General features: G+C 38.7%; 1 protein-coding gene and 1 long non-coding RNA gene across 6 annotated transcripts; one reads left to right on the top strand and one right to left on the bottom strand.

Moving 5' to 3' along the window:
- Nucleotides 1–39,830: 39,830 nt before the first annotated feature.
- QKI (QKI, KH domain containing RNA binding) lies at nt 39,831–181,965 on the bottom strand. 4 transcript variants are annotated; one of them, XM_058534023.1, is made up of 8 exons: nt 181,328–181,964; nt 143,586–143,728; nt 123,055–123,171; nt 82,164–82,307; nt 51,576–51,663; nt 49,717–50,016; nt 46,892–46,966; nt 39,831–42,929 (listed from the first exon to the last, which is right to left on the bottom strand). In XM_058534023.1, the coding sequence occupies exons 1-8, from the start codon at nt 181,467–181,469 to the stop codon at nt 42,913–42,915; spliced, it is 1,026 nt and encodes a 341-aa protein (XP_058390006.1). In that variant the 5' UTR covers nt 181,470–181,964; the 3' UTR covers nt 39,831–42,912. The 4 variants fall into 4 exon arrangements, with proteins under 4 accessions (XP_058390006.1, XP_058390005.1, XP_058390004.1 ...); XM_058534022.1 differs by having other exon boundaries at nt 49,717–49,992; nt 181,328–181,543; XM_058534021.1 differs by having other exon boundaries at nt 49,717–50,013; nt 181,328–181,543.
- Nucleotides 181,966–205,337: 23,372 nt separating this feature from the next.
- Nucleotides 205,338–250,557, top strand: LOC131399646 (uncharacterized). 2 transcript variants are annotated; one of them, XR_009217181.1, is made up of 4 exons: nt 205,338–205,444; nt 206,065–206,152; nt 248,635–248,753; nt 250,520–250,557. It is a non-coding gene; the product is annotated as an uncharacterized LOC131399646 (long non-coding RNA). The 2 variants fall into 2 exon arrangements; XR_009217180.1 differs by lacking the exon at nt 250,520–250,557 and adding an exon at nt 249,491–250,061.
- The last annotated feature ends 9,333 nt before the right edge of the window (nt 250,558–259,890 follow it).

Here is a 259,890-nt window from a genome sequence, read left to right on the forward strand (position 1 = left end):
TTTCCTACCAATGAGCTGAAATGGCTCCCACGATTCTGTCCATTTCCCATACAGAAGTTGTAGTTCTGGAAAAATCAAAAACTTAAATACAACAATTTCCTATTTTTGCAACTAGATCTGTAGTTTCAAGGTAAAGAGGCTGCAGTACAAAAGGCAGTAATGTTGAGGATCTGCCTGAGCAATAACGGAGCTGGAGCCAGACAGGGACGGGCCAGTGGAAACTGCAATTCTAGTCGGCAGCATTGCTCTGGAAGCCTCCGCAGCAGGGACAGCCTTAGCCCAGGCAGGCAACATTTATCTCGCCTGCATTTCTGAGTTAGAATCCCTCATGGTGGCTTACCAGCGCTGCAGCGTGGTGCGGCTCTCTGAAGATCCACAGGGGCCTGGCACATACTCTGACTAGTCACTGGACACTGTCCCTTAACATGGGATTGGTGGGTCAAGGTCACAACAGCAGCACACACGGAACCTCACCTCCTCTGCTGCTCTCCAAACGCACTGAAATGACAGACCATATATTTTACACATGTATTTGAAAATACACAGCTACCCTGAAAGCCAGAGGAACCCCTTCATGAGGCCAAACAGAGAGTGAGTTGAAGTCAAAGCCACACAGCTCTCAGGACGCTGGCTGCAAATTGAGGCTGACACAGCCTGCCAGTGTTGAAGGCCCTGAACTAGGGCCCAGCCCGCTACTCTTGAGAGCAACCGAAATAGCTTCACCAACTTGTGATGGTTAATTTTGTGTGTTAACTTGACTAGGCCACAGGGTGCCCTGATATTTGGCTAAAAATTATGTCTAGGTGTGTCTGTGAGGATGTTTCTGGATGAGATTAGCATGTGAGTAACAGAGACTGAGTAAAGCAGATGGTCCTCCCCAATGTGGGTGGGCCTCATCCAATCTGTTGAGGGGCCTGAATAGAAGAAAAAGGTGGAGGAAGGGAGAATTCTCTCTCTCTCTCTCTTCCTCTCTTTCTGTCTGTTTGCCTGAGCTGGGACATCAATCTTCTCCCACCCTTGGAGCTGATCGGTTCTCAGGCCTTCAGACTCAGCCTGGAATCTGTAGTATTGGCTCTCCAGTTCTCAGGCCTTCACACTACACTACCAGCTCTCCTGGGTCTCCAACTTGCAGACAGCAGATCATGGGACTTCTCCACCTTCATAACTGTGTGAATCAATTTCTTGTAATAAACCTAATTTTATATAAATATCTATAGTGATATATAGATATACCTCGTATTGGGTCTGTTTCTCTGGAGATCCTTGACTGATACACAACCCAAAACCACCAAACAGCTCAAAAAGGAAGCTGAAGGAGGTGCATGCAGGAGGAAACTCCATAAAACACGAGCTTCAAACAAAAGTTACAAATAGCACAAGGAAATCCAGTTGATGGAAGAAACCCAACATAAAACAAACCAAACAGATGAGAGAGTATCCTGCCAGAAGACAATGGAATAATACCTTCAAAGTGCTGGGGAAGAATAACCGTGATCTTAGGATGCTACATTCACTTAATTTATTATTCAAAAGTGAGGGTGAAATTAAGATGTTTGCAGACATATGTAGAGAATAATTACCTCTCACAGAAACCTTTGCTGAAAGAGACACTAAAGGATATACTTTAAGAAGAAAAAAATGAACCCAAACAATGGGTAAAAGAAATCAATAAAGCATGTTGGCAAATCTAATTAAGTAGGGACTTGAAATTACATACATGAAAAAATCTTAGTGTCTACATCAATTTGGATCTAAAGTTCTAGAAAAGAACAAATGATTCAAAGGTTGCACGTCAAAGGAATATTAAAGATGCTATGTGTTGAAACATTGGTCTGTATGTGTATGTGTATTTTTCTGGAGAGGAAATCCATGGCTTCCATCAGACTCTCAAAGGCGCCTATGACCTCAAAAGAAAGTGAAGAGCAGTTGTCCCAGTGGCTCTCAGAGTATGCACAACCCAGGAGAGATGTAGACTTCTCAGAGCCGCCCTAGACCAGAAGATACTCCACTCCCCAGCCCACTTTTCTCCTAGTGTCTGGGCTTGGGGTCATCCAGCTTGAAGAGGTGGATGCTGAGCTAAGGAGTCAGAGACAGCCCCTCTGTGACCCTAGCCTAGTGCCCTGCACCTGCGACAAGGAAAACTAATGGTCTATGTCAATCCAAGTGACCACAATCTGAGCCCAAGCCCTAAAAGGAGCTAAAAATGAAAAAATTAGCCCAATGCAAATGGTTTCATCCAGCTGCTTTCAAAGAGGTGATGTGATTTTACTGTTTAACTAACATCATAAATATTTCTGCTGGAAACAATTCTCAGCTTTAAGATCCTATGGCCAAAACCTGTGTATCCTAATTATGGTAAAACTAACATAAATAGAGACTGGGGCCCATTTGTAAGACACAAGGGTCTGCTTCAGGGAATTCGCTACCTGCTTACCGAATCAAATGGAAATATTTTAAAACCACCAATGTTCAGCAACATCATCGACCTAGAGCAACAATTTTCCAGCAAGAAAGCAACTATCAAGAAAGTTAAAACTATGCAATGACCAGTTAGATTTATTCCTCCTTGAACTGACGGATTTTTTTTAATGGAACTATGAGACACAGTAAGTTTGACAGTGTAGATCATCATTCTGCAAACATTCTTTTCCATCCTCCCTCCTTGACTGTTGAGTTGGGCTCGGCCATGCAACAAGTTTGCCCAGTGACTTTAGCTGGCCTGATACAAGCAGAGGCCTTGCATGTGTGTGGTCTGGTTTGCCTCTTGTGGTCTATTGATCCACCAGGGAGGAGCAGGACGGAGCCCATGGGCAGACTCCAGCATGTGAAATAAACACTTGCTGCTGAAAGTAACGGAATTTGGGGAGCCTTCTTACGCCTCTTTATTATGGCTGCAACTGACTAGGAAATTCATCTTACGTCTCTTTTGCAAATCAGAAAAGAAAAGTCACCCCAGCTAAGAGAACACCTTTGCTTTCAAGGTGGCCCATAAAGAGAGTCTGGGCTCTGTCACTCAGCTTATTTTAGAGTTGTATTTTAGAATTGTCAACGCAAACAGGAGAGATTGTCATCTGTCTGAAGACCAGACTCAGAGCCTGGAAATAAATGTTTAATGATAAACAAGAAACCTTTGTAAGCACCCAGTACAGATTTATAATTGATGAAGGACACTCTTGGGACTCCAGCAAGTTCTAGAACATTCAAGCTATAAAGGGCCTGTTCAGTTTACTGGCTTTTAAAGTCTTGAGTGCCCTTCCATGTGTTTGAAGGCTGATGTTGAGATTAAATCTACCATTCAAGATTTTTTCAATTAAAATATGACACTTAGAATGAAAATTATACATATGAAAAAGACCAATGTTTAAATTCATTGGGAATGGGTAATTCACATGCCTTTAAAAAGTGCCTGGTGTGAGAGCAGGGTGGTAAAGATAGTTGCTTTTAGGGAAAGAAAAGAGTAGAGATAAATTGGGTGCCTTTCTTCTCTCCCAGCAAAGGGTACCATTATCTGAGTCCTAGTGCTAAAAAGAGCTGCCTTTCCACTGAAACAAGTTTTGCCAGAAGGATTCGTGTTTATTACTGGGTCATAAAGCAGAGCTGCAAGTCTATTATCATCACTCAGTGCCTGGGCATGCTGGCACGAGGAGAGAAGGACAGCTATGGAAACACTAAGGCAGTTTTCAGAGGCCAAGGCCAACAGCTGGCTCTCATCGGCCTCTACACCCGACATATTTGGGAGCTCTGACTAAGATGAGAGCCTGGGGCCGGCCACTCTGCTGGATGGGGGTGGAGTTTGTGCCGTGTGGACCATGGTGCTTTCCCTCACAGGCTTCAGAGGGAGACCCACTCCCACTGGGATATCATTGAGTGGCTTAAACCCTTCACACCTGAGCCTTGCAAGTGACACTAAGAAGGGCTGCTGGCTTCTAGGCTGGTGAGGATTCACTTAGTTAATGCAGTTCGGCGGTCCTCAAAGTGCTGTCCCTGAGTCAGCCACGTCAGCACGACCTGGGAACTGGGCAAAAACGCACATCCTCAGGCTGTGCCCAAACCTGGTGAATCAGAGACTCGGGTGGGGCCCGGCAGCCTGTGTTTCAATAAAGCCTCCAGGTGATTCTGACGCAGCTCAACTCTGGGAAATGGATGTCGGTAAAGCTCTGTGCTCGATACGTGGAAACACGCGGTTCATTACGACAGGGGAGAAATGCTCCGTCCGTCTTCACGGTGTTCGTTATATTTGTCATTACTAGACGTCGTTATATTCATTAGCTTTTTATTATCGTATTCCTGTCGTTCCCGCGCAGCAGCGGCCTGCGTTGGGCTAAGCGATGCTTCGGGACTGGAACCTGCTCGTGTGTTAGAACAGCTCCTGGCGCGTTTCGGGGAGGAGCAGCTTACAGACTGCGGAGGTTGGGCCCGCATTTACCTCCAGAAAGCAGTGCCCGGTGTTCTTCTTCCTACTCCAGAGGTCGTTAGTCTTATTCCAGTTTAGACACGTTTTCTCCCAAGTGAAGAAAAAAGAACATTTTTCCATTAATTCCTCTGAATGTGTGTGTGACACTCCTTTTCTCTTGCTCTTCTTCCGCCCCGCCCCCCTTAGGTGGAAGATTTATGGTCATAGAATCTATCAAGTCCTCGTCCCCAAAGTGAGCAAGACTCTGTGCAAGGCGTCCTCTGGGCTCCCAGGCCCAGCCACAGGGGCCGCCGAGCAGGCTTTCTGTCCTCGCTCCCAGGTGGGACATCAGGATTCCCAAGAAGTTCCTAGAATCTACCGCCCCCCCCCCCCATTAATCTATACACTGAACAAAAACAGCTTTCGTTTTGCTTTCTTTTTAAAATGTTTGTGGAAGTGCCTCTTTCCTCCACCGTTCCATCACTCCCAGCCCCACCGCTCCCCTGGAAAGGCCCGTGGGGCCTGCCCCGGGGGCACCCAGAGAGCAGAGATTCCACGTGGAATAGTTCCATGCTGCCCGGAACGAGTCCTGCGAATCACCAGCATAGGAACAGAGCAGACGATAAGCATCATCAAGGGCGGTGAAAACAAGGTTCGCGGAGAGATTTGTTTCTGTGTTGTCATTCTTGCATGACATTCTGTTTATTGAAGATTTTCAAAGCACAGTGCATGAAACGCAGCGAGAGGGGCCGCCGTCCTGCTTGGCTGCCTTCCCTCAGGGAGCACCCTGCAGGGCGAGGTGGGAGCTGCGCAGCTGCAACGTGAGTCCACCCGCCCCTGTGGTCCGCCCACACCTGCTGTCCTCCTGCGCCTGTGCTGCCAGCTCTTTGCAGAGTGCTGGGGGTGCGAGTGTGAGAGGTAAGGACTATACTTACTTCCTAGAAACTGATTTAATCTCAGTAAATTTCATCTCCACTAAATGTATATGCAATTTGCAAACCTTAAGTCGGAGGCTATCCGCAAAAGTAGTTTTTTGCTTTTGTTATAAGGAGAAACAACAAGAAATTATTTATAAAAGTTCAAACCAGCTACATTCTCTCCTTGGGACTGTTTAAAGTGCAGTTGGGTCCCGGGAAGGCTGGGTTCCCCAGGCAGGGTCCCGGATGCATCCTTCGCAGTCTTTGGCCCCGAACTTCAGCGCCAGGCTGGCTGCTCCAGGAGGACAGAGAGGTCACCGTTGCTCATGGGGCTGTGGAACATTCCAAGATGCAGTCCCCACACAAGCCGCTTCAGGACAAATGGCCCCGGCAGGGCTGCCTCCCTGGCCACACCATCCTTCCAGCAGGCCACCACTGCTCTCCCAGAGGCCCTCAGCACTCTGCACCCAGCCTCCAGCTGCACCCTGCAAATGTGTCCTCTGTGACAGGCCTTAGAGTGAAGAGAGAGAGGGAGGGAGGGATACAGGAGGGAGAGAGAGAGGGAGGGGGGAGAGAGGAAGGGAGGCAGCCTGTCCTCCTCCCTCTGTCTGCATCCAAGAGACAGGAGGTGATGTGTCCGGGGGGAACGTGCTCCTCTTCTCCTGCCTCTGACTCCCATTAATGTTAGCAGTGGCCACACCCGCAGAGAGGAAAGGCTATGCCCCTGGGGAGAAGATCGGAGACTCTCACAAGAATTATGGTTCAAATGGAGGTTAGAAGAATTAAACAAATGTGTTAGTGTGTAAACAGTCATGTCAGTAAACACGAGTAAGCTAGCTCTGGGGTCGTTGACAGAGGGCCACGTTGCAGGGACAATTCAGCCTAAAGAAGTCTGCTGACCCCCCTTCCACGCCAACACCCTTCCTTTCCGCCTTAATCAAAGAACCAAAGGAATGGACGGAAATGAGGGCTTGGCTAGGTACAAATGAAGCACAGTTCCTTTGACTGAGTCCGGAAATTAAGAGCATGGAATTTACCCTATTTTCTTTAATCAAATGTGCTTTTGAAAAATTCCATATAGCCCACACACTATACAAATGATCAAAAGCTCACCAAAGGGGCTTACCTAATGTTAGTATCAAGTGGGAAAATACATATCTCCCTCCTGCCTCATATTAACTAAATTATGGAAGCATTTACATGAGCCAAGCAGTAAAAAAGGGAAAGGAGATGGAATCAGAGAGAAGCCTATAAAGATGATTAAGCTTGTTAAAATAAGAGCTGTTAATGGAATAAATAGCGCTAGCACGAAGCAAAAATTGACAGCATCTTTCTTAGATTCAGATTTTTGCTAGAATGATAATTCCACTATTGATTATATTTAATTATTAAAATCTTTTCCCCAAATGAAATGCAAACTAGTTTTCTGGATGACAGACTGTTATTAACTTAGGCAGCTAAATAATCTTAGTGACTAGTGTGCATGAGAATGGAAAAATTATTTGGCTTTTTATATAAAAAACAATGCCAATGAGGCAAAATGACAAAAAGATGATTTAAGTCAACACATTAAAATGTAAGATATCATTTCCAAGTGATGTTATCCTATGATTGAAGCTTCAAAGTGGACAGTCCAAAATCTGGACAGGAGAACAAATGCGTGTGAAGGGCGTTCAGATGTGCGTGGCTGTGGGCCACTTGGCAGACGGTCAGGGGAGCGAGGCTGGACCCCGCCTCTTCTCTCTGCAGCAGTCTCCCTGCCTCAGCCTCCTCCTACCTCTGCCTCTAAGTTCTGCTCACAGGAAAGATGAGATCAACTTATTCACATGAAGGATATAATGAGCGACAAGGATCAAAATGTGTCCTCTCCCAGGGGAATTTGCATATTAACGAAAGACAAACTTTACCCCACAGGAATGTATCTTAGAACAACAGAATTTTAGGAGCCAGAAAACTGAGATGCTAGTGGAGTGGAAACTGGGGTTGAGATGAGGGGACCAGGCAGAGCCATGTCTGCTATGAACCATCCAGGATTTCAGCTTCCCTGCAGGCCACACCATTATCCATTGCCTGCCTAGACTGGGGAAGGGGAGATAGTAGATTAATTTTCTATTTCAATGTCATTTCCATCTACAAGTTCAACTCACACACAAAAAATTTGCCTGAGCTGATATTAATTAATGTAAATTAATAGTAAAATAACGATGACATAAACAAACAGGAGGCCTGAGATTCGGATTTTTTTTAACTGCCTGAGATTGAATTATTCTGTGATATACCAAAAAAAAAAAGCATTTTAAAGCTTATCAAGTTCTATTTTGATCTAGGACAGTCCCAGAACAATCATACAGGCTATCTAGAACTTTATGTCTTTAAATATTCAAGGAAATCCCTATAAATCATTTTCATCAACTGTATGTATTAGTGATTCCCACCCGATCCACCAGTGGCTGCAACCTTAAGATAAGATGCTTGTTTCTCCGTGTTATACTCAATTAACTTCATAAGCTTTCATTTGGCTTTACAGCAACAGCATTAGTGAAATAAAGAGCTTGTGCCCAGATATCAATTGGCCACTTCCTGCCCAGACATGGCAGCTTTGCACCAACCCTTTGCATGGCGGTCACTCTTCAGACACTAACGCAAAATCCCCGTTAGTGTCACTGCTTTAAGTAATGCTGCAGGGAATGCTGGGGCCCAGGTCACCCTCTCAGCTTTCAAGTCCCTGCAAGGGTAAGTGGACTGCCAGCCAGTACATGGTGACAATAGCTAGGAACAGTCTACTCGGCTCTGCCTGGGACAGGGAACAAAGCTCCCAGTGTGGTTAGTGCTGGCTCTGCCCACTATCCACAAAGGGACGGGGAGGCCCATGTGCTGAAGTTCATGGTTACCTGGATTTAAGTAGATTTACTGCAGGTGACTTCTGTCTGCCCACCTCCCCAGCCCTCACAACCCAATCTATAAAATAAGATCTCTAAACCTCCTCCATACAATGCAAATCCACTGAAACATGGCTCTCGCAGAAGGTGGTGCCAGCCAGTGGCTGTAGTCTTACTGTTCTAACACCAGCGTTAATAAGACGCCTACAGAGAGTAACAAATGAACTTAAAGATAATTCAGGAGGCATCTAAGAGGATCTCACGTGGTAATAAAGGCTTCATTCTTTCACATGTATATGAGTTCCAACCACCTGAGGTGAGCAGATGGGATGGATCGGATCGCCTCTTACAGGTTAGAGGACTAAAGTCCATAACAATGAAGCTGCCCACTGCCCCATTTCAGCCATTTATGGAGGACGTGTTGAATCCACTCTGTTCACCCACAGTTCCCGGATCTGAGAGCACTGTGACACAGCCAAGCAAGGTCCCTGCTCTCCTGATGCTGATGTTCTAGAGGAAGCAGACAGTCAACCAGCAAATTAGTAATGAGATAATTACAACTAGAAGTAAGTGCTCTGACAGATAAAACTGGGTGATGAGGCAGGCCTCGCTGTGAATGCTACTTTAGACACCAGGAAGTAGGAGATAATGGATCTGAGACTTAAATACAAGGAGGGAGTCACCAGAGTGTCGAAAGGAAATTCCGGGCCACGGCCCATGGTTGCAAAGGTCCCCAGGTGGAAGTGAGTGTGGCATCATGGAGTCACAGTGGGAGCTGGGGGTGTAGAGCCTGGTGAGTGAGACGGAGAGTGGTCCCAGCTGGGCCCCAGGTGGGGGCCAGGTGGAGTCCAGGTGGGGTCCCACATGAAATCCAGGTGGGATCCAGGTGGGGTCCAGGTGGGGGTCCAGGTGGGGTCCCAGGTGGGATCTAGGTGGGGTCCCAGGTGGCGCCCCAGGTGGGCAAGGAAGATAGGAAAGGCCTGCCCTTATCCTTGTTATTCCAAGTGTTATGGGAAGCCAGTAGAGGGTTGAAAGCAAGAGATTTGCCTGGTCTCATTTGTTTTTAAAAAGATCCTTCTAGCTGAAGGATCGTGTTCGTAAGAGTGCAGGCAGGGACTGCAGTTAGAGGGAAGGAGAATTTAAACTGGCAACCAGGCTAGAAGCCGCCCCCCAAGTCCCAGCTGCCTTCCCTGCTCACACACCACATTGCCTCCAAGTATGGATGGAGACTTCACCTGCTCACATGCAATTCCAGACCAAACACATCTAAGATTTGATTGCCTCACAGACAATTCTAATCTGATGGCCACAGACTCGACCACAGAGAAAACAGGAGTTAGAAGTTGGGTATGAGGACAAGCCATGCTCGAGGGGAGGAGGGAAGAGTAGCAGCAATGAGTGAAGGAGCTGCCCTAAGTTCCTTAGAAACCCTCTCCCACCGAGACTCAGAGAAGACTCCTCACTCTCATGTCACACCTTGAATCAGAAAAGGTCGATAAATAGGACAAGAAATCAGAGACTTCTTGCTCTCTGCATGGTGAACAAAATTGAAACAGGAAAAAAAATCAGCATGATCTGAGCAAATGATTCTTACTTATCAAAAGTCCAAAATCTTGGGCTTTCCATCAGATCTCTAGAGTCTCCTTACATCCCAATCTTACTACTCAATGCTAGCATCTCTCAAGAGCCCCTGCACCACTAGGGCAACTTTTCCAGGGAAAGGATCCACACGGCCCTAAGAGATGCAAGAGCCATGAGGATGAAGAGAACAGTGATTGGGAAGGCTCCTGCTCTTGTTCTCGCTCTTCCCATTTGGAGCAAGGTAATATTGAGGAGGGGACCACCCAGTTGACCTTGTGTGGACGCAGAGTTGCTCCCACCATCTCTGTTCCAGCCTGGAAGGAGTCACATGGGGTTGCTGTCCAGTGCTGACCAACCAGCGTTCAGTCGGGGGCAGGGCCATTGACACCAGTGTGATGCACAGCCACACGCGTGTGGTCCAGGCTGTCAGCAGCACCTTCGGGGAGAACGTCTCCCTCCTGCGTCCTAAGTACATGTCTGCATTCTCTCTCTCACCAGTAGGGACTCCATACAGGCTGCCTGACCCTCGCTGCACCCGTGGACTGGACGATGAACTGACATTTTCTAAACAGCCTTTGCTCCACCCTTGATTAGAAACTATCTTTAATTAAAACACCACATCAGAATTCTGAACCAATTTCATCCTGGCTCTCCTAAGTGCTTGGTACAAAACATTAACTCTGGAATCTCATTACGCATTTGCAACCCCTGTGACAAACATAAATGATAATTTAGCTCTAATGCCTTCTTGAACAAGCCATATTTCTAAAGGCTCGTGGATAATGGTAACTTAGTGAGGGGAATGTGTTGGTGTTGGATTTATCTCTCTTTGCTTTTTAAACAAAGAGTTAAAGCTGGGATGGCAAGGGGCTAAACAAATCATCAGAGAGCATGCATCTGACAGCTCCCAGCCAGTTCACCTGGAACCCAATGTTGTTCCTGCAAGTCCAAGTCCTTAGGTACTGACGAGTGGTGGGTGGGCAACAGCAACTCCAGTAGACCAAGGAAAGTCAGGCTCTGAATTGTGTTGCTAATTTGCTCACAGGGGACAGCCTCAAAGGATTTGCATTACCGTGTTAGAGAAGACCGTTACTGGAGAGGAAATATAGACGTCTCGGGGACTGCAGACTTGAGGAACAATACCTGAGGGATCAGATCTCCTGCATTGCTTCTGACTAGTCACACTTCCGGAGCTATACCATGTGGTGCTGGCTGTACCTGTAGCCCTCCAAACTGGACAGCCATGTTTTGCACCACGTGAGCCCGTTCCTCAACCTCCAATGACTGGACCGAGGGTGGGCTCTTGACTTGGACCGAGAGCAGCTAATCTGTAGGCTCATTGGTAGCCCGAGACATGGCTGGCAAACACGAAGCTGTACTCAACCAGGGACAAGCTGTGCCAACCAGACGCTCAGACCAGAAAACGTGAACGCAGAGACACAGAAGCAGACAGGTTACAGCGGAGGCTGCAGAGGAAATGAGGTGGAGGCCATGAGGTGAAGAACGGGCTGTGGGAGTTATGAACAAGCTGAAGTTGAAAGAAAACCAAATTGGCTTGTGAGGAAGCCATGAGGAGAGGCGAGACCAGATGCAAGAGCAGAATCCAGCAGGCCCTGAGAGAAACCGGCACAGCAAGAAGCTGTACCGTGTTAATGGGGAGGAGCAGAGAGAAAGGCCACAAGTTCTTCAGATCCAAAGCAGCCTTCTGCACCAAGTTCCAGTAGTTTCAGCATGAAGTTACTGTTTTGGGATTTTTGTGCAATTTCAGCATCCGTATTCCAAGTATAGCTTCACGATATATTATTCCACCTTGAGCTAGCCTAAGTGATGGTGATATTAGAGTAGCATTGTTAAAACATAATTTGAAAAACTAACAGCGAAATGGTAATAACAACAAGACCGTGTGTGCGTGCGTGTGTGTGTGTGTGTGTGTGTGTGTGTGTTGGCAGGGGTAGAATTTTACTGGCTCATGAAATCATAACAATTCTGGAGGCTCTGCTCTAGAAAGCCTTCAGGGAACTCCCCCGCCCCCGCCCTGCAGCTCCTTCACCCTTTCTTTGTTCTGTCTTATGCTGAATGTACCTCTCTGACTGCACTCACTGCCTTGCTTGAGGATTCTCCCCCTCCAATCCTTTGAGTTTCTCAAGGCAGAGACTAGATCCTGTTCAACCCCACCCTTCACAGCGCCAGCACTCCACAGTGCCTTACAGGAGGAAGGGTTGACAATAACCCCAGAAAGCTGATTTCTAGTCATTATTTTCCATCTCTCTGAAGATGGCTATGGGTAGTTTATGAAATATTGTTAGCAAAAAGTAGAATTCCTCTCTTGCTATTTGTTGATGAAACTTTAGCTCCTCCGTGAACCAAATCTTTTTTCTTAACTTTAACATGACAATTCCCCACATTTGAATGTTAGAAATAGTTTAAGTTCCAAACCAAACTAAAGCCCCACCTACAATGTTTGAATTTAGTAATTGCCACCTTTGGAATAATGATAAAAAGGATGTATACATTATGCTTAGTAAAATTGCTAATCTTTTTAATTCTTCCTCTTTTTCTAATTCACTAATTTTTTAAACAGAGTAATGCTAACTTTCTTAGCCTTTGTCCTCTTTTCAATGGGTCTAATTAAGAGCACTTGAAAGTAGATCTGAACTTCCAAGTTCACGTTTAGTTTGGGCGGCAGTATCATTAATGTTAGTATTTTTTTTTCCAGCTTTATTGAGATATAATTGACATATAACGTTATGTCAGTTTAAGGAGTACAGTGTGATCATTTGATATATATATGTGTGTCATATATATCATATATATATATATGATGTATAGAGAGTGAAATGATTGCCACAATAAGGTTAGTTAATACATCCATCTCCTTACGTAGTTACCTTTTTTTGTATGTGGTGAGAACGCTTAAGATCTACTTTTTCAGCAACATTCAAGTATACAATATAGTATTATTAACTATAGTTACCATGCTGAACATTAGATCTCCAGAAATTATTCATCTTATAAGGGGAAGTTTGTACCCTTTGACCAGCATCCCCATTTCCCCCACCCCCCCGACTTCTGCCCCTGGCGACCACCAATCTACTCTCTGTTTCCATGATTTTGGGAGTTTTTTAGATTCCACATATAAATGAGATGATACAGTATTTGACTTTCTCTGTCTGACTTATTTCACTTAGCATAATGCCCTCAAGATCCAACCATGTTGTCGCAAACAATAGGATTTCCTTCTTTCTCAGGGCTGAATGATATTCTATTGTATATATATGCCACATCTTTCTTTATCCATTCATCCATCAATGGACACTTTGGTTGTTTCCATGTCTTGGTTAATGTGAATAATGCTGCACTGAAGATGAGGGTGCAGATATTTCTTTAGTGTAGTGATTTCATTTCCTTCGAATATGTACTCAGATGTGGAATTGCTGGATCATATGGTAGTTTTATTTTTAATTTTTTGAGAAACCTCCATACTGTTTTCCATAGTGTCTGCACCAATTTATACTCCCTTCAACAGTGCACAAGTGTTCCCTTTCCTTCACATCATTGCCAACACTTATCTGTTGTCTTTTTGATAACAACCATTCTAACAGGTGTGAGATGATATCTCATTGTGATTTTGATTTGCATTTCCCTGATGATTAGAGATGTTGAATATATTTTCATGTACCTATTAGTTATTTGCATATCTTCTTTGGAAAAATATCTATTTGGGTCCTTTGCTCATTTTTCAATTGGATTATTTGCTTTTTTTGCTGTTGGGTTGTATGAGTTCCGTATATATTTTGAATATTAACTCCTTATCAGATATATGATTTGCAAATATTTTCTCCCATTCCATAAGTTGTCATTTTCTTGATCGTTTCTTTTTTTGATTTTTTAAAATTCAGGTATAGTTGATATATAACATTGTATTAGTTTTAGGTGTACAACATAATGATTTGATACATGCTGATCATTTCCTTTGCTGTGCACAAACTTTTTAGTTTGATGTAGTCCCACTTATTTTTGCTTTTCTTCCTTGTGCTTTTGGTGTCATATCCAAAAAATCTTTGCCAAGATCAATGCCAAGGAGCTTCTTCCCTATATTTTCTTCTTGGAGTTTTATGGTTTCAGGTCTTACAGTTAAGTCTTTAATCCATTTTGAGTTAATTTTGATGAGTTGTATGATCTTCTTTATCAGAAACATAAGAGAGAAAAAGAGGACATGTGTAGATATACATTCTGTATGTTTTTAGATACCCGTATTAAAGAAATGTGGGATAAAATTGTTATTGAATAGTCTATTTTCCATAAGGCAACACTTTTTTCCCCATTATTGTATTGCTTCGTCTCTCTGGTAACCCTTGAGTCCTACAGAGCCCTATTGGTAACTTCAATTTGGCATCTTTCAGCAGCTGGCAAATTTATATTCCTAAAAACATTCCTTGATTTCTATCTATCCTTTTTCCATTTCTTGTTTTCCAACAATATAACAACGTAGTAGTCAAAACCCTTGTAAGTCATATCATCCAAGTGGTTATTTTGGTGCTGGTGTTGTGCTGTGATATTCTAGTACCAAAAGTTGCTTGGAATAAAACCATTACTGGCTGAAGTTTGGAAATGTTTTCATCAACTAAAAATTTGATTGCAATGGTACTTGCCATATACAAAATGGCTAAAGTAACTGGGAACATTTGGTTTTTGAAGGGCATACATAGGATAGAGAGAGACTTAATGGGTACAGCTCCAAAGAGCAGATCTGGGGCCAATAGGAGGGAGATCCAGAGTGACAGATTTCAAGAAACATAGAGAAAGTTTGGTTTACAGTTAGAGCTGGAAAATGTATTCATTGGTGATGCCCACTCTGTATCATTACAAGAGTTTAAGAACGAAGGGAATGAGTGTGGGTTGCCTTTATGTGTCCAAACACTGCACAATTCTATACTGGGATAAGACGTTGGACTGGACATCTTCCTTCTCCAGCTACAGTACTTTACCCACAATGCCATCCTCTAGTGTATGGTCAGTGGCCCTAGACCGACTAGCTCTGTAACCCACTCATCCATTTGTACCCTGCCTCACACCGTTCCTTCCCTTCTTCCCCCAACACCCAGCGACTGTTGTCCTCCTCTTTCCCTTCCATTGGGTCATCTGGATCCTCATCCCATTGCAAGCCAGCTCTCTATGTCAGGAGGGCAAATAGATTTACAACTGGACTGTCAGCTCTCCTGGATGACCGAAGCACTGGATGGAGGAGGATTCTGAAGTCGTGCAGGAATTCCGTGGGGAAGATGCCACTTCAAGCCCATATGCATCCCTGTCCTGTGAGACTCACAAACTAGAACTAGTTCATTGGTGGCCTCCATGAGAATACCTTCAGTCTCAAGTGTGAGAGAAGATAAAATGAGGGAAAGGAAAGAGTTATTCTTAAAACTCTTTAGGAATTAAATAAATAAAAAGCTCTCACGATGATCTTGCTCTTGGTTCCAGAAAATTTGAATTTCAAGAAGATAAAAATAGGTATTATGTTTAATTTCCGCTCATTTCTCTCCAAGGGATCCTCTCTCTAAGAATTTTATTTTAGGTACTACTTTTTCTCAATACCACCTTTAAAAGATATCTAGCTTTCTGAAGGATCTTCCCATCCCCTACCAACGGGCAAGTATTGTACAAAGCCTGGCTTGGCTGTAGGGAGGATAGACCGTTCAATGAACACCAGTTCAGGAGAAAAAAAAAGGAAAAAAGATGTTGATTCTATAATGAAGAGAGAGTAGCAGGTTTCTGTTCTAGAAAGTCAGCACCTTGGGAACTTTTTAAAAATGCCAATCCCCATCCACGCCCTCACTTGCTTTTCTGCTCCCAACAAGAGAACTGAAACTCAGACTATGAGAAATAAAATCACATTTTGAAATGATTTCTTATGAAATACCTTTGCCTGCCCAGAGGCATGAATGGATAGACTAGCTTAAATTGTTTCTCAGAAATAACTGTTTCCATGGGGCTGGCCCAGTGGCATAGTGGTTAAGTTCATGCACTCACTTCCACAGCCCAGGGTTCCTGGTTCAGATCCTGGGCGCAGAGTTACTCACCGCTCATCAAGCCATGCTGAGGAGGCGTCCCACATAGAAGAGCTACAACTCTACAACTATGATACATAAGCATGTACTGGGGCTTTGGGGAGAAAAAAGAAAAAGAGGAAGGTTGGCAACAAATGTTAGCACAGAGCCGATCTTCCTCAAAAAAACAAAAATAACTGTTTCCACTTCTTCTTCCTCCTCTTCTTTTTCTGGCTCTTCTTTCCCTTCTTCCTCCTTTGTTTTATTTCAAATATTGTTTTCTGTTTAAAAATTGCTTATTTACATATACACCCATGCAATTTTACATAATACACAAATGCTTGGTCTTTTTAATTAATTAATTTATTTTGCTTGCCTTTTCCTTCCTCCCTCTCCCCTCCATGGTAGACAGAATAATGTCTCCCCCCAAAGATTCCCACATCTAACCCCCAAAACATGTGAATCTGTTATGTTACATGACAAAAGGGACTCTGCAGATGTGATTAAATTAAAGACCTTGAGATGGGGAGACACTCCTGGATCATCCAAGTGGGCCCAATGTAATCACCGGGGTCTTTATAAGAGGCAGGCAAGAGGGTGAGAGTCAGAGAGAAATGTGATGATGGAAGCAGAAGTCAGAGAGGAGAGGAGATGCTGTCCTGCTGCCTTAAAAGATGGAGGAAGAGGCTATGAGCGAAGGAATGTAGGCAACCTGCAGATGCTGGAAAAAGCAAGGAAGTGGATTCTCTCCTACAGCCTCCAGAAGGAATTCAGCTCTGCAGATCCATTTTAGACTTCTGACCTCCAGAATTAAGGGAATAAATTTGTTTTGCTTTAAACCACTAAATTTGTGGTAATTTGTTACAGCATGTGCTAATAACTACACTGAAAAATTTCTCCGAGATGTAGTTCTTAAGCCTGCGTCAATTCTTTATGCTTTCCTTCCTTGCTCAACACATGCCCTTCTCTCAGCTTAGGGGTGGCTAACTTGAGGCCATCTGAAAGAATAGGCTTTGGTGGAAAGTCAACACCCTTCTATCTTTATAATAAACTTTTCTACAGAGGTGGATCCCTCCTTTTTTTTCTTAGTGGGAAGCCATTGAGAGAGGTTTTAAGTGATGAGCAACAACAGTCCTAGCTCCTGCTCTTTGGGGCAGAAGCAGTAGTCTGTCCATCTGACCTGCTCCCAAATCTCTCTCCCCCCCACCTCTTCTCACAAGCCAGGCCATTCTTTCCTGACTCACCTCTCTTTTAATACCTTGCTAAAGCAAGTAGTAAACAAAACACACGAAAATGCTGCTACCTGCCAGCTGCTTTTCTTGGAGTTACAGGCTGGCTAAGCGGGTGGTCTGCCTTCCGAGTTTGAGCAGAAGTAGTTTTACCAAATGCTTTGCCGTAGCATAACAAGCCACCGGCTCCCCAGTGATCTATTTCCCCCAAATTACCCCTTGAAGGAGAGCAATCAGTCAACCTTGAATATTTGCCTCAGACAGTTATGTGAACAAGAAGTAAAGTTCTACCTAACTTGAGCCGTTAGATTTCTTGGTCTCTTTTTTGTAGCAGTTTGCGTTACCCCAACTAATACAGAAATGGTGACCTCGAAGTGAGGTGCACAAAAAACTAAAATATGTGGCATGGGTGTAATGGTCAGGTCACAGATGGCAAGGAAATGGATGTAGCAAGCTTGGCTCTGGGAACCGGGAGGAAGTCTCCACCACATCATGTCAACAACTTATTATAGATTTTTAAATATTTTTCTCTATGTCCATATAATCATATTCACACATATTTATGACATGCACATACCTATACATAGACAATCAAGGGCTTGGTTATTATTTGTTTTATTAAAGGGAGATCATATTATAGAGAGTTTTCTGAATCTTGCTTCTCACACTCAACAATATCTTGTAAAAAAATCCCTCTAATTCACTTGTCATCATTCTGATTTGTTCTTTTTATAACAGCTGCATAGTATTCCAAGTGATTGTATTATAATTATTCAATCATTTCCCTGATTCTGGGCCTCATTTGGTTTTGCTACTATGAACAACGCTGTGATAAATATCCTTATATAAGTATTCTTACAAATTGATGCTTTTGTTTGCATGGGATAGATTCTCAGAAGTGGGACTGCTGGGTGAAAGGATTTATATATTTTCCTATTAACAGAGATTATCAATTTGTTTTCTAAAACAAGTGCAAATTTTTACATTCCCACCAGCAAGGCATGAAAGTGTCCCTAACCTTACATCCTCACCAGTAGTCTCTTTTTTGAGGGGGGACCAACTCGTGATAGTTGAGAGACAAATATCATGGGACTGGGCTGCCACCTTCCTCTGACTTCATTTGATCATCTTTTATACTATTGTCCTTTTGGATTTGCTTTTTTGGTGAATTGCCTTTCCAAATCTCTTGCCCATTTTTTTTTTTTTTTTTTTTTTTTTTTTTTTTTTTGTGAGGAGATCAGCCCTGAGCTAACATCCGCCAATCCTCCTCTTTTTTTGCTGAGGAAGACGGCCCTGGGCTAACATCTGTGCCCATCTTCCTCCACTTTATATGGGACGCCGCCACAGCATGGCTTACCAAGCAGTGCGTCGGTGCGCGCCCGGGATCCGAACCAGCGAACCCCGGGCCGCCGCAGCGGAGCGCGCGCACTCAACCGCTTGCGCCACCGGGCCGGCCCCTCTCTTGCCCATTTTTTATTGGGTTATTTACATCCTTCTTGACAACTAGTAAAAATTCTCTGTATGTTATAGAGATTAAACACTTTCCTCAACAAAGCTTAAATTTTGTTCAATTTTAAGTGTGTTTATTTCTCCTTTTCCCATACAAAACTTTCTAATGTCTATATATTCGTCTTATCTATTATTTTATTGTTTCAAGGTTGCCAGATAAGAATATCTCTCTGACCCCTAGATTATAAATGTAGTCATTTATTTTTCTTGAAATGTTTCATTGTTCCTTTTATTTTTTAAATTTAATATTTAATTCACCCCAAATTTGTTTTTATGTGATATAAAATAAGAATCTTGCATATTTTATTTATTTTTATTTTCTTTCAAATTGATTGCTGGCTGCGCCAGAACAACGTATATTAAATGACCTATTATTTGCACACTGAATTGAAATGACTACTTTGTCATATATTAAATTCTCATACATTTGGGATCTATTTCTGGATACACTATCCCTTACACTGATATATGTGTCTGTTCTTGTGCAGTTTCCAAACCAATCTGAGGACAGTGGCTTTCTGATTCTGCTAGCTGAAAGGTCAAGTCCTGCCTCACTATTTTCCTTTCTCTTGAATATTCTCAGGCATGTATCTCTTCCATATAAACATTAGGGTCACTTTACCCAATTTAAAAAATTTAGAGGAGTTTTCTTGAATTATAGTTTTTAAAATATCTATTCTATTTCAATTTTATTTCTTGGGGCACCAATTATATAAATGTTGGATCTCTTTTTCCGGCATTTAGTGTATCATTTTTTTCTAATCCCTTTAATCTATTTCCCCCCATTTTCTTTTCTCATTTCTATGAGCTCTGTCCCTTATTCTTATGTCCATGGTATCTATTCTCCCTTGTGCACTTGCAATATGAAATGATTTTGCCTTTTTTTTTTCAAAATTTTCCCTGAGTTCCAATCACCTCTGAATTTTTAAAAATTAATTTTTATGATGTTCTTTCAAAATCTCATTTGCTTTATAGGGTTGTTTTCCTGTTAAAATTCTGGACAATTACTAGACAAGTTCTTAATAAGAGAACTTACTCCTACTGTTCCTCAGTTAAAGGGCTACTTCATCTGTTGCTAGAGTGACAGGCAATTTCTTTAATCTAGGGACCTTTGTTCTCCATCCAGTTTCCAGATCTTTTTTCTCCCTCTCCCCTAGTAGTCATGCTCTGCCCTGCTCACTCTCAGACCTGCCCACAGAATCTCCATTCAAGTTGGAGCCCTTTACCTCTGGGATGAAGATTTGCTGGTGTTTTCTGTGGTGTGTTTCCACTAGCCCTCTGGGAACACCCACTTCTTTCTTGTCACACCACAGTGGCTACCTGTATTGATTATACTCATTTCTGGTGGTTTTTTTCCTGAGAACTTACTGATGTTTTGGAGTATGCAGATTCCCTCTATTTTACAGTATTACTTAAAGGTATACATTTTTAGTGTTTTCATACATTTTGCTTGTTGCGCTGCATGGTTTTAGGAAGAAAACATGAAAATATGGCTGCCCTCATACTCCTACACAACCTACCTCAGTCATTTGTCCTGTCTTGTTTTGTCATATAAATTTCCAAGGCTATAAGTTTCACTCTGTTTACTGCTTTAGCTACATCATAAACATTTTGGTATACAGTACTTCTGTTATCATACAGTTCAAAATATGTTCTAATTTTCATTATTATTTATTATGGGACCCATGGTCTTAGTCGTGTGTTTCTTAATTTCCAAACATATTGGGGATTTCTGATGATATTTTTGTTATTGATGTCTAGTTTAATTGCACTGTGGACAGAGAACAGTGTCTATATTATTTCAGTCCTTTTGAAGACTTAATTTGACAGAGTACACAGTTAATAACGTGTATTCAGCAATTGTTGGATACAGTGTTGGATATGGTTTTCCAAGTAGATGCAATAGGTCAATAATTTTAATCATGTTATTCAAATAATCTATCTGCCTTCTATATCCTTACTTATGTACCTATTTTATTGATTAATGAGAAAACGACATTAAAATCTCCCAGTCTGAATGTGGTTTGGCTTAATTCTCCTTACAGTTTGATTATTTTTTTATGTATCTTCCCCAAGTTTTAAAATTGTTAAATATTGACAAATTAAACCTTTTATCATTACCCCCAGTAACTCTTTTCATCTTAAGTCTATTTTGTCTGATATTAATATAGAAATACCTGCTTTCTTTTGCTTAGAATTTTGCTGGTATTTTTTTTCCATCCTCCAGCTTTCAATCTCTTTGTATCTTGTGTTTTGGATATGTCTCTTGTAAACAACATATAGCTAGATTTTTAAAAAATCCAGCCTAATAATCTTTTGTGTTTTAACTGGAGCTTTCAGTTCATTTACATTTGTCATAGTTTATAAGTTTACATTTATACCTACTACCTTATTTTGTGCTTTTTACTTTCCCTGACTTTTCTTTTTATTTTCCTCTCTTTTTTGGCTTATTCAGATTGATTATTTTTCTCACTCTGTTGTTTCCCTCCTCAAGAATGGAAGTTATATACTTTGTAACTCTTCTCTTAGTGATTGCCCCATCATGTCCTATGATGTTCGCAGAAACTGACACAAATCTTTTTTGAAGAAATCCTGTTATCCTGTTCCCAACAGACACAGGACTGTCAGTAGGGCTGGTCACTAACTCTCTGTACTCTTCCTTTCAGTCTCATGGTAGAATGGCCTTCCCCACTCCATGTCTTGAGTGTAGATATGGCCATGAGGCCTGCTTTGGCCAACAAGAGGTGAAGAAGGTCATCTGTGATTAAGAACCAGTGTGTGATTCCCTTATTCTTCTCCCTCTGCCATTATGAATTTGGAAAGATATGTCAAGATGGAAACTCCATCACCCTGGGTCTTTGGGTGTTCATGGTTAAATGAGCATGGAATACCAACCTCATGGGACAAGCAGCAAAAGAGAAAATAAACCTTTGTTGTGTTCAGTCACTGACATTTCAGGGTTGCTTATGAAGGATAACCCAGCCTAATCTGAATGATTCAATATTTTGACTCCATTCACCCCTTTCTAGTGTATATACTATTGTTGGGCATTTTATTCTATCTTGCCTTTGGTAAATCTCAAAATATTATTTTACATGACCAAAGTTTATTTAGACTTATACACATATTTACAACTGCTTGTGAACTTTACTTCTGTTTGCATGTCAGATATTTCATCAAGGATCACCTTTCTTCTGCCTGAAATACATCTTTTAGAATTCCCTTTAGCATGGGTCTTCTGGCAAACTCTCTTACATTTGGTTAATCTGAAAATATATTTTGCACTTATTCTTGAAATATATTCTCATGGAGAATAAAATTTAGTCTAGATGTGGATTTCTTTTTATTCATTGATCTTCTTGAATTTATGATTTGGTGTTTTTTTAGTTCTGGAAACTTCTCAGTCATTGCCTCTTCAGTTATTGGTTTTGCCTAATGATTTCTCTTGTTCTTTCTGGAACCCTGAGTAGATGTGTAGTGGAAGTCATTCTATCCTTCATATTTTTCAATCTCTCATTCACGTTGTCTATCTATCTGTGCTACATCTGGATACTTTCTTAATTCTCTCTTCAGCTGTATCTAATCTCCTGTCAAATCTATTAGGATTTTACTTCCAATTATTATGTTTTTCACTAATAGGTACTCTATTTGTCTCTTATCGTATATGATTAATCATTCATCATAGTTTATTGTGCTCCATGCATATTTTAAGCTTGTCTTTTATTTCCTTAAATGTATTAAACACAGAAATTTTATAGTCTGTGTCTGGTATGTCTTGTACCTGAAGTCTTTGTGACTCTATTTCTGCTGTAACTATATCTGTATTTATATCCACACACGCATATGAGTTTTCATTCATGGTTGTCTTATTTCTTTGTTTTTTTGTTTATTCATTCGTTTTTCTTGGAATTGTATTTGTTGGAATAGTTTGCAGCCTGGGATGAAGGAAGATTTTTCCAGGGACGTTTCGTTTTTGTTTCTGAAAGGTTTAAACTAAATCTTGGGCTTGATATGATTTTTTTTAGTCCATCAAGGAGGTTTGATTCAAGCTGAAAATTGGTGTGAAGGCAGCTTGTGGTTAAACTCCTCGGGCACAGCTTGCATTTCTCTTTTTCCACCAGCCAGACTCACGGCTGCAAGCGGGCACTTTCCCTCGTGGTTCTTCTCATGTTGTGTGGGCAAGTCCTTTCCAATCTACTCTCTACTGAGTCCCAGCTCTATGGGTGAGGTATCCTGTTGGAATCCCCAGGTCTTGCGTGCTGTACCCTGTGTCTCACAAAGTGATGAAAATTGAGGCTCAGGTTTCCTGGCTCGGCAAGTATTCCCTTAGCAAGAGCCTGTCTCAGTATTCCAGTTACTTCTCTAAGTTCATGCCATCATCTAAATTTTGGCCAAAGGATTACTGCCTCTCTTGCTATTTTGTTGGCTTAAAATTTTTTGATAATATATTTTATGCAACACGTGTTACTCTTTTCAGTGGAAAGATATATTTGAGTACCCAGCCTGCCACATTACCAGAAACAGAAGACTGTCATCCAGTTTAGAGCAATCAGTCACTGATTATCTTTAATTGTTAGCACCTATTCCAGGTGCTGAGCTACCCGATGAACGACATGTAGCTCCTGTCTCAAGGACATCACGTGATGCTGGGGAGAAGGGCACGTAGACAGACACGGTAGAGTGTGAGAAATGTTATAAACATTCCCAGAGTGTCTTATGGGAGCCGTGAGATACTTGGAAGGGGCAACTAACCCATTTGGCAGTTCAGAGAAGACTTCCTGGCTTAAGTGCTGAAAAACAAGGTTTAGTGAGCCAGCAAAAGTAGGAAGCGAATAATGGTATTCAGAGGAAATAGCAGGTAGCACGCTTAAAGCTCAGAGGTGAAAGAGCATATCTGTTTGAGTAACAATCATTCAAATGGGACTAGCATTTAGAGCGAGAGGGGCAGAGTGGGCAGGGAGAGATGACAATGGGGAGTGAGCATGAAGGATTTTGAAGTGTTGTCAGGATTCTTGAGTAAGATGATCAGCTGTGTGTTTGAGTTGACTTGAAGACCTTCAAAAGTATGTTTCTGGAACAACCATGGGTACAGTTTGTCTCACTAGAATGCTTTTGTTTTGCCGAGGGAGGCAGGCATGCTGAGGTGATTTGGAGAAGATTGTATTACAAAGGTGGATGTTTTGGGGAAGGGACGCTGGGTTCTGAACAGAAGAGGCTGGAATAGAGAGGGAGGAATAGAGTGGTGATAAGCAGATCAGGAAGCTGCTGAAGGGATACGAACTTCGTGTGAAAGAGATAAATATCTCAAAGTGATCTCTGGAAGAATTGTTGCCTTGAGCATGACACAACAGCTTTAGTTGTTTAGCTTGTCCACAGAGGTAAATTGTAATTGGCATGTTAGGGGCTTGCAGAGAGGAGGATAACACAAAAAATGCAATCTTTCTGGGCTCTAGACTCCAAAAGAAAATGAGGGATGACAGTGGGGAAGCCCAGGCATGAGCGTTCACTCGTTTAGAAGGGCTTCCGAGCCGTGCGAAGACTAGCTGGAGTCAGTAGATGGAAGCAGCGGTGCAGTCCGCAGGGTGGCTGCTGCACTGTCCCAATTAAACATGGCGGCCGTGTGGTGGAGAGGAGGAGGACAGAGAATGAAAGCTGACAGAACGGACACTGGAAGTGAGGAGGGCCTGGGAGAAAGGGGCCAAGGCTGATTTCCGGGTTCATGAAAAACAACTATTGGATGGTGAGGTAGAACTATCTGAAAGGAAGATGATGGGTTCCATGTTGGATTTGTTGGGTCTCAAGCATCATTTTCTGTAGCTTTGAGGGTACAACCACCACGAGGGGGGGAAATATATTGAATTAGATTCTAAATAGTGGGCAAGAACTTAAAATGGAAATAGCCTTTGGTGAAATGCCATGTGATTGTGAAGTGTCCTATTTTTCCACTTTCAGTTCATGCCCACTAAGCTCAGACCATTCCTGTCTCCAAGGTTTCTCACATGACCACATGGAGGAAGCTGTCATGTAACTTAGCAGTATTTTTTTTAAAAAACTAATCAGGAACCAGTACTGTCTGTTAAAGGTACCAGAAAGCACAGGAACTCTTTTCTTTTTTTTTTTTTTTTTGAATATTTATTCTGCTGTTTTTTTTTTTTTTTTTTTTAGAGTTTGCTTTTATTTATTTATTTTTTGGTGAGGAAGATCAGCCCTGAGCTAACAGCCAGGCCAATCCTCCTCTTTTTGCTGAGGAAGACTGGCCCTGGGCTAACATCGTGCCTGTCTTCCTCTACTTTATATGGGACGCTGCCACAGTATAGCCAGACAAGCGGTGCCTTGGTGCGCACCTGGGGTCCGAACCTAGGCCGCCAGCAGCAGAGCTCGAGCACTTAACTGCTACTCCACGGGGCCGGCCCCCAGCAGTATTTTTAAATTCACATGTCATGCAAATGAAATTTCCCTAAGATCCTGAGTTCCCAGCATGATTACATGGCTTATTTTCTATACTTTTCCCAGCTTTATTCCCAGCTCAATTTCACTATTCTATTCAGCTGAGCAATGGCATCCTTTTCACACCTCCATTATTTAAAAAGCCATGTTTCTAACCTCAGAAATCCATGAGTTGAACTGTGGTCAAATTGTACTGTGGTGTCATGTCTGTACAAGCCCGTCTCCTCCACACCACAACTCAGCTCCCTTCCCGACTCTTCTTTTCGAGTCTGGAGCCCAGAAAGCTTCCACAATGCAATTATAAGGCTCTTGCTTTCTGAAAAGCATCCTAATCTACTCAAAGAAAAAAATATTCCTAGCATGTGCTCAGCTATGGAAGTATAACACATAAAACTCAAGAATGTTAGAGTTTACAAGTAAAAAACACACTGACACTAGCAATTTTACCTCCTCCTTCCTCTCCCATTTTTCTCCAGCTGCCCAATTGGAAGGATGATTTGATCAGCCTATTTATCAGTCTTCTCATGGAATTCTTCTCTGACCACCTGAGGGACCCAGTCTCAATTCTAGTCTCCCTCCCACCCACCTCACTCTGGCTTTCTCTCTTTGAGTTCTTTAAAAGCAGACCCATTCCAGGGAGTATTATTGTTATTACTACATTTTCTATCATATTTTTCAGAGGGGATAGGTTTCTTGCAAAGCCGAACTGTAATCACACGGGCAACATAAGAGCCTAAGATATTCAATAGTGTAATAACGCTCTGTGTCTGATCACCCCTCTGAACCAAGTTGACAGTGCTTTCAAAGACTGCAGCCGGCTTCGCATGTCTGCATCCTGGCGTGGTCCTTGTTGAAATAGCAAACCAAAATTTGTACTACAATAAGCAGGTAAAGAAACAGCCCGCCACGTAGGTGGTGCACAGATGGGGTTTCTCCTTCCACGGGTTCCCTCAATGGCAAAGGGCAGTTGACCTGGCAACCTTTCTTCATCACCCATGTATTTCTCAGCAGAGGGTTCTCTCTCAGCTGCAAGCTTCTCTGACTGTTGACGAGGAGAGCAGAGCCAGTCACTTCCTGAGAAAGTAACGATGTGTTTTTGAGAACTGGTAAAGAGACTGTGGCGCCTTCTTTTGCAGGAACACAGGCAAAGTAATGATCAGGAAAGCCTCCTTCATCTCCACCTGCTTGCTTGCTGGTTTTTTGCTTGTATTTCTCCAGCCTTAGCATTTAGAAGAATAAACTTTCAGCACATTTTAAAGCCAGTGTAAGAGGACATTAGGAAGACTGGTCATTGCAGGCTGTACCACCATTACCTTGATCCAGGTGAGCAGAGCACAAGCAAGTTTGAAACGCATTTTTGTGAAGGTTTCTTGGAGATCAGTTGGAGGCTGTGGGCCCCAGGTTGGCCTCTGGTGTGCCTCCTCTTGGTTACTGGTCAAATCATTTACATGTATATGTCTCATCTGGATACTCATACAATAGAAAAAAAAAATGGCTGGAAATAAAGATCCTAATCTAACTGTTGGGGTAATTTGTAGATATTGTTTATGTTTGAAATTTTCAGGTCATATAAACTGATATTTAATATACAAAGTGAAACTTAAGATGAGGGTAGATAAGGTTTAAACATCATTACTGTGACTTTTTAGCCAATCACAATTGTATATGCCCATTATAGTTGTGGAAGGAGTTTAGCTGGATTTTATTTTAAACTCCAGCTTAGTTATAAAATGTATAAATTATTTTAGTCATGTAGATAACATGTAACGTATCTTACTCAACATTGCAAGAATGCCTGGGTACCTTTTTAAGAACATGCATTTCTTTTTTTGTGTGTGAGGAAGATTAGCCCCGAGCTAACATCCGTTGCCAATCCCCCTCTTTTTTTTTGCTGAGGAAGACTGGCCCCTGGGCTAATATCCATGCCCATCTTCCCCTACTTTATATGGGACGCCACCACAGCATGGCTTGACAAGCGGTGCGTCGGTCCGCGCCGGGATCTGAACCCGTGAACCCCAGGGCTGCCGAAGTGGAGCGCACAAACTTAACCGCTACGCCACCCACGGGGCCAGAGCCCAAGAACATGCATTTCTTAGGAAGGCATGTTACATTCTTTCAAGACTACGGGCTGGAAATGCTCTCCCTCCCAGTGACTCCAAATAGTTCAAATACATATGTGTTTTTAATGCTGCACCAAGAAAAATAGAAGACAATAATGACAAATACTCACAGAACACACATCAGTTCCAGGCAATGTGCTAAGAGGCTCACATTCATTAGCTCATTTAATCCTCTTACAAGCCCTATGAAGTAGGGACTGTTTCCCCATTTTATAGATAAGAAATCTGAGATGAGAGGTTTAAGTAACCTGGCCAAAGTTACCTGAGGTAGAAAGTAGCCATAAACCCAGGTAGCCTATGCTATGCTGATACTTAGATATACTTCAGTGTGAGAGAGATATTTACAGAACACCTTAGAGATGTAGGTTTCTAACTGGAAATTCTGAGTGATTGACAAGTACTTTCTAACTCCTTCAAAAAAAATGACATCCTTTTGTTTTTTTTGTCAACTATGAGCTCAACCCTGTTCTAGGGCAATGAAAGTAAGTCAAGATCAATTGATTTTTGTTGTTGCTAAACCAATTGCAGAACTCCCTTTAGAAGCCCAAATACATTTTAAGGCAAAAAATTATCAGATACATATTTGGTAGAGTGCTTTTTAGTATTCTGTGTATTGTTTCAAATATTAGCAATAGGTGATTTTTAAAATTTTGTTTTAGAGAATGAGGCATTTGTACTCCCTAGTAAATACTGCTATAAATGACTTTTAGTTTAAATAAACAAGAATTTGTAGCCTCAGGCTCAATTTAGATGTGGTGTAGTGTTTTAATAGGAGATATTTCAGTTCTGTTTAAATGGTCACCTATGCTGTTTGGAGAAACCACATCAGGTGTAAGAGCTTTGTGTTGCACAGGCCCAACTAGCTGGTAGTCTTCTGATGAAAGCATTAGTGTGAAGGCCTCCTCTAGAGGTACATTGTCACAGTCTACAGAACATTATTTTAAATACAGTGAAAGAACCACCCTGTTCATCACTATGTCAGATCCTGTAATCCACAGAGAACTAAACTCTGTGGGAAAAGAGTCAAATGATGCTAACCTCAAGGAAACTGAAATCCCACAAAATTAACGGTGAGTGTGAATCAGGTTCCTAGGGAAAAAAAGAAAAAAAAATCAGTTGATCCAGAATCACTGAAACCAAGTGGAAATCTTCAATTAACAATCCATGTCTCTTCAAAAGGAGATCTATAGTAGCCAGAGATCAAACAATTAGTTGATCCAAATAACCCTGTAGGCTCCCGATAATATGAACATTATCATTGCAGGTCAAGGTGAGAACAAAGCTAGTTTTATTACACTCAGAATTTTCTAAGTCTTTAGAACTCTATAGCTTTCTCATCAACATGTACAGTTGTGTAAAATAATTTCCCAGAGGTCAAGTCTTGGTAAAATGTTCTACTGCTATGATCAATAATATGAATAGAACTTATATACTGGATACCAGGAAGACCAAAAATTATGTCTTGTACATAATAGCTTATGTTTTGTTAGGAAAAATAAACAGATTAGCTTGATGGTCTATTACCAAAAGTTGTTATAGTATTATAGAACATGGTATTTGCCATGTTCTAGATATAACAGGTAAGTTAACAATCCTAGTTTTCAAATTATATTTATTTAACTCTGAACTTCTTTCAGCTTTGAGGGGCTATGACACTTGATACACTCTTTTCACAAAGTAGCAGGTTCCGCTTTACCCCATTCCCCACTCCTGGTACAAAGAGAACGGATTATAAATGCATCCAAAATATTGTCTACTCGGCTGGTAACTCCTGAGCCAGTGTCTCTGGCTCTGAGCAGAGATGAGCAGCCTCATCAGTTGCTTCCAGGCACCTATTCAATTATTTTCTAAATGTACCATGAATGGAAATACTTTGGGAAGCCCTGTTCTGGGGAACTCATCTGACCCCCAGAGTTTTGGGCCAGAAGCCAAGCCTCCTAACACACCCCTTTCTCCTCCTAACCGCTCATCTTTGTGAAGAAGAGTGGTTATGGTACCTAGGATGGGCCGTAACATGATGGAGGTAACTTTGTCAGTTGTGGATTAGTTTGGCAAAAAGTACAAAGGTGGATGGACCGTGGGATAAACAAGAGGTAGGACTGTGGGTAAAGAGGCTGTTGCAGTAATTCACACATGGAGGGATGGAAGTTCTGATTGGAAAGACCACTTATTCAGACACTATGTATAAAGTGCCTCTTATGTACCAAGCACATTTGGGAAAAGGGGAGAAGTAGTTGCTCGAATTTTCCATATGTATACCTACTTCTCACTTCTCTCTTCAGCAGTTAGACAAATTCTGTATGTCTTCTATAATAATGGAACTCCATAAGATGCCCCTTTTGAAAATGTGCCCCTTTTTGTTTTGTTTTGTTTTTAGCAAAAACCACCTGAAACAGTAAGTAAACTAGACCGAAATGTGGGGGTGTAAGTACAGTACAGATCTTTATGTTAATAAAGCAAGAGCCCTGTGAGAAAACTATGCCTTTACATTTGGATTGCTCTGCTCTGAAGGTGCCACCTCTTCCAGCATGTTGTAAAGGTTTGATACAGTGAAAGAGTCCCTTCCCAGTTCTGTCTGTCACCCATGTGTGTGCCTTTAGTAATATCATCTCTGGGTATACCTCTCTGGGCATTTGTTTCCTCATGTGTAATCAATAGGATCTGTATGATCACCAAAGTTGCTTTTATTCTAAGGGTTTTGATCAATTTTTTTGTTCCAAATCATTGTATTTATGATGCTTACAAGAAGATGCTAGGCTCTCTCTCAGATATGGAAACTTGGATAAACTGCTTTCTGCAGCCAGCCTCTCCCTTCATAACTTAATCTAAGTATATGCTTAAAGTGATTGTCAAGGCCAGTCTTCAAGATAAGAATATGAATGAAGAGTACAGTCTGAGTTCTGCAGGTGGGAGGGACAGGACAGGACAGCCTTTGCACTGCCTTTATCGTCCACATGCGGGCTCAGGTGTATTTGAGAACCTATAGGTCTGCCACCTCCTTCTCCCTGGCTTGACGCCTTCATTGTAGTTTCAGCCAGTCGGTCAACTGGTTTCCACACCAATTTCAAGGTCTAAGTCTATCACTTGAATTTACAATTCTCTAGGGACAGCTTGGAGCCAGGACATACAGCTGCACTTACTCACTCAGCAAATATTTATTGAACACTTAGGTTCCAATCGCAATTAAGTGCAGACAGATATGAAACTGAAGGAAAAACATACTCGGTGCTCCTATTTTTTAAGACTGCTAGAAATGTATTTTCACTCATTTTGAGGCTGCTTTCACAGAACAGAGCCAACAAAAAGACTAATAATCTTAAGGAAGAATAATCTTATTCTAAAATTTTGTAGACCACTAACATTAAATGCAAGCCTGCCATTTTAGATAAAAAATTCCTCTTCGCAGACAATGACCATGGTAAAAGGGTTAAAGGAGAGTAGTTTAATGTCAATGTTATTATTAAGTTGTATCCCAAGGGAATAAGAAAGTTTTTCTGAGGTTGGTAATGCAGTTAGTACTGCGGCCATAAGCATCCTCCCCTGGTAGGGCCACATCACGCTAGGGCTTGGCTTTGGGTCCAAAGGAAACCCTGGGACCTAGGACATGGAGGGCCAGGACCTGAGCAATGCCTTTCCGAGCAGGGAGCCAAAGATGGATGAAGACAAATGGGTTCTCTTCAATAAGACTGAACACTCAAAACTGAATGACTTTTTAAAGGTATTTTTGCTGAACAGTAATTTAATAAGATAAGCTTTTTGGAAATCGGGTTACCTCAAATATGACTATACCAAGAAGCAAAACTTTCTACTAAAATGTAGCCATCTTTACCATAAACAGACTCTTAGCTCCCTTCTATGCAAATGAGAATCATAAATTTACTAGATGTTCTGTACAGAATTAGGGCTTGGAATGCTATTGTTCTATAGGCCGGATAACTAACAAGCTATCTTTATAGTACATTTATTTGTCTTCCCAATCCTAGACTATGAGCTGTTTGAAGCAAGAATTGTATCTTCATTCTTGTCTAACGGGCATGGGCAGGCATGGTATGCAGCACAATCATCTTAGCACATAAATACTTCTTTTGTGAATAAAATGGCTTAGGAATTTGGGGAGTTCTTCTGTCACTCATATTTGGAATTTTAATAAACCAGCATGAATTCCAAATTGGATTTGCCTATTGAAACAATGTAACTGACGGTTCAGTCTCGAAATTCCTATATATATTTTTTATCTACCTCCTTAATCATCCTCCTCCTGTTAAACTGTGAATGCAAAATGGTACAGCCACTTTGGAAAACAATTTGGTGGTTTCTTACAAAACCAGCCAGACTATTAACCATATGATCCAGCAATTGTGCTCTTTGGTATTTACCCAAAGGAACTGAAAACTAATGTCCACACAAAAACCTGCACACAAATGTTTATAGCAGTTTTATTCATAATTGCCAAAACATGGAAGCAATCAAGATGTCCTTCAGTGGTTAACGGATAAACTATGGCACATCCAGACAATGGAATATTATTCACTGCTAAAAAGAAATGAACCATCTAGTCATGAAAAGACATGGAGAAACCTTAAATGCATATTACTAAATGGAAGAAGCCAAGCTGAAAAGGCTACATGCTGTACAATTCCAACTGTAAGATATTCTGGAAAAAGCAAAACTATGGAGACAGAATTAGGGCTTCTGTGTAAAAAGATCAGTGGTTGCCAGGGATTGGGGGAGGGATGAGTAGGTGGAGCACAGAGGACTTTTAGGGCAGTGAAAGTACTCTGTATGATACCATAATGTTGTATACACGTCATTATACATTTGTCCAAACCTATAGAAGGTACCACACCAAGAGTGAACTGTAATGTAACTATGGAGTTTAGGTGATTATGACGTGTCACTGTAGGTACATCGGTTTTAACAAATGTACCACTCTGGTGGGGGATGTTGATGGTAGGGGAGGCTGTGCGTGTGTGTGTGTGTGTGTGTGTGTGTGTGTGTGTGTGTTGGGGGGTATATGGGAAATCTCTGTACCGTCTGCTCAATTTTGCTGTGAACCTAAAACTGTTCTAAAAAATAAAGTCTATTAAAAACAAAACAAAAACACTTTGCCAGAATCACCAGTGTATTAAGTTAATAAAATAAAATGACCTCTATTTATTTGTAACATTTCCTATGATGAAAGGAACCAAAGAAAAATTACTATGACCAAGCAGCCTCAATAAAGATATCAATTTATCTCTGTAAACACACAAATTCCAAATTAACTTTGTATATTATAATGTAAATGTAGAATTGAAATCTTTATTTGCACAATGGGCATACAGTTTTTATATTTCTTCGACAAAGCACATAAACTCCTAAGGAGCAGATTGTATGTCTCCAGTTTGCTTTGCAATACACCAAGCTTTTAGACACCTGGATGCTTTTGGCAAAGTAAGTCCGCGGTGCAACTGTGGAAAGCGAGCTTATATTGCTCTAAAAAAGAAACAAACAAAATAAATGCACGGCATACATATTACACACTATCTCCACGGGTTTTAATTTGTGGCCTCCACAAATATTTCACCTTTAAATTTCTCAGAGCTGCTTTGTTTGAAGAGCATAACTTAAGAGTGGTGGTAAAACATTAGTAAATTTTGTTTTAAAAGGAGGCTAAGAATTACTTGTGAAATAAAAGATGTCTTCGATTAAAATTTCCTAACTTTGCTATCTACTCAGACCGCATATTTGAGGATTATCAGCAACAAGAATAACAACTGCAAAATCTCCCTAACAAGTCACCAAGGGAGCATTTTTGAAAGGACATGGGTATTCAGTGTGTGGGTTCCTCTTGGTTTCTGATTCTAAAGCATTAATCTACTTTATTACCTGGCTGTACCCTATTTGGATAACATAAATCTGATGGACAACAGTTTGGTCTTAATGCATTTCAATATACAGAGAAATGGTTATTTTTGTTAACCGTATGTTTACTGATTTTATTGAATCATATACTGATCGTAGTACCTGACAAACACCATGTGTCCAATCCAGTTAAGCCTCAGAAAGTTGACTGCGGTGCTAATATTCATCAATATGAGTAACACTGAGTGCGAGACACACAGGATTTCTGGTGGAATACTTTCTAGTGTCTTTTATCTAATATTTGATGTTTAAAGCTGTTGGTATACGCTGATACTACAATAATCCTTTTCTAATATACAGCCCAACAACTTTCCCCCTGGCATTTGTGTATTTTAACTTCATTACTACAATTCTACAAAGAGTTTTTACTCTTAAGAAATTTTCAGAGGAAAAATAGATAGTAATTCAGACTGAAAAGGAGAGGCAAAAGAGCCTACTGTGCATAAAAATCTTAAGGCTTTCCTTACAACCTGCTGAGGACTCTCAGCAAGATGGCTCCTTTTGACACTATTACCAAATTCTCAGCGAGCTACCTGCTGGAACGGATATAAATCTCACAGCAGGCATTACTTTCATCACCTTTGGGTCTACTGGAATGACAAATGAAAAAATATGAAATGGGAGTTGGTGTGGTAACCAACACTATTTTTCAAGTTCGTATTATTTAGATTAAATTTACGTCTATTTTTCCTATTTTCCCTTTTAATTAGCTCTGTTTAATGCAGTCTTGAAAAAAGTAGTACTCCTCTTTGAATTTAGGGGATATAGTGGTAAGGAAAGAATGAGCTTCCCAGTATTTCCCATAACAACATGCACTCTTTCTGGCCACAGTTCGTTGCTTATTTACTCAAATGTGGAGTTCTATAGATAAAAATACTACATATATATTTCAAGAATTAAAAGAAGTTATACTTCCTGGTGATTACTTCTCTCAGTTTTAGTTCAGATACAATCTATGCTTTGTGGTTCAATAACTTTTCTTTGCTGTAAACTCTCTAAAATGGAGCTAAGGATGGAGTGGACTATAGTAGTTATAGTGTTATAGTAGACTATGACAGCAGTTTAGAAAAATTCGGGTTAACACCTCTCTGAAGGAGTCAAGGTATTTACAATGCCTTCTTGGTATCTATTAGTTTAATGGTATACAGGCAATTGGTGGAATCCACATCAGTGATGTTTTCCTTGAATAGTACAAAATCTCTTTGTCAAATAGACTCCCATAGAATTCAACAAAGACGCAATGCTCTTTGGAATACCTAAACCTTCTACTACATTTTTTTTTTCTTTTGTCTCTCTATGCCAGGTTGCTTTTAATATAAGAGCAATGGGAGGCATCTAATTCATTTTAGAACACTGATACTTAGTGATGACAGACTATTTCCAGATGCGATATCAAACCTTCCTAGTTTAATTCTTTTCTTTGACTTAAAAATCAACTTTACTGCCAATAGCCCCCAAGACTAATGCTTGAATAAGTTTGGATGGGGCATTTGTACGTTTGATTTGTTAATCTAGTTTTCTTCCCTGACACATCAATTTAGATCTTAGCTTCTTAGATTTTTTCACACGTGTAATGCTCCACCAACTTCGAGTTTTACATTTTCCCACCAACTAGAAACCTAGAGTAAGTTTAACCTTTGAACCACTTTTCAATACCCTTACTCAGTGAGAAAACAACAGGCAAGAGCATCATCCATTAATATAAATCATTTAATTAAAATCTATTCAAGGCAACCTTCCAGTTGCACTACTAATCTGTTTTAATTTTACAGACTAAATCATTTAAAACACTGTGATAAGAGGAGCTTTTAAAATTCAGGTTTCAAAAACAGCCAAGGTACAATATTCATTCCCAACCTAGATACAAGTTCTAGGTTAAATGAGTGATCCTGAAATTTTAGTATTGACTCGAATAGCTCTGTAAGAAAATACTTCTGGATTCATTTGCAAATATTTTATTATTTTGCTTTTAACCATTTTTTCCTATAACTTTCCTTAGTATCCAGTTAAATAACCAATGCATAAGTAATACCCAGTTAAGCAACTAGAGCATACATTAGGAAAACAGCAGCACAGTGAGTTTGCATCCAGATTTCGAGATGCTCTCTGGAACCGCAACTGTTGTACAGCACATAACACTGAGCGCTTTTATTATGGACTGTACCCTCTACTATACTTCACAAAATAGCACTTAACTGGAATAATCTAATTTTAATATATATTTTCTGGAAAACGTGATCCCAAACTATCAGTCATACTTTTTTAGACGTGGAGTATTTTTAACACAACTGTTAAAAGGTTCAATTAAGTGAAGTGCTTTCTAACAAGACCACAAAGAGTTACTTACTATCAAGAGGTAGCAGATAATGATGAAAAATGACATTAGGAAGGAAACTCTAATGTCACCTAGTCCCTCCACTCACCCAATAGAAATTCCTCCCTAATTAAATATTAAGAAATATACTATGTATGAATTATGATAGACTAATATTTTTGATTTAGAAACCATATTCATCTGATTTTTCAAGAGGAAAAACATTAAAGTCTGTTTTACATTATACCTTTTGAGAAGCTAGTTTGGTGTTGAAGCATTAACATTACCATTCTGGATCAACAGAGGCAAGCACAGATGCCTATAGGAACCAGGGAGGTGAGGGGAAAAAAGCTTTTTTTTATGTGAGGAAGATTGGCCCTGAGCTAACATCTGCCAATCCTTTTTTTGTTTTTTTTTTGCTGAGGAAGACTGGCCCTGGGCTAACATCCACGCCCATCTTCCTCCACTTTATATGGGACGCAGCCACAGCATGGCTTGACAAGCTGTGTGTTGGTGCGCGCTGGGGATCCGGACCCGCGAACGCCGGGCCGCCGCAGTGGAGCGCGCGCATCTAACTGCCTGCGCCACTGGGCTGGCCCCAGAGGAAAAAATTAAAGCAAGTCAGGAGTAAGGAAATCAAGAGAGCAGGTGTGACAACAGGGGCAGCAGGATGGGTGGGCAGTGACTCAGGGGACACTGGGATATTATTCAGTTTCAGCTGATGGCCACCATGTGCGAGTGCAGGCTTCAACTTTCTAGAAATTTTGATCTTTGAAGAAGTGCAGACTTTGTGAAGAGATTAAAAACAAAAGTCTAATCTTCAGACACTAAATGTTGGCAGGTAATAAAACAACAGCAAAAACACCGTATGGGCTAAACCAAATGCCATATGCGGGCAGCGAGCTGTATCTTGTGCTCTGGATCCTGCCTCTGTCACTTGCTTTCAGAAGCGTGTGAGGATACTGCCCAGGAAAACTAAGGTTCCAGTGAGTGATCGGAAAAGGGAAAAAGCAACTTGGAGATTATATGAACGAGGACTGGTGAACTTAAGGTGCAAGGGAGTCAGAAAACTTCAATGTCAAGATGAAATCTTAGAGAAAAGGTTTCAAACTACTGGAAACAATCTTGCTACCAATTCTATCCTTTGTTCAAGAAATTGATGACTCTAGTCCTTTTCATATAGCAGATGAGATCAAGATGTGATGAGCGCTCCTTTCTTACATCTGAACACTACACACGAATCAGACCTGAGTCTCCCAGGTAGAAATGACTATCATGGATGCACACTCAGTTGAGGAAATGTGGAAACCTGTTTACTGATTCCTTTTTAATCATTGAAATCAGGGCAAATCTTATGATCATCTTCTAGTGATATTAGAGCTCCAGAATGTCAGATTCTTATATTTTCTTTTAAATAGTGTTAAAAGCATCAATAAAAATTTTAAATAAAAATGTGCATTCTTTATTCTGATATTTATACATTTTTGTGTGCGGGGGGAGCCCATAAGCAGCATCTTCAGCTGCAGTCAGCTTGAGAGGATGAAGCACAAGCACGTGTCCAGTTGGTTTATTGCACTTCATGTATAGTCACACGTGGCTCTCCACTCACACGTGATCTGAGAAGACCTATTCCAACTTCTCTCTATATATACAATCTCCACAAATAAAGTTCTAAATGTCTTACACACACCACTACAATATAAACCAAAAAAAGATGTATTTGGTAACCAAAACTACTCAATAATAGCATTTTTAAAAAGATATAATTTTGTACCCTGGGAGCTAAGCTGTTTCCACAACATAGTGTCTTTTGCCAACAAGGGACAGCAAAATCGTAAGCAATGCGAAATCAACATTGTGTTGCTACTTGCTGCACCTACCATCCACTTCCACCACGAATTAATTCCTCCTCCTCCTCTCCCACCCCTGGCAATTAGTGCAGCAGAAACACAGAAAGGAGAGTACTATGCTTAGATGAACCAGTTTGATTCAGCATTGAGTACCAGCTATGCAGATAATTTTGTTAAGTCTCTTCTTAACAAAGGCATTCCAATTTAGACAATTTTATATTAAAGAAATCAGATAAAATTACATGTGTGTATCATATGAATATTTTCAAAAGTAAAAGTGTTGTCTACAAAATGAATTATTTTTCCAACTTAAATAAACCTATTAAGGAATTTGTGACATTAAAAAATTACCTTATGTACTTAGAAAATGTGTGAGTCCAAAAAGTTTTCTGAGAGTAATTTTTGCTGTTAAATAATGAATTATAATTTAGCAATACATTTCATTCTACTAAAAATCACTTGCTGGAAATACTGTAATAGCTAATTGTTATCAAGGAATACAGACAGACATCTTATCCCAAACAAGCAAACAAAAAACTCCCCCAAACTGGAGAAACCTTAGACTGTCAAATATACAAGTGTTAGACTTCCCCAGTAAAGGAAGATTCTTGATTTGGTAATGAACCATTTCATTTAAATCCCCTGCCTGCTTTCAGTACATGAGAAAACTTAGATCCTTCATACTTATCTAGTGTTTATTAAGAATCCCTTAACCACCTCCCTGTCTTGTGTACACTATGCCCCTGTTGGCTTTACGGATGGGGTGCTGCACTTGCCCCTCTAGGTGAACTCTACAGCATGGATTGCTACTGCACTGCAGGACATGTGCTATCTTCTTTCATGCTCCATTTTTCTTGACATTTTGCGTAAGAAAAAAACACTTAACTACTAAGTACATTAATTTCACCAACTTCTTGACTGAAAGCTTAACTTGCAACTGTTAGCAAAATAATATTATGAAACAAACTGACTCTAGCATTTGATCGTTCTAAGAATGTGGTAGTTTCATGTTTAATACTATTACAACCTGCATAAAAACGGGATTTGTAATGTTATTTTCACCTTTAAAAACGGTTCTACAACTTTTCCAACATAAAAGGTGACAATATGACACAATTATACAGAAAGTACCCTTAACTGAAAATGAGATGAGACTGCATTCATAGGCTTCAGAGCATGTGTAGTAAACTGCATAAAAATCAATCAATTTAAGTGACATGGTACCATGATGACATATATTAGCAGCTTGACAGCCATCTTCAAATTTTTACAGAATAATATATGAACTATATGGCAGTGAGAACTTTTACAGATAGTAGCATATTAAAGCTCTATCTGCCTAACAATAATACAGGACCCCCCCATCAGAGAAACAACTCTGTTTGATCCAAATGACCATCTAAATAATGATTAAATAAGCTGTTATCACTATTCTATATATTTCATATATGTATATATACTATGAGAATATATAAATATCATATGGGAATACTTTGACAGTCTGGCTAATGGCATATTGGTATAGTTATGTCTTCTATAACATGTGACTCATTTCAGCCTCAAATTTTAGAAATTTAAAATAAATAAGAGGTAATTAACAAAAATAAGCCACTATTTACAAATGCAAAAATTCATCCTGAGAATTTTTTATTATCTAGGAGAACTGTTTCACAGAAAAGGAAATTACCAATATCTGTGAAATAAAAATGCACCTCAAGAGTTAAACTGAAGAGTTTGTAAGTAGAGGTCATTTACCTAGGTTGCAGCCAAGAAAAGCATGAAGATATTTAATAAATCTTAAACTGACTTGCATCTAAGAAATTAATAACTTTTCAAATGCCAGTTTTCTTCTCCCTTACACTTCTTGTATTAATTTTATATTCTGACTATATTTTGGAAGAGTGTGAGAGAGAACAAACACCTGAGGAAAGCTCAGTAATGCTGTCTGATCTCTCGCTGACAGTTAGGTGAGGAGAGGTGGGGTGCATCATGGTTATTAATGACTTACTCCAGACTGTCATGAGAAACAGAGCCACTGTACCTTTAGCTTTATCTGTGTGGAGCCCCCGTAACAGGAGCAGCTGGCTAAAACAATTGAACACTTTATAAAGGGAAAATGTCCAATTAAAACAGAAATCTGAATAAAGGTAAACATCATGGGATTCTTTGCTTTATAATGTGACCATAAAGTTACCTATTTATAGAAATTAAAAGAAATGGTTCAACAAAGAATCAAACTGGTTTCTCGGGGTATATCATTACAATGAATCTCTTTACTCTTTATGCTGTGAGCAGACAGAGATTATTTGGAGAAGGAAAAATAAAGTGTGGAATTAGTAATGCAGAGGCTGAAAGGCAAGTGGCAAGACTAGAAGAATGCCTCAAACCAATGCTACTTTGTTCCCATTTCTACGGGCACCTACACCCCAAGATAAAAGGCCAGAATAACCAAAGCCAATTTAACAGTAGTGTGCGGAACTGTCAGCTGACAAACAACATAAAAACAAGTCACGCTATGTTATCTGTGGTCACGTTGTTCAGGGTTAGTCCAGTAACTCAAGACTTTACATTCTTTTGTCTTTATTTTTTGATTTTAATTAAACACGTAAAGGTTAATAAACAGACATAGTCCAGAGTTAGTAGGTTGGTATTATAACATTTATTAAAATAATGCTATGGGTTAATAGAAACAGCAAAGAACCAAAGAATTAAAATGCAAGCTATGTAAAATCCCAACTAAAACCCAAAAGTGTCTAATGTATTCATTCATTAGCTAACTAAAAGCCCAAGAAAGACAAGACACCCAATATAATAAAGTACTGCAAAACAATTGGCAATTTTCAGTTATCAAAATTGTGGATTTTGCATTTTGTATCCTTTTCTCAATCAAGAAAAAAATTCTTTTTGAATGTTATATAACATACATATAAAACAAGATAGAAAAATACATTATAAACTTGTAACAATGGCTGTAAATACATTATCTTACATGTTTCTCATAGGCAATAGGTTGGTTATGGTACATACATAGCATGAAACTACTAAGATAATAAAGAATCGACAAAAATACATGTCAGCTGTACGGTAACATACAAGCGACACTCCCATCTACCCACGCTAAAAAATTACATAATACTGTCAGCAAAAAAGTCTTAAAAACTACATATTTTAATAAGAAATAAATTCAATAAAGAATGATAATACTGAGAACCAAGGCATTCAGAGATTTCAAAAGTCATGCTTTTTTCAGTTGATCCAAAATTTTGTCAACTAAGTTTTCAAAAGTTTGTTCAGAGCCAACATTACTCATAAATGTCACACATTTATTTCATACATTTACTTTTCTTCCCCATAAAAGACCTTTGATACATCTAAAATGTCCAGGTATAACACAGTTGAGATGAAACTGGATCAAATACTGGTATCGTTTTTAAGCTACTATCACCTCAAGTGTTTGAGTGTCGCAAATTTATTCAACCAACCAAACAAAATAAAAATCAAAATGGCACAGCATATATTGTAAATAAATCAAAACAACTGTATGTGTAACAGAAAGACAAAGCAGTGGCACATTAAACCAAAGCTGGCTGAATACAAAACAATGAATGTCTATTGCATAGTAAATAAACTGAAAACATTTCCCAGTGAGACAAGATGATGGAGGAGGTCACCACGAAGGTGCTTACTGAGCTTACTGCTGACCTTTCACTGTGAAGCTGGGAAGGTGTGTAAGAGGGAATGAGCTGATGAGCTGGGGATCCACTGCCACTTGATATTTGCCACGTCTGGTACTGATATTTAATGATTATTTACTTAAGTGTTTAGATGTAAGCTCAGTGCATAAATTGCTTCAACTACAAAACTAACTGAACTTCATGAGAAACTGGAAGCTTAAACTCACATGTAGTTGAGTATTTATATGCACACTAATTTTAGTTTTTCACATTCTTTTAGAGTTTAAGAAACAAAGGTGTGTGTGTATGTGTGCTTGGGGCAAGGTGAGGGCTGGGGCAGCTTAGGTTACTAACCAGCAAAGAGATGGTAGAAAGAAATCTGATTAAATTTGGGTCATTTAAAAACATTGTTTTCCAGAATGAAAATCACAAAGAATCATTTTTGTGGAAGTCTGCTAAAGTATACTATTACCTCCAATTAGCAAGAAAAAATCCACCACATCCCCCTTTCTCCAAATAAAATAAAGCTCTAATTTTAATTAGTCTGTAAATTGATGTTCAGACCACACATAATTTTTATCTCAGAATCCTTTGGGTTAACATTAAATAGCGCAATACCAAAAGCACTCAATTATGATTTTAAAAGGATGATGTTTTAAAACTTACTTGTCAAGCATTAGACAAGTTATCAAATTTTTTCACAGTATCAGATTTGGCAAATTTGTATCAAGGTAACGTGGCAAAAATCATATAATTCAAACCATCAACTCATTTGTCTCCCCTCATATCTTTTTTCACATACTGGGCGACTGAGTAACATGCATTAACTTGTATTCTGAGGGAGGAGCTGATCTTACGAGACACTTGACTAAATGACCATGAAGGAAAATAAGGCACTTTCTTTTCTTTAGACTTATTCCAATACTTAAAAAATAAAAAAGAAAGACAAAAAGGCTCTTTTGGTCTTTTGTTTCTTGACAACCACCAGAAAAAATCATTTAATGAAATAAAGGGTTTCTTTGTTCTTTTTCTTTTTTTTTATAACACTTGAAAGTATAAAATGCTACATTTCCAAAAATATATATATTTTTTTTCTGCACCAGCACCCTTGTATAGTAAAAGTATCTACTTTTTGTTCATTTGTTTCAATGCACTACACTTTATCTACAATTTCATTACATGTATACAGCAAATAGGCAAGCATGGCTTTTACATCCTTAATGATTTTTTTTCTATACAGGGAGGTTTAAAAAAAATATTTGAACAGTTTGCCCAGTAATGTGACACATAATGCATGTACCTTGTTCTCATATATTTTTTTAAGGAGGTGTAAAATAAAGGTTCAGTAATTTTAACTCAGATATTTATCTTTTTAAAAATAGTGTTGCAGTTTTGTTGTTTGCATTACTTTTCAAAATTCCTTAAGTTTTTGTCTCATGGCACACTTCTAATACTTCAAATTTTGGCAGGCAATATAAAAAAGGCTGCAACTTTTGCCCTTTGAGGGCACTGTAGTGACTAAACAGCATATCAAATTTTGAATACTTTTTGAAATCACTTCACCAATGACATCCCTGACCAAAGGTTCATGCATGATGCATCATCACACAGTACATTCAGAGAGCTTTGACTCGCTATGAGAAGAAAAGATTCCTAGAAGTCTCTCACAGTAACTGCCTCTGTCACTGAGTAGTTAAGGGCCATCTGTCTCCCCTTCTGAAGTGAGGCCTTCTTACCGTTCGCTTAGGGTGGGACATTAAAAGATGATCAGTGCTGTGGGATGAATTGGGCCTTATTGCTTTACTACTATTCAGTGCAGGTTCTAGAACCACTTTCACCCAAACAGGAAACAAAAAAAACAAAAGCTGAGTTGGAGGACAACAATTTCTTTGTCTTTTGTTTGGTTAGATGGTAAGACGAACGGACAAGTGCCTCAGCTCGCTGCACTGACGACAGGCAAGCAAAGGCGATTACCAGTTAACTGATCAGCAGGCAGGCATGGTCAGGTCATCATTGGGTGAAGAGTTCAGAGGTCAGAAGGTCATAGGTTAGTTGCCGGTGGCGGCTGGGTGGTTAGAAACAAAAAACAAAACAAAAAAAAAAAAAAAAAAAAAGAAAAGAAAAGATAGAGAAGAGATTAGTTTCAGCTAGTGACGGCTTAATGACAACATGAAAAACTAATCACAACTAATAAAAAAAAAGCATGTTTAATTCTGACAAACTGATTGACACCATCTACAGAATACAATAAAAAATCATGACAATTTCATATCATGATTTGAACAAATGAAGGAGAGCCCACTCCCACAAAAAAAAAAAAAAAAAAAACAACTGGTTAACAGGAAAAAATAGAAATAAAATACAACTAACAACTAATAGTTAGTAGCAGTCAATGAAGGAAATTGGACAACAACAATGAATAGGTTTGGTATACAGAATTTTGAAACAGTCAGTGCAGTTATCAGTATCTGACTGCTATTAAGCATTAGTATTCTCTCAGATGCAAGCATTAAAGCAACTATTAATGATGGATGTGGTTATTAATAACTGATGATTAACAGAAATGAATCTAAAGAAATTTAAATTTCTATGAACAATTTGGTTCAACATAAACTCTGGGCCAAACAAGGTTTCTTTTGTTCAATAAATGTTTATTGCTTTTTCAATTATTCTATTTACAAACAACATGGAATTTCTTGGCCTCATGATACAAAGCAATACTGTAGTCTAGCAGTGTAGGCAACATCATGGGAACCAGAAAAAGGCCAGGCCTCTTGCGCTAGCCAACACTTTCCAGTTGAAAATACTATTTTACACATATAGAACACTTATAAAATGCACTTGCATGTAAACACTGTAAAATCCTGCCATTTAAAATTCTATACTCGAAAAGCTCTAAGTACATCAAAAAATAGAAGAAATTTCTAATTGATACCAATAAGGCATTTTAAAACTACAAACAGCTTTCTTTATTCAATTTCAAAGCTAATACTCTGCAAATACAATAAAATCTGACATTTCATATACATTCCTGCTTTATATTTTATATTTTAAAAGAAGCCACCTGTAAATACTATTTTCTTTTGCAAAATAACAAACAGAACAAAAAAAAAATTTTAAAATTACAGTAAAACATAAAGTAGTTCTCAAGTGGAAAAGTTATCGTTCCCAATGTCCTTGAGTTGTTCCTTTCTTAATCAAGCTCTGTCACATTCTGCTTCACCAAACTTGGTCCACTTAACAGTAGTATGATTTTTAAGACTCATTCAACAGCTTAATTATTTCTACTATATTCTGAGGTTTGATACAATTTTCTGTACTGTTGCCATTGTGACTAAGGCAGAGGAGACGTGAATGAAAAGATATTCAGTGCAAAGGCAGATTCCATGCCACTTCATAAATCAAAACCCAGGAGGTGTAATATTCAGAGTTTAAATGATCTATATAATGGACTGGTTTACCTTCATAGAACAAAAATGTTTTCTATAGTCTACCATTCAGGATAGTTTGTAAATACTACAAAAAATATTGTATCTTCAGTGTGACCAAATTTTCCCTGAATTTCTTAAAAATAAGTGGAATTTTATTCAAAATAAAAACTGCTATTCCAAAATCAAAGAAGAAAATAAATATTTAACATCATGTAGTCATACCAGTTCATAGGTACTCAAAAAATACAGAATCTTAAAGCATTTTTGATATTACTTAAAATTTTGATTAAAATTGTATTAAGTTTCTTATACGAATTATGTAAATGGTTTTTATAAAATCATTATTCAGAAAAATTCTGATTATGTTTTTTTGAGTGTGGAATATATAAACAAAGCAAACTACCATTTATATATATACCAGTACACCTAGAAAACATCCTCTGCCAAGTCCTGGCCTCCTACAGTACACACAGGTGTGTCAACCGTGCAAAATCATTTATGGTTCATTACAAGCAAAAAGTCAGTTGGTCTTTTATAGGCTTGAAATTCAGTTTTGAAATATGTGTAGAGGTGGGTTTATTTTTAGTAAAGAACTAGATATTTGTCAACCATGTGGTACTCTAAATGCTCATACAGAATTACATGGTTATATGTCCAAGGGCTGAGTTTCCTTGCATTAAATGAATGATTATATTAATCTTCCCTTCAAAAGATTAAAAAATAATAATAAAAAAACCTCAAAAATAGAGAAAACAGTAGTATCATAAAATAATTTAAGTGAAGGACTTCAGACGTCTCCCTTAGACCCAATGAGTGCATACAGTGATAGTAACAGCAGTATACGAGTATTCTGTTATTTAAAAAAAAAAAGGTAGTATTTCGGTTTGCTGACATTGCATTTTGAATAAAAACAGTGACAGGACTAATCAAAAGACATAACTACAAAAGAGCCATGCATGGAATGTGTTGTCATTTCCAAATACTGCAAATCTTCCTAATATTTTCAACTATTTCAAGGCACTGGAGTAGTGAGTAGGCCAATAGTTATTGCGTTAAAACAAAATTATGAGAAATCTAAGAGATACAGGGAAAGGTTTACAGAAGAAAAACTACTTTAAAATGCTCTGTAGAACTATTTTAGACATTAATAAGGTGAAAAAAGCTTCAAATTATTCATGGAAGTATCTGGTTTCCTTAAATCCAAAGTGATCTTTTTTTAAAATTTCCTCCTTCACTAGGAGACTTGTTTTGATGTAAGAAACGTGGTGTATACACTAGTACACGACACCCTTACAAGGTATATTATCTTCGTGAATAATCATTGAGCTTGGGGGTCTATTTATTTTGTTTACTGAATGATCACTGTAAGTAGTACATGTATTAGTTAAAAGTCTTCAAGGCTCTTTAATTATGTATGATGCTAAATAAATAACCCTCAGTGTCTTTGGAAAGGTATTTTATTCTGATGTGGACAACAGCTGTGTCCGATATTTATCATCAGTATTCAAGATAACCATGTGAAGCAGGTAGGTCTTTGATAAGTTCATAGAAGATGTAGGATTAGGGTATAAATCCATCACTTTTCCCCACTAATATTAGAGACTCTCATCAACTTAATTAGTAGGTATAAATGTGCCATAACAGAAGCTTATAAAAAATCCTTTTCTACCTTGCTTCAGATTCCTATCTTGTGATGATAAACTTAGAAAACAATTCAATGTCAATAAACCGAAAATATCACTCCTCAATAAACATAAATAATTTATAAGAGGGTCCAAGGGAATATATAGGACACAAATTACAAATGTTGAAAAGGAGAAAAATGAAGACTTATTTTCCAGTCACAGGTTAGTCAAAAAGGATATTCAAACAGCTGGAGTCATGTCACCACAGAACTTCAAGAAATAGTTTACCTTCAGATAATATATTTTAGCAGCAAATGACAAAAATCAAAGGATCCATTTTGGCAAGAGAATGTAAGAATAAAAGGGAATTGATTTTCTGATTTATAAAAAATCCAACTGCATCCAAGTTATCTTCACAGTCCTTACTTTGTTGACTTCAGCTAAGTACTTGACATGTGTATCCTTATGTTTATACAGTGGCTCAAATATCTTACTAAAAAGGAAAATGGAAACTAAATCTTCAATTTTCTCCAAAAGGACACAGGAGGCATATATTCCTTTACTTCTCTCATTAAAGCACCATCCACTCAGTTCATTTTGCAAAACCAACCCAAAATTTCATAACAATTAAAATGCAAATTTTAGCAAAAATTATTACTGAAAAATAATTAAGGCAACATCAAAATTTAATAGCTCCCCAAATGGACTAGTTTATGTTTTAGTAGGAATAAATCATAGTACATACTAATACAGGATTTAATAAATTAAAATATGAAGGGAGCAAAAAAAAAAAAAAAAAAACACCAAAAAAACCCAACCCTTAAATCTGTCAATTATTACAAATTAATTTAGAAAAGGAAAAGAAATGGTGTGCAGGTAAGCAGTTACATTTTTCCATCAGGTGTGGTGTTGCAAATTTTATGGACACCCAACGCATTTCTTAGAAACAAAAACTGCAGAACTAAACTAACCTCGGTCTGCGGTCACAATCCTTTGGTAAGGATGGACACGCATATCGTGCCTTCGAACTTTAGTAGCCACCGCACCTAGTTAAATTGCAATTACCAAGACAAAGTTAGAAAACATTCACAAGGGAAAAGAAAACAAACATTAACAGCAGGTTTATCAAAATGGATTTCAAATGTTCATTTACTACAAAAGTTTCATTTTAAGAAACATGTTAAGGCACAGTAGTTTTAAAACTAACCATAATATGTTGTGTTTATACGCATCTATTAATATTGCATTCATTTCAAACATCTTGGCCTTAACCTATTTCATCCATTCATTTACAATCCCAAGTTACAGTATTTCATGAACTCTATTAGATCCAAACACATTTAAGCTTTACTAGTCACATATTCACTGAAGTGCCTTTCTTGCAGCAGGACTACTTAAATAATGCCATGTTTAATACTGACAATTATTTGCTAACCTTAAGACCATCCAGAGTTTATCACTTAAAAAGGTTTAAAAGCAATTCTTAAAGCCTACAGATTGTGGTTTTAACCTTTGAGTCAATAAGTATGAACTGCAATGAATTAGGTGATTAGTAAAGCAAACAGTATAGTACACTTAGCAGTCAGTATACTACTATACACTCCTTTATAAATTACCGTTACTTTGTAAGATTACAGGCTAAACCAAATTAATAACATACTTTTACTTTCTATCAGTGTGCAAAAAGTGCAAGTAAGTCACTGACTGCTAGGCTAAGCTTCCCCCCACCCCCCGGAGGCTGCTGAGACTAAGCATTTGTTAAATTCAGATCTGATGAGGGTTCAGTTAAGACCGTTCTTGAATTCTTAGCCTTTCGTTGGGAAAGCCATACCTAAAGATAAAAGGAAGGGAATTAAAAATTAGTCATCAATAAAGATTTGATGCTAATACCAATCTCCTCACTACCACCAACACACATGTCTGCATCTGTTTTGAAGGGCACTGCTTATTTTTAAAATAATGTGATGTGAGACTTGATATATAGCATGCATGTTATCTGTGTGCAAATTTATTATAACTTAGCAATTTGAAATAATTTTCTCAGTTTTCTAAGTGATCAATATCATGTTTTACTGCTTAGGTGGCAAAGCGAGAAATAAAATTGATAATGGATTTTTGTCATTTAGTACTCATTATTATTCATCTTATGAATGCCAATTTGGTATCTGTATATTTTGATTTTAATTTTGTCAGTCTAATAATTAAGTATTGTAAATAAAAATTTCCCAACACAACAAAAAATACATTGCTTTAAAACAAGAAACAAATTCTATTGCAGTGCCTCTTGCTATTTCTAAGCAGTAAACTGGTCCATCACCCTTTTCATTTTAGATGAACTAATCTTATACAAGTATAATTCCACGAAGCAAAATCAGCGAGATCTTGCATTGAGAGTGCTGGAACAGCAGCTGGTGGCTAAGAGTGCCAGCCCTGCAGGAAGCAACAGTCAAACTCCTCGAACAGACGCTGTGCGTGCAGCAGAGAGGAGCTCTGGGGGAAAGGAGCAGGCATGGGGCCACAGGACAGAGCGTTAACAGAAAGGAAAACATAAACAGGTTACATGTTACATGTTATTTTAAAAATGCTTCAAGAAATGTGCAACAGAAACAAGCCTCTCATAAACAATTCTATAGTAAAATTCTGACCTATAATATTTTATACAATGATTTAGAGATAAACGAAAAACATGTACAATAAAATGTATTTGCTCATGAAACAAAAGGCACCTGAGTGCATGCACACACACAGATAACATACAGAGCACTGTGGCTTTCTTTAACTGAACAACGAATTTTCAAGTTTAAATCTTAGTGTCCGGGTTCATTAAAGACTTTCAAATTTTTATAAATCAATATTAATGCTGGGAAAAAAAAACCTTAAAAGATCAAAGTCCTAAAAGTCAACAGCATGCATGCAGCACCAAGGTCATATACAATTCAAGGAAAAAAGTATTCAAATTCTGTCTGGTAAAACAAAGGGGCAGCACAGAAACAGTTTGTTCCACATTGACTGGTCGTGTTATAACAGCTGCTGTATTCTAGTCCTTCATCCAGCAAGTCAATGGGCTGAAATATCAGGCATGACTGGCATTTCAATCCACTCTATAAAAAAAAGGCATCAGTAATGTCTTTTTCAAGCACACCACTTTTTGTTCACGTAAAACCAAGCGTTTATAGTACGATCTTAATTTCTGCCTCAAGTGTGATTCTAATTCAGTGACTTGGTATTTACTTATCAATTCCATACTGTACTACTGAAAATAAGAGACTCTCTTAAGTAGGACTTCAAAAACAAAAACTGAAGAAATCTGAAGAATGCAACTATTTACCTGGTCCCTCATATTTCAAGTGATCACAAATATCAGAAAATACACACACAATAACAGCAGTTTCAAAATGACCTCAAAATACTTTCACGTAGAAATTTAAAATTCAGCCGACAAATAAATATATCTCTGAGACAAAAGGAATCTAATTTTGGGTGGTGGAGCTGATGGAGGGGATAGGCCAATGGATGGGATCTAAAACTAAGAATGACCTCAGTGATGTCGAATGTGTAAAGTATTTTCTGTTTAAAAGGTTCATAGCAAATTTACCCAACCAAAGTGAATCTGAGTTACCAAAGTGAATCTGAACAAATTTAAGGTGCAATTATTTAAAAGGGGAAACCTTATGAGAGGCTGAAATAAAATTTAGTCATCTCTTGCCTCTTTAAAACTGATATAATCGTTTCAAAGTCTGGGACAGCAAAATTTATGAAGAAAAACATTGTTAACCATACAGGTAGAACAACTTACCTAATACACCACTAGGTTCAATAGGATACTCAAGGATTGATGTAGCTGGTGCCAACGTGTAGGGGTATTCATAGGGTGTGTAGATTAAACCAGCTTCGGGCCCTGGAGGAACTATTGCAGCAGTTGGGTGAGGAGTTCCGTTTGGCATGACAGCGGTCTGTATTTGTCTGATCAAAGGCATTATGGTAGGGCCAGCTGGCGTAGGAGTACGCAGGGCAGCTGGCGGGAGGACAGGCGCAGGCCCAGTAATAATCCTTGGAGCAGCCTGAGCTGTTGCTGCAAGAGAAAAGGCAAGGGCTGCTACAGTAAGCAAAGAAATTTAGAAGGAAGTATAGAGATAGCAGTATAAAATACGGAAAATGAGAGGGAAGTAGGAAAAAGAAAGGAAAAAGCAAGAAAGAAGAAAAATAAAAGGAAATCATTAGTACATGCGCTGATCACACAAAAATGCCAAAGCACACCAATCAAATGCAAACAGCTTCCCCCTTCCCAACGTGATTAAGAATAAATGTGCAAAAATTAAAAAGCCACTGTAAAAAAAAATGAACAAGACCATTAAAATAGGTTATATTTAGTTCATATATTTGATATATCTACGTTTTTAAGATCTCATGAGACAAAAGGTGCATGCAGAAGCACAAGAAAACACTCGCATTAAAAGATGTTAAAAAAAATATTTTGTAATTGGAGTCCACAGAAATACAGTTTTGGTATATTTCTAGAGAGTAGCTTCAGTTTCAAATTAAAGAAAGAATTATTTTCATTCTATTAAGTTAGTCAAATAACTACTACTTATAAATTTTCTGCATCTGTAGAAATTAACTTCACAGAAAAAATACAAAAAATGTCCCATTCCTAAATACATAACTATTAATGATATACAGTCATGCACCGCATAATAACCTTTCAGTCAAGGAGGGATCGCATATATGATGGTGGTCCTATAAGATTAGTACCATATGGCCTAGGTATGTACTGGCTATACCATCTAGGTTTGTGTGAGTACACTTCATGATGTTCACACAACAATGAAATCACCTAACAAACGCACTTCTCAGAACAAGTCTCTGTCATCAAGCGCAACATGACTGGACTCATTCTCATGAGTAAATTAAAGCCAACTATTTATAAAGTAACCACTTCTAAACAAACTAGGTTGCCTACACTTTTGGAAAGTTGGCTAGGACTTAAAAATTCTATTTCTTTAAAAAAATTAGTATTTAAATATATTACATTCATATAAATAATGTGTAAACCTTAGACCATCTCAAAATATAAATTTCACATTATGTCATTTTAAATATGAAAAAGCAATTCTCTTAGTTTATGAAAGCATGCACAAATACATATAAAGGAAAAAATGGGATTAAAAGTAGTATCACCTACTGCTCTCTGCGAACTCACATATGAAATCAATAGAGAAAAAATATTGGAGGGAAAACACGCAAGCAAGGTGAAAGGACAGAATTCAACAGAAGGATCATTGCATACAGATACATTCCAAATTAGCTTTTTTGAAAAAATAGTTTTGGAAATGTTTTTGTCCTTTGCATAAATGTAACAAAATAAGCTAGAAGCCTAAATCTGTAGTTAATAGAATAGGAAATTTCCTGAAACTACTGAACTTAGAAGTGGAAATTTCATCAAAGAATAAAAGAAAAGTTTATAAACCAAAAAAAAAATCAAGAGAGTGTCCTCAACTCATGAAAGCAGTAAAAATGAGACAGTCTCATATTAAGTGATAATTATCTCAACTCTTCACTTTCTTGAACTGTTCATGTGTTGTGCTGCCAAAGGAGAAAGATTTGTGGACAAAATGCTGAGACACATGTAACCCGGCGCCTCAATTTCATTCTTACGTGATTTAATGTTGGCATCTCTGTAGGTGCCATTCAGAATTGCAAGCTCCATCAGCTGCATCTTCTTCAGGCTGTCTTCTCCCTCTGCCTATACATGGAAAACACAAGAGCAGTAAGCACTTGAGATCGTCCACATATGTCACAGCCATATCTATGCACAGGCCTGAAAATAGGTATACAACTATTGCCACCTGTTTCAATCAGGAAAAAAAAAAGACTGGGAACCAAAAGGTGCTGACATACTGAACCCATTCTCTCAGTGATGGCATGCTGACACAGGATACTCTCGACTGCCACTAGCTACCTTTCTATTTCGAAATTTTTATATATGCTACAGTGATTTATAAAAGTTCTCCATTTTAAATAGCTGTGCTGTTAAATGGAAAGAACGAAAATGTTAAATGGAAAGAACGAAAATGTTAAGTAAGATTAAATACAGTATATTCCCTTTAGCATCTATCATTTTGTTGAAGATTCCAAAATTCAAATGTGTTCATTAAAAGACAGAAAACAAAGAAAAAAACTGGGATTTTAAACATATAAGATTTGATTGTGGTATTCAAGTAAGAGAATTTTCTGTTTAATTATCCAAAAAGGAAAATTTAATGAGATCCTAAGAATTTCTAAAATTTGTATATACAGTCTATTCTCTTCTGCCAACACCCTGTTCACCCCTCAGTTAGCAAGTGCTATCAATTATAAAAGCAAATCTATCTTTAGGGTCAAAATATGATGTATTTTCCAAACCATGAAACATTTAAAAGCAAAAAGGGGCACTATTAATAACTATGCTATGTCAACAGGCATAAATCAGGATTGTCTCTGATCATCCAAATGTTTGGCCATCCCATTTAACCTGGGATTCGCCCCACCCTTTCCATTCACTATTGTCACCCTGTTCTAGGCAACTACTACAAAATTATGTTAATGGTATCTGTTCTCCAATCAATCTATACACAATCATCAGATTAACTACCCAAAACACCACTTTCATCTTAATGTTTCTTAACATTCTCACATCTCAAACTCTTCATGGTTTCTTACTACTTAAAAATATAAACCATTTAAACTACCCATGATTTGGCCCCAAACTATCTTCTCAAGTTAAATCAATTAATCTTCTACTATTTTTATACATATCTGTGTTATAAATCAAACCAAATCACTGGCTGCTATTCATCTCTGTGCATATTCCTATTTCCTCCATCTTGAATGCTCCTCTGCTCTCCACTCTACCCCTCCTTCTTTCAAAATTCTACCTAATCCTTGCAAACTTCAACCAAAATGCTACCTTCTCACAGGGCCACCCATAGATTATATTGTTTCTGCCTTGAATTATAGTTTGTTGTATATGACCACTACTGAAGTAAGCTCCTTGAGAACAGAGTCTATTTCTTATTTATCACTGCCTTCTCCCCATTCACCCCATCCCCCAATTTATTTGCTAGGATTTATTTTTTAAATGATTGGTATGAGAAATCTTTAACTTTATTTATTTCCAAATCTCAAATGTCTAAATCCTACAGGATAAATTTTAACCACAGCAAAAAGAAGCAGTAGATGATGGTCCATCTACCAATGTTCATCCCTGAAGATGATGGTAGAAATGAAACTCTGCTGCTCACATATTTTATGCATTATCTAATCCTCAGGACTTCCTATTTAAAAAGAAAGTAACCCAATGATACATTTTTCTGATATAACTTTGGTCCTTTCTGATTTAAGAAAGGAGCAGTACTAGGACAGATGACAAGCTTCTCAGTCCTCCTTTTCTATTACAACTGTAAATGATACACAAAACTCTGTCCATGGCATTATAGCAGCAAATGGGCTAGTGAAGAGAACTGCTAAGCAAGCTTTTAATAAACCACAAAGAATTAAAGAAAAAGATGAGTGAAAACATCATGAAGACAATGTTAATATGCCACTGCTTCTACTACTTTTTAGTAGTAGGAAACGGAGAAGCTATTTGTGTACTGTGGAATTACTAGTCCTTGATCCCTGTGAACTTGGACAAAGATGAATGGAAAAGAAAGTACTATGATTTCTCTGAAAGACACAGCAATTACTTGTTAAAGACAAAATAAGTAAGCACTATCACTGGAAGGGAAGAATTAATTAGAAATTCATTATGATTTAACTCAAACTTGTTGATTGAAAACAAATAATACTAAAAATTAAAACTTATCAAGTCATTTCAAATTTAAATCTATACATAACAGAATAACAGAATCTATACATAATAACCACAAAAAGTTTATAAATTATACTCTATATAAATGAAAAGTAATAAGTGTATCTTTAGTCATCTTCCACAGTGAGAAAGTGGTACGTGTTGGAAATTGTCAGCAAATAAGAAATAAAGATGGAAGAAGTAATGTGACATAACGTCTAACACAGAGCCCTGTACTGAGAAGGGGTGCTTGAAAACGTTTTAATTGAACTGCTTCTTTTGGATAACAATATAACCCCACTAATTAGCTGCTGATGCAGCGTCAAACATGGGAAAAAGCTAAAAAGAAAGATGATGGAAGAAACACATGCGTGCACATCAGGGTACGTGCATGCATGTGTGTGCCTTTTGCAGGGTGCAGGAAACTGAAAAACAGATGTAGTGACATTGGCAGAGACTCCTCAAGAGGAGACTCAAAACCAGAGAGCACAGCTTTCAGTAGGCAGTGTCAGCGGAGTATGGCATGATGACATAGCTGGAGACCACTGAGACAAGTTATGCATTATGGTACACACATCGGATTATATCATATTATGGCAGGCTACAATAACACCTCCCAGAATTTAGTTGGCAAAGGCGGAATTCGAATCTGGTGGTTTTACTCCAGAATGAGCTTCACTCTGGTGTCCTCACCACTCCCACCCACTCTGTAGCCCCAGAGCATGATGCTGTGTGTCAAGAGATGGCCGAGTTCATTACAGGATTACTTTCATGTAGAAGTAGTTATTTCAGCCTTCTTGTCCTGGTTTGATCAATGAAACTTGGCAGTGTAAACCTCCCTGAATACTGCTGAAGGTATATGCCACCTCTTTTCCAAATGTGAGTTCAGAGAAGAAAACTTGTTGGTTTCTGAAGTTATCACTACTAAGTTTTTTCTATAGTCCAGAGGCTCTAGAGCTTCTATGAACCAGGCTTCAGACTGGGAGTTTATTTGACTTCTCCTCTTCTCATAAAGATAAAAGCTGATCAAATATGGCATCCTGAAATCATACATCTCTAGACATTTCAAAAGGTATTTTATAGAACCTTGCTCAGGGACAAGCACCTCTATAAAGACTGAACACTGACTTTTCCATTTGTAACAAAGGAAAGCTGCTCTTAGGCAACCAAACCTAACGTCATAAAATGCTATTTTATAATGCTGAATCCAAGTGGTCATCTGGAACCAAATAACTTCTCATTTCTTAAGTATTTACTCTATATTTTAAAAATCGAGGTATAATTTATATGCAGTGAAATCCTGAGATCTTAAGTGCAACATTCCATCAGTTTTGATGAATGCACATCAAGACAGGATGTTTCTACCAACTCAGAAAGTTCCCTGCACCTCTTCCCAGTCAAGTCCCACCAAGAAACCACTGATCTGATTTCTATCTCCACAGTTTAGTTTTGCCTATTCTAGAATTTCATATAACGGAATCACAGTGTATATACTTTCTGTGTGTCCAGCTTCTTTCTCTCAACACAGTTACGAAACTCCTCCATATTGTTGCATGTATCAGTAGTTCATTTATTTTAACAGCTGAGTAGTATTTCATTTGTTTAACCATTCTTTTGCTACAGACAGACATCTGGGTGTTTTTAGCTTTTGGATATTGTCAATAAAGCCACTATGAAAATTCTTTTATAAGGCTTTTTTTGTGAATGTAAGTTTTCATTTTTCTTGGGTAATCACCTAGGAGTACAATTACTGGGTCACAGGGTAGATGAATATTTCTCTTGTATTTTGCATGGAAAACATTATGTAAAGATCATTAAGATATTATGAATAACACCTTTACCTTTGAAATATAAAAGTTTAAAATTATAAAAAACACTTGCTACCTTCTCCACAGGTCCACTGCCCCATATTTAAACCCTGTGGCATCATAAGTGTTTTGAGAATTTTTCAGATTTGTCAAAAGATAGTATTCCAACGATTATATAACATCCCCAATGGGTCTGGAGGAACACTCCGATAACCCAATCTGTAACAAACAAATAAATACTCACACTAAGTGGGATAAAGACAGACTATAAACATAGTTTTCTGAACTTTTTGGGGTCTGCAATTATGAAGGACAGATTATGGATGTGTATATAAATACACAAACTTTATGCATGTATTACAGTAAGATACAGCTATGTTATTAACTGTTTAACAGCTATGTTAAAGTGATTTTAGAAATAGATCATGGTTAATATTAGATGAGAGTAACAAGGTTTTACCAATCTAGAATAGAACAATTTATACACTGTTCTACCTTATTAGAACTAGATATTAGATCTTCATCATCTAAGCATTTATGATTCATAACAGATCTATGGAAATGGTACTCTATTATCCCTGAGGTTCAGACAGGTTAGGTAGCTTATCCAAGGTTACTCAAGGTCACACTGCAAAACTGGCTTCCAACCCAGAGTACCTGAGCCAAAGTCCTCCTTACACCTTCTCCAATGTTGTGGTGCTTTTAAGTGGAAGTGTCTTTTGAATTCATCAAAAACCTCATGTAACAAATGAAGAAAATCATGTTTATTTGGTATTTAAAATCTATAAAGTACACATTTAAAAAACCCACATACAACAATGTAATTAATTATAACAGAGAGTTGAAACAAATGTATGACTATTTCCAAATCACTAATAATTTGTCAGCTAATAAAATAATTTGAACCACTGCCTATTAGAAAAACCAAACTCTCCAGCTTACCAAGGCACTGAATCACTTCTATAAGCAGCTTTACCTGCAAATGTTTTGCAGTAGTCAAAATCATCTGTCCGCTGTCCCCTAGAATACACCTTGTGCTTTTCTGCCTCCAAGTTAGACAAGATCTTGTGTAGAAGCATCCTGTGCTGCCTCTTCTGTTAACCCAGATCACTGTTCTCTTCAGCAGACAGCCTTTTCTAACCACTCCCACACATAACAGACAGCATCACTTTCCCAAATCTATGCTGCTCCTTTTGGGGGAATCAGTTATATATAGCCATATACTATCTCCTCTTTTCTATTTTTTCATGTTGTTTTTAGGAAATTTCTCATGTGACTTGTATCCATAAACTAACCAACAACTAATAAACCAGTCTTCTTTACAGCCCCCAATGCCTCGCAAAAGTGAACTTGCTCAATATATTAAAAACATTGATTCCTACTTTTCTATAAATTTGAAATGAGTAGAAAATTCTTCCAGACGTAAAAGAAAAAGTACATGACTAATTCAATTAGAGAACAAGGGTTGAATAAGAAATTAGAAAAGACAAAATGAAGAGTGACCAAAACTTACAAAGAATTTTAAAACCCATCATTGCCTACATCCACTCTGCCAGCTAAAGAAAAGTCTGACAAAGAACTTATCTGACTTAAATTTAAATAGGGGGTTTTATATAGGGGAGTGACTTAACAGGATCTGTCTTTAAAGGTTCATTCTGCTATTTTGTGAATGGCCTGTTGGGGGCTCGAGTATGATTAACGAGACCAGTCACAAGCTTTAATCCAGTCCAGGTGACAGAAGATGAACTGGACGAGGGTGGAGATAATAACAGAAATGGAAAAAGTAAGTTAACTAGACAGAATTTGATGTAGGGGTTAAGGGAAAAGGAGACATTAAAGAATGATGTTTAGGTTTTAGGATTGACCAATAATGCAGATGGTGATTCCATGTCATGAGAAGATAAAGGCTGAGGGATATGGAAGCAAAAGTTCTGTTTGGAAATATTAAGCTCGAAATGCCTCTAACACTGAAGTGGAGATGTCAAGTAGACAGCTAAATATGAAACCTGGGTCTAGTTATTCCAACTTATCCTATAAAGCTAGCAGAAAAATTATCCTCCCATACCATTTTCAGAATATTTTTCTCCAAGATGATTATCTTATTAATTTCCAAACTGACGTGCTTTCAAATGCTGGGTATAGGACTCTATTTAGTACTATTTCTTCTTTGCCCATCTGGTTTCGTTAGGCTCTCGCAACTGAGATATGGTGAGAGACATTAAAACGACACTGAAGAGCTGGCTGAGGGGAGAAGGGATGCTCCTTCCCGTTCAGCTGTTCTCAGCTATGCACCTTGCCAGAGGCAACTGTTTCCACGCTCCATACTTCCTTCCCAGCACTTCTAGAACCAGCTTCATTGTGACCTCTTCCCATGCCCCCCCAAACTGCAGTGAGCTACTGAGATTCCAGTATCAGCCAAGTGGCACCACTTTGTCAGAGATCTCAGTTCCACCTCTGCACAGAACTTTCTCAAAGTGTCTAAGATCTAATAATAGGACAATCTCTATCTACCAGCCCTGGGGTAATAAGTGCTTCCTATAGTTTCTAAATGTGTACTACAACCTGTCTCTTTTTTCAGCTCTCAACACATGCTTGACCAATTACTTTATTAATTCTCTCTGTTCAAATACCTAGCTGTGGTTTCTGTTTTCCTGATACGGAAGTGGCTCCCCATTACTACTTCACAGAAAATGAATTTCCCAGACTGGCATTTACGGCCACACCACTTTCCTTTCCTTTTATGTCACCAAGTTCATTTGTGTCACAATTCTAAGTGGACTCTATGATGATCTGCCAACAATTTCTTTAGATTATTTAAAGGTTCCTTGATTCTCTGTTCCTTCCTTTTCCCAGTCTTCAATGTTCAGTTAACAAATGGCTAATGAGTACCACTATGATGTAGATACTGTGCCAAGTCCAACACAAAAAGAATGATATTCACTAATTGAGGAGCATTAGAGAAATTCCCAGGATTGTTACAGAAACCCAGTGTTGAAAAGATGTATCAGAACTGCTATGCTTAGGTAGATGGACAATGACAAATTAGCATCACTACTTCACCTGGACAACAGAGCCTGCTTATCTTTTACAAAGCAAGCCCTCAGTTCAAATGATATGCAAAAGAAGACTGCGCTGTTTCACTGAAAAATCTGTGGGTCAAATGTTAGAGATACAATAAGGGAAAAAATCTTGGCGTATCTTTTTCTATTTCCCATTACACTATCCAACATATTCCCACTTAATCATGATACCTGGTTTAGCACCAACAACTTACCACAGATAAAGAAAGATAAGGTAGAGAGAAACCATGAGGCACTTTATGTAACCAGAAAAGCTTAATACACACAAACATCATACTACATAAACTATACTAAACTATATAAAACTAACAAAAACTTTAAACCTTAGGATAATACGTTCTTTTTTCAACAAGGCGTAAACAGATCTATCTAAAAGTAGTAATGATCTCAGAAAGGAAAAGCCATGTCTCATAAGAAGCATTTATTTCTTCCTATGTGAAATATAGTATGATACAAATTTGAGATTTTATTCTTCACAGTAAGCTTAGCAGGAATGACAAAATTGTAAAGATTTATATGATCCACAATTCAGGCTACATACTAGTATTACGAGAGCCACATTATTATTTTGCAGAAAAAAGAGAAAATCTCTAAAGTTTATGGTATTTTAGATGGACGTTATCAGACTACATGGTTGGGGCAATAGAAGGAAGGATATATAAACACAAACTGTGAGTTTCAGAGAGCCTTTATTCTATAGTAGAAGATAAAGAGTGGAAACCTGAAAATGATGATGATCTAAAAATCTATTATTTGTGAGAAGTAAATGGGAGGAGTAGGCAAAAAATTTAAAAAGTATACATGCAGTTAGTGGTGGGGGTGTGTGTAGTGAGTACATACTTGTAAGATGTCATAATGAATGACTGACAAAAAAATTCTAAAAATAGGAACATATTAAACTCATATATTTTCAGAGTGAGCACTGAATCTGTAAGAAGGAAAAGAAATTTATTTATTTTTTTTTACAAAATACTAATTATGTACCAAAGACCAATCACTTGCCTAGGGATACAAAGAATTAGATGTGGCCCTTTCCTTTAAGATTTACAGTCTAGTTCAGGGAGAGACAGAAAGGTAAAGCAAGTTCAATGAAGTGTAATGGCTACTGTTCACACAGGGTGTAGTGGAAGACCACATGAAAAAGCATGGGCAAAGGGTCGCGAGGCACCTTAAAGATCTGATGATAACTACAGACTCTTTGTCTAGAGGGTATACAAGAGTATACAGGCAAAATGTTACACACAGTTCTGGGGGTTAACTGTGAGAACTAAGCTCACCCATGAGTATCCGTGATAAAACTGTAAATTCACCCCAACTGGTCTTAAAAGACTTCCAGGTAATGCTACTGTATAATGTCAACCTTCTACAAGAACTTTTTAAAGTAACCTATTCTGCACTAGGAGAAAGTCATGAGATTTTTGAGCCATAAAGCACAATCTAACGACCTCAAATGAGAGCAGAGGCAGAAAGTTACCTGGTCCTCAGAGCAATTTGAAGTCACCACTGCTAGTTTCACTTATACTCAAACTATTTTTGGATGCGAGGCCATTATTTCAGTTGCTTCCCCTTAACTTTGTTTTTTTGGTTGTTTCACAAGATATCTAAAGGCATGCCTTCAGTGTAAATAGCTGACTAAAACTTTGACCTTCAAATTAAGGCCCAAGGAGAACAAGGCAGAGAAGGAAAAAAGGCTGGTAATGTCTTCAAATGTCATGTGGTGGCATTTGACCTCTACGATGCACAACAACAACTGCAGTGAAGGTAAATGAGATTAAGTCTTTTGCACTATAATTTTGTTCTAGACTGTTGAGACTCTTATCACCTTTCTTGGTGAGAAAAAAATAATTAAGCTAATTAAATACTTCATTTTTTAAAAGGTCTTTTTTTCTGAGATTCGAATAAAGTCTATATTTAAGTGTTTATAGTTTATAAAGAATATAACCTTTCTTATCTCACTTAATCCTCTGAACAACTCTGTAAGGTATATAAACAGGTATTATCTCTGCCATTGGCTACACTTTAGGGTAGAATTAAACAAAATACAGGAATTTGTGTCACTATGTTAATAAAGCACTTGAATACTTCTTATGCTTAGCTAGCCAACAAGAGCTAGGTTTGGTTTACTCACACTTGAAAAATCAAACAATAAATAAAATTTGGAATGTAAACAACACATTCTTTTAGGAACAAAAAATATTTTACTTCTAAAGTAAACTGCAAATACTCCCACATTTCTTAAGTGGGAAACGCTATATAGCAATCTAAAAACCTCATTTTAAAGTAGGCACAAAATAAATCACAGAAAGTTAAGTACAGGAGTTGACTGCTAGAAACAGGAATCAATTCTAGAACTAAAACCTCAGAAATTTTTTCCTCTATAGTAGGAGCAACTGTGAGTGAAACAGCTGTTCCGCTGGAGTACACCATACATTACTTTAGAGAAAACCATATAAGAAGTTCTTTTACTTAAAATTTTCAACCTTATTAACCTTTACAGTTAACAAATAAAACCACTCTCCTTAAGCAAACTGATTACTCATGGTCATTTCGGGTTTTGGCTATTCCTATATTCTTTATGGCTGCTATGTTTACTCTATATTTTGAGGTAGTTTATGAATATTAAGAATCACACCATATCCAATTAGTGTGACAATAATGAGCCATATACTTTTAGTAACATACAATTATCAATAGAAACAAAAATTGAAAAGTGGTGAGAAAATGATTAAAATGCTGCAAAGCATTTTAAGAACCCAAAGGCTCTTACACCAAAGACCAGATGGAACGTCCAGACTGTAAGTCACAGGTGACAGTTGTGTGGTATAACCTCCAGGCTGGGGTGAATGTTTAAATTGCACATAAAGTCAACACAAGCACTGGGAAGGGGACAGGAATACTTAGGCTGCCAAGGAATTCCCTATGACACTTAATGAGTTCATCAAGGAAGGGAGTCACCTGCCTCAACAGATTTCTTTCCATGTATGCAAAACTGATCTATTTTGAAAAGGTATCAGTGACATACCACCAAGGGTGAAAAACAGGGACCAAGTCTTAAACTACCAAGGACAGGATCATAACTCTATTTAGTAGGATGTACTCAGGGACTGAAAGCAGAAAATGCTCTTAAATAATCTGGACTCACAAACAAATGGACTTGGGTATTGTCTTTCCAAATCTAGGCACTTCTTTATTGCTTTAAAACTGTATTTTAAAATTCACTCACAATCTACTCCTCTAGGGAAATAATATTTTTATTTCAATCTAGATTTTATTATGAATGGTATTTTTCCTTTAATAGTTATACAATTTTATATCTTACTCTTTTCATGAAATATGCTATCAAAATTTTTCATATTATAGTCCTTGAAACTCTAAAAACTGATGACATTCATCATATAAAGATTTACTGAAATACTATCTCTAGGATAGGTTTTAACTAGCAAAGTTTGCCCTCCTGGAAACTGGTGTGTGTGGCGGGGGTGGGGGGAGGATATGAAGCCAGAAACAGGCAATTAAACAATTAAAACAAATTGATGACAAGGACTTTCCAGGAACATAGTGCAAGAGTGTCGAATTCAGTTTGGGCTGCTGATGAACAGGGCAGAGAAGTCTGTGGGGTATCCATACATAATATACAATCTGAAACCCAAAGGATGAGTAAGAGTTAAAGAGGGGAGAAAGAGTAAAGATGGTTCTGAGAGAAAGAACATGTTCAAAAATCTAGAATCAAGAGTATGAGATAAATAATGAGGCTGTAAGGTAATAATAGCTTGCAACCCATGTTCAAGCAAGTAGACATACTCCTTAGAGTAACTGGAAGTCACTCAAGTTTTTTAACCTGAGGAGAATTATAACTAGGTTTCTATTTTAGAAGCACCACTTTAGCTCCAGTATGGGGACTATTTGGAAAGGTAAGACTAAAGGCACAAATATAATATAGATTAAGAGGAGATTATGGGTTCCTAATCCAGGTAACACATAGTGATATCCTGACCTGAGGTAATTCCAGTGGGGATGGAGAGATGAGAACAGAAGTCAGAGATGGTTAGAGGGCAGAACCAACTATATGTGTGTGGGATGGTGGGATAATATTCTAAATATTCATAATACTTTAAGTCTAAACCATAGTTTAATAGTTCCCTGCCGCTTAACATTAACTTTTTGCTTTTATAAAGAATACTGTTACAAATTACCTTCCTGATTGGAGATTACTTCTTTTGAATAAACACCAAGAAGAACTGCATTTATTTACTTACTTCCCACTTAGTTCCAGAAGAGGCACACACTGTTAAACTGTGTCCTGAAAAGGCTTTTCCAACGTACAGTACATGGTTACATAAAGGTATGGGTATTGGCCCCTTCAATAACTCTGTTTTATTAAAAAAAAAAAATCTAAACAGAGAACACTGTCATCCTTCACAGGAGAACTCATAAAATAAATTAATATTACAAAGTAAGCTAATTCACGGATTGGCTAACTTGCTCAGAGATAATACATTCTACAAAGATGTTTAGCAAAAATAAGCTAACACGATGTCAGTTTAAAGGCATAACTTTAAAAACAATTCAATTTATATTTTATATTTGATTTACACAGTAAAGATTAAATGTTTTTTCCACATAAGAAAACAGAAAACACATCTACTTACATAAAATTTCTGCAATATAGACTTCAGAGTAATTTCCATAAAGGAGGAGTCTATTTATTAATAAGTGTCACTTTCAAAATTAAATTTTCAAAATTCAGTTATCAAAAATATATAAGAAAATCAAGCTGTAAGATGAGCTACCAAATAAGTTTATCTGAAACGATCTTAATATACTATTGAAATGCTCATCTGAATCATTAATATACCATTAAAATCTCACAACAGCAGAATCTGAATAATTTCACTTATAAACTTCGTTAACACTAAAGCATTTGAAATGTTGTCAAGAGAAATTAAATGTAAGAGTTAAAAAATACGAGCAAGTTAAATAAAATAAAATGCATTTGGTTTTAAGATTTTTGCCAATTCAATTTCAATGGACGTTAATACAAAGTGAATGGATTACACAAATGTTTCCCCTATATATAAGGAACATGATGCTACTTACCAACCATCAGAAGGGCATGCAAACAAATCAAAGGGATGTATGAAAATAATTGAACTAAAGAAGACACACTGAGAAATCACTCACTTAATTTTCTATTGTTACTTTAATTCTTTAATAAAAAAATTAATGTTTATTTTAAATTAATTTTAGAGTATCTGTGTTGAATATCATATATTTAATAGGAAAATATAAAAAGAAAACTATCCCAGTGGGCAGCACATTTAATTATGGGATAGAAACATTTATATTTAAGAATAAACAGGTACGATCAAGTGTAAAAAATGTTACATAATAAATTCAACATGCATATTCTGAGGGTTGCATGGAATACAAGATTAAAATGGATGGACTTCCTATATAAACAGCAAAAGTATTTCTTAGGGAAAAAACACACGTTGCCCTATTATTCTATGCCCAGGATCCCTTGTTTGATATTTGCAACACCTAATATAAGCTATCTAAACTGTTTGTCAAACCCAATAAAATTTTGTTTAGAGAAGATACTCCTCAACAAATCCTTATAAGAATGAAAAGGAGCAAGTTTTTCATACAGAGTCTATATTTGTGAGAGCTTGTTCATAGCTACCCAAGACAAAACATATTTTATCATCACCACCAAGGAGCTTCACCAAACTGAAGTTCCAAGTTTGGGGAAACACCTCTCTGTTAGTTTTAAAAAGCCTGACCCACTGCCAGACAAAATTATGGCTGGACAGAGAGTAAAGAGCTCATATAGCTGCTCAGTGATTTATAAAATTTTGGTATGACTCTAATTTAAGTCTTAAAACCTACACCTTGTCACACTTCTTAATCTGTCCATATGGACTGCTATCCAAAGACACAGTACTTTTAATTATTTGTGAAAATCCTAGTTGGAACAATGCTCCTATGCTGCCCTAATGCAGAATTAACAACACAGCTACAATATGGGGTGGGGTATAAAAAGATATTGATGTAAGATCTGATTAAATTTTATTAGCATTGTCCCTCTTTGCAAGAAAAAATTAATCAGCACATTTCAATTTCTGCAAGTGCTTTTCTCTCTCATTATGTTTCCTATAGCAGTACACACCCATTCCCATCAGACTATCTTACATATAGCATATAACGTTATGCCATTTTGATTCCAGGAGTTTTAGAGATCTCTGGCAAGGACTTCCATGATGGTCTTTGTATTCGAAACTTAAATGAGATTTTAGAAAGTCTTAACTGTCACTAGGTCAAGTTTTATGAATTTATTAATTAAAGTTCAACAGCAATCTTAGAACTATAGAATTTTAATCAGACTACTTTGATATGTAATCATACCTTAAGGAGTAAAGATTAATATATAAACTAAAATTTATTCATTGTACTTTAAAAAATATTTATTTTAGGGGCCGGCCCGGTGGCGTAGCAGTTAAGTGCGTGCGCTCCGCTGCTGGCAGCCCAGGGTTCGGATCCTGGGCACACACCGATACACGACTTGTCAGGCCATGCTGTGGTGGCATCCCATATAAAGTGGAGGAAGATGAGCACAGATGTTAGCCCAGGGCCAGTCTTCCTCAGCAAAAACAGGAGGATTGGGCATGGATGTTTGTTCAGCGCTGATCTTCCTCAAACACACACACACACAAATTTATTTTATATGTTCTCATCTGAATTAAAAAATCATTCTCCATACCTGCATCTCCTTATGAAACATTTATGAAAGATGCATCTATATTTTCAGGCCACTAAGGTTAGCAACAACCAAATTTTTACCTTCTTTATGAAACTGTAACCTAGTGGCTTGAAAATGTTAATCGACTTCCCCCAAGACCTTATTTATTATGTGAGAATATTTTACAGTCTCAAAATTTTAAATACTTAAATTTCACTGAGTGTTTTTTCTGGAGGGCAGGTATAATCCACCAAGGCAAGAACTATTACCATTACTGATATCTTGCCGATAAGTGAGATTATACAAGCGTAAGTGATGTTCATCACCTTAGGCATTTCAGGGAGCATTTTCTCACTAAAAACTCATTACACTAAAACCGAGTTCTTTTGAGCAACAGGGGAGAGCTAAAGCACTCTGTGAAAGTATTTACATGCAACCTGAAAAATCTAATTTATGAGCTTGAGTACTTTGTTTTCCAAAAAAGCCTTAAATGTTCATCTTACTTTGAGAGACAAATATGACAAGTGTAAAGATACATATTTATTACAAGGACTGAGCCAAATTAAAGTTAATATTAGGTTGATGTCTATTAAAACAAAACAATCATTTTAATAGCATTATTTGAAGATATATTTAATTTACAAAGGGAAATTTATGTTTAGAGTTGTCACTTTTTTTCCTCGAGAGATTTGGAACAAATTCTCTCTCCTTAAATATGCTATTGTACTATAAATAGTGAAAAGACAAGCCTTAATAAGCAGATTGTCTGCACAAGAGCACGGATCAACTCATTCTCATTAAGAATTTAAGAAGCTATCAGCCTTCTATATAGTCCTGCCCATATGAGAGGAAGCAAGGACCGGCTCCTTTCAAACCTGTAATTTATGAGTTTATTCAAACCCGCCAAATTGCTTTAAGTAAACGCCTCTCACATTTGAAAATTCCCATGGCAACTCATTTAGCTTGGCAGACAGGCAGACCCAAATTTAATCCTTTTATCCTGCAGCTAAACCACTACAATGGTAATTCTACTCTGACACTGAAGAGACTGCTAATTACTGTACTCTGGGTCCCCAGACTGATTTCCCATTCAGATTAAAATGGTTGTGCGTGGCAGAAAACAGTAGCAACACCTTTCTTTACATGAGAGAGATGCTCTCTCACATTACAGCTCTATCAAGGAGCAAGTGCATTACACCTGGACGTCTTTTAGTATATCTTTTAATACCTTACTTTCTTTCCCAATAAAATGAAAAGGAGGCCCAACAATATTACAGATTTCAATTATTGATACTTTGGTCAAGAACTAAATGCAGTGCTATCAGTTCATTAATAATCCAGTTAAAAACATTTAACTCCAAGATAAGATTACTCTATATCCAGAGTCATAATCTCTCTTCCTAGCTCACTCTTGAACTCTTTTCATTTACTTTCAAGTTAAAATTAATACACAGTTAACTATGAATCAAATGCATATGGCATAAGAAGAGAATCTTTGGGAAACATCAAAAGCCAACTTTAAAAAAGAACATTTTGTGATGGATCCTTTTCTCTACTACCATTCCTAATTTTGATGACTGACATCTGTAATTTTTTTAAGTGAATTAAAATTACTTTTGTTTTGATAAATTTTTTTTCAAATTTCATTATATCCTTGAAATAACTGGCAACAACTTTAAATTTCAAAATCCTCTTGGCTGGAAATTTGTCAGAATCTATTAGATCAATTTTATAGTTTAATATTACTGAGGTCTATGTATATAGATGCTTTCATAAAGAGATCAGTCATAAAGAGATCAGCTATATATTCAAAATGGATTCATGTTCAAGTTCTCAAATACTTATAAAGCAAACAAAGGGAAAATAAGACAAAAAAAAAAGGACATGCTCATAGCCACTGTCAAGTTAAAAAGCCTGAAATAAACACTTTATGAATTGCCTGGGTCTGGCAGCACCTTGTGTGCCAATGTCTGTCTTGAATTATGAGACAATGTAAACCTCAGCTGCCTGAAATCACTTAATTTCTCTAATACACATTAGTGCTACTTATTTAGTCTAGTCTTTTCAGTTTAACATTCTATCTACCCAACAGAAATCTTTTTACCTCCAGTCCCACTAAAAGAAAGGAAAACCTATAGTGAGAAAGAGGAGATTTGGGCAAATATCCCTCACCTCTACTTTCTCAGTCCTCACATCAACTTCCACTGTTCTAGTGTTTTTCAGGTCCCTTCAGAGAAGATTAGAAAAGATCATAGGACATGTATCCATATAAGGTCTTAAGTAATACTGAGAAATAGTACTACTTATTATTTTCCAACTAACTAGAATGAAAATCAACTGAAAGAGGGATGGTATCTGATACCTGAAATGGTAGAAGCACTCCCACAGTGTTTGTGTGTGTGTGTGTGTGTGTGTGTGTGTGTGCGCGCGCGCGCGCGAGAGAGAGAGACAGAGAGAGAGCAAAGGGACGGAGAGACTTTTATACATGTTATTTTTTTTTTTTTTTTTTTTTTGTGAGGAGATCAGCCCTGAGCTAACATCCGCCAATCCTCCTCTTTTTTCGCTGAGGAAGACGGCCCTGGGCCAACATCGGTGCCCATCTTCCTCCACTTTATATGGGACGCCGCCACAGCATGGCTTACCAAGCAGTGCGTCGGTGCGCGCCCGGGATCCGAACCAGCGAACCCCGGGCCGCCGCAGCGGAGCGCGCGCACTTAACCGCTTGCGCCACCGGGCCGGCCCCTATACATGTTATTTTTTAGTAACGTTAATAAATGGTTTCATAATTTTCTTGTTTATTATGCCACTGTAAACAATAGCCTATATTGATGAGATCATGGACTAGTGACGAGGGTATATTTTGCAGGCAAGGAATAGAATTAACTTTCTTTTGGTGTGGTGCCTTCTGTGACCAGGAATTGAGCTTGTAACTGACATGGCCAATGATGTAGTTGAGGTAATCTGTCCACATAACATATAAAAAAACAAGAGGAGGAAAGAGGTAACATATGTCTTGTACTTCCACATAACTAAAATAATAATTTTTACCTTTACAAAGTCCTTCTAAGGCAAGTAAGCAAGAATAACCCAATTTTACAAATAAGGAAATAAAAGCTCTGAGTTTAAGTGGCAGTCCCTTGTGATTACACAAGTCATGATTTGTGTAATCCTATTGCATTTCTCACCACTTTTAATGATCTGAAATGCACAACTTTCCACCTCTAAAATGCATATACACTGACCTTCTCCATCTCTATGAACTTTGTATCTTGAAGTTCCAGCTCAAGTCTCACCCACCTATGTGAATTCTTCTTTCCTCAGCATGCCAGTCCACTGTGATGCCTTCCTCTGAACCTCTGTAATATCTTCTTTAACACTGACTGCCAACTATATACTGCTTGGTACTATCTCTTTAGAAAATGTGCTGCATGAAATAACTGGCATTTTGGGGGAAAAACAAAGACTTCAAAATTAAAACAAGGGGAAAGTTGCAATTTATAAAACAGAGAGTGAAATATTTTAATGATGTCAAACCCTGTTCATATAGGTTGTGTAAGCTATACATACACACATATACACACGTGCACACATACACGTACACCAAATTAGTTTGCCATTTCAGTTTCTTCAAGGAGAACACGCTAGTGTGCATATTTTTACAATAAATGAATAGAGATCTCTACACGTGTTTCAGTATTTAACCAAACTTGGAAAAAAATGGATAAGGATAGAAGATCTGAACATTTTCAACCACCTTCATCTAAATGACACTTATAGAACACATATCCAACTACTGCAGAATACACACACTTTTAAGTATACATAGGATATTCACCAAAATAGACCATATGCTGGACTACAAAAAAAGTCCTAATTAGACTCAAAAAGACTGAAATCTTATAGAATACATTCTCTGAGAAGAAAAGAATTAAATTAAAAATCAGTCGCAATAAGATAAATAGAAAAGTCTCAAATATTTGCAAGCATTTGGAAATAACTCACGGGTCAAAGAAAAATAATGAAGGAAATTAGAAAATATTTTGAACTGAATGGCAATGAACACCCTACACAACTTTATTTTTGGGATGCAGCTAAAGCACTATTCAGAGAAATTTTTATATCTTTAAAAGAAAGGTCGCAAAAATAGAAAAGCAAGGTCTTAAATCACTGATCTTCCACCGTTAAGAAGTGTGAAAATAAAATTAAACCCAAATAAAGTAGAAAGAAGATATAAAAGCAGAAATCAATGAAATAGAAAAGGAACAAATAGAGAAAATCAAGAAGAACAAAAGCTGACACTTTGAAAAGACAATAAAATTAATAAAGCTCTCGGGCTGGCCCGGTGGCGCAAGCAGTTAAGTGCACGCGTTCTGCCGCGGTGGCCCAGGGTTCGCTGGTTGGAATCCTGGGCGTGCACCGACGCACTCCTTGGCAAGCCATGCTGTGGCAGCATCCCATAAGGTGGAGGAAGATGGGCACAGATGTTAGCCCAGGGCCACTCTTTCTCAGCAAAAAAAGAGGAAGATTGGCAGATGTTAGCACAGGGCTGATCTCCTCACACACACACACACACACAAAAACTAATAAAGCTCTAGAGCAAGATTGATCAAGAAAAAAAGAAGGCACAAATTGATAACATCATAAATGAGAGAGGACACTACTACAGATCCTATAGACCTTAAAGAGATAGAAAGGGAATATTATGAACAATTTCTTGACAAAAATTTTAACAACTTAGATGACACGGACAAATTCCCTGAAAAATACAAAAACAAGAAAGAAAAAATTTGAGAAGTTCTATGTTTACGAGCAAATTGAATTTGTAATTAAAAGTCTTCCCCAAAAAACACAAGAAAACAAAAAGACAAGCCACAAATTAGAATATTTGTCTGATAAAGGATTTATTTCCAAAATATATAAACAACTGTTAATAACAAAAAAGAAGACGAGCTAATTAAAAAACGACAGAAAGATTTAAACAGATATTTCATCAAAGAAGATATATGAATTGTCAGGAAGCGCATGAAAACATGCTCCACATCATTTTTCTTCACAGAAATAAAAATTAAAACTACAACAGGTGAAATAAAAAACCTGTGGCTTATTTATTCAATGGAATACTAACTATCAACAAAAAGGAACTACCCACTGATACACGGAACAGCATGAATGAATCTCAAAAAGGCCATGCTGCATGAAAGAAGACAGGCACAAAAAATTTCATTTATATAAAATTAGAACAGGCAAAATTGAATCTTAAAAGTTGAACTCATACAAACAGATAGTACAACAGTGGTTGCCAGGGACTGGGCGGTGGGGGAAATGGGTATTTGTCAAAGTGTACAAACTTTCAGTTATAAGAGGAGTAAGTTCTGGGGAAGTAATGTACTGCATGGTGATTATAGTTAATAATACTGTATTGTACACTTGAAATCCGCTGAGAGAGCAGATCTCAAGTGTTCTCACCACACACAAAAAAATGGTAACTAGGTGAGACGATGGACGTGTTGATTGTGATAACCATTTCACAATGCACATGTGTATCAAATCATCACGCTGTACACCTTTAAAAAATCATTGTACAACCTAAATACAATTTTTATTTGTTAATAATACTTCAATAAAGTTGGAAAAAAAATTAAGTTTTGAGACCATAAGAGGAAAAAAAGGGCAAAACTAACCCTAGTAGTTGCCTGGGTGCAGCAGGGGAGGTGCTTAATTGATGGCAAAGGGATAAGAGGGAATTTTTTGGAGAGATGGAAGTCTTGATTGTGGTAGTCATTATAAGTGTATGCAGTTCTCAAAACTCAAACTGTACACTTAAAATGAACATGTTTTATTGTACAGTCATGAACCCCATAACTATGTTTCAGTCAATGACAGACCGCATATACAACAGTGGTTCCATAAGATTAGCACTATATCACCTAGGTGTGTAGTAGGCTATATACCATCTAGGTTTGTGTAAGTACAGTCTATGATGTTTGCACAATGAAATTAGCTAACAATGCATTTCTCAGAACATATTCTCATTGTTAAGCGACACATGACTACGCGTAAAAAGAAATGAAAACATCCTCAAGAAGAGTAGTTTTCTTCCTTCATGTCTTCAAAATGACTACTCTTCAGCATTGAAAAAACAAATGAACCGTATTTAAATCAGACCCATGAGTTTCCACATTATTTCTCAAACAGATATCTCTACAACACTAAATGCGAATGCACCCCAGAAAAAAAATGGATGGTCAATTAAATTTGGAAATGGTTCCTACCAAAGGTTCACCAATCTTACCAGCTATGTAATAAAGGCTTCCTTTACCCAGAATATCTATGAAAAGTGCCTCATGGAATATTTAGGGAAATGCCACTGCCCTAAATATTAAAGATCTTGCCTTAAATAATTTCCTGTATCCCTGGTGCCCTAAAACATAGGCAACTTGGAATAAGTATTTGTTAATCCGAATAGAATACTAAAATAATTATATTTGATAGCCAACAGGCATCTCAAACTTACTAGGTCTAAAGCTGAGCTCCTGATAATCTCTTCAAAGTCTGTTCCTAGTAACATCTTCTTCATCAAGCTAATAGCAATTATATCCTTCCAGTTGTTCAAGCTAAAAACCTTGGCATCATCCTTGACTCCTTGCATTCTAACATCCCATAGACAATCTATCAGCAAAACCTGCCAGCCTCACTTAAAAAATATGCTCAGAATCAGACCACGCCTCACTTCTACAGCTACCTTGGCCCACCCCATCATCATCTCTCATCTGGATTAATGCAACAGGCCAGGAATTGGCAAATGTTTTCTATTATGAAACTTTTTCTATCATGAACCAGATAGTAAATGGCCTCTCTGGGCATACGGTCTCTATTGTAGTTACTCAACTCCGCCACCGAAGCGCAAAAGCAGTCAGAGACAATATGTAAACTAATAAGCATGGCTGTGTTTCATTAAAACTTTTTAATAAACAATGAAATTTGGATTTCATATAATTTTCACATTTCATGAAATATTATTTTTCTTCTGATTTTTTTCTCCAGCCACCAAAAAATGTAAAAATGATTCTTAGCTCATGGGCCATTCAAACACAGCTGGGAAGCTGGATTTGGCCCACGTGCCATAATTTGCGGACTCCTGTGAGAGCTTCCTTTCTTCCCTTCTTGTACTCTTTATTTTAACCAGAGCAGGCAGAGTAATCCTTATAAAATATTAATCAGATCATGTCACTCTCCTCTCCTCAAAGCCCTCCAATGGTTTCACCCGTCCTAGACTAAAAGCCAAAGTCCTTAAAATAGTCAACAAGGCCTTGCACAATAATTGACCAACTGTCCTAACATGTACATGAGCATATCAAGACCAAATTAATTGCAGGAAGGTTTAGATACTGTGTTATAAAAGGCAAAATGAACCGGAAATTAATAACATATTACAATATCAGTATAGCAAGAATAAAAGAAAACATCTGATAACAGAATTGGGAAATGAGTAAATTAATTTAATACACAAGCTTTGTGAGGATCAAATATAAAAATAATTTTAAAAGTAATATATAAAGGTAAGAAATCATTATTTCACAGTTCACAGAATTCTGTATACTTGTAAACATATTAGGTAAATGCTAAGCTAAGACTATAAGAAGAAATTCAGCCAAGAAATTTAACAGCCCAGTTTATTTTGAAGGGCTTACAGAAAAAATGTGAGAATTATGATATAAACAAGAACAAGCGTTAAAATGTCACCTGAAGAAAATTTTCTAATTATAATAAACAAGTTCAACATATATGTCTAAAAGCCTAAGGTTTACACACATAAAATTAGTAATTAAATAATCTACTTAAATTACCACTTGTCTAATTACAAAATAATAATTTATCATAATGGCTATATTAAATTACTAACTATCATAGAGGTTTAATTAAAGAAACAAAAATTTGTAGAAAAGCAAACAATAGTACCACTTTGAATAAAGCTTACTAGCAAAAAGCATGATCAACATATCCTGTCTTATATAGCAAAAAACATGATCAACATATCCTGTCTTAAATATTTAGCAAAAATCAGTAAATAATCTATATTGTAAAACTCTGTAAGAATCATGAAAACTAGTTTCTCTACCTAATTAACTGACACAACAAAGTAGATACATAAAACCAGAAATTACAAATCCCTAATAATTTCTAGGTAAGATTAATTTCCTTATATGGTGCACTTAAAATAAGAAGGCTATCACTGTATCAAATCTTGATATAAAGCACTGTTCCTTTCTATATAACCTTTGCTTACCGTTCTACCTTCATACTTAGTAAAATTCCACCAGTCAGTTTGAAGATTTCCTCATAATCATTTAGGAAAAATGATTTCTTTGGCTCATTTCCCTCTACTGCATTCTAATATTTCAAAATTCTTTCTCCCATTTATAAGATAACTTGGAAAGAAAAATATAATACATGTGAAATTTTACTTTATAGTTACATGAAGCTATCCAAAATCCTAAAATTAATTTCATTAACATTTTCCTTCTTTGACCTTAAACGTCTTTACAACTACCTACACTTTGTTTATACTAAGAGATACTTCTTCACTACACAACAAAGAGTTTCATAGCAGGTAACTCACTTGTTACTCCACCTTCAAGGGAGCCAGCATGGAGTTTGAATTTTATTCTACGTGAAATGGCAAGTCACTGATAGTCTTTAATGTGACTTACATTTTTAAAAAAAAAATCACACTTACTAACTTACGGGAAAATGAATTGAATAGAGTAAGACTAAAACTGAAAAGAGATTATTTCAACTGGGGTAGCAGGAATATATGTGTTCAAGAAATACTTTGGAGGTAGACTTCTATCAGCAGTTGGTTTCTGCCAAGGATGATCTAAGGCCCCAAAGATTAGCAAAATCAGGACACTGTTCTACAGTACTTTTCTATCAGTTGAGTATAACTTAACTTTTCACAAAATGTCACACTGTAATTATAACAGTATATTAAAGGCCTCAGGAATCTGAAGGAGGTACAGTTCAGGTTTATGGAAGTGAGATTTAAACAACCGGATTGACTGTACTTATGGTGGAAAGGATATTTTAAGTAGCTATTTGATGGTAACAGATTTAGACTTGTCAGATAAAAACACTATATATAACTAGAGAAATAACTGCTCCCTAGTTATGCATGGTTTCTTTTGTGACTTAAGAAACAAAACAGATAAAAATAAACTGATTATTAAAATCAAAGAAACATCTGAAAAAAAAGGTATTATTTCCAGAGAAACAAGTCCTCTAGGTAAAATATTATCAGACTCTACTAATGAATGCAGTGTGATCATCTCAAAATCTTATTACTTCTGCAGTGGAAATAAAATACTGAACTGTTTTCTGAAAAAAATAATAATCAATTGCTCTAATAATGCTAAGGTTTCTCTGAGTCCATATACTTGTTGGAAAAAAGGGGCAGGGGGAGAACTTACTTCATAAGGTTGTTCTGAAACTCCAATTTGGAATTTAAAGGGTTTGAACTGCTTTACTAAACATTAGGTTGCATGTAGTGTTATGGAATTGATGACGACACATTCAAATCATCAAAATTATTGGAAAACATTAGAACCGTGTCACAATAAGTGTAGGTATAATCTTTATCCAGACTTATTAACTTTAAAAATCAGATGTAAAACACAAAACGGATTATTTATTACATTTAATTATGAAATTTTAGATCAAGCAAAAAGTCTACCGCTTTCCACTCCCCACTTGTAGGTCCCTCAACAAAGGGCTAGATATTTTGCTATATAACATTAAACAAAATGGGCACAAATCACTAAAATATACATAACTCTCTTTCTACATCTTTCAAAAAAAGAAGTTATTCTACATGGTTAGGTAAGGAACATTTATACTAAAATAATACAAAGGCAATTCCACACTTTAGCTATAAATTCATTCTGTAAATGATAATGTAAACTGAAACATATTCCCCATAGAAACAACATGAAACTAGGGAGTATGTGCCACTTCAAGAAATGAACATAAAAGATAAAAATATAGTTTTCTGTCGGTATGGAGATTCCTCAAAGAATTAAAAATAGAGATGCCCTATGACCCAGCCATCCCACTACTGGGAATCTATCCAACGAACCTGAAATCAACAATCCAAAGAGGCTTATGCACCCCTATGTTCATTGCAGCATTATTCTCCATAGCCAAGAAGTGGAAGCAACCTAAGTGTCCCTCGTCTGACGATTGGATTAAGAAAATGTGGTATATATATACAATGGAATACTACTCAGCCATAAAAAAAGACAAAATCGTCCCATTTGCAACAACATGGATGGGCCTGGAGTGTATTATGTTAAGTGAAATAAGCCAGAAAGAGAAAGACAAACAGTGTATGATCTCACTCATATGTGGAATATAAACCAACACATGGACAGAGAAAACTGTATTGTGGTTACCAGGAGCAGTGGGGTTGGGGGTTGGGCACAAGGGGTGAAGGGAGTCATATATATGGTGATGGACAAACAAAAATGCACAACCCAAAATTTCACAATGTTAAAAAGCATTAAAACATCAATAACAGGAAAAAAAAAAAGTTAAAAAAATATATATATAGTTTTTTGTTATAAAAATACCTATAATATCACACAGCTCCTGAATATAAAAACTGCCTTAAAATAACTAATAATTATAAGAACCATGAGAATTATTTCATTCACATTTTTGTAACGAAAGGGCCTATTAAAAAAAAAAGGTATTAAAATAGCAAAGATTAAAAACTTCAGTAATACCCATGATTTGAGACTGTGCAGGGAAATAGGCATTTTCATACAACACTGGCAGGACTGTAAACTGGTATAAACTTTCTGAAAGACAACTTAAAAATATTAATATGAGTGAAGTATTATAATTTAAAATGCACTTACCCTTTAACCTAGTAATCCTACTTTAAGAGATTTATCCTACAAGTATATATGCCCAAGTTAGTTAACTCTGCTTGCTAAATTTATGCAGAATCTTGTCACTGAAGAGAAGGGAACTATCTATCCACTGCTGGACATTCTGCTGTTACATGTTTAAGGAGGTGCCCTCAGAAGGTCCAAGAAACCACGATGGAATGGGAGGCTGATGTGGAATGGAGAATAAGATCATTGAAGATGAAGCAATAAAAGAACAGAGTACTGAAAGGATCATTTACATAAATAAAATCTTAGTGGGAAAACTTTCAGCTCCTTTTCCTCTTGCCCCATTCTTTTTTTTTTTTTTTTTGAAGTTGCTCAATGCAGGCTGCCCTTCTTCTGAGAGATCTGAGTCCAGTGCTCCTTGCTTTATTTATTTATTTATTTTTTAATTTTATTTATTTATTTTTCCCCCAAAGTCCCAGTAGGTAGTTGTATGTCATAGCTGCACATCCTTCTAGTTGCTGTATGTGGGACGTGGCCTCAGCATGGCTGAGGCAGTGCGTGGGTGCGCACCCACGCCCGGGATCCGAACCTGGGCCGCCAGCAGCAGAGCACGCGCATTTAACCGCTAAGCCACAGGGTCGGCCCGCCCCATTCTTTCTTGAACTCAGGCCAATCAGGCTTTTAAATCCACCATCCAAAAAAATTGATTGGCAAGGACACCAAAGACCACTACTTGCCAAATCCAATGGTTAACTCCTCATTCTTTTTTTTTTTTTTTGATTTGTTACTTTTTATTGTGAGCTCATCTTCAGTAGGATTTGTTTTTCCTGTGTGACTCCCATGTGCTCTGGGTTGTGACAGTGTTTCTACAGAGGGCTTTGGCATTAGTGTCTACTAGGATCCTGGAGGTTTCAATTGTTTTAGACCAAACATTATGTTATGTTAGTATCTCTGCTAGGGGTCCATGGACCTCACAGGTAGTATAAGAACTCCACACTCCTGGTTTACCTCCAACCTGAGAGGATCCTCTCCTTGGTCTCCTTTGCTGGATCCTCCTATTCTTCCTGACCTCTATTTGGTAAAAGACCCAGGGGCTTAGTCCTCAGACTACTCTTCTAATACCTTTATCCAATTTCTAGATGATATCACCCAGTCTCGTGGCTCTAAAAGGTTTTTATATGATGATGACTCCAAAATATTCTTTGGTTGTCTTTTGATGATGACATATTCTTGCCCCATCTTCTCACCTAATCTGATTATTATAAGCAAATGCCCATTTAACATTTGCTATCTCAATTTTTACACTTCCAAACTCAATTTCTTGACTTCCCTCCCAAATCTGCTCTTCCAACAGTGTAAACAGAAGACAACTCCAACAGCTCAGGGTAAAAACTTTGAAGTCATCCCATATACAACACCAAATCCATCAAAATTACTGTCAGCTTTACCTTCAAAATAAATCCATAATCTGACTACATCTCAACACCTTCAACACTATTCCAAGTCACTTTCACCTATTATATGAACTACAAATGCTTGTGCACTGGCATCTCTGCTTTCATCATCACCCTCAAAGTCTATTCTCTATTCAGAAATATCAGACCATGTCATTCCTCTCCTCAAATTCCTCCAATGGCTTTTCAGCTCAGACTAAAATCCAATATCCTTATCAGGGGCTACAGGCCTCTGGAACCTGCCATCTCTTCATCCTCCTGCTGACTTGACTTCCCACCTACTCACTGAGCTCCTCACTGGATCCCGTTGCTACACCTCAAACACGTCTCAGGGCCACTGCACTTTCTGTTCTCTTCACTTAGAAAACTCCTTGGATATCCAAATAATTGCACCACATTTCAATTAGTTTTTTTTTAAATAAACTTCACCTTCTCAGAGCATTCTCTAATCATCCCATACAGAGCAGTATTTCTCTAATCCACAGTTCTTTATTCCCTTACCCTGATTTGTTTTTCTTCACATCACTTTATCATAACCTAATATAGTTTATATTTGTTTTTGCTTATTGTCAGTAATATAACTCCCCCTCCCCAACCAAAAGGTAAGCTTCATGATGGCAGGCACTTTGTTGGTCAGCTTTATTTATTCTCTCTGTATCCTCAAAAGCTGACAGAGTATAAGCATGCAATAAACATTTGTTAAATGAACTACAAAACGCCAGAGGTAAGAGGAAGACTGAAGTTTCAAGAAACTCAAATTAATAAAGAATGACTCAATTTGTGGGTATGGTGTGGAACGAATGACTCAATCTGTGGGTATGGTGTGTGTATGTGTGTGTGTACTACATGTACGAGGGAGAGTGAAAAATGAAGCCTCAAAGAAAAGCTATGGCAAATCATGAAGCAACTTGTATCATGTTAAGGAATTCTGTTTTCTTTTCTCAGAATAAGAGGGAACCACTAAAAGGTTTTTAAGCAGGAAAAGGTATGAATAGACTGCAATGTAAAGATGGGTTTCAGAAGCCGAAGACTACAAACGTAGGGACACCAGTTGTGGGGTTCTGAGAGGACTGTGGCTTGAATTAGAGTAAAGAAAAGGGGGAGTGAAAGAAAATCAGCAAATTTAAGAGATATAGGAAGTAAACTTGACTGAGTTTGGTATTTTTCTGGATAGTGATAACAGAATATTGAAGAGACAGAAAGGCACAACTAAAAATTTCAAATATAAAAGGCTTGTAATTTCTGTTAACTCACGTTAGGTAAGCATCTGCAACTGAAATGGTCAACAGAATAAAATTCTTAGCATCACTATTCTTAAAATAAATTTTGAAACATTAAAACTACAAAAAAGTTTCAAAAAGTTTTCATGTCATACAAGAATAAATTTAAAAAATCCAGTGGCAGCTCCTTGGAAGGGCAATCTGAGGTTAGACAAAACGCAAATGCTGATAAGAAATATGTTCTCTTTTCTGCAGTGACTCTGACACCCCTTAGTCAAATTCCACTGAGTTAGGGCGATGACTCTGTTCTACAATTCTCAATTCACTATGAGGGCATCTTAAATAATACATTTCAAAATAAATGCTGGTCTCTATATCATTCCCATTATAACTTTTACACGAACAGCGAGAAAAACATCAGAATTAGCCAAATTCAATATGTGAATTCTTTTCAGAAGATCAAGACTGGTCCATCTTTTTGATCTAAAAATATTTTTTTGAAAATATTTAAGCAATGATAAACTAATGAGCCTAAACTCATTATAAACTAAAATACTGGATTTTTTTGTAAGGGCCAAACCAATTTGCTTAAAAAGAATAACCACGAGTTGGGAAAGAACTTATATTTTCTCCAATTTGAACTAATTCATTCCTTTTATAATCAGCATTTAGAAGGAATAACACATAAACCTATACAATTATAAACCAATAGTACTCACACAATGCCCAAAAGCTGCATCAAACTTTTATGGAACAATTATGTGCTGGCATTACACTAAGCATTCTTCATGTATCATCTCATTTAATTTCACAATAACTATATAGGAGTTTAACGAGGTTCCAATCTTATAGATGAGGAAATGCAGACAGTAAAAAGCCACAAAATGGGATTCAAATCCAGAAGTCATCTCTCAAATACTATGCATTCTGTCTCCCCAAAAACTATTTAAGTAAAAACCCAAATCACTTGATATTTCAGGATTGTAAAGTTTCTGTTTTGTTTAAACCTTTACCTGGTTACCATCACCAGAAATGTACAACAATGTTCAGTTTAATTAAAATAAATTCCAATATAGCATCCATGTTACAATAAACTTATGTAATGAAATGAACAGGAATAAGAAATTACAAGGTTAAATCACCTTATAGTACCCATACCTTAAAGTATTTTTATTCCATAATTTTTAATTCTAAGAAAGTTTTATTCCTTCAGAGGTAGTAATTAATAACAATCCTAAAAATATTTCCAAAGGAGATAAATTAATCATCAAAAGCGTTATTTTCCTTTAAAATGTAAATTACGCGCAATTTTTTAAAAAGTTTTCTGTCAATTTTTATCTACTGCCACCTTTTAATATTCAAAGATGAACAATTTTAAAACCAAAATGGTCCTTAGAGGTCATCTGCCCCAACTCTCATTTTGTAAATGAGGAAAAAGACAAAGAGAAGTTTACTAACTTTCTGAAAGACACATAACTAGTTACTAACACAGCTTCTTATTCAATGCTCTTTTAGAAGAAAAGTAGCTTACAGAATGATTAGAATAATCTAATAGGTAATAGTTTTAATTATTAGACACTGGTCTATTTGCTATATAAGGAGAACTCATTTGCTTAGTATTATATGAGCTTAATATTTTTGGCTACACATAGCAATAAAAATCAATGTTAAATAACTTTTTGTGTTTATGGAACTAACAGTCTAGTATGCTGAGAAAAAAACTCTTTTCTATACAGCTTTTCAATGTTGCATAATTATTAAGGAAAAGGAGAAAGATTATGTGGTTTAATAGTGCACAAATATAGATTTTAGTTTATATTTAACCTGTTTGTTTATATTCCTCATAAGATCTATCGAACAGAATTTACATGAAATTCTTTTCTTCCAAGGAGTTAATTTTGTCAAGTAAAAAGAAAATGTTTATGACTTGTAAGTTTATCTGTAGAATAGACTATGTGGGGCTAAAGAACAGCAGATAAATTTTTGTTGGACAGAATAATAACAGTATTCCTAGTTTTTTCAATAGCAAGTTAGGGTCTACATTTCCATATATTTTTACTAATATAAAAAATATTTTAGGGGCTGGGCTGGTGGCATAGTGGTTAAGTTCGTGCGCTCTGCTTCAGCCAGCGGGCTTTGCGAGTTTGGATCCCAGGTGCGGATCAATGCACTGCTTGTCAAACCATGCTATGACGGGCACCCCACATATGAAATAGAGGAAGATGGGCACAGATGTTAGCTCAGGGCCAACCTTTTCCACCAAAAAAAATAAACAAATTTTAATGACTTAGAAAACCAATCATTTATTTTTCACTGAAAAAGATAATATTCTGGTAGTAGTTCAATCATCATTTCTCAAGTTACAAATCATCATTCTAAAGTTACTAAAGGGTTCTGTAACAACAAAGAAAAGACAAAGGGAGGGGGAGGAGAGAGGGGGGAGAAGGACAATGGAAGGGAGGGAAGATGAAAACACAGAAATGTCTGGGATTATTTCTTATGAGATGTCATCCTCCAAAAGTACTTTCAGTGTCTTATCTAAGACCCCCAAATATGAACTTTAATAGTTTTTATTATCTTAGAAAAAATATTACGAGTTCAAGTGTGAAAAGTGCCTAGAATGGTGGTGGTACATTAGTAAACGTTAGCTCTTATTTTTCTAAGAGAAAATTTTATCATTATTATGGGAAAATTTCACCATGAAACAATCTTTCTATGGGAGACGCTACGTTAGGAGAGTACTTGGAAACCATAGGCAACTCAAATAACGTGCTCCTACTAATACAGTTCACCCAACACAAATATCAGACGTATAGACTTCTGTACCGTCGTTCCTTACATACAATGAAAAACTGCTCCAAAAACACAAAGGAAGAAAACTTTCACCACCCTACTGATAACGTATCTACATTCTTATCCTATAACAGAATGATATAAAGGCAATAACACTTTTGAAAAGTAGGTCACTAATTGAGTTTGCTTCCCTCACAACATTTCCTTCACAAAATATAAACAGGCATTCCCATGTAAGAGTTTGAGCAACGTCTAGGTCTATTATACTACAGTAAATGAGTTATAAATTATTTTTATATTTTGTGGTTAAATAAAATTTCTAACAAATAACAACCTTTTTTTATTAACATAAACATTACAATAATTTAAAATTAAACTGAAAAAGGGGTTGAGGCCCAAATCTAAGATTTGGAACTTATTACTTACTGCAGGTACCAGTAATTTCTTCACTTCCTCAACGGCTCTCTTTAGTTTGATCTCTGCTCTGTTTTGAGCGTCTTCCACAGTGATTAGTACGTGTAAATCTTCATTGAGATGCTCCCAATTGGGCTTGCCTCTATTTTGCTCCTCCTAAAAAATTTACAAAGTACACTATTACAAATTTTTTCTTTTCAAAGAGAGAGTATATCTTTCACAATACTAACCTGTTGCCAAGTACTTAAGCTATGTTTGCATTATTCTTCTATGATGACATTATAAATCTTTTGAATTATTTTCCGGGCAAAAAGCCTGGGTGTGTGACTACTGGATCAAATGATTGCTAATTCAAAAAATATTTATTGAGCACTTCCTATGTACCAAGAATGGAGTCAGATACCAAGGATACAACAGTGAGCAAGGCAATCCCAACCCCTGCAGTGTTCTTATGCACTAAGAATCTTAAGTATGGTGTCATCCACAGGTTATCAGGAAAAGCATGGTATTATTTCTATATTTTACTTACGAGTAAATAGAAAGTTATCAAGGTTAATTTAAGTAAGTCACTTGTCAAGGTCACATAACTAATAAGTTGACAATTTAGAAGCTGAATCAAATTCAGTGATCTTTTCAATTTGTTACAACTATTCTTAACAATATTGGCTAAATTCAAGATGAGGAAAAGTATTTTGCAAATAGACATTATTGTATAAGAGAAATGCCATTTGCTTTAAGTATTTCAAGTAGTAAAATATAGAAACATTTTATTATAATCACAACAAGAAATAAATGTAAGTATAGTTTTAATTATATTTCCTTCAGACCTTATTTCAAAATTAGTGAAAAGGTCACTCTTTTTTTTTTTTACTGAGGAAGGTTTGACCTGAGTTAACATCTGTTGCCAATCTCCCTCTTTTTGTACGTGAGCCGCCACCACAGCATGGCCACTGACAGACGAGTGGTGTAGGTCCGCACCCAGGGAACCAAACCCAGGCTGCTTAAGTGGAGCACACCAACTTAACCACTAGGCCACCAGGACTAGCCCTGTAAGGTCACTCTTTAATTATATCAACCCATAAGTACTAGTTTAATAGAGAATATTTATGTTCATTTCCTTGATGTCTTCAAATCACTAAGTGAGGGATATCTCCCAGGATGGAAACACTGGCAAGCTACAGGGAGGTTTAGAAGTAGAGTTGGGCACATTTCCCTTTCATCTAAGATATAACAATTTCAGAACTGCTTCTTGTTTTAAGTTTTAGAGATGGTATATAAATAGATCTATAAAATATAATTTATAAATATACATTTTTAAAAAATTTTAAATAAATAAGAATATAAACTTATAAATAAGTATAAAAATGGTATACATAAATGCACCTGGCTCAGTGCAAGGTACTATACATAAACAATAAATAACACCTGTTGTTGAATGTTCATCTTAAAGGTCACTATTTACTAAATGGTGAGACTCCAATCAAAGAAAATAAAACAAGTATAAATTAATAAAACTGATATAATAAAACAGCTTTCTACTACAACTTCCATATTTACAGAGGCCATGCTAGGAAAAATCTATGGAGCTAGCCAATAAGGATAGAAATAAGTTCTAAGTCAAGTATATGCTTCTGCCTTTATTTCTGTTAATATCACTAGTATGAAAACGCATCCAAATGTTGTGAGGGGAAACGAGAAACTAGACAAAGCACACCATCCTATGGTAGGCCATCTATGTGTTCCCAAAGAGTGAACTCCGAGTCACCACAGTGCACTCACAGGAATACCATGGGGTATGTGAAATTTCAAGAGCTGAACAGCAACAGTCAACGTCTGTCAGACACCATGCAAACTTCTAGCTCAAAATACTTGACTTTTTTCAACATTAGAGCATGCTACTTTCCTTTTGATGATGTCCTCTTTTCAATGCTAGGTTTTCAGCTGTTGCTGTAATAAAAAGGAAGTCCATGCAAAAATCAATTCGGAACAGGAAAAGAGGGTGGCAGTACCCAATCTGATTCTCAGGTTTGAGAATTTGAACAGTGTCCAAAAGAAACACACATCTTCCATTAACAAATAATGTGGTTATTTATGAATAAAATTTAATTTTTTTTTCAATTTGTTGTTTTGATATAAATACTAATTAAGTTGTTTGGAAGTAACTATTTAATAAAAAAAGAAAACTATTAAGTATTTCTTTTTGCCTAGGAGATACCATGGAAAATGGAGAAAATAAAGAGTCAATGAGTCAAGAAATTGGGAACTTCAGGGTTATCTGTATGCCAAAGAATATAAAATGTGTATATATACCTCTACTGTGGCAAAAAAAAAAAAAATCGATTTTTAAATTCAGATTTTAAGTTTTTTGTTGAAAAGTGCTGACGAATATTTACTGACCAAAATTTGTTTTTCTTTATTTACCGTTTTTTTCTGTAGGCAGATCTAATAAACAATCAAGTTACTTATATTATTTGATGAACCTAAAAGTGTGTCTATATATCCATATGAATAAGGGACTTCTGCTTCTGGCCAAGATAATAATATGAACAAGATTCATTCTCCTGCCTGAAATAACCAAAAACATAACAGGCAAAACATAAGAAACAACAGTTTGCAAGCCCCTGGACCTCAGGCGATAAGGACAATGAGGCTGAGGGATGGGAAATCAATGACATAAGCCCCACTACTGACCCAGCTCCGAGGCTTGCGAGTCTCCAGACCGTAGCCCTGGGAAGGCTGCCAGGCTGACTCCCTGGGTTGAGGAGACTAAGCTGAGAATCCAGGGAAACCAAAACAGCTCGAGTTCACAGAAAAGAGGACTGGAAAGAGCTGCACAGAAAAAGGACTCTGGAGACCTGCGCAAGGTCCACTCCAGCATTCAGCTGATCACTGATCATTGCATGCATGGGAGGAAATACCAGAGGCTGGGCAAGAACCACCCAGAGGATTCGAGGTACAAGTGCTGGTTCTCACACAGAGCCAGACTGAAAGACTTCATGATTCACAGTGGGTATAAAGCATACAGAGGGTTTTGCCTCAGTGGTGGGAAATAATTACACCTAGTCTGAGCACCGTTCAGTACTGCCTAAATCTTAAAAGCAAGACCTCAAAGGAGCAAACTATTTCCAACTAATTTTCTGTCCCAGAAAAAAACTCAAGAATACTTACAGGAACACAAAATAACCACCTAACAAGGTAAAAATCACACTATCTGGCACCTAAATCAGAAATTATCAGGCATGCAAAGAAGCAGAAAATATAACATATACAAGAAAAATCAATCAATCGAAACCAACCTATCATTGACACAGATGTTATAATTAGCAAACAAAGACACTAAAAGCTAATGCGTGTGTGGCAGACACTAATGCATACAGACGCTAATACAAGGAGACTTGAGGAACATTTATAACCCAAAATATTTTAGAGAGGTCTAGCAATAAAAACTAAAATCATAAGTGACTTGCCACAGAAACCTTTATACGGGAAGACAAAAAGCCAGAGGATTTAAAAAGGAAAGGATATTATTTACATGATAGGAACAGAGAACAAAGTTGCAGTATAATTTGACATTATGCTTTATTGAAGGAATAAATTTTTGAGTTGTAAAACACCTTGGTAAATGTGTACTCTTAATTAATTCAACAACTTAAGTGTATTTTGTAAAAATACAAAAGTAAGTTATACCTATCAATATTTGCTTCAAAATAAAGTTTTGCTTACAGTTTTAAAAACAGTTAAAAGAACAAAAACATAGACAAAGATGGTGAAATTAAAGCAATCATGTAGCTTCACTTCCTCCTAAAATTCTTCTAAAATACTGTAGAGTTTAAAATGTACAAACTCTGAAGGAAGAAGAAAATGGGAAAGGAAACAATTTAGAAACTAGAAAGCAGATGTCTAAGTAGTCAAGGACTGACTTAGGCGACCCCAGGGGAGGAGGAACCAATTTATACTGCAGACCTCCCCAAAAGGCAGAAGAAATTGGAAGCAATGCAAGTAGTGGTAAGGGTGGGGCGAAGACTGGCTGAATTCTTAAGGAGCAGCTGAATCTCCACATCCCCTGTCCCCAAATAGCTGTTTATCTAGCACTCCCTAATTCCCCCAGCAAAGGCTAGAAATGTATTCCTAAAGAACTCTCTTTCTGGAACTGGGTTTTGAGGGGCATGTGATGGGATCATTTACACACTGAAGGCTGAGTGTCCAGCCTTCATCCCCACTCTACACCCAGAGTGAAGGCAGCCCAGCCCACACATTGTGGGCAGGAGATTGAAGACCTTTCCCGGAGGAGTCTGACCAGCCCAGCAAACAGAAAACAACCTGAAGAAAGCAACCACTGAGAAGGGAGAAGAAAAATCTCAAAAATCCTCAGAGAGTTAAGAAAAGATACTGCATCCTTAAAACAAGTAAAAAATGCTATTAAAAGAATTCAAAATATAAAAAGGAACTCTTGAAACTAAAAATATGATAGTAGAAATGAAAAACTTAATAAAGGGGTTAGAAGATAAAAACTGAGGAATTCTCCCTCTAAGTAGCAGCAAAGACAGAGATGGAAAATGGTAGAGAATAGTATAAAAATTAGAGAACTAGGCCAAGAGGTTCGTTCAGAAACTGAACGACAGATGACTCACCAAGAAAAAAAAAAAAAAGAAAGTATAAGAGAGAAAAATCATCAACATAACATATACCTTTAAAACAAAACTGAAGTATAAGAGCTTCCAAATGAAAAGGGACCACTGAGTTCTCATACAATGAAAAAATGAGATGAAAACGAAAAAAAGCCAACTAATAGCAAGGTAAGTACACAACGCAGCAGTTGAGTATAAATACCAAAAGAATCTCTTACAGAGTAGGAAGTGACTGTGGGTGGTGGTGGTGGTGGTTAGACAGCAGAGAGTGGGAGACAGAGACTCAGGTTTTTCACATCAGGCCTTACAGAACTACATATTTTAATCTACGAGCCTATCAAACTTCATTTAAAAAAAGGCTTTAAGATCATTCTACCCAGAAGCTACATTTATCCAATTGTAGTCCATTCTAACTCAGAAAGAGTTTAAGATTAATTCCTCCAACAGTGAGTTCTGAGCCTAGTAATTATTCAATATAAATATAATTTATCCCTATGTTCTCTTTCTGTTTCTTAAACAGAAAATAAAGGCAATCTGATATTGGCAAATACTATAGAGAAATCAATAAAACATATCCACAAAGGTTCTCTTCTAGTCATAAACAAACAAGATATAGAATAAGATTATAGGGTGCTTACTTCTATACCCTAAAATACCTATATTAAGAATTCACTCTCCAAATTTCTCACTTCAATAAATAATTTCAGACAAAGAAAAGACTGAAAGGAAGCAGAGAGGAGGGATGACAAAATGGGTATACACCAAAAACGATGTATCTCTTAGAAACTGTGATCTGTGAGGCAATAATTTCTTTTTACAGATACATTTCAAATACTATTTCAGGAGTAAACAGCTGAGACACTAATGCGGAAAAAATAGCTCATTATCGCTAATTATGATAATGTCTGTTTTATAGTCACCCAAACCAATGTCATTTCATATTATGTGCCACCAAATCTTTAGCAATACAGAAGAACACGGGTATTTTTGCATCAACATATTCCCAAATACACATTTCTAGCATACAGTCCTCCCCGCCAATTTCTAGACCTCCAATTTCCAACTGCCAACTTGACATGTGTACGTCAGTGTCTTTAAAGCACTCTCAAATCAACATGTCAAAACCAGAGTTCATCATCTCCCTTCTCCAAACCTGTCCACAATTATATCTCAGCTATTACTGATCCTGAATGAGTTTTGTAAATAAGTGTGGATTTTTACAACTTGAGCACAAGGACCAAATGGTTTTGTAGAAAAATCTCTGAAATGCAGTCATAAGCTTATTTGTGCCTTCACAGAGAAAGGCTGCTGTACGTTCATTCACCTATTCATTTCAATCCACACTAACTTCAGGTGCCATTTTCTTGCTCACCGTCCCATGATATGCTTACATTCTCTCCAAGCTGTAAGTAAACTGGCCTATTCCCAAACTTTAGGCAAGTTATTTATCACCTATCTACAGAATATCTCTTCTTTCCCCTTCTTGAATATTTAATCTTTTGCTCTAAGTATCATACTGTAACTTACAGTTCTCTGTGCATTGTCTTATTCTAGCTATTAGAAAGTTTGATCCCAGTTGAATACCAGAACCATGTCTCATTGATTTTTATACTCTTGACAATATGTACACACTGACTTTACACATAACTAGCCCTAAACAAATATTTACTGAATTGAGCAACTGAGCTTTTATTATCGAGGGGCATCATTAAAATCAAATAACAAACTGTACATTAATATACCACAGCTTTCCCCACAGCGCTCTGCCGTATTCATTATCACTGTCTCTCTCTCTATAGAAGCCTTGATATCGTCTCCCTTGATCATGAATCTTGGGCTGGGCCTGCTGTTTTCTGACTCCTATTTAGCTGCCAGTTCCATTTCACAACCTTAACCCCCATCTTTTATTCTTGTTCTCTTACTTCTCTTCTAGTCACTCTCCTAGATTTTCTACAGTCATGCTCACGAAGTCTGAATGAACTCAACATCCCTCCACAGACTGCTTTTCCTTTACTCTGTCACCTCAATACTACCTTATTTCAATGTATCAGAAGAATGGAGTACAGGGGAAGAATGGGATATAAGGGTCAAAGTCTTTTTAAAACTGCAAGACTAGTGACAGCAAAGATGAATTATATATAAGTAATTACTATGTGTATAAATATGTTCAAAGTTCAAAACTACTGACCTTGAATCTTTTGATTTAAAGGGAGGCTGAAATGACAACAGAGCATTCAAGGAAATGGAATGTAGCTTTATTTATATAGTAAATTAAAGTTTAGTAGCATATAAAACAACTTTATAATACCATTCATACTTGATTATAGAGCAGATAGACACAATTACCAATGATATTTTATTATGGTCTATACTCCTGGCAAATATACTATAGAAAAATAACAGATTTCAAATAACAGATTTCAAATAACTCAGTCTCTCAGGTGATGATAAAGAAACAAACCTGGAAACGAAAATGATGATGGCAATGATAATAATGATAGCAACTAAGCTTTTTTTAAACATTTTTTGCTTGCTGAGTACTATGCTATGCAATATAAACACATCACCTTATTCAATCCTCCTAACAGCCACATGAGTACGGTACCATAATTCTTACTAACATGTTAAGGATGAGGTTGAGGCAGATGTGGCTTGCCCAAGTCATACAGACAGTATGTGTTCTACAGCTAAGCTACGGTACCCAGGCAGAACAACTTTAGAGACTGCATCTCAACAACTAATTCCTAGCACAAGACATCACCTACATGAGAGCCCTAAAATTAAGCAAATTGCACTAAAACAGCTTCATGAATTAGTGAAAGAGCCAGAAACAGAACACTGAGGTCTTGAATCTTGAGAATTTTTTTCTACTTTACCGTTTTACCTTTAAATATTATTTTTGCATGCAATTCTAAGCATATCTTGTCCTCATAGAATTTTAGAGCTGGTAGGGACTTAGGATGCAGATAAAGAAACAGGTTAATTGAGATTATTTGGTAAATTTAGGCTTTGTTTTTTTTGTATTGGTTGTGTCCCCTAATACCAAGTCAAGTGCTCTTTCTCCGTAAGTAAATTCCAGAGCAAGTGCTGTGAAGAACAACATCAAATATGAAAAACAGTATCAAGAACAAAGTCAAGAGAAGCATCTGGTAAAAGAGATCTCTTACACCTACAAAAATGCTTTTTTGCTAGATGAGAGAATTGCCTATCAAATTTCAATGACACAAATATACAAAAATGATAAACCTGTGAGCACTTAACACACAGAATCTCTCCAGTCATTAAAGTTTTCTATAGGTGAGATTCTTAAAACTAAAATTTGGTCTTAACATACAATGCATATATCCAACATTATTACTAAGTTAGGCCTAATTAAAACCACTGTCCTGAAATAAGTTCTATCCATTACTTCTCAATAAAACATCATCCATTTCACTTTGGAAGCTGCTGTTTACAGTAAGATAAAAACATTAAGTAAAAAAACACTCTCAACATTTGAGAAAATACTTTTGTTTTTGATTAAAAACAAAAAACACCTGATGAGTCACTGCCTATGAAGTTTTAAATTACGCTCTAATTATAATATGTGTTTGAACAACAAAGTAATTCTATAACATGAAGCATCAGAACACTGACTGTCCCAACCCCTGCTGACAGACTCTTTTAATTATACATTTGTAGTCAGGCAAATGAGCACAAGATTTCTCCCCCTACTGTGCTCTTAATGTGAAAGTTCATATGCCAAAACTTCCTAGAAAGGAATTCAAAAGTGTTATATATTTAAGCAAACCAAGGTTCCAATAACATACCTATGAATATATACATTAGAAGCCAAGTGATAAACTTATATAACGACGTCCAGTTGTACATACAATCTTAAATTAGTTTAAGAAATGTTCAGTGAGAAAATGGACATAAAGTAGATTTCACATAGTTAATCGCTAACTGACTCTATAAAGCTGACCTCAAAAAATTTTTTAACTTGAACTTGAATCCAACAACAATCATGTTTTCAAAGCAAATTATTTTCTAATAATACATGAAGATTAGAATAATTTTATTTCATCTAGGCAAGTCTTTATAGGCAGCAGGCATCCAAAAAACGCTTATTAAGTTAAGCACAATGAAATTTTCCTAAATTCAAAGAACTTTTATTGTTTTATGTCAAAGATTTTCCAAGTTAAAACAAAAGGAGGACAATTCTCAATATTTTTCCTTCTCAAGAAAAACCTATCTCCTACAAACACAATACTAAAAAATTGCCAAGTATGTTCTCCTTCTAATTTTCATATGTTAATTCCACTAATTTAATTGTAATTAATGTGTGTCCAAACTAAACTTATGTATCCCCAGTTCTGGCCAAATAATATTGGTCTGTCCCAATGACGACCAAAATTAGTAAGATTTCTCTAGATCAGAGCTGTTTTTAATATGCAGAAACAATTTTGGATGCAACCATTTGAGAAGCTGAATATGATCTTGAAAGATGCCATAGTTAAGGCTGAAAAGACTCAACTAAATATGTGTAAAGAGCTTCCCATTTTTATTTATTGCCCACGGAAACATGAAATACTTCCTCATGGCATTAATAGAATCCTTTCACTATACATATGTGAAATTTTGTCTACTGGGTCTTATTCGGTCCATTACCTAGCACACATAAGAAAAGACTATTAAAGACATAGAAAAACAATCATTTAAAATGTGATGTTTTAAAATATTAAATTGGAATCTTTATTTGCTGAGGGTACACCAAGAAAAGAAGATTTAAAAAAAAAAACAAAAAAAGACTAACATTTCTATTCATACTCATTTTTTCTTTCTCAAATCATAGAAAACTCAATTTCAAAAATCATCTTTTGGGGATTGGCGTGGCAGCGTAGCAGTTAAGTTTGCACATTGCTTCAGCGGCTCAGGGTTCACTGGTTCAGATCCTGGGCTCGAACCTACTCACCGCTCATCAAGCCATGCTGAGGCGGCATTCCATAAAGAGCTACAACCCTACAACTATAGTACACAACTATGTACTGGGGCTTTTGGGAGAAAAACGAAGAGGAGGAAGACTGGCAACAGATGTTAGCGCAGGGCCAATTTTCCTCAAAAAAAAAAAAAAAGGTGTATCTTTCTTATAACTCTTCGCTATAATTTGATTAGCAAAACATGAGCACAAAAGTGATATAATTAATGCAGGACAGTATATTATGTAATGTAATTTTCCTTTTCTCTTAAAGATACTGAATTATTTTCGCTTCTTATGGGTACTTCTGAAGTATAACTAGCCCAGAGTAAGACTGATAAGTACATTCAAAGAGGTTAATAAATTGAAAACATTTTAAAAAATTATTCTTCAATGATGTCATTAGCATGACTTGAACAGGTTTGAATATATGTAAGTGTGAACACAACTAACAGCACCACTTCAAACACCTGCACCTAATAGATGGTGGTCAAGCTAAAATAGGGTGAATTTTACAACAGTCTCTTACCTATTTTTTTACTCTATTGGGGTTTTAATAGGTAAAAACAGCTACATGAATGCCTTCCTTCGTAAATTATAGTTACACATCCAACATTTATAATTTCCCTGAAAATTGTTTTTAAAAAATTTCTGAACTATTTGCTAACTAAAACCTGGCCTGTTACACTCATAACTTTTTACTGCTACAAACTGTCACTTTTTCTATATTTTATACATTATCCAATGTTATAATAATTAATGGTCAAGTTAAATGTTAACTATTTTATTGTTATTTTTACACTTCACTGTAATTACCTGAGAATTCAACTACATCAGCCAAGGAAGAAGTATTCTCTTAGGAGAATAAAAAAAAAAAAAATTCCAAGAATCCACATTTTCTTTATTAGAAATCATTTCAAGCATGTTCAAGTCTCAGACATATGGAACTAAAGTGAAACTCTTCAATTCCGCTCCCTGTTATCAACTGACAACTACATAACTATATAATCAAAAAGTTATTATTTGCTTCAGTCTTGACAACAGCTTTAAAGTATGTTTCATCAGTGACCAAGGAAATATTTTCAGTGGCCAAGGAACGGTGCATCACTTGTCCACTAACGATTGAAGACATATCTTACCTAAGATAACAAGATTTGCTTGGACAGGACACCTAAGTTCACTCTTTCAGAATATCCTTGCTCCACTTCCCCTTGCTCCACTTCCTCTTAATTAATTAAGGAACAGTGTAACAGATGCTATTCACCATCTAACTGAAATACGAATGCAATAGAAAACATTTCTGAGGCATAAAACAAACTATAACAACCACATGAAATCATCGTAATGCTTATGAATTAAGCTATGATTAACAATTAGTATGGTTAATTTTGAGAATGAGGTGCAATTTAAATAATGTTAATAGTAATCATTATAATTGGAGAAAATATCTTTTTGAAAATGACCCAGATATCTAAGGATCTATCAACGGTCTATATTCTAAAACAATAAATATAAAAACACTAAAGATAATCCTTTAGTATTCAGTAACCCTGAATGGTAGCTATCATCAACCTTATTTTACAGATGAGGAGACTCAGACAAAGAAAATAACTTAAGTCCTTCAACCAGTAAGTAAAAGACCCAGAAGGTGAACACAAATCTGATTGTTTCTCTCCTGTCCTCTCTCCACTATGCCACACTGGAAACATCATCACTGAACTCACTCTTTTCAAAGGTCCACACGAAACCTGACACTATCTCTGAGGTCCCCTTTTTGTCAAGCTGTCTCAAGAGCTCTTTCATCTTGACTTTCTCTAGCAGTCTTAGTCATCTGATTCTTATTAATGACACATTTTTATAAGGCAACTCTATATATCTCATCTTTTCATTTCTACTATGGGCTACTTAAAGTTAGGATTCCTGCCTGACACGTCTTAAAATATTCTTCACATTTAGATGTTTATTTAGTGAAACAAAAAGAATGTGGTGAGAAATGGGAAAGAAAATACCATGTTCAATCAACACCAACTCAACACCTAGTTCAGCTCTCTAATTTTATCCATAGAGCAGAACATGTACCAAGTGAACAGAAAGCCTGGTGACTACTTTTATGCTACTCTAAAAAGAAAGGAAAAGAAATACTAAATAAATAAATTCATGCAGCCATAAAAAATGAAAACCTCTGTAAACAGCTACTGCATTTGGGAGAATTGGAAACAGGTGAATTGTTGTGGGCTTTCTAGGTTTAGCTCATCAGATCTTCTTGCAAAAATACAAAACTGACACTATTAAAAAAATGAATTTATAAATAGAATTAACTTGATTTTCTTTGAAAAACAGAGCATTTTATTCTAGTTGTTCAATGCTGAAAGAAGTGATTTTATTTTAAGCAGTTAGTAGAAATTGTTACACAATAAATGGAAGCCTAACTCTGAAAGTCTGCAGCCCATAAATTGCAAACAATTTACATACCTATACGTATAAATTTAACCTTAACGTTTACGTATAAATTTAACTTTAATGTTAACAGTTAATAACATCTAAATTTATATCCCTTGCTCATCAAGGAAATATCCTTTAATATGAATAACCAAGTAAAAGCCTTCCTCCCAATAAATACAAAACACTCTCTTCCTTACAACACTCAAATGGTTTGTAATCATTTTGAAAAATATATTCAGGAAACCTGCATGACTACTTTAGAAATGAGACTGTGGCTCCCCTCAGTTATGCCCAGTATTGGAACAAAACTAAGAACACAATGACCAACGAAACATTACTTCTATGTAAATCATTATTTTCCAAACTTGGTTATCTGAGCCCCTTCTAATTAAAATCTATACTTATTCATCTTGCCTATAAAAGGGCAGGCACTGTATCTTATATTTGACTGTATTTTCAGCACTTAGCAGATAGCATATCACAAAAGAAATTTTTTGAATGTCTATTGAATAAAGGAATGGAGAAATGAATTAATTTCAGTTAATGTGACTTGTTTTTCCTGGACAATGGGATTTCCCCAGTCAGCTTCTACAGTTCCTTTTCCATTTAAGATAAGACTCAAACATCTCTCCAGATCACTTGAATTCTAATAAACTGGAACCCTGCTTAGATATCTTGCTTCTGAATTACTGCTTTCCTTCACATTAAATGTTAAAAGAACTTGGTACACTAAATATATAAAATTGATGCCAGGGAGAAGAATAAAGAACAAGTTGGGCAGGGGCAGGTACATGTATCTATTAAATAGAAATTAAATATAGGCCAAAAACAGACCAGGTGACTCCTGATTGATCTTAACCTTCTAGAAATAGATGCGCATCTTCTAATAACATTTAATTTTATATTCCTTGCTTACCAATGAAACTATCCTTTAATATCAATAATCGAAAAAAAGTAAGCTACTATTTAAGAAGAAAAGTTAGTTATCTGAGTGTCAACTTAGCTAGGCTGAACAACAGTTGCCAGATTTCCATTCTAGTGTGTTTCCAGTTAGGTTGAGCAATAAGATGCATTCCTTCCCAAGAGTTGGAGGAGGAAAGGGAGGCAGTGTCTGTTTTTGTAGTATAGAAACATGTTCTCCCAGCTATTCAACCAAACACTAATCTAGGTGCTACTGTGAAAGGATTTTGTAGGCATAATTAAAGTCACTAACCAGTTCACTTTACTCAAAAGGGAGATTATTTTGGGTGGGCCTGATTTATTCAGCTGGAAGCCTTTAAAGGAGGGATTAGGCCTTCTCTAAACTCAAGATACTCCAAACACCGAGTCTAGCTGCATCCCAGAATACAACTGCATTTAGTTTGTTACTATTCAATCATGAGAGGACAGTCTTTGAAAATAATTTCTTACATAAATGAACAGATTACATCACAATGAGGTGACAGATTTTAAAGAGAAGAAAAGTGAAAAGCTTTGGTGACTTATTAACTATCAACTGCTGGACTAATTTTCTTATTTAAATAGAAAACCCATGCCTCCCACAAAAATGTCAAGTACTCAATATTTAATGCGTCTCTTAATAGTTTAATAAATTAGACATAAAATCTCTTGAAATTCCATCTCATATATGGAATGACTCATCACCATATTACCATGTGATAAGGGTTCCCTTTTCAAATTGTTCTATGCATAAAGAACACATAAATATATTTTTAACACTGAAAAGTACTTTAATAATTAAAAACCATGCCCTTTTTTGAACATCACAATTTCAAGACTGAGTATATGTTTAATCAAGTGTATTTGATCAAATTTATTCCTTTTCATTACCACATAATATTCTCTTATGTGATGAATCCTGAATTTCTATCTCCCCATTTATGCTGTTTCCAATTTTTTATTATTATAAACAATGCTGCAGTGAACATCCTCATATCTATCTTCCAGGACATATGTGCAGGAGTCTCTTAAGGAACTGACAAAAAGTAGAATTTCCATAGATAAGATCTTACAAAAAAAAAAAAATCCACTATTAACAGACATTGCCAAATTGCTCTCCAAGGCGGCTGTAGCAATTTACACTCTTGACCTCACTGCATGTGAGTTCATGTTTCTCCACATCCCAGACCTAGGTAGTATTTTTATTTTTGACAACTCAATGGGTGTCATATAGTACATTTCTCTCATTATAACTTGCATTCCCCTGAGTATGAATAAAGTAAAACATCTTTCATGCATTTATCGTTCATTCAGGTTTCCTGTTTTGTGAGTTGCCCATTCACTATTGGATCTGTGGTCTTGTTTTTGTTTTTGAATGAATTCTTCATATGTTCTGAATACAAACACTTTGCACAGTTTGTTCCTGAATGGTTTATGGTATCTCTTCCATAACAAGGTTTTTTTTTTCAATGTAGTCATATCTGTCCATCTTCCTTTATGAGTTTCTAGTCAGTAATCCTTCCTTACCCTAAAGTAACAAATATATTCTCCTACAGTTTCTTATAATGGTTCAATTTTTTGCTCTTCACTTTTAGGTGTTTGATTCATCTGGAACTTCTCTTTGCATATGCAAACCCAACTATCCTAACATCATTTAGTCAACAGTCATGTCTCCCACTTCTCATTTGCCATTCCTCTGCATCTACCCCTTCTTTCCACAATATACACAGACATATTATACTAAAATAGCTCTTCGTCTAATCCTACTGGTCTACCTGCTATCCCTCAGTAACATAAACAATTAATAAAATGATAGAATTAAATGCACTCAAGGCACTCCTCCATTTTGTTTTACTTTTCTTTTAGAACTGTCCCAATTACCAAGGGACAGTATTACTATCTTAACAATTTTGAAATCAATCAACTCAGTTCCACACAAAAAAAGTTTTATTATTCTCTAGTAAGAAAAAAGGATTTCTAATTAGATTTTATTGACTAGAAACACTAATTTGGAAACAAACGATATCTGTATAATACAGAATTGAAGTTACATAACTTTTCAAATTTATGGCTCTAAAGTTGTTCATTGCATTTTCCATGATTTGAGCAATATTTCCGGTATATCTAATTTGGCCATTTCCATTCTTAATATTTACTTACAGTATGTCACCTATTCTGACATTTCTTTAAAAATATTTTAACATCTCTGAAACCTGAAATGTCTTGATAATGCTGTAAGCTAGGCAGCAGTAGGATACAACTGTCCCTGCCTAAAGCACTGCTGGGAGAAGCAGTCTGCCACAACCCCTGAGCATCCTTGCCAGTTCCCACAGTGTGTGCCAGAATACAAGGTTTATCTATCTCCTTAAACTGAGCAGTTTCTGTAGTCAGGCACACAGGCAACTAAGCAGGTCAAGAAGACCACACATCTGGACAACTGCCCACTCTCCTGGGGTAGGGAGACTGTATTGTCTGCTGCTTGTTCACAAATGCTAGGGCCTGGCCCCAGTTCCTCTTCAGCAATGCAGCCCACTGAACGTACAGACATCAGCTGGGAAGTGGGGCTCAGGGAATCAGTGCAAATACGCTGACACTCTGTTACTGCTTTTGCTGTCAATAATAAAGTCTGGTCTCTGATCCAGGAGTCTCCGGTCTCCTGCCAGCATCCTTAAAACTGCAGTGGCAAGCTAACTTGTTAACTTACAAGTAAGATAAAATCTCAGACCCTTTACCATTCTTGACAACAATGTGTTTTAAAACTTTGGCTTAGAAAAGAACTCTATGGAAGAATAATGGAGCACTCCTTCAAAAATGCTACATCATCAATAATCCTAGTATCAGAGACTACTATATGGCAGGAAAACATGACTGAGTAAAAAAGGTGATCTAGAACTCTGACAAGGTCTTAGAAATTTATTAATTAATTTCACTTAGATTTTCCTTTTAACATATGCCACAGAATAAAATGAAAAGAGAAGACTAAGTAAGTCTCTATATAATTACAAATCCTATGTGAACAGCAAGCTTTCTGTCAGTTTATTTGCTTTTTTTCCCTTGGTGGTACATAAAATAATACTGCTACAATCAACGACATCAAATCAGTTCTGCTTCTTTTTCCTTACTCAGTTTTACCCACATTTATCTACTTAGTGAATTTTCAAAGAAATATCTTTTATTTTAGCTAACCATCCATATAATATTCAGGACATTTGCTATTTATTAGATTTTGTTCTTTGCTTTACTTCTTTCTTTTCTTCGCTTTGATCTACTTCACTGTTCTTTCTAGATCCTTAAAGTTAAAACGTACTTCATTTATGGCCAACCCTCAATTTTTAATTTCCAGCTCAATTCCATTGTGATTAAAGACTACACTGGGAATAATTTCAGATTTCTGACATTTGCTAAGGCTTTCTTTATTGGCCCTGCACACAATTTGGCAAAATGTTTCCCATGCACTTTAAAAGAATGAATTATGTCACTGTTGCGTACAATGTTCTTTTTTTTTTGTTAATTAGGACAAGTCTGCTAGTTGTGTCGTTCAGATCCCCTATATTCTTATAGCTTTGTCTGCTTGTTCTATCAGTTATTTAGAGTTATCTTAAAATTATGATTGTGGATTTGTGTTTTTCTCCTTTTAGTTTTGGTAATTTTTAGTTTCTGTATTTTCAAGCTATGTTATTTGGTATATACAAATTTAAGATCATGATCTCTTCTTGTTGAACTATCTTTTATATAACTTAGAATTTTCTATATAAACAATCGGGAAGTCTGAAAATAGTTTTACTTCTTCCTTTCTAATCTGTACGCCTTTTTATTTCTTTTTCTTGTCTTACTGCACTCACTAAGACCTTCAGTACAAACTGGAATAAAAATGATGAAAGCAAACATCCTTGGCTTCTTCATAATCTTAGGAGAAACGCATTGAGTCATTCACTGCTCAGTAGTATGTTACTATACGTATTTTCACAGATGGTCTTTTTCAAATTGAGGAAATTTCCTTCTAGTCTTAGTTTGCTGACAGGTTTTATCACAAAAGTGTACTGAATTTTGTCCAGTACTTCTCTATACATGTAGTGAAATAATCATATAGATTTTTTACCTTTATTCTATTGATATGATGAATTACAATGATTAATTCCCAGATGTTAAATTAACCTTGCCATGCCAAGATATACTCCACTTATTATTGATGTAGTTAGTATCCTTTTCCCATATCATTGGATTCAATTTGCTAAAATTTTATTAAGAATTTCTGCATCTATGAGGAATATTGATCCTTACTTTCTTTTTCTAGTGGTATCATGGTAATGCTGGTAATTACCAATTTACGGTAATAAAATGAAGTATTCCCTTCTTATATCTTTTATGAAACACTTTATACAGGATTCACACTATTTCTTTTTTAAAGTTTGATAAAATTCATTAGTATGGCCATCTAGGTTTTAGATTTTCTTTGTGGGGTAATTTTTAATTACAAATTCAGCTTCTATAATCAATATAGGGCTATTCAAGTTTTCTGTTGCTTCTTGGTAAAAAATTTTTTTCAAAGATGTTTCACCTAAGTTGTCAAATTTATTGGCTTAAAGTTGCTCATAACAGTCCCTTAAAAGTCTTTTAATGTCTGCAGGATCTATAGGGATGTCCTCTATTTTATTACAGATACTGGTAATTAGTGTCTTCTCTCCTTTGCTCTGGGTAAGTCTAGCTATAGCTTTATCTACTGTCTTTTTAAAAAACACTTTTTAGTTTCATTGTTCTTCTCTATTTGTCCATTTTCTATTTCAGTAATTTCTGTTCTTATTTTTATAATTTTCTTCTTTCTACTTAACTTGGGGTTAGTTTGCTGTATTTAATTTTTATTTTTTATTTTAATTAGGTAGAAAATTAGGTAACTGATTTAGGTTTTCTTAATATAAAACATTTCCAGATATAAATTCCCTGTAAACGCTGCTTTAGCTTCATCTCACCAATTTTACATTGTATTTTCATTATCATTTAGTTAAAAATATTTTATAATTTCTCTTATGATATCTCTTGGCCAATGGATTATATGTATGTTGTTCAGTTTTAAAATATTTAGGGTTTAATTCCATTTTTATCAGAGCTCATACTCTGTATAATTTCAATCTTTTCCAACTGTATGGCCTAGCATATGTTTCATCCTGTTGAATGTACCATGTGCACTTGAAAAAATGTGAATTGTCCAATTGTCGGCTATAATGTTTTATAAGCACCAAGAAGGTCCAAGTGGCTGATAATAATGTTCAGACCTTTAAATCTTTGATGATTTTTTATCTTGTTCTATCAACTGCTGAAAGAGTTGCGTTAAAATCTCAATCTGATTGTGGAATTGTCTATTTCTGCCTTTAAGTCAATTCCCGTTTCATGTATTAAGTAACTCCGTATTAAGTGAACAAACATTTATGATTGTTATGTCTTTCTGCTAAGCTTTTATCATTATGAAACATCCCTTTACCTGATATAAATTTTTTTCTCTTGAAATCTATTTTATCTAATATTAATATAGCCATTCCAATCTTCTGCTTACTGTTTTCTTGATATATCTTTTTCCATCTATTTACTTTCAACCTACTTTTATCTTTCTACTTAAAGTTTCTCTTATTGAGAAACTTTATAGTTTAGTATAGCTGTATGCTGTATAGTATATAGCTGAGTCCCTTTGTTTTTTTTAATTGATTTTGACAACATGTGCTTTTTCATTCTATTGCTCCTTAATGCAATTATTGATAAGATTGGGTTTAATCTACCAACTTTATTACTGGCTTTCTATATGTAGCCTCTGTTTTTGTTCCTGTTTTCCTTCTCAACTTTTTCTTAATATACTATTTCAATATATTTTACAATTCCATTTTAGTTTTCCTTAGTGTCCTTTTTACCTATAGTCCTTTGCATTATGTTTTCAGTGGTTGTTCTGGGGTTTATAATATAAACCTCTAACTTTTCAAGGTCTACTTATGATTAGTATTTTACCACTTTACATAATATGTAGAAACCTTGTAACCAAATATGTCCATATTTACTCACAGATAGGTAAAAACTCCACAGGACAATAGTACAGGCATACCTCAGAGATAATATGGGTTCAGTTCAAGACCACTGCAATACAGTGAATACGACAATAAAGCTAGTTACAAATTTTTTGGTTTCCCAGTGCATATAAAAGTTATGTAACTAAACTATACTGTAGTCTGCTAAGTGTGCAATAACATTATGTATAAAAAAAAGTATATACCTAAGTTAAAAAATACTTTATTGCTAAAAATGCTAACCATCATCTGAGCCTTCAGTGAGTCATAATCATTTTGCTAGTGGAGAATCTTGTAAAAAACACAGTATCTGGGGCTGGCCCAGTGGCGTATTGGTTAAGTTCGCACATTCTGATCCTGGGCTCAGACCTACACACCACTCATCAAGCCATGCAGTGGCAGCATCCCACATAGAAAACAGAGGAAGATTGGCATAGATGTTAGCTCAGAGAAAATCTTCCTCAAGCAAAAAGAGGAAGATGGGTAACAGATGTTAGCTCAGGGCTAATCTTCCTCACAAAACAAAACAAAAAACACAGTATACATGAAGCACAATAAAGTGAAGCACAATAAAATGAGGTATGCCTATATTTTTTCCCCTTTAAATAGTCATATGTATTATTAAAAAAATTAAGACAGGAAAAAGAACCACACCCTCTTCCCTCACAAAAAAAAAAAGAGAGTCTTTTTCTATTTACCCAGATTTTATCATTACTGGTGTTCATCATTTCTAAGTACCAACTTTCTCTCTGCTCTCATTTCTCTTCAGCCTGAAAAATTCCCCTCTAGGAGTTCTGCTATGCAGGTCTGGTGGCAACGAACTCTCTTAGTTATCTTTTATTTCAAAATGGCGTTGTACCTTCATTTTGAAGATATTTTTAATGGTTATAGAATTCAGGGTTGACTCTTTTTTTCTTTCAGCATTTAAAAGATACAGTCATGTGTCTCTCAACTACGGAGATACATTCTGAGAAATGCATTGTTATGTAATTTCATCATTGTGGGAATATCATAGAGTGTACTTACACAAACCTAGATGGTATAACCTACTCCACATCTAGGCTATATCGTACTAATCGTACGAGACCACCGTCGCATGTGCTGCCCATCGTTGACTGAAATGTCGTTACGCAACGCAAGACTTCATTTTACTCTTTTCCGGCATCCCTACTTTCTGATAAGAAGTCAGCCATTAATTGTATCATTGTTCCTCTGTATGTAACATATCATTTTTCTCTTGTTGCTTTCAAGACTGGCTCTTTAATCTGTGGCTTTCAACAGTTTTACTCTAATGTGCCACAGTGTGGCCTCCTTGGTGTTCCTTTTGATTGTTGTGTGATGAGCATCTTGAATCTGTAAATTTATATCTTTCAACAAATTTGTGGGATTCTACGCCACTATTTCGTCAAGTATTTTTCTGTCTCATTTGCTCTCTCCTCTTTCTGGGACTCCAATTATGCATATGTTAGACCATCTGACACGTTATTCCCTTTTATCTCAATTTTGTTCTTCTCCCTCTTATTTACAATGGATAGTTTCTATTGCTCTATCTTCAAATTTTCATACTCTTTCCTTAGCAGTTAAATCCATCCAGTAAATTTTTTGTCTCAGATATTCTATTTTCAGTTCTAAAATCCCCATTTGGTCCTTTAATTGTTTTTATTTCTCTGCTAGGATTTTCTCTCTTTTCATGTCTTCCTTTACGAGAATCATTATAACAGCTACTTTAAAATACCTGTCTTGTTAGTTTGAACATCTGGAGATTGTTATCAGTTGATTTTCTTTTGAGAACGTTGATTCACTTTCAGGTTTTAATTGTGAACTGTATGCTGAGTCTAGATTCTGTTATTTTTCTTTTGAGGATTTATTTTTATTTTAGTAGGCAATTGTCTTGATTCAATTCAGAACTCCAAACTTTGTTTCTTGGGTGCCAAGTCTGGTCTCAGTTCAGATCTGTAGCTGAGGTCCTTTAAATCTATTCTGCACATGTGTGATTCAGCGGTCAGCTAGAATTTGAGGATTCCTTCTCTGCTTCTGTTCCTTCCTGTATTCCCTTCTCCAACAAGTGGGATTTCCCACAAGTTGGAATTAGTGACACCTACTGTGCTTGACCCCAGGCTAAAAGCTAGGCAATCGAGCATTCACTGTATAAACTTTCCTCCTCCAAGGGCTAACTCCATTCCAGCTCTGCTTATATTCATTCCCCAGTGCCTTGGGGTAGCCTTGTATTATATACATATTTTAGAGGTGCTTTCTGCAAGTGAGTCAGTATAATAGGAATTCATTCATTACTGGAAGCATAAAGCCTCAAGTTCTTATTTCAAAGCTCTCTCTTGCAGAGGGATAGCAATAACCCGTATTCAAAATCAGCAGGCAGCTTGGCCCTGGTTCTAGTTACAATACTATCTCTCCTTCCTACTGCCACCAGGAACATCTCCTAGGCGGCAATCAGAGCTTTTAGCCTCTATTCACAGGTGACGTAGCTCACACCCCAAAGCTCAGTTTATTTTGGCAAAACTGGCTCCAATACTCAGTACCCATACTCAGAATCAATTTCCCAGACAATTGCCCTTAATCATCCCAGAACTGTGTAAGTCTTCTATTTCAGTCCTTGCTTATAGCTTGTGTTTCTGGTTTACAGCTGTAAGCTATGGGAAAAAACTATACTACTGGCAATATAAATCTTAAAACACAAAAAGAACAAAAGTTACGTATGAAAACCGAAAATTAATTCAATGGTAGAGATGAAGAGCTCCAGTGATTAACTCAAATACCAGATACTAAGGGTCACATTAATTAAGCATTCCTGAATATCTACAATGTGCCAGGCACTGTGTATGTTACAGAGATGATTAAGACAAAGTTACCACTCTTCAAGAACTTTTTAATCAACCGCAAAATATACTAAGTGCTCTAAAAGAAATCTGGATACGTACGGGATCAGTGGAGTAGAAAACTAACTGTGTTTGAATATACTGTCTAAGACTTAGAAAAGGATTTGAAAAATCTAAATAGGAGCCAAAACATAGATTAGGCACTCAGACCTTTGTAGAGATCACAAATCATGTGATTTAAAAGGGTACTATTCCTCATTTGAACAATAAACTTCCTGTGGCCATAGATGTCCTTCACAAAGTTTAGGGATTTTTCTTTAACCATAAAACTCTTATAGACTCAGATTTTACTAACTGATCCCTCAATTATACATTTTTATAAAATAACACTTCAAGTACATTAATTGTGCAACCAGACCAACAACAGAAATGTCAATTCAATTGGGAAAACCTCACAAGAAAAACTGACAACTCTCTGCTAACTTTATCTCAATTAATAAAGTTTATCAAAATATAAAACATTTTTTTCCTCAAATTACTATGAAACAGAATTTTCAGAAGGCGAAGAAAAGTGAGCAGTGTTTTTTAAATGAAGCTTAGGAGTAAGGGTTTGGTTTGAGAAGCAATAAGTTTTTTAAAAGAGAAAGGAAAATTAGTGAATTCATGTATAAAAGTTACTGTTCAAATGACAATGATAACAATATAAATTTCAAGTTCACCCTAAATGGAATAATCATTGTTTTTTTTAGATTCAAAATATAGTGGAGTTCCATTTTAAGCACAAAAACTTGAAGAGGGCAAAAATTTCAGGAGTTCTTCAAGAAACCATAGTTAAAGTTTCACCGAAGGCTTAATATTTTGTACTGTCCAACCCTGAATCCTTTTTCTTAACTTTGGTGCCAGGCTGAACCTGCTCTCTCTTCTCAGACTTTAAATTATCAAGAAGCAACTTTAGATTTATATATTTAAGCTTAGTAAGTTACAAAAGTATTTTCCAACTGCCTCCAAAAAATTCACAAAGATTAGTATTCCATTAAATAATCCCTACTTAACCCACCTTGTATTTCCAAAATAAAACTTAAGAAGAAATTTCTATATGCCAATAATCTCTACCCTACTTACATACCTTAACAGTAAATAATATAAATAAAATATTTTGGAAATGGCTGTGAAAATTATTTTCTTTTCTTCAAAATTTTAGGAGCTTAGATGTTCAGGTTTTTTTCAATATATATATATAATAAATCTTCTCTGACCCCTAAATTCTATACAGGCTAACTGTGATAATAAAGTATATTGCTTTTAAATTTAATTTATACACTGCACTTACTAAAACTCTGAAAATGTTTTTCTACCTCTACCATTTTGGCTAATTATCATTCAGTACTTTCCAAATCCTATTTCTTCCAGCTAACTTTGGTCCATTCTCCTAGGCCACATACTTATCCCTGCTGACCCTCAGCCTCTATCAGTTTTCTTTCCTGAAGATATCCAGAACTTTCCGTGAAACTCTTACTTTCTCATTCAGTATACTATCCAGAACTATAACCTATACATCTTTTATCTGCCATCATAGGTGAAAACTAATTTCAAGGACAAAAAACAAATAGTAGAGAGATAACAGCAGAGTAAACCACACACAATGTAGAACATTCATCTGGCTTACCGTATTGCAATATGATGCACTATGCTCATTGATAAATATGTATGTAAGTGTGTGTTCCACTATACTAGCATTCATTGCCTGAGAGTGCATGACAGTAGGCAGAGCACAGAAAAACATACATATTGCACTTTAATAATTTATAAATACAAGGAAAATATTTTAGAGACAAATAACATTAAAAAAATTGGCAGTGAGTAGAGCAGCAGCAAACAGCATACACATGATGTGTATATGCTTTTACACCTTTTACATGTATTACCTGTAATTTCCCCATATCGGTCCTTAGTGGTTATTAGCTACCCAAAGTAGACAGATTAAAGACCCAAGATAGGAAGGAAAACTGATACCAAACAAACCAAAATGTCATTTGCTGATTTGACAATAAGGAAACTAAAAAAACAGTTTTAAACTTGTGTTAGATTTAGAAGTTCAAACAAGTTAAAATATAAAAAGAGCTTTAACTAATCTGAAACTCTCCAGTAATCAATGGCTACAAAACTCCAAAAGACATTTAAGAATATTAAGAATACAATCTTTCCTTAAGTTAATAACCCTTTTATGAGGCAGCAAAAATAATAAAATTTTAAAGTCTATAAAAAGCATAAAGGGCACATCTTGGGGTAAACAGTTTTCTATTCTCAAAAGATTTACAAAACAAAGCTACCAACAAACAGCTGGAAAAAGTCAAGTTAATTTTCTTCACCTCATGTCTTTCCAACAGATAAACCAGGGCATTAACTGCTTAATACGCGTTTTAATTGAGTGCTGTCACTGGTAGGAAGAAAAGTGTGGAACCACGACTTTCCATATCAAACAAAGCAAGTAATTAACAGCCATTCTGGCACAATCCTTATCGCCAAAACACACAACGGATGCTAACTTCTCTCAAAGCCAATGCTCTGTTACCACAAAGCAGAGCTCCTGTTTCAGGGTCACATTCACTTCTTCATTACACAAGCATACATTTACTGCTCAGTCAGACACCTATAATTAAACACAAGAAGACTATAATGCTAATATTCAGGCTAGCTTGCATGTAAGGAGGTTCTCCCTCCTCCCACTACAGATGATTGCCTTTCATTTTAGAGTTTCAAGTAGCTACAGTTCACTTAGTTTTGATTACATAGCAATTAGATATGCAAATATGTAAGCTCAGAAAAATACTTTTTCAAACATCAGATTGTGAGCAATCAGGCCCATTCTCTTCTCTTGTATATACAACAAGCTCATTAAACAACCATTGTCTAAAAAACATCTCTGCTTCAAAAGCCTTGGGTTTTTTTAAATGTTAAAAACATTAAAACCGTATCCTTGGAATAAATCTCTCGTGGCCACCTACTGCACATGTACATGCGAGTGTCGGCTGGGGAGGCATGGTAAGTGGCCAAAGGAAAGAACACACGCTAATCCACACTGTCTATTTAGGGTTACTTCAAGATTTCTTGAGATATTTGTTTTAAATTTTTTTAAATATACAATTTAAAACTTTCTATTAAATGACACCTATTATTAACAAAATATAAAATATTACCAAGTCTTCCTAAACATTCCAACCATTTGATTGAGAAACTATTTTCATCTTACTTTATGGATTTACATTATAAGCTACATACAGGTGTTGGTGTGGAGAAGAACCATATATATTTTGGAAGTGAGACACGGCTAAAATCATTTACACTTCAAGAAGATCAAAACTGTTATCTACGTCTGTGAGTGTGACTTGAAAAACTAACAGCAGCCACTGATGTTCTTACAAAATGTACTCACATATTGTCTCTATCCTGGCAATTAATTTTACTTTTAGTTTTTAAATTTCAACTTGCTTCTTAACCTCAAGTCTTATTCAACTAACTTATAAAGCCCTTGTTGCCTTTCTTTCTTTTTCTATTTTGTAATTTAAGTCATGTGTCAGTTGTTTATATTGAAGTAAATTTTTCAAATGTTTCTTCTGCATTATCTATTTGATGCTCCTATACTTCAGAAAATTCAAGAAATTGGCTAACTAAAATTCCGTGGTAAGAAGAAGATAATTTTTTAATGGGCATCAATTTTGTCCACACTTCACTGAGGAAATCAGAAATATAAATTACTGCTCTTGGAGAATGCAGCCTAGGTAAGGAAACAGGAACAAACAATATAAATAAATATTAAATTGTATACACAGAGAACAAGTGCTTTGGAAGTTTAGCAAAGGAAGATTAGTGAAGGCTGAAGTACTCTGACAGCGTTTTGAAATAAAATGGATCTGGAAGACAGTCCCTCATCCACACCACCACCATCTCCCAACTCAACAAGTGCAGGAGCCTCCTCCTGAATCCCCTTGCTACAACGCTTACCTTCATGCCCGCACACACTCCTCTAAAATGCATTTTCTAATTGCTTTGAGGCAATTCTTTTTAAAAATATATCAGATCATGTCACTCCCCTGCTTAAAATCCTCCATCGACTTGCAACTGCTCTTCCAGTAAAAGTCAAACTCCTTCGCAGGCCTAGACAGAAGGATGTGGACAGAGAGCACATCTCCAACCGCATCTCCTCCCACTCTTTCCCACCAACGCTGACCTTGCGATTCCTCGGACAGTTCAATCTCATTCCTATCTGAGTGCCTTTGCGCTTGCTCTCACTGCACCCAGAAACACTCAGTCCTTTCCATGTCAGGCCCCTTGTTGGTTTAGATGTCACTTTCTCACACTCTTCCTTGGTCACTCTAGCTAAAAGCACTCCACACTGATCACACTTATACCACCTGACGTTATTCTTTTCATGGCCCTTATCAGTATCTGAAACTGTCTTGTTCGTTTCTTATTTTCTGTCTTCCTCTTAAGTTAGGCTCCACGAGAACAAGACCTCCCAGTTTTGTGTCTGGCCCAGAGAAGACAATAAAAAATACTTACTAAATTATTTAACAAATTCTGAAAGGTAGAAGAAACAATATTCTAGGAGGAAAAGAGCATATGAATAAGCACGTGTAGGGGCAATAAGAATGGCCTGATTTTTTAGAACGTGAGGAGATGGAATTGACAACATAGAAGATATCAGAAAATAACATTGTATGAAGGAGATAATGGAATTGGTTGTATTATTTCCATTTAAGGTTAAATTAAATGTACATTGTTGGTGATGATGATGAAACAAGACCACCTGTTTGAGCTTGGTGATGCCAGTATCACTGCTTAACAGACTTTTCATCAAGCCTAGTAGTTAATGTCACAATGGTTCCTGGTCTTCTTTGCCAGCTTGATGAAGTGTTTTTCTTTTTCATCTAATCATTCCATCAAAGGAGAATTCCTCAAAAACGATGAGTCAGTGACAGTGTTCATACCTTTACTGCCAATAAAACTCATTTGGTGTGGCCAGATTAGGTTTTGCTTATCACTGGCCTATCTACGTACTGCAAATGGGTCCAAAATAAATTATCCATCTAGGTGAATATGGATAAAAGTTCCAAGTATTTTTTTTAACCATGGTTGCTGGTAAGAACAAACTAATGAAGAACATGAATCAAATCCTATAAACAAGCAAGGGATCAAGTACCAGAGGACAGAATGATCCTTTCATATACACGTTTCTGTAATTTATTTTCCCAAAGTATATAGAAATTAGTTCTCATTCTAATGGCAGCACTTTGAAACAGACAAATCAAAAGTAACATTTTAATTTTATACCAAAAATTTCGTAAGGCCACAGTATCACTCCATAACAACAAATCTCATGACAGACAGTACAAAAGTAGATTTAATAACAATGCTAATGTTTTTGTAGAAGAAAATTAAACACTAAAACAATGCCCAAATCTGAGGGTGACTATGTAATTTGCCATCCAAACCAGGATACTTTGAAAGTAAATGGAGATACTATTAGTAATTCACCTAGACAATAAGTATAGCTAAAACCGTCCTGGGCAAACTGAAACAATGTCACCCTTCCAAAGAGCTATCCTGAGAAGAAAGACTTAGCATGCTATCAAAATATGAAGGTAATATGATTAGAAACGCTACAGATTTTTTTAAAAACAAACATTATTTACTCTTATTTTTCCTAGGTCATTAGGTAATAAATATAGCACAACTGGACAAAATAGAATTAACTGTCCGGGAAAATTCTTAGCTATACAGTAAGAGCCAATTCCTCCAAAAACTAAATCACTGCACACAAAAAAAAACTTAAAAAAAATAGATTTGCTATTGGATTAAGAATTTTAAATTTCACATTTTTCACATAATGAAAATAGTAAACTATACAATTACCAAAAGCAATTGAAATTCCTTAAGTCGTGAAAATTGGTTTTAAAAAGCAAAATAACCGAGAAAAGTGTAAATTCCAATCTTAGCCTATGGAACAAAATAATTTGTAAAAGAATATAACATTTAACTGAATAAATAAAACCATAACAATAATAGAAAATAGTAAATATCTACATAAACTACTGGGGAATGGAAAAGTCACTGAACCTGACACTAAAGAGACTCCACGAACTATAATAAAACATAGTTTGACTGTTCAGTTGATAATTTCTTTATGCAAAATAATTAAAAGGCAAAGCATTCCTTCCGTTCAACACGTATTTACTGAGTATCAACTATGTGGCAGGTACTTAACAGCTCTATACTTAGGACAGGGCAGTGAACAAAACAGCATTCCGCTCTCATTGAACACCAAACACACCCCTGGTGAGCGTGGACAAATGATAATAAAACACAGAAAGCATGTCAGAGGTGATGACAGATAAGAGGAAAAATGCAGGAGCAAAAGGATAAGACAGTAGTGGTGAGGCGCCAGGGTTTGCAATTTTGGGGCAGAGCGGTTATGGAAGGTCTCTCTGGAAAGTTAAATTGAAGAGAAATCTGAAATGAAGTGAGATTCGAGTTACAGAGATATTAGGGGAAGAGTATTCCAGGCAGCGGGACTAGGTAAGACCAAAGCCTACAAGGAGAACTTTAGTATGTTTAAGGAAGGGAGAGGTGGGAGCTCAGTCACAGAGGTGACAAATTGAAGAGAAGCCTAGAAGGCAGCAAGATGCAAGATCACGTAGGGTCTTGTGAGCCATAGTAAGACCTGACTTTTCCTGAATACATAAAAATACACTGCAGGATTATTCTTAAAATTCATTCTGGCTGCTGGAGGAAGACAGAGAGGAAGAGTGAAAATAAGAAAATTAGAAGACTACTGAGGAAAAAGCACAACATAGTGATTAAACTCATGCACTCAAGCCAGCCTGGGTTCAAATCCTGACTAAGCAACTCACTAGCCAGGTTAAGAGAAGGTACTTAAGCTCCTATGCCTACATTTCGTCATGGATAAAATCAGAATAACAACAGTAGCTACCTCGTAGGGTTGGGGCTGTTTGAGGATTAAATGGGTAAATTCACATGGGATGATGACAGCAGCACCTAAATCACAGCAAGTGCTCAGCGTGTTGCAGCCTTAACAACACCACCGCCACCAACGCAGCATTACTGTCACCACCCACCCCCCCTCCCCATTCAACCAAGTCAAGATGTTAAGTAAGCAGCCTGGAATTCAGGGGAGAGACCAGTCAGGAGATATAAATTCTAAAGTCAACAAGAGGGTAGGGAAAGAGTATACATGAAATATAGAAACAGATATTCACCTATCAGAAATGACAGGCAATATCTTCATTACAACTGAATATCAAATAATAAATGTAAAGGGAAGGACAGAGCCAGAAAAATAACAATTTTGCAAAAAGCGAATTTAGTAATAACAGATTTGGGCAAGAGTCATTAACCAATGCTAAAACCACTGGGCAAAATTTTGTTGGGAATAGGATATTTACAAAGTTTCAAAATATTCCCCTTAGATTAGCTATTAATTTAAAACGGGAAAAAGTACTTCTACAGTGAAAAAAGATAATTGACACCATTTTAACCAAATGATCAAAGTTAACATCATCAAAAATGGGGCAAATTAACATCATGTAACTGCTAATGTGATGTGCTGAATATGCAACATCACTTTTTGAAAACATTCTTGCCAAAAATGCATGGCCTGAATCTAATCATAAGAAAACAATAAGACAAACCCAAATCATGAAAGACAATGAAAGGCTGAGGAACTGTTCCAAATTAGAGACTAAGAGACACAAGCAAAATGTATGATCTGGACTGGTTTCTGAGACAGAAAGAATTTACAGTGAACGGAAAACTGGAGAAATTTGAATTTAGAATGTCTGTCAAACAATAATATTGTAGCAGTATTAAATTTATTGGATTTGACAAAGGGAGCTTGATAATGTAAAAGGATGTCCTTGTTCTAAGGAACTACACATGTTAAGACAGGGATGAAGGGTCAGAGTATCTGAAACTTAACTCTCAAATGGTTCAGCAAATAAAAAGGTCACAATTATTTTCATTAATCAGGATAGTTATGTTCTATAACGTCACTGTGAACACTGATCTAGAGAATACTGAACCACTGCTCCTAGAGGAAACAGAGTCAGGTTTCTGTGAGCCTCTGGACACAAAATTTTCATCAACCAATCAATATATAACCTTGTTTTATATGTGTTTGTGTTTAAAGACACCTTATTTAATATATTTTGTTGATTCATTAACACTGACCTCACAGCCAACAACACTGTAACTCATTCTTGAACGAAGCTTCTCTAACACATGCATTTTCTTCCTAAGGCACATCACAGCCTTCTTGCACTTAGAAACATTAGGCAGCACTTCAGCACTCTGCTTGGGGGCCATTTTTAACACCAGTCACCAACCAAAAGCACAAATCTGCAAAAATCATAACACTAAATAAACAATGAAAAGCACACATTTACAACAGTATGAGAGCTGAAAGAAGAAGACTAGTATCTCCTTATTCAACCTCAGCTGGGAATAAGAGTGTTGGCTGACTCAAATTTTTTTGCTGCTCTGCACATGTCCATGAATGACTGTGAACGTGCCACACATGCTAATTTTGGAATCACTAATAAATTTTAGCAAGTAGGTGAATTGCAAATATGTAATCCACAAATAATGAGCGTTAACTATGTGTAAGCGTATGTATATACATATATAAACAGAGAGAGAGAACATACAAGCACACACAGATATACAAAATGTTAACAAATGGCAAACCTAGGTGAAGGGTGTACAGAAATTCATTGTACTACTCTTACAACTTTTCTACAGGTACAATTTTTTTACTTTTTCAAAATGAGAATTAAAAGAAAATACAAAAGCAGTAGTTTGGGGTGGTAGCAATGACAGGCAATACAAAACCCAACATTAATTTCCAAATAGATATATATTAACAGATTTAACCTCGATAACCAAAAATATACAGATTAATAGAGTGTATTTTTGTCACCCTAAAAAGTGGTACTCCCAATTTTAGAGAAGATTCATTATATAAAGTAGCTTTAAAAGACAATTTTGGTAATAAATTTTCAACCAACCAATTACACTTCTATAAATTTATCCTAATAATGATAGGCCCAGATGTTCTTTACAACACTTTCAGAGTAAAACAATTAGTTTAAAAACTATACACTAGTTTTTATGGGCATAGACAGATATAATATTCTTAAGTAAAATAAATCAGGTTACAAAAACATATGGTCTCAAAATATATGTCAACATATAAATAACATATCTCTAAATGGGGAAGGTTAAGGTTTTTTTTAAAAAATAAATATCAGTATAGTCTAATTTTTTCTACACTAAATCTGAAAAGCTTTCATAATTAAGAAAAAATTTTTAAGCATTTATTTTTCCTACTTGTGACTTCTTTTAAAGTTGTGACCTCTTTTAAATCTTAAACATTTTAAAACACTTTGCTCCTATAACAACTTGATCATAATACACATCTTCAAGCCTCCTTATACTTCCAATTACACAGTTATTTCTTATTATTCAATAATCTCATAATTTAAATGAACACAAGTTACTAGTCAGACAATCTTAACAGTTATGAATATAAAATTATACAAAACTTCCTTCACATCGGATTCTTAAAAATAATAATATTTTCTATATGAAGTGATTAGTTCTCTATATTTAGAATACTGTATAGGTATCTCAATTTGACAAAAACTTTAAAAAAGATATGAACACCAGACTTTTTTAAAACATCCCTATCTACGATAATTTCTATTTACTCTTTTCTAAGTAACAAATAATTCACAAAATGAAGAATCATTTCAATAATCTGAGAATCACAGTTTTAATTTTTTTGTACCCACAGGCTGTGATATCATGCTTGCCCTATGACAACTTGTGATTAAAAAATAAAAATTAACAACTATACATGCCTTTAAAAGCAAAAAGTTAGGGCCGGCCCAGTGGCACAAGCGGTTAGGTGCGTGCGCTCTGCTGCGGTGCCCGGGGTTCACCGGTTCGGATCCCAGGCACGCACCAATGCACTGCTTGGCAGGCCATGCTGTGGCAGCGTCCCATATAAAGTGGAGGAAGATGGGCACAGATGTTAGCCCAGGGCCAGTCTTCCTCAGCAAAAAAAGAGGAGGATTGGCAGATGTTAGCACAGGGCTGATCTCCTCACACACACACACAAAAGCAAAAAGTTAATAATTATATCTGATTTAAAATAAAAACTAACATGTCTTAAAATCAGAAGATCAACAATGTAATTTCTTTAAATAGTGATCTTGCCTAACTGAAGGAGTAAATAAAAAAATAAAACTAGAAGGATTGAATTGGATGGCTCATGGCTTATGAAATCGCCAAACAATTCCTTGCTAATGACTGAAAAAATTTTCTCATTGAAGTTCCTTGTTAAAAGATTTTGAAAAAGAAAATCAATTGATGCAGCATAATGACATACACATAAGCAACATTCCACTACTAATTCTGTCAACAGAGACCTGAATCTTCTAAAAAGAAAATTTGTTATATGTAACACAACTACAAGGTGCTCAAATATTCCTTAACTAAATTGACTGCAAGCCAATCGAGACTTAATTTTAAAAGGCACATTAACAGCATCTAGTGATAAAATGGACCTCTCTTTTCACTGAAACTCATGTCTCATTTCATTAGACATGGACAATTAACTCATCTTGGTATTAGATCTATGGCAGAGTAATTAGCTTAAGTTTTACAGGTTACTTAAAGTGTTGCTTTACTAATGAAAACAAAGGTTGATTCTCACTGGATCCATCTTCTTACTACCCCTCAAAGAGTGTCTCAGAAATTTTAGTAACTGTACTTTAAAAAAAATAGAATTTTTATTTCAAACCCTCCCAATCTTTCTTAACAATTAATGTGGGCAAAGTAGTGATTCTACTCTACAAAAGTGTATTGAGATACTATCCAATCTGAAATAAACATTTAACTTTTACTGCACTGTTTACACTGTTCTATCTTAAAATAAGACTAAGCCACTTGAGTCCATAATGAACATGTAACCAGAAACAAAACAAAAAAGTCAATATTATAAATAAATTTTATTTTAAAAACACAACAAAAATGAGGGCGTAAGAAGTAAGAACAAAAGTAGAGAAGGAGAAGACACTGTGGAACTGGTTTACACTCCTGAAAAACCAGCAGGTCATGTTACAAGCTGGTCTTTATATCAATGCTGCTGGAAGTATAGCATGCAAGCACAGAAATCAAGAGTGTTTAGAACCTTTTACAGCATTCCGACTGGATAACTGTTGATATAAAAAGTTTTAAATAGGATTAAATTTTCATCTTTTTAAAGTCCTTTCTCTGATAATTAATTTTATTATATTTTACAAAAGGATTGGTCTACGATGGATTAAAATTTTTTTGTAACGGTCTTGTATTGCAGATCATTTGAAAAGCACTGATTTAAACTCTTCCAGAAAGGCAGGCTCTTCTTTCTCTTTAAAAAGAAACCAATGAATTACTTTTGAGGTTGAATTCAATGCCATGTCCCATGACATTATTAAAAAAAAAGGACTAAAGTTACTAGGGAATTAGTTTATAGCTAGAGTAGGATGCCTTTAAGACATTAAGTATGTCATCAAACATGTCAAAGGGTCTAAGGTTTAAGAGATTAAATTTGTTTTTAATTCAAAGCAGAATTAAGATCAGAAGATCTAAGTTTCAAAGATACAGATTTTCTCTCAACACAAAGAGATTTCTAAGCAAAGTTGTCTAAGACTTGGTCATCTGTTTGTGGCCTTCAGTCTCTTCCCTCTTCTGCCCATCCCTTCTACTACCACCAAGTTATCTTTTTAAAACAATTAATATATCATATAACTTCTTACCTTAAAAACATAAGAATGCCAATCTACTGCTTTGATTCAAAATCAAAAAATTCTTTTAATATAGTATTCAAGGCCCCATATCCTCAGACCCAGGCTTGTCTTCAATACCTACACTGCTTCACCCACCATGCCTCATAACTTCCACTGCAACAGGCCAAGCGTTAGCATGATGACATACACTGGTTGATGCTATTTCTGATGTCTAGAATACCATTCCACTCAACTGCCTCATAAATTCCTACTCCAGTCCAATCCTCTCTAGCTTTCCTTAAAACTCTCAACACGCAAAAAGAACTCATTACTTCCTGGACTTCCCAAAGCACTATGTGTAACATCTGTTGTAGCATTTACCACACCATGTATTAGTTCACTGTCAATACACCAGTCTCCCAGGGGTGAAAGCTCCTTGAGGGCAAAACTCATAGACATTCAAAAAATATTTGCTACCTGAGAAGGTATTAAATTAACTGTGACAGGAGGTAATAAAAATTTGAACAACCATTTGCAGTATAGGAACTAAAATATCACAGAATTAAATATCACAGGGTGGTTAGACTCCATAGCTTTAATAAGGTTCCTTCAAAACCAGCAGCAATGAAAGAATTAGGCAAGATCATTGAGTGTAAAGAAGTGTCTTAGAGACTAAGGCTACGATTACCGACACCCTCGTATTCCCAATTACAGTACTAAGTATGGGCGTGAAAACTGGACAGTGAAAAAGGCTGACAGGAAAAAAACTGATTCATTTGAAATATGGTGTTGGAGGAGAGCTCTATGGATACCCTGGACTGCCAGAAAGATGAACAAGTGGGTCCTAGAGCAAATTAGGCCTGAACTATCGCTGGAGGCAAAAGTGATAAAACTGAAGCTGTCCTACTTTGGGCATATCATGAGAAGGCAGGATTCTTTGGAAAAGACAATAATGCTGGGAAAAGCAGAAGGCAGCAGGAAAAGGGGAGGACCAAATATGAGATGGACTGACTCCATAAAGGAAGCCACAGGCAAAAGTCTATAGAGGCTGAGTAGGGCTGTTGAGGACAGGGCATTGTGGACATTCATTCACAGGGTCGCCTGGAGATGGAGCTGACTTGACAGTATGTAACAACAACAACAATTTTCATAATCACTTTTCTAAAGCAACTGATCTGTTTTCACAGCTAAATACTACTATTCAGTCAGATTCATGAAAGTTTATAAGTATGCAATTTATAAGATTAACACTTTAAGTGAGAATGTAGAAGTTCCTACTCTCTAATGCAAGTCAGAGGTACCAACGGCACGGGGGGGGGGGGGGGGGGGGGGAGGTGCACACATAAGGCAGGGATATAAAGTGGAGAGGAAAGATCACTCCTCACAGGGTACTGCCTTTCTCACCTAAGGATTCCACAAGAGAATCAAGTCTTAATGCCTGGTCCAAGACATAAATTATATATATATACTTAACTTCTCTCCTACATAGATAATAGTACTTGTTATGAACGATTCTCAGTAAAATTGAAGAATTTCCATGTTCTGTGGTGAGATGAAGAACCCTAGCTGAAAAAGAAAACCACGGTACTTTTCCTTTTGAAAACATTTTAAATAGTAATTACTTAGGCCCAACGAGAAGTTTATTACAATTATAATGTACCTTAAGATCAGTTATAATACCATTTCAACTATGTCTAATCATATTTATAAATGAGTTCAAAGGGGAAATAAGAAATATATTGCAAACAAATGACTAACTGGGAAAGCCGAGATTGTTGCATTACTCATAACAGTAGTGACCTTTTACACAAACAATATATACTTATGGAATAGCCTCTTTAAAAGTGCCTTTAACAGATGTTCAACCTCCTGCATAAAATATAACAGTTTAACTCTGTTGGTGAATCTGCTGGGAAACTGGTACTCTCATACATTGCTGATGGTAATTCAAAATAAGAACAACTCCTAGAGAGAGGAATTTAGCACTAGCTAGCAAAATTACATATTGCAATACCACTTCTAGAATTCTATCCCAAAGATAAACTAGCAAGTACATGAAAATATGTATATGAAAACTATTCAATGCAGCACTGTCCCTATGTGTAAGAGCAAAAGCCTAGAATCAATCTAAGTGACCACTAAGAGGGGAATGGTGGAATAATTTATGGTATATCCACACAATGGAATATGATGAAGTTATTAGAAAGAATAAAGACTGTCTCTATCTACTCCCATTAAATGATCCCAATGATATACTGTTAAGGGGAGAAAAAAATAAAGCAAAGTATAGAAAAAATGTAGAGTATGTAACGATCTATGAAGGGAGTGAGAAATTACACACATACATACACACAACTGTCATAGTTATATAACTGTTTATGTCAAAAAAAGGAAAGGATAAACCAAAAACTAAAATAAAAAACCAGGCTTCTCTGAAAATTCCCTACATTGTAGATTTGACTTTGGAACCATGTAAATATTTTATAAGTAACAAGAAAATAATTTAAGCAACTCCTAAAACTAGAAAACCAAGTACAACAAATGAGCTTAACTGTGGATCCATACGATGACATATATTATACACTGAAAAACTATTAAAAGATAGTAATTTGTTTTAAAAAATAATAATTTGTTATCTCTAGTGGAATATACCCTAAAAACAATAAGAACTGCGGAAAAATTGTTTTCACTGACGATATTATTGGTAGAAGTGTTTGTATGGTTAATCTGAGATTGATTTGTATATTTTAGATTAAAGCAAATGAATCATTTTGTGTCATCAGGCAGGAACCAGGATTTTCAGTGGGAAAGAAAGAAAATACAGACACACTAATTAAATAACACACTATAGTCTTAATGCTAAATGAAAATGAACTTGTAAAAATATATCTATATTCCTCAGTGTGTGTGTGGTATGTATATATCTCCTAGCTCTGTCCTGAAAACGTCTACAAATAATGATTATCACTAGAGCCCACACTACAGTCTCTAAATACTATTTTTCACCAATAGTAACCAGGGTTTCCTTAAAGAAATGGCTGATTCCAAGTCTGGGGAGGAAACCTTACAAGATGAGCCTGGACTATCAAAGTTACTAGCCCCAACTACTGGGATTGTGTCAAAAGGACCTAGACGTGAACCTGAAGAGGTCCCCACTGGTCAAACAACGTGATCATCAGTTAAAACACTAACTGCAATGAAGTGAAACACACCAAAACTGTTTAAATGCCTTCATTACGATATTCAAAAGAAAATGAAACAAAAACTCATTCATCACCTTTGGAGGATTCTTAGGAACCAATCCACTATTTTAAAACTAGCGAATAAAGAATTGAGCATTTATCCAACCTTACTTTTTGTGAAGTAAATCTAACTAATATTAATGAAGAAACAGGACATAGCTATTTTGTAATTCTTGCTGAAATAAAGGGCCTAACAATCAACGACTGCTAAAATCAGACAGAGGAAACTAGATTTTATATACCAGCACCACAACACTACTTGTGAAATATTTTTTTTAATATAATTTTATTTATTTATTTATTTTTTCCCCCAAAGCCCCAGTAGATGTATGTCACGGCTGCAGGTCCTTCTAGTTGCTGTATGTGGGACGCGGCCTCAGCATGGCCGGAGAAGCAGTGCGTCGGTGCGCGCCCGGGATCCGAACCTGGGTGGCCAGCAGCGGAGTGTGCTCACTTAACCGCTAAGCCATGGGGCCGGCCCTGAAATACTCTTTCAAAGGGAAGGAAGGAAATGAGGAAGGGATGACAGAAGATCTGAATCTAATTAAACCTTTGTCACTACCAATTTACAAGAAATACAGGGGACAGAGGTAAGTGTTACACCATCACCATGAAAATGCAATCAGCAAAATCTACAGGAATTCTCAGGACAAATAACTCAGTCCCTTTACAAATAAACTGCAAAAGAAATGGGGGTGTGAGGGAGAATGGCTTACGAGATCTATCAATCGACTGCTATGTATATGGCCATCATCTGGATGCCATTCAAACAAACTATTTTAAAAGCACATTTATAAGACAAGAGGGGGACTACGAACACCGACTAAGTATTTGATGACATAAAGAAATTTTTTTGGTGATAAAAAAACAAACACAACAGCATTAAAGAACCCTTCTAATTTAGAAACACCTAATAAAATATTTACAGACGAAATTATGTCTGGAATTTGCTCCCCAAACAATCTGGCAGGCCGAAGTGGGAAGGAGGGCAATGGGGGAGTTAGAGTAAACATGGAAAGAGACAGGCAATGCTGACACTGGGTGATGGATAACTATTACTTAAAATTTGCCATAATGAAAATTTTTTAATAAAAAATACCTATGCTAAAGGTTGTCAGAAAGGTAAGTATTCAACAAGATCAATAAAACAGGCTGTTTGGAACCATGCTTGTACTTGATGTTATGTCACCGGCCATCATGGCCACTTTAGTATGTCAACCAAAAAACTGTATTATTAATTTGATCTCTTTCAAAGTGTTAAGACAGCTGTAGCAATTTTCATAAAAATAAAAGTCTAAGCCAACCCCCCCAAATCAAGCAAAGTTATGTTTGGATATCGCTATCAATACTGCCTTGAAGCAACCTTTAGGTGTGGTTTCCTATCACCCAGCACTAAGTCTCAGACATTATGAAGCTCAATTATTTGGTGAATTGACTTAGGACAGGATATAGAGTTGCAGGAGGAAATGCTAATTACAAAGCATCACGTACAATAAGATCCACTTTCTATAACACAGGTGAACGTGCATATAACTACATGAAGAACAATCTACAAGAAGACATATCAAAATGGTCAACAAGATTAGTCTCTAGAGTGATAGAACCAGGTGCTTTTAATTTTTTTTCAGGCCATCTGTACTTTTAAACTTTTCTAAAAATAGCATACATTCACTAATTAAAATATGTATAGATGATAAGAAAGTAGTAGAGCTATGAGATATTTAAGAAAAATCTGTAATGTGTATGAAAAGTAGCATGTAAAAAATGTTACAAAATTCAACCTATGTTTGCAATTATATAATATGCCTCTCTAATAACATTTCATGAATCATGTTCCACAAAAACTGTAGTTCCTGAAGAAGTTATAGGTACATCCCTTAAAAAGGAGAGATTATGGTCAAATATATTTGGGAAACAAATGTAAAATTAAAAACTGAATTAAAACTTTACTACAGATTTATCTGATTTTAAATTCAAAGCCAATATTCTGATGAGAATGATTTGCACAGCTGAATTTGAATCTCCAGTGAGATACATGTTTATATTTAGTGCAGTCAGTCAGAGATGAGGGACTGGATAAGTTACTTCATCTCTTTAAGCCTCCATTTCTTTAAGCCTCCATTCCTGTTAGAAGAGTAAAACTATCTTCTGAGGTTGTTGCATGGTATGAATAAGACATTGCACAGATCGTGAAAGTAGTTGATACCATCTGGCCATTGTTATTAGCAGCCCTAGAATGGCCATTTGATCTCCTGAGTGTACATCCCTTCATTTCAAGCAAAGAGCTCTAACTAGAATTGCTGAGTCTCACTGGAAATTTCCACAAGACACAACATTCGACCTGCCTTTGATCAACTGTAGACGTTTCACCCATCAACATTTTTGACTGGGGGGATGGGAGTGGGGAGCAGAAACACACAAGCATGGCTACTTAGTTTATGACAGCGGAGGTCTCAGAGAAGAGCTAATGGATGTGGATAAGACAAATTCCCAAAGAGTGTCCCCTACAAAGACCACTCATATAGACTCCCAAAGGTGGACTTCATTAACCACTTTAATAACAACTGTTACTCCACAATAATTTACCAAGTATCTATGCACAAAACACTCTTGTGTTTTAATGTCTTACGTTTTTTCATCTGCTACATTGGAAACCAGCTGATTGCCACCTACGTTTTTTGAAGGTGGACCATTCCTTCCAGCATGAAGACATTTTCCCCACAGCCCTACATGTGGCCCCTGCAGCACTCTGCTATCTCAACTGAGAAACTACAAATAATCACTTTTTTCCCCAAAATTACTTTTCTAGTATCTCTAACCTGCTCAAGTATATGGTTTCCATTCAGCAAATATAGGATTAAATCCTTCCTAAAGGATTTCTGAAAATCAAGGGAATGACACAGAAACAAAATTTCAAAATACATTATCACTGAGGGAAAAAGCAAATAGCTCAGAGAAATTTTTTACAAAATAAATTCATATTGATTTTGCAGTCAAAGTTTTGAGTACTCAATATTCAAGTTCCTCTAATATTTCTGAAGTTGATATCATTCTTAGAAATGGTTTATAATTAGAAGGTAGTGTACCACAGAACAGAATAACGGCTTTAGGTTCAAATTTTGACTGCCACTTTTTGGCATGTGACCTTTGACAATTTACTCAACCTCCCTGGGCCTCAGTTTTCTCAGCTACAAAACAGGAATAATAAAATTCAAATTAATTAAAACAAAGATATGCAAAATACTTAGAATAACATTTGATACAAAGTACACACTCGATACATCAAAAGAACTCCCCACAAAAGAGTGGTTTCCACTTGCAGTTGCCCTGTTACCAGATACTTAATATCAGAGACAGTATAGTCCGCCTGCTACAGATCAGCACTGCCATATGCTGGCAGGGACAGACCAAGCTTTCCAAGCTGTGATCACAGTCTCTCATGAAGTCTGACTCCAGTTCCTGACCTTAGGTTCCATAAGGTTACCCAGTACCATTCCACTAGGGATTTATATACAATCCAAAATGAGTCTCATATGCTTAGTTATAAGTCTTCTTTTTCTATGTTTACTAATCCTCTAATGATATGACAGAAATCCAAAGTTATTCATTTGATCATTCTCATTTAAACCTCATCAAAAGAAACATTTGAGATTTTTCAAACTTTTAGTGACATATTTTTATATATACAGCATTATAGTTTGACAAATTTCCAAACTGGCAGCTTCTCAAGTGTAAATACCAAAGTAAGTTAACACGATGGAGTGAGTGATACTTTAGTTGGCTAAATGAAAAATAATGATAATTAACAAAGGAAAATCATGACAACATCTTTAAAAAGTTCACAAGTTCCTGACAGGAAATAATGTATAGTGCCTTATGCACAAAAGATCTGGATATTTTATTATTAGAATGCAAAAGTATGAGTAATTTATTCACAAGACTTGTCCCCACATTCAATGACTTACCTTCTTTTTATCCCTCATTGAGCCTTTGCCTCGGACCATTATTTTACATCCTGTTTCTGCTTCAAGCTGTTTAGCTGTAAGTCCTCTAGGTCCAAGGATTCTCCCAACGAAATTAAACTGAAAAAAAAAAAAAAAAGTCACCATATATTATTCACTTGTTTGAACTCATAACTCTTTGTGTGTATGTGTATTGACAAAATCTTAGATGCCACCGAGGAATGCAAACCCCTTCTACAAAACTCTTTGTAATGACCTAGTTCAGGGAACTACTCATTATGTTAAATGGTGATTGTCTTTTCTATGGTAATCCCTGGGAAAAATTCCTTTCTTATTTATCTAACAAGAAAAGTTATACTTTCTCCAAAGCAACTGCTCGACGAGAATTGTATTTTGAGGTTGGCTGTCAGAATACCAATGGCCAAATCTGATTTCTACCCTATACCAAACGTTTAAGTCTTGAGAGTACTGTATACATTTTTTATCACATTCCTTGCACAATTTTGTCTGCATCCTTATTTTCCTTTCTTTTTTCCATTTCTACCTTTAACTTATACTACTATTTGTGCAAGGAGCCTTAACTCTTTTCATAGACAGGGCAAAGATAAAAATAATTATATAAATAAAGAATTACCATCCCTCAACAGAAACTTCTAGTATTCATATACAGAAGTTTATTTTTTTTTTAAAGGCCAATGGGAAAAATAGATTGTAAATATCGGAAAGAAAATTTTCCTCCTTCACACGTCACCTGCATAAAACACACAAAAAATGAGTGTTTACCATCAGTTCCACAAAAACCCATGGGTGGTTTTTATTTCTTTATTCAATCAAATAGGTACTGATTCTATGCTTACAGCTTCCAACTTTTTACTTGCATTTGATCCTACTGTTAGTATATCATTAAATAAAAGTAATATGCTAGAATTCACTGCCGTCAGGGCTTAAGAAGCTAGGGCACTTCTTCAATCTTCTGTACTCCGATGGCTTCTTACTTTGCCTCAATAAGCTGCTCACCAGCATTGCCACATCTTACAAAAGTGATTTGCAAATGACAGATGGATAGTACACATGACATGTACAGCTGGAAGAAAGTCCCCTTCCCCCTCAGGGAATTTTGATACAACTTTTTCCACCCCAAGTTGAGACTCACAGACTTTGATCCTGTAAGCATTTGATCTAGATCTACAAGATTCCAAATTCTGAGATTTGCCTGAACCATCTCTTTACATTCAAATAAAACCCCTTATCTTTACCTAGTTCCTCAGCATATAGTACTTTATCTACCTCTTTACCCAACCTAAACCCCTGCTGTCATCCATTTTAACAATGCACTTGCTTCCAATCTAGAATCCACATCCTACATCACCAATCTGAATAAACTCAAGTACTGTGGTTAAGCAGTTAAACTCTGAAAGCACACAGACTCAACTAGTATCCAAGCTCCAATACTAAATAATAATTAGGAATTTGAAAGTCACATCAAATAAGCCTCAATTATATAATGAAGATAATACTATCTGGTAAAGTCATAGTGAGGACTGCATGTGTGTACAGCACAATATATATAAAAGGTCCGATAACAAAGTCTGGCACATAGTGGACAATTAATAACTTACCAAGTCCACTACAAATTCACTTTAGGAAACTTTAGGCTGTCAGTCAACGATTCAGCTTACAACGCCCACAGAAAGGGATATGATCAATAGCAAATTTGCCAGAGACTTGACACTCAGACACTGAGTTTTGCAGAACACTATAAAGAAAACGTGGAAATGATATACAGAACAACTGACCCACCCCTGCCCACAAATCACCAAGGGCCAGGCATCTAACTTACAGGTAACATGCTTGAGTTTTCATCTCTAGAAAAACTGAAGAGCCAAGAGAAAAGACTTTCATGTTCTAGCATTTTGCTCCCTTCTCAAAGGTTGACGTTTCAAGTGATTATGTAAAACTGAAGCTTGCAGTGGGCAAGCCCAGTGAACATAAGCTTCTAATTCAAATTTTTAGTTTTTCATACTTAAATAAGAATAGACCAAGAAGGTTCACCAAAGACTTGAGGAACCCTCAAGAAAGAGATAGCATAAAATCAAGAAACAGGACAAGAGACTGTTCTTGAGGGAAAAGACTGCCTAAAGGAGACAATATCCAAAAAGAATATCCTTTAGCGGATAGTGCTAAACTATTTTCTAAAATACTTGTATACTTTATATTCCCAAGAGAGAATGAGGATTTGATTTGATCCACTTCCAACACTTGTTATTGCCAATGTTTTTTATTTTAGCCATTCTGGTGCATTTGCTAAATGTTTGAATTAGCATTCTCTTGATTACTGATCGATCAGTTTTTCATGTTTATTGGTCATTCGGATATACTTTTTTGAAGCACATTTGAAGTTTCCAGACTATTTTTCCACTGCATTGTTTAGCTTTTTCTTCTTGATTTCTACTTTGTGGTTACATGTGTAGCAAACACCTTTTCCCATCCTGTGGCTTACCTTCTCGTTCTTTAATGATGTTGCATGATGACTGCATTTAATCAAACTGAACTGAATTAAATTACATTTAATTTTAATGTAGCTTAAGTTATCAGTCCTCACTTAACCGTTAGTGTTTTCTGTGCATGTTTAAAAGAAGTCTTTGTCCACCCCAAGGTCATCAAGATATCCTTCTGTATTGCCTTTTAGAAGCTTTATTGTTATGCCTTGCACATTACATCCACAGTGTACTGCGAAGTGATGTCTGTGATGAGACAACTTTTTTTCTCTCATATGGATACCCAATTGTCCTAGCATATTTTACTGAAAAGACTATCCTTTTCCAACTGTTCTACAATGCCATCGTCATAAATAACATCTATATATACTCTTGGGTCTATTTCTGGGCTATTTTATTACATTCACCTACTTGTTTATCCTTGCTTTAATATTACACTATATTATTTATTGTAACTTTATACTAAACCTTGATATGCAAATTATTCTACCTTGCTCTTCTTTAAGAGTGTCTCAGCTATTCATGGCCCTTTGTGTTTCCATACAGATTTTAGAAACAGTTGGTCAATTTCTAAAACAACACTTGTAGTAATTTTAATTGGGATCATATTACCATAGAGTCTTCAAAAACCATAACAATATAATTTCTTCATTTGGTTAGGTCTACTTTGATTTCTTTCAAAAATCTACAGCTTTTTGATTGTACATTTACTCATTGTTTGTTAGAAGTATTCCTAGATATTTGGAAGTTTATTTTTGCTATTGTATAATATATTTTTTATTTGTTTCTTGTATGTGAACACGTAATTGATTTTCTTATATCAAACCTTGGACCCAGCAACTTTGTTTCTTCATTATTAATTCTCATAATTTTTCTGTAAGTTCTTTTGGATTCTTCAGGCAAATAATCATACTACTTGTAAATAATGACTATTATTTTTCTCCTTTCCAACTATATTTTATTATTTTTCTTGCCATCCTCATGGCACTGGCCAGCACACCCTGAGTTCAAAGTCAAATGAGTGCATCATTCTTGACTGGTTCCAGATTTCAAGAATAAAGTTCTCAACAGTTCACCATAAAGTTTGAAGTAATCTATAGATTTTTTGTAGATATGCATTACCAGATTAACAAAATTCCCTTCTATTCCCTAGTTCACTAAGAGAATTTTTCTAATCAAGAGTAAATGTTTAAATTTATCACATTTCTTCACCATCTACTGAGATAACCATTTATATTTCTCCTTTATTCTGTTAATGCAGTAAATTACAACTAATTATCAGATGTTAAACCAACCCTACTCAACTTAATCATGATACATTATCCTTTTTATAAATTGCTGGATTCAGTTGGCTAGCATTTTGGTGATGACTTTTTTTTTTTTAATTTATATACATGAATGGAATTGGCCTGTAATTTTCCTTTCTCGTAGAATATGCTTCTTGGGTTTTAACATCAAGGTTATTCTGGCCTCAGACCATGTTGGAATGTATTCCCTCTTTTTATACTCTCTGGATGGGCTTATAGAAGACTAGTGTTACTTCTTCCTTAAATATTGAATAGAAATCAGCAGTGAAGCCACATGGGCCTAGAGTTTTTCTCTGTGCAAGGTTTCTAATTACGGATTCAGTTCTTTCATTCAGATCTTCTATTCCTCTATATGTCAATTTTGGTAACTTGTGTTTATCTAGAAATATGTCCGTATTGTTTAAATTTTCAAATTTGTGACATCCGATTTTCTTTTTAATACCTATAGGATCTGTAGCGACGTCCTCTCTTTCATTCCTGATTGGTTATCTATGTCTTCCTTCTTGGTGAGTCTTCCAGTAGAATTTACTTTTGTTTTTGTTGACTGAGGTAGACTGATTTCAAAAAATGGCCACAATTACCCATTCACCCCTAAAGGTATCTATGTCATCTGCAGTGTAAATTTGCAACTCCTCTCACCTCTTGAATCTGGGCTAGCATTGTGACTTGCTTTCCAATACAATGTAGTGGAAAGAATAATATGTGCATTAAAAGCCTAAATCTCAGTCTTATGTGCATCTACTCTCTTAGAGCCCTATTATTCCCACGTAAACAAGTTCAGATAAACCTACTGGAGAATGAAAGACAAGTGACCCAGTCACCATCAATCTCCCAGCCCACAGCTGGAAAACTCATAAAAGCAGAGCTGCCTGGCTGAGCTACTACAGCTAGTTGACTGCAGATGCAGACCAGAACTACTTTGCTGAACCCAGCCTAAATGACCAGCCAGCCTGCAGAACAGAAGCAGAGGCTAAACAAATGGTGCTGTTTTAACTTAAGTTTTGGGGGTAGTTTATTATAATGCAGCAATAGCTATCTGATACACTGATTCTCTTCATTTTGTGGTTTTCTGTCTTTGATTTCTACTCTCAGTTTTATTATTTCCTTCCTTGTACTTCTTTTGGGTTTAATCTGTTGTACTTTTTCCCACTTTTTGAAATGGATGCTTAGCTTTCTGCACCCTTTTTCTTTTCCAATACATATACTTTTAAAGCTCTAAGTATTCTTCTAAGCTGGCTTTAGCTGTATCCCAAAGTTTTGATATGTACTATGTCCATTATCATTCAGGTCAAATAATTTGATATCTATTGAACATTTAAATGTGTTTTGCCCATTTCAAACACATGAGAATTTCCTTATTATCTTTGTTATTGACTTCTAGCTTCCTAGACTGTAATCAGAAAACATGTATAATATAAATCTTGTAATATTTGTTCAGACTTGCCTTTCAGCATAGCATATGGTCAATTTGTCTAAATATTCCATGGGTACTCAAAAAGAATGCATATTATTCTGTGATTAACTTTTGTCTATTTCTCCTTTTAGTTCTATTTTTGCTGTATATGTTTAGAGGCTGTGTTATTTGGTTTATACAAACTTAGAATGATATCCTATCATTATGAAGTGGCCCTCTTTATCTCTAGTAATACCTTTTGCCATTAAGCCTATTGATACTAATACAGACATATAAATTTTTTGTTTGGTTCTTCACGGTATATCTTTCTTGATCCTATTACTTTCAACCTTTTGTTATCCTTATATTTTAAACAGAACCCCTTTAAACAGCATCTAGATGAGTTTTGTTTCTTCATCCAATCTTGCAATCTCTGAATTTTAACTGAAACACATCACCCATTTACACCATATGGTTTACATCTACCTTCTTACTAAGTGCTTTCTACATGCCCTACGTCTTTTATGCTCCTTTTCACAGATGCAAATAAGCACGTTTTCTCACTTTTTCTAATAGCTTGAAAGTTACACGCTTGTTTACCCTAGAGATTACAACATGTATCACTGAATTATCAAACACTAATGTTAATTTGTACTTTCTCCCTTTTCCCATACAATGCAAGGGGCCTTGACTATTCAACACCATTTATCCCAATCCAGTTTACATGCCATTAGTTGTTTTTCAAATTTTATACATATTTTAGCTCAAGAGGACATTATCACTCTATACAGATAATGTACATTTATATTTACTCATCCATTTACCATTTTCACTGCTCTTTATTCCTTTCTGTATCTTCCACTTTCCAACTAGGGTCATTTTTCTTCTGCCTGAAAAACACCCTTTAGTATATCCTTTAGTGAAACTCTTCTGGTGAACAACTCTGTTTTTTCTTATCTGAAAATGTCTTATTTTTGATGGGTTTGCAATTCTGATTTGGCAGTTATTATCTTTCAGCACCTTAAAGATTCTTTACCCTGTCTTCTGGTTTTCTCTGTTACTTCTAAGAAATGAGTTGAGTCTTACTGTTTCTCCTTTGAAGATAATCTTTTCCCTTTTTTTGATACTTTTAAGACTTCCTCCTCAACATTAGTTTTCAGGAGTTTTACTATGATGTGCCTAGGTATGGATTTTGTTTTAACGGTTCAGAGTTTCATAAATCTGTGACTTTATTTCTTTGCTTTAAAGTTCTCACCCATACCCCCCCGAACACTGATTCTGTCCCATTCCATCTCTCTTCTTCTTCTAATACTCCAATTAATGGATTCCTTTAATTTTTCATACTCTCTTCTAGTTTTTCCATCCCTCTGCCTCTCCATGCTGAGTATTTTCTTCTGAGCTATCTCCCAGTTCACTAATTCTCTCTTCAAATGCTTCTAATCTTCTGTTAAACCTGTAAATTCCAGTTAAGGAATTTTTCAGTTTGTTTTTTCTGTTATGGTTTCCATTTCTCAGCCATATTTCTCCAACTTGTCTTCTGTCTCCCTATATATAGTAAGCATAGCATTTATAAAGTCTGGGTCTGATAATTCTAATATCTAGAGTCCCTGTGGACTTGTTTCTATTGTTTTGTTGTTTCTTCAGATTTTTGTTAATGTCATCTTACCTTCTTGTGTGTTTGGTTATTTTATAGTGTCTATCAAATACTGTACTTACTAAATAGCTTACAGAAATAACATAGGCCTAAAATGATGTTACCTTCCTCCAGAGAGGATATATATAAGCTTTCTGCCAGGCATCTACTGTTACTAGCAACCCAAGATCACTTCAATACAATTTCACATATTGAGACTGACATGCAATATCTGTGAGGGCCTGGGAAATTCTGGTTCACTCGTACTCCTAGAATGCACTCAAAGCAAAGACTGGGGATGGGGAGAAGTCCACACAGACAGATTATAGACTCCAACCCCTGTCCCCCAAGGTTCAGTCTCTCATGTGTCCTCTCCAGATGCAGCAAACGTACCCACAGGAAAAGGAGCTCCCAAAGCCAGGCTTACATCCTTGATTATCTGTCCTCCTTAGGATCCTGAACTAGTAATTCTTCACAATCTTGCTGGGTCTCTGATGCATTCAAGCAGATGTTTTCTCCTACTGTGTCCTATTTTGGAGCTGCTCAGCTGGTCTGAATTACCCTGTTAGTCCTTAACAAACAGAGAAGTCCATGGCATTTTTGAGGTTGCCTTTTAGTCTAAATGGATCTAGAACTGACATGACTTCAGGCAGTATGGAGTAAAAACATATTAGAATGAGAGTCTGAGTAAGAGAAAAAAGACACGTATCACAGAAAGTCTATCAACAGACCTGGTCCTATGTTCACTTATAGCAAGCTCTTCCTACTTTTCTGCAACTTCCTGACTCCACTTTCTTACAGAGTCACAGATTCTATAAAACTTCACTCTCCTTCTGCCCCTCAAAACAACCTGAACAGAGACAAGAATCTCCTCATTCCATCCCTTACTGGTTTGGTTTAGTGTAGGTATTTTTCAGTAGAATAGAAAACAGCCTTTCATTTTTAATAAAACATTTATTCAAGGTTTGCTATGTGGTAGAGTGAAACAGACGCTAGGGATTAAAAAAAAGGAGGGGGACAAAGAAGAGAAGTGGGAGGAGAAATTCTCCCTGCTCTCAAGAAATCTGTGAAAATGCCTTTACTCTATTTCTTCCTTGACTGTTTCTTACAATAAGTAGCCTTGCCAGCTCTCCCGCAATAGTAGTTGTGCTCTATATAGATCCTTTTCCAAAGCAACTCACATACTGAATATACATTATTATCTCAAACAGGGCAAAGACTGTCTGGAAAAATGCATTATGATTGGAGGTACTTTAGCACTTCCAGTAACTAATATGTAATTGTCTTTGACTTATGTTCTTTGTCAAACTGGTTGGCCTACACTTCATGACATACCAATACTTAGAAGACCCTCTTTGGCATATCCTGTTCTTTTGATATATTAAACCTCTTCTGCTAGAAATACAGCATTAAGATTACATAGAAATAGACTTCTACCACAGCTAAGTAATCCTCACAATTATTATTTACTAAACAAAAACTGTTTTAAAACCAGGCAAAACCAACATATTAAATCCGTAACACAAAATTTTCCTAACCTTAAAAATGAACCAATCTCTTAACAGCTCAAGTGTGTTAAAGTGCATACTACTGGGATTCTAATACGATCGAAACCATCAAGGTCATCCTTCTCAAAATGTTGTAAGTAGAGAATGAAAAAAATTAATCACAGTAGCTGCTTTGTCTACTGCAACCAATTTCCAAGTTAATGTCGTTTGCCTTGCATTAAAATTCATTCTGTGTTGATTTATCATGCTAGTTCTGCAGCTTCATTCAATTAAAACAATGTCACAACACATTCAAAGAAAATCATTTCAAACAGCCCGAGCTAACTGCAACTTTAAAGGCCAAAAGAAGGGAAAGAAAGAAGGAAAAAAAAGACAGTCATTAACCCTACTGTTTTAAGTACAGACCTTCTCTGTGGCTCACCAATTATATTTCTGCCAAGTGGCATGTTAATTTCTAAAGAAGAGGTTAACAACAATCATGTCTAATGCTATTTGTATGCTGCTCACTTCATTTTAAATAGAAATGATAGTTTTCTCCCAATGACAAAATATAAAGTATTATGGCAAATCTTTCCATTAACCTTTTAAGAAATCCACAATTAAAGAGAAAACCTCCTGTGACAAAACACTACCAAAACAGAAAACTAATAAAAAATGAATTTCCAAAAGCATTTCAATGAAACATTTCTAAGAAATATTAGAGTAATTTCAGCTTAAAATTTTGGAAAAACAATTTTAAAAAGGACATGCACTTCTTTGGATTGCTTTTGGCACAACAGATTGATAATTTTTTAAATATTGTGTCCAGTATTTCTAAGGTGATTTTAGTTAGACACCTTACAAATTTTACATTATATCACATAAGTAACATAGTAGGTATGAAACACACACACACACACAAATGTATATGTGTTGATGAAGTCTTTCACTTAGCAGATGACAAAAAATGGAGCACCTCCAGTGTAGTCAAAACCAGTGAGCCTACTTTATGTAAATGTGTATGATGAGAGTAGTGACTACGTTGCAGTACAAATGTTTTTAATTAAAAATACCAGAATTAGGGGGCCGGCCCCATGGCGTAGCGGTTAGGTGCGCACGCTCCGCTGCTGGCGGCCTGGGGTTCGGATCCCAGGTGCGCACCGATGCACCGCTTGTCAAGCCATGCTGTGGCAGCGTCCCATATAAAGTGGAGGAAGATGGGCACAGACGTTAGCACAGGGCCAGTCTTCCTCAGCAAAAAGAGGAGGAGTGGCATGGATGTTAGCTCAGGGCTGATCTTCCTCACAAAAAACAAAACAAAAAAAAAACAGAATACATCTAAATGTCTTGTGCTTTTTGAGGAGACTAATGTCTTATCCCTTTTCTATCTTCTTAGTAATTCTAGATAAGCAGTCTCATACGTCTCCTTATGCTATATAATAATTATTATAGGATTCATTTTGCAAAACCTTTCAAATATTAGGCCTATATACACATCTTCCGCTGGTGGCACAAGGCTATATAAGAAGAGGTATTTATACTGGCAGCTGTAAAGGGGGAAAACAGTAACCAATAATAACCAAAATAGGAAATCTGTGGCATATGAATATGGATATCCTAAAATATGGCAAATCTTCATCCTTGGAATAGAGATATAATTGGGAAAGAGGCTGAAACCATTCAAAATAAACTCAGGTAAATAAGATAGATGATTATCCTTCCAGACGCTAAATAACAACTGCTTAGAAAAACAAAAAATTATTAATCAGTTAAAATAAAAATATGAAGGCAATGAAAGCCAATAAGGGTTTTATGACACAAGTAGACAACAATATTTTTGACAGTGTAAGATCCAAACTCGAACATACAAGGCCTTTTTAAAAGATCCCAAGCTACTTTTCAAACCTTTATTTATTACCGTTCTGTTCAGACATACAAACATTCACTGTTCTCTAAAAATTACTTTTAGAGGTTACTTTAGAGGTATTTTTAATTTTTCTTCCCTTTAACACCTTCCTTTCTTCTTTTCCACCAAATATGTCAAATCCTCCTCATCACACAATATTGAGCTCAAGCGTTCCTTCTGTGATTTCCTTGTGTGTTCTCTGATTCCTACAGATAGATGTTTTCTCCTCCAAAGTGAGGATCTCAGAGCACTTTGTACCCCCTCTTACAGCCCTTATCACAGGGTATGCAATGAGCTACATGTCTCTTGCAGGTCATTCCTTGAAGTCAGGAACCTGCAACAGATTTTTTTTTTTAATCCATAGTGCCTCACACAATCATACAGCACAAAGAAGAAAATAATGTTTATTCAGATTGTTGGATAATACAATTTAAAAGTGTTTGCAGAAATCATATAGTAATTCTTCTTTCTCACGGCAAAAAATTCAATGACTAAATAAGTTATATGCAGCACAGGAACTCATACATTTCAGAAATATCCCACGTGGTAAGCCTGACTGACTGATTTCAGGGTAAATTCCAAACAGCAGAGGCAATGATATCACAGAAACAAAACAAATATTATTTCCACTTTCTATTTCAATATGGAAGTATCACTGAGTGCAAGGACTACGTCATTCAACATTTCTTAGGCGTCGAGTACGCTGAAGTACGTTTTACGATGAGTGTTTCAGTAAAAGCCAGTTTCTAGGCTTGGCACTTGACATGCATTAAATCACTCAATCCTCACAACAACAGTGGAAGGTGGTTACCCTTATCATCTACGTTTAATATGAGAGGTTACAAAAGTAGCCCAAATCCTAGAACACTTGCTTTGAGTACAGAGTTTAGACACTTCATAAGTATAGTGTAATGCCTCGCTTTTTAAACATATACCCTGACCACACCAGAAACCCATGTTTTCTCATTCTTGTTCATCATTCAAAATGTTTACTATAAAGTTTAATAAAAACCCTCCTCAGATCCAAGTTTACTTTCAGAATGAGTCCAGTTGTGTTTTTATAATTTCTTCTCCACCTACATCCCAAAACATATCATTACTATACTACTTTTACATAACCACACCTTGCCTTTTCAATATTTTCATCTGTCTTTTACTGATTGGGATCACTGCTTTAACAATCATATACATCTTCTTAATCTTAACTGAACCTTTTATATGAATGAAAACCTTTATGTGATTATTACTTCATCTGCACATTTCAATGACAAATATGTATAACTTCAAAAAAAGAGAAAAAGAATATGATTATTTGAGTCAAGACTGAGCTTACAAATGTCACCTCAGACCCTGAAGAAGAGTCTAGGAGATGAAATATGTAGTTCTCACCCTAGATTATGAATACTGTCTAAGGCTCTTTGAAATTGATTTCTTACACTTTGCTGAATAAATATTATCAGCCTTATATACTGTTTCAAAAGTATTAACTGTAAGTGGCTTGCTTTTTGTGGCACAAATTTTAGTCATATTTGACCTACTGATAACTGTCTTTAATACTACTCTGATTCAATGTTCCTACATTGTTACAAACAACTCAGCTTACGGTGGTTTTTAGTTATTATGTTCTCTTATTATAGTATATTTATCATCTTACTCTTGGTTCCTCTACAATATTAGATTATAAAATCTTCTCCCCCTTCTGTATTCTCTATTTTCAGCGAATAGCCCCACTAGCAAGGCCCCGTCTCACTCTTAGCCTCGACATGTAACAGACTAAGAAATCTTAAGATTTTCATTATTTAATCTGTCCTCTTTTCTTCATTTCAACTGGCATTGCCTTAGCTCAGGCCCTCGTTACTATATAACGGATTATGGCTGTAACGGTATCAGGAGAGAAGGATTATGTCTTTTCATATTCTTGTGCCAGCTGCCTAGCACAAGCCACACACAACATTCTGGAATAAAAGAATGATACCAAAAGTTTACTGGTTTATACTACGATTTCCTCTTTAGCCTTCATGTTTCTAATTACTTTTTAAATTTCGGGGTTTTTTTGTGTCTTAATCTGTCCTTAAAATGCAAATTTATACTGCTTTTATACAATCTCACAAGTAAAAAGGCAAGAACCTAATCAAAACAATCATTATTCTATAACCCCAAACAATAAAACATAGATATATTTTTTTAAGCTCAATCAATTCCTTACCAAATAATAAAGAAAAAATTATCCTACCAATATGAAACACAGAGATAGCCAAGCTCATGCTAGGTAGGCTGCTTACTGATGATACTGTTTTGGGAGTTGGGAAAAGCAGTTTTTCATGGTAGTCTAAATTACATTTCAAGAAGTACCTACTTCATTTATGAACTATTTTGTTCTAAAAAGCTGTGTTTATTAAGACATATATAATATGCTTTCCCAACGAAATAATTAACTAAATTTAGTTTCAAGGCTAGTCATTGAAAAGTTCAATTTCAATGTCCCTCAGGTAAAGTTAAGGGAGGTTCGATAAAAAACTGTGGTAGTTTTCTGCTCAAATTCAAACCAAAAGAAGGCATAAATGATGAGTTCATTCACTCATAAAATAAATTTAGGTCACCTACTACTATAAGCAGGCACTAAGATGGGTGGTCGAGTTCAAGTGTTATAAGCTTTGACACTCCAAAGCCCATTTCATTGTGGAGAGAAAACAGTTAGGATCAGGAAGATTCTGTTATTGACTGCTTCACTGCGTTCCAAGAGATACTGCTCTCTCAAGATGGGCCAACTGCAGGTCAACACCTCAAGCTTTCCCCTGGTATCTAACAAAAATACCTCAATGTTTCTGGAATACGAATAGCACTGAAAAGCAGCTTTCTCTCCAATTTTTGTATTCTATTGCTTCGGTTATTTCTATGAGAGTCTTAGAGATATGGAGGTTAGACACCCGTGATTAGGTATCCAACTGATTCATTAAGTCCTTTGTAACAATAATTTTAGCAGACCATATCCAAAAAAATTTGAGGGTTAAGATAAATCATAGATAAAACTTTCTATCTCAATTAAGCCCAGAAAACATCTGCTTACAAGCAATAATTCTTCCCTAAAAACTAATTCCATCTTTTAATTTGTTCTTCTAAACACTAGTTCCTTTTAAATATTAAAATATGTTACTTACAAAAGAAAGCATTAGCATTTTAAGACTCTGAGAAGACTTATTATTTTAAAAGTTGTTAAACTGAAAAAACCTAAGCTAAACAAAATTCACTGTTTTCAGATTGTCTTAATATACTTTTTGTAATAATTTCTATTAACACCCTAAGAAATTTAGTACGCTTCAGACCATAAACAGCCTATTAAATATTTGGTACACAGCAGGCCCTCAATAAACCCTTGCAGAGTGAAATAAAAAGGAAACTTCAAAACCAAAAACAAAACAAAAATCATGAAAATGACCTTCACTAAATTAATCTGTTTAAAGTTCTAAGTCAACAACAACAGTTTCTCTACCTAAAACTTAAAGACATGCTCTATATTATCAAATCATACCACTAAATTAAAAACTCCAACAGGTTAATATGTAACCTGAAAAACTTCACAACTCCACTCAATAAAAATATACACTATCCTTCTTAAAATCAACAATCTATCTTTAATAGTTTCCTGTATAAACAGTCAAAGAAGAGAGAGGTATAGATTTTACTTTTAAAACATTTCATATTCATTCTTAATTAAGATGATATCCAGGCCAAACATCAAGGTTTAACCTAGGTATTGAAACAGGAGACTTTGCAGATCATTAAATTTTGATTTAACGTCCACTTGTTTCTGAAAAGAACAAAGGTGAAAAGTAGTTTATATCAAGACTCTTGAGGACTCTTCATTAATTCCTTCAACACAATAAGAAAGCTACCATAGCCACAATAGTCAAAGGAACAAAGGCCTAAGGAAAAATAACTAACTGCACTGATCCCTTTCTCTTCTCATAACCCCTCCAAAATAAACGCCAGCTGAACAGCCAATTTATAGGTGACAATCTTGAGAAATAAGAGAAAACTACCAATAACCCTATACTAACTCAGAAGCTATGACTAGCCAAATTTTATCTGCAAACCCAAGAAAACTGAATTGAAAGGCAAGTTAAAACTCATCCTCTACCATTAACAGAGATTATTATTATGAGAGTATTGTGAATAACATCATAAATCTATATTATTAATTACAGTTGCAGGCTGAGATCCTACAAGCTGGAAAAAATATCTGAAATGGTGTTTACCCATGTTATAAACCTTTGACAATATGTGTCATCATGATAGCCTAGACCCAAGACATACCTTTCAAGGCTATAATCATTCAAAATTAAAACCCATTTCAAAAACATCAGAAAATCAGAGTTATCTTCATATAAAATCTCTGGAAAAAGTCTCACTACAATTTCATCATAGCACATCCCAATCTGTTCATGTATACACAGGACGACTAATATCCCTAACAGCTAGACTTTGCCAATATTTGAAACTTATCTACCACTTGAGCAGATCTAGAAAACAATTTCTTGTAACTCAAAATTGGTAACTAGGCAAATTGAGTGATAGAAATATTACTGAATCATTGAAACATAACATCTTTTACTTACATCAATCAGAGTTAACTCCACACACCGTTTATAAGATCTCCATGGATTCAAACAAGTCCTTAATAAGTGGTCAAATTACCAGTTTGATGGCCTATGTATAACTTTAATCTTCATTCACGTCTGTCATTTTATGAATGTATGATAAACTTAAATAGTTTTAAATGATTTAATGCAATATCTTTTATCTTTCCTAAAAGACTGTGGGCTTTTAGGAAGCCCACAGGATTTTTTTCCTTATCCATGATCACAAGAACCACATTGAGCGCTCTATCAGATGCCATACATTTGTCATCATTCCTTCCGACAATTCTATGAGGTAGACCTTATAATTTTATAGATAAGGACACTGATTCTTAAAAGGTAACGTGCTCAAAGTCAATGTAATACTCTCAATTATTTTTCAACAAATATTTATCCCAGTCCCCTTCTCATTGTGGATGGAGTGACTTGATAATGCAGTTTCTCAACCTTAGCACTACTGACATTTTGGGCAGAATAATTCTTTGCTGTGGGGGCCTGTCCTCTGCATTGTAGGATGTTTAGCAGCAATCCTGGCATCTACCCACTAGATGCCATTAGTAACTTCTCCAAGTTCTGCCAATCAAAAGTATCTCCAGATATTGCCAAACATCTCAAAGAGGCAAAATCGTCCACAGTTAATAGTCAGTGGGCTAATGGAATGTGAGCGGATAGGACAAGAACAGAGGCCTTACACGTGCTTAAGCAATCTGGCTTGGCTCTGGCACTCCAGTAACCTGCCATGAGAAGAGCATGCTCCAAGGAGCTGCTGCCCCTTTGGGCTGGGCCCCGCAGGAACATAATAGAGATCTAAGCCCATCCGCAGTCAGCCTAGATCAACCTCAGCTCAGCCTGATCAGCAGAACCTCAGCCAATATACAGTACAGACCAAAGAGCACAGAAATCCATGCTTGTTATTTTAAGCCACCGAGTTTTAGGGTAGCTTATTATACAGCATTATTGTGGCAATTGTTGACAAACACAGCCAGTAAAGGTGGTAAGCCAGGATTCAAAACCTAGGCTTGTCTGGCTCAAAATCCCACTATTATCTTGACTATGTCTAAGAGTTTTCTCAGCTGAATTAATATCACCATCCCCAGGATGTGTGTGGTATACAGTAGAGATGCAATAAACATCTGCTTTATTAATAAATATAACATTAACAGGAATTTTGTAAAATTTTCAGTAAGCTACTCATATTACCTTCTCATTCCCACATCAAGTCACTGACTCAAAAACATTGTGAAGGCTATTATACAGCACTATCTCATTTCCCAAACACTGAATTGCAGACCTTCTTCTCCTATCAGTTCCAGTGCTATAAACAGTCAAGTCCAAAACAATACCTCCAAATTAACACTTACTTCTAGAAACAAGTTGCTATGTGCAAATGCAAGGTTAAAAAAAAAAGTTTACCAATATTTGCGCAACAAATATTTATTGTGCCTCTACCACTTACCAGACACTATTCTAAGCAGCAAGAATATAAAAACAGACAACATCCCCACCCTCATGGAGCTCACATTCTGGTAACACCTACACAGCATAAAGGCATTTTCCAAGTGCTTTACATATAGTAACTCACTCAGAACTCCTCATAAACCTGTGCAAGACTTACTATCTCCATTACAGAGATGATAAAACTGAGGACCAGAAATGACAAGTAATTTGCCCAAAGTCACAAAACAAGCAGCAGAGCCAGCCAGGGGTCTAGGTCTAAGTCCATACTTTTGACCACTATGCTACGCCGCCCCTCTGAAGTTTTAATAATAATAAAAGTATTTTCGAGTCAAATAAGATGAATTCACTCACAAAATCAAGCTTTCATACAAATGCAGGGTGGCAGAGAAGCCCCATATGTAATGATCTCTAAGATATATTTAGCGAAAAAAAGCAAGAGCAAGAATGCATATATATTTCTTTGTGGCCAATAATTAATTCATAATTCTAAAACAAATCTTTTCCCATACTGCCAAAATCTGACACAGATTTTATTTTGTTTTGTTTAATATTATTTAATTTTTTTTAAAAGGTGAGATAAAGTTCTTAATATACACCACAAAACAGTTACTACTCATTTGGTATGTATTAATAACCTCAAAGAAGACAAACTCAAAACCTATGTACAGATCCCAATTTTGCCAAACAAATTCTTTTAACAGAAATTTAAAACCAACGTACTAAAAATATCGTCTGGAGGACCAAAATGGTTTTATATCTATTTCTCTCCTGCTATGAATTACAACTAGTTTCTCATTTAAAAAGTGTTGTTAGGGGCCGGCCCGGTGGCGTAACGGTTAAATTCGTGCACTCTGCTGCAGCGGCCCAGGGTTCACCGGTTCAGATCCTGGGTGTGGACACAGGCACTGCTCATCAAGCCACGCTGAGGCAGCATCCCACATGGAGCAACTAGAAGGATGTACAACTACGACACACAACTATCCACTGGGGCTTTGGGGGGAGAAAAGAGCAAAAAAGGAGGAAGACTGGCAACAGATGTTAGCTCAGGGCCTATCTTCCTCAAAGAAAAAAAAAAAAGGCGTTGTTAAAGTAGACATTTTTGGGCGCCAAGAGTCACGCACAACTCATATACCCAACTACGTTATCTGGCATGCTCACATCTGGAGGTCTGACTTAAAACTCAACACTTCTAAGATCAGAACTGCTGAACCCCTCTCTCCCCAACCTGCTCTTCCCTCAGGAATTAACGACTCTATTACTCCAATTGATTAAAACCTTTGAGCTATTCCTAACTTTCCCTCACACTCCATTATCCAATCTATCACTAAACCCTATGGGCTATAAATTGACAATTATGCAGGATCCAAACATTTCTAAGCCCTCTTGTTCAAGTTCCTCATCTGCCCCCTAGCTGTTCTCCCTGCTGCCACCATTGCCCAAAGCCTCTCTCCATACAGCAGCCAGAATGAATCTATTAAAACCCAACCGAACTCATGCCACTTCCTGGCTCAAAACATCTGAAAGGCTTCCCATTTCACTCAAAACAGTATCTGAAATTCCTACTGGGGCCAAGAGTCCCTATATGCTATGGCTCCTCTGCTAACTGTCTAATCTTGCACCTCACCACACTTCCCAAGCATGCTCATGCCTCAGATTCAGCACACTTGCTGTTCACTTGGCCTGGAATGTTTTTCCCCCAGATGATTTTCATGCCTTCCTTCCCATCGCTCCGTTCAGTTCTCTGCATTCCCTTCATCTTTTAAGAGATTCCTTGACTATAAACACAGTTACCATTTATCTGTTTTTCCACAGCACTGACTGCACCTAAAGTAAATATTCATTTGTTTATTGTCTGTCTCTGCCACTGCAATGCCTGCTCCACAAGAGCAGAGACACTGTTTAGTTCACCACTCGACCTGCCTCCTGGAACAACGCCTGGCAAAAGGACCATACGTGATGACCTGTCAGCCCAGCTTATTCGGAGCATATACACAAATGAGAGCAGCGTTTCTCAAACTTGAGCATACATCAGAATCATCTATAGGGCTTGGAAGGCAGATTGTCAGCCCTCGGCATAGAGTTTCTGATTCAACTAGTCTAAGGTAGAGCTTGAAGATTTACAAGCTCCCAGGAGGTATGGATACTATAGTTCCGGAACCACATTTTAAGACCAGTGACCTGGATAATGTTATGCTCCCAAACACCTGTGGGCAATAGCAGCTGACCAGGGCAACAAATCTCAACTGGCGGAAGAAGAACAAGAATATGCCTCCCTCTTGACCCACACCATAAACTACATCCCTTCTGACTTAGAGGATTGTATGGAACATACGTCTTTTAAATAATGCAATATAAATATCTCTTCCCTAGATAGGGTTGTGTTTTTTTTTTTTTAAGAAGAATGGGGACCAGGCAGATCAAGGTTACATTCTCTAACAAGGTCTTACCATCTTATGCATTCTATGTTAATGACTAGTGCTGAAACTTTATCCTTTAGAGTTTAAACAAGCAGATGAGTAGGGTGATATCCTTTAAGAGATACTGAAACACCAAACAGCAGGAGACTCCAATTGGGAGAGCTGCCCAAATCACAATTTCCCATCTCTAGGAATCATTCAACACCCAGAGTGGGTCCACAGTGGTCATGTCTATGTTACGTAGGTTAACCTCACAGTCTTAGTCATGCCAGATTGGTCCAAAACACATTCTCTCTCCTAAGAATCTGAAGTTTGAAGATAAAGTCTGAGAGGCATTGATACCTAATTATGTCAAGAGCATGGCTCTCAACAGAGAAGATCCAAACTCCTACTGCTGAGGTTCTCAGAGCTGCCCTGATTCCTGTCTTAAGTGTGTTCTCCAGCTATTCCTTTAATCCTGTGTACTATACCCAATTATCTTCCAACAAACTCTGTTTGCCTAGGTTATCCAGAACTGTTTGTATATTTGCAAGCAAAAATACTTATAAAAAAAGTAAATGTATTAGAGTTTTAAAGAAAATTGTATTGGAAAGGCAACTTGTGAAATATCAAAGCTTTTTCTCATTAATCCAACTTAAGACAAGTATTTCCCATTTCCAGGCTAGTATACTGTCAATATAATCAATGAATCTTAGAGTACACATCACATTTTTGATGTTAAAATACCAACTCCTTCTTATACTTGTTTTCAGAAAAGTCCTCTGAAACCTAGCAAAAAGCCACCAATTTGCCTTTATTTATTTGATAGGTACTGGATGCCTATTATGCGCCAATATTATGCGCAGTGGGAATACAGCAGTTAATAAGAAAAACAGGTTCTTGATTTAAGTACCTTATACTCTGCTGAAGAGACACAGAAAAATAAACATGGAAAATAACAGCTAATAAATGCTACTGCAGAGAAATAAAGAGACTTATGTGAAACAATGAGTAACCAGATTGCTTTTAGATAAAATGGTCAGGGGAGGCCTATCAGAAGTGACATTTAAGCTAATATAATCATAATGACAAGAAGTCAGCCAGTAGAGATCAGTGTACAGCTAACATAACGGTCCTTAGGTTGGGAACAGACTTGACTAATTCTAAGAGCCAAAGTGACTACAGTGTACTGAGGAAGAGAAATGATTTGTGATGAGGTCAGACAGACAGAAAGGATCATATCATTTAGGGCTTTGTAACCAAAGGCAACGAGTTTGGAGCTATTTATAAATTACCTAGTACAGGACAAGGAGGCTACTCACAACAAGCTGCTTATAGAGAATAGTTGAGCAAGGGACTAAGATGAACAAAACAAAAAAATTACAAACAGTGGTTATAAAAATTTTAGAGCTGAAAGGAATCCTAGCTGTCACAGAGTCCAAACTCTCATTCTACTGAAAGGATAACCTGGCCCAGGCTGTGGCTTCTCAGAGGTCAAGTAAAGACGAGCAGAGAGCTGTGCTTGGTGCTCTCTGACATTCAGGCCAAAGCTCTTTCCATAATTCTCGCCTCAATTTGAAATCTAAAACTAAGTCTTTACCATGTGCATTTGCAAAAGTGGTATAGCAGCATTCAAATGAAAACATATTTAGAAAGAAATTTTTTAAATTATTCATGCCAAATTATTCACACCTCTAGTCCCTCACATGAAGTTTTTGTAAAGCGGCTGACAATGCTTAAGTATTTACCACCAGATACATCTCTTCCCAAAGTACGTGAAGCAAAAAAGAAATTGAATAAAACAACAAAATATACTTACATCTGGGTATTCTTTTACAGGCACATAAAGTTTCTCTTGCAACTGAACAATAGGTCCCACAGCATCAGGCAATTCTGCACTCCTTTTCTCTGTACTGCCATTTAATGTGTCATTGTACATGTCTTTCCGTACTCTGCTAATTTCTGTTAAAAGTAAAAATTTTAAATGTGTTAGACAAAAAATTATTCTTGCTAGTTTAGGAAAAAAAAATAAGAAGGTAGGGGAAGATTTCATTGATAAAGTGCTAAAACTCATAGAAGTAAAGAATTGTTGGTCTAGTCTGTCATTCTCCGGATTAAGTCTATGTTTAACAGAACTATAGCCTTAATTAATTTCTACCAGAGATCAAATTTATACCAACCAAATAATATTCTATTAAAACTAACTTCAGAGCCCAAGCTCTTATTCACTAAGAAACTGACCTGATACTTTACCTAATTTCTCCATCCCTAAATGAGGCTAGCAGTCAAATAACTATCATAAGAATACCTATCAGACAAAATTAATACCCAAGACTCTCTCATACTTCAGAACTAATCTGTCTGAATGAGATTTAAACTGCACCACTTTGTTAGATATTTTAACCATTTTTGCAGTGTCCAAACAGAGATGTCCAAGAGATACACAGATTTTAAGTTGAGCAGAAGTCTGCGTCTGATACACAAATTTAGTAGTTAAAGCTATAGAAGAAGAGATGTCTTAGAGAAGGTATAGAGAAAAGGAAGGACTGAATGAATCCCAGGAAAAGCAACATTTAAGAGGTGAGGAAAAGAAGATCCAAACCAAGAAGAAATGGAGGTAGATAGGAGAATTAGGGAAGAGAGGTATCAAAGCAGCTAAAAAATGACAGATTCAAGGACAGGATGATCAAGAGTGTCAAATACCACAAAAGTATGGTAAGATAAAAAGCAAAAGAGGGTACCTTGGATTTCACCACTAAGCCACTGGTGATCAGAGAAGTATTAAGGAAAAGATGGTAAGGGAGATCAAACTACACTGGGTTAATGAATGAAATAGAAGAAAGAAAAAAGAAGAGATAACTAAATCAACGATCTTTTTAAAAAAAACTATTATGACATCCTAGGTATAAATATACTTCTTTAAAAAGTATGGAAAAATCTATTTTAATGATCAAGTCCTGTACAAAGAAATCAATTAATTCTTTCAAGAATTCTTTATTAAGCTTCCACAATGTGCTAGAGAATAGGCTCCTGCACACTGGAACATGCTGTCTAATAAGAGTTGTCATTATTAAATTAGCTGGATGACTCTGTAACCATCTCTCCATGCTATAGATCATGTTCTCCTTGGGGAAAAGGCTTGTATCCGTTAGTAAACAGAATGCCTTTTATTTTTAAAATGTATTTTGTATGCCTTCCAAACATGGGATTTCAATGTATTGCCATTAAGGAACTATCAAATATGAATGCACACTTTTATTTTCTTAACTAGTTATTTAAATCAAAAGTTAAATAAAATCCAACACAGCAAAAAGGCATGATCAAAGGTGTTCTTATCCAGTTATAAAGTCTTAACCAGTGCAACTACTGCACTATAATACATTTTCAGCTTCAGTGATGGCAATATTCATTTTATAACAAACTTTCTTTCTTAAATAACAATTTGCTTGTCAAAGCTTACCAAATGTTTATCTCTGAATAGCAAATGAAATTTTTAAAAAATCAAAAGAAAGTACCTTGGATTTAAATACATTACAAGGGCAAGACTTCATTCTTTAAGTTCTTTTTTATACTTTTAGTTTCATAAGAAAATCTTTCCTAAAGATGCCCAGTATCAAATCAGTGTTTATCTTAAATTAGCATATGACAGCAATTAAATCAAGTTTTCAATGACCAAGTAATAATTTAAACATAAAGGACTGTTTACATAATTCACGTAATTACAAGCTATTAACCAAAGGGCATTAGAAAACTTTAATCTAATTAAAATTACACATACATCCTTTAGTCCAGGTCTCTATATAAAAGCACTTTCAATATTAATTTGTTACATTTAAATTTCCTCTTCAGAAATTGCCCAATTCGTTATAAAGTTAATAACACTGATATAAAAATCCGATGATAGCATACGTAAAATTTGCTTATAAAGATAGATACAAACATCCTAAATGAATAAGCTATGCCAGCATATTAAAAGAACAATGCACCAAGACAAAGTGTAGTTTATACCGTAAATGGAAGAATAGTTCAATATTTAAAAATCTATAAGCAAACACAGTAATACAACAGACTGAAGGGGAAAAGATTTTCCAGGTAAACAAATTTATCCAACTTAGAAAAACCAAGAAAATCAATTATAAATAAGAAAATTCAGATAAGATGACTTGATTAAAAATATATATAAATATACAAAACCCAATAACCTTCATATATTCAATTAGATGATATAATTGAAGGAAAAATACATTTACCACTTAAGTTGTGTTTCTATAAACACTGGTGTGATTCTTTGATTAATAACTGAAAGTTCCATGAGATTCTGTTACCCGCTGTATCCCCAGCTCTTAGAACAGTGCCTGGAACACAGTGGGTCCTCAATCAATACTTGGTGGATTGGGTAGATGGGTGGGTGAATGAAGGGAAGAACAAGCGAGGTTCTAGGGGATTAAAGTTAAACTAGTCATGGTTCCAGCTGTCAAAGAACTTAGTCTAATATGGGAGTTACATAAACAAATAGATACCTAGGGTATAAGAACAGTAGGAGGTATAGATTAGAGATAATGGTAGCACAAAAGCAGGAGCAATCTACTCTGCTGCAGGGTATTAGGGTCAAGAAAGAAGTCAAGAGGAAAGAAACTCTGATCTTTGCTTTCTAACAATGGCAAGTTACGTGAAGCAAAAGTACAAATAATATAATTATAAACTCTACTTTTCTTAAGATAAAAAGTCTTTCTACCATGTTTCTTTCAATCTCTAAGATATATCACTCAATAACAGAACACCAATTACATACAAGACACTACTGATGGGAATGAAAAGATGACTAAGACAGTTCTAGTACTCAAGGAATTTACAGTCTTATTCATTGTGGAGTCTAACCAGCTGAGAATTACCTTTATCAACAGCACCTTTCTAGCCAGGAAATCATTAGCACTTCTTGGCATGTTATTCACAATACTCAAGTCAGAACATGTTCTGATTCTAGTTCTAACATTAACTGTTGGTCTGATTTTACACAAGTCTCTTACTTAAACTCTCTGTGGCTGTACTTTATATAATTAGAGGTTGCTTATTTAATAACTTAACTGAATCCACCGGTTTCCACCTCAGTATGCAAGAACCCCATTTATTATTTTCCCCCATAACCCCATGTTTTAAAAAGTTTTGTCTCTTTATATGGTGACTAACAAGTAATAATATACAACTGGAATCTCACAATGTTATAAACTATTATGACATCAATAAAAAAAAAAAGTTTCGTCTCCAAAGCTTTTCATTCTGTAAGTCCTGATAATCAGAGCTTTTGATAATGCTATCCTATCAAGTTGATATAATCATAGCCAAAATATTACAGAAACATGTCACAGGTATGGGTAATGCTCTAGTTCCTTCCTGAGTAGTGGGTTCACAGGTGTTCATTTATGAAACATATGAATGCTTCATAACTAATATGTTCTATATATTCTTTTGTTTTATCAAACATTACATGATAACACTTGCTCAGATGTCCCCTCATCTCCACACTACCTTCATCAACCTCAAGCAGTGGTCAAGAGAACTAAAAGTTCAGAACCATTTGTTTAATCACCTAATATAAAAATTCCCACTACAATAACCCAAAAATATCCCCAATATCAAGAAAATTTGTTACAGACATCTGTGAAGTTCTTAAATGTTACAAATTTTACTGAACCAAAATCTTTCCTAAAATTTCTCCACTCACTCCTCCAAAGCTCATAAAATAGGTCAAATGACTCTTTCATATAACAGCCCTACAAATACCTGAAAAGTTCAATAATATTTAAGTGTCCTCTTCTCTAAGCTATATAATGACATGGTTATCTAGACACACTCCATTTGTCTATGTCCCTTTTAAAATGGAAAACTCTGCACTGCACACATCCTTCCCTGACAACGAATGAACATGCAGACTGAGGCTGCCCACCTCCAGTCTCAAACACTCCACTTCCACAGCGTGTTTAAGAATACCTTTACTTCTTTGGCGAGCACATCAAATTGCTGACATGGTGCTGGTGCTCAGCCAAGCATCCAATTTCATACTTTCACAACTGTTTGTTTAGACATCAGTGAACGATTTAAATTTTTTTCCTGGTTGTTTTCTACTAGACGTATCCCTTCAGACTGATGATAATCCATCAGTTGACATTCTTTAGGGATGACTAGTCTATGAATCAAGGATTCAACTAACTGCTAACTAGTTTCATAGTGGACACATTTCTCTAGCCTGGATACCAAAATACAGGAACACCTTATCAACTATCTGACAAAATCTGCAGCTACACTGGGACCCAAACCACCCTCTGGATCCAACAGTTTAAACAGGAAATAATCTGTTTTGGAACCTACAAGTGTGCCATCAAGTTTAGAATATAAATTTTTCAGCTTTGGGGAGTATTCATCTTTCCAGCATTCAAGTTCCTCTCATTTTCCATATTTTCTTGAATTGTATTCAGTGATCACATTTTTTCAAATTTCAATACCCTGAAAACTATTTTTGTTTAGGCCTCAAAACTTGTTTCAGTTGTCTACTTACAGTCTCCTCACATTTCTCTGCTTTAATTATCTGGATTTTTTTCCTTTTCGAAACTAAAGCTGAATTATCGGTCAGTAAATTCTGCTCCTAGAGAGAAGGGAAAATAGTCCCTGCGAAGTCCTGTTTTACGTGACCTGTCAATATTACATCATCTGCCTTAAGCTTTTTCCCTTCCCCTTAACTCGCCTAACTATGGAGTTAACTATAATCTTTATTTTAAAATCATTCTTATGTTTCATAAGCCTCAGCTCATTTCTGCCTTTGGCTTTTCCATCACCACCACTCTTTTACTGTATCTGAATTACTGTACGTGCACCCCACCCTCTGCCACCTTAAAATTTTGCACCTTCTTTTAAAATCTGAATTACTGGATTAACTAACAGATCAACCACTCTGTGGAAAAGCAGAATGTCAGAATTAAGGACAACATGAAGAACTATTAGAGATAGAAAATTATAGGCTATGAAATCTAAATTGTGAAATTAAGTAGTCATTTCCTAACATAGATAGATAGATAATGGCTACGTGCAAATTCAATACTGTAATGTTGGAAGACTAGATAAAGAATAAAATACAGTCCTATTTTACTTTATGATTTACAATGTTTTCAACAAATTTAAACCAAGAAAATAAAAATTAGAAAATGAAATATGAAAGATATTTACCAGCTCAGTAGTAAACAAAAAACTATTAATGATATACACATAATAAAATATAAAAACAAAATTCACAATAATTATTTTTGGGATTTGTAACAATCCAAATTACAAGACGACTTTTTAAAACACTGAGAAAATTTTCACACAAAACACATCTTACACTCAGTGTCGTGGTGGCTAATTCCAATTGCTCAACTGACTAGGCTTATGTTATAGACATATATATATTTTATTTGGGCATCTATCTGCTTATTCTTTATGCCTTACATTTAAATCCATCAAAAAAATTACCTTAGCATTGTAATACAGCTGGAGCTAAAATACAGAAAGAAATGAAAAGGTTACAATGTCACTGGACCATTAGTGCTTCGTTTTTTAAATTTAACATTTTTCATTAATTTATTCAGTAAAATAAAAGCCAACTATTTATAAAAACACATATGCTTTGATGTCCATAGTATAAATTTTATAAGCAAAGTTAAAATGACAGCATTCACTTCAACTGAAGTTTAAATTAGCTCTTATTTCCCCACTATCTGCAATCCAGTTCTTGACAGACACTAAACTGGCACACTACCACTAAAAGCCAAGTAAGATTTTAGTTATTTTAGATCCTAATTAACAAATTACTAGTCTCTATTTACATAAAACCCATTAAATATTAAAACAATAATATTAGGAGTCTATTTATAACTGAAGAACAACTGCAACTACATAAAGAGGTGGCTGTTATGTACCCTTATTTAGTTAGGGGCAACAACAATCTCTTCTGTAAAAAGAAACCTCTAATTCAAGGTTTACTAAATACAGGGAAAGTTTTAAAGATATTCTGGGCAGAGCAAAACCCACGAAATAATATAGCTTCCCTGTGCTCATTTTAAAAGACCACATCCACAAGGCACAGAAAGCAAATGAATAAAAAAGCAGGTTACCAGAGAATATGCACTATTTAGTGGAACATGTCTTGCTTATTCAAACAACCGAATAAATTAAATCTGATTTAATTCTGAGGCAACTGCTTTGAAACTGGCAAGAAAAAAAAACTCAAGCTATCAATAATTTTCTAGATGGGACCTTATTTTTTTGGGTTAAATTGTGTTTTGTACTTCAGAACTATAAGCACAAAAGAAAAACTACAAAATTTAATTCAACATCATAGCCCTCCTTTAAATTGCCAAAATTAATAATTGTGCAAAAGCGTTGATAAATTTCACTTAAAAAATATGAAACAGCAAGCTTCTTATAAAAATGTCCATCTTGGGACCAGCCTGGTGGCGTAGTGGTTAAGTTCGCGCGCTCCGCTTCGGCAGTCTGGGCTTCACAGGTTTGGATCCCGGGCGCGGACTGGCACGCCGCTTGTCAAGCCATGCTGTGGCGGCGTCCCATATAAAGTAGAGGAAGGTGGGCATGGATGTTAGTCCAGGGCCAATCTTCCTCAGCAAAAAAAAGAGGAGGATTGGCAACGGATCTTAGCTCAGGGCTCATCTTCCTCACACACACAAAAAAGTCCATCTTGTTTCCTTGATTGTTCTCAGCAGTTTTGTATCATGGTAGGTATTTAAAAGTAGCTGCACCTTCTTGGAAAGCTCTTTCAAAAGTTACAGAAAAGAATGTCTATTATATGATCCAATTTATATCATGTATGTGTATTTTTAGAAAGACATACAGAAGTCAAAAAAAAAGGATATAACAACTATCAACAGTAATCATCTCTAGGAGATGGATTTATAGGGACTACTTAGCTTTCACATTACTATAAGAAATTTTTTACAATAATCACTTAGAAAACAAAGATATTCTCATTAGGATGGTAGAAAGTACTTTAAGTCAAAATGCTGCATTATAATATTGGATTCCTATATAAAATTATAATAAGGATTAAGTCACTGATTCCCAACTCTAAAAATAAACCACAAAGACCTATCTAATTATTTTTTTAACATGAGCATCTCCTTCATGCTAAAATACTTTAGATGACTTATCATCTGATCCTAACCAGAATCTGAAGTAGGATATATTATAATACCCACTTTATTTATTTATTTATTTATTTATTTTTGCTGAAGAAGATTCGCCCTGAGCTGCCTATCTTCCTCTTTTTTGTATGTGGTTTGGCACCGCAGCATGGTTTGATGAGTGGTGTAGGTCTGCGCCAGGGAACTGAATCTGGGCTGCCAAAGCAGAGCATGCTGAACTTAACCACTAGGCCATGGGGCCAGCCCATATAATACCCATTTTACAAAAAAAAACAAGAAGAAAGAAATTAATGCTCAGAGATTAAAGAATTGGTCCAAGGCCACAGCTAGTCCAATCAGCTTTTAGGGTTTCATAAAGGACTTCCTGGAATAAGAAGCCCTTAAAACTCACTTTCAAAGATGATAATTAGACAATGGAAAGTAAGAAAATGGAACAAACCAACTTTTGGTTTATTGCTAGCTGTACTACATAACAAGTGTAGTCCAATATGTTCACTGTTTTACTAGTGACTACCAAAAAACAAAAGTCTCTGCAGCCCTCCTCTTTTACTCCATGCTAATAGAATGCAGTTCTGTAGATCAAATCTAGGCCTAGGTTCCTACCAGAATGACAATCTTGAACGAATAAATGGATACAGCTGGTATACAAAGAAGGCAAACAGGCTATTAGAAAAAACAAACATAGTGGGAAAAAGCGTTTTTTAAAAGTGAATAAAAAACAATTATTTAATTGGAATAGACATCCTTTCTCATTTAAATTGGATTTTGTTTGGAGGCTAGTTACTTTTAAACCTGGTTAGTTTTACATTTTATATATCAAGTATTATTTAATAAAAATGTTGTCATTTAGTTTTTTAGAATACTCAGGGGAAATTAGTCCTTATCTCTGTATAATATCCATTGTATTAAAATTTAAATCTGAAGATTAAGAAACCTAGTTAAGAAACATTTGTCAATGAATATCTGAAGAAGATGCAACAGTACCAGTAGGTATCATCAGAATCCATGTAAAAAGTAATACTTGAGAATCCACCGCTTTTTATTAACGACTCTTCTCCCAACCCTTTTAAAATTTCTGAAAGAATGAAAATACAGTCATGCACCCAATAACGATGTTTTGGCCAACAAGCGGCTGCATATACAACAGTGGTCCCATAAGATTAGTACCAGATAGCCCACATGTGCAGTAGGCTAAGCCATCTAAGTTTGTGTAAGTACACTCTATGATGTTCACACGACAAAATCGCCTAATGACACATTTCTCAGAACATCTGGTCGTTAAGAGACGCATGAGTGTATACTCATAGCAATGGAAATGGGTACCCAGGATTACTGTGGTGGAAGAGACATTTTTCACCACATACTCGTACAGGTCTTTAAATTTTTAATCACTTCAATGTATTAACTTTTTTAAAATAAATACTTTTCTTAGAAATTTTTACTTATAATATGATGACAGTAATGGATTATAATCCATGAGACCATAATGACATAAATAATTGAATAAATAAATACATGAGGGCAAAGGGTCAGATACTCCTTACAGAATTCCAATTACTAAATATAGAAGGAAAGATGGACACACAAAATCACCATGAGAAAACCACCACAGGCAAGGACCATTCAGTGGATGCTAAAATTGGTGAACAAAAGTATGATGAGAAACAAGACTTCTGTACAGTTTCAGTATCTCCCCATAAGACATTTATTAGTTATAAAGGAAACAGGAGTAACTGTACAGTGAAGAAACCTAGCAGATAACAGCCTTAACCAGGCAAAGTTAAAATCACCAACAATAAGACATACCCATAGCATGATGCACTGAGAAGGGTCCAATAGTTCTTCTATGGTTTTCTTACCAAAAATGCATAACCTCAATCTAATCATGAGAAAACATCAGACAAACCCAAATTGAAGAATATTCTGCAAAATAACTGACCATTAACCCTCAAAAGTGTCAAGAAAAGTATCATGAAAGAATGTGACACTGTCACAGACTGAGGAAACTAAAGAGACATCACCACTAAATGCAATGTTGAGATCTTGGATTGCATCTCAGACCAGAAAAAGGACATGAGTAGGAAAAATGGTGAAATTTGAATAAGATCTGCAAATTAGTTAATAATATTGTATCAAGTTAATTTCTTGGTTTCATAATTGTACTATGGTTATACGAGTCATTAACATTAACCTGTGTACTATTTTTTCTATTTTTTTACGTCTAAATCTATTTCCAAATAAAAAATTAAAATAAAAATTTTTGCTTTGGCCTTCAGACTTATTTATTCTAATGGAGGGGGGAGGATAGCTGTGGGAGAAAATGAAAGCCATGCAAATGTCTTACTTTTCTAGTCTTTGGGGAAAAAAAAAGCCTGCTTACCTATGAGGATCTCAAAATAATCTCTTTAATTCAAAATAATCAAAATAGTTCAAAATAATCTCCTTAATTTTCTTTAACAGAGACTGCTTAAAACACACACGTACTTTAAACCTGCCTTAAGAACATGGAGAAAGACTACAATCCATAAACAATGATCTTTCTGTAAAAAGCAAATCTTTCTAATAACTGCATGTAGTAAGGAAAAAAGTACTGGCCTTGAGTTTACACAACTTAGATTTTACTCCTGATTCTCCGTAAGATTTAGCTGTGTGGCTTTGAACTTAACCCTCTGGGTCTCAGTTTCCTCCACTGTACAGTAAGGTTAGACCAGATCGCATTTATGGTTTCTTCCTGTTCTAAAAATTGTATCAATCAGGAGTCTGTGCACTTTCCCGTTTCTTCAAAGAGAAGTCCATTTTTTGCCTCCTCTGTATCAATATCCCACAGGAGAGGGTTATATAAACTCAATGATCCGTTAAACCACAGTCAATCCTACTCCTGTTGGAACTGCACATTCCAAAATGTCTTAAACTTCTGGGCACCAGGATTTACTTTAAATGATATCCTTGTAAAGCACCAAATTCTCCTGTAACCAGGCTCTACACATGTGAATTTGGAGAGGTGAGGAGGGGTCTGTCTCTATATATTTTATCCTCTTCAAGCTCCAAATCTCTTAGGGCTTTAAAAGGAATTTGGTAAATCAGAGTGAAAAATAAAACAGAACTCCCCCAAATTTCGAAGGAATTAGGTCTGCGCAGGGGGGAGGAGTGGGGTGCTTTTCCTAGGTAACAATTAATTTCTTTGATTTTTAATTATCCTTTTCAATTGTATGTCAAATTCCACCTATGCTCAATGAAGGAAAAATCTAAGATCTGTAATCATGTACCACCTGTTTACCTGAACTCCATAAACAAAAGCAAATGAATGTCAAATGACATTCACAACTGTTACCGATGCCCACATAAAAGTGAAACCCCTCATACTATGAAAAAGCGAAGGAGAGTTTTTTTAAGCCAAAATAAACAATCTGCTATACACTATATATGTGTATCTATATAGTGTATATATACTGGCATATACACTATATTTGCAATATACACTATATTCCAAAAGGTCCTTTAGAGCAAGCATCAAGATTGAATTAGAAAAGAAAATAAAACTTCCATTTTTGTAACAAGAGCAACATATATAGTACCCTCAGATGTCAATGTAATTGGTACTAAAAACATTATTTTAATATGGTAAACAATAAGATTCTCTTTAACTAAACCAAAGTTGATTTACTTTACAAAGAACTAGATTTAGAAAATCTAAATAATGTTATGTATGCTATTGGCAGAACTACATTTACTACATTTTTGCTGCCTCAAAGTGTACATTCTATCACATAACAATATTCTTGGAAAGCAATTTTAATATGAGTTTTTTAAATGCAGAATACAGCACTCTTTTTGAGATTATAAAAGTTTAATTTATTAGAATGGAAGCTAAAGGCTATCATACAAAAATATTACCAAAACAATCCAACAAAAACCATGGTCGAGGACATTCCAGACAAACCCTTTTCCCTAAACTCCAAACGCCTGTATCCAACTGCCTTCTAAACATGTTACCTTGACACAGTCAAAACCAAACTCCTTACTTCTCCCCGAAATTTGTTCCTCCTGGTCTCAGAAAACGGCAAGTCCATTCTCTCACACATCACAGCCAATCCACAAGCAAATACTGGGTACTCACCTTTTAAAATATATACAGAATCCCACTTCTCACCACCTCAATCCCCACCACCCTAGTTCTAGCCACAATCATCTCTCACCTAAACTACTGAAATAATCTAACTGGTCCCCTTGCTTCCACCACTGCCCCTGCCAGTCTAGTCTTCTCTATTTTCGAGTTAGTCTGTTAAAATCAAAGTGATATGTCACTCCTCTGCCCAAAACCCCCTAATGGAGTTGTTCTCAAACTTTTCGGCCTCAGGACTCTACATTTAAAAATTTACTACAAGGAACTCAAAAGAGCTTGTGTTTGTGAAAGTTTTTTCTATTAAGATTTACTCTACTGGAAATCAAAACTGAAAAGCGTTTAAATTACTTTTGATTCACCTTAAAGTAACAGTAAACCCCATTACATGTTAACAAAAAACATTTTATGGAAAATAATATATTTTCCAACAAAAGAGAATAGTGAGAAGCAGCATTGTTTTATGTTTTTGCAAATCCTAAATGTCTTTCTTAACAGAGACAATGAGATTTTAATATTGTCTCCTGAATTCAATCTGTTGCAATATTACACAGTACATAGCCTCTGGAACACTCTGCTGTACAATCATGAGAGAATGAAAGTCAAATAACACATTATTATTATCACAAAAATAGTTTGACCTCAAAGACTCTCTAAATGGGTGCCCAGACCACATTTAAGAACCACTGTTCTGTAGTGGATAAAAACAACAAAAAACAAACACATAGAGACAGAGACTGGATTGGTGGTTACCAGAGGGGAAGCGGGGAGGGAGGAGGGCGAAAGGGATGATTAGGCACATGTGTGTGGTGATGGATTGTAATTAGTATTTGGGTGGTGAACATGAGAACATGATGTAATCTATGCAGAAACAGAAGTACAGTGATGTACACCTGAAATTTATACAATGTTATAGACCAATGTGACCACAATAAAAAAATAAATAAATAAAAAAATTTAAAAAAAAGAACCACTGTTCTAATGATTTCCCATCTCGGTGTAAAAGCCCATGTCCTCACAAAGATCTACAATGGCCCACAACATCCACAGAGGCTCCCCTTTACCCTACCCTTCTTACCTTTCTGACCTACTCTCCTAACCACTCTACCCCCATCTCTCATTCACTACAGCTACAGCCACACAAGGAACTGCTGCTCCTGGCCTTGCAGGTTTGCACTGACTCCTACCTCCCCTTGGAAAGCTGTTCCCCCAGAGAGCAGTATGGCTCACTCCATTATCTCCTCCGAATCTCTGCTCCAAAGTCCATTTCTCAACAAGGCTCACCCAGCTCTCCCTATTTAAAACTGCAACTTGCTCCAATCCACCCAGAATACTCCAATCTCCTTTATCCTATTCAATGTATTCCTATAACTCAGACTGCCTAATATACTTCAGAATGTATTTACTCCTTATTGCCTATCTCCTACATTAGAATGTAAACTCCAGGAGGGCAGATAGCTTTGCTTTTGTCTTTTCTTATATTCCCAACAACTAGATCCTTGGAAAAAACACTATTTGAACAAACCCTATTAAGACTATTAGCACAAAAAACATGCAAAGCTACAAAACATTCTTGAAATTTCACTCAAGTATCAATAGATTATTTGCTTGAACCTTATTCCTCTTCCCTTTAACAGAAATACACTCCTCTTCTCAAAAGGGCTTGCTCTCTTTATTCTGAATTTGCGAGAACCTAAAACACTTGGTTCATGACATGTTTAGTATATCAATATTAAAATTCTCTAGTGTATTTCAAGTCATGAGAAGATAAAATGTACAAGCATCTAAATATGATTGGTCTTAGCTTAAAAAAAAAACCAACGTAATCCATAAGGAAAAGGCTGCCCCTACCAGGATTGCCACCAAAGGGGTTGTAATGATTCATTCCTCCTGAACTTTTCATAACCTCTATATTTACAGTCTGCACAGTTTTGAGCAACTCTATCCAAAGCTTATTTAGTAAAACTTTTAAGAATGTAATAAAAGCTTTTTAATTTTATTTCCTAAAAGTACAACTGCTTATAAAATAGATTGGCTGAATAAAATACAATCTGAGTTTTCTTAAACTGTCTTAATAATCCATGGTAGAATATAATTTCTATTTTGTTTGTTGCATATATGCATTCAACAAATATGTATTGTACTCCTACTATAAACTAGGCATTGGCCAAGGCCCTAAGGATATAGTTGTGTGCAAAAACAGACATCGTCCCTGCTCTATCAGAAACTTCGTGAGCAAAAATAATAGTTGAAGCAGAGCACCCACGTATGGCCTCGAAGAAGCACCTCCCAACATAATTCATATTGCAAAGTAATAATAATTTTAACTTTTATGCAACTTCTATTCCTATCATCCTATAACAATCTAAGGAAGTTATGCAAATATTAAAAGTATTATGTTGCATTTAGTGGTTATGTGGTCTATAGGGTTAGTAGACAGACATTCTTAGAAGTAATTATTCAGGGAAATTTGAGTCTTCAGACAGGAAACCAGAACTCAGATTCAAAAAGAACTCATGCTTCCTCTAGACTTCACTTCACATTCCTGCTTGAGACTGGGCTTCCAAGAGTAGACATGTTTGACAAAGCCCCCAGGGAAAGCCAGCCAATCACATACCATACAAGGAAGCATCCCTATAGGACAGTTTAAAATTTCTCCTTTGTAAACAAATTATCTGGCTGTTACTCTATTTCCCCTGTTATCCAGACCTTTTCCAGGGCTGATTTAAATGTCATGGCATGGTGTTACTGGGAATGAAACAGAGTTGACTGATGGTGGAGATGGCAGCACACAATTAGTGAGGAAGAGGAGCATCTCTTAAACTCAGAATTTAGAGTAATGAAGTCTATCTTCTTTCTAAGCAATGAGTCTCCATTCAAAGTCTGCCTTGGAGGTCAGCACTTTATTATTATGGTCTGGTTAGATGAATTTTCTTAAAGGTAAGTACTATTCTCATCTCCATTTTATAGTTAGGAAACTAAGATTTGGAGATTAAATACTTTTACCGAAGATCACATAACTTGTAAGTGAAAAAGTCAGGATTCAAGTCTAGGTACGACTCCAAAAGCTGTATTCTTTTACTCACACCATACCGCCTCTCCAACATTATTGTCTGTCTCCCAAAATTAAATTTGGCTGCTGCTAGAGTAGGTGGTCTTGACAGTGGGAAAAGCAGTGATGCCAGACAGTAAGAGACAGACAGAGAAGAAGAAAAATATGGGGAAGAGGGTAGAAATAGATGTGGATAAAAGAGACATATACACAGTAATAATGAAGGAAAGAAAGAATGGTATAATCCAAATTAAAACTAGACAATGCATGTCAGATGAGAGATTCTCATTTAAGTTCTTCCAGGGACTAGTGGCACGTCCATCAGCAAACCATTTAAGCTTTTCATGGTCTATGTTTACTTTCATCTATAACGACATCTAAGATAACTCTAGACCTAAACTTCTGAGTTTGACAGAAAAAACTCTTTCACTTGAATGACAAATATTTGTAGAGTATCTGGTACAAAGATGAGAATGAGTGTCCTGGGATATAAGTATCTGGACACTAGACAAAGCAATTTTTAAAGAGTAAGCCAGAGTTCCATGTTTTCATTTGGTTTTATAGTAGGAAAGACCAAGCTAGGGAAAACTGGATTCTAGATCTGTAAACCCTCATTTTAATTATGAAGGAAAGAAGAATAAAAGTGGAAAAAACATGGATATCTAGTTACCACTCTGATGATACATGATTATGCTGATGGATCTGGTACATGAAAAAAGCTTAAAATATATGTTTCTGTGTCTCTCAAGGATTTTTTCCAAACCCTAGTTTTCTGACTCCTAATCCCATCTCTGTACTGTACTGATATTTTTAGTAATGCCTATGATTCCCCAGCCAAGTGGTTCTGCTTTTCTTGCTCAAGGTAGTTCTCCTCATTTACTCAAAAACTTCTCAAAGACAGAGGTCAATCAACAGTTGTGTATTTTAGAGTAGCCATGCTAAGGTTTAAAAATATGCAAGTTATCATTCAAATCAGGTATTTGTTCCTTGAAACCAATGTGTACTTTTCCCAGTGGAAAGTTCATAATGAAGAGAATTTCTAAGAACAAAGTTCTGTCCTCACCAAGCCTGCGTTGATGGGGGCAAATGGAAAATTACTGACATAAGCCAAAATCTAAAAAACAATCTTATTTCAAAAGTACTCCACCACTCCCATCACACTGGAAAATAAGCGAAATCCAGTCGTTAGAGATGAATTTCTCCGTAATAGTGTTTTAAAACCTAACACTCCTAGGAAAACTAAGTATAGCAATATCTATCATCTTTAGTCAGATAATTTTACAGGCAACAGAAGGATACAATGTACATAGAACTCCCCAGTACACTTTTTTTAAAAGCAGGTAAGTGGAAAAGGCCATAAAATTTCTCAAAACCAGGCCAATTCACAGGCGCCTGGAGGCATCAGTAGTAACCTTCAGTAAGAGGCACATCAGAATATCAAGACTTAACAAAAAGTGAACCCACTTGCAGAAGTTCGGTATTAAATGTAACAAGCTTTGAAAGAAACTTAATATACTTCCTGCATTCTGAATACGTTGTGCTTTCTTCTCTCTTATGAAAAGAATGACACTTTCAAGTCAAACAAGCTATTTACACAATCAACAGACCACTACCTTTCACAGAGCTACAGTTACAGTAGCTAAAAATAATTTAACATAATGTGCACATAAAGGAGGACAACTCAAGAGAAAAACTCTGACCCTCCAGGTCTTTGCCTAGAACTAATCTAATCTATCAGAGTTCACAAGTTAGGTAAAATTTTACTGTTTAAACAATATACAAAACAGCTGACTGCATGATTGTAGATAATAATCTATGATGAAGAATAGAGAAACTGCTAAAAGTGCAATCTTTGAAAAAAATTATTGTAATGTCTCTGCTTCCATTTCTTCCTCTATAAAATGCAGTTATTTCCAGCTCACAGGACTGCTGTAAAGAGTAATGAGATAACGAATATATATATAAAGTGGCTGATACATATACATCAGTATGTCCATATCATCATCATTATCAGTGATGACTGTGATGTAAAATTATATATTCTGGAAATACTGTACTCTGATAGATAGGTTCGAAAGATAGTAGCTGTTAATCTGATGAATATCTGTTTTCTAACATCTCTTAATTGGTCTTTTCCCAGAATCTATAGGCACAAAAGATACTGAGAAAAGGCACCTACCAAATACTGTTTGCAAATACACTTCTCACATGTAAATTCATCATAAATGGCAACGTGGAAGTAGAAGATAACAAAGATACAGCTTAATTTTTCCAACTCATTTTTACTAAGCTCCTCCTCAATATTCAACCATGTAATCCAGAAAAGCTTACAAACTATTCAAATACAAACCGCACAGTATATTCAGCTTATTAAAAATGACTCAAATACCTAGAGCAAATGTTCTCCCACAACACACTCTTTAAAAAAGGTAAGAGCTTTTTGCTCCAGAATCTGACTTGTTTTGGTTTAACCACTTTTCTGGAGTTTAAGATTATTTTAACCTCAAATGAATAATTTGGGGGAAAGAAAGCTGGAGGGACATTCTGCCTTAATGTATATTTGCATAACTACAACTCAATAAAGTAGTTATCTAAACAAAAACAAAACAGAAAAGGATCATATCTTACACTGTCACCTTGAAACTGCAATATTACCATGAATACTCCCCTTACTTCACCCCACTCTGACAATCCAGTAATCTTGAGCTAATTCAGTGACGTGACTGTTCAAACACATGATTCTGAAGTCCTTTCAGAATAACTGAGAATTTTAGATGCTTCACGTGTTTCAGACTGCTGCATTAACAGTCTTGAACTAAACTGTGGCTACCTTTATCACAGCAGTTGATTTGGATATGAATTTAAGCATATCACTAAAAAAATCCTTTTCAAAAAGCAAATCACCACCAGTATCTATGGGAAGTGAATTTAGTATCAGCTTATAAACAACTAATTACGCTCAGCCTGCTACAGAAAAGTAGTCCGGTTTTAACAAAGTACTACATATATACATACGCACACACACGTGTGTACACACACAATACTTCTATCTTTAAAATTATACATAAATATATAAATCATATACATACATACACACATTTATTATATATTAAATATATTATTAAAACATATTAATATACTTACATATTATACATGTATATAACTTACATATATTCCATACACCTTATTCCAGCTTCATCATATATGTTAAAATGCATGAAATTTTAGTTTTTTTCTGAAATTGAAAAAAAGCTTTCTACATATTGATTTACTGGATCAGGAACATTAGTTAAAATAATTATACTTTCTCTCACAAAGGCTTAGCATAAAGAATATTTATCTTTAGGCTCTATCTCTGAACTCTAAACTTGCCACAGCTTACTTAAGCCAAACAAACCAAATGACCAAGCATCCATACTACTGATAAGGGAATAGAGAAGGTAATTTATTTTAAACTCTGCAAATTTCAGAGATGGCTAAACATTCTAATTTATCTTCAACATTACATGGAAGCTTACTTCTCATAAGGATGTATTACAATCAATCTAGCACTTAAAGTAATTTAAATAAAACTACCTTCAATGCAAATATACAATTACTGGTACTGATTTTAACAAGAAAAAGTAATACTCCTATTTCTTCTTGGTCTTCATACCTTCAGACTCACCTGCACAACCTCAATAAACTGTTTCCTAAATACAGAGAATTTGTAAAACTTTTTTCTTCTCTCTATTCTCGTTTTCTCAACTATTAAATATTAAATTCCCACTTTTACTTTACAACTAAACACTTCTATAATTCTATACTTAAAGAGAACACAGACTTAACAAAGTTACACTCTTATTGTATAATGTGCCGTGCTGCCCAGAAAATATAATCCATCATATCGGGGTTGTGTATACAAGCAAATTCTAATAACCTCCTAGAAGTAATCCTTATTTCCCTTCAGTACTCAATAGTTTCAGTAAGTATATGGAGAAATATTATTTTTATACTTTACATTAGCACTTTTACATTTTAAACATTTAGCATCCTTGGATAAGTCTCACTTTCCAATAGTCATTTGAATTTGGACATAAATATCTGTTTATAATGTAACAGATTATAAACAAATATGTGTGTCATGGGGGGGAAGTGCACCTCAAAATACATGCTACAATATACCAAAATTCAAGGTGAAACACCCTAAATACTGTATGTTGGCTCAAGGGTTAGTTTATTCCTAAGAAATGACAAGCATTAGTCACTTAGAGTAAAAAGAGACAAAGTTGAGATTTCCCATAACAGAAATTCTACCATTCTGTCTTTAAATTTTATAATATAAACTGTTTAAATATAAAACAGTAAAGACTGACAGTTTATATGACAGACATTCTATCAATAGAATATTACTTATAAACCCAGAGTATTCTGCATCCTTTAAGATGATCATATTAATGGCAGAAACATGAATTACATATGACCATAAATGTAGTAAATGAATTTCAACTCATTAGGCACATTATGTGCCGAAATATAAAAAGGTAGCAACATTTTAGATATTTAATTAAATACAAAAATGTATGTGCTACAGGCTTTATGTACAAAGCGTAAGCAATTTTAAATCAACTATCTTTAGCTCTTAAATAGAGCACTCAAGTGTCATTCATCTGAACTAAGCAGGCCAAGCAAAATATCCTGTGATTCCTATGTTCTCCTCAATGTCGAAATGGGTGGATAAATTGAAAGCTTGTTCTCTCAAGAGTTGCTTTATAGGCAATTTTCTCTCAGTATCAAGGTCTGCAATTTCCATTTGGCTGCCAGTTTGCGATTAAATTCATCACCTTTATTATAAAAATGTGCTTTACTCCATGGCCTGCTGCACAAGAACTATAAGGAAAACATTTTTCACTGCTAACGGCAAAATCATTCTAAGGCAACCATCACATCCACTCAGACATCAGCTTCCTCAACCTGACGTAGGAGCCTACCACTCACAGGGACTTCAACAACTGTGTAACCCACAGAAACTAAATTCTATAGAGATGCCATGCCATAAGTTTTTCTGGATAAAATATAAACTCCTAATTTTTAAATTCAGTGTCATTGTGAATGAATTAGCCACAAGATAAAAACTCAACTTATAGAATATTTCCAAATTTCAATAAAAAGACAAAATAATTGTTAAGTGTTGGATAATTAAGCATCTATCTTTTAGTCCATTATTTAAAACTTCATGGTTTGTTTTGAAGCTTAACTTGCACTAACTGGGCAAACCGCCAACGGTCAAAGGTAATTATAAGATATGTTTATATTTATATAACACTTCTACCTGACTTTATCTTCTTAATAAGTCACAATGTAAGCTTCAGAGAAAAAAAAAAAAGTCAGAAAAGAAAGAAATAATACTTCCCAAATAATGGCAGTAAAGCTAATCACCATGTCACATTTAGGAAAACAATATTATTCATTTGTGAGATTTACATTTTTTAAAAGATTATCTATAAAATTAACATTTACTTTTACAAACTTGGCCTGTATGCCAAAAATTAAGAAATCTCTTATTTTCAGGTAAACTTGACAGTATTCCTTTTAAAATCTACAGGGGAAAAAAATCTAAATTTCACATTAAGTGAAGCCTGTAATCAGAGGAATTATCAGATCATATAAGATGTGACCTCAGAAGAAATTTTCTCCTTCCTGCTAAGAAATGACATGTTCCCTTCCATCTTAACCTGTGCATGCCTCTGCCACGGCAGTTAAGCACTACACTGAAGTTTCCCACTCCATTTCTCTCTCCCTACCGTTGTACGGCTCCTTAAGGATTGGACTATGCCTTATTCATCTTTGTATCCCCAGCACCGCCTTATTAATCTTTGTATCCCCAGCACCCAGCAAGTGCTGGATAAAAAAAAAAGTTTGTTGAAAACTAAATTACAGCAGGAGTCAACATCAGTTTTGCTAAAACTACACAGGGTCACAACCCATTAAATTTACAGTATTAGTCACAATGAGCATTTTCTAAGTGAAATAGAACAGAAAAATACTATATTACATCATAAGTAATGTGGACAAATATTATTCATGAAACTTTCATTTCACCTGTTACCTAAATATACACTTGTATGTACACAACATAAAATATTTCTCTTTATAGGCAGCATTTAAAAAATTTAAGATACATACCTTTGCTGGTTCATATTATACCATTTCTCCAGTTCATATTTATACTGTCAGGATATATGTACTAGTCATTCAATAAATATTATTAATAATCAAAGAGACTCCATTCGCAAAATCACAAAGTCACAAAGACTTCCATATTGAGGGTCCTCTTAATTATCACTACTTGCTCCAATATTTTCACTCTTTCCCCTTTCTCAGGCTCCAAGCCATTTTGCCTTTAAACATTCATAAATAAAGTAACTAAAAATTTAGTATTCAAATTTGGATGACTTGAGACACATATGCAGTTACCATGCAACAAAATAACAATGTTACTGTGGTATACTCTATGATGTTCAGTTAATATATTTCAATAAGAAATCAAAGGTGTCAGTCCTTGAATAAAAACAAAATGTGAAAAGCAGGACTTTCATGTCCCATACCATCATGTAAAATAAATAAATTTTCCTATAATCTAAAAACAAACCTGGGATTTTCTAACTCAGATCTTACTTTCATCTTACCTAACTACTGTCATTCTTTTACAGATCCATTTATCCCTCTACTCTCTTCCTCTTTTCCTATTTTCTTTTATTCAAGATTCAGAACAAAGTGTTTTTTAAAGACACCTCCCCTAAATTAATCACCCTTCGAAATTTAGATAAGCTTACCATAGCTTATGAAACGACAACCTGTATGGAACATCAACACAAACATGTCTAAGGCTTAGTCTAGCAATGACAGAGAACCTGAACTGAGTATTCAGAAGACACTAAGTGGCTTTCTCACTTTCCCTTATCTTCACCTTAGACTTTCATCACATTATTCTAGGGCAAACTACCTAGATCTATAAGGAAGTGGGGGAAATGAACAGCTTACTCTAACGAATGATTTTAAAATATTTATATTGCGTAAAATATGGACAGTGGAAGTTCTTATGCAAATATACACTAAATTGTTCCTAGACCTAGAGTAAGCCTGCTGAAAAATGCTAATGGAGACTACCATGAACCTAGGAGAGCCTTTTGTCTTTGATTTAACATCAGCTTAATGAAAGTATCACTCTGTGCATTAGATGTTTAATTTTATTGTTATTTAGAGGAAAAGTTAAAAATACCCTGGGTAGATATTTCAAGCAAAGAAATAAAATTTAAAATAATTAAGACTATCCACACATCAGAAATTGGTCACATTACACAAATTATCAGTTATGACATAATTCTCCACAGAGGGGATCAGGCCCAAAGGTACCCTCTGATTGGATAATAATATAACTTAACAGATGTATTTCTGTCACAAGAATCACTCAAGCTACTGCTCCTGAAACCTATAGTTTCTAATCTGTAAAACTTCTTCATACCCTCTGTAAATGAACTGTATTTACATATATAACGAAAGGATGGAACTGTGCTCTCTAAGATCCAGTCCAGCTTTAAAATCTCAATTATAGGGGTTTTGTTGGAACAAGGACAAAATTTTTTTAATGAAAATCCTTTAGGCCTTCCAGGTGAAATGCTATTCTACCATCCACCCTTGTAGGTCCCTCTTTTTAAAGGATGCTACAAATGATAAATGTCATCAAAACTTCATTTTATGATATGACTGAATAATTGCTGTAACAACACAGAAAAAGAGAGCTAATATCTTATATTCACAGATTAAAATCTAAGTTCACAGAAAAAGTTCCACTAGTTACTGACTTACCTCACAAAACTACTGCATCATTGCACCTCAATGATTATTAAACAATCTAACAGATAAATATTTTTCTTTTCAAAATTTAACAATTTCTCTTCACCTTAGTTAAGTAGTTCCCAAACTTAAAAATTTTAGACATAAACCAGGCATATGTTAGAACATCAACATATTTTTCCACACATATCTATTTTAAAGTATGTTTCAGTCGGATGTTTGTCAGCGTTCTGTTAATGTTATTTAGAGAATTACGTTTTTTAAGACAGCAAGTCTAAATTTTTATTTAAATAACAAATACACTGAATAAAACAAAATTAACTACTGAAACTATTTGCCTCAACTGTTATATAATTGAAACGAGAAAGGACACTTTTTCTTGCTTCCTTTCAGATGGAATTTGTAGTAATCCCAAACTAAATGAAATTTAACTATTTTTTTCAAAGAGTACTTTGATCTGACTTCAACCAGCATTCTCATTCAAAAATAAGTTACAAACAACTATTATTTAAAACCTCCTCCCTCTAGGATCCACAGGTCTTTATAATCTTCTGATACTTCCCATAATGAATCCTCAGACCACTAGTTTCAAGAAGAAAAGAAAGAAAAAAGGCTTTCCTTTACCAAGTAATTTCAGAAAAAGCTCAGTTAAACCGAGTTAGCTTTCTTTACTGCAGATCCCGGATATTTAACATGTCAACACACGCTCAATTCATAAAAAGAGTACGCAGCACTTCTCTGACTACAGAACCCTCTATTCTCAGACCAGGAGGCCAGTACTGCACGGAACACAGCTTTGCAAAACCTTCCTAAAGCCTCCCTCAACTCAGTGTCAAATTAACAGATCTCAATCTCTCCCCTCCTACCTAAGACTGCAATCTTTCAAGCCAATAGAGCAGAAAGCAAATGGAGAGGATGATGACAGGCAGGCACGTGGCAGAGACCCATCCATACATACAGATCACAGTATGCTAGCCACTCACCTACAGCACATCTAGAAATCCAGATGTCTGTCCTTCTCCATGCACCTAAACCCAACACAATCACCAACATACACACACAGAAAAGAACTAAAATAAATGGAATCATAATAAAGGGTTAAGTAAATCCAAATGTATTGGTAAAATAGATTAGAAAGCCAAACTAAGTATACACAGATTAAAAAAAAAAAAGGTTAAAACAGAAGTGCCAATAACAGGGGTAGTAAATCAAGAAAAGGAAAATCTGAAAACATGCAGCAAGCATAGCAATCTGTCACATTAAGACATACTAAACAGAAATATGGAGACAAATAAAAGGGAAAAAAAATTAAGAGAAAGATCTAGGAGGAAAAACCTTAAATGGGTCTCCCATTATCAATAGGACAGAATCTAAACTCCAGGCATTTAAAGCTTTCTGCAGTAGAGAATTATTTACTTCCTCTCTCAGTCTTGGAAGGCTCTCATATTCCAGGATAGTGTTCCCCTGGGTCTAGAACACGACTCCCTTACCTTTTCTCCACTTCAATCCTATCTATCCTTCAAGAGTCAGGTGAAATTTTAACTCTTTTGAAACATTCCATAACCTCCCAGCCTAAAGCGACCTCTTTCGCACCAGCCTTCAGTAGTCTCCAGTTTATATTACCTTATATTACTTTTCTTTTCATACTATCTACTCTACTACTCAGACAACTTGAAGGTAAGGGATGACTCTGAAGCTTTGTTGTATTCCTCATAACATCCTACATGTAGTACGCATTCAAATTTTGCGAATAAAATAAAAAATTTCAAATAAATACGGTGGTCATTAAAAACTAATATGTGATAGGTGCCATATGCAACTCTGACATTACTCAAAAATTACATGTCGCGTAAGAGTAATCACTTTCTACTGGAAGGCAGCATAAAATGTTGATTTCTAATTAACCACATTGCAAAAATAAAAGAGCTTGGTATTCATAGGACCCAGTTACAATATTTAGTTAACTTAAGGCTTTTTAAACAGTGAGTAATAAACTTCAGAAACCATTTGATATTATCACCACACAAGCTTCCTCAAAGCAAAGTCATATGTCCAATAGAGAATAGTTAAGTAAATTACAATGTACTTCTATTAAGACAAACTATGTTACCATAAAAATTATACTGTCAAAGAATATGAAATAGCAGGGGAAAATGCTCATGATGGATTTTAAAAAAATCAAACCTAAGCATAGTATTACAACAGGATCCCAATTTTGTCATATGTATAAATAGGGGTTGCAGGGGGAAACTAGAAGGAAATTCATCAAAATATTAAGAGTGATTATCAACTGAATTATAAGTTGATTTTCATTTTTTGATACATTTTAGTTTTTTCCCATGAGATGAAGAGTACTTGTTATGACAAGAATAAAATATATGTCTAGTTCTTTATAACGACAAATTTTTTTAATGATTACTGGGAGGAAGAAAAGTCAGTTTCTCATAAGCTCTCAAATGACTATAAGAAATAACCTTAAAAATGTATACACAAAATTGGCCATTAATAACTTTTCCTGAAAAATAATAATTTATATTAAAGTTCAAAGACAATATGCTATGATACCTCTCTGCCCTCATACCACCACCTTCCCCAGGATTCAGAGACCACAAACTACACTGTCATCAAGGTGAATTGAAAATGCGAACATTTTCAATTCTCCACATTTGAGGAAATACAAAAAAGAGAAAAAAGAACAGTCTGGGGGAAAAAGGTAAAATGCAAGTTATCATTTCTGCAAAGGCATCACAATGAATCTCTTCTTCCCTGGTCCTCTACATATAAACAAAGACGACATATATATTCTTCTCTCATGTCTGAGTTCAATTTCAAGTGATTGGAAAAAAAAAAGCTATTTTACAACTGATGTGGCAATTTAAAAAAAGCTCAATATAACAACTAGAAAAATATAAGCAACACATTATTAACAAAAACACATACTTCCAAATCATATCTAAGAAGGAACTTAAATAAGCAATATTTAACAATTGCAGAGTATATTTTAAAACAAAACATATAATATTTACCTAACTAAAAAAACTGACAAGGAATGCTATAAACTACAATACTAAAGTGAGATAAGATTACCTTTTACTGCTGATAATTTTTTATTACTATGATAAAACTATAAACCCCCAAAAGAACTTTCTCTTCATATAACATATAAGAGTAAACTACGGCACACATTGTTTTCTGACTTACATTAATAAAAGAAATCAATCGCCTGGTTCAAGACTTCAGAACTGCAAAGATAATATATAAATAGAATACCTTTAAACAAACTTGACACAGTCCTCCGCTAAAACAAACAAAAACCCTTCAAACAGCTAAGGTGTAAAGGCAGAAACTGTATTTCAGAAAACTGCTGTAATCAATCTGATGTCCTAAAACAGTCATACTTTATATAGCCAAAACACTAACATATGGTGTCTTAAAAAAGACAAGTTCTTCAACTGACTTACACGCCACCCCAAATATTAAATTCAATAACTGCTCTTCGTCATATTCCTGAGCAACCCTTCTCTTACAATTTAAAGGAGAAAAATTTCCATTTCCTATTCTGGTAAAAGGATTATTTCTCAACACATTTTAATCACTAAAAACTGTCTTGTGTGTACTAATATCTCCATCTGCTGGAACATAACTTCCTTACTATTAAAAGGTCTTAAGGACAAACACTTCGCAGTAGAGATTTTGCAACTACTTAGAAACAAAATTTTCATACTTAATTTCTACCTATAGATTTTCTCTACCTCATAGGACTTTAAAAGCTTAAAGAGCTATACTTAATTCTTTTACCAATATTATTCAGAAGAATTCACTAAATTAAAACCTTTTGCCTGCTATGTTCTTTTTCTACTCTTCTTGCTTAAGATACAAAGTGTTAGTCTAAACAGAACAACCTTCTCCTTATAAGTTTGCTATTTTTCTGAATCATATCTCCACAAAACACACACCCACTAACCCCTGATTTTAAAATGTATGTATATTTTCCTCTAATTTCTGCTGGACAAGGGGTAAAACCTAATAGGAACAGTCAATACAACTAAAGAACTTAGCTAATAAATGACATCAAAAGATCAAAAATAAGATTTGGTAAAAAAACACTTACTATAGATAGAATAAGGCCAAAAAAAAAAAAACGGAAGAAAACTGCAATCAATTAGAAGAATGAGAGGTCACTGGCTATATCTATAATTTGTAACATGTCTAAAATGTATACAAAAATGTTTAAACATATTCATTAGTTTTACTATTGATGGTAATACTATTGTTATTTTGAAAGTGTTTTCTTTATATTGTAGGATAAAGTAAATAAGTAATTCTGTCACTGTCAAAAACCATGTTAGTTTGATGTTAGCAGGAAAAAAGTGATTGTTAAATGTAATGTTAAAATTGAATTGAAAATACAAACATGAAATCATGAATTTCAGAACTGATACTCTCTAGTTCTGTCCACAGAAAATGGCCTGGAAGTAACCTTCCCATGACAGCGACAAATATGTTTAGTGCCTAGACTCACATCTCCAATACCATTCCCACTAAAAAGAACCTTGGAGAAATGGCTAATTCTAGCTGTGGGGCAGGGAAGGTACAAGGTGAGCTTGGGACATCAAACTATTCCAGAAAGCAAGGAAAATTTCAAAAGACACAGGAGGCAGTTAGATTATCAACAGCCAAAGTTGTGACAACTTGAACACCAAAAAGAATAATAATTGTAGTTCACTTAAATACAGTGAGCCTATGAAAATTCATGAGCCCATAATGATGATCATGAAAGAGAAAGACAGAAAAAATTCATTTGTCACCATTTGAGGCAGCTAGCAAACCAATACTTTTGAGAACCAATCAATAATTAATAAGAATAAGCATTTATCTGGCTTTTCCATTAGGAACTTATTTCAGAATAACAATATATCCCCTGCTGGTGAAAGAAAGCTTTACCTTTTAAAGAATACCTAACTTCACAGTAGAAGGATCAGTCTATTACCACCCTAACTCAGATATCAATCTTAGCTTCACTAATGGTGGAACCAGATACTACACCTCCAATGTGATGCAACATCAAGTACATAGCATCACCTATGATGTTATACTTGAACTTATTCAATCCTTAGACCTAACTTCCAAAGTACTAGATACACAGGGCATAGAGGAAACAAGCCCAATGACAAGGAAGTTACATCAGTGTCATAAAAAAAGTCATGGTTCTAGATTAAAGAGATAGTCATAACCAGATTCAAGCAGTGGTCCTGAGTCAGATTCTGGTTTGGACAAGCCAGTTATAAAGAATATTTTGGAGATAACTACAGAAATCTGAATATGGACTGGTTATCACATTAAGCATAGGATTAATCTATTTTGTTCAAGGTGATGTCACTATGTAGGAAAATGGTAGTTTTTAAAGAGATACATAAATATTTAGAGATGGAATGTCAAGATATCACTAATTTACTTAAAATAATTTACATAAAAATAAATACAACTAAATAAAAGTAAGTAAAATGGATGATAAGCTTAGTAAAGTTCTCAGGAAGTCTTCATTGTACTGGATAGCGCATACAGGTTTAACAACAGATAAGTAAGGTTGGGACAAAATTTTCTCCAAGTAAGTAATTCAAGAATTCCTAAAATTACCCAAACTGAGTTTTTTCCAACTCTCTTTCCTTCACATAGAAACAAAAGCTCAATTCTAAGTAACCAAAAACTGGGCTGACAGCTAAACAAATGAGCTCCACATGTTCTCAATACTTCAGGATGAGTGTAATAACTCGTGGATAAGGAAAAAATAATTTGTGTGTATGTTTATTTTTAGTTAAAACACATTTTTTAAAAACTCTAAAGAGTCTAAATCTAAACTACAGAAAGCTCAAAATATTTTTATTAAATATTATTTTGAGAAAATACAACTATTTAAAAAAATTTTTCCTAACCACTTTTCACAGTGTCCAATTTCTACTTCCTTAAACTCATATATTCCATACACTTGTTTACCCCCAAAGAGTACATTATGACACCCCAAAATAATCCAAGCCTTCAGTGATTCCTTACAAAACTCAGAATAAAATTTAAACTCTTCATCCTGCCATTCAAGGCCCATTACAATATAGCCGTAACCTTGTCTTCTGGCTCTACTCTTAATTCTCACTACTTCTCTACTTGCATTTGCCATGCCAACTAACAGTCTAGACAAACTTTCTGAACACCTTTCAATTTCCCATCACCACTGTTTTGATGATGCTGCACTTTCCATTCTCCTGGAGCACTTTCCACCCTCTCATTCACCTCATTAAACCCTACCAACTACTAATACCAACTCAGGTTCCACTTCCAAAAAAAACCTTACTAGCTACTTCAGCTCCAAGTGAGTTCTGAACTACTAGAATGCTAGCAGTGTGATTCTCCTGCACACAAAAACTAGCTAACATCCATATGGATAAATACATTACCTTTCTCCTTTTTTCTTTTCTTCTCTTTCTCCACAAGCCGCTTTGCTTATCTGATTGTCCTTCCTATCAAAAACAACCTAAAAATGTCAACAGAAATTAAATGCTACTTATAGTCTGAGAAGCTCTTTTGCATAATACTCTCCAGCCTCTGAGTATTTTGATTTGAGGTTGGCAGGGCAGTTGATAATTCTATTTACAGATGAAGAAGCTGAGATTCAGGGAGGTTAGATATTTTGTCCACGATCATCAAACTCATTAGCTAACTGCAAAGTCATGAATAGATACCAAGTCTACTAGTCAAAGGACTCTTACAACTTTGCAACATGGTCTCGTTAGCATATGGACAGAAACAAATTCATTTTCATCCTTATGCTGGCTCACGGATGTACACGTGCATACACACACATGCAGAGTGGCCACCTGCATACCAGCCATAACAATGGGCGCATCACTGCAACAATGGTGGCAGCAGCAAAAATAGCAAAAAATTAGTTACAGTTAATTTCAGAGTAATTTATATTTGGCTTTGATTTGAAATTTTTATTTTTTCTTAAAAAATTTATTCACCTGCCATGTAACAATTCTATCAGAGTGATACAATTAATGTAACATAGGAGGCAAAGAACTGTGGTTTATACTTAATTCTCTTGAATATAGGAAAGGAGTCGTCGATGCTCCAAATGCAGGCACATCAGGAATGGAATGTAGTGGCTACCTAATGCAGCTCCCATCTCCATTCAATCCATCATCTTCCACCTCCTGGCTGTCACTCTTCAGAGTCACCCACCTATGCTATTAACTACCTTGTGCTAATCTAAAACTGATGCAAATACATACCTGACTTGAATCACCTAGCAATATTAACCCTCTCTATTAAATCTTCCAACCAGAAATGGTAAGTTTCCTCTTCAGTTAATTATTAAAAATAGTAATCATAGTAATAACAACTGCAACACCACCACTAAATACACACTAGATTTATTTGGACCACGTTACTTAAAGAGCTAAGGCTCTATCCTCTGGTTTCTAAGAAGATTAACTGAATGAGGTGAAACCCTCTAAAAATGCCTTTACTTTCTCACTTTTAGCCTCTTAACTATCATAAAGATTTACTATTTGAAAAGGGAAAAAAACATATTCTAGCTCCAAGAATCTGACCAGCATTTGCTCAACTCCAAAATATCACTGAATTAGCAAAACCCCCATGTGCTTTTTTGGCCTGATGTTTACAACCTGAGGCCACAACAGCAGTTTTTTGGCACGTGGAACTATTCGGGTTTTGCTTCTCCAGTCTCACTTAGGGAGTGGCATGGTCACCAAACAGATCAGAAGGTAGAACTGAGGGTCCAGCTCCAGCCCCAATACTGCCTTGCCTTGTGATTTGGACCAGTCACACCTCTCTAGACCTCCGTCTCTGCACCTATGAAATAAAGACATCATCCCTCGACTCTCAGGTCCCTTGCAGCTCTGAAATTTCATGATCTTTTGATATTACTTTAATTTTCCTTATACTCAACCCTATCTAAGAAGAAATGTTTTGCATTTCTTCTAGTTTTTTTCACATATACATCTCTCCAAATACTCTCATAAAACAATTTTGAGACCCCATAAAATATTATGACACCACGAGTTAATGAGAAAAAGGTTCCAAATAAAAATTGCATAAAAGCTTGCTTTTTACCAGCACTTTCTTAGTTCCCTCAAATGTAATAAATATATATATATTATGTATTTCTTGTTAATTTTTCCTATATATTTTAAACTATTAGGTTAGCTTAAAAGCCAAGGGCTCCCTGGAAAATTTGCAACTGACTAGGTGATCATGCCCAGTCTTTACACTATCTCACCCTGTGCTAAAGCCAAAAGCAAGGTGTTTAATTAAGACCTGCTCCCTTTTCCCCTGTTGATATATAATCATTTCAATCCTGGGGCCAAGCAGATATTTCATTACTTCGAAAATCTTCCTTGTTCTGGAACTTTTCCATCCCCAGTACCCTCTCCCAAGGATTTCAAGGCCAGCTCACATACAGTGCATGTCTCCCATTATATACATGCATGCCTGCACCCACTCACATGCACACAACACACGCCCTTTCCTTACTACCGTGGCCATATAACATATGACCACTTTACAGATTTAAGTGCATTTTGATGTTTTTCTGACACTTCAATACCCTTGAAAAGTATCCAAATTGACAAATTCTGCTTTATCACAAATAACATGATAGAAATATTACAGTATGATTCATTTTACCAGCCTTGAAATTTACTTTAATAAAATATATAGGTTAGAATCAATATATGAAGCAACATTATGAACACAAACAAAATTTTGTTTATTTTGTTAGACTTGACAGTATTGCTGGATTTTCAAACTAGAGTTTCTGCTTCAGGAAATTGAGGAAATGGTGAAAACATTAAGTACAGTCATTTGCCCATTAATTACAAGAATTCTGGATAAATCACTTTTCTACAAGCTATACAATTGTTAAAAACTCATGACAGATTTATTTTAAAACATTGTTAAGACCAAAGCAGAAAAGTAGACTCCTTTTAAGAGGATTAAGTTTCAGTTAACTGAAATTTTCAATTTATCAGTCTTTAAGTAATGGCACTGTTTCAAATTAGCTTAAAGAAACACCTGTGTTTAAAAAATTGCTATTTGTGTCAAATTACTGTAACTGCCACATGTTTATACTCAGCTTTCTTCTAAACTAAAACCACTCCGATAGTCCTTATTTATCCTGAACACATCAAAGCAGCACTTAAAAACAAGGAGTCTTTCCTATTGTGCTTTGTACAAAGTATAAACTTACATATCGATTGAATGTTGACTTTTATAGGTAACTGACTAGGGAAAAGGTTTATCTATATAATTCAATAAATGCCAAAACTTTCAAGAGCTGAGATGAGCACTGATAGTTTTTCTTTGCTTATGCATTGATATATTTTGTATAAAGACTGTCTAGAAACTTAACTAAAGCAACTTTATCTTTCTAATTCTCATTTACACCCATGGTAGTAAAGTAAAATTAAGATTAAGCTCCTTGAGGGCAAGTATTGCAAATAATATTACTGTAAGATTTCTAAAACAATAAGATTTTCAAGAAAAAAACACATGTACTTTTTCTGATTGTCCAAAACGATCACTAATCATTATATAATTTGCTTAATCCCATATTTTAGAGAAACTAGAAATTAAAAAAAGGATATAAAGTGGCAACCTATTTATTAATTCAACAAATATCTGAGAGTGTACATGTGCCAGGATATGAGATGGGCACCTTCAAGAAACTAATTCTAACAGCGTGGACAGACCCAAAAAAAGATAATACTACTACAATGTTAAGTATGGTGATAACTACATAGAGAATAATACCTAACACAGACTCAGATGATATTTACAGTCAAATTTCATAACAGTCACACTAACAAAACAAACTGCACTCACTATGAAAAGTTTAATGCTATTTTTGCTTTCTTTTAAACGAAAATAAAGCTATAAAAATCTTACTTGAACACCAAACAATCTAATTATTTTGGGCCCCAAAACTAAAATCTCAATTTTTAAAAGGGGTATAAGCATTCCCTAAAAGTTCTCATTAAGGGAAAAATACATTATTGCACTTAAAATTCCAATTTAACTGTCTTAATGTAAAAAAAAAAAAAAAAAAAAGGAGGGTTCAGAGAAAATAATGAAGTCCTGTCAATCACGTAAATATAAAATTGGTACATAATTCCACTTATGACTTCTTGACATGGGCCCAAGCACCACCCCCATCCCTTGGCCCTAAAATAGATCCTTGGATATCTTCACACAATAGTTGACATACCAAAGCAGAAAGTTGCAATGGGCTCTTTTAAGCTATCAACAAATGAAACCCAACAATGGCATAGCATTTTCCATCTCCAACAGAAAAAGGCAAGTTTTACTTATAACTGCACCATCATAAAACAAACAAATTGTACTAACTACACTGAATTTCTCACGTAAATTAAAATGTAGTTCCAATCAGATTATAAAAAGTGCCCCTATGATCACACTGGCCTAATTCTCTTAATACCAAAAAAAGTCAAAAAACAAAACAAAAATCTTACATATCCAAGTATATTAGCCTCAAAAAAGGAGCATCTGAATCATGCCTCATAAAGGCAAGGTCAAAGCCCCCCCCCCGGGGGGGGGGCGGTATTACACTTCATGTCTTTGTCACAAGCATCTATTTCCCTTAAAAAGCAAACCAAAAACCATTTGTTCTTATGGAAAATGGATTCAGGACAGATTCAGGACAGTGACTAGAGAGGGGATAAGAACAGAAACATAATGGATACAAACCATTAAAAAAGTCAAATTAACTTGTTTTCACTTGATATTCTCAAAGCCATTTAAGAAATGTGCTCATAAGAACACACTAGCAAATGCTATTAACGAAGAAACCTATTTCTATTAACTCAATTACTTTAGGTCCTTGGGAGTACAGCTTTTACTACAAAACTTGTAAATTGGACAAAGTTAAGAAAAAGGAATCACCTTCTGCCTCATAGTATGTATGTGCATTTTGAATACATATTCTGCCTAAGAGGGACTTGAGCTTCAAAAGTACAGAATGCATATTGAATGAATGACCTATAACACAAACCATCATTTCCATTATTGCCTTATATAGCTGGTGACACCTCCTGGGTGAAGAGAAGAAAAGGATAATGAAGAGAACTGATTTTATATATTGGCTTCCTTCTCATTACTACTAATTCAAAGGGCTTCTATACAAAAGTAAAATCTTCACTCCTGAAGAACAGAAATTCAACTTAAGTAAAATCTGTTTGTCACAGATATTGATTACTGTTAATAATGCTTCTTCAGGGGAAAAAAAACAAAGTGTAATAAATAGCCAGAGCCCTCTCAATACCAACAAACAGCCATATAATTTTTAAACCAAAGCTCTTTTATAGACAAGCAAGATTTCTACAAAAAAAAAAAAAATTTAAGTGTAAGAGAACTGAGGGTACGATACATTCAATAATGCATGCATAATAAGTGGAAATAAACATTAACACAGCAAAATGTTAACTAGTAAAGCAAGTTTTAATTTAAAATATTTTTTGCCCACTTTTTTAAGGGAGAGGGAGCAGGGTAAGAAACTAAACTGAAGTCAAAAAGAAAATGTATTACCCAAAAACAAAAAAAGACCATGAAAAAATGAAAATGAATTTTTCAAATCAGTAAAGCAGAATCTAATCTAACATGTTTGCTCACTTTTTCTGAGCCACACACTAATTTTTAAGATATTCACAATAAAACAATTTAGGCTAGCCTTCCTCATAAATCATACTACACATTTGTTAATTTGTACATCAGCAGTTAACCTTCTCTCTGCCTAAAAATGAAAACTCAAACTCTGATTTTAAAATCCCTAGCTCTCCACTGTCCCCTATTTGGGATTTTTAAGTCCAACTGATTTTATTTTTCACCTTCTCATTTCTAAATTCCAATACCTCACATATAGAATTTGCATTCAAGTACTGCCGTAATTTAAGTTTCCTTTTCGTGACAAAGAAAGGTTTTTCAGAAAAAAAAACTTCTTGTAGTAACTACTTTCTCCCATGGATGGTCCAGGGTTCAGTTAAAAACTTCTTTCTAAAGAGAGAACAGTTGAAGACGTTAAGACCTCCGTTTTATCTGCAATTAACTCTACCTTCAACAAAAGATTCTTAAGTACGTACTAGAATTATCAACTGAAGTTACGTCCTTTATATGACTGGTCCAACCTAGAATGTATTTGTAACTTAAAGGAGCAACCATGTTGAAGACATTTGGAAGGAAAGTCTGACAACCCCTCCCCATCAAAAAAAAAAAAGAAACACAAAACCAAAAAGATTGCCCACAGTCCACAGACCAAATATAGGCTAAAGGTTAACTTGGCATGGAATTAAAATTAAAATGCTCAGTCTAAAGCATTTAAGTTTTAATCAACTAAGAAAATCTAGCACACGTTAAGTCCCAAATTTGTAACTAGCCAAATAAAAATTCTCAAACTGACAGGCAAATTTTTTAAAAGCTTACTTTTGAAAAATATTTTGAAATAGAATTGCTAAATACTTATTCAAAATCTCCAGTTATCAGAGAATAGACCTACTGTAACTAAGCACAGTATCTTCATTAAACTAATCACTGAAGTAAAAGTTACAGTTTATCTAAATTTAAAAAGAATTTTTCAACCAATCATATGAACAAAGGAAAACGTAATTCCTAACTACAAACAGAAGTCATGATTAACTTATTTTGGACAACGACAGGCTACAAAGGGGTAAAGCACAACTTGCCAAATTGCTGAATTAAATCATCCGGCACAAAAAAATGTGATGCACTTCAGAAACCAATATTTTTCTTTAGTTAAATTAAGTTTATAATAAGGCTAACAATTACAGGAAGCAGCTTATTCCACACTAAGGAATAGCAATAGCCCCTTTTCCTGCATGTTTGTACTGGTCTGATAAAAAAACAATCAAATTTCCTAGTCATTATGCTGTCCATTTTAAACATCCTAGCTACCATACAGAAGCAACCTTTACCACAGGGAGTTGAAAAGGCTACAACTCAAGACAGACTAAGACAAGAGATGGAATGAAGCATATTAAAAGGAAAAAAAATATTATTTAGAATGTTTCATCCTCAACTAGTGGTCTCCAACATTTAAAACTCAAGTGGTTACTATTTCAATCAGAGAGAAATGAACAAACTTTTGTTAGAGACAATGACATAATCGGAATTCTAGATTTAGAAAATTAAAAATTTTTGAAGCCAAAGGTTAGAAACTTTTTAACAGAGAACTCCAAATTATCATTTAGAGATTTTAGATAACATAAAAGCACAACTGAGAAGCCTTTTAGAATTAATCAGAAAAACTCAAATTATTTACTTTCTTAAATAGTATGCATAAGATGAAAATATTTCCAAACTTTTTTTATTATCGCCTATGCTGTTTGATTGAACTCGACATTTTAATTCAAACTTCTTCAACTTTAACCCTAAGTATTGTCAAGGCCTATTTTCATTTTAATGTCTATAAAGAATTCCTTGTAAACAACGGTACTTAAGAAAAAAGTGCTTAGAAATTTTTACTAGTACTACTAAAATTTTAACTTCACCAAAACATGCCAAGGGAAAATAATATCATATTTTTGAAACGTGGTAAAATTGTTCCAATAACTTTAAACAAAGTATTTTCAGCGTTTGTAAATACATATATGGACACAAAATGACAGATAAAATAATATACTATCATTTAAATTTCAACTAAATTTAATGTAGGTCAGATTATTGAGTATGTTACACATCTTGCTCCAAACATTTCTCATGTTTAAAAAAAAAATAACTGGCGCCCCTTAGCGCTCACATTTGGAAACACTCAATTTAAGAGTTCCAGCAGATTTTTTTTTTGACATTCCAGAAAGTTTTCTGCCTCCACAACCTTTCAAAAGCCAACACAAATAGGAAAAGTAGAACCCCTTAAAGAGACAGCTCAACTTTTCTCTGGAGCAATTCGAAATTAACACACTTGCTGTTTCAACAGTGTTGAAAAAGCCCATTGCAATATGGATCACTGCTGTATGTGTAACACATGTATGCAAAAACGACAACGCAGTTAATACCTAACTTTTGTACTTTTAAAGTTGTTTCTATGACTTTCTTGACAACAAAAGCTCCCGGGAGTCTTCTTTAACCATCTTTTATCTCGGAGACATTTCCGGTCTTTTGTTCCTTAGTGCCATTCCAACTCTCTAAGCTTCAGATTCCTTTTCCCCAGCTCTACTGTAAAAATCGGGAAATTCTCGTGAAAAGCCTAAAATCCGTTGTTCACCTCTATAAAAATACAGTTTCCAGTTTTCTTTAAACAGTCCTCCGCTGATGCTTCTAAACCGAAAAAAGAAACTCCTTGCTTCTCGATTTGCAAAACAGATTTTTTGGTTGGTCATCTTATTCCCTAGGCGTCCACAGAAAGGCACAGCTACCAAATATTAATGCTCCAAGTCGCCGCTGCACGAACTCGCAGAAAAATTCCAGAGTTAGCCAAAATTAATCTTCTTGTCACTCTTCGCTCCCCACCGACAAAGCTTTTGGGCAAACTTCTGCTCGTTTTTCTTTTCGCCCTTTCAGACCTCTTGATTTCCTGTCCTGCAAACTCAGGCAGCGGCGTGCCGGGGAGCAGGCTCTCCGCCGGAGTTCTCTCCAACTCGGGATTACGTCTACATTCATCCTCGCGGTATTTCGCGCTCGCCCCCACCCCCACCCCAAAAGTGAAGTTCAACTCCCCAACACTTCTCGCTTCCCCAAACAAAAGGACCGAAAGTGCTTTCCGCTGTCATTTGGGGCTCCATCAGCGTTACTTTCGGGCGCCCGCGGCATTCCTTTACATTCACGAGGCCCGCGCTACTCCCCTCGAGTGTTTACACGCCACACAAACTCCAACAAACCACAGCCCCGCGGGAGCTCCGCTCGGGGACCCGCCGGCGTCCTCCGGGAGGCCCCAGGAGCGGCTCGGGCCGGTGTCCTTCAGGCGCCCGCGGGCCGGCGAGGCCGGGCTCCTCCCCGGGAGGCCCGCGGAGCTCGGGGCCGTCGGGAGCCCACTGCCGCGGCCGGGCGCCGGGGGCGCGGGACGGGGCTTGCGGCCGCCCCCACACACCCGCGGGGCGCGCGGTCCCGATCCGAGGGCCCCCCCGCGCCGCCGAGCCCGACCGGCCCGCGAGCCCGGCCTCGGCGCCGCCTCCGTGCACCCCCGCCCGGGCCTCCCGCTCGCGGGCGCACGGCCCCGCCAGCCGCGACCTCCCTGCCCTCCCCGCCGGCCGGCGGGCGTCGGGTCCCGGGGAGAGCGGCCGCCGCCAGGGCGCGGGCCGCCAGGGGCCGGCGCGGCGACTCACCTTCGTCCAGCAGCCGCTCGAGGTGGTTGAAGATCCCGCAGAAGTTGGGCAGGCTGCTCATGAGCTTCTTGTCGTTCATCAGCTGCATCAGGTAATCCGGGGTGGGCTTCGGCTTCTCCTTCGTTTCCATTTCCCCGACCATATTCCAGGCTCCGCAGCTCACTCCGCCCGCCGCCGCCGCCGCCGCCGGAGAGGAGGGAGGGAGGGGCGGGGAGCCCCGGCCGCCGGCCGCTCGGAACTCGGCGTCCCGCTCCGCTCCGCTCCCGCGCCGGGCGCCGGGGCGGCCGGACCGCGCGCTCGCCGCGCTCTCCCCGCCCCCGCAGGCACTTTCGGCCCGCGGCCCGACGCGCTCCCGGCCCGCCGCCGCCGCCGCCGCTCCTGGCCGCCGGCTCGGCGCGTCCCTCACGAGGCCGGCGGGCGGGAGGCGGGTCTCCGCGGGCCGAGTGCGGGCGCGGGCCGCTCGGCGCCGGACGAGGAGGAGCCGGGCCGCCGCCGCCGCCGCTCGCTCGGCTGGTCGCGCCCGCTCAGCCGCCGCCTCTGCCGCGGGCTCGGGGTCTCTCTGGGCTGGTCCCCGCCGCGGCCGCCTCTGCCGCTGCCGCCGCGCTCTGACTCCGCTCCTCCTCTTCCTCCTCCTCCTCGCCGCCTCCTCCTCCTCCTCACTCACTTGGCGGCGGAGTTCGCCTCAGTTCAGGCGGCGCTGCCAGCGGCGGCGGCGGCGGCGGCGCGGGGGGAGGGGCGGCGCGGGGAGGGCCGGGGGCGGGCGCCGGGCGGGGCCGCGCAGGGCGGCCGTTAGCGGGGCCCGGCCGGCGCGCTCCTCCTCCCGCCGCCGCCCCCCGCGGCCCCGGGTCCGGGCGCCGCAGCCGCCGCTGCCGCGCCGTCTCCCTCCGGCGGGGTGGGCGGCCTGAGGGGCCGGTGGCGGGCGGCGTGACGGAGGCGGCGCTCGGCGAGCCGGGCCTGGGCGCCGGGCCGGGGTCGCCGCCCCGGGCGGGCGAGAGCGGAGGGAGGGGTCGGTGCGGGGCCGCCGGCTGGGGGAGGGTCGCGGGCGGCCGTGCTTTGGACTGGGGCGGGGGCTGGGGCCGCCTCGCGTTGCTCGCCAGCAGGCGGCTCGTCTGGCGGGCGCGGTCGGGCGGCGCGTTAGGTGAGAGGGATTTCCAGCGGGACGCGCCAGGGCCGCGCTCGCCGCCCCCCGGCCCCCTCCTCGCCTCCCGTTACTATAGTTTTTGAAAACCCTCTGATCCGCCACCCCCCAAAAGAGGATTTTTTTTTAACGTCCTGTTGCTTCACGGGGGACTTTCGGGGTGGGCGTCACGTGGCCCGACACGTAGCCGTAAGGTTCGAGAGCGCGTGCGCGCGTCGAGGCCGGCATCCACGCCCCTTCCGAGGGTCGCCCCGCCCCCGCCCAGCCCTGCCAGCGAGGGGGAGGGGCGGGGTCTGCCGCGCGCCTGCGTGGGGAGGGGGCGGGGTCGGGGAGGGGGCGTGCCCAGGGGATGCGGAGGGGGAGGGGGAGGGGGTGGCTGGGCCACGGGACCCGGAGCGGCGGGTCTGGGAAGCAGCCGGGTCTTCGCTGCCTGGCTCCGGGTCCGCCTCCAGAGGACGCGTTGGCGGTGGGCTTTGACTACCGCTGCGAAGCTGATGGGAACGCACTAACACCCCGTGTTCTCGCGGTCCCCTCTGGCTTCGGGAGCCACGCGGCGGGAAGGAGCCTGAGAAGCAGCGGGCCCCGCGTAGGCGCCCCTCGTCGCCCCGACGGCGTCGCTCTGCCGGTGCAGGACCTGTGCGAGCAGCGGGCGCGCCTCTGGGGACAGGCTGTGCTTTGTCGCGGCGTTCCGTTATTCCGGGAGCCAGCGACAGCCAGGACTGAGCGTCGCGGTGTACGGAATAACGAGGGGACGCGATGCTGTTGGCGATCTTGCGCTTCGTGGTGACATGGGTGTTCAGTAATAAAATGCAGCCACAATAAACAAGTGAAATAAAGAGCATGTACTGTACCTAGTTCGGAAAACGAAAGTCAACATTCGTATTTACAAACTTGCAAAAATAATCATACAGCGGGCAAGAGATTTTCCAAGCAGCATGATGGGGGGATTTCAAATATTTAGGTTTGTTTGGGGAAGAATTTTCTGAACTGCAACAATGTAGTTCTCTGCTTTATAGAACGTTGTCAGTCACTAAATCTGTATCTGCATTTTATTGCAAGCTCTTTATGACGTGTTCAATTAACATGGACAAAATTATTCAAAATCGGCCTGACGATTGTGCGAGTTACACTGGCTGAAGTATCTGTCGTGTCTACTGTGTTTTAACTGTGAAGAACTTAACTGGGATTTTTGGTAAAATTTTGCTTCGCACCAATTCTGAGGAACACTTTTGAGTTGTATTGAAACTACGGGTTTCAAACAAATACTCTTTGAGTGGCAAGTAGCTTCTGGCCTGTTCTTTTGAAGAACGTAGAATGAGTTTGTTTTTAAAAGTAAGCTACTTTGATGGAGGAAATGGAGTTGCCTTAGGTAGACAAAGTTAAAAACATGTAACTCGCAAATATTCTAAGTTCTCCATCATCCACAGCTGTTAATAGGGCCACGGAATATTCACCTTCTTAATTATCTATTTAGAGGATGAATTTTATAAGTGCAAGGAATACTAATTTGATCAAAAAAATTGTTGTCTCTTTAAAACTAATGTAAGGTATGCTGCTTCAGTACCTAGGAAAATGATAGGTGGTTTTAAAAGGTTTTGGTACCAAGTTATTCATTTGATTTGCTAGTTGTAAAAGATTCGATCCCCTCTCTTAATCGGTTCACTTGTTCATTAAGCTCCCAGGCCTGTGCTAAATGCTTTATATTGTAATCTCATTTAATCTTCAGTTCAACCTTGTGGCTCATATTGGCCAAGGCCTTATTTTACACAAGGGGAAACCCAAGGAGAAGGAGGTTAAGTAACTTCCCAAGACTATATAGCTCATGAGTCCTGGGTCCAGGATTCAAATCCACTTTTATTTTATTCTAAAACCCGTGTTCTTTGCCCTTTTACTAATCCTATCCAATAAGTCAGGTTGAAACTTCTAACGATGTTCGACCATTTTCAACCCATAGAATCTACAATTTCATATGGCTCACTCGGTTCTTATAATCTAAATGAGCCAGATCAGAGTTAAAGAACAGTGGTAAGCAATATTCACTTCCGACCTATTAAATCCCTTATGGTTACAGCATTTGATCATAGCTGATATGTATTGCCTTTCCAAATATGCATACTACATCAGTTCTCTTATTGCAGTTCTTCAGTGGTTCCCCCACCCCCACCCCGGCCCCGCGGAATGAACCCAAAGACAGGTACCAAGGCCTCTGAGATCTCACAAGCTCTGGCCCCCTGCTGCCTCGCTGATGTTGTGTCCTCACTTCCCCTAGTGTGCTGAGCTCTACCCCCTGGAATCCCTCCTGATCCTTAAACAGGCCAAGCATGCTTTCTACTCCAGGACTTTGCCCTCGGTGTTCCCTCTCCTTGCAAGCTTTTCCCACATCTGCACGCCTGCTTGCACCCTTTCCCAGGTCTTATCAGAGAAGGCTTCCTTTACCACCTTTATAAAATATCACATGTGTGTACACACACACGCACACACACATACTCTGTTAGTCTCTCTGCTTACCACCCTTTTAATTTTTTTCATAACATTTGTTTCCCCCTGACATGTTCTATCTATGGGTAAATTTGGCTGTCACCTCCCCCTACTGTAAGCTTCATGAGAGCAAGGACTTTATTTTGTTCTATTTTGAACTCCCAACCGGTAGAACAGCACATGTGCATATAGGCACTTATTAAAAATATGTTCAGAAAAAGAAAAATATGTTCAGAAAAAGTATTAAGTACTTGTTATGCTTCAGGAATTGTGTAGAACCTTCACCTACAATATTTCTTTTAATCCACACGGCAGACATTTGAGGTAGGCATGAATAGCCAGATTTCAGAGGAGAGATGGCTGATGCTTAAGAATAGTGAGAAGCTGGTCCCACAGAGGGCAGAACTGGGTCCAACAGGGTGATACCTCTCATTGAGACAAGCGCCCTGTCTGCAGGTGTCCACGGTATCCCTCCCCTTTCTCGCTCACCCTCCTGCCTCAAGGCATTTTAGGTATATATTACACCATTAATTACCCGACATGTGACAAGTGCAATGAGGAATACAAAAATTCTTGGGATATATCACTTGCCATCAAAAAGCTTAAAACTGTAAAAATTAATGTGGAAGGACTCTTTAGTCACGTTATTACAAAAATATCATCTTAATACAAGTTACAACATACAAGAATATATGTATAGGTGAGCTTCCAGTTGAAAGTCCTTATAATAACTTTTCTTACTCTGAAAAATTATGTCATCTAATATGTTGACACTAGAAATGGTTCTACATTTAACATCAGTAATTAACCACGAGTGGAAATGTATTTTCTGTTCTCTTAAATTTGATTGGCTGTATCTGCTTATTGCTATTCTTGACATTTAAAATAGAAAATTACAGTATTCCAAACTTTTTTCATCACCATGGAGTTCTTGCAGGAATGTTTCTTAGACTTAAGAATCACTCTTAATCTTGATGGCTTTTTGTCCCATGTGTTCTTTTGAAAAATCTTAATCTTTACATTTTCCTAAACGGGAATAGGGCTTTCCCAGTATCTTTGTAAAGTGAATGTTTGTTGTCTTAAAAGACTTGAGTATCCTTTTAAATTGTGAGATGGGTCATCAGGTACTATTTAAAAGGTTGAAAATGACACATTTTAAATATGAATAACTCAATGAACAAATATTTGAGTACCTATTATATCTAAATACCTGTCATTAACCCTAAGGCACTTACAGGCTGAGCTGGGAGTTAATATCACAAACGTATGAAAAGTTAACTAATAAAAGTAAGTGCTAAAGGCAAAATGCTCTAAGAATGCAGTGAGCACTGCCATTCCAGGCCTGGAAGCTGGAGCAGACCTGCACTGGGACGTGGGTTTGCTCTCTTGCTTGAGGAGACATCCAAGTGCTGAGGGAGGGTGTGACAAAAGCCTGGAGAGTGGGAACGTACCAGGCTGTAGGGGAGGAGTTTTCATAAGGAAGAGTAGATGCCAGATTTAGGTTGGCCCCAAATGTCAAGCTAAAGTGCTCATAGAGAAGAGCCTTGGGAATTTTTTTTAATACAAGGCAATGAATCAATAGAAGAGTAACATGGATTCCTTTCGGTGTGGCATTTTTACATCTCTAAGTGCAAATGCAGCATTTGTAAAATCAGAGGCACCACTCTTGACAGCCTTTCTAATGTTAATGGTGCTGCACTTTCAAACTGCTCCCCTGATGGCTGCAGACGTACTACTAACATTTACCTTAAACCATTCTACGGGGGTTAACTGTTAACTGACGGTGTCAGGTTTCTACTCTTTTGACCCTAAATGAAACTTAGAGGTAAAAACGTTCTCAGCCAGGAGGCAGGCCTGGTGCCATATAATCCAATCTTCATTCCATACTTAAAGAGAAACTTGAACTAAAAATAATTGTCTGTTAATTACAGGAATATGAGAGTGAATTAAAAATGCATTTTGTTTTGATCAACTTTCAGACTGATTCATGGTTTTATGATTGCAAAACAATTTCCGTAGTGTTCCCCTGGATTGGGTTGATTTTTTGCTTTTTCCTTTAGGATCTGGTTCCTTCAGGATGAATCTGTGATTAGATTTTTTAACATATTAAACGGATACGGTTTGATTCATAATCTATGCGTTAGTTTTAAATAACTAATGTGAGTAAACATTTTACAAGCAAGGGAAGTGCCTACTCATGTCCCAGACATTTAATCAAATGCCATCATCTTTTACTAAAATTTAGCTTGTAGCCTAACTGTTGCATTTTTCCAGTAATTTCTGTATATTCATGCTTTCTAAACAGAGTTTCTATTGGGACCAGGGAGACAGAAAGAGGACTAACAATTATAGAGTCCCTACAAACTGTCAGGTCTCTCAGTTGCTATCTCATTGAATACACAGCAGCTCTGAGTTAATTATTATCCCCATTTTACAGTGAAGAAGCCAAGGCTTGGAGAGTTAACTAAGTGAGGTGACTCTTCTGACACAGCTAGTAAATGCTGGAGACAACACTCAAACCAGAACTTCCAACTCCTGAGTGATTTACAGCACACTGCTGGCCCTTCTGCAGGTTAAATCTGGGTCCCCCAAGAGCTAAGTCTTTTAATGACTAAAATACTGTCATCTTTGAGTCTTTATTTTTTCAATAGTCTAACCAACGGTGATGTTGAATCTTTTCAAACATTATGCTCTTATGTCTAATTGAAATACTGCTGGTGTCATATAGAGAAAAGATTGCTGTGCAGGGTATAAAAAGGCCTTATTAATTCTATCCTAATGACTGTGCAACACTAAGTAACAGTCTTTCTGAAATTTGCACTAAGTGATCTTGGAAGTCTTTCCAAGTTCTGAAATTCTGTGATTCTGAATAAAATGTTCTCATTTATAACAGCAAATTGACTTTATTTTAATTTAATTTCTGGGCCTAGGAGAACCCTGTGTATAGATGGGTGGTTGTGTAATGGCAATAAGAAATGTATTTAAAAATCTCAGGTGTCCAATTTTGTACTCCTTATTGAAATAAAAAAAATTATACTTAAGGATTTTTGTCTCCCTTAAGCAATACAATACATTTGACTGGAAATCTTACATTTTTATAATTTCCAATGGGTTAAAACCAAATCTTCTTTTTTATTTTATTTGTAACATATTACAACTTAATAAAAAGTGGAGCACTAAAAAAATTGCATCTAGAGCTCCTACTGGAGAAACTTACACTAGGAAAGCAGAAAAATTCCTGGAGGGTAGAATCCAGGCCTGTTCCTCTTTCTGCTCTTTAAATGCTTTACAAGTAGTCTACTTTCAATAATTACTTGTTTGAATGAATGAAAGAAAAAAGGAAAGAAACACATAGACATACTTGGGCTCTTGGGAGGGCAAGCAGCTGTGTAAGCTGCTCATAGCTCAGAATACTTACCTGAGTTAATCGTAGCATCTGAAAAATCCAAAAGGTCTCTTTGCCTTCAGTGACATAGAGAAAACAGAAGGGGAGGGAGGGGCCTCAGGGCCTGTCACCGTGGGAACAGTTTTTTTCAGCATGATTCATTGATTGCTGGGAAGTATTTTGGATATGTCTCAGTCCGCAAGAAACATACCATTTGTGGCGACGGGGTCAGAGCATCCCTAGTCCCCTGAATCTCCAACAAGTTAGAAAATGAGTATCTCTTGTGTTAATAGTAAAGCAGCTTACGTAACAATGAGATTTTTATCAGAATTACTTTATTACCTATTTATATATAAGATGAAAAGCAATTATTCGTAGCACTGATGTTCAACCAGTACACACCAGTACAGCTTTATCAGTTTTTAAATTTTGAACTATTTCACACCAGTCACAGGGCACAGTCACCGCTGTTACTGACACTTCCCAGCCTTCTCGCAGAGCCCCCAGAACCCCCCCGATCCAGCAACCTAAGGCATGATGCCTGGCGCCCTGCTCCCACCTGGGCTGGCAGCCACTGGGGTCATTTATTGAGCCCCTGACATACCAATTGCTAAAAACATTTTGAATATTTCCTCTATTTGTGTCAGCTTATTTACAAATTTAGAAAGTTGTTTATTTCATATCTCCACATCCGTTAAACGTGAGTTTACTAGTTTATACTAACTGCAACTAAAATGGATAATTTTTTGTCTAAAATATGTATAGGTTCTTTGGGAAAATATCCAAATTTAGAAAGACGATTTATGAAAATCATGTCTACCTGCTTACAATAAAATACCAAAGCCTTCAGTTTTACTTTCTATTTTCCAACAAATAATGTTTTAATAAGCAGGTTGTGACCAGAGCTGGAAAATGATTAATCGTCCTCCTTATGGTAAATTTTTTATATATCACACCAAAGAAGTACTTCTGTTCTCTTCTCTCCCCAGTCCTACACAGCCGTTCACGTTTCTTTGCTGAACTGCACAAGTAATTCTGATTATGCCAGCATTTACTATTTCCTAATTATTCAGTCCAAGCCCTTCTGTAGCAATGTGTTACAGTTACATTTTATAGATCTTCTAGGGCCACCAACTTGATTAACTGGCATGAATTATGCTGTGTTTTTCTCAATATCCATTGGTAGTAAGCATCATTTTGTAGATGGAAATAAAACGTAGCATAGTGAAATGAGTAACACTTTTTGTTTAACAGTTCTAAAACGGGTGCCCTATATTTGTAGTGTGAGGCTGGAATTAAGTAGTGGTGGGAAATTGCATGCAGCAACTGTCACCAACGGTGGGATAGGGCTTTCCTCATGCTAGTATCATTTCTCTGTCCAAGTAAAGCTATTAAAGGAGCAGAAAAAGTGTGAGGAGGGAATCAAGAACACTAACATGTTAAATTGTGAAATGAGGAAAGAGAAAAAAGACTTGGGTTCATGGAGTTCAAAGAAAGTCCTGTAAACTGCCCCATCAGCTGACATGCCAGCGATATCCTGCTCCCCCTCCAGTACCAGCTTCCTCTCCGGCTGCCTGGCTGTGGGTGGGCAGAGGCAGCAGGCCCTTCTGTGTGTGAGGTTCCTTAACCTCTGGGGACCAATAGCCAGACTTGGCTTTCTCCTCTCTCTCAGCTGACCAGGTTTCAACATTTCAGCTTGTCCGGTGCCTGATTTCGTGAAGACACGCTTTCACTTAATCAAACGGCCTCAACCAGACCCTGTCACTCTGTGTGGGGGCAGGGAGCAGACACTAAGTGGGGACAGTAGTGGCTGGCTCAGCACTGAGCCTGGTGGGGGAAGGAGGCCTTTCATCTCTAGGCTCAGACAACTGGTGTCTAATAAGTACTTCCATCTGCACTGTGAAAATGTGAAATAATAAGACCTTAGCCCCACTGCATAACCACCTGCCAAGCCATAGAAATGCTTTTCTCACAGATATGTAGATGAATTACCTTTAAACCCACACAATGAAACAAAGTCCTAAAACATTCATCCTGAAGAGTTTTCTGGTGCTTGGAGGAGGCAGCTGAGCACAAGGCAGCAGCCAAGGAAGTCTTGGGTTCATATCTCGGCCCTGCCTCTTACCAGAAGCTACGTAAACTACCTATGCCTCTTTCTTCTCACCTGTAAGATAGGATAATGCAACCTAAGAATGTTGTCAGGATTATGGAGTGAATAACATGAAGTGCCTAGCAAAACCCCTGGCACTTAGTAAGCTTTCAGTAAACAGTGTTGTTTTAAAAACTGAAAAGAGTAAGGCCTGGAGATAGCTCATATTTTTCAATGCACATATGTTTTCGAATGTGTATATCTTATTTACGTTGATATTGTATCCACAAAGCTCTAAAGTAGTTAGTCATCAGTTTCCTGCTACTTCCTATTGCACAAACCATTTCCTGTTCCCAGGACTGCTGACACTAGGAAGTAAAAGGATAAATAACTTGATGAAAAGGAGCCTTGATCCCAGGCTGGCTGTGTTGTCAGCAGCAACAACGGTTGATCCAAAGCTGGCCCAGGGCCTCCACGCTCTTCAAGACCCAGTTTTCAGCTGCCAGGCAGTAGAAGCAACTCTATAGCCATGGGGCAAGTGTGGACAAGGAGAGACTGCCTCCCCCCATTCCGGCCCTGTGAACCACTGAGCTGGAAGATAGCCGAAGGACCTCAGAAGATCGCATCCTCTGGAAGGTCCAGGACCGGGGTGGACAGGCACCTGCCCTCTCAGGCTTGCAGGAGCTCCCACAACAACTGCATTGATCCCGTTATTCTGTTGGAAAACTGGCAGTCATGGCTGACCCAGGGTTTGAAATGTGATGTCCAAGCAACTGTTGGGCTGCATTATGCCGATTCAAGGGCTTCTTCCAGTCCCTGGCAGGGGCAGCTACAGCCAGCACACACAGGTGAGGGAAGGAGTAGGGGTGCCTGCCCCACCTGCCCGCTCAGCACAACCATGCTCTCTCCATATCTCAACAGACATTTGGTAAGCAAAGCAATGAGCGCCCCCCTTTTTAAATCAGATACCATGGGAAGGAATTGCTCATGTTTTGAGGAAATTAAAATCTCTGAGTGGGGTGGGAGGAGACAAATGTACTACACTCACAAGTGGCTTCTGCAGGTCAGTTTCATGAGATCACATATGAAGCAACAAGCAGACAGTGACAGCTCTAGATCCCCAGGGCCTTCCCTGAGGTGAACTTGATCTCTCCAAGTGAACCCCTAGAAGTCCCAGCTTCAGCAAGACCAGATCACTGAGACCAGGATTTCCATTGCCCCAGGATCTGTCACCATTCCTGGCCCCCATGCCACACATATAGCGTCCAGAAAATTTGCCAGTGGAGCCAAAATTTTCTCTCAGTGGTTTTCAAGGTATCAAAGTGGTTTTCAGAGCATCATTTCAAAATGAAGGCCGAGACACACAATTAAATCAAGGTAGCTGAAAGGGAAAAAGAATCTTCAAATAAACAGTTTTATAATTATGAGTCTGGCTTCACAGTGAATCACATACTTGTTATAATACTAATGTTGAACAAAATTTACATTTGCATCATGTGTTTTCTTGTTACCAAGAGTGCGGCACATTATTGCTAGATCCCTGGGGGAGCGGATTCAGTCTGAACTATCATTGAATCTCTGACATTAGAAGGGCTTGATGAGAATTTTCCACTCAATATCTCTTTTTACGGAACTGGTTTCTTGTAACTTGTATGCAACAATTATGTACTAAGTGAGGGTAACGCTATAGACCATAGCAAAAAACTTAAATCTCCTATTTTCACACCAGATTTTCCCAAGGCAAAATCTTGGTCATATCATTGAGCTGTCATGTGAGTGACACAAATCTGAGCTCAGGGCTTGGCCCTCCCTCTTGGTGTTTCCCCTCCCCCATGCGGTCTCAAGTTCAAGAACTCTCCTCACTGCCTCTGCCTCCTCCCATTCTCTCTTGGTCAGAAGGTCATTTCCTACCAGCCCAGCAGCCTCTCCACGCAGAGTCCTGGAGGCAATACGGATTACTTTAATCTCAAAACTTGCTGTGTGATGTGATAGAATTTTTTATTCATAACATAATGTGTGCATATTAGCAGTGTGATGTGTACATCCCATAACCTAGTTCTTAATGTCTATCTTCGAACTTCCTGAATGGGAAACTTTGCTGGCATCTTAATATAGCTTTTTAAAAAATACTGAACATATAAAATTTATCATTGTTGTTTATCCTTTACTTGACACTGTATTCAGTAGTCGAAACTTTGTACAGCAGTCATTAATGACGTCATTCTAGTAAAGGAAGTAAAGGGAAATTGCATGAGGAAGAAAAGAACACAAGGAAAAAATTTCCAAAAGGCAAATATGCTAGGAAATGAGCTTAATAGTTTTATTTTTCAAGTTCTAAACACAAAAATACTACTCCTTGCCTGCTAGCTCAATTTTAGCTCATCTGTGTCTCAACCCCATCGTGTTTATGTGGCTTTAGCCTTCTATATATCTTAAGGTTGGTTCGAGGTGGCTCAAGAGAGCTTTAAGATTCTGTGCTCCTTTTGAAATTGTTTGCAAGATCTGCATTGCTGAAGCAAAGATCCTGGTTTCTGTATAATGTTAAGCATAGAAAACTATTAGAAAGTATTTCAGAGAAGAAAAAATAAAAGGGTCCTTGGACCTGTCATTTATTTTTAATTGGAATTGAATTAAATAAGTGGTTAACTTCACAAAACTAAACAGTGCTGTCATTCACTATCTATTTTCCCTCTTTAAGAGTCAAAAGGAGGCCCTGGATCTGACGAGAAAATCTTCATGCTAATTAAACCTCACAGTTTGTTTTACCTGGGCCTCATCTGCACAGCTACCAGAAGCTTCCATGGCCCAGCAGTTTCAACCAAATAGTTCAGGAGCCAGTGTTCAGCCTTTGCAATGGTAGGCCTCCAGTGATTTCAGCCGTCAAGTGTCGCTGATCCCCAGATTCCTACAAAGGAGATTTGCAAAGCTTGTAGTCTTTCCTTCCTAATTTAATTTAAGCTGCACTTGTAGTAGAGGTAAGTGCGTACACTGGCTTCCCCCTAATGCTGACATGAGATGCTTGATGACAGAGATCATTCTTGGGTCTCAGAATTCAGTTGCAGAAGTATCCAAAGAACTGTGTCAACGCCCTCAACCCCCTACATCCCAGGCCAGCCGCCATCCCCCAGCCCCTCGACCCCACCTGTTTCCCTTCCTCCTCACCAGCTCCTAGCAATTTGGGCCACTCACTTCTCCTTCCCAGCTCCTCCCACAGTTTCTCCTCCGTGGGCCCACTGCAGGACCCACACGGCTTCCTCAACCCCTCCTCATCCCTGCTGCCTCCAAAATAAACACAAATTAGAAAAATGACACAGGAGTTTTAGTTATAGAAAGGTCAGAGTTCTTTCTATAGAGTTGTATAAAAGTACAAACATTGGGAAAATTACAAGGTTGCTAAAAATCTTAGAAAAATCCAGCAGGGATTCCTGGAGCCTGACCTCCTGTACATTTCAATGGAGATCTGGTCAACCATTGTGAATATTTCCCCAACATTCTTATTAATCTTTTCTGTAGAGGTCCCAGGGGGCACCTTCTCTGTTCCTGGAGAATGCCGCCCTCATTCCTGGGGGTCCAGGCCCAATCTCTCACCCTTTGACAAAGGAGTTCCTTCTCCTTCCCCTTCAAGGCTTCCCCCTTGGGCTTGAGGCTACTTGTTCTGACCTTCACTTTACCACCATGGTCCGTAATGGAGCATCTCCTGCTTGAGGTCTTGGGGATCCATCCTTACTGCCCCTCCTCCCACACCTGAGACTTCCCTGCTGGGCCATTCTTCAGTGATCTTGCACTTGCTTCCCTGCTCCTCCTGGACATCTTCATGGCTCTGGCATAGAACAGGATGTAGGTCTCTGTCATTGAATTAAACCTGGCCCAGTGAGATGATATGATGATGAAAAGCTCTGGCTCCGCTGTAACGGTGGGCAGACAGGTTGATCTCAGCAATCCTCAGGTTTCTCAGCTACAAAATGGGGATACTAATAATACCCACATTATAGTGTTACTGTGAGGATGAGATGAGGCAATGATTATAAAACCCTTAGCATATGCCTGGAGTGTAGCAATTGGTCAATAAATATTGGCTATTATTATAATTACTATTAACACTCAGTTACCACTTTTAAATGGCCTGCTCTGTCATGCACGATGTGAGGCACTGGGGATACAAAGTGAGTAATGGGCTCTGCCTTCAAGAAATTTGCAGTGAGGCGGGCTGGCCTGGTGGCGTAGCGGTTAAGTTCGCGTGCTCCACTTTGGTGGCCCAGGGTTCACCAGTTCCGATCCTGGGCGCGGACCAACGGACCGCTTATCAAGCCATGCCGTGGCGGTGTCCCATATAAAATAGAGGAAGATGGGCACGAATGTTAGCCCAGGGCCAATCTTCCTCAGCAAAAAGAGGAGGATTGGTATCGGATGTTAGCTCAGGGCTAATCTTCCTCACCAAAAAAAAGAAAAGAAAAGAAAAGAAATTTGTAGCATGCTAAAGGGAACAAGTAAACCAAAAATTACAAAGCAGTGGGCTGGCTTTCAAAGGGATTCTGCTTGAAGTCCTTCAGGAATGTTGAACAAGGAGCAACTAACTCCACCTGAGGACAAGAACAGGGGAAGGGTGTGCAGATCATGGTGGAAAGGCATTCCTGCTTGGGAAGATAATGTGTACAGGCAGTGGGGAAGGCTGGTCCTGCCCTTACATGAACATGGCTGGTTCAACAATTGCCTGGATTTAATTAACGGATCCCAACTCTCCAGTGACCTGGTAGACTCAGGAAGAAAAGGCCTTTTCTGGAGCCTGTGTCTGTGGACACCCATTTGTCAGCCTCAAGCTAGGCCTCCAGATGAGCCTCCATCTGAGATGCTGTGCTTAACCTGAGGAATAGATTAATAATCCGACTTCCACTGATTGTGTTTCCCATGTGCCACGCACGACCTAGGCCTTTTAAAACATCGTCTCAGTTAGTCTCCCCAACAACCCTGTGTGGTCAACCTGTCTTATGACAAATCCTGGCTCCAACAATTTCTGGTTTCACAACGTTGGGCAAGTTAAGTAACCTCTCTATGCCTCTGTTTCTTCATCTTCCAATGAGGATACTCATCCCACCTCACAGGTTGATGAGAGGCCTATGTGAATTGATATATGCAAAGCCCTTCAAACAGCCCCTGGCACATAGTAAGAACTCAATAACTGCTATTATTATGCCACCACAAGTGCTCCTAGTTTTGGACCCATTGACAGAATAGTAGAGACTGATGAGGCAAAGATTGATAGCAGTTCACCAAAATGTATTTCCTCTTCTTCTGGGGCAGACAGCTAATCTACATTTCCCACCTCTCCTGAAATTAGCTGTGGCCATGTGACTGAGTTCTAGTTGATAGAATATGAGCTGAAGTAATGTGTACCCCTTCCAGGGCTGGTCCATAAAAGCCTCCCAATGTCCTCCAGCATTGTCTGTCCCACTGGGCCCAGCTAGAATGGAGACTTGTTGAAGATGACTGCCTGGAGAAAGGCCATTTTGCAGACCTCTTCACCTGCACAGTTCTGTTACCTACATAGGAAACTCACTTTTATTGTATTTGAACTAGTATGTGTGTGGCTAGCAGCCCAGCCCACCCTTACCAATACAACTCATGTACACTGAGCTCAATGAAGGGTCAATTTTGTAGTGAACTGTGAGAGCTATAGTTCTCTACCCAGCGTGTTTCCCCTTCCTCCTCCTTCTTTCCATGAAGACCTTCTCTTGTTTTGTGGGAAATCTAGTGTGATTTTAGTCTGGCTTAACACCTCCACCACCATCGGCAGGCATGCACACAGGACTCCACACCCTTTCAGGATACCCACCTGACCCAAGGCAGACTAATCAATTATTGCCACCACTCCCCTGAAACTTCAGGAAAACAGGGATCTCTTTTTTTAGTGGGATTGCTGGCATCAGAGGAGGAAGATATTTTAGGGATATAGTGGCCATGGTGGTAATTACCGCATGGGAAGAGTTTGCCAAAGAAAGAAGCCAACATGGAGGAGAGCAGACCCAATATGGAAGAACATTTCCTTACGACATTCAACTCCTGCATTCATTAACGTCTGATTCATATTTCCCAATTGCCTTGGTCAGTGAACCTCCTTTTTGGTTAAGGTAATTAGAGCAGGTTTCCCCATTATCTGGATCTGCACATTCCCAGTTTACCAGCTCTGCCCCTTCCCAGAGTTCCCTTGGGCCTCTGGCTCTGCACACACTCTCCCCTCCCCCAACACCTGCCCTGAAAGCCATCTTGATAATCCTACCTTCACATTATATAAAATATTAAAATTCCTTAAATAATCAGTGGCAGTAAGATGCATGACTTCCACTGAAGAAAGAAGAGTATTAGTCACTCACAGGTGGTCTCAACTGATAATACTCATTCTTAGGGAGGGATATGCTACAAAACAAGCTGTATATGCTGTATGTGGTACAAAAACAAGATCCTATTAAAACAAACTCAATAGGACTGCCCGCATTTTAACTGTACTGAACTTTTATTAAAGATTTCTTAAAGTGAGTGGTGAATTTGGGGGTTGGGAAATTTTTGCAAATTTCCTCTAGAATATATTGCCTTATAATGGAATTTGAGCAATAATACTTCAATATGTTTTTCATTTAAAGCAATATAGTTGCAACCCCAGAGATTTGCAAAATGGGAAATAACAATATGAGTTAATTTTTATACTTAATTATATAGGTTATCCTCCCTGCCTTCACTTCAGTCTCTTAGTCAAGTACAGCGTATCTCCCAATATTTGGTGGAATACTTCTGTAAAATATGTAATCCACTTGTGCCGTCTCAAATAATATCAGGTAATCCAAGGCTTTTCTCTTTGAATTTTATTTTGAAATTCTTACTTGGGTAAACCAATTCCTTATAAAAATGGAGAATTTTCAAATGCTGCTAAACTTTTCAGTCTCATTTCCTTTCCTTCTGGTGAAAATCAGACTGGCCATTTGATACCTAGGTATTCATTTCCAGTCTTTGAGTTCATTAGCTCTCACTTAGGAGCAAAGACTTTTCTGGCTTTATCTCATTTCTTTATCTTTACCCTCCATTACTCTCCCTTGCTCCGAACACCGAACCCCTCTAAAATCAAGTGCCGAGAGTTGTGACTCCATGGAGAGTCTCTAGGAATGGAGTTTTTTCAGATCTTCTTCATGCTGGGGGAGGGGAGAGTCAGGAGTTATTGTTTAATGTGTACAGAACTTCTGTTTGGGATGATGAAAAAATTCTGGAAACATAATGGTGACGGTTACACAACATTGTGACTGGAGTTAACGCCACTGAACTGTACACTTAAAAATGGTTAAAATGATCAGTTTTATGTATATTTTGCCACAATAAAAAAAAAATCTTGTTGGTACCTTTCTTGTATATTTGTACACATCACTACATATAGATGCATCACCCATATGGATAGCAGCAACTAAGAAGAATGAAGTCAGTCAAATATGAAGTGTAAAGCAATTTCATTCCTTATAAAACTACAAGGTAGAACAAAGCATCCGCGTCCGTTGCCAGCTGTCTTTGGAAAACTGCTCTGTTTGCTCATGCGCAGAAAAAAGCCAAGCCCGAGACGGTATTGACAAGAACAAGATGAATGACCCCCTGGAGACCATAGGGTTTATATTCGAGTGCCCATCACCTTTTCATCCTTTTGTCCCCCTGCTCGATTCACATGCAGATTAACCCAGACCAACTCGTCTCTAAATGAGGTTTTTCACTCTAGTTTGGAAGGTAGAAGGAGCATCTAAATATTTATGAGGCTTTTTCTCCCGGGTTTATGATGCGCTCTTGTTGGATGTTGAGGAATTACGTTAATGAATGCGTGCCTGCACACACTGACACAGAAACCAGGCAAAGGGAAAAAAAACACACACACACAGCGCTTTGTCGGTGCTCACCTAACAGTTCCCATGAAAAGCAAGAAAAGAGAGAGGGGGAGGAAGAGAAATTTCAAATCTGTTGCCAGGAGAGAAATAAATTGTACAGCTCAACACAAAAGCAAGAACAAAGTTTCATCTTTGCTTTCTGGAGTTGCAAATGTAACTGTTGTTTCAAGTCAGTACAACTGTGAAATAAAACATGCTGGTTGTAAAATGAGAACTGGCTGGCCTGGCTCTTCCCAGTGGTGAAGAAAATTAGGGACAGGGTTTCAATATTGGAAATAAATCGTTTATTAGAAAACAGAACTAACCAGCATTTCCTTTTAAGCAATCCCTTTATACATGTTCCTTCAATATAGATTATTTGGGTATGAATCTGTAAAAGGATGTCAAGATTTTTATTGTACTGCCAGTATATAGTGTTTTTTTTTTCTCTGTCTTTTCAGGGCCTCGTAGACACTGTTTTCATTAGGCTAGCTAAATCCACTTTAAAGTGAATTCACCCTAAATGTGTTTGCATGAAATTATATCTAGTTATGGCTTAGACTGTAAATCATCTTTAATTATAGGTAATCTTTATGATATTTTAATAGATAGAGTAATATATTAGCACACTGGAACTGAAATGCAGACATATTAATGGCCTTAATATCACACAGCCAGAAACAGTCATCTTTCCAACCTTTAATCATCTTCCCTTCCCTTCTGTTCTCCAGTGAACACAGAATGCCAGAGTAGTCGGTCAAGTCCCTGCTCAGAAAGGGTGAGGTGGCTCTGTAATTATCTTTAATATTTGTGCATCAGGATATTAGGTTTAAAAGTGTACTTTTTTTTCTTTTTTAAAAAATATTACCCCTCCATTGGTATTTATTTTCATTTGTTTGTCGTAATATACAAAAAGATTAAGGTTGTATTTGTTATTTTCGAAAATTCTTGCTGGATTCAAGAAATCACTTAGCCTAGCTCTCGTCACCTATCTTCATAGGGTGCCAAAAAGGCTGAGAAATCCTACCTCAGACCCCACACGGCCCAAACTGCTGCTCTAGCTGAAAGGAGGGAAAGCAGAAAGGAAGCCTCCAACTTACCTGTCAACACGTAGAAGGTTTCCCTACACATTTTGTGACAAACTGAAAATTAGTTGTTGATTGTTAATATTTTTTTGTTTCTTTCCCATTAGAGTAAAATACAGAACATGCTCTCCTACTTTCCACCCCAAAAGTAAATAAATCTGGTTCATTGATTCTTTCTTATTTGAAGTCCAAATAATAATTGACTCTAGTCTATTTATGTAACTATCATTATAATCTAAGCATTACATATTCTTAGCTTACAGCCAGGGTGTCTTTAAATCAGTTTCATCAATGAAAACTAAGATAAAATGTTCAAACAAATTGTTAACAGTCTTTCATCTGACAGACCGACAAGGAATTGTATTAGCCCAGCATTATTTCACAGTGGTTTATTACTTACTTGTCTGAATGAATAGGCACTTGGCTATATCTAAGTTTAAAGAAAACTGTATCTAGGTTTTAAAGAAATATTTAGTGAAAGATTCACAAAATTGTTCCAAATTCTCCCTAAAAAAAAAAAAGCATTGCTTGGAAGGTATTTCAGAAGGGCATTTTGTAGAAAACTTGGGAAATCAGTGTAAGTATTCAGTAAATGTTTTTAAATGAATGTTGGATGGCTTTGATCAAAAAAATTAAATATACACATAAGTTTAGTCATCAATGTATGCATAAATAAATAAATATATGTAAACAGAAGTATTATCCCTATTGATGGTATGTTACTCAAGCCCATTTTTTGTCCCATACTTCAAGCTGCTGGAGGCTGTGCTCTCCCTGTAAGTATGCCTAGTCTGAAGGAGCGACCTCATACCCATCACCACGTCTAGGCTGAGACTGGCAGCTTACACTTTGACTGTGACAGGAAGCAGTAGGACTGGTCTTTTATATAGGTCACAATAGAAGGCCATGATCTACATGGAGTAAGATGGTCTCCAAGAAAGATTTCCCTTGACTAAAAATACATTGTTCCTCACCAGTGTACTTTACTTCTTAGAACTCCTATTAGTTATAAGCCTCTAAAAAACATGTATGTTTTCTGGGATGATGTCATCAGTAGTTAAGCTCTGACTGAAATTAGTGTATTGGATTAACCTTAGCAGAGAGAGAAAAAAAAATACTGTATTTTAAAACACAAAATACTCAAAGGGAGGAAAAGATCAGAGCTTTGCAACAGTGTCCTGCAGAGGAACACACTAGAATGTGCTAGAACAAGGTTCCCTGAGAAGCTAAGATACATGTTTGCAGTGGCGGGGGGAAACTAGCACATAAAGGAGATGTCTATGAGGGTAGAGGAAGCTGAAGACGAACTTTGCACAGTGAAAACTTTGTGCAGGAAAGTAAACTATTTTTTTACCTCTAAAATTGGAAACTATATCTTAATGATATAATAGACTGTAAACTAAGCAAGGAAGAAGACATTCCCATATACACTAATGACAATACTAGAAGTTGATAAAAGATTTCTGCAAGACAGTTTGATGACATATATCAAAAGATTTATAATTTTGTATGGCTTTGGGCTACATTTTACTTCTCGGGATTTATTTTGTATAAATAATCATAGATAGCCAAAGATACAGCAATATTATTATTTGTAATCAGGAGGATTTAAAAGAAAGAACTTTTATTTTACTATTATTTATTTAATTTTATTTTATTATTTTTGCTTAGCTATATTTTCTATGATAAGCATGAGTTAATTATGTAATAAGAAATTAGCAATAAAATTTGTTAAGATAAAAAGTTTGTCTGTGGTCATTGAGCTCCTTTGATGTCCATTGATTGAGGGTCTTTTCTAGGAACTTCATAGAATCTACTCCAATGTCACAGATATGCTCGAGTCCAAGGAAGTGTGGAAAAACCTATGTGCAGATACTCTTAAGATAGAGCCTTTCCTGACATCAAAACAAAACATGCAAAATGCCAGTGAAATGGTTATGTTTTGAGAACTGTAGACAAAATTTGTTTTATTTAATTCAAATGTATATATATATCTCTGAAAAGTTTATAATTTCTTATTTGCTTGTTGAAATACAACAAAATACACACAAAAGATAGGCAACACTTAACATTTCCACTCTCCAAAACTTGCGGATCTCCTCTTAGATAAACCTCTGTTTTTTCTAGTGCAACTTCATTACCGTGAGGTTTCATGCAAATAGAAAAGCATTGCAGAACATCATCTTTTCTCAAACCAGAACTGATCTGAATTTGTATGAAAACAGCAAGGAATAAATGGAACTATCTATATGAAGTCTTAACTCAGAACTGAAATATTAAAAACGACAGTTTTGCATTCCGTCTCATTTTTCACAAGGGTTTATCTCATCATATGATTTTTGTTTCTCAAACATTTTCAAATACTTGATCCTTGAAACTTTCACCCAACTCATTGCAAAGTTTAAAAATACTGCCCATTTCAGAATGTTTACTCCTAGTTTTCAAACATGATATGAACTGGCAGACCAGCCCCCAGCTGTTTTCATGGAATCACTGGGAGTGGCTGCTGTTACACATCGTGAAATTTTTCCAACCTAAAACTGTTATTGCTCTACACTGAGACACATGTGTCACAGCTGAGCCCAAATCCAACTTGAATTTAAAAGTTTTCTGGCTAAATGCCAAATTCAAACTTTCCCTGACCTGCCTTCCCCTGTTCTCTGACAGTGTGTTCGTGTACCTATTCGTTTGAAAATAGCTGGTTTGTAAACAGCTGGTTTACTGTCCAAGAAGTATTCACACAATCAAATAATCATGTTATTTTGTCCATATAGACAACAGCCAGTCAACTGGTGAAAAAAAAGCAAACACTTTCTTTTTAATATTCGAGTTGCCTTAATTGCATGGTTTGTTTATATTGGTTAGTCATTGAGTTATCTACATAGTTGAATCTTCAATCTGAATTTTCATAATCTAAGCAAGAACTCCTATTGGGTAATGTTTTAGGTTATGATCATATTACTGTAATCAATATTTAAGCATATCGTTCAATGCAGCTAATATTGAGTCACAAATGCTTCAGGCGGGAAACCTCCAGAGTTTGTCTTGGCCAGTGGCTATCAAAGAGCCCCAGGCTTCTGTGTTTCCTTCCCTGACTCCTCCAATGACAGCAATTCCACCGTTAACTCTTTTGTATGTTAAATTTCTTAAAACAACAACAACAACAAAAATACAATTTAAAAACCAGTAATCCAGTCTAGCCTTTTACTCATTTCACCCCTGTACAGTATTGCACAAAGACATGAAAACCAGGGCAGATCAAATTTGGAGCCTACCAACCTTGGCTACTTGCCTTCAAGGAATGTTTATGCCTTTTAAACAGTTGCTGTCATTTAGCTTTTTTACAGCCTTCTTTCCACCATTTTGGTGTCCACCACCGATTTTTCCAGTGAACAATGTAGCACACATTGTTGGGTTTTCTTGATTGTTAAAACCAATTGATAGAGAAAATGAGGAATAAGACTTATGTAATCCTCAATTTTAAGCGTAATTCATCTACAGAATCTTTCAGTCTTCCTAAACTATGTGAATGGAATTTGTTTGCATAAATCTGTTTCCACCAAAGGCTTCTAAACTGTGAACTAATTACATGATCTGATTTTGGAGCTTTTCCAAAGTTAATCTCTGAATTAGTTATCTTTTGTTTTTCTTTTATGTGTCATCTTGCTTTTTCACATTTCATTAGGTATCAAAACCAAGAGAGACAAAGTACAAACTATTTATATTTTATCAAGTCTCAATATAATGGAAAATATTTTATCCCAGTTAGATCTACAGAAGATTAGGTGGTTCCTAAACCAATGTTTTGGCAGGAAACAAAAGTAAAAATAATTAGGGGCAGCAATATCTTAAAACACTTTTTAAAAATAATCCTGAGGACAGTTATTTTGCTGAATTCGATTTTCATTTTTAATAGAAATGAACGTTTGTGTGAATACATGTTGATGTACATTTGTATGTATGCACAGATGTACAAGGAGGTGTGGTTAGATGGAGTGTTGGATGTTATGTCGGAAGCATGAGTCCAAGCTCTGTCCCATCACTTACTGCTTGTTTGACAATAGGGAAGTCACCTACTGTCTCTGAACCTCAATTTTCTCATCTATCATTAGGGCTACCAATGCTTGTCAAATCCATTTCAAGGGCTTGTCATAGAAATCAAAGGAGGTAGTGTATGTGAAACTTTATTAATTATGTGTATAGGGTCCTAATAACATGTAGTGATGAGTGACATAATTATACCAATAACTCAATATAAGATTTGGGTCAACTTATTTAACTTTCTGTGCCTTATTTACTCATATCTGAAGTGGGATTATAATACTCATGGGGATAGAAGTGATATTGCAGTGTAACATTGAGGACAGATATATTCGTTATGACTCCTTTGTCTTGTTTAAGGAAGATAAACTCAACTTGAAATAGTTTAAGAGAAAGAAAATAGTGTTTATTGAAAGTCTCAAGTAACCATGGAAAAAAAGCAACTGAGCCTCAAAAACCACTGGAGCCAGAACTTCAAATGCTAACAAGACGTTCTCTTTTATCACTGCGTATTGTTTTTATTTTCTCAAACTTCCTGCACATGACTGGACACACCGACACCAGCAACTCCTGCACCCCACATCTCACAATTTTGCTATAAGAAGAAAAAAAAAACTTGACTAAAATCACCCACCTCCTTGCCCCAAGCCTGATGCCAATTGAAAAGGCCCAGAAAAAGACTAGTCTGCTCAGGTCGAGTCAGGGTCCCTGGATGGGAGCAAGTCATTGGTAGCCCTACTTGAACCAGATGTTACGATGAGAGAGGAGCAGTTTTCTCCAAGAAGGGAGGTGATGTCCCCAGAAATGAGGAAAGGTCTGAGGCCATCCAAGCAATAACTGCCCACCCAAAAGCAGAGGGCTGGCCCACGCCGTGGCCTTCTTTCTGCGCCTCTCTAGCAAAGGTTACCTTAGGCTAACGGTAACATTCTCTGTCAAGTGGGACAAACGAAACCTACTCCTGCTGTAAATGATTGATGTGAGGAACAAATTACAGAATAGATTTAAAGGTGTCTTTAAGAGTTTAAAGTGCTATACCAAAAAAAGGTGAATTAAGTTATTCTAGTTCTCTCTCTGCATTCGGTCAGCACCTGTACCCTAAACTGTTTCAGTTTATAATCTTATGCAAGTACAGAACCAAGGATTAAAACCACACTCTCATTCTATTTTGTTAGGAAGTGGCACTATTTCAGAGTTTTTTCTTAGTTAAAATTTTATTCATCTTCTGTAAAATCATGCATGCAATTTACTTGGGGCTATCACTGAAATGTTTTCAATTAGAAAAATGTAAATTACAAAATGCATTATTTATAATGTACACATAGTTGACTATGTTTTAGAGTGTCACCTAAAGAAACAACAGAACAACACGAATATGGATTCGTTGATGCTACACTAGTTTAAATGTCCTACCTATTCCATTTAGGTCTATGTGCAGAGCTTTTCCATTCCTGAACAGTTTTCTCTGGGGACTCTTGTCTGCTATGGAACCTGCTCTGTTTGGCAATGGCTGTACCCATCATATGGAATTATTTGTGACCCTATGACGGGGACTTACATCGCGTACTTCAGTTACTTCAGTGTGTCCTCTAGACCCGTCTTCTCTGCGTTGGCTTATGTGGGTACTGTCTACTGGGAATGTATCTCCATTTAGTTCTCACTTCTCATCATGGGATATGTCCATCCATCATGGTCTTCAAGACTGGGTTGAACCTTACTGCTCTGGGGTAAATACCTAACCCACTGGCCCTCTTTCTTTAAGAGTGCTTCTTTATTTTGGGTGAATATGTGATCCAAGCATACCCACTGGCACATCTCAGGCAGTTTTGTGCATCGTCTCAAGTTGCTACATGTGTATGTTTACCAAAAGTAAAACCTGAGCGAGACCAAATCTCTTTGCAGGAAGAGTACAGCGACCTTCAGTGCTGCCAGAAGAAAAGTATTTGGCACATCGTTGTAAAAGTAGGACGCACAGCAGAAAAACTTAGCCAACTTCATCTCTGCCCCATTCCCAGGTGAGCCTCTTACCTGGTTGGGAGCTGGGGGCGGGAACTGGAATAGGTTTGCCCTGGCCTTTGTCCCTCTGGGCCTGGGACATGGGACCACGATAGGATGGAGCACCTCCTGCCAGTGGTTGCAATGGGAGAGCTAGAGGATAAATGCTTAAAATAATATTCTGGAGTGAGGGCCAAGGTCATGGCCAGCAAGTGTGTCCAAACCGTGTCATAAATTAAAGTAACTATTGGAAAACTGGGAGCTGAATTACGGAGCCAAAACGAGTGGTGCTGAGCCACAGAGCATTCCAGGAGCTACAAGAGTGAGGAAGCGCGACAGGTCACACTGTCGAAGGTCAGCTAGGCGCTCTGCTCACAGGCTCGCTGAGTCCAGGAGGGTTGCAGGCCCACAGGCACAGACACGGTAAGCAAAAGCATGCTTGCTCATTTACTAGATCATTCCATACACTCCCAGGGATTCCCCACGTTAATTCTGATCTCTAAAGCTCTTCACAGATGGGCAGGAAATTCTATTCTTTGGTTATTCTAATCCCAAACAAACCATGACACATGCAGAGCCAATTTCAGGTTTAATCACGTTACCTTTATCCAAATAGAAATCAATCCCCATTTTTGTGCAGCCCTACAGAACATCCAGTGTGCAGGCGCCTTGAGCGCAGAGAAAAACCCTGCAGTCAGAGGTGCTCAGGCAGCAATAGAGTCAACACTGTATGTACAAATGTTTGTGATTGCTCGCTTGCTCTGTGCATGTGTGGAGGGGGCGGGATGGGATGCTATTTTATGACAGTTTCCATACTTTATCTAACTATCCATACACTTCCTCCACTTCCCTCCTCTTCCTGTGGGGACTTTTTCGTACATGCCCAATGCCATAAGATTCCAAAGGAAATATGAGCACTTTATGATGATCTAAATCAGCATCCAATTGCAAGGCCAGGCTTTTTGTTACAAATTCAATCATATCATAAAAACTAACCATACTCCTTAAAAAAGAAAATTTTTCAACCCGCAACTAAAATCTAATCGCTTCTACAATGCCGTGATCTGTAACTACATACTTGTCTCAGACAACGGCAAAACTATCTTGGTGCCTGTTACTCAGACACTAAATTGTTTAAATCCTTAAAAACATTTCTGACAGAAAAATCAAACATGTATAGCTAGCCGAAGTTTGCACATATTAGTTATTCCAACCGTTTGGTGATTGAATAAATCTTCCTCTGTTTTTCGGCTTTGAAATGCTGATGCACCCTTTTCTCCACAAGTTCCGGGGGAAAGGTCTCTCTCTCTCTCCTCTGCTCTTTTTTCCTCCTTTCCTCCCTCCCACTGCCGGAGGCAAAGGAAGGAAGGAGAGGGAAGGAGCCCACCTCCCTCACCGCCTGAACCTTACCGCCTGAACTATGTAATTGGATGGAGACCCACCTTGGCGCCAGGAGATGGAAGGGATCCAGGTGGCCCATGAATAATCCAGAGTTGACTATAATTTTCATTCTCTGAGCTTTCTAATGGGAATATAAAAAAGTTTTGGACTCTGGAGGACAAGAAAACAAGAAAAAGCGCTTTTTATAAAAAAGCCTTCCTTATTCACAACCTCACTTCCCATCCAGTGAAACTGATCGCTTTTGTAAAGCCTTGCATTTTCTGGTAGGAAAGTTCTGGCTGAGGATTGTACTCCCTTCTTTGTATCCAAGGATTTATATGTGTTATTTCTCTTAACATTAATTCTCTTTCTATCAAAATTTGAGTGTGTCACTAAAAATGGTTGGAAGCACAAGATTCTTTTCTATCCAGTGACCAGAGGAGAGGAGTCACTCCTTTCAGATGGTACTTAGCACGCTCGGGATAAAATAACATCAAGGGAGAGCATCGACTCCCCTTCCAGGCTTGTCATTTTGGAGAGAGAATCGTGAGGTGATGAGGAGGTAACAAAAGACACACAGCAGCACCTAAAACAAGGGGAGCTAAAACAGTCCCTCGGCCACTGGCCACCGAGGCTGCCATGGGGGGTGGATTACCCCGATTACCATGGACACCCGAGTTCTCTCCAGGCTTCAAAGGCCGTGTTATTTTGAATGAACACCCACTTCGGTGTCCAGAGAAGAGGAAGACATACTCGTCTGATGGATGATCAGAGTTTATTGTAATTTTCTTTTGGGAGATGGAGCAGCAGCCGAAGAGATAGGGAGGGAGGGAAATTTCTTGGAATGCTAAGCACACTGTATGTGCTGATTAGAGACCAGCATTCTAGTCCTTGTTTTGCCACTAAATAGCTGTGACTTTGGACACATCCCTCCTGCTCTCTGGGTTTCATGTGTCTTACTTTTACAACAGGTGAACGCAGTTATAGTTTCTCTAACACCTTTTTAGGCTCCAACATTCTGTAATTACAGCAACCAATGCCAACAAGAATGTTGTTAAGATTATTATGTGAGCAATGAATTCTCAAATGTGAATTAAAAACGGAACTCTATGGCACTTTAAGCATGACTTCAGTATTACTTCATCAAGTAACCTCTAGAAATATCCCGAGATAGAGCCTTAATAACAAACCAATAAATCCCAGACAGCAGGGGAAACATCCTATTATATGAAAAACCTGGCAATTTGGGGAGCTGACTGATTTTTATCTTAATTAGGAGAGCAATAATTTATTGAGCACTTGCTGTGCCAGACATTGTGTTAAACCCATTTCCTCATTTCATCTTTGAAATAATCGTGTGAAGTTATTAGTATACCCATTTTACAGATGAGGAAACTAAGTTTCAGAGAAAATAAGTAAATTTACCCATATACACAGCTCAGACTCAAGGCTATGTCGCTCTGACTCCATACTAATATTCCTCAATACACTACTCTATTGCTCCCTAATTAGGAAATCACAAAAACCTGTGGTAATAATAATACTAGCAACACTTCCTTAAGTGTAGGAACTTTGTTTTGATCACAGATTATCTCTTGTGCTTACAACAGGGTCTGCACGAAGTTGGTTCTCTGAAGAGAACTGAAAATTTGTTAAATGGAAAGTAACCACTCATTTGCTGACAAGGTTCTGTCTTCTTGGTGTTACTGTCTCTAGAACAGTGCTGTCTGATAGAAATTTCTTTGGTGATAGAAATGTTCCTTATCTGCCTTGTCCACTTGGTAACCACGTTTGGCTATTGAGCACTTGAAATGTGGCTATTCTGGTGAAGAATTAAATATCAAATTTTATTTACTTTTAATGAATTTAATTTTAAATAGTCACATGTGGCTAGTGGCTACCACATTGGACAGTGCAAGTCTAGGGTAAAATATGGGTAAAATGCTTGACACACAGTAAGAACCTGGGTTTACCATGGAGAAAACAGAGACTTGAGAGTAAATATCTTGTCCCAAGGCTCATGAACTGGAAAGGATAGAACCATGATTCAATCCTGAGTTTTTCTGATATAACCCAAACTTATACTTTCTCCCCTACCTTCCTGTACAACATTACAGAAAAAAAAATCACAAATCTTGGGCTCAAGAAGCCCCAAAACATAAATAAACAGGAGCATCAAAGGATCATTTCCACAGTTTGGTATGGCTTCACATGGAGAACATGATTGTCCTTGAGAAATGGGAATTCATTGTCTTTTGACAAAAGTTCATCAGATAAGAAACTTATCAGGACCAAATGAATGTTTGCAACCCAACATTGGTGCTTAGCACTACTGTTACAGTGAGCTAACAGTGCACTCACATTCAGTTGATCTGAGTTGTAAGAATTAAACAGCGGTAGTAACAGACGTGCAGGATGGTGATACTCATTGTGCACAGGATAAGTGAGTGATCTGTGTGGGGCCGCATATTACCGCAGTTGCTCTAAAATAGTATTTCTCAACCTTTTTCATTGTCATCTCCCTAATGTGCCTTTTCAGACATCTTTTCCTAATTGCCCTCTGCCATGAAGCTTTAATACCACAGATATACTGTTTATTTATTTATGTACTGTCTGTATATTTGTGCTTTATCTATAAAAAAAATCTGCTTTTTTGCTCCCCAAGAATCAATTTTCATCACCTTGTAGGGGGGAAGGGATGATAATACCTTGGCTGGGAATTTTCTAGAATGGATGAACTCTTCGTGGCCTGAAGGGAAGCAAAGTGGAAAAGGCATGGGCTCCAGTCAGGCCAACTTTAGTTTTAGTCTTAGTCCTGACTCTGCCTCTTAGGCAAACTGTTTAATCTCTTTAAGCCTCTGTTTTGCTCATGTGTACAATGGGGATAAAAATATTCCTTCCTCCCTTGGGCTGTTGTGAGGGTTACATGAAGTAATGAATGTTCATTAATAGCTTATGGCATGCATTAGGTGCTCTCTAGATGTTGTCTAGTTTTATTATTTTTATTAACAAAAACACATTCTGGCAATGCAGCCAGTTTTCAAATCTCTTGTTTTCTGGAAGTTGCCATTTGGATTCTTTCACTTTAAGAGAGGACTTTACAATGTCTAGGAACAGCTATTTCCTTCACTGTGAAGGTCCTTAAGAAATCACTGTTCAGAAAGATACAGGATGCTTCCTCATCCAGCTCAAGTCAAATCTTCCAAACACTTATTAGGGCCCTTCAGAGTTGATGAGAGACTGAAATCAAGGCAGCATTTGCCTAATATAAAATATGCACAGTAACACTATCTTAATTAGATGTACATGTCTCTGAAGATATAAATAAATGCTTCCTTTTTGATATGTTTGATTTAATAGCCTAATAACAGGGGAATGTTGCTGAAATATAATTCAGGGGGTGAGAGAGAAATTAATAAACTCAAATATTTAAAGCTCAACAGCAATTAACAACCCATTTAAAACAAATTTCTGAATTTTAATTTTATTTATCTTTATCCAACCAGGACTGAGCCTGGGGTTCATCATTATTCATTTTCAGACCTAACAGGGTGCTCTGCCCTTTCCTTGGGAGGCACTTTCAGATTCCATTACACAGGGGCAGCAGACCGTGATGCCAGCGGTGGCTGAGAGTGGAAATTCAGAAGTCCCACCTGAGTTGCCACAGGCCCAGTGTTTCTCATTTTCCCCTTTTACGATTTTGGCTTCTCTCATTTCCTTGGAAACTTGGATTTTAATTTTTGTGCTGCATGTTTAGCTACACACATACGCCCATACACAAAACGAGAATGCCTTTGTCTTTAGGGTCCCCAGGCATCAAGGAATGTCCGCGTCAATGACTTCTGGTCAGCTAGGGCAAAAACCTGAGTTCTGACCTCCTTCATGCACATACGGAGGGGATATGAAAGTGAGTCTCTAGCTTGTGTGCCTAGAAATCATCCTAAATGCACTCCACCTGGGATGAGGGAGGGGTGTGGAGGGCTCAGCACGTGGCATTGTCCCCATTTGTACCTGTGTCTGGTGGGACAAAGATGGGGAAGAACTAGGGGTGGGGTGGGAGAGAGGGCATGTTAGCAAACATGTGGTGGAGACCTAAAAGATGCTCAACCCAGTCTGGGGGTGCTGGAAGCACACAGGGTTGGAGAGAGCTAAGCAAGCCAAGCATCCTTTCTTTAACAATAGTTTCTTATGTAGCAACCCGGTAGGGGGCAACTGAAAAGAAAGGGAGTGGAGAAAGAAGAGCCACATGGTGCGAGGTCAAATGAAGAGCGTAACACAAGTTTGCCCTTCTGTGTATGCAGAGGTTCAGGATGAGGATGCCCTCCATACAGCCCCTCATTGCAAGGGCTGCACCTTCTGCCAGAGAAGCGGCTGTCGTTGGCCAGTCCCTCTTGCACTGCTTTATTAGGAGATTTCTCCACCCAGAATCTGTGGGGAAGGCAGGGGACAGGACCATCCCTGTGTTGGCCGAGAGTGAGTACAACAGTGGAACAGCCAGAGCTGCCAGGAGCACTGAATCGTGCTTTGGGGGCACCTCCTAGAATCAGAGGGTGGGCCAGCAGGCGGGAGTCCCTGAAATCATAGGCTCTCCATCTAAGGTGGTGGATTCGTTTCCTGGGGCTGCTGTAACAAATTACCACAACTTGGTGGTTTAAAACAACAGAAATCTAGTCTCGAACAGTTCTGGAGGGCAGAAATCCAAAGTCAAGGTGTCATCAGGGCTGTGCTTCCTCCAGAGGTTCTAAGAGAGGTTTCATTCCTTGCCTCTTCCAGCTTCTGGGGGCTGCAGGCTTTCCTTGGCTGTGACCGCATCACTCCAATCTCTGCCGCCGTCTTCACATGACCTTCTGCTCTTCTGTCTCTCCTCTGTGTGTCTTATAAGGATACCTGTCATTGGATTTAGGGCCCACCCGGGTACTCCAAAGTGATCTCAACTCAGGATCCTTAATTTAATTACATCTGCAAAGACTCTTTTTCCAAATAAGATCACATTCACAGGTTCTTGGGGTTAGGACATGGACATGTCTTTTGGGGGGCCACTATTCAACACACTACTGATGGTAAATAGGAGAGGGGGAATACTCATTGTCTGACGTGGAATTCATGCATCTTTCCTGTTATGTTAATGTTTGTTAATTTTCTTTTAATTAATTTTTTTTTTTTTGCTACATAATGGCCAGTATATTTCTGGGGGAGGATTGTGCCAGTCAGTTGGGCTGCTCCAGAGAGAGATGCCCAGGTTTCTCAGTGGGGGTTTGAACACAAGGAATAAGATACTCCAAAGGGTGCCTAGACCAGTCATATCATAGGTTCCATTTGTCTCATCTTAACACTGAAGCTTGAGGCATGATGTTTCCTTTGAGGAGCTGTGGGATAGGCAAGAAGATGAGGAGATGAGACCACCCACTAGAGCCAGCAGGTCTGGAATGGTGCCGAAGCTCGCCAGCTGATCCTCAGTGAGCAAGGCCCCCAGCAGTTTCAGGCAGGAGACGAGTGATGGGGCCCAAAGGTAAATTAGTGGATTATAATAAGTAGATGGAGTGGGGAATCCAGGAAGGGTATATTAAGTTTATATTAGTTAAGCTTCTGCTTTTTCAAGCAACCTTAAGTGATAAAGAATATTTGACAGCTACTGGGTTAGCTCAGAGAGTTTACAGAAGAGCTGAACAATCCACTTCAAGAACCAACACAGAATCCAGAGCAGATGCTGTCATTGGACACTGCCATTTTCTAGAACTCTGTCATTAATGTACTGTTGCTCCCCTGACATCTGGTCTTTCTCCACTTTCAAGTTTCACATTCCCAAGGAAGAATTTAGCCCCAATCACGTGTGAGAATAATCAGCCATGGTGTAGGCTTGGCAGCTGTGAGCTGGAGAAGTCACCCCAACTGGGGTCTGTGACAGGTGGGCAGGGGGTGGCCAAAGGGTGCAAGGCCTCAGTGGCTGGACTAGGGTTGGGTGGGGCCTGAGAGCAGGAGCAAAGAAGCAGACTTGGGGGTGGCCTAGCTCAGAGCAGTGGATTTCAAACCATTTTGTCTAAGGATCTCTTTACATGCTTAAAATTTATTGAGAATCCCAAAGAGACACAAGTGGCCTATATCAATCAATATTGGCCTTACTAGCAATTAAACCTGAGACTTTTTAAGACACAGGAACACAAGCACGCATGCCAGTAGTTGTCAGAGTGATGATGTCACCACACCTCAGTCAGTCTCTGGAGACTCCACTGTATATACCTGAGAGTAAGCGGGAAGAAGGTCATAACATCTTAGTGTTATTATGAAAGAAGTTCTGACTTTGGAGACCTCTGAAAGGGCCTTGGATCCCGCTTGCCCTGATGCACCCTGATGCACTTGGGGAACTGCTGCATGGTGGTTCAGAACATGGGCTACACAGCAAGACTCCCAAGTTTGGAACCTGGCTCTGCCACAACTGATTCAGCAAGTTTCTTACCCTCTCAGTGCCTCTGTGTCCTCGTCTGAAAGTAGGGGAGCGATGGGGCCTCCTCACGGGGCTGTAGGGAGGATTAGAAGGGCGTCCGGCACTGGCATGTAGTCACAGTGTTCTGGCTCTGATGAGGCACAGGGCCAGCATGGCTGCCGGGACAGCTGGCCATACAGGCAACCCTGGCGCACCAGATCCGGGTCTGATGGGCAGGACAGGAGCCTGAGGACTGGCCTTGGGACCCAGACTCAACATTGGGGCTTCTAGCTCCCTAGGGGATCTGGTGCTAAATTACCCCACTGGGAGGAGGCTCAGCCCTGGCCCTGAGACTGAGTGAGCTGGGGTGTGCCGTGGGGCCTCAGTGGGCTTTGTTCTCAGGAGCGAATGAAGTAACAGCCCGTGGAGATGAGACGCGGTCTGATATCTCAAAGACAATTCTCAAAAAAATATCTTTTTATGGTATCCATGACTTGTATTGCTGAGACACATATTTCTCTGCATCAATCAATAAAAATGTGAAATTGGGCTAATTTATGAATATTTCATATATAACAAATCTAAGTTTTTAATGCTCAAAAAAATGATAAAAAGTCTGTCAATATGTCTCTGACCTCCTGGATCCCTCTCAGGGCGTCACTTGTAGGCACTTTCTGCCACCAGCCTGTGCTTGCATCACCCCAGCCTCTTAACCCCAGGTCCAGTCGCCCAAGGACACAGGACTCGAGCTTCATTCCCGTGAGAACCAGGCGCCTGGATAGTCCATGGGGGGTTACTCTGAGGTTGTGGCTGCAGGACAAACCAACCAACAGATCCAGTGGAAGGGGCTGGGGGAGTGGATGCTGGAGGAGCTCACGCACACACAAATGACATGAAAGCAGCACACTCAGGTGGCCACGTGGACTTCCCTAAACAACTGCCCTTGATATGACTATGTGATTCGTACTTGAAGAATAACTACAGCAAAATGAGGATGGAAAGAGAAGAATGTATTTCACAAGTGCTGAGTCAAGGGGCAATCCCTACGTGATCAGTCCATCCTCCCAAACCACACCAGGATTCGCTGCCTGAGGTCCCAGCAGCACCTGCCAGTCTTACAGTCCCCTGCTTTGGCTCCTCCTCCTCCTGGGCCCTCACTCTGCACCCTCCCCACAGGCTCTCTGGTTTCCTCCTTCAAAGGGACAATTTTCAGTTTGGGGCCATTCTTAGTCCTTATTGCCCCAATACTGTGGGGCAATTATTTATTGAGTAGTAGCAGCACTTCCAACCCAGCGATGCCCACAGGGCAGCCCTCAGTTGCACTTCACTGCTTCACCGGCCTTTTATTTACTACCTAGAGTTTCCATCCCCACCTTTCACCAAGAGCCAGCCCAGAGCCACTGGCTCACCCTCATAGTCACAAAAGCTGAAGGAGGTGTGGAGGCCATCTCTTTCAGCCTCTTAGTTTACAGCTGAGGACGCAGGCTGGAGGAGTTCAGGAGTTAGTCAAGACTGCGTGGAGAACAAGGAAGGCATTTCAGAGCCTTGTGACCCTGTGCCTGGAAGTGAGGCTTCATGACTCTCCTCTCTCTTCATGTGCCTTTTGTTCAACTGCGGCCCTTTGGACAGATAGAAAAGATCCATTTCCAGTTTTTTTTTTTTTTTTTTTTTTTTTGTGAGGAAGATCAGCCCTGAGCTAACATCCATGCCAATCCTCCTCTTTTTGCTGAGGAAGATTGGCCCTGGGCTAACATCCGTGCCCATCTTCCTCCACTTTATATGGGACTCTGCCACAGCATGGCTTGACAAGCAGTTCATTGGTGCGCGCCCGGGACCCGAACCTGCAAACCCCAGGCTGCCGAAGCAGAGCGTCCGCACTTAACTGCTTGCGCCGCCGGGCCAGCCCCAATTTCCAGTTGGGTAAAATGCTTTTCAACTCCAGAGAGAAAGAGCCTTACCTAAATAAACAGGGAAGTCAATATGTTTGAAACGACATTAATGGTATTTGTACTCTTGTAACACGAGCTGGCTTCTCTCTCCTGTTCTCCTAAGTCTCAGTCCTGGGAATACGTGCTCCATGGTTCTCTGAAGCCTAAGATGTCAGCTGATAAGGGATTCGGGAGATTTGTGTAATAATAAGGGACTCTTGAAGGCCAAAGAGTTCTCAACACTCAAAGGAACGAAGTTATGAAAGTGGAAAATTAAACTCACTGCTACTAAATTCCACTGAGCCCCCCCAGGCCCATAATTGTGCTGTGTTTGGTATGTGGGCCCAGCCAGGACTCGGCTGACTTCCCAGATCACACCACTGCGTGAGCACCTGGCAGAGAGGCTTACTGTACTGCCAAGAGGCACAGAATGTCAGGGCTCTCCTCACCTTGGTTACTCTTGTCACCTGGGACCAGAGAGATGAAGTGATTTTCTTTGGGTCACACAGCTTACGAGTGGCAGAGCCAGAGCCTTGAGAAGTTCCTGGTGTCTCAGTCCAGTGCTCTTTTTATTAATGGACCCTGCTCCTCGGTTCACACTGCTGCTGGCAGACAAAACTAGCTTTGACCTTGGATCTCAATGGCAAAGTTCATGAATCAGTACTTAGGGGACATCGCCCACTCTGGTGCAGCCCTTTGTGACACAGGGACTCAAAGCCACACATCTGCTCCTGTCATCTCCTTGTTCAGAATTCTTCCGGGCTTGCCCTGCCCATTCGTGTTTCTCATCCTGGACTACACATAAGGGAGGTCTTCCTGAAGTACTGGTTTTAAATTTCTAGGGGAAAAAGACCCCATCATTGTTTTTTACTTCAGTTAGGAAAAGAAACAAAGTTTATTTGACTTTTTAGGATAATACCGGAACTCTGGCTCTTTCAAGCTATTGCTTCCCAAAATGGGGAACTGAGTTTAGTGTCCTTTAACAATGGGGCTATTACAGGGGAAGTTTAAGGAGCCCCAAAACAGGATCAAACCTTAGCTCATGATGGCCTGCAAGGTCCTTCACGATTTGACTCCTACCTACACGTCCAGACTCCTCTTCCTCTACCCTAAGGACGCAAGGCCATACTGAATCACCTGGGATTTCCCAGACACACTGTGCACTCGTCCCCCATGTGCCTGCTCACATGGTGCCCTCAGCTCAGGGTGTTTCAACCTGGCCACTGTTGACATTTGGGGCTGGATGAGTCTTTGTTTGGAGGGGCTCTTCGTACATTGTAGCAGCATCCCTAGCTGGCCTCTACCCCACTAGAGGCCAGTAACACCCCCTAGTCGTCACAATCAAAAATGTCTCCAGACATTGCCAAATGTCCCCTGGGGAGCAAAATGGGACCCGTTTGATAACCACTGATGTAACAGGAATGGACTTCTTGACACTCATTTGTCTAGCAAACTTTCTCATCTTTCATGCCTCAACTCAAACATCATCTCCACCTTGAAGCCTTCTGGAACTGCCCCAGGCAGAACTAGATGTCTTCTCTCTGCTGATCCTGAACCTTAGAGATTTGCACCCCTATTTGGTGTTTATGCTATGGCAGTGTAATTGTTTGTCTCCTCTCTGCACCAATTAGACCGTGAACTCTTAGAGGTTAAGGATTATGCCTCCAAATCTATTTTCTTAAATCCTGAGCACTTAGCACAATATCTGACCCATAGAAGGAGTTGAAGAAATGTTGACTGAATGGACGATCTGCCGTTCTAGGCTGGTACTTTCTGGTGACGACTCCTCCAGGAAGCATCCCAATTGTCCTCTCTTCTAAGATCTCCTATGAAACTCAGCCATGGGCATAATCACAGCCTCACTACGTCACTCGATTCTTGCTTGAAAAATAACTTTGCCAAAGGAATAATCCAGATTTTGTTAATAGTCATAATAATGGTAGTATTAGCCCCATGATAGCAGCTGCTGCCTTTCGGGGGTCTTCTCCGTGTTCTGCCAGCTGTTTTCACTTTAATTACTAAAATTATAACATTTCTGTGAGTTACATCTTATTATTCCCTTTTACATGTGAGAAAACTGAGGCTCTGAGAGTTTAATTTGCAAATTCAGCATCCTGGTGGCCCTAGGATTAGATCCAAGGTAGGTTGACTCCAAACCTCAATCACTGACCTGTCTTTGGTTTTCAAATGTTTATTCTTAAGAGTGATTCTCAAAAAGCAGTCATAAGAAATCTCAACAGCCTCAGTGCACCAGATGAATGGGTTATTGGTGCTCTGCTGTAATCTATGTCACTTCTTATCACTGCAGTGAACATCTGATTCTATCAAAATACAGAAAAAAATCATTTTGATGCTGCATTTGCATATCCAAAGATTGGAGGATGGTTTGTATAATCAAATTATGTAGAGTTGTAAAAAGGGGGCATCATTTAAATAGCTTACAAAATTACTTTGAAGATGCACACTAAAATCTAAAGAACCCATTGCCTCCAAGATCTTTACAAAAAGTTAAATGCTAATTGATTATGACAGCTTTGTCTTTATCACTGGCATCATTCTCCATTTCTACTTCGTCAATATCACAGCTCCAATATCACTCTATCCTATATTCCTCCTCCAGCCACATTCATACCATGCTATAATAACAGATGGAATTCATGCACGACTGGCTTTTTCCCCCTCTCCCCGTAGTTGATCAAAAGGAGCAGCCTGGGAAAAAAACTGAAATTTGCTGAAATTCTGATTTCTTTCAGCAGTTTTATAGATTTTATAACTTATCTTTTATTGACTATGCAAGGTCTCTGGTCCCCAGCATCTGTTTGTTGCATCTGGGGAGAAAGATAAATTCCCTTTTTTATGCCACTGAACCAAATTTAAGAGACAGACAAACACACAGGTCTTATTACAAGAAGACAGCAGCACATGCCTCTTCCTTGTGCTGGCTATCTTTCCTGGTCCTGTGTGGACAGGATGGGAGGAGGAGGAGTTGCCTTCTAGCCTGCGTGGTTTGCCAGCTTAGGGGTGAAGGCACCAAAGACCCACTGATCAGGCTAAGAGTAGGTGCTCCCCCCAGACAGGGCACCTGGGGACAGTTGGTTATGAGCTCCAGCTTTTGGGAGGCTGCTATGTATACATAAAAAAAAATAACCTACGCATCATTTACAATTTCTCAGACTGAAAGAATTGTGCCTGGTCACCCAGAGACATGATTATACATCACGGAACTTCATTATAATAATGGCTCCAGTACTCCAACTTCTTTAAAACCTCAGCTGTTCGATTCAGCCTCTTCAGCTCCATAACTGTTTATAAGATTAATAGACTCTGATGCATAATTGACTCTCCCATCGGGAGAAGAAAACAGAGAGCATCTAATCCTAGCCCTCGCAAAAGTAACACTGCCGTAATAAGATGGTGTCTGTACATGTGGACAGGTTAATGTGGGAGAGAGAATGCAGGTGGGTGGAGGAGTCAGCCCTGGAGAAGGTCTGGGAGGGTCACCGGTGTTCTCCTTTCATAGAGCCTTGACTGGACAGTGTGAAAAATAAACTCGTTGCAGGGCTCATGGGGTGGGATCCAGCTCAGCAGCAGGGACCAAAGCCTGAGTCGGGAAGAGGCAACAAGGAGGACGGGGTCCCAACACAGAAGGGAGTGGAAGGAAAGAGAAGTGGGTCCACAGAGGCCCAGCCCAGGGGCTTCCAGTTTGGTGGCAGGGGAGCCCAGAGGGAGAATGATGCCTTGGGCTCCTCGTTCCCCTTCTGGGGTCACAGGATGTTGCAGCAGGACCTGCAGGAGGACCCCCTCCTGTAGTTGCACAGGAATCCTGCTTTCAAAGCAAGAGCTGGTAAGGATGGCAGGGCAAGTCTCCCTAAGTGCTGAGGAACTCGCAGCGGGGCCTTCACCAGTGTGGGCCCTGGAGAGTCAGGAAACACTTCTTGAAGGAGTTGAAGGTCAAAGGAAATGAGGTCCTTGGGTGAGTGGATGGGGGAGGAAGCCACCATGACACAAGGGGAAGGGCAGGAGCCACGCTCAGAGGCGGGAGAGCTGACTCGCCAGGGGTGGGAAGGAGATGCTCCTGGACCAAGGAGGGCTGGGATCCGCCAGAATAGGGACAGCCGTGATGCCTGATCACTGTCTAAGTTCTCGACTTCCATCCGGTGCAGCCCGTCAAGCACAGGTGGTCGTATTGAACAGTCACTCAGCCACTTGTTGATGGCTCGAATAAAGGAAGGAGGTCTCACTAAAAGATGGAAATAGGAAGCAGAATTTTCATTGCTAGCCTATCTTGGCTCTGCTTGTCTAACTGTGCCTCTTCTCTTGGCTTATTTTAATGTTCCAGAAAGAGCCTGTGTGGCTTGCAGTCTTACTGAAGAAAAATAAAAATTTAGAAAAGCAGAGTACGTAATGAGAAGAGATCGAAACGGAGAGAGGGCCTTATTTTCTACTCCTGAGTGGTGAGGGTTTCACACAAAAAGGACCTTGCTCTGTTGTTTGAGAGAAAAGTCTGGATTGATCTTTCACTCATCGATTTGTGCTCCTCTCTCTTTGCCTTAAATAACTGCTTTTTAGCTGGACATCTGCAGCATCTGCTTCTCCCCCAGCACCTGGAAAGCCCAAAGTGGGTTGCAAAGATAAGTCTTATCTCTGCCTTGGGTTTCCTCTTAACTGACCACCGAATGACCCCAGGGGTGAAGAAGGAAGGTCAGGCCCAGATTCACGTGGCCATAATTCACACGTTTGCCTGGTGAAAACCTGGTGCAAAGGAATAAAGCCACAACACGGACTCGTAAGCTTCATTGTTATTTAGACATGACCTTGCTCTTTTGTTCATCTCTCGGAGACATGGCATACTTTTAAAAGTGCATTTTACGTCACAGATTTAAAAGTCTACATACTCACAGTTAGATCCTTGACATAAAGACCCCCCTCCCTGCCATGTGAGCTCTATGTATAATCCTTCCTATCCTTTTCAGGGAAAAAGAAGGAGGGGCTGACAACAGAGAGGCCCAGTATCAGTTTATTGACTTCTAAGAACTGTTAACCTTTTGCAGAGAAGGAGAAAAACCCCTCATTGTATCTAGGGCCTGCGGGGTGCTAATTTGACATGGCAATGAGATAAAAGTTCACCTCCCACTGCTGTCAGCCTCACCGGATCGGAATGCCATCTACTTAGCATAGGAGTCAAACAATTCCCTGGCAATAGATTGCTTTCCACTTGTAGGTCTACTAAATAAATAGAAAAGTAATTAACAGTGCTCTATGGCAGATGTATCAGATGGAATTTCATTAGAGCAGAAGAACTGAGAGAATCGAGAAGTCATTTTGTGTCCCATGGTCTGGTGAAGCTCTCATGCTGTCTTTCTTTGGGATGGACATGTTATTTCTGCTTCTCTTCAAGAAGAGAAATTTCTGAATTTCCTATTATATCTTCACTTTGATGAATGGAGAAAGAAAAAAGAAAAGAAAAATCTTAAGTGCCTGAAATTAGTTAAAAAAAAAAGTCTTCTCATTTTTTCAATTTGATTATTTTTGTCCTGAAATCCGAGGGTAATTATCTCTCTTTTGTTGTATTTTTTCTTTTCTTTCTTTCTTTTTTTCCCTCAATTCTTAAATATCTGAATTTTGAAATACTAACTGTCTTATTATTATTTCCCCCCCGACCTTTGGAAAATAAGTGGCATTATGTCATTTATAACAGCAGGAAGAAATGAAACTGCATTGGAAGGAAATTTATGCTCAGTTGGAAAAAGAAAAGATGTTTAAGGCATTTATTTTTAACCAGCTTTTAAAAAATATATCTGAAAGTACTAAATTCAATTTCACATGTCCAGAATGGTATAACCTAATTTTAGCATATTAATTAACAATAAAAGTAGTGTTTTGCCTCATACAAAGAAATAAAATAATTAACTTACCGAGGAAATGGGAGTCGTATGATTTTACTTCGAGAGGGTAATGAATGACATTGAGTAACAGTAACACAAAGGTTTTGCGAAGCAGCTCTGGCTGTGGAGCCTGTTTGGAATTCTTTGTTAAATACCAGTTTTCTCCGTTGCCAAATATTACCTGTCTTGACCCAGACCAAACCACACACACTTCAGCGAGGCCGGCCGGTGTTCCTCAGAAGGAATGCCGAGTGGAGGGGAGGCAGGAATTTGACGACTTTCAAGGACAGGCTGAGTGTCCAAACGCTCCCGGAGTCAGTAAACACTAAGGTGCCTTCTACCTGTGGAAGAAATTCCAACGTTGTTGTATTTTACATATTTGGACCTTTGAACTTGGAATATTTTGTCACACTTCACATAGCTTCATTCCCAGGGGGGAAAAAGCTAGTCTTTCAAGTGGTTATTATAAAGCTAAGTGCATAAATATGCATGAGAGGTCATTATTACCACAAGATGATACTTAAAAGGTTCAAGTGTCTCTTACTAAGATTTTTCAACTTGTTCAGTGACAGGAAATCAAAGTCTCCAGTTTTTCGTTGCTGAACTTTGATTGTTCTTTCAAAGTTTTCAAGAAAATGGTTTCAGAGCCCTCACTGGCATTCATTTATTCATTCATTCATTGGACAGATAATTAATGAGGTATTACATGTGTCCATGTTTTACCCAGAAGGCCGTATTTAAAGCATGGTAGCCAGGTCTCTGAAGGTTGAGGCATGGAATTCCCAGATTTCAGAGCCGGCACTAAGGCACAGAGGAGCCAAGTGACTTGTCCCACGTCACCTCGTGTCAAGACTGGAAATCAGACCTGACCCCAGGCCAGGCCTCTGACCCGTGAGTCAGGGTCTCTGGAAGGCTTGAGGGCCCAAAGTATAGGGTCATCCTGGGATCCACGATAATGAAGAGTTGCAGTTTGACCCATTTCTTGCTTCCAGAACTTGATATTTCAATGGAGAAATTTTATATAGTGTTATCAGAACCTTAAAGGCTGTTAAACATGACATTCCCATTCAGAATTGACTTCAGTTCACCCCACAGTTGCAGCAAATTCCCTCCTGGAGAAGATGACACGTTCATCTTTAGGATTAATTCTCCATGCAGCCCTGTTCTCCATGGGGAAAGGAGAAAAGGCAACGGAAAATAAAATGGAGCCAGAGTGAGGAAACAGCTCCTACCTGCAGCCTCGTTTTTTCTCTCTCTGGGTGGGAATACACCTCAAGGAGTCTGTGGGGTCTGATGATGTTTTTAGTCCCAAATTAACAAAGAAAAAGCAATCTTTTCTTAAGTTCTTGCTCCTGGGCTCCCAATCTCTGATTTGCAGACCAAATCTTTGGAAAGGGGTGCAGGTGGATTCCAGGGTGAGAGCATGCGCTCTCCCAGGCACTGATTCACAGCATGAGGGAAGCACCTGTGGTATTTCACACTAGGCTCTCCCTGAATCCGGAGGCTGATCTTGCTTAAGGATGTTGCAGTGAAAGAGAACCCTGTGAGAGACAGATGCAGCTCTTTAAAACTCGGGGCTGAACTGCGAGTGAGAGCTCGCTTCATCCACAGAGCTCTCAAAAGAAGTGTTGCCTCTGCAGTCTTCCTTTGGAAAGCTCGCCAAGGTTGGATCTCCTGCGCTCTCATTTGTTGTTACCCAAAGCTGACACATTTCAAATTGATTTCTGTTCTTCTTCATCTCTTAGCCAATCATGTGGCCATGGAGATTACTGCAAAGAGCATGCACCGTGAGGACAATGTGGGTTTGAATCTCTGCTCCTCCACTTAGTAGCTGTGGGAACTCGGGCACATGACCTAACTTCTCTGAGACTCAGTTTCCTCATCTGAAAACTAGAAGTAATCCTCCTCACTCGGCTCCCAGGGGATCACGGTTAGAGGAGATGACGCACAGTGGGTCGGGTCCTGGAAGGTGCTCAAACAAGACCCACCTCCACCCTCAGCCTTCCAGAGTTCTTCCCAAGGGAAGAAGTCTTGGGTTGTGTTAGAACTCACCTTGCTCATCCCCAAATGCCCAATAATCACTTATCTTATTTGCAAATCATTTCTGTACATCCCTTTATTGTTTTAAAATTTTCTTTTTTGTTATTTTAACATTTATTAAAGCTGCCAATTTTTATAACAAATTTTCTGTTCATATTGTTTTCCTCCGCTTATATTGTGATTTGAGTTTCAAAAGGACACTCTTTTTCTTTTTCAACTCCCTTATCAATTCAGTATTTTACCCACCTTAGAAGCTCAAGAAGTTTGCTGACAGACTCACAAAATGATCAAAACATCCCAAACCCAAGCTTTTTCTTTCATTTTAAATTTCTCACATTGTCTTCCCCAAACCCTGGAATTGCAGGGTCAGGTGGGACCTCTGAGGTCACCAATGTCCCCTCTCTTCTAGGCCTGGGTGGGCCACAGGAATAATCAATGCTAGAAAAATGTAGACCTATGGAGACATGGAGTGACCCCTGAAACAGCTCCAGCCAGACCCCTGGACATACTGCTTTGAGAAGGATAGATGCCTACCATGTGGATGTGGGGATTTCTCCAGAATGGTTTTTCACTGTACTCTGGGCTACCCCTAATCCTTTTGGGAAATAATGTCACAGTTCCCTGGAAACCAGTGTGTACTTTCTGTTTGTGATTCTGCGTACATTTACTTTTATCTAAATTTTTTGCTCAGAATCTTGGTTCAGCTGTTGACCTTACACTCTTTCACAAACGACTTGCAAACATGTACGTATGTAAATATCAATATCAGATTGGGTTAGTTTCACCCTGGACTTATATTTATTTATTCACATTTTACAAAGTAAACATTTCCTCATCTGCCCACCCTTCCATCCTACCGTGAGTTTTGAGTTATTCATTCAACCAATGTGTGCTGAGCTCCTCGGAGGCGCCAGGCTCTGGGCTAAACCCCCCCGCCTCTTAGCTCATGGCTAATTCTTGGCTCTCCGTCTTCCTTTTCATCCCTCAGGAGTCCTTCTTGTTCCTGCGCTCCGAGGCGCCCACGCAGAATATAATATCCCGTGACAGGATGTCTTTCCCTGTGCAAACCAAAATAGTGCTGGCCTTCGTGCCGCTCTGTTCCTTTCTAAACTTGTCCAGACATAACGTCTGGTCTCACCTCGCACACTTCAGTCACTTTACGGAGCGCATTGTGAAGTACTGTTACAGATCTAAGTTGACTTTTTTGGCTCCTCTGTTTGTAAGCTTTGAATCCATTCATATTTTTTCTCCTCACCACTATTTGAACTACGTCCCTGGTGGGAAGTCAGATGCTTGTGTTTGTCAATCCGTTTTCCTTCTGCTAACAAAGATGTTAAAGAAACTTTACCCAAGCTTGGAAAAGGGACTCAATTACATTCTAGGAAAGTGACAATTTAGGTAGTCTTGTCTCACAGAGTGGAATATCTTAAAAAAATTTAGAGCTAGATGAGACTTTAGAAATATCCTGGTCTGATCCCTTTCTTTTATGGATTGAGAAATCGAGGTTCCGAGCAGCCACGTGACTTGCCCAGACTCTTGTGAGGAGTGTACCTGAGTCAGGATTAGAATCCTGGCCTCTTGACTCATTTTAGTGTGAAGGTCTTTTTTTTAAATTAAAAATATATATGTAAGGGGCCGGCCCTGTGGCTTAGCGGATAAGTGCGCACGCTCCGCTACTGGCGGCCTGGGTTTGGATCCCAGGCGTGCACTGATGCACTGCTTGTCTAGCCATGCTGAGGTGGCGTCCCACATACAACAACTAGAAGGATGTGCAACTATGACATACAACTGTCTACTGGGGCTTTGGGGAGAAAAAGGGAAAAAAAAAGGAGGAGGATTGGCAATAGATGTTAGCTCAGGGATAATCTTCCTCAGCAAAAAGAGGAGGATTGGCCTGGATGTTAGCTCAGGGCTGATCTTCCCCACACTCACACATAAATATATATATATATATGTAAAAGAAAGAACCAAAATAACTTCGAATGTAGCATCAAATCAAACACATTTCCAGTGCTCTGTGGCACTGGAACATACAATTTCATCCCAGGCATCTTGAATCTTTGATTAGCATTATTCACTTCCTCGGGGACCCCATCAGCTCACACTGATTCAGTTGCCCTCCTAAACCAACAGAGCCCCAGGTCTCCCTTCCCAGCATTTATTAATCTCTTACAATCATGCCCTGTCTGCATTCGTTTCTCATTGGCAGCCACCCCTGCTAATGTTGCCTGACTGGCTCTGTTTGCCTTGATAGGGATTATGTTTCATTTTTGGAAGACTCTAATTGTTAGAAAGTTTTCCTTCTAATCAAACAAACTCTGCCTTCCTCTTACTGTCTTCACTGGGCCTATTTTGCTCTGTGTCCTTCAAAGGGACTTGGCTTGCAGGCCAGCAGTATGCTGGGACTGACCAAAGTGGGGAGTTTATCCTCAGGAGGGTCCTCCTGCCCCTCCTCCTCCTGCTGCTTGATGGTGGCGGTCCTAGTCCCCCGACCTCCCTCATTTTGGTCCCTCACTTAATTTGCATTTTTCCCGGAAGCTTTATCATTAACAACCCAAGTAGACTGTCCTCCCAGCTTTTTCTTAATGCTTTCTCTAGGACATGACCTCCAGTGTTGCCCTCTAGTCTCCTGGACCTTCGTTGTGCTGAGTTTGCTGTCCCCAAGTCTGGAGTGCATAGGGTAAATGGCTTGCCCCACCCTGTTCAGCCCCATCGGTTTGGGGCTGATGCTCAGACACGTAGGCCTCAGTTCTGTCCTCTGAAGTGGCACAGGGTACATGTAATCCCTGCTGGTATTTTAAGAGTATGATCTTATCCCTCTTGCGTGGCTCTGTGCCCTCTCCTATGCACTCTTGTAAAGAACGGAAATAAATGCTTGCATCTGTAGAGGTAGTGTCTGACCTGTGCATAGACCAGGCAGCATTTTCCTGCCTTGGCTGGAATATTCTATTTTCATCAGTGCAGACTCTCTATCTTGTGTGGCAGCACGGTCACACCCAGAGCTTCTGGTCAACCAAATACATCCGCCGTCTTCCCTCTTGTATGAATTGCTCCTCAGCCTGGGCTCTGTTTTTCTCTACTTATGTCCCTTATTTATCTTCAAACTCTTGTGTATCCTGTTAATTTTTACTTGGATTCATTATTCTAGTCAATTGATATCTTTTGGAATCCCGGTTCTTCTTTGTGCCTTTACAGTTCCTCCAAGCTTTTGTTGTGCACAAGTTTAATATGTGAGTATTTTGTGCTTCAAAAGCACAGATAAAAGTAGAGGTATGGGGGGCCAGCCCAGTGGCGTAGCAGTTGGGTTTACATGCTCCGCTTTGGCGGCCCGGGGTTCACAGGTTCGGATCATGGGTATGGACCTACGCACTGCTTATACAGCCGTGCTGTGGCAGGTGTCCCACATATAAAATAGAGGAAGATGGGCACAGATGTTAGCTCAGGGCCAATCTTCCTCAGGAAAAGGAGGAGGATTGGCAACGAAGGATAGCTCAGGGCTAATCTTCCTCACTAAAAAAAAAAAAAAAATAGGAGTGCAAGCTCACAATCCTGAAACAGCTTTACATGTACACTGGGGTCCAGCTAATAAGTAAGTGGATGGTAGATGGTGGGAGCCGGGTATCTCACTGTTGAGACAGGAAAGTTAAAAGATACACAAAGGGAGAGGTTACTAGATTAGAGTCAGAGACATCAGCATGAGCTCATGTTTAGCTTAGTATAGATGCAGACAGATGGATACAACAATAATTATAGATATGTGTGTATGCATGAATTAGTATACATACACATATTTCTAGCTCTGTGTGCTGAGAGGACCTAGAAGCAGGAACATTCCAGTAGCATCAAGCATGTCCGGGCCCACATGCAGTTTCTAAATGCAATTCTCCAATGAAAGGAACCAGGGCTCCTTGGAGAAATGGCTCACTTTAGGACTGCATCAGGGGCAGTACAAGATGAGTCTGGAGCATCTTGTAGTAGCAAAAAGTGAGGAAGTGCTCCAATAACATAAGGACGGGGCATGTCAGAGGACACAAGAGCCTGAAAAAGCTCTCGGTGGCCAAATTTGTAATGATTAGAGCAAAAAAGTAAATGACATAGAACTGTACTATAACTCAAAGTATAAAATAAATCTACGAGTTCACGTTGACATAAATTCATGACTGAATAAATATATAATGGGAGTGAAGGGACGAATATTCCTTATAGAAGACTTCCAAATAATTTACATGTAATTAGTGATAGACACTTCTCCCCTCTAACCTTCTGCCCTTGGATGTGGCTAGGCTTAGTGACTTGCTTCCAGAGAGTAGAGTATGGAAGAGGGGGGAAAATTAACTTTATGCTGGGCAAACCTGTTGAACACCACCTTGGTTAGGTGTCATCCTTGATACGTCACATGGATAGTGTGCACCCTGATGTGATATGATGAGAAAGGCACTTTATTTCTGTGATCTTCACCCCCAAACCCATTAACTGCAGTCTATTCATGAGAAAAACATCAGAAAAAACAAAATTGAGGGACATTCTACAAAATAGCTGACAGTAGTCCTCAAAACTGTCCAGCCATCAAAAACATGGAAAGACTGAGAAACTGTCACAGAGCAGAGGAGACTAAGGAAGAAACGTGATAATGAAATGGTACTATATTTGCAACTTTTCTGTATATCTAAAATTATTCCTCCTCCCGAATTATTGATTCTATGATATTCTACTAGTGACCTCTTGCCAGTTGGTATCAGTCCAATAATCAGCATTCTTCACTGAATCAGACCGACCACAAATCTCCCTCCTCTTGGGCTAGATGGTCCAGACTAGACTTCTTCTAGTTGTTGAAGCTGGATCTTTAGCACCAATGTCTTTTCCACCACAGGTCATGGGGGTCTCTCGTTCCAGAACCTTCTACTTCCAAGGCTATTGTATTCCACTGGGCTTATCCAGACCAAGTCCAGCCATTACTATTTGTTTTTTTGGTAGGAAATGTCTACTTAGAAATCCACTAGTATTTAAAGCTAAACATATCTAAATACAAGACCCACATTAAGTTTCCCTTGTACTGTAATCTTTTCCTCGTTTCTCAGCGATCATATTCCTATCATTCCCAGTAGTTAGTAACTTCCGGCCACTCTGTGAGTTTCTCTTTTTTGTCTCTGAGATTCAGCCCATCTCTGACCTGACGGTAAAGCTGCTTGCTGCTGCCTCTTTCCATCTTCCATTCACACAGTGGGTGATTCCAGTCCCCGGAATTTATAGACAGGCCCTTCCACCCTTCCCATCCTGCATCCATAGAAGTTCTCCAGCCAAGGGACCAGTTACCTTGAAAGCCCCAATGTCTCTCATTTCCTTTCAAACGAAACTTACAACTCTTAATTATGATCTTCACAGCCCCCACGAGGCATTCCTTCCTACCTAACACACAGATGAAGTTCGACCTAGCTCTTCTGCATCTCTGCCCGGATTCGCCCCATCACCGGGACTCAGCCACTCTCTCCCCCTAGCTTGCTCCCTGCAGCATGTTCTCTTGGGCTGCCTGCCTCCCTCCTGGACACCTACCCACATTCCTCCAACACCTCATCACATGCCTTTAAGATGCTTTTGAATCAAATTCTCTTCAGGACTCCAAGTCACTCCAGCTACTTCAGCGACTCCTTGACATTTATGAACAGCTATAAAAATATATATATATATATATATATATGTTCTTCTGTTTCTGTAATTCTTGTTTTCTGGACTTTACTTTTTTCTGGACATAAGCTTTTTGGGTTCCAGCTCTGTGTCCTGTAAGAACTTCTTATTTTATTTATATCCATGGGGTTTGGCAAAGTGTTATTTGAACAACCTTTTTCCCTCTATGTGGAGCTTGGTAAAGTATTGTTTGAATGTATGAGTGTCCAATAAAACACAAGCTTAGTTTAGTCAGTTTGTTTTTCTTTACATGAGGAACAGTTTCCAGCCTCCCCCTACAACAGGCCCCTTCTCTGGCACTGTCATCGGGGCTTGTCCTCCACCACATGGCTTCCATCTCGCTGCCTCATCCAGGTCTCATCCGCCAGCCTGAGACTTAGCCAAGTCGGTAAGTGGAGATCCATAAGGCCTCTCAGGAGAGGCTGTGCTGAAGAAGTATAAAACACGATATCGACGCTGTGCCCTGATCTGTGGGCTCTGCAACGCTATCAAAAAAGCTTCTCACTTTCCCGAGCGCAGCTTGTACTTGTAAACCCAACCTCCACCTCAAACCTGCTCTTCTCCAGATGGAAGCTTTACAAAGATCGTCACAGTACCTTCTTTTCTTTCCTGATGATCAGCCCATCGCCATGCTTATCCAGCCCCAAGATCCTCAATCTGTGTCTGTTTCTCTTTATTATACAGAAGGGCCATTCTCAGAATCTGGTACCTTTTCTTATTTCAATATTGCCACTGTGTATCCTCTACTAACATTCTCTCTCTCTGGGTGCTCAGATGAAAAAGGAATGGTATTTCTCCATCTTCTGCCTGTGACCCGAGCCTGCTAGGCAGAAGGTCAGGATCAGGGGAGGGTGAAAAAAAGAACAGAGCCACCTCCAGCCTTCACTGAGGTGCTGCGAGGGGCGGCCCTGGTGTCCTGAGAGTGCGTGTGTCTGTAGGTGAGCGTGTATGTTTGTGAGTGTGTGTGTGTATTTGTGTGTGATAGTGTGTGTGTTTATGAGAGTGTGTGTGTGTGTGTGTCTACGTTTATGAGAGTGTGTGTATGTGATATGTGTGTGTGTGACTGTGTGTGTGTTTATATGTGAGAGTGTATGGAAGTGTTTGTGAGATAGTGTGAGTATGTGTGTGAGTATGTTTGTGCCTATATGTGTGTGTTTGTGAGACAGCGTGAGTGTGTTTGTGTGAGTGTGTTTGTGTCTATATGTGAATGTGTGAGTGTACATGCATGTGTGAGTCTGTGTGCTGTGTGTGTGTAGAGAATCAGCCAGCAGCTCCCCGGAGGCACCCCTCCCACCTGCCGGGCCCAGAGGAGTGTGGGGGTGGCGCAGAGTGAGGTGATGGAGGAGGGACACTGTCCTAAGTCCACAGAACTTCCTTTCCGCTCCTGCCACAGCAGGGGAACCGCTGCCTGTGTGCAGCTCGGAGGCTGCCAGTGGTTAGGAATTTGCGCTCCACATCCATATTCTGTGCTTCACCATCCTCCCTCTGGCTTCTCACACGGCCTCCTAACCCCACCAGGACCCTCAACTTTCTCATTTGTAAAATGGTGACAAAACCAACCACAAAATGAGGACAACCTATGTGAGGACTGGATGAGACGGAAAATGCGTGGGAAAGGCTTTGCTGCTGAAAAGGACTTTAATATTATGGAGAGTTGCTCCCCACGGGATCCTGCCGGGTGTATAACCTCTTATGCATCGTGGATACAATGTATACAACTGCAAAATGTGGCCTGTTTCTACTTTTCTTTGAAACTGAAGAAATAAGCGGAGAAAGGAAAAGAATGTGGTTTTTAACTCTCTGCTCATTTGTGGGCTGTCTCGGTGTGTTCGTAAGCTCCCGTTTCCTGGGGAGCTGACCTTTGGGCTCCCTGGGGTAGCATATTGCTTTGATCCCCCTCTGGATGTCTCTACTTATTGGCTTTGGATTGATCTATTGATTTAATAAAAGTCATTTATCATTGTCACTGGGTCAGGATAAAGTACCAATTTATCTCCAGTTTGGCAAATGTCATCAATAATAGATGTTCTACTGATTCTGTTGGGTGACTAATTTCCATGGCATAATCACAGGAAACCTACATCACTGTCACAGTTCTGGTCTCGCTGCGTATAATTAATGACCCCACCCCAGCGGCTGGATCCTGTCCCCCTGGGCTCTGTCACTTGGGAATGGCTATCACCTTAACGCTTCATCTTAGGAATGACTTTGCCAGCTGCACCTCATGGAAGGAGAGCTGTGCGGGGCTGGGGGTCAGCAGGGTGAGGTTGGGGTGCAGCACAGAGCGGTAGAGAAAAGATGGGGTGCAGTCTGTGCCTGTAGCACCTTCCATTCCCCTCGGCCCTGAATGACTGGCTGAATAAGCCTCCTCCTGCTGGCTCGGCACGCTGTTGAGAAAGGGTGGAAATGAGGTCACCAGCAAGTGGAAATTCACTTCCTCTGGACATCTGTAGCCAAGCAGGAAAAAAAATAAAAAGCTGCATGCCCAGCCGAAGTGCTTCCAAACGCCTTCGTGATTTGTATTCTTGCTAACAAAGTACAGACCACACACACCACACACAGATGCGAGCTGGTGCAAGGCAGCACATGTGCGTACACACACACAAGCCCTGTGACACTTGCTTCCCTGACTCTGCCCTCCACCCAACGTAGAATCCACTGTCTGTCCATGTTTCTGGAAGTGTGTGGCATGAGGCAGAATCATCAGGTCTGGAGGAGTTTGCAGTATTTTGTGCGTCTGAACACTTAGCCCCAGACCTCAGGGTTCTGTCCACAGCTCCTGCCAGGGGCTGGCCAGGCTGGGAGCTCCCATGCCAACTCTGCATGTACTTTGGGGAAATGAAAGTCAGCCTCTCAAGAGTCAAAAAAGGAAATGAATCTAGCTAGCTGTGTTCCTTTCTTCTCCTGTGTATATACTGCTGTGCTGCCCGCTGTGGGCACTGTCTAGACCCTTTCGTGTTGCTGTAAGGCGATTTCTCCTGTCTCTGGCACATGTTTTCTGCAAGTCAGGTCTATGTCTGTGAACCACAGAGAGGAAATGCAAGAGTGAGTGTCTAATTTTTCTCCTTGTCCCTCAGCATTGAACAGCCCCAGCTGAAAGAGCGAGCAGCATTTCCTTTATCGTGACTTTTTGAGGGCAAAAACATCTCCCAGAGACACTTCCTCAAAAGTGACATCTCCACTCCTGAAATGCTGACCTACAAGAATCTCATTTTAAGCTCCTGGTGCCCTAACAGATCATCTTATATTTCTTCCTTCCTCACAATTGTAGTCTTCCACATGTAAAAGAAGGCCACTTCTCTTAATAATTAATTATGATAGCTATTTAAAGCAGTTGTAGCTATAATCAGAAACCTCAGCCTTATCACTCTTTACCAAAGAGAGCTCCATTATTATAAATTTTGATTCCCACTGGTCTGAAAGAAACTTAAAGAAAAACTAAAGCTTCATAACAATTTTTTACTCTGGAAAAAAAATCCGTTAATAATTATATAGAGAGTTGCTAATATTTCACACCCTCACATTCTCAAAATTCCTATGCAAATTACATAAAATGGGCTATGCACATTCTCACAGCCAAACAGGCGTATGCATTTGCAGAATTAAATATGCAGGCTTTATTATCAAGCTTGTTGATATTGGACTCAATGAAGACTTGGGTTTGTTTCTTGCTTCAGATATTCTGACTATTGCCATGTTTCCAACTACAGGATGGAGATAACGTTAGCTCTTTTCTGCATCTTCCCCCAACCTCGACCCCCAAACCCTTGAGCTCTCCAGGAAGAAAAGTACAGGCTGAAAGTCATTACTGAAGATGTTCAGAAAGGGTCAGGAATTCCAGTTTACCCAATGTCTCTTAGATTCTTTACCTTTATTTTGGCAACATTTTTGGATATGTGAACGTGTCTCATTGTCACTCAGAGGCTGTTACAGAAAAGTAAAGCCAAGAGGTGACCTGAAATTTGTTTATTTTAATTAGAAAAAAATTCTTCATTTTCCAAAGCTTTGCCACAGCAGTGAATTTAATAGTATATAATTAACTCTAATACGCTTATGATTTGATTTGTAAAAATTCTTTCAATGTAAATATTTCCAGGGAAAGAGAAGTGCAAGATTCTAGCCTGGCATGAGTTTTGATTCTGATGGTCCCTTTTTGGGACAGGTCCCACTGACACAAACACTAGAGGATGCCCTCTGTGGATTTTCTTGGGAGGGCTGAGGGGTGGCGACAGAAGAGGAGCCTGCAGGCACAGTGGACCCCAGCTTCATCGAGTCTCTTCCTGGGCTGCAAAGCTCAGGAGCATGTTCGTGTCTGGACGTGGGGATATAAACGTAGAAGAGATGTGGCCCTGGTGAATCTGTTCCAGTGCTCCCTGAGTGATGTCCTTTCTTCCCTAAGCATCTTAGTAAGTCTTCAATTAGTAAATGCGGAGCTGGGAGGTGACCGTGAAAGTGGTCAGGTCCTCCAGGGTTGGTCAGCGGGAGACAAGCAGAGAGATGCTGCAGAAGGCCCACAGATGACAGAGGTCTTCCTCTGCAACATGGAAGTAAATGCTGTGACCCCTCTGGGCTGGACGGTGACATGCATGTTTATTTCTAAAGGGTTGTTGTCTTGTAGAACTCACCAAGAAGCCAACTGGGTACAAGGAAGGGTGGATTGGTCGCATGGGGTAAGACAGACAGACAAACCTGAAACTCGGGTCTAGTTGTGATTTGTTTTGTGGCCTTGGAAAAGAAAATTGGTAAATCCCTGTGACCCTCTTCTCCAGATTTGCAAATTGCAGACACTGATGTCTACCTCTCCGGGTCTTGGTGAGGATGCGATACTGCAGTAAGTACAGAGCGCAGGGTCTGGAACTTCCGGGTGCTAAGTGCGTGGGCGTGTCATTAAGGCTTGGTGGGTCCTGGGAAAGGGCTTCGATCAAAATCATCTTCCCCACCGACCTGTGTCAATGACTGAAACTCCTGCCACCAGTCATTAGATTATGTCATTTGCAGGCTCCTGTTAAAATACAAACCATACTCCAGGGGCTGGGGGGTGGGGACTGCGAAAGGACCCAAGTTACCAGCTGGAAACACCTTTGTTTGAATGAGTTTATCAGGTCAACCAGTCAGTTAATTAGCAGGGCCGTGACAATTGGACAAACTGCAGACCATTTTGGAGGGGTGGTGTGAGAATGGCCTTAGGGAATGGGTGGGAAGAGTCCTGACCCCAGAGGGCTGATGGCAGGGCCAATGGTTTAGGGCTGTGGGGGTGAAGAAGGGAGTTGGAGTTCATGGCTAAGACTCTGGCAGCTGGGGGATGGGTGGGGGGGGTTGAGGGGCTTAAAGAACGAGTTACCAAGCGTCCAAAAGGTTGTGAAACACAGGACACATTTATTTTTAAACAGTCTACTAGTTAGTTTCAAATAATATGCTCAATATATTTTTATTCAAATTCTGATACTTTTCCAGGTAAAGAACCTGTAAATTTAAAGCAGTGGGTCCTAATGTTAATCTGACAAAAGTACAATAAATATACTACAGGTGTCAAAGAATTCTGGAAACTCAGAAAAAAGTTTGGTAAATATATCTGGGGCAGGTGTGAGTGGAGGGCACTCACTTTTCATCATTTGTGTATCGGTGGGGAAAAGGTTCTTTTCTAACCGCCCAATGGTGTCCCGGGAGTCCTAAATAAATGGTGTAACAACATAGGTCCTTAGTTGAAGAGCATCTTGCTATTTCTGAGTCATCCTAACCACTCCTTATTTGTTCACTGAGCGCTTTCTGTATGCAAAGCACTGTGCTGGGTTCTAGGAAGGATCCCAAAGTGAGCTGTGCTGGGTTCTAGGAAGGATCCCAAAGTGAGAAAACATGTCCCCCCTCGAAGGAGACACCCATTGAGTCTTCCTGATCAGGGGCCCCAGTTTTAGGAAACTTCCTCCTCTAGCCTCCCCCCCGCTCCAAATGGGACCCAGCAGCCTATTTTATTTATTTATTTATTTATTTATTTATTTATTTATTTATTTATTTCCCCCAAAGCCCCAGTAGATAGTTGTATGTCATAGCTGCACATCCTTCTAGTTGCTGTATGTGGGATGCCGCCTCAGCATGGCCGGAGAAGCTGTGCGTCGGTGCGTGCTCGGGATCCGAACTCGGGCCACCAGCAGCAGAGCGCACGCACTTAACCACTAAGCCACGGGGCCGGCCCTCAGCAGCCTATTTTAGCCACTTGACTTACTTCCGCTGAGCAGAATTGATTTGGGATCCGACTTTTAAGATGAGCTGCTCAAATTCTTTCTTCTAGAAATTAGAAATTTGGATTCAGAGATACAAGTCATTTCCTACTGGTGGCTGGAATTTAGGACAGATCAATTCGGGAGATGAGGGAATGTTACATTTGGCTGTGTACTTCCAGAGAAGCAAAGAGCCGCAGTCAACAGAGAGAAGAGAATAGAACAGACTTGCAGTGAGAAACAGAAAGGAGAGGCTGGGGGATTCTGGAGAACTGGAGAAAATAAAGTGGAATTCCTGATGGCTTCCAACTCCTGGTTCTGATCTCTCTTCTGGCTCTGCTCTACTCCCTGCCTATCAGTATGGATATCATCTAACAAAAATCTGTCAACAGTGACTTTAACCAGGGTTTCTCAGACCTCGGCCCTGTTGACATTTGGGCCGGATAACGCTGTGTTGCGAGGGGGGCTGCTCTGTGCACTGCAGGATGTTTAGCAGCCTCCCTGGCCTTGACCCACTAGTACTAGTAGTCCTAGTTGTGACAACCAAAAATGTCCCTATACATCATCAAATGTCTTCCAGGGGATGAGGGGCAAGGGAAGGGGGAAATTGTTCCTGATTGAGAACCACTGACTTAAATAAGGAGAAGGTTATTTTTCTCATGTGACAAGGAGACAGTCCAGAGATGGTGTAGTGGCTCAGAGAAGTCATCATGGACCTAGATTCCTTCTGACTTCTTGCTCCATTTTAGCACGTGGCTTTTATCCTCGTGTGGCGAGACGGCTGCTCTGGCTTTTTTCTGCATCACGTCTGTGCTCAGGAAGGAAGAAGGGGACAGGGTGAAGAATTACACTAGCTTTTCCAGAAGCCCCACTCAAGAGCATTTTATTTACATCTCATTTACCAGAACTGGGTCTCATGGCCCCCTCAGATAAAGGGAAGTGTGGAGAGAGAAGTATTTTTAGTTGGCCACGTTGCCACCTCAATCAAAATGAGGGTTCTGTTACTAAGTATTATGGATTGATTTGTGTCCCCACACCCCCAATTCACATGTTAAGTCTTAACCCCTAGTACTTTAGAATGTGACCTTATTTGGAAATAGAGCCATTGCAGATGTAATTAGTTAAAATGAGGTCATTGGGGTGGGCCCTTAATCTGATATAGCCGAAGTCCTTATAAAAAGAGGAAATTTGGACACAGAGATGTGCACAGGGACAGTGCCATGTGATGGCGGGATCTGGGTGATGGTGCCACAAACCAATGAACACCAAAGATGGCCGACAAACCACCAGAAGCTGGAGAGAGGCTCCCACGTCTTCAGCGAGAACCAACCCTGCCCATACCTTGATCTCAGACTCCTGGCCTCCAGAACTGTAAGACTTCTGTTGTGTTAAGTCCCCCAGTCTGTGGCACTTTGGTACAGCAGCCCTAGGAAACTGATACACGTAGGAAGACAAGGATAAGGGATAGTGGACAGATAATTGGCAACATCAGCTCTAGCCTTCATGAGATAAACCAGCATTCTTTTAATGCATTTCCTTTTCTGATTAAGCTAGACTGAGTGGGTTTTTGGCATCTGCAATGCAAAGAGCCTTGATGAAGACAGACTCTTAATGAACTTTTGGTCTGCGGAAGGAGACGAGAGATGTGCGTAATTCTGACACCGATGTGGTAAAGGGCCGTCAGCAAGGTGGGGGTAAGTAGTGTGACTCCTTGTTCCAGGGAGTGAAAGATTGTTTCTGGCTGGTGAGTCAAGGAGGGCCAATTGGAGAAGCCAGGCCTTGAAGACACAAGACTTGGCTGCATGGAGATGGGGGAGAGCATTCCAAAGGAAACAAGAGTGCGAGGACTGAGGGCAGGCATACAATGGGCCTGTGTGTGAAACTGCAGACTGTTCCGTTTGGCTACGGGGGTGGTATGGGCCCATGGAGAACAATACATTGTAATGGGGCGGACAGCAAAGAACTATGTGTTTCAACTACACTACTGAATTCTTGCATTAAAGACCCAACATGTGAAAAATAAAGAATTAGAGGTATTCTTCTATTTCAGCAATTTCATTTTTGATCCAGTTCTCCCTTGCAAAACTTTTGGCAGGATGATTTTATGTTTTTTACATTTCTTCCAACTCCTCTGACCTTTCTTTACACCAAAACATCCATCTGGGCCTATTATATAGCATCTCAGTCACTTTGACTCTTAGCCCCAAACACTGACTTAGAACTGGTTCTGGAAGGAAACCTTGAAGGATTCTTTGCCAAGCTCTTTCCCAGAATGTTCTATGGAGAAGCCTGAGAAGTTTAACAGTGTCTCTTTAATTAGATTTGCGGGAGAAACAGAATGAGGCGCCAGGATGTCAACGACAGGCTCTCTTAACCGGTGAAGATTCATTACTCCTGTGCAGAACATTTGCATGTGCTCAGCCCCTCCACCCCTTCCCAGCTGGGTCTCCCCTGAAGGACAGACTTTTCAGAGCTTTGTATTGGAGCAGCCACAAGAGCTCAGCCCCTTCGTCCCTGTTCTGTGGTCACAGCATTAAAATAAAAAAGGATAATGGGATATACTGATTTACTAGAGGATGTGCTCCTTCAGCAGCTGTTCCCCTATCCACAACAAGACTCCAGGAGGACCTGAAGCTGAGTACAGAGGGGGTGCCTGGGGAGGAATGTTATGGGGTTTCATCATGCCTGACAATTAAGGAGGGATGTCCTCAGCTTTCCAGATTCTATGAATTGACCATGAGATATTAATACTTAGTGTATTAGTTTTCCATTGCTGCTGTAACAAGTTGTTGAAAACTTAGCACTTTAAATCAACACAAATTTATTCTCTTATAGTTCTGGAGGTGAGAACTCTAAAATGGGTCCTAAAATCAAGTTTCGGGCAGGGTTGTGATCTTTCTGGAGATTCGGGGGAGAATCCATTTCCTTGACTTTTCCAGCTTCCAGAGGCGCCCACGTTCCTTGACTTGTGGCCTTTCCTCCATCTTCAGATGCGTCATTCCAACTTCTGCTTCATGGTCCCACCTCCTTTTGACTTTGACCTTCTTGCGGCTCTCTCATAAAGACCCTTGTGATTAGATTATGCCCACCTGGATAATCCAGGATAATCTTCCCATCTCAACTTAATCACATCAGCCAAATCCCTTTTGCCATGTAAGGTCACATGTTCACAGGTTCTGGGACATGGACATCTTTGGGGGGGCATTGTTCTTTCTACCACACACTGTAAAAAAGTCTTCTTTTTTAACGAATTTTGGAAATGTTGGGTTAAATAAAGTTAAATAGGTTTCTTTATTGCAGAACTTTTTGGAGTTCTTAATATGCTAATATATATTATAGAATCCAAGAGAGAAATTTAGTAAGTAGTATTTCCCAATCGTGTTTGATCAAAGATCCCTCCCCATCCCTTTTTTTTTCCTATGTAAAACCAATTAACATTACAGGATAAAGTGGGAGCACAGTCTCAGGAAACACACTTCAGCCCAACTGGGAAGATGAGGCCTGCGTGAGGAGTTCACAGCTCGCCGAGGGTTGGGGTGCTGTTTCAACAGATTACAGACAGAATTGTGCCTCTGCATTTAGCACATTCTCTGGAGGCCACCACATGCTGTTGTGGTTAATTGAACGCTGGGGAAGAGGAATTCCCCATTTAGGAGCTGAAATTTCATCTCCGAAATATCTGACTAGGACTTGCTTGACCTCAATTCCACCCTCAAAGGCAGATAGAGAATTCAGTCCTTCACTTATTCATTCATCCATCCATTCACTAATGAGTGTTTATGAAGCTACATTCTGTTGGGGACTCCACATCTACATTTTCCCTGCCCACGTTTACTGGCTCTGGGGCCCATGCCCCGCCCTTTTGCCAGTGTCACCCATAACTCTTGGCTAGAATCACAAACAGCTGTCTCCCAAAAATATCCTGAGAAATTTCCCTCCACCATGTATATTTCAGGAAAGTTGCACAAAAGAGGGCCATAGGCAGGAGGGGTGGAGCCCAGGAAGTTCACCGTGAGTCACTAGGCAAGCGCTGCCCGAGTGGTTTAGGCCTTGGGGTTGGGTAGCAGGGTGGGGTGGGCAGCGCTTATATTCATGGTTGGGTTAATTTATGGGATTTATCCAAGTTAATGGTAGTGCTGGGAGGCAACTCCACAGCGCTTGGCAATCAGAATGTGCCTTGAACCAGTCCATTAAACTTCTCTCTGGATGTAGTGCCATCCCTACCCGTCTCGTGTGTGTTTTTAATGCCAAGAAGCACATTTCTCAAAACTGTCCTGTTTTCATCCTCCTCCTCTGCCCTGTCTGCTTCCATGGTCTTTGCAAACAGAACCCCTGGACAAGGAGGGCTCTTAGGCCCGGACTGCTTCACTGTCAAGTACTTATCAGCCTATTTATAGCTCCAGTTAAAGATTCAGATTCGGGAGTATTCCATTAAAAGAGCACATTAACGAGTCTTCAGAGAGAATCTCTCACAAAGCTTTTGAGCTCATAACCACTCGGCCGTGTTATGAGCTTCTTGTGTGTTAACATTCATAAAATAAAACCATTCTGAGTGCCGGCGCTCCAGCGTTCCCAGGCCTCTGCCCACTAGAAGGTTCTCCCTAGGTGCTGACCCCTGGGTCAGCGCTCAGTGCTACGTGGGCACAGGCCGCTGTCACTGTCACTTAGGGCCCTTTCCTCTCGGTTGGGCTCCTGGCTGCTCTCTGTGCTCACTGGGTCAGCATCTGTGAGAACAGTTTGGAAGATAACAGAGCTGGCCTGCCTGGGGGATCCGGAGGAGCTCTGGTTACAGTCCAACCCGCAGGAGGCTCTGGACCAGCTACAGCTGAGGGAGTGGGAGGGAGGAGGGAGTGGGGAGGAGCCCCTGGAGGAGGAGGGAAGGTGTGAGATGTGTGGCCAGAGGAGAGGGGACACACTTCTGCTGGAGTTCAAATGGGAAGAAACAAATTTTGGAGTTTCCTGTTGTATAATCTTAACCGGAAAGTAAGCATTTCAGGGTATTTCTGAAGCTGAAGGGTACCATTTGCTTGTACTTGGTTCTTCGGTGTCCCCAGAAAAAGAAACTTGGGAGTAAAAGACACTCTTTGGGTTGGGCTATTTCTGCCCTTCCAGGTCCAGCTTTCAATCTGCCAGTCTCATGACATCAGCCCGTATTTTTAGGGATGTTTTGATGTGATATGTTTAACACGCTGCTGAGGCCCAAGCATGTAGACGGTGTGGCCAACGGGCACTGAAGCTCATTTCTGGTCCTCTCTCCCTCTCCTTGGAGCCAGGACAATGGGAGGTCTGGGCTGGAGCCACAGGGACTTCTGGAGGATGGGACAGAATGGGGATGAAGGCTGTAGGGCTGACCCACTGGGCCCCCCCAGCCTGCAGAGGCCAGTCCTCTCTGGTCTTCCAGACGGCCAAGACTTTGCTGGCCTGCCCAGGCCCCCGCGTTCCTGCATTATTGTGGAAGTGCCCAGTATGTTGCTGGCCACATTTGCACTTTGAGAAAAGTCCCAGAAAAGGTACCTTGAGCTTAATTCTCAAGATTGTTTGAGTCTTTCTTACTTTTGAGGCAGAAGTGGCACCGGCTGGATGTTGACTGGAGTGATATCACATGGTGCCCTATAAATGGACACCAAGGAGGACAGCGAGCTTGGCTGCATGTGGCCCCATTAATGATCAAGGGCAGGAAAGAGAAGAGATAGTTCCTTTGTAGAAAGAGCCTCAACGAAGCAGCAAAACAACAGACACACACACACACACACAAAAAAAACACATCTAAGTTGTGGCAACCATGGGGAGGTGTACCACTAGGATCACCTCATCTTCTTTCAAGAAGCTACTAGCTTCTTCACAACTAGACTCAGCTTTCAAGCCAAGGCCACACTCTTGCTGAGCTGCCTCCACTAGTGGCTGAACTTGGTGGAGGTATGAGGTATGAGGGCCTGGGCATTTCTCTCCACCTTAGATCCTCTAATGGGAGCTGGAACAATAAGACTCTGCCAGATCAGCATCGAGGTCTGAGGCTCTCCTTGCCCAACCCTGCTTCCTTCGCTTCCATCTTTTACAGGCCTCATCCCCCAATAAATCTCTTGCCCCCCTACTCTGCACCTGCAGCTGCTTCCCAGAGGACTTGCCTGGCACAGGAGCACAGAGAGGAACGGATTTGGAAATTGTAACTGACCAAAGTTATTTTCCAGCCCCCAAAGTATTGCAGATTGATAAGATATCTGAAGTCTTTATGGGACTCCAGGCATGGCCCTGGGGTGGGGAGTGGCCCGCAAAGACTAAAAGAAGGGGGAAAGACAGACGAGAAAGGCCTGCAGAGGTGCAGCTGAAGTCCCAAAGGAGGAGATCGGGGGAGGAGTGGGCCCCTAGCAAACTGCTGAATGGGAGCTAAAGAGACAGTGGCGGAGGAGCACTTTCTCTTCCCATTTCCAAACACAGAATGCTCTCGTGGAGGGTCTGAACACGCGGTGGGATGTCCTATTTCTCAATTTGGCTTTGGGGAAGTAAGTCAACACTTGCAGTTGCTGACTTTGCGTGGAGCTGTGCTTGGAGGGGGAGCCCAGAGGGGAGAGTGTGCCACCTGGAGGTAGGTGCCCGGGGGGCTGGGTTGCTGGCAGGTACAGGAGACTACACACGGTCAGTTTAATGCCAAGGTACAGATTTATTTTTAGTAATCTGATGTTTCTATGTCTGATAAATGGTGGATGATTAATAAAGGAAAGCAAAGAATTTCTTCTATATGACAAACCAGTGTGTTTCAATTCATACCTGACAGCCTCGTATACAGGTGTTACTTACTCTGTGCAGCTTGTATCATAACGAATTGTTATGAATCAAATAGCTTTAAAGATGTGCCAGAAGAGTTAGTACTTAAAGGCTATAGGATGGATCTTTCTAGAAAGTAAACTTCTGAAGGAGGCACCGAAACCTATTTGTTAAATGAATCACTGCTTTATCCGTTGTTTGAATTGGAATTTTGATGCAGCATATTTTTAAAAACAGGATATACATGTAATTTTGGACGAGATGGCTGATTCTAAAATACCCCAGATACTACATCCTCCAACTATAAATACTTTCCAAATAGTGTATTTGTGAATGATCCTGACTTCCCCTCCAACCACCAGCCTTTTGAGCCAAGAGCTAGAAGTAGCAGGCTTTCATTTTAACCCTGAGCAAGGGACAAAGGTTAAGGAACAGTGCAATCCAGGCTGACCCTGGCTTCAGTGTCACCATCTGTAGGTAGGCGCAGGAAAGTGGTCCCTAACTCTCTACAGATGTGTGGCCTCTGGGCTCTTAATGTGAGTCTACTCCCTTCTCCTCATGCCCTGCCCCACCCACTAGAAGCCAGGGAGGGGGGCAGAGCTGTCAGTCAGATCGGCAGTAGCTGTCAAAGGCAGCTCAGTTCAGAAGGTGAGGGACGTTTCTCCTTCCAGGTCCAGACAGGTTTCATTTGTGTCAGCTCCTTTTGACTGCAGGTGCTGCCTGGACAGCTCTTTGGAGGGATTTCAAGGACACGTGGGGCTTATAGGAATCAACCACCTCTAACTGATTGATCATGTCAGCCATAGGTGGTGGACAGGAGCCCGAGAACACGTGTGTCTTGTATTTATCATCCTGGCCTGGGAACATTGGTTTCCTGTCTGCACAGTGGCTTCCAACATGGTTCCTCTATTAAAGGGGGAACACTGAGCCATCCTGTCTGGGCCCACCCTGTTTCTTCACAGGAACTCTCTTGGTCTTCACGAGCTTGTATGTTTCATGTTCGCAGATCTGCTCTCCCGATGGTTCATTCCACCCTGAAGTAGTGAGCAGCTGCCTGCTGGGGGCTGAGCAGTGCGGGGAGAGGCAAGCTCGCTCAGACCCCAGGGACATCAGGTTCAGAACAAATGTTGGCCTTAGTGTCAGCAAATCAAGCAAATGCCTCCTGAAATCATTTCAAGGGCCCCCAAACATCCACCCCTCCTCAATCCTCTTTCCCGGGTGCATAAAGCTCCATCATCAGTGTCTCATTCTGTTAAGACTTTTAATCCCACCTCAACATGAGCTCATCTTCCCTCCTACCTCATGCCGGTGTCAGGTTTGAATGGGGTTGGGGAGCAGGGAATGGAGTTAGGGAAAGGAAGGGGTTCCACTGAGGCTGAGGATGAAAATGCAGAATGAGATGGTGGGGAAGGGGGTTGAAGACAGACTTTGCCTGTGTAGTGGTTCAGTTGTGTCCCACAAGAAGATATATTGAAGTCCTAACCACCCATATCTGTGAATGTGACCTTATTTGGGAATAGGGTTTTGGAGATGTAATCAAGTTAAGATGAGGTCATTGGGGTGGCCCTAATCCAATATGGCTGAGGTTCTTATAAGAAGAGGAGATGGAGACATACAGAAAGCCATGTGATCATGGAGCCACGAGACTGGAATGATGCTGCCATAAGCCAGGGAACACCTGGGGCTGCCAGAAACTGGAAGAGGCAAGGAAGGCTCCTCCCCCAGAGCCTTCAGAGGGAGCATGGCCCTGTTGACACCTTGATTTCAGATTTGTAGCCTCCAGAACTGTGAGAGAACAGATTTACATTGTTTCCAGCCCCCCAGTTTGTGTTACTTTGTTATGGTGGCCCTGGAAAGCTGAGACGGCCTTTTTTACTCATTTCCAAAAACTGATTCATCATTGTGATAAATACCAGAGATTACCATTATCGTATATTGGAGGCACTGGGGATCTTAGCCACAGAATAAACTGTGAGCCAGCAAAAGAACATTCACATGAGGCCCACAGCAGAGGCTGGCTGCGCAAGCAGAGCCTGTGGACCAGGTAGGGAGACAGAGCTGAACTGCCTTGTGCTCCACACGCATGTGCACCACTGAGAAATAAATAGACTTGTGGTGGAAATGACTAACATGGATGGCCAGGGGAATGCAAGCAGCAATAAAAAGAAAGAGAAGAGTGCGTGCGGCCTGTAAATCAGCAGATGTGAGAGCTCTGGAAAAGTAGAAAAATCTGAAATAAAAGGCAGTTCCAAGAAGTTAAAGCAGGAAATTAAAGCTTGCCGGCTGTGGGAACTGGGCTACCAAAGATGGCAGAGGCAGCGTTGTGGGACGAGGAGGCCCTGAGGGAAACGGCAGAGTCCTCTGTCACCTCCTTGAGCAGCAGGGACAGAATGAACCACCTGTCAGGAATTTGGTGTCTGGGTTTAGGACAATTGTAGGAACTGATTCTTTAATAAGCACCTCCGTCATTAGAATTGTTCAGAATGACAAGAGCAGCAGCAGCAGCAAATGTGGAGATCAAAGGGTCTGTCTCCCAAAGCGACAAGACGAGAGGTTCAGGAATCCCTCTGTCACCTCGGAGCCATGGCAGCCGGAGCCCTGGTTCTCATAACTCGGGGTTGGGATGGGCTGCCAGCTCCGGGGCTACAGAATAAAGCTAAAATGAGAGCTTGGCTGGCGGCTGAAATGCGGGCAGCTCACCAGGACGGGTTCATGTAGCAAACGGGAGCCAGTGGCCCGTTTGGGATTAGATAAGAGAGTTCCAGAGTCTCAGGGTTTGTGTCCAGACTTGACAAGAGGTAAACAGCAGACAAAACACAGGAGACTAGGAGGGGTATCTGAACTCGTCCTCTGAATATCAGAGACTGGAGGGGCTGCCCCAAGAGCATAATTTCACCATCAATCTCAAGACAGGGCTTTTCAAGTCTGGCATATGGCAGAGGTGACTTAGCATGACCACAAGGGACAATCATCTCAGAGTCTTCACTTTTATTTTACTTCTACTCTTTGACCAAAGTACAACTGTTGAAAGCCTCATTTTTTCTTCTCCCACCTGGAAAATGGTATTACTCATGCTAATTTTAAAATGAAGATGGATAAATTTGAGTTATGAAAAAAATCCCACTAAATCAGAACTCTCGGTTGAACAAAAAGATCTCCACATCCGGGTGACAGTCTACTTCAAGTCTACTAGGATGTCAGACTCTCTCTATAAAATAGGAAAGGGAACTGCTCACTGGGGTGTATTAAAATATCCATATCAAGTAAAATCAACAAATGTGTACTTAGTGGTCATTATGATCACAGAGAAACAAAAAAGTTAAAACAATATGATATATATGATTGTATGGAATTAAAAACCACAAGGTTATGGGGCCGACCCAGTGGTGCAAGTGGTTAAGTGCGCTAGCTCCGCTGCAGTGGCCCAGGGTTCGCCGGTTCGGATCCCGGGTGTGCACTGATGCACCACTTGGCAAGCCATGCTGTGGCGGGGTCCCACATAAAGTAGAGGAAGATGGGCATGGATGTTGGATGTTAGCCCAGGGCCAGTCTTCCTCAGCAAAAAGAGGAGGATTGGCAGATGTTAGCTCAGGGCGGATCTTCCTCGCAAAAAAAAAAAAACCCACAAGGTTATCAAGTCCAAGTAACTGGAATACACTAAGATAGAAAGAAGCTGTACAAACAATACCGGAACCATTGCTGGGCAGGGATGACATTTTCTAGCTTTGTGGTGTTGGCCAAAAGATGTAAGTGGTAGAATCTCAACTATAAAGTGGGGATGATTCTTTCTGATAGGATTGTTGTGATGAAGTGACTCAGCACACAGCCTGGCACATGGTAGCAATAACGAATGGTGAATAATAATAATGTGGTCACAGTGAGTATACTTGTAATAATGACAGCTAGAGATTAAATGTGAAAAATAAAGAGCTCTTACAAATCTCCAAGAATATAAGAATCCCTAAAAAATGGCCAGAAAAGTTCACAGTTCACAAAAGTGGAAATAAAAGTTAACGAATGAATTCAATGACTATTAAAGGGGAGAAAACTGTGCTTCACTCATTCAACTCACCAGGAATAAAGTACAAAGTAGAGCAAATATCAAATGCCGTTATAACAACACAGACGCTGGAAAAACTTCTGTTAACTAAGACTATCCAGGAATTCCTGATGGGAGCGCAAATTTGATTATTTTGGAAGAGAATTTGGTAATTGCTATCAAGAGCCATAATTTTCTATGCTTTGACCCCATAATTCTGTTCCTGAGAATGAAATAATTTAAATTAAGAGAAAACTATACTTATAATGAGGTTTGTAGGTAAGATTATAAAAATAGAAAAAAATCCAATAATAGAGCAATGGTTACTTTGTCATAGAATACTCTCTCTATAACATATGATGTGGTGATTAAAAATAACAAATGTAAACCAAATAGAGAGTATTTTTATAAAATACTGTCAAGTAGGATACCATATATTGAAGTAATTAATTGCAAATATGTAAAAAAGTGTATGTATAAATATATATGGATACAGATGAAAGAAAGCTATAATGAAATGCAATTCATTTCATATCGGTAAAGAGATTTGGGTATAATTATCTGTGTACTATTTTATTAATAAATATATTAAAATACATACAACTAATTAATTTCCCATTTTACCTGTTATGAATCTATAACTCCTCATGATTCATTTTGTATTGACCTGTATTAGGGTATAAAAACCCAGTTCAGGGATTCAGGTAAAACACCAGCAAGCTACCTCCTCTTTGGGGTACTTCCTAAATTAATTTAGAAATATCGCCTGAGCACCCTGGCTCCCTGATACTCTCTTTCACATTATTATAAGAACTCCAACCTTTTAATCTGTGAAAGCTGTCTGTATTATAACTCAAAACAGCTTCAAAAGTCACTGAGTTTTTCAATCAGAGAAGGAAAAGTTAATTAGGAAAGTACCAAAAAACTAAAAGAATACATACATGATGGAACTAGCCAAATGGAAATGTGCAGTCATTCACCTGTTTTGTGGTTTTTGAGGATCCCTCTAAGTTTTATAAATGACAAAAGCCCTTTCTCAGAGCTACAGCTCAGCCCCTACATGTGCATGTGAAGAGAAGCTATTTTCGTCTCTGGGTTCTAGTTACACAGCCATGGCCTGGAAGCTTTGTTCTCAGAATTCATGCTGTCATCAAAAGGACTCAATACCAATACAGCAGTGGGCCGGCCAGTGGCTTAGCTGTGACCGCAGCTGCAAACTCTCCCGTCATGTGAAAAACTCCAGGCTTTTTCTGGGTGTGGAATGTCTGTTGGCCATGCCTGCTCCTGCCTTTCCTTGCCCTGGAATCCTGTCCACTCTTACCAGCAACTCAGTGTCCCCACGTTGTCCCAGACCACCTACCTCCATCCATCTCCGAGGCAGTCACCGGCTGGCCCTTATGTTTTCACACTTACTGTGGTAATCTTTATGTGGTCAGCTTCTGTAACTGACGCGTACCTGTGTGTCCCCTCCTAACTGAACGATGCTTCCCCAGGGGAGATCTGTGCTTAGTTTGTGGTGCTGACATAGCGTCTGGCCCACAGGTCCTCAGGGGATCCTCATTTGTGGTCCATGGAGAGACTTTAGGGGGTCTATGAAGTCCCTGAAGTCATGGGCACAGTTTGTGCACAAGTCAGAGCAGACAATGTTGTGGCCTCCCAATAGGAGTCCCTTGCTGATTCTGTCCCAGGAAGGCCCCTGGAGTTTGAGCCAATCCTGGAGGTCTCCTTCTACTTGCGGGCAATTGGTTTAGGCACTTCACCTTCCAGACCAATGGGTTCTGAGGGGAAGTTGGCCAGGAACTTCTGGGAAAGAGCGTCCTTACTAATGAGTGGGGCATGTGAGAGGGCAGGCTCCTCCTCTTCATCAGACATGCTCAGGATGTGACAAGAGGCAGAGCTGGAAGTTGGGAGGCATCTGGGACCTTCAGATGTGACTGAGCAATGCCTTCACCAGCCCTGATTAGTTGACTGAGAGCTTGTTATGTGATACCATAAGTGTCCTGTTTCTTAAGGCACATTTTTTGTAGCTGATACACTTAACATGAATGCAATGGTTTAGGGTTTTCATTAGATGATTAAATGGATCTGAGCACCAGCCCCACCGAGGTTTAGGGTCTCTGTAGAAGGTGTTCTTCTAGATGTTGATTGATCAATTGATTGATAGACTGAAGGACAGAGAAACCCTGGAAATGCCTCTGAAGAATCCGGGTGCCTGAGTAATTCAGGAGGAGAATGAGAAAGGCCTAGATGTTGGAGCAAGCTGGGTCTTGGGGCACGCTACAGAGAGACGTGCCTGAGAGCGGACCCAGCTGGCTGCTGGCTTGGGCACCACTTCACTGGTGGGTAGACATGGATTGAGTCCTCCTCATCAAGAGCACGTAGGGTAAATAGGTACAGGCCAACTCTGATTGATTTGTAGTGTTGAGAAGGATTCTGAAGCTGTGTCTAAATTTAGCCTTGATTATTCCTTAAGTCTCCCAAGGACACAAACGAAGCGAATCAATGCATTCATGTCACTTATTAGTCTGCCCTGTCTCAGGTCTGCTTCTTGGCCTTTTAGATCGAGAAACTCAGGGAGCCCCTCCAGAGTGAAGACTATCAAAAGTGGCTTCACACATCTCTTGAAAAAGGCCCAACTCCCTTTGATATACTTCTCTGTTCAGAAACCATCTGAATCTGAGGCCATGTGTCCTCCAGAAAGCAGAGGAAGGGGCTATTCTTAAGCCACCTCCAACATAAATCCATACTCTGGCATCAGGTTTATCAGTCATTCTCAGTAAATATATTTCCATCCATCCCTGGAGCAGCCTCTTCCTCAGGGGTCAGTGGGCAAACTCCGACATGTCCTCTTTTTCCAGAGCCCATGGAGAAGAACGAGACCCTCTGCCCAGCTGTTAGATGTCACTCCACTGGTGTGGAGTCAGGCCCGCTGAGACCGGCTTTCATCCCATCGAGCTGCTCCGTGGTGGGGCCTTTGGTAAGTCTCTCCGGCCCAGCGCCCTGAGGCAGGATGAAGGGGTGCCTGCTCTGATGCTGGGTGGTCCATGGTTCTGGTTAGGGTTCGGCTTCCCGCAGTCACAACCAGCTCTGCGGTGCTCTCTGCTCACCTGGACTCCATGGGATGCTCACAGGGACTGGGGTTAACCGCATCCAGTCGGGAGAGCACAAGCACAGAGTCTGGGAGGAGAGGCCAGCTCTGTGGGGTTGGAGAAGGCTCTACCTGGCCGCCTGAAAGAGAAGACAGGGCGTACCATGGGAGGGGGCAGGCTGGGCAAGGGCCTGGGACAGGACGTAGGGCCTGCTTGGGTCCAGGGGACCGAGGGTCTCCATCTCCTGGCCCAGAATATATCTTCTACCTGAGGAGGAGAGATGTAGGGAAAACTTTGGGGTAGGAACGTGATTGATGGAAGTGAGATTGTAGGAAGGCTTCTGTGCTGCAGGAGGGAGAGGAGGGGGGCCCAGAGGCAGGGGGAACTATCTGGAGAGTGTGGGGCTTGGGTTCCAGGGCCCCGGGTTGTACAGAGGGTGCTAGAGGAGGCCATTGGTGCCCTTACCCCTCCCCTTCCCCTTTCCTTTTCCCTCTTCTCCCCTCCCCCATAGCTTTACTCCTTCCCCTTTCTTCTCTCCCCTCCCTCCTCTGCCTGTCTCCTCCCCTCCAGGTGCCTCCCCTCCCTTCCCCTGCTCACTTACTTACTTTGCCCTTCCCTCTCCCAGGTAGGTGATGGGGACATTCGTGACGTTGGGCCCTCGCTGGCTTCCCTGTGCTTGTAGACTGTGCCTCCTTCACCTGGCCCCCTTTGAATGATGGATGCTCCCCCCATGGCCCCGGATCTAGGAACTAGGGGGGAAGGGGGCCTGAAGGTTTGCTTGAAGCGGAGCAGATGGTGCTCTTGGCTCAATGGAGGTGGCCGAAGGACATGACCTTCCTCCCGGCCTTTCTTTTGGGAAAGGAAGTCTTTGGAAGTTTGTGGCAACTGAATAAATCTTGTCACTTTGATAAGCAGTGTCCCGTTCAGCTCCCTGTGTGGAGAAAGCTCCACACTTCCTCTGATTGTTCCAGTTTATTGAATTTCAGTGTGTGAGACATGATAACCTCATTCCTGGGGAGTTCAGAGAGGAAGTGGAGGGGCCGGCCTGGCGTATACCCGGCAGCGCATGAGGAGCGGTGCAGGCTGGGTTATTCTTGGAAGTTATTTTGATCTGCTGGGCCCCGATCAGCTCATGTTTCTGTGCCCAGCCTCAGGGCCACGTAATGGGAGGATGAGGTGTTTCATTATAATAATAGACTCAGAGCTCATGGGGGTGGCGGCTCTTTGAGGGCACTGGGACCCCGTTGGCTGAGCGGCCCTCGTCCCTCCCAAGTGCCCTTGGTGCCATCCAGGGGAAAGCGCCCCTGCTGGGACAGGGTGGGAGAAGAGGAGGCGGGGAGAGAGCAAGGCTGCGCTGCTTCTGGAGGCTCCCCAGGAGATAAGCCTTCCTCTGCCTGCTCCAGGGAGCAGAAGTGACTCACGAGGAGACTGACTCATGAGATCAATGGGTGGGAGAGCTAGGGAGGCAGCTTTCAGCTTAATGTAAGGAAGAACGTTCTGCTAATTAAAGCTGTTTATAAAATGAAACCTACTGCCCTGTGAAATAGCAGCTCCTGACACGTGAGAGCTTACACCCTGTCTATCAGGAGTCTCCCACCCAGGCCCCACTTTTCTATTTTGATTTTTAAATTTAAGTAATTTCTTCTTATTATAGACGTTGTATTACTTTGCTGCAGCTGCAGGAACACACTGGAGGGCTTAAACCACAGCAATCTATCATCTCATAGTTCTGGAGGCGGGAAGTCCAAGATCAAGGTGTGGGCAGGGTTGGTTCTTGCTGAAGGCTGTGAGGGAAGATCTGTTCATGCCTCTCCCCCAGTCCTGGTGGTTTGCTGGCAGTCTTTGGCGTTCCTTGGCTTGTGGAAGCATGATTCCAATCTCTGCCTTCATCTTCACGTGGCGTTCTCTGTGTGTGTGTGTGTCTCGATGTCCAGATTTCCCTTTTTGTAAGGACACCAGTGATATTGGATTAGGGCCCACCCTCCTCCAGTATGACCTCATCCTGACTTAACGAATTGCATCTGCAATGGCCCAATTTCCCAATAAGGTCACATTCTGTGGTACTGAGGGTCAGGACTTCAACACAACGCATTGTAGAAATTTAGAAAATAGAGATGAGCAAAAAAGAAAGAAGTAGAAACTTTCCGGTTTCTACCCCTCCAAGATCATCACGATGAATATCTTAGAGAATATCCTTCTGAAAAAAATATCTCTTAAAATGAGACAAAATGTATATACTGCTTTTTACTCCCTTTATTCAATGATCTCTACCTCTCTATCTCTCCTCATCTAACACCCAGTCTGTGTTCACACTGTGCTCTGTACAATGGCTTTGTTCACACCAGTAACCAATCCATGGCCATTCATTTTAGCTCAGGTCCCTTAGGTCTCTTTAATCCATTGCTGTCCCTTTTTTATGATGTTGACTTATTTGGCCAGCTATGCTGCATCGTCTCTCCCCTCCTGGATTTGTCGGTTGCTGATTTGTGACGTTGTTGAGCTTGTTCCTCTGTCCCCTGTGTTGCCTGTAAACTGGGGCTCGTGTTGGACGTCTGATAGATTCCAGTTAAGCATTTTTGGGTAGAAAGCATTGCAGGCCCTTCTGAGCGCCTCACGTCAGAAGGCATGAAACATCTGGTCGACCCACGTCAGGCCTTTGCCAGGTGTGGGGATGGTGCCTGGGGTTCCTGTGTTGGGTGGGAAGTGGCACCTGATGACCTCAAATGCTCCTTGGAACAGTGAGGTTTTCGAAACTTGAAAGTTTCTGATAGTTGAGACAGGAACTCGCCCTTTCTGGTGGCAGCGGGCAGTGGGAGAGGAAGTGTGGCTGGGCCTGCTGAGCCACCCTGATTGCTGCCCCATTGGGGGTCGCACCGATCCCAAGACTTCCAGTTCTTAGAAGTCCTGTCCTTGGAGTCCTGACACTGTGTCCACTATTTCGGGGTGATGGGGATGTGCTTTCCCACCAGACCCCTGCCTCCTGTGTGATAGGCCACGCCCCATACTGCTGCGAGGTGGGGCCTTGACGTACTCCCGTCTCCCTACTGGACTGTTTCCAGGAAGGACCATAACTCTTTCTCTCTGACATTTTACAATGTTTTTTTTCTTTAGAGGAACAATTTATAACGAAACACAGATTTTGTATGTATATTTGCTGATTTCTTGACAAATGCATACGCTCGTATAACCGAAACCTCTATCAAGATATAGAACATTCTCATCACCCATAAAGTTCCCACATGCCCCTTCCTAGTCAATCCCAGCCCACCCAGAGGTAACTGCTGTTTCAGCTTTTTCCACTGTAGGTGATTTTGCCTGTTCTAGAACTTCATGTAAATAGAATCAACAGCATGTTCTCTTTTAGTCGGAAGAGTCTTGGGTTTCATCCATGTGATGACACCTGCACTTGGGTGGTGCAGGTGTCAGTAGTTCATTACCTTTTATCCTGAGTAGTACTGTATTGTATGAATGTCTACAGTTTGTTTATCCATTCTCCTAATGATGGACACTTGGGCTGTTTCCAGTTCTTTGCTATTATAAATAAAGCTCTATGAACATTCTTGTATAAGTAATTTTGTGTACAAATGTTTTCATTTCTCTTGGGTAAATATCCAGGAGTGAAATTAGTGGGTTGTAAAGTGATTGTAGCATTTACCCTCCTACCAATAATGGTTGGGAGTTCCGGTGTGACCAGCCTTTTTATTTTTTGCCATTCTGGTGGGTGTATAGTGGTATTTCAGTTGGTTCTAATTTGTATTTCCCTAATGATTTATGATAATGAGAACTTTTTTGCATGCTTCTTGGCCATTTGTGTATATTCTTTTGTGACCGTAACTTTTTAAAATTAATATTTATTTCCCTCCTTAATAAGCTCTATAACTGTTGTTGAGCTTATTCAAAAGGCCTTCAACACACGAATTGAATTTCTTGCTCATTCTTCAGTGAAGACTATCAAAGATACGTGGATAGGAGGTGATCTTTGACAAGAAGCAAAATCATATGTTTTCATCTTGTTATTCCTGATTCCCATTCTCTGGGTTTCTGGTGAGTCCCTCATTAGCAGGGGGACTTCTGATACATCAGGGGATGGGCAGGGTTGGAGGTAGGGAAAGGGAAGAAAAGACCCCTTTGCCCTAAAGAGTTCACCTTACGGGGCTTGGTGGGGACGGGAGTGGAAGTACAGAGATTGCAGCTGAGAAGAGGGAGGAAATGAAGCACAGCCTCTGGGATCAGATCTTTGCCCATTGGAGAATGATGACGCCAAAGGGCTTTCTTTAAGTTTCAGGTAAAGTGAATCTTGTTCTTCAACTGGAGAGTAGCATGTGTTAGGCTCCTTTGCAGAGGTTCCTTGGAGCCAGCTCAGATGGTTTACAAGGGAACAACTCAGAGCCCCCAGGTAACCCCCGGGAGCTCATGTCCCTGCCCAGCACAGCACGGCCGTGTCTCCTCTTTTTATCACCCCGCATTCGTGTCCTCTTGGTGCTCCCACCCGCTCCCACTAATGTGCCCCCTTCATTTACAATGACTCATTTCTTTGTGGGAGGACTTTACTAGTCTATTTCTGGGGACCTATAAGCCACCCAGAAATTTCACTGGAAGACCTTAGAATAGGCCACAGAGAAGTAAAAAGGGGAAAAGAGGAGAAAAGCAAGCTGGAATGGGAAAGGGGGCAGGGAGAAGTGGTGATGGAGGGAGAGGGGGAGGGAACTCACACAGTTGTGGCAGCTCCAGCCAGGAGCTCTCTGCTCCTGCCTCTGAGTGAGATGCTCCCTGAGGGGTAGAGAGAAAAGTGAGGCTGAGGACCCTCCACTGTCTGAAGATTCCACGTTACCTCTAAGTGCGGGTTTAAAACACATCCGGCCAAATATGATCAACGAATGAACAGATATTCTGAAAATATGAACTTCTTATAATCCAGAAAGATCTCTTGCAACAAAGCCTTGTCTTATATGGTGGGGACCCACGTTGTAAAAATATGATCCCCCTTCTCAGGTTGTTCTCATTTGTGACTGGATCAAACTATTCTCCTTAGTCCTGTAGAATAAGGTGCTGTCATCCCCCTTTACCTGAACTTGAAGTAGCAGTTCCAATCTTTTAAGATTTATGAGAGAAAATAAGTTGGGAAATTCAGGACAATAACGAGGAGGATGGGAGGCCACTTGGTGTGACAGGGCCAGCGTGGGGTCCTGCCCTGGGAGATCACTAAGACGGGGCCACCACCCCTGGGGTGTGCCCACATCAGGCCAGAAAGGATTAGCGGGAAGAGAAGAAAGGCTGGTGGATAAGAAAGTGCAGCTCAGGAAAAGACAAAAACAGCTTCTTTGCGTGACTGCCATGGCAAGTTCTCCTTCCAGCAGAGAGGAGCTGTGAGAAAGTGTCTGAGCCACGGCCCCTTTCAGCCTCAGTGAAAGCAGCCATTGGCAGCGGTGCCCCCAGGAGCCTGGGAGGGCTGCAGGCTGGCACAGGATGCTCTCGCATCGGAACGCTCTGGGATGGTGCATTCCCAGGCCCCCGCACACAACCTTGGGCCAAGTCCCATTTCCTCCCCGAGAAAAGCTTTCGCCCAGCGAGGGAGGCAGGGACTGCAGCATCTCCGGGGGACAAACTCCCTCCCCTGCAGACTGGCGCACATTGGAGTCCCTTTGGTTTTATTTATTCCCTTCCAAAGGCCTGTGGAGGGGCTGTGAGTCCTGCATGGGAGAAGTAGCACATTATTCACTAGCCTCTGCTATCATAGATTAGAATCCCAGAGTCTAATAATTAGAAGGCACTTCAGAGGTCAAGATCCAGCCCTATCACCTCATTTTACAGAAGGAGAAACTGAGGCCCAGAGGACTTAAGTAATGTGGCCAAGAGCTTTCAGGGTTTGGTGGCAGAGCCTGGTCTGAACCTGGCTCCTGAATTGCTACTCAGAGCAGGCCCCTTGTGCCCCCTGGAAGGGAAAAGGACACGGAGATGGGAACCGAGGGCAGTTTCTGAACCAATTAGAGGTGCTGTCTTGGCCTGAACCCCTCGAGGGAAGGCCTGGTTAGATCAGCATCTGGGGGTGGGGAGGGGACGCAAAATGTGGGGGGGTGGGGAACGGGGAGCGGGGAGTGAGACCTCCTTCTTGCCTTTGTGCCTCGGCTTTTGGATCAACTGCTTTTTACAGTTTTCTCAATTTCCTGAAGGATTTAATTTTACTGTACGGACTCATAGAATGTTAAGGTTGTAAGGGACTTCTGATTTTCAGTGGGCCGACTTCCCACTCAGTGTGGGAACCCCCTCCAACCTTCTCTGATGGGCACTGGCCCTTCTTGAAGCTTCCAAAGTGAGGAGAAGTCTCTGGTTCCTGGGGCAGCAGTCAGCTTCGAATCAGGTTTAAATATGGCAGGGAACTTGGCTGTCCACCCAAACCTTCAGCTCGAGGGTGGGATTTTGTTCTCTGGAGCCAGCTGTGCAGAGTGAGCCTGATCTCACACGGCCTCCCTCAGATATGCTCCAGGTCGGGTGTGGTGGGAGGAATGGGGTGATGGCAGTCACACAGCACCGAGCCCCACTCTGGGCATCACTGTTTCCTAGCTGTGTGACCTTGGAGCAACTCTTAAACTTCTCTGAAAGCCAGCTTTCTCCTCTGTAAGATGGAAGCAGGGTTGTTGTATTAGAGCAATCTCTGCAGAGAGCATGGTGCTCAATGACCCTCTGCCTCACGTTGTCCTCCAGTAGCCCTTGTCCAGGCCGCACAACCTGGTTCCTTCGTATTCTTGACGTCACTTATGACTCTTCTCCCCCTGCTCTGGGGCAGAGGTGTGGTGAGCAGCGGGGGGCACAAACTCAGCCAAAGTGAAAATAGGAGAGCACACAAGGCCTGGACCCCTGATCACGGAGGAGCCTTGAATGATGGGCAATGGTTCTACCCCATCGATAAAGGAGCCAGTCAACACGGAAGCACAGACCCCATGAATCCCCCTGCTTCCTTCCCCTACCTGAAGGTACCAAGTCAGAGGGGAGTCCTCCACACCTGAACTGCCCATTTCTGGAAAGGGGAGGAGAGGTCAGCTTGGTTGTGGTAAGTGTCTCATCTTGAGTCCGACAGGAGGAAATGAGAACAAACCTCTCAGCACACTCCCCCAACCCAAGGACAAATGACATTCCCAACACACGTGAATGAAGCCAGGAGGATTAATTGTGCAGCTCTGAAGAAAAATTGCAACTTTTATAAGAAGCTTAAAATACACAAATTAAATCTCGTCTGTGATTAAATCCTGGCTATCTCTCACCCTGGTTTGTGTCTGTGGTTCTTGGGAAATTAAAAAGTTTTTGCCCAACCACCGACTATTGATCAAGTTTTAAAGACCAGGAAGGATGGAAAACTTTCTGAAAGAATGTGTCGTGAGAATGTGGGATTCGTGGAAGAAAGCCAGGCGTGACATGATAGTGCTGAAGAGTTGGGAGGCATGTGCGAATAAAAGGAGGCCACATATCTGTGTAGGGTGAACTGAGCCGAGCTGACATTGTCACTAATGAAATGCTGAGGAAATGTTTTAATGCAATAGAGTCTATGTTCACTGGGGCTAAAAATAAATACTTCCTCGTGTTCTGTCGTAACACCAAAAATCACTTTACAGGTGTGAAACGTAGAAGAAAATTTAGTTTCATGCCTTGGTTTTTTCAGCCATAAGCAAACAGGCCTCTCCATGTGTGGTGTCACCTCTGGTCAGTGATGTAACACCCACACAACGTTGAGAATAATACTATATTGCAGAACACGCGACTGATCACGTGTTGTTTCATCATAGTCTGAATGGCCACATGTTCTGAGATCAGAGTGTCTGGGATTTCAGTGTATAGATTTATATTCATATTTTTGTTCTATATTAATAAAATGTTTATAGTTATATGTTCTGGATGTCTTCTATCGAAAGATTAAGTCTCAGACATACTTTTAAATGATTTTCACAAAATACCTCATTTAATGCTCCCAATGCCTTCTAAAGTATTCTTTCCTCCCATTTTTCAAATGGGGAAACTGAGGCTCTGGGGATTGTATTGGAAGATCAAAGTCATCTCCAGGGTAGGTGGTGGAGCTCCAACTTAAACCTTGACCTGAATCTCAACCAAATCCCAACTCATATCTCTCACCCCCTCCCACCCCTCACCCCTCTCTGGACTTAATTCTACCTTCTAGATTGGAATTAGATCGCTTTCTTTTCAAGCCAGTCTAGAATATGTGTATAAACACACAACCCCCTCCTCGTTTTAATGATAACTCACCAAAGTATCGCAAAGCCCCTGAGATCTTGGTCTACTTGTTTCAATAGCCCTACTGTGAACAAATGTTGGGATTCAGATTTTACTCCTTTTTGGAAGAACAGTGGAATATTTGATTTTCCCTGAGAGCGGAGCTGGTAATTCTCCACGTTTGCACGAAACTGTAACTTTTCACAGGCATTATCCCATTTAGGCCTGTGACAACCCCTTGAGGTGGGGCCAGCCTTGCAGCAGCCCCTCATGCTGACCCCCTTGCTGCTGGAGAAGCAGAGGGCCTCTACGTGTTTTAACTGTTTTGTAGATTCTGACAGATATTTTCCAGAGAAAGGCTTTATTCAGTCACAACTCTCAGACCTCTTGTGAGACTCTGTGGTATTTGTTAGATATGTGGCCTTTGCTGTGTTAGTGACGTTATTAGATACTTAAGCAAGCCCAAAGACTCAGTCTGTTCCCTCCCAATGAAGCATTTTAATCAATTTTGTTGTTTGGGTCATTTTTGTTGCGCTCTGAATGAAGGGAAAAATCACTCTCGCGGGGGGTAGTTTACCCCCCACCCCCAGCAAACCAAGATCCACCAAATATATTAGATTTGGGGCAAAGATTGTCACAGTTCAGGAATGTTCTGCAGTTGGGGTCCCTCTAAACTGAAAACATTCCTTTAATATGGAGAATTCCTATGAGAACTGTAAAAATTATGCTCATAGGACATATTTCCCCCGCTTGAATGCAGCCTATGGAAGGGTTATTAAAAATTTACCTTTTTGTCAATAAAGTTCTGTATGGGACATTTTTCTGGCTGCATTTTAATGTCATATTTGCTGCCCCAGATGTATGAAGGAAGAGACAAAAGGGCCATTTAAAGCTCTGGTTCTAGAATGCTCCTGTTATGCATTTAATTGAATCAAGTGACACACATGGGCCTTGCTGTATGTGGACATAGTTTTAGCTGTAGGTTGCTTTCATAACCCACAGAGACTTAAACCTGGGGCAATGAAGAAATGTTAATACTGACATCTTATTTCAGTAAGAAAGAGTGTCTGAAAAGCAAAATTATTTGTGAGTTGTTTTGGAAAAGCTGATCCTAATTCTTTGAATTTTGAGCAGTTCACTAGAAAGTTGCTTTTCTGTATTAATATAAATGATTCAATGTTTTTTTTAAGTTTCAAGTATTAATATAAATGATTCATTTTTTTTTTAAATTTCAAGTATAGAGATGACAGCTACATTGCATATTTGGAAATGCTTTTTTGAACAGTGAGACTTTTAAGCCTTTTTTTCCTTCAGATAACACTTGAAGCAAAGATGATAGGTTTTTACCATTGGCTTTATACTGATTGATTTAAACCATATTTTTCTAAGGTACACCTATTATTCATTCTCCAGACTGAGGACAATTTAGTTATCTTCCTGACGAGGGAAGTTGAAGCTTTCCTCTTATTCTTAAAGGCTACATTAAATTAATTTCCCTGAAGAGTCCTATTGCTTAACGGAAAATAGCAAGAGTGGCCAGGCTTGAAAGCAGGATCCATGGAGGCCCCCGCTCGTGGATCCTCGACTGTCTGCTTAGCCGGGCCTTCAGAAGGGCTAGAATCAACATCTGGGGCAGAAACCTTGGTTTGGAAGAGTAGTTCCCAAACTTCAGATCCCCTGGAGGACTGGTTCAGACACGGACGCTGGGCCCCATCCTGAATTTCTGATTCAGCAGGTCTGAGCAGGGGCAAAGAACGTGAATCCCTCCCAAGCTCCCAGGTGATGCTGACGTTGCTGGGCCAGGGACCCTGCTTTGAGAACCACTGCACAAGGGTGTGCTGAAGGGTAACTCTGGGTGTCAGTGGGGTCAGGACACTTGGGCTACTTGTGTTTAGCCTCCTTGAGAACATGGATTTAAATGGCCATCTGAGTCCATTTGTGCTCAGAGTCCCCTGTGGGGACCGCCCCTACGATTGGCCAGTGTTGGGAAGCGGCCTGCACACTGGCTGCAGCCCTGCTGGTACTCATCAGTGCAGTCCTGTCCAGTTCCCCTGGAGGAGGCCAGCGAGAGACACGGGAGGAGGAGACGGTGAGCCCGCAGTGCAGCACCCAGGGCCAGAGTGATGCTTATGTTACAGCTCACACAGAGGCCATTTGTCTGTCTTTGAACAACCAGATGGGCCCTGTGTTTCCGGGAGCTTTGGAGGATATTTAAAATACTTTCCTCTGACTTGGCTTAAACAGAATAATGAATGTCTCTCCCCACGACAGCAGAGCCTTTTTAAATTTTCCAAAGTCTGAGCATCTTCAATGAATCTTACATTGAACTGATCATCCTTCTTTCCTCAGGACAGTATCGTTAACACAGGACACCCTGAGGAAGGTCAGTGTCCTCTGCCTGTCAGACGGCGTTTGTGAGGAGGGGCCCTACCTCTCCCTGAGTCGCTGGTCTGACGGTGCCATTTTATAAGGGCCACTCATTCTTTGATTCCACAGATGTTTACTGAGTGCTGACTCTGCACTAGGCGTGCATCCTGGCAAGGGGGATGCCATGGTGAGCAGAACAAACCCCCTATTCTCATGGAGCCGCATGCCGTAAACCAGCAACCAAACATGTACTATCGTGTCAGATACTCACCAGTGTTTGAGCAAGTGAAGCAAAATAAGGGATAAAGAGTATACGGAAAGGGAGTCGAGAAAAGCCGTTCTGAGGAAGTGATATTTAGCAGAGACAGGATGAAGCCAGGAAGGAGGGAGCCGAGTGACCGTCTGGGGGATGGTGTGTGGGGCTGAGGGGATTGCATG

Source organism: Diceros bicornis, chromosome 39 (genome assembly GCF_020826845.1).
Source record: "Diceros bicornis minor isolate mBicDic1 chromosome 39, mDicBic1.mat.cur, whole genome shotgun sequence".
NCBI lineage: Eukaryota > Metazoa > Chordata > Mammalia > Perissodactyla > Rhinocerotidae > Diceros > Diceros bicornis.

Coding starts and splice junctions, on each gene's coding strand:
- QKI (XM_058534023.1), bottom strand. CDS start 181,469: ATGGTCGGGGAAATGGAAACGAAGGAGAAGCCGAAGCCCACCCCGGAT. Junction 143,729..181,327: donor CGAGCGGCTGCTGGACGAAG/GTGAGTCGCCGC, acceptor TACTTTTAACAG/AAATTAGCAGAGTACGGAAA. Junction 82,308..123,054: donor CAATGAGGGATAAAAAGAAG/GTAAGTCATTGA, acceptor TAAATTTTTTAG/GAGGAGCAAAATAGAGGCAA.